The sequence below is a fragment of the Kogia breviceps genome, chromosome 10 (genome assembly GCF_026419965.1).
Source record: "Kogia breviceps isolate mKogBre1 chromosome 10, mKogBre1 haplotype 1, whole genome shotgun sequence".
Taxonomy (NCBI): domain Eukaryota; kingdom Metazoa; phylum Chordata; class Mammalia; order Artiodactyla; family Physeteridae; genus Kogia; species Kogia breviceps.
This window is the reverse complement of record NC_081319.1, coordinates 5362492-5643860: the sequence shown is the minus strand read 5'-3', so window position 1 is coordinate 5643860 and position 281369 is coordinate 5362492. Positions and strand designations below refer to the sequence as shown.

The 281369-nt window shown below is 41.9% G+C and overlaps 2 protein-coding genes and 1 long non-coding RNA gene across 3 annotated transcripts; 2 read left to right on the top strand and 1 right to left on the bottom strand.

Moving 5' to 3' along the window:
* The first annotated feature begins 20624 nt into the window (after nt 1–20624).
* LOC136794909 (uncharacterized) lies at nt 20625–24782 on the top strand. The gene is made up of 3 exons (XR_010842374.1): nt 20625–20875; nt 22735–22871; nt 24630–24782. It is a non-coding gene; the product is annotated as an uncharacterized lncRNA (long non-coding RNA).
* Nucleotides 24783–40052: 15270 nt separating this feature from the next.
* Nucleotides 40053–211364, top strand: SYN2 (synapsin II). The gene is made up of 13 exons (XM_059076109.2): nt 40053–40614; nt 164445–164502; nt 165772–165863; nt 168076–168232; nt 172955–173044; nt 182894–182956; nt 183362–183504; nt 188981–189055; nt 189485–189587; nt 190758–190907; nt 203753–203813; nt 207679–207928; nt 210478–211364. Exons 1-13 carry the CDS (start codon nt 40226–40228, stop codon nt 210611–210613), a joined length of 1767 nt encoding a protein of 588 aa, XP_058932092.1. The 5' UTR covers nt 40053–40225; the 3' UTR covers nt 210614–211364.
* TIMP4 (TIMP metallopeptidase inhibitor 4) lies at nt 170484–181343 on the bottom strand. Its single transcript, XM_059076136.2, has 5 exons — nt 180630–181343; nt 179328–179425; nt 178801–178915; nt 176087–176211; nt 170484–175429 (listed from the first exon to the last, which is right to left on the bottom strand). The coding sequence occupies exons 1-5, from the start codon at nt 180766–180768 to the stop codon at nt 175232–175234; spliced, it is 675 nt and encodes a 224-aa protein (XP_058932119.1). The 5' UTR covers nt 180769–181343; the 3' UTR covers nt 170484–175231.
* Nucleotides 211365–281369: the final 70005 nt, after the last annotated feature.

The window sequence follows — 281369 nt, the reverse complement described above, 5'->3', positions numbered from 1 at the left end:
ATCATTAAAGATTGAAAAGCAAGTGACAAATTAGGGAAAGCAACAAGAGACACAGAGGGTTGCCTCCTCACTGGATAAGCATTCCTTACAGAAAAGAAAAAAGAAAAAGCTAAATACTTCAATATGAAAATAAGCCAAAGTTTTAAATGGGCAACACATAAGAGAACAAATACAAATAAACCTATTAAAAATTCCATCTTACTAATAACTAAAACATTCACCTTAAAATAAGATAACGTTTTCACTTACCAACTTGGCAATGAATTTCGAAAGCTTTAAAAATATACATACTCTTTGATCCAGAGATGCTATGTCTAAAAATTTGTATGAAGGAAGTAATCAGAGATGTGCAAAAAGTAGATGACTAGGAGACTTTATTGCATCATAATTTTAATAGCCACAAAATCGGAAACAACAAAACAATAACGGGACATTACAAATAATTTATGTTTTTGTTTTCAATCTTTTCTATTTTCTACTTTCTACAGTAAAGATAAATGGCCTTTGCAATTCAGAAAACAAATAAACGTTGCTTTTTTTGAAATGGGAAAAAGAAGTCACCTTGACTACAAATATTCTTTTGGAAGGTTGCCACTACTCAAAACCTTCCAGAGCCCCGTCTCTAGCAGTCTTAACAGCTAGGTCCTGAGACGCACAGGAAATTGATTATATTACTCTATAGTCATTATTTCATTTTGGATCCAAAGAAGCTGTTATTTGGTTCCATCACCCACCTAATTCAACTGCATCTATATCAAATGACTTTAGGGTCTGGTGAAAAATCACTCTCCCAAAGTATGAAAATTTTCCCTTCGTGAAGGAATGGCAAAGGACTGTTGTTTGAAGTTTTGGAATATATGTATTTTGGAATACATATGTGCTTATCACAGAGCTAAGCATATGGAGCTCAATAAATAGTAGCAGTTGTTAACCCCATTTTCTTATTTGGTTTTATGTATTTCCGCAGTTGTCTAGGAGGCCAGATGGGTAAATTCTCCAGCCGATGTTGTTGTTGTTGTTGTTTTTTTAACATCTTTATTGGAGTATAATTGCTTTACAATGGTGTGTTAGTTTCTGCTTTATAAGAAAGTGAATCAACTATACGTATACATATATCCCCATATCTCCTCCCTCTTGCGTCTCCCTCCCACCCTCCCTATCCCACCCCTCTAGGTGGTCACAAAGCACCGAGCTGATCTCCGGCTAGCTATTTATTTTACGTACTGACTCATTCCATCAGTTTTTTGGGGGTGGACATTCTGTAGCCTCCCACCTTAAAATGTCAATATTCCAGGACCCAGAGAAGCAAATGAACAATGTCCAGTTAATTGCCTTAACAAGGCCCATGGACTGTGAGAGTGGACCCTGCGGTTCCTCAATACACGTTCATACCTGGTCTTTTTTGGTTTTTTTTGCGGTACGCGGGCCTCTCACTGTTGTGGCCTCTCCCATTGCGGAGCACAGGCTCCGGATGCGCAGGCTCAGCGGCCACGGCTCACGGGCCCAGCCGCTCCGCGGCATGTGGGACCTTCCCGGGCCGGGGCATGAACCCGTGTCCCCTGCATCGGCAGGCGGACTCTCAACCACTGCGCCACCAGGGAAGCCCTATCATATATGGTCTTTAAGATAAAACGCTGGGTTTGGGGCTGCGCCTTGGTCTGCCCTCCACTGCCGCCTAGGGGTGGGGAGGGGAAGTGCTGCCTCTCCTGCCTGGTGGTAGCTTCTGGAGAAGACGGTGGATTGCTTAGTGTCACCTCTAGAGGGAGCTCAAGCTCGTCTTCCCGACTCCGAAACTGGGTCTGGATGGAGATGAGAGATAAAGTGAATCAAAAGTTTCTCTAGTTATACACAGAGAGGTGAGCTCTTCACCTGGGGTCCCGTTTCCACCAGAAACTGCAATTACTGTGCCAGGGACCGGCACCAGGGACCAGTTGGGGACCACTGCCCTAGCACATTCTCATCGGGTGGGCTCTGAGGAGCTGAGCTGCGTCGAATGTGAGAGGCCATTTGGTCCAGCTAGCTCTCTTATGTTTTCAGGGGGGCACCGAGGCCCAGAGAGGGGCCTGGAATTGCCTGAGACTAATTTGCCAATTACTACCAGGATTGGGTCCAGACCCAGGTTTTTTGACTTGCCAGCTTGCTAAAAAAAAATTCCAAACTGCTTTGTCATCCACATTCAAAAGTGCTCCAAAGCCAAAAGGGTTTCCTAGTTTTTAGCTTACTTATGTGAGTAGCCCGGGTTCCAGCTCAAGCCTGAGCGGGGATTCAGATCAGAATCCGGGCTCACCTGAAGGCCAGTGCCTCCTGGGAAAGAGCTCATCCTAAGGGGAGAGGGCGCCTAGCATAAGGAGCTTGGCTGGCCAGCAAATTCCGATCTTCAGACGGGGCCATGTGCACGCGTGGTGGTTGGTTCCCACTTGGCTTTGGCTCAGCCCCAGACACCTGTGTCGAGGTCCTTGCAAAGGAGAGGATTGCAAGTCATCTGTTTTACTAACAATTCTATAACGTTTTGAGCATGATCAGCACTATTCTGTGACAGTTCAGACAGAGGGTAGCAGGAAAGGAGTCGAGAAGCATTCGCTCCACTTGGCTGCTACACACAGGGCAGCTTGACCACCTGGAGGCTTCAGTTGTGGGAGGAGATGGTGTCGTGAAGAGGGGAGAGAGGGAGAGAGGGCAGCTGGAAGCCTGTTAGGGTGGAGATGAGTCTATTCAAGTTGTAGTGGACGCAGCTAGTTGTCTACCCAAAACCATTTCCTCTTTGCCGGCTGAAGTAACATCTAGTTCAAAGAGGCAATGAATCTGGCCCAGATGATGGATTTCTAATAAGTCCATACCCCCACTTTCCCAGGTTCCCTTGAAGTTAAGGAATGACCATGTGCCCTAGTTCTGGTCAATGCACCCTAAGGGGCAATCCGCTCTGGATACTTCTGAGAAAGTATTCAGGATATAAACACGAGGCGCCCTGGTCCCTTTCCTTTTACTTCCTGCCGGGAATGTGATTTGATGGCTGGAGCTGCAGCAGCCATTTATTTAGAATCCCCATAAATGGTTGAGGCAAAAACAAAAGAAAACAAAACACTCTCCTATTTGTTTATGCCACAAAGGTCAGGTTTTCTGTCCTTTGGGGCAGAAAGCGTTCCTAACTTGATAAGTGAACACAAGACAAGAATACCTGCTGTGGGTTCCCAGGAATGTTTAACTTGAGAGGAAAGCAGGTTCTACAGAGAGCTCTGTTGTTCTGCATGGTGATTTGGGTTCTAGCACAGTACTTAGGTAATGAGCTCTGAAGGAAGAAAGATTAATAGGAGCCATAGTTATTGGAAAGGAAGCAGCAAAAATGTGATCATTTGTAGATTATTATAATTGTGTATGTGAAAAATTCTAAAGAATCTACACAAAATGATTAAATTAATAAGTGAATTTAGCAAGGTCACTGGATACAAGGTCAATGTACAAAAATCATTTTATTTCTAAATGCTAGCAACAAACAAATCAAAAAGGAAAAAATTTTAAATCTATATATAATGGCATAAAAGACATCAAATACCTAGGAATAAATTGAATGAAAGATGTATAATACCCTAAACCCTACAAAACAGAATTGAGAAAAAGAACATCTTAAAAAAAATGAAGGGATATTTCATTCAAAAGACTCTCTGTCGTGAAGCTGACAACTGTCACCACATTTATTCATAATTTTAATGCAATCCCAACGACAAACAAACAAACAAACAAACAAATCCCAACAAGTATTTTGGTGGAGACTGACAAGCTCGGCAAAGAGCGAAGGATAGCCAAAACAATTTTGAAGAAGAATAAAGCTGTCTTAATTATTATAGCTTTTTGTTACTGTCAGATGTGAAGATGCAACAGAAAACTATAGTAATTAGGACAGTGTGGTATTGGCCCAAGGACAGACAGACTGACGGAATGGGACAGAGAGGCAATTGTGAATCTCACAATTATGAAGAACGAAAGAAGATAAACACGAAAAGTTCCATACTGTATACTTAGATTTATATAAAGTTCAAAACAGGCGAAGTGATTCATGGTATTAAATCAGGATAGTAGTTACCTTGGGGTGGCAGGAAGGGATTCGAAGTGAGCGGGAAGTCACGTGGGTATGATCATATTCTGTTTCTTGATCTCTGTCTGTTATCCTTCTAGAAAATGTTCACAATTTAAAATGTTAAAGAGTGTGGGCTCAGAAATCAGACTGGTTGGCCTCTTACTGTCTGTGTTCTTGGAGAAGATACTAATGTCTGTGTCTCAGTTTCTTCACATGTAAATTGCAATGAAAAGAGGCAAATCAGTTAAGACCTATGAACCCTTCAAGACCGTCTCTGGCAAATGGTAAGTACTCTATCAATACTGGGTACTTTATTCCAATAATAATGATAGTGGAACCCAAGCCTGCTGATAGCTAGGGAAAGAACTGGTGAAGGATCTGTGTTTGGGTTTTGTAGCCAAAAGGATAAAAAATGAAGATGGTCCCTCAAATTATTTGCTTGCATGCTTGCTAGCTAAATAGTTTCCAAACCAAGTTGAATCCCAGCCAACAAAAGAGCTTGAAATCCACCATGGAGTCCATTTATCCCCTAGTTTGTTAGCTAGCTCTGAACTCTGAAGGAAGAGGTTTCCTCATTAGCGTGCAAGTTTAAAAAAAAAAAAAAAAAGCAAAAGAATTCAGATTCTTTGTTCACTAATTTGTCAGCTAGCTAAAAGCCTACGATTGAAGACTGCCCCCAGCTTTTTGCTTACAGTTGCCCTCCCAAGGCATTCCTGGCTGTGAGTTGCCAAAGGGCCTGATTCCTGGTGATTCTATGTCTTTGCTTGCAGATAGGCTGAAAAGCCCTCACCTTGCCTTTGTCCTGGCCATCTGCCTGTAACCCTGGTCTCTAACGGAAAAAAAGCTTTCGTCCCTCTGTGAAAGGGTTTTCGGGCTTCAGAGATCAGATAGGGGGGTAGATAATGCTGTATCCCGGAATCACCTTGGTAGAGGACAGAGAACCATGGTATGCCCTGCGGTGGAGAGCATAAAATAAGAACTAGCAATGATCCTGCTCTTTAGAACAAAAATCTGCCAGCTGGTTCAAAATGTCACTGGATCCTTTTTTTTTTTTTTTAAGACAGGAAATTAAATGACCACACCTGTAGTTGTTTCCGCATGAAGCCTTTAAAACAGAGGGCTTGTCTTTCCAGATCCCTGGGGCAAATTAAAACAGCCAGAAAGCTCTGATGAAAAACTAAAGACAAGGACTCAGAACTACCTCACTCGCTCTGTTACTGGCGCCCTGCAAAGCCTAGTATATTTCATCCCTCCTTTGGGGCCCTGCAGGATCGCAGAGCCAGTCCCTTTCCTCGCTGGAGAGCAGGCACTTGGAGAGATGGATATGGTTACAAGGAACAGCTGGGCTCCGTGTCTCCACGGCTTAGTGAACGTGAATAATTATTACCATGCAGAGTCAGAGAAAGAATTTTCTTTCTTTGTTTACAGGCCAAAGTAGACAGCGATCTATGAGGTCCAGCTTCTCATATAAAGTGGGTAAGAGCTAGGGTGGGGTTTAAACCTTCAAAGCACAGCTCTGTCACTTACTAGCTGTGTCGTCTTGGGGCTTGTGAGTGAACTTGAATCTCCTTGCCTATTCAGAGGGTCCAAGAGTACCTATGTGATAGTGCGGTGGTGAGGATTATATGAGATAATGCGTGGAGAGTACCTAGCCTAGAGTGTGGCGCACGGCGGGCCCTCGATAAATGATAGCTTTTATTTGTTGTTATTCATGTCAAGTGGTACCACTCAGGCTTCTGAAATTACAGTCAGTGTCTTTTGACATCCTTTTCTTCCAAATGAATTTTGTGGTTGGAATATTTGTCTGTCTCCGGTGGTCTGGCGTTCTAGTGAATCAGGCCATGGACATCTGTCCCTTGGAGACGTTTTGCTGGGATAATTGGTAAGAAATTGAGTTAGGGGCTCCTGCCCTTTTCTCAAGGCTGACGGATCGTGACTCTCATTTCGGGGCCAGGGAAGCCTGGCTTTTGTCTCTGTCTTCAAAAAGCTGTCAGTGTGGGTGTGAGATGAGCTCAGGCCTCAGCAGCTGCTCATGCCATTTGGAGGGTTGCCAGCAAGAGAGGGGGTGGCCCACGCCCACGTTTGCAGCTGGGAGAGTGAAGGCAGGGAGCTGGTGCCTAGACTGTCGGCTGCTCCCACCGCTGGCCTGGCCCACTTGGCGCCGGCCAATTACAGATTCTGACCCCAGCCTTATGCTACCTTTTTGTGCCATATTTCTAGGGTCCCCCCCATAATAATAATATTAGTAATAATATCAGTTACCATTTTGTACACTCTTCTCACAAGATACTTAGCTTGCATTTGCAGCCACATGGATGGATATCATATGACATCACTTATATGTGGAATCTAAAATAGGACACAAATGAACTTATCTACGAAACAGAAACAAACTCATAGACGTAGAGAACAGACCTGTGGTTGCCAAGGGGGAGGGGGGTGGGGGACGGAAGGACTGGGATACAAACTAGCGTATATAGGATGGGATTAGCAGATACAAACTAGCATATATAGGATGGGATTAGCAGATACAAACTAGCATATATAGGATGGGATTAGCAGATACAAACTAGTATATACAGGATGGATAAACAACAAGGTTCTGCTGTAGAGCACAGGGAACTATGTTCAATATATACTATATAGTATAGTATATATAGTATATATACTATACTATAGTATATATACTATATATACTATACTATATAGTATATAGATATGTAGTATATCCTGTGATAAACCATAATGGAAAAGAATATAAAAAAGAATGCATATATGTATAACTAAATCACTTTGCTGTATAGCAGAAATTAACACAACATTGTCAATCAAAAATACTTCAATTTTAAAAAAAGAAAAAAAAATGGCTTGGCCATTTATTAGCTCTGTGAACTCAAACTATACGACTTACCTAAACCGGTGGTTCTCAAACTTTGCTGTAGAGTAGAATCATCTGGGGAGGTTTTAAAAACTCCAATGTCTGGGCCACACCCCTACTAATTAAGTCAGGATCTATGGGGGCAGGACTCGGGCATCAGCAGTTTTACTTGACACCAAAGAGCAGCTGCCTAAGGACCAGTGAGCTCACTCTCCAGGCCCTTCCACCCAGTGTGGTCCGCAGGCTGAGGTGCGGACATCATCCCCTGGGAACTTGCTAGCACTCCTGGACCCCAGGCCCCAAGCCAGGCCGACGGAATCAGAATCCCCGGGTGATTCTCCTGCCCATTAAAATGCTCAGGAGAGGGCTCCCCTGGTGGCGCAGTGGTTGAGAATCCACCTGCCGATGCAGGAGACACGGGTTCGTGCCCCTGTCCGGGAGGATCCCACGTGCCGCGGAGCGGCTGGGCCCGTGAGCCATGGCCGCTGAGCCTGCGCGTCCGGAGCCTGTGCTCCGCAACGGAAGAGGCCACAACAGTGAGAGGCCCGCGTACCGCAAAAAGGGAAAAAAAAAAAAAAAGCTCAGGAGATGCACTGATCCAAAACTCGCTTTTCTTATCAGTAAAGTAATAGTAACACCCACTGTGTTTCTCGAACTTACCTGCTCACAAGAGTCCTCAGAACACCTGATGAAAATGCAGAATCATTAGGCTTTACCTCAGTCCCACTGGATCAGAATGTCCAGGGCGAGAGTTTGTAAATCTATAATTATATCATTTTCCCTCCTTGTGATTCTTATAACCAGGCACGTTTGGGAAACATTGAGTTTTTTTTGTTTTTTGTTTTTTGTTTTTGGCTGCGTCGGGTCTTAATTGTGGCATGCAGGCTCTTCATCACGGCATGCGAGCTTCACTCTAGTTGAGGTGCGAGGGCTTAGTTGCTCCACAGCATGTGGGATCTTAGTTCCCCAACCAGGGATCGAACCGCGCCCCCTGCATTGGAAGGCAGACTGTTAACCACTGGACCACCAGGGAAGTCCCAAGGGAAACACTGAGTTCTAATCCTCAAGGGATTATCATCAGGATTAAGTGAGAAAATAAAGCTCTTTTTGTTATTGTCATACATCGAGGGTAACTATTATGTGACACGATACTAGCTGTTCTGTGCACACTCTGAATGAGTGTCTACATTTTACAGAGAAAGAAACAGTTACCCTTTTCAGCTATTATGAAAAATTTGTTTCTTGGTTGATCAAAGTTCACCGCCCCCCCCCTCCAACCCCTAGGGCAGCGTCCTCCTCGTGACCTAGGCTGCTTCAGTTTTGTGGCTCCACTATCTCAACCCAAGACCTCTGCATTGATCAGGGTGTGGGCGGAGAGAAGCAAAGAGAGCTCACATCAGCTCCTGGGTGCTTAGCCCTGGAAGTGACATGTCACTTCTGCTGAAGCCTGCCAGCCAGAACTAGCCACATGGCGCTGTATAGTTGCAAGAGTGTAGTCTCCCTGTGCACTGAGAAAGAGGAAAAGGAAAACGAGAACCTGGTGAGCACAAGTAATGTCTATCCCAGTCAGGCTAAGAATCTGGTATCCCTGCAAACCATTATTCTTCAAACGTTTGCTAAAAGGGTATTTAGAGAAGAGGCTGAGTGTTGTTGGGTGTGAAGAATGAAAACAAATGAGTCCTCTTGGCAGTATTTAGTCTCTCTGTTGTCCAAGCAAAACAGCTCTGGATTCAAACTCACATCTCCATTCAACAGAACAAAGGCCAGAATTAATCTGAACCTCCTTCCTTAAAGATGAGTTAGAGACCCATAATTATTGGACCATGCTTCTTAGGTGTCTTATCATGTGTCTACGTGGTTCATCAGAGAATCCTTTCCAACCATGCACAGTACTCTCCTTGGAAGGAATTCTAAGGATGGAGCAGTAGAGATGGTTAACTGCCTACCCAACATCCAGTCTCCTTTTCTTCTTTCTGAAGATAGGATATCAGTGAGAGCTAGCTACTTACCCAGTTACAATTTTCCTTCTCTTCCTTAATAACAGGACTGTGTTGGGAGTAACAAAGTGCCCACATGAAAAACTATTTCTCAGTCTCCCCTGAATATAAGAATGGCCAGATGACAGTACTTAAGTGGGACTTCGAGGAAAGCTCTTTCCAGGATGTTGACTGTGCTGAGTCATCAAGGTTACCTCTTATAATCTTACCCCTTCCTACTACTTGGAGTATAGATGTGATGGCTAGAAATGCAGCATCACTCTTGTCACCATGAGGTGATTTTGATGATGAAAGCCATTAGATAAGCAACACGGCTTAATGACTGAGCTATCACAACTGCCCTGAACTACCCATTTCCAGACTTCTTTTATGTAAGAGAGAGAAGAGAAAATAAAAATGTGTTTAAGCCAGTGGAGTTGGGTCTCTGATAGAGCTCGTGTTATAGTCTGTCCTCAGCTCCAGGCTTGTCACAGGGAGAAAGAGGTGGAGAAGGAGAAGTAGAGATAAAAGGTGGCAAGAATGGATAAAGAGGAGACAAGGACCTGTATCCTAGGAACACAAGGAAAGGGTTGGACTGTGAAGGGAAGGGGAAGCAATGGGGGAGGGGAGGAAATTAGAGATGATGGATGAAGGCTGGTTAGGGCTTAGAAGTGCTGATTCAGGCTCAGACAGTGCTGAGGTTAAATCCTGTCTTCACTTATTACTAGCTCATGACCTTGGGCTCATAGCAGGTGTTCAATATGATATAATAATAGCATTAATAGTAGAGTTATGTAACACATTTGATCTGATAGGTCTGATAGGTTCGATACCTAGTCCAGGAAGATCCCACACACCGCGGAGCAACTAAGCCCACAAGCCACAACTCCTGAGCCTGCTCGCCTAGAGCCCGTGCTCTGCGACAAGAAGCCACCACAATGAGAAGCCCGTGCACTGCAACGAAGAGTAGCCCCCGTTCGCTGCAACTAGAGACAGCCCACGTGCAGCAGCGAAGACCCAGCACAGCCAAAAATAAAATTAAAATTAAAAAAATTCTCATTCTTTTAAAAAATAATAATAAATAAATAAATATTGCACTTATCATAAATGTAATATTTGTCAATAGTGGAAAAATTAGGAGACACAGAGAAGAAGGAAGAAAAAAGACTGTAGCTATTCCTCGTGGTAGGCACCATCGGCTGGCTAAACCCATGCCAACCGGTCCCTGGGGTCTTCCCAGCTTCCCTTGCAGCTGGGGTGGCCATGTGACCCATTTCTGGCCAATGAGATGAAAGTGTAAGGCTTTGGCTTTTCTGGCTCAGAGGAACAGATGGGGCTCGTGCCATCCCTTCTCCCTTTTGAATGTGGGATGTAACATGCGGTGTTGCCACCATCCTGAGACCACGGAGGAAGGCTGAGGGAACAGTACAGATGCTGGCCCTCACAGTGTTGGCCTGCCGAGCCAATGCCAGCAGCTGCCCACCTCCAGACTTCTTATCTTGTGAGAAGAATAAACCCTTGTTATTTTACGCCACTGTGAGTTGCGTTTTCTGTAACTTCCGTCATAACTATTCCATGAATGTACTCTCATCATCCAGGGATCATAAACGATGACATCTCAGTTTGCATCTTTTCAGATCTTTCCCAATGCCTATGCAGCAGGAAAATAATGTGAGATATTAAAATGTTTCCTCCTAACACATGTTACCTTGTACCTTGTGTTCTACACCCACCATGTGGGCATTTTTCAGGCACTACCCGTGAGGGACAATAAAGAGTTTACAAAAACAAAAAGCCAAATTCTTGGCGACCCCTAGGGTGACTTGAGAACTTACAGCAGGGACAAAAGTTTGGAAGCCAGAGTACTTTTGAGTCACAAGAGCCAGGATTTTGAGGGAAAACAAAAAGGTTAACTTCAGATTTGCAATAGCCTGACTTTGTATATAAAAGAGCAAACCTGGGAGCCTCAGAACACCGTATTTGGAAGATAAGCGCCAGAATGAAGGAGAATGCAGGTCTGAAGAAAGAGATAAGAGTTGGAATATCTGGAGAGAAAAGGGAACATTGGAAGGATGAGATCAGAGCTGACACTCCCTCGGTGCTGCGAAGGGGCTCAGAGCTCTGCCCCACACCTGAGACTGGGAGTGGGCCTTAGGAATCCTAAATACGTTTAGTGAGAACAGGAGAAGAGGAGGCACTTGAGCCTCCCTTCCCAGGATGTAAGTCCACTAAAGTCCATGTCAAACTTGGTACCTTGAGGGGCAAAGCAGCCATTGCTTGGGTGGGGGTGGTGAGGCTGAGGGCGTCATTTCAGAGGTGGGGAAGCATCTAAGAACTGTCCCCATGGACCCCTGTGAAGGGTACTAAACGGGCTGAGAATAAATTGGGACCAGGTAGGCCAGGAGTGCATAGATTTCTCAACTAACAGTCAGGACGAGACCACAGACATTAGTAGCAGATGTCAGAGCTTCATGATGGGGACCAGAGAAGATGAACTGCAGAGGCCAAGGGAAGGACAGAGGGTAGCATGGGACCAGATGCCACTCCTCTGGATTCCAGGATAATGCATCTGTCCATGGAAGAACTAGAGGAGCAGGGGAGGAGGGAGAAATGGGAAGGATCTTGAACCGACCATCTTAAATCAGGAAGTGTCTGAGTTACTTTGAATTGCAAGATTAAGTTTTCTGTAATCAGCAAGAATGTGGGATAGTAGGCTAAGCTAAGTTTACAGAAACAAAGTTTGTGGGGTATTTTTTTGGGGGGCTCCCAAGTATGTATTCGGTAAATTTCAGCTCACCACCATGCATACGTACATATATTATTACATATATAAATTACATAAATTACATATATAATATATATGTAATTTTTTCCAATATGGAAGAATATTGAACACGCTGTTTTGTCCATTTCTATTCCCCCAATATATTGTGAACATTTTTCCATGTCTACAAATATTAACTTGAAATAGTGATACTTAAACGTTTTTTCTGAAAGCTTTGAGAATCTGAAAATAATTATGTACCTAGAAAAATGCATATATGCATCCACACAAAATGTCTGTAAGTATTTAATGTCTGTATGTATTTAGGAGTACTTTTTTAAGAACACAAGTTTAAGAATCTCTTGCCTGCAATATAATTTTCAATAACTGAATAGTATACATTATAGAGCCACCCTGCGTTATGTTTCATCAACTTCCTATTGTTGCACATTGAGACTCCAGTTTTCCTCTATTATAGATGATCTTTATGATAAATTCCTAGAAGTAGAATTTCTAGTTATATTAGGAATGTTTCCACTGTAGGTAACAGAATAGTCAAATGACAATGGTTTGTTTTTCTCCCATTATAAAAGATTCAGAGGAAGCAGCCTGGTGCAGACTCAGCAATGCCATCAAGGACCCAAACATTTGCTCTATTTCTGCTCTGCTTAGCTTTTCGTCTTGTCACCTCATGGTTACAAAATGGCTGCTGCAGTACCATTATCATGTCCTTGTTTAAGACAGGATGAAGAGAGGCAAAGGCAATACTTTTTTTTTTTTTTTTTTTTTTTGCGGTACGCGGGCCTCTCACTGTTGTAGCCTCTCCCGTTGCGGAGCACAGGCTCCGGACGCACAGGCTCAGTGGCCATGGCTCACGGGCCCAGTCTCTCTGCGGCATGTGGGATCTTCCCGGACCGGGGCACGAACCCGCGTCCCCTGCATCGGCAGGCGGACTCTCAACCACTGCGCCACCAGGGAAGCCCAAAGGCAATACTTTTTATCAGGAAAGCCGACTTTTGTTTAAGCCTCAATAGCCAGAACTAGATCACATGTCTGTAGGTCTCTAAAGGAGGCTGCAAAAGTAAATATTCCATTTTTCCAGATGTTTTAGTGGAGGCAGTTAAGGGAAAAGAGTGTTGATGGTTAGTTTTAGGTTAATCAGTATGCCACGCAGGGCCTAATTTTCTGAATACTTTAAAGGAGTTGATCTACAGAGGCAACATACTTGAAAGGGTTTTATAAACCAACCAAATATTCTGTACAAATGTAAGCTATATAATTTATTAGAGTGATGCTGTGTTTTCTTGGAAGATTGAATATGTAGTATTATTGCTAATCTCCAGGCAGCTGCCTTGCTAATTGGCCACCTCTGTTCAGAAATACATTGTTAAAAAGCTCTTTTTTTGGGGGAAACAGCCTTTCCATACCCAGTGACAAAATTACTTGTTTAGACCCTGTTTGGATGCTTCAGTCACCTCCTACTGGTATGTCAGGGAAACATTAGGCATGGGGTCCAAAGACCTGAGTTTATTTCTTAGCTCTGCCGTCTGACCACAAGGAAGACATTTCTCCAGGCCTTGGATTCCTTACTTGTAGGATTTCTACTCTACAGCATTGCTAGAGGGGCAAGATGAGGTTTTGGGTGAGGAAGTGCTGTGAAGTGGAATATAAATTTTGGTTGTCTTTGCTGTTTAGCCCTCATTCGTATGGGCCATTTTCAGACCTGTTGAATCAAGGCCAAAGCCTGTGGTTTGCTGATAAACAAACTCTCCAAGGGGAAAAAATTAACTTGATTTTTGGTGTTTGGTGATATCCATGGTATAAATACTCTCACCATGGCCAATTTCAAACCACCTTATCAGTGGTTTAAAACCAGCTGCAAAATTCCCAGTTATTTAACAAATCCTCTTGTAGCTAGTACAAGCCAGCTTCAACACACGGCTGACCCAGAGCACAGAATCAGCCACCTTGTAGCCAAATGTGCTGCCTGGGTCAGAGTCAGCATCTGAATCCACCTGGCAGGTGTAGTTACCAGTCAGCTCTCATTTTATCTCCTCCCCATCTCCAATATCTCTTTTCACACCTACCCCTGGATTTGTGAAAGGTGTCTGTAAACCCCAGAGGGAGTTTACATGCAAGTTGTTTGATGAGTTGATTTCTAGTGGTGAATAGTTCTAAGCCCGCAAAGAAAGGATCCGAGTTACACATGGAAAATAAGTTACCGAGTAGTAATCCTGTATGTGCCATTTATTTGGTTGATAAGTGACAGAACCCCAAGTCAAACTGATTTAAGAAATGAGGAAAGTTTATTGGCTCACATCAACCTGAGGTTCAGGGTTGTGCTGGCTTCAGGCAAGGCTAAATCTAGGTGCTCAAACAATGTCACCAGGGCCTCAGGCAGGCTTTCCCCAGGTGGTGGCAAAATGGTCATTAGAAGTTTTCGTTTAGCAACCCTGGTGAAAAGAGCACTTCTTTCCTGACAGAGCCTGTCAAACTCCCAGGAACTGCTGATTTGCTTAGCTGGGGTCACGTGCTAGTTGCCGAGGCAGCTACGGTTAACCAGAGAAGGTAGAACTCTCAAGGCAGGCCTGAGTCATGTGCCCATTCCTGGAGCTGGAGATGTGGTCTGCTGGTCTAAACCACACGGGCCGGGAATGTTGGAGGGTGGTTCCCCAAAAGAACCGTGGAATTCTGTTACCAGAAGAAGAAGGAAATGTGCTTGGCAGGTCAAAATAGCACGCGTCCACTACAAATCTTATGTGCTTCCTGTTATCCTGGGGAGATCTGTGTGGCATGAAAGACAGAAGTTCCAAACGTAGCTCAGATCTTCCTGGGAGCCTCCAGCCTGTGATTCCCAAGGAGGTCGTATTAACGTTAATACTCAAATTTTTTCATTTTGAAAAACTGCTTTTAAAGGCAGCCTCTATGATATTTCTGAAAGTCCCTCTGGGGAATATTCACGTGGCCTCCCGAATCCATCCGGGCTGCTGCTCGAGCAAAGCTGCCCGGCCAGTGTCCCACTGTTCACTGCTACACTCCAGGGCCATAAGGATGAAAGGGTGTGGACCCTGTTCCCCAAGCCCCAACCCAGGGAGGAGTTGAGGTGAACAAGCACTGTACAGGGAACAAGTACCACAGACAAGGAATTTTACCTGTCTTTTCTCCTTTAATCCTCTCCTCAGCCCTTTGAGGAATGTATTACAACCTGCCCTTGAGGATAAAAACGGTGGCTAAAAGCCGTGTCCAGACTAACTCAGCCAGTAAGAGGGAGAGCTGGGATTGGATGAGCAGGTCTTCTGATTTTTAGTCTTGCGCTCTTTCTCATTTTCCTATTTATTTCTGGCCAGAATCAAATCTAACTCAATTGGATATCGCCTCCAACCCTGAAACATTGCTTCCCTCACAAGAGATGCTCAGTTAAAGTTGAATGAATATAAGAACGTGTACTTGTTCCTCAGAGGCCACTGGTGTGATGGGGTGCGTTCATTGGTGTAGGGCACGGTTATGGGCTGAGTTGCATCCTCCAAAATTCATGTGTTGAAGTCCCGACTCTCAGCTGTCAGAAACTGACTGTATTTGGAGATACGATCTTTGAAGAGGTAACTAAATTCGAATCAGTTCGTATGGGTGGGCCCTAATCCAACAGGACTTGGTGTCCTTATAAGACGAGATTAGGATCCAGACGTGCACAGAGGGAAGACCAGGTGAGGGCAAAGGGAGAAAAGACGGCCATCAACAAGCCAAGTGGAGAGGCTTCAGGAGAAACCAACCCTTCAGACACCTTGATCTTGCACTTCTAGCCTCTAGAATTATCAGAAAATACGTTTCCATTGTTTAAGGCACCCAGTCTATCGTACTTTGTCATAGCAAACTAATACAGACAGGAATACCTTTGAAGAAGATGAGTCAGAACTAAACACTCTTGAGATGGGAGATTGTCTAGGTAATAATACATGCACGTGCACAAGGCATGAAGTCTCCCTCCTCCCTCCGCCCCTCCCCCAACCCACCTGGTTTCCCTCCTGGGAGGTGAATGGTTACCAATCTCTGATGTTTCCTCCCAGAGTTATTCATTCTTTCTCCCTTCACAGACACAACTGTATATCTAAATAATTTTTCTCACCTTATACACACTGTTCTACACTTGGGTTTTTTGTTTAATAAAACATTCTAAAGATCCTGCAAGAGTGCCTTTAACAAAGCATGTTTGGAAAGTCAGAGAAATATCCTGGTGAATCACCAGCATGATTAAAAACTAAAAGCAATGCATTAAAACAGCTTTGCCACCCTGTCAGATATTTTAAGCCTGCTGCCTTCTGCGGAGCGGGGAGAGAGGCCCCAGAAGCCTCTGAGGGGGCACTGACTGAATCATGAGCAGCTGGAGAGGAGCCTGGCTGCTCAGGAGGGCAAACCTTTGGTTTTTCGCCCCTGCCTTAGGCCTCCTCTCTGCCCTTCTCTCCCGCACACACAAAGTAGGTCAGCTCGAGAGATGCTTCCCTGAGCAGGTGGGGGAATGGCTGAGCTGAGTGGGAGGCCACAGCTCTGGGCCCATATTGGGATGCCATCTGTAATTGTAGACACTCAGAGCTGCAAGAGATCTTAAAGATCTAATTCCTTCAGTTTACACATGAGGAAGCTGAGCCCAGAGCAAGTAAAAAAAAAAAAGGAACTTTGCTAAGTTGCTAAGGTCACTAGCTAGGTGGTGACAGAGCAAGGGACAGATTGCCAATGTCCTCCCTCTCACACCAGTGCTAGCTTCATGTTGCCACAATGTCCTGTTGGATCTGTAATCTTTGTCTAGATGTCCAGATTTTACTGTATCTTCTTTGTCATGCCCTATCTCCCCTCTGCCATTAAAAATAAGAGACCAGGGAATTCCCTGGTGGTCCGGTGGCTGGGACTCTGTGCTTTCACAGTCTAGGGCCCAGGTTCGATCCCTGGTCGGGGAACTAAGATCCCAGAAGCCTCACAGCCGAAAAGAAAAAGAGACCAGATCCTGAAGCCAGACTGCCTGAATTTCAATACCGGTTCCACTCACTAGCAGGGTGATATGGGGCAAGTTAATTAGCGTTTTTTTGTGCCTCAATTTCTTCTTGTATCAGATGGAGATTATCTGAGTATCTAGCCCTGAGGGTTGTTGACAGGGTGGCCTTGTCGCATGGCTCCCAGAAGCACCATTCACAGCTCAGTCCATAATGTAGATGATATATGAGTGGTACTCCCTGGACTTGTGCAGTGCACAGACTGGGAGGCTGTACGCAGGAAGTTGCAGTGATGAGTTAAATGAAATTGTGCTTTTCATTCCTTTAGCATACTAAGAGAAAATAAAATGTTGGCTATTATTATCATCACTGTCATTTTATTGTCATCATGAAGAACCAATTGTCTTGTCTTTAGAAGCAGAAAGGAATGGGCGAACTGAGGAGAAAAGACATATTTTCATGTTTCATTTCTGTTATGAAGGTAATAGGCATTCGGAACAGAAAACCTGCAAAACACATATAAAAACAAACCAAACAGACTTCCCTGGTGGCGCAGTGGTTAAGAATCCACCTGCCAATGCAGGGGACACGGGTTCAATCCCTGGTCCTGGAAGATCCCACATGCCGCTGAGCAACTAAGCCCGTGCGCCCCAACTACTGAGCCTGCGCTCTAGAGCCCGCGAGCCACAACTACTGGAGCCCGCACGCCTAGAGCCCGTGCTCCGCAACAAGAGAAGCCACCGCAATAAGCCCGTGCGCCAAAATGAAGAGTAGCCTCCACTCGCGGCAACTAGAGAAAGCCCGCATGCAGCAACGAAGACCCAACACAGCCGAACATAAATAAATAAAATAAATAAATTAAACAAACAAACAAACCAAACAACGAAAATAAAATAATTCCACCAACCAGAAATAACCTCTTTTGACATAGGGTGTATGTTCCAGATTGTTTTTTTCTCACCTGTTTTTCACTTACTGATACATTGAGGGAACAATTTCCCATGGCAATACATGTTCACCTACAATGTAAGCTTCAATGACAGGACTCCAACCTAGCGGTTAAGAACATGGACTCTGGATCTAGGTGGCCTGTGTTCAAATGTCGGCTCTACCACTTACTAGCTCTGTGACCTTGGGCAAGATAATTAACCTCTCTGTGCTTGAGTTTTTCCATCTGTAAAGTGGAGTTAATAACATCTACCTTGTGCAGAGTGTTTGTCATATTACTATTTTTAGATCAGTCCATTTTGTGAAAATACTGTAATTTGCAAAGCCGGTCCCCTACTGTTGGCCTTTTAGATGATTTCCAATTTTTCCCTGTCATAGATAACATGGCCACAAATATTCGCAACCATGTATCTTTGGGCACATCTCTGGTCATTTTATTAAATTCCTAGAAATGGATTGGCCGATGTATAGAGGATATACTTGCCAAATTATACAGAGTTTGTACCAGTTTACCTTCTGGCAGCATTTGGAAGGACTGAAAGGCAGTGTGAGTCTCTGGGGTCCTGGAAACAAAACAGGGGACTCTGGGGGCGCAACTTAGGACTAGGACATGTACTTTAGCTGTCAGTAGATCCATGTAGCTCCCTGGAGATGCCGTGTCTGCCCGTGCAGCCCGATACCATGTCTTCCACCTTCATGATTATTTTCCATATCGAAGAACCATATATATCATAATGTTTAATATCAAAAAAGACTTACTTAAAAAATACGTTTACTTTAAAAGAGAACTTTACATCATGACTGTAAATGTAAAAACCAGAATCACTCAAGTAAAAAGAAAGTAACTGTAAAAATAAATATGACAGAAGCAAAATGTTATTAAATTGTAGCTAGACGCTGTTGCCTGGGGAGGCTCTGAGCTACCGGCCCTGCACTTTACTTTGTTGGAGGGGGATTAGCAAATTAGGAGGAGTCAGAGAGCTGTTAAGATCTACTAGTACCAAGCTGACACCTTCTCTTTGGTATAGTCAGAAGGATGAAGAGAGCGTTGAAAAGTGATTTTAGTGGGAGTGGAGGGGGACGTGTGATCTTATGTTGAAGGACCTGTGAATTTACCTCCGAAAATTGCCCTATAACCATTTTCTTCAGTTTAGGAAACGTGAGCCAGAATTGCCTCACTGAGGGCCAGCTTCCCAGGTGTGAAAGAACTCTTACTGCACGTGTGCATGTAATCTTCTCAATAACCCCATCGACGGGGTGCTGTAAGTCCTTATCACCTCCATTCTACAGTGGATGAAACTGAGGCATAGAATGGTTAATAACATGTCCACGATCGCTATAGTTAATCGACGGTAAGGCTGGAATTGGGAACTCAGGTGTTCTGGCTCCAGAGCTTAAGCTCCTAAATAATATTTTATACTGGCAATGGATGGTCCTATGACGACTTATCACCTGCATCCCTGGTTGCATCTCATTCTCAGAGCTGGAAAGGTATATTTAGACAATGGGACTCACCTTGGAGCCCTTTAGCCCTGTTTGTAACTGGCTTCTCACTCTGCTAGATTGACCCTGCTTTGACCTTGATTTAACCATGACCTTTCCTTGTTACCTGGACCGGTGACTGAGACTCTGCAACCTTCTGCTGGCACTGATGGCTGTCGGCCTTCTTGCACCAGGGGTGCTTGGGTGTCCAGGTAAGTATTACATCGGCACGAGCTTTGTGGGTACTACAGTGCAGAGGGGAGTGAGTTTGCCAAGGCTTGCAGAGTGCGTTACTGGCAAAAGCCTGGACTAGACCCCACATCTGCTGAGTCCAGCTTGGTCCACCACATCCTGCAACTTTCTTAATTACGTAAACAATTTGTCTTCATAACGACTGTCTTACTTGCTTTTCCCAGCGATCTTGAGAGACAGGTAGGTATTGTTGTGAATGATTCACAAGTGAGAGAGCTGAGGCTGTGCCCAAGTCACATAGCTAGTAAGTGGCAGAGCCCGTTCTGTACCTCAGCGGAAATGCTGTCAGAAAGGGGCGTGATTAGGACTAGAACACAGTCCTGTCTGGCTTTAAGTCCAGATCTCTTTGTACAAAATACCCCATATCCATTTCTGCCTCTTCAGTTTCCCAGGTCTTCTCTCTCTCATTTCCTAAGACTTTTAAATCTGTCTCTTTTCTCGTTGGGATGGTGGTGCCGAGTATGGGTGATTCATACTGAAGTGTGAATGACTATACCTAGGGTCCGATGTTTCTCCGTCTGGGTGTGTCTGCACTTAGAGAGATCGCTCTCTACTGCAGCTGGGGGTTTATTCCTATATTTGTAATCTATTGCTGTATAAAAAATTACCCTAAGACCTGGTGGCTTGATGTGACAACAATCATCTATCATCTCTCATAAGCTCTGTGAGTCAGGAACCCAGCCAGGGCAGAACGGTGAAGTCCTGACTGTTCCGCGGTGTCTTGGTCCTCTGCTGCAGGACTCAAAGGCTGGGGGCAGGTGGAGGACTCATTCACTCACACGTCTGGTGGCTGCGGCCGGCTGTCGGCTGGAGCGCCCCCTCACGGCCTCTCCGTGTGGCCTGAACTTCCTCTCAACATGGTAACTGAGTTCCCGGGGCACGTAACCCAAAGTAGAGTCAGACAGAGCTCGTTGCCTTTTATGATCTAGTCTTGGAGTTCGTGCAGTGTCGCTTCTGCCTCATCCCAGTGGCTGAGGCAGCACCAAAGGTCCACCCACTTCTCAAAGCAGGAATGTCAATGTCACATTATAAGAAGAACACGTGGGATGGACATGTACTGGTGTAGCTGTCTTTGGAAAATACCATCTGGCACAACTTTCTAACAGTGGGATCTCACACACAGGTCAGGTAGGTTTGTGGGAACAGACGTTGGGTGTGGGCTTGGGGGAGGGTTCTCTCCTTGTGGCTCCCACCAGATCCCACTGTTCCCTGGGTTCTCTTTGCTCTAACTTCCTGCATTTGTAATTCTGCTTTCCTCTGCTCTGCATTTACACTGCAGTTAGTTTGTGATGCATTTTTCTCAAAAGATTCAGACAGCCCTCACGACTGAGAGGCAGGGGCACGATCTTGCCTGCCAAGAGGACCTGACGTTGAAAATAAATAGGAATAAAAAATGCTGATCTGCTTCTGTGCCATTGGATGGAGCCCAGGCCAACAATGATAGCAAGTTTCCTGCTTTGGAGCAGCCCTTCCCTGGTCCCCAAGGAGGAATTTAAAGGCTGAAGGTGGGCTGAGCTCCAGGTAAGGGATTGTGTGTATTGCAGGGCGGGAGTTATCAAGATCTGTCCCACAAAGTGGTGGCAGTCCCCGAATTCCTATATTGGGGGGCGGTGCTTTATGGGCAGCAAACCTGGTTAGCAGAAGGAACTGGAAATTCCACTGGCATAGCATTTTATGTATTATGTTTGAGAAAGCGTTAGTTGTCTATTTCAAAGATTTGCGGAGGGGAGCTGTCTTAGTTTGGATTTGACCACAAGTAGACCCTGAGATAAAGATTCAAGAATGGAGAAACGTGGGCTTCCCTGGTGGCGCAGTGGTTAAGAATCTGCCTGCCAATGCACGGGACATGGGTTCGAGCCCTGGTCTGGGAAGATCCCACGTGCCTCGGAGCAACAAAGCCCGTGCGCCACAACTACTGAGCCTGGGCTCTAGAGCCCAGGAGCCACAACTCCTGAAGCCATTGCGCCTAGAGCCTGTGCTCTGCCACAAGAGAAGCCACCACAGTGAGAAGCCCGCCCACCACAGCAAAGAGTAGCCCCCCCGCCACAACTAGAGAAAGCCCGTGTGCAGCAACGAAGACGCAACGCAGCCAAAAATAAAATAAAATAATTAATTAACTAAAAAAACAAAAAAAGAATGGAGAAGTGAAACAAACAAGGGGAGGCAGTCAATAAAGGGCACGTTATCCAGCCAGCTACCCCTGTGGGTGATCGGAACCGATCTTGCTGGTGGAAACTACGGGAGCAGGTGTAAAACGCTCACCTTCCGAGGTACCCCACCCAAGAGGTGACAGAGCTGGGGTACTGATATTCCAGTTGCTATCAGGGCCGCTCTTGGACGGCAGGGTTTAATTCTGTCCTGGTGTTGTGAGCAGAGCAGACTTCCAAGGCTTTGGAGAAAGCCATTACACAAAGAGATGCACGGGCTTCCCTGGTGGCGCAGTGGTTGAGAGTCCGCCTGCCACTGCAGGGGACACGGGTTCGTGTCCTGGTCCGGGAAGATCCCAACATGCCGCGGAGAGGCTGGGCCCGTGAGCCATGGCCGCTGAGCCTGCGCGTCCGGAGCCTGTGCTCCGCAACGAGAGAGGCCACAGCAGTGAGAGGCCCACTTACGGCAAAAAAAAATAAAAAAAAAAAATTACAAAGAGATGCAGGAACTGGCAGTGGAAAGGCGGCTGGTACACACCCAGTTGTAAGGGTTACAGGCATGACATTGACAATGGATCCTACAGGTAAGGTGAACACCCAGAATTCAAGGTCCCAGACAAACCAGGATGAGGGAGGTCACCTAGCTACATGGGCAAAGCAAAATGAGGAACTAAAGCCCACCCATCACCCAAAACTACTGTCTGGAGAGAAAGGATCAGACAAGGGTTTACAGATGACAAAAATGTTCTGGAATAAGATAGTAGTGATGGTTGCACGATTTTGTGAATATACTAAAACCCACTGAATTGTACACTTATGGTATGGCCAAGCTACGAAACCCCTTTGAGCCTCTGTGTTCTCGTTTATGAGAAAGGAATGACAGTAATACCTATCCGGGCAGTTGTTGTGAGGATTCAGTGAGATAGTGCTTCAAACGCTACCATTGCGAGTCTGTCTGAATTCTTTACTCGGCTTGTCGGTGTAGACAAGCCCAAGGGAAAACCAGGTGATAGGGCTGAGCTGACTGAGAATTTCTCAAAAGGCAGCAGCATCACTTTGGGGAGAAGAGCTTATTTCAATGAGCCTCTTTAGGCTGGAGGGAGGAGAGTTTTTGGCCGAATTTCAAGAACTCTCTCTCGCTCAGCACACTCAGAGGCTGCCTCCTGGGTGGAATGCTGCACCACTGTAATCGCCTGTCTGGCTTCCTGCCTCAAATCCTTCTCATATCCACAGCTGAGATCTCCTTCACCCCCTGCAGCCTCAGCATCACCCCGACTTCAGGCAGTATCTAAGGAGACCAAGGACAGAGCGGGAACGTCATCATTACCAATGAAACAGCATTTTCATGGCTTACACTTACTACACACCAGGTACTATGCTTAGAACTTCAAGTGTGATCTCATTTAGGCCCCCCAGTAAATTTACAGGGAGGTACTACTGTTATCCTCATTTTACTGATGAAGAAACTGAGGTCCCAGAAAGTTATGTAAATTGCAAAGTCCCCTAAGCCTTAGCTGTCTGGATCAGGATTGGACCGCTGATCCAAGCTGGGTGACTCCGATTCTCTCTCCCAGAAATTTGGGGATTGGATTTGGATGCCTGATAGTCTCCGTTGGTCACTCAAAATGAAGACGTGTAAACTAGGGAGCGACGGGGGGGCCTTAATGGTCATATACACACAAAGGCAGAAAAGAATGAGGCAGACACAGGAAAAGAAACAGAGATGAATGGGCCTTTGGGGAAAGAGAAAGTGAGAAAGAAAATGAGCTCCTGGATTCCCCAGCTATGCTTCTTGCCTGTGTCAGTCTAGGACGTCAGTGATAAGAGATCTGCCTCTAGCTGACTTAAATGAAATCCATTCGCTCGAGGAATAACACTGGCTTCAGCCATGGCTGGATTGGGGGATTTTCTTTTCTTTTCGCTGATCTTTATTTCTTATAAATAAACTGCATTGTGCCTTAAAGGGAAGAGATGGAAAAGAAATCAATGACAGTGTAAGGAGCTCAGGTAAGTAAGGAGGTATTTGAAACGTTTTAAATTTTGATGAATCAAATATATGTATACTTTTCTGTTGAATAGTTTCTTGGGTGTGGGCCGTGCTGAATTATTGCAAAGTTCTGAGCTGCTAGAATCCAACTTTATTCTCAAGAAGACTTAATAAAATGTGATATTTTCCTGCCCCCTTGTTAATTAAAGAACTAATCATGTTATAATGCTGACCAGGTGTGACATACTGATTTCTCTTTCAAAATGCTTTCCAGGCAGCTGATTACGGAATTATAAGGAGGATAATGTCCTTCTTTCAATATTGGACCCAATTAATTTGAGTGACATAAATGCTAGGGTGAAAAATTAGAACATTAAAGCTCCATTTGTTTAAGAAAGGAACTATTTTCCTTCTTCTCCATAGACTTCCAGTTGTTTTGGACATAAATTTCTCCCTGAAGTTAGGTTAGAGAATTCACTAAAACTAAAGGAAAATTCATCCTTAAGCTTTATTGAAAGACTATCCAATATCAAGTGGCAGGCTGCTGACTGAGGAAGAACTGATCACCCTTTAAGGAGAGGCAATGATTAAAATAACTAATATTTATTGAACCCTCTCATGTACCACACGATTTGTTGAATTCTTCACCCTACTCTGAGGTAGGTACTTTGAATTCCCATTATATAGATGGGGAAAATAAGGCTTAGCGAGGTTTAGTGACTTGCCAATTTCTCCCAGATGGTAAGTGACAGACATGACACCCTAATCTAGGTCTGACTATTTACAGAGCCATGATCCTTAAAAATCCACCACTGAATTCAAGCGTGTCAAGCAGAGATTGTGAGATACACCCTCCAGTGCTTACATATGAGGAAAGCAAAGTTCGGAAAATTCCTGGTGCAGTGTGGTTTCTAATGTACCCACTGCCTTTTACTGAAATAGACCCAAATCTATAAAGTTGGTGAAATCGATCTGTTTATAATGGTTAGGTGGTTCCCTATTGGGTGACTTTAAGAGCCCTGGGAAGACTTTCTTTTCCCCAAGATGTGATTCCCCTCCCCATTAGATGAGATCTGAGGTTCTACCGTGAAGGATTAATTCCTCTCACTTAAGCCGTTCTCATATTCTTGTTAAAATGCAGCTGCTCAAGCATTCCGACGCGGATGTGTGCACCCTTTCCTGAAAGCAGATTGTAATTGGAGAGAGGGAACCAGGAGAGAGAAGAGGAGCAGCCTGATGTGAGTCCTGGGGCAAGAGAAAAAGAAATAAGGAAAAACATGAAAAAAAAAAGGCGGTCGGGGTGGGGCAGCTCTGAGGATCTGGATGACAAATCTAAGTACTTTGCTGAAGAGCTGATTTAGACGAAAGGGGACACGTGGGGTTCATGAGAGACTCTTGTTTTGAATGGGGATAAAGACGACACTGAGCAGACCTGATTTCTGTCCCTAAGATCACTTACAGATCCAGCGCAGATGTGGAGCTTAGCTACAGAGACCCTGAATCGGACACTTCCTAGTTCTTGTGACCCTGAGCAAGTTGCCTCACCCCTACTCCCGCCCGGCTTTACTTTTTTTTTTTTTTTTTTTTTTTTTTGCAGTACGTGGGCCTCTCACTGTTGTGGCCTCTCCCGTTGCGGAGCACAGGCTCCGGACGCGCAGGCTCAGCGGCCACGGCTCACGGGCTTAGTTGCTCCGCGGCACGTGGGATCTTCCCGGACCGGGGCACGAACCCGTGTCCCCTGCATCGGCAGGCGGATTCTCAACCACTGCGCCACCAGGGAAGCCCCCGGCTTTACTTTTAAGAGCTGCTGTCAGGCGGGGCAAACGAGGAAGGGTCAGAACTGAGAACTGATTTGGCTGTGGCGTAGACGTATTTTTGCAACACTCTGAATTTCTCCTAGCATTAAATCCTCCTACAGCTTCTCCATGCTGGATGGGCTTCAAAGAAGGTTGACATTAAACATCCTTCTAGAGACTTCTCAATCCCCAGTGGCTTCTCTGGTTCATATCCCTCTCCTGCTTGTGATCAGTAGTGGAGCAGCCTCAGTTCTCCTTCTTCAAATTCTTGCTTGACCACAGAAGTCTCTGCCAAGGTCCTTTTCCTGGAAGGGTCCTTTCTCACCTCTGGGTGAAGCAGAAGGAGGAAGAGACAGTTTATGTAACGGTGTGATTGCACCGATGCCTCTAACTCATTTTTTCTCCAATTACCACATTTTCTGACAGCTAGTCGGGAAGTTGTTACCAAAAAAAATTTTTTTTCCAGCCAGAGTGCTTTCAGTTATAGATCCGAGCTTATCGGAGCACAACTTGAAAGAACACATCGAAAGAGAACTTCAGGTTTTAAAGCAGAGGTAATGAGTGCTTTTTCACCGATGACACAGATTGGGAAGAGGGTGACTCTGAGGAACCTAGTAAAAGATGTTAATGTTTGGGAATTTCCCCCAATTAATCCCACGGTGACATCCTTCATAACACAGTTACCTTAGGATGTGACTCAGCTTGGGAAGCAGTGACAGACCTTTTCATGAGCTGCTCCAAGCCAGGGAGAGAGTGTGTTAGGGATACTAAGGCAGGCCCGTTCCTGGAAACCCAGAATCCCTTGATGACTCATTTGGGCTTGAGGACTTTCCTACAGCTTAGCACATCTTCCCTGGACTGCATGGAGGGCTAGGGTGCGACCTTCCTCTGTCCTTCCCCTGGAGTCAGACTTGCAAGGCAGTCTGATGATCCTCCCAGCCTTCCCTGGCTCCTTTCCCCTATTCCCTCATAGATGACTTGCCTAGTAAACTCCTTGAACATTTAATCCTGTTCTAGTGTCTGCCTCTCAGAGGACTGGAGGAACAGACTCCTTCAAGAGAGCCGGCCGTGGGGAGCAGGGGTGACTGAAAGACCTTGCTGTGTACCTCTGGACCCACAATTGCATTTTGCTGAGGTCACATTTCCCCCAGACAGTTTCCAGGCAGTAATTGAGCAGGTGGCTGTCTAATGCTGGTCTGTTCCTCTACTGGGCAATGTTGGCTTGATGTCTCCCCAAAGGCCTGGCCCAAACTTTCTTAGAACTGTGCTGTAATCTGAGACTCTCCTAACCAGTCCTCTTTCCTTCTCTCTCTCCTTTCCCAGGTGTCAGACCTGCACTGCAGTCCAGGCTCTCCCTGTCCTACTCCCGCTTGCTGTCCTTTATCCTTCACAGGCGTTTCCCTAAGAAATCTCTTCTATATCGAATCCCACTTGGTACATGCTTTTCAGAAGACTTGAACTGACATAAGTAATAAAAAGAGTTTGGGTAAGTCTTGCATTTCACCTTAAGAGTTTCTACCACCATAATGACTAGTTATTATTCTTTAATCCAGTTTATTTATGTTTTTTAATCTCCCAGAGAAAGACCAATTGGCTTGGCCTGAGTCAGGTAAACCAATTAACTATAGTCAAGAGAGTGAGTCATGTGAAAACATGGCAGCCATGAGGATGGATTATGGGGGAAAATTTCCCAAGAAAAGGTTGGGGAAGAGGATACCAGATGATAATACAATAAAAAATTTCCACAGTGTCTTGGAGGCATTGCAGGTTTTCAGAACTCTTTGGAAAGTCCATGGCAAAAGGGGTTGGGAAGAATCATTCTTAAACCTTATCCACTGGTGTCGTAAGGGTACTGATGAGTCAACTCAGAGAGAAGTTTTATGGAAAGTGCCCAGAAGAGAATAGCATCATAAAGTCTGGGCCGAGGGCCCTGAAATAGGAGTAGGAAGGAATTAGAGGCAAACTTGTATCTTCTTCCGAATTCTGCCAGCTGTATCTGGATTCCCCTTAAGGGGGGAACAAAGGTACACTCCTTAACTACTATAATGGCCATGCAAATAACAAACAGTTTAGGAGCCCAGAGGTCTAAATGCCATGGGAGGCACAAGATACAAAAATCTAGAAGGGGCCAGAGGCAGGGACCGAAACCCGGAAATGGAGCCAGGGGTTCAGGTCTGGGAGGGTGATCGATTGGGGAGGCTTGGGATCAAATAGCAGTAGAGATCAACTGGCACTGTGGGGTTGCCTGACGTATCAGCCACCATTTATACCTCGCTTTTAAGGTCTGGCAGGAATATGATGAGTGCGTGGGATGGTCTTATTGAAAAGTCCCAGGGTGGAACGGCCGAGGCACAGTGCAAAATACACACATTGAAATCTTACCGTGAGCTGAACTGAGCCACAATTATAGATGAGTACATCTGGAGCCTTAATGGAATTTTTCAGAACTCAGGGCCACCAAGAGGATTTGGGGTATTTGTTTTTCATGGATCTTCTGAGATAAAAGGAGGTGACTTTGTGACTGCCGGCAGAGTACAGACATAGCCTGACAGGGGACATGTCGAGGGAGTCAGAGATCTAGGACTCTGTACCTATCCTGCTCAGCCACTAAGCTGTCACACCCACTCTCTTCTAGCACACGCAAGGTGCCCTTCTTGCATTTACTGTATATCAGACATTGCCCTAAGCATTTTTTGTGCATATCCTTTTTGAACCTCAGAAAATCTACAATAGTTCCCATTTCACAGATGAGAAAATTGATGGCCATAGAATGAAGTTAATTGCCAAAGTCACACAACTAGTCACACAAAACAGATCTGGAACTTGAACACCAAAGCTTGTGATCACCCCACTCTACTCCCCCACCCTTGCTTCTAATTTTAAAGTCCTCAGTTATCAACTTTATTACTTGTTTTCCCACATATGCCTTTGATGTCCACGGTGGTCCTTTCAGCTAGTACCCGGAATCTTATTATTATTTTAAAATAATTTTTGTTTGCTCTTTTCTGTTTTTTTTTTTTTGAGCTTGGGCGCTTTAAAAAAAAAAACAAAACTGGGTAATATAGCCAAATGGTACAAAATTTAGAGATACGAAAGAGTATCCAGGTATTTTCCTGTTAGCCAGTCTCTTATTACGATGAACTTTAGAAGTCATTTGTATTTTCTTTCTTTCATGTCTATTACCTATTTTGCCATAGAATTATTGGATTTTTTTTTTCCTTAGTGATACATAGAAGCTTTTAATATATTAAGGGAATTAGTTCTATGCCTGTGGTATGAATTGCCAATATTTTTCCCAGTTTGTCTTTTGCCTTTTGAAAATGCAGAGGTTTTTTCCATGGAGAAACATTATGGCAGTCGAATTTGTGAATTTTTATATTTTATAAGTGGGATATGTCATTCTTAGACAGCTATTAATTACCCCAAGTTTATAAAACAAAGTTCCCTACTTTTTCTTCTGTTACTGTTATGGGTTTTTGCTGTAAAGTTTTTGCTGTAATGAATGAGATACGGATCCAATTTAAGTTTTTCCCATAATAGCAAACCAGTCATTCCAACAATATTTTTTGAATAATCTTATTCCTCACTGATTTGAAATGCCACATTTATTCTATATTAGATCTCTCAACATATTTAGGTTTATTTCTGAGCTTTATGTTATTGATCTATTTGTCTCTCCATGCCCAAGTACCACACTGTTTAAATTACTGCAGCTCAATACCATGTTTTAATATCTGGGAGAGTCAGTCCCTCTCTTTCTGCTCTTCCTTTTCAGAATTCACCTAGCTATTCCTGATTGTTTATTTTTCCATGTGAATTTCAGAATCCATTTGTCTAGCTCCCTCCCCACCCCTGCCACCCCAAAATCTGTTGGTAATTCTTTCTATTGGAATTGCATTAAATTTACTAATTAATTTAGGGAGAAATGACATCTTTAGGAGTTGAGTCTTTCTACCCAAGAAAAAGATATACCTTTCTTTTTTCAAGTGTTCTTTGATGTCCCTCAGTAATGTTAATTTTTTTCAAATATAATTTGCATACATCTTGTTAGGTTTACTGATGGATAATATACCTTTTTTATTGCTATTATAAATATTTTTTCCATTCCCTCATATTTCCTAACTGGATATCGTTTTGGCAACAATTGTAACAACGATACTTCCAACAATATTCCAACGTTGTTGGAATAACTGACAGCAATACTCCACTCTGGCAGTATTGCCTCAAGTTGTCTTGGGGAACTTCACATCTGACTTGACTTGGGTTCCAGTTCCTGCCATCAGCCTGCAGGCAAGACCCAGACCCCTTGGGATAAAGATGGAGTCTGAGGGTTCTGGCAGGAGGAATGCCCTAGCCATACAGCTAAGCGCCTCTAGGATGGGTGCCATGTATACTAAAATAGGTTGATGATGTTATGCATGTCATAAACAACTACAAGTCTGTATGAATCCAATGCCTTTTTATCCTCTGTGACGTGTCCGTCTACACCAGGGCAGAAGATGGCAAAGTAAAGCTTATGTTGCTTCAGTCTGAGACTCTTTGGATAGACTTATCTTTGGTGTCCTGACAGTTGATCAACTTGAGGAAACTGAGGCAGCATGCAGTATTATACTTTTTAAGATGAGACTCTATTTTTTTCTCAAATCACAAAAGGCGATAGGGTGTCAGGCGTCCTCCCAGAGAAACTGAATCTTGGGCTGGTATTGGAACTCGTCAATATTCGTTAGCATTCTTGACCATCACTAATATTTAATGAGCACCTATTATCTTGTGCTGGGCGTTGAGGACACAGAAATGAATAAAGTCACAAGTCCTGCCCTAGAGGAGCCTGCCATCCAGTGGGGAAGATAGGCAGAAAATCACCATAATTAATAAGGACAAATATTCAATAGACTTGAGTTCAACATGCCACGGGAGTGCGGAGGAGGGGGTTGTGGAATTTATTTGGGGTTAGAGGTATTGGTTTTTGAGCTAAGTCTTAAAAGATAAGGAGTAGTTAGCTAGTTTGGCAAGAGCAGCAGGTGGTACTAGTGCCCTGTAAGGCTCTACTTGAGAGCCAGCGCTGTTGGTGGGATGGGCCTGGCTCTTGCGCAGGGCAGGATGCCAGGGTGTGGGGGAGGGGTGGTGGTGGTAGTTAATGCTCCCAGGAGCAGTACTCAACCAATCTGGAATGGAATTTGGTGCATAAATGCCCTAGTTTTTCACCCATTGAGTGGGACAGCTCCGAGCTGTGTTCTACAGTATTTCCCAGTGTTGCTCAGTGGGATTGGGCCCCAGCCGCTCAGAGGGATAACTTGCTCCCTAACGCACATTTTCCTGGCTTCCTTCCCTTCCTGGTCCCGCTTGTCCATGTCCTCACTGGTGCTTCCTAGGTCACCTCTTAAGCAAACTTTTTGTGCTCAAATCCTAGTCTCAGGGTCTGCCTCTGGGAGACTGACCCCACACAGCAAAGCGTGGGCAGAGTGCATTCCTGGAAGAGGAAACGCCATCAGAAAGGCCTAGAGGGATGACAGAGCATGCCTTGTTTGGGGACCAGAGAGAAGTTGAATATGGCTGCAGAGCCATTCAGGGAAGACCAGGAGATGAGCTAGTCAGGTGGCGTGGAGAATCACGGATACCAAGTGGCTTGACCCTTTGTGGAGAAAGAGGGGTGGGATTAGAATGGAATTTTTTAGAAGTCCCCCCTGCCCATCTGGTGGTGGGCAGGGAAACTGTCTGGGGAGCAGGGAGGAAAAAGACCTCTCCTCTCCTCCCCTCCCCACCCCTCCCCTCCCCTCCCCTCCCCTCCCCTCCCCTCCCCTCCCCCTAATGCTTTTGCCCAAGGGTTGGGGCTCCCAGCTCCCGCTCTGGGGCTCAGCACACTCCACTCGCGCCAGCCAACACGGGCGAACCTCCAGCCTTCCGGCTGAGACGGTAGATGCCTCCCCCGCCCGCCGGGCTGAGCGGTCGCCAGGGCTGCAGCTGCAGGGGCCAGAGGTGGGCGGGGCGCGGGCCGCGGCCCGCAGCCCGCACGCGCCATCACCAGGCGTGGGATGGCAGTCTGACCCCAGCGGCGGCCCAGACGGAATTTTCCTTTCTGCAGCTGCGCCTTCTCACCGGCTCCACTCTCAATGCGGGGCTCATCCGAGGCCTCCGACTCCGGCGGTCCTTGATATTCTCATCCAGTTGTTGGCTCCTGTCCATGGAGGAATCGGGATGCGTTCTCAGAGGAGGCTGGCGGGGGACCAGGTGCCTTTCCTGCCTGCCTGGATAGAGAGACGAGGCGTTTTGGGGGAGCAGGTTGTCATAAGCAGTCCTGTGCCTTGTTTTCTTTTCCTTCTGTCTTTCCTTTTATTCTTTCCTTTTTCTTTCTTTTTCCCTTCCTTTCTCCTGCCAGGCCCTGGACCAGGCATTCACGATTCAGAAATGACTCAGTTGAAGTTCTTGCCCTCAGAAAGATCCCAGTCTAAAGAGGGAAACAGAGCATGATGACCCAACAATTACAGTATGGTGTGCTGAGTACTATGATTGAGTTATTTATGTATTTCAAATATTTGTTGAATGAAGAAAGAAAAAAAAAGAATGAATGTTAGGGCACGGAGACAGGAGTTGCAGTCAGGGAGGGCTTCACAGAGATGGCAGTGCCTGAGCTCATTGGGAAGGGCTGGTTATAGTCACTAGCCCCTGCTAACTGCCAGGTACCATGCTCAGCAGGCCCTTTCTGCGAGAATCCTCATGACAATACTATGAGGTAGACAGCCCTACTTTACAGAGGAAGAAGACCTCAGAGAGATTGGATAAATTGTCTGAGATCAGAAAGCTGCAAGTGGTACAGACAGGATTCCAAAAGAGCTGTGTCTATTGCAAAGCCTGTGGTTGTTCCACCATGCCACGCTACAAGGCATGGGGAAGGGTATCCCAAGCAGAGAGGACAGCTTGAGCAAAGGCTTAGGGGCACACTAGGGGTGACACGGGGCTGATTTTCTGGAACCCTCGGCTGCCATGCCCTCTAAACTCTAGCACTTTCCAAAGCACTCACTATGGCTTGTAAGAAAAGCAAGTGGCAAGTGAGTGTTCAACACTTCCTCCTAGAGCTGGAAATTAGAGTTTGCATCTCAGCTCTTCTGTGACAGGCTGTATGACCTTGCAGAAGTCCCTTCCCCTCTCTGAGCCTCTGTTTCCTCATCTGTTTAAATGAGCATGTGATTCCTACCTTGTAGAGCTGTTGTAAGAATTCAAGGCAACGTGTGAAGCGTTGAATTACAATCAATCTGTTCAAGGTGCCTTTAGGACGCCCAGGGCTGGCTCTTGTTGGAGGGGTTGGCTGAATCACCAGGCGAGGGGACTTTTAGATAATTGGATGGGGGATGCCTTCCATCTTCCAAGAAATGAGGGTGCTGGCAGAGAGCCTACTGCTAAGTCTGCTTCAAATGGACCAGATGCCATTTTAGAGATGAGAAAAGACATTCTCTTGACAGTGGCAGTGTAAGGAGAAGATAAAAACCAAGAAATAGTGATACTGACCCACTCCTGATCAGGAACAGGAGACAGGCAAGCCAGCCAGGTGTCTTCAGCCCTCGAGAGGGCCTCTAGTGCTGGCAGAGTCCTGCAGATGTGCAGGGTGAAGGGGAAGGGATGGAGAGAGAGTGCTGATGGACTTTCAGGCGGAATCACACGCATTAAGATGACAGTCAAGTGTTTGACCTTGGGCTATGACTCTGTTTTTCTCCAATCCCTGGAGCTGGCTGTTTTCAAGAGAAGAAGAAATGGGGCCATCTGCTCAGAGCTGGCCCTGGCACCAAGGAACCTTTCCCTGGGGGACAGCCATGCAGGAATTCACACAATGTGTTGGAGGTGGGAAAGGTTCTTCTCAATGTACGGATATTTCCGTTAAGGAGTAATGCCATCAATGCCTCATGCCATTTCACCTAAAGAGAAGATGTCTTTTTCTTTTTAGCCCAGATCCTCAGGTTCTCAGCAGAGATATTATAACCATACCTTCTAAATAAAATCTTCACATAGAGTCTGAGTCTAGGAACCTCATCCTGACCTCTTCAGGAAATGGGAGACTCAAAAAAAAAATTGACTGCAGAATATTACATAGCTCTTGAGCTATTAAGTGGTGAGTCAGGTATTCAAATATTAGTCTGTCTCCAAATCAGAACATAAGTTTCATTACATTTCTTTTTAAAAAATAATTGCTATAATGCATATGCACTTACCGTGTGCCAGACACTGTACTGGGCAGTATTTTTACATGATCTCGATATTCTTCATTAACTCTGTAAAGAATGATTAACCCCACTTTACAGATAAATAAACTGAGTCTCATTAAAGAAATTGCATGAGGCTGCCTTGCTAATAGGTGGCTGAGGCAGAGGATAAACCTGCATGGGTCTGACACCAAGGATCTAATTGATCCAGTCTGGGAGGGGTTGAGCAGGATGGAGCGTCAAGGGCTGCTCCCTGTTTCTGTAAACAGCTCATTTACTGGCATCTTGTAAATATCTCTTCCTACCACCTGGAAGGCGCCTCTCGGAAGAGGAACTGTACCAGAGGTAGAAGGAAGGGGGTTGCCTTCTGCGCGGACTTGTACAGAGAGCTCAGCTCCTTCCCTGCGGTGGGATTAAATGCTAAGTGGAAGGGATGCTCTTTTACTTATCCGTGAAGTGGTGTGCAGATGCTGCTAAAAAGCAACCTCTGATGAATCCTGTGAGCTTCCCAGGGAGGGAAACCCACTCTGTGCTGCTCCTGCGTGCATGACAGAAATGTTCCTCTATCACCATGGCAACAGCCAATAACACCAGCATCCCACAAGAGGCCAGAGCTGCTCTGTGGGGAGCTGTGGTCCAAGCTTGGTGGGAGTAGGAGTGGGGTGTATGGTGGGAGGGATGTCTCATCAGCTAGATTCTTCTTGCTTGAGGCTATAGCTTGTTGCTGCGGCAGGAATGTTGATACAGGATTCCGAGCCTCCTGTGTCTGAAGGAATCTGGGCAAAGGGAGATGGCAGGAAAGCTGAGGAGGGCCCAGGGGGCATATTATATTTTCCATGGCTTCCAATAAATGTGTTTATTAGGCAAGCTGCTGATGGATGACACCTTTCTAAGGGGGCTGTCAGTATACCCTAATGCAAAATTGCATGGGCTTTGCAGACAAGGAGACCTGACTTCTAGCTCTGTAACTTTTTAGTTCGAAGATCTCATGTTAGTTGGTGTACCCTCTGTGAAGTCTAATTGCTTCATTGGTAAAAGGGGGATATTTAACACCTCCCTTGTGGGAGATTAAATGAGATGACACATGGACAGTTTCTGGCATCTGGTCAGCATCTAATCAGTTGTAGTTATGATGATGTCCCCAATACTGTCAGAGAAATGGAGACTTGGCAAGGGGATCCTCTCTGACTCCCTTAAGTCAGGGGTACTGGAATTAGAATTCATGCCACCTGTGTTTCTTCTGGGCACCCCAGCTTCTCTCTCTTCCTAAAGCCATCTGCCAGCGTTCAGTGTTTGCCCCTGTGTTCCCTGGCTCAGCCTGGTGACGTCAGGTGCTTATTTCTCCCTGCGGGGCCCCACCCAGAGAATCCCGCAACACCAGACCTTGAGGATGGCCCAGCTTAGCTCCCTCTCCCTCATCTTCCAGGCCAGGAAACGGAAGCCTGGAGACAGAAGTGAAGTGCCTTTTCAAGGTCATCCAGAAAGGTAGAAGCCAGTAGTTGAATTGGTTGTTGCATTTATTTTGGGCAGGTATGACTAAGCCTGGGAGTAGCGGCACAGGTCGACCTCGTGCCTTCTATGAAGTCTCTTGGGTGTGTAACGTGGGGACACGTATGTATGAGGAGAGTCCTTGTGTTATTTAGTTGTGCTACTGGCAAGTTCTGTGACTCCCCTGGCATCAGAAATATTAATAGCTAACATTTGCACAGTGCTTTATGGCTGATAAAATACACTCATATGCTTGATCTTATTTAGCCCTTGAAATAGTCCTTCCAGGTCATTATGATAATTATCGCCATTCTTTTACAGATCAGGAAACTGAGGCTGAATGTGACTTGTTCAGAGTGACACAGTTACCACTAGGCAGATTTAGGAGTTGAACTTATATCTGTGTGATTCGTAAGTATAGCAAAGTGGCCCAGCTGATGTGCCACATTCGGAGAATTCAAAGTTCGGGACATAGCCGTCTTCTGTGCAGAGGTGGAGGAGGAGGGCCTCCCCGGGGCTGATGGCCACCAAGGCCCACCTGAATAGAGATGGCAAGCCCTCATTTCAGCTGGGTTCTCCAAACGGCAGGTAACAAGATAGTGTGGGAGCAATAATGATGCCTCTTCCAGTAAAGCTTTGTCACCTTCAAAGTGTTCTCATATTATCTCATGAGAGGCCCGAGGAAGACCTAATCCTCCCGGTTTACACAAGAGGCCCAGGGAGCCGAGCAACTTGTTGAAAATCTGCAAAGCCAGTGAGTGATGCAGCCAGGACGAGAACCCACAGTTCCTCCGTCCCAAACTCTTTCTACTTCTTTTTAGGGCAGCTGGGTCTGAAGGGGGTCCCTGATCCTGAGGCATGAGCAAAGGCCAAGGGTGGCATGTTCCAGCAAACTTCCCTGTTTGGGAGGAACCAAGACAGTGTGTCGAGGTTTCCCTTTGCGCTCTGTTTTTGAGCTCTGCCTGCGGAAGGCACTTCAATTGCTCCTCCGACCTGTACCCAGCCTGGCTCCCTGTGAGCCTTCTCTGTTGCACTGCTGATCAAGGGGAAGAGAGAAATCAGAGGGGCGGTAAAGCATTTACATTGGTTCCTGAGTTTAGCAGGATTCTTTCATCTGCAGTCGCCAGGCGTTTACTTGTGTTTACAATTCAGTGGGAAGATAAAGATTTCACAAGGAAGGACCTCAAAGAGTCCCAGGCTTCCAGAACTGGAAGAGACTTCCGAGATTCTGATAGTCAGAATCAGAATAGTCAGTCAGGGCTTAGTCAGTCACTGAATGATTAGCTCCAGGGAGATCAGCCCGGTGCTTTGCGACCACCTAGAGGGGTGGGATGGGGAGGGTGGGAGGGAGGGAGATGCAAGAGGGAGGGGATATGGGGATATATGTATATGTACAGCTGATTCACTTGGTTATACAGCAGAAACTAAGACACCATTGTAAAGCAATTATACTCCAATAAAGATGTTAAGAAAAATAAAAAAGAAAGATGGGAGAGATTCCCCCGTCCCCCCTTCTTCACTGATTGTTCTGGGAGAAATGCCTTCTACTTGGAGATGGGGTATGGCTGGTTGGTCTCAGAGGGAGATAGGTAGAAAAGGCCCTAACTGCATCAGAATTTTATATTTTATAGCATTTCCCTATCCTGCTCCCTCTTCAATTCCAGAGAAAAGGCAGGATATAAGATAGGGCTATATTCTCCCTGCATCTGGAACCTAGATCCACAGGTAAGGATACGGGAAAGACTTTCATTACAGCTCATTAAAAACCCAAGCCCATTTATAATACAGTGTCTTTGCATGCTAAAGGCACTTCTTGGCAAGGACTCAGTGGAACACGGAGGGTATTGTTTTAATCGGCTGTGATTTACATCTGTGCCAACTAATGAAAATCTGATTATATTCAGCTGATTAATAACCACCCGTGCCCAATCATAACAAAATATTCTGTTCTTCCATAACAGTAATATTCTTACTAAAACCTACCAGAAAATACTTATAAATTAGTGGAATCTTTGATAAATATTTTTAATGGTCTTGTGGGCCTCCATTGCATCAGTGAAGAAATCTATAGGTAAGCAGTTCTCTGGGAACGTTCTGATCTAGCACCCAAGACTGGGATACTCCCTGTGCGTTGAATGTTACATCAGGCTTTGCACAACATTGTGAGAGAAGCAGCAGACAGAATTCCTCACTGTGAGGTGCTTGCCCTCTGAAAATATAGCTGGATAGACACCAACAAAATAAACACACACACAAGTACAGCCTCTCGGAACCCCTCTTACAAATATTTGAGTGCATTCTACATGCCAGGTGCTATTCTCAGGCTTAAGGAGTATAGTGATAATACAGGGAAGGTCTCTGCCTTCAAGGAATAGATCTATACATTCTTATGACTTATCCAATCCAACTTCCCTGACTTTGCTCTTGCCATCTCCTCCGTCTTGACTGTCTCCCCTACGCTGTCCTGCTTATCTGAATTCCACCCATTTTACACGGCCTGGGCTCTACCGCTCCTGTGAAACTTCCTCCTACCCCAGAGATCTCTTCTTCCTCTGCCTCCTTTAACCCTCACTGCCTGCTCCACTTTCTGGTAACACACAGACGCTCTGCTATTGCTAATTATATGAGTTGTCTTCTTATGGGCAGAACTTGGATTTTCTTCATCCTTGAATCTCCTTTACCCTCCAGTTCCTAGCATGATGCCTTGTGTGTATTAGGTGCTCAAAACATGTTTGTTAATTGGTTGATTTTTAAATATTATACGTGCACTACAAGCTTAATGGTTAGGGGGAATTAGTGAAATATATATAAAAAAGACAACCCACGCATTCAAAAAACTTAAAGTGATACAGTGTCTGAAATCCCATCAGTAGAGATTCGTGCCTTTGGAAAAGATTCCTCTCATTTTCTAAAAAATACTCAGTTTAATACATTAAACTGAGTTTATTTACTTAAGTTATTAGTGACATCAGTTTTATTCTCCAATAGACACAAGAACTGAGTTGGGTAAGGGTAGAGCTGGATTCTCAAACGGCAGAGTCCTTGCTATGTATCAGGTACTGTGCTTGGTGTTGGGGTCCAAAGATGACTGAGACACAATCCCATCATTGAAAAGCTTATATTCTAGTCACCAGACTATTTTATTATCATTTCTTCAGGGGCTAGGACGAAACCAAGCACAGGCATTGAAACAGCCCACCCTGGAGGATTGAGGGGAGGCTTCCTGGAGGAGTCATCAAGGAACATTCCTGCAGGCCTTCTCTGTCTGAGTGCTTCCCCTCTTCTCTGCTTGTAAACCCTTTCAGGTGCCTCAAGACCCATCTCAAATATCACATCTTCTGAGAAGGTATCCCTAAGCCTCACAGGCAGAATGAACCCCTCGCTCTCTGGTGCTCCTAAGACACCTCGCCCATCTTATTGTGGTGATTGTTCCTTTGTCTGTCCTCCCTACTGTCCCCCTCTAGCCCACAGAGATGGTGAGCTTGCGAATGGGACACTTTCCATTCATGTCCGTCTATCCAGCTCTAACCGTGCCTGGCACATGGGAGATGGGAGGACCACTGTATTACTATATGACCGAAGACCTCTTGGACATCACTGGGTCTCGGGCTCAGGGCTGGATTGTGCATCCCCAGCTCCCAAGCTGAGTGCCAGCTGGGATGTAGGAAGCAAGAACTGCCTGCCAACATTAGTGACAAGCTGCTCATTGATTCAGTTCAGCCCAATAAATACTTACTGAGAACTAGTTCCAATAAGAATAAGAATCTTGTCACCACTACTAGAATGCCTACTGTGTGCCAGGTGCTTTACATACATGATCTCACTTACTCTGTGTAACAACTTTGAAAAGTGTTATCTCCTTTTACTGGCTCAGGAAAAGAGGCTCAGAGGGCTGATTTGCCCAAAGTCACATATCACGCAGAGTGGTCTGAATGTAAAGTATATCTGCTGAGTCCTGCTCCAATTCAACATCGGGATTACAAGTATATCTCCTCAGAGGTGAAAACAAAGGTTCAGGGGGCATACAAGATTCAGGGAGTGCCCATGGGAAGGTGGTAATCAGAAAGCCTTCATGGAGGTCGAGGCAGATCTGGCCAATGAATGAAATGGAAAAAACAAACAGAAAGATCTTGAAGAGGTGACCTTCTTGATACTCCATAGGATGCACCAATGCCTGTCAGCAAGGATGCAGAAGGGGTGGGGGAGCCTTAGATATCCACCCAGGGGTCCTGCATGGCGGGATCTCCAGACTTACACGTTTCCTCTCTCTTGTGCAAGGGATGGGGGAGAGGAGAAGGTACTCGGAGGTGAGCCATCCCCTAAGGTGCGGGTGCTGAAAGTGCATCCCACACATCCTTCCAACGCAGGTGGAGAGGGTCTGTCTCCCACCCCGTTTCTCCCTAAAGTAGAGGAGCTGACCCTTTGCTTCCCCACTAGGTGTTGTCTTGTCACCTTAGGGTTGGGGGATGTCTTTCTCAGCATTGAGGAAGGGATAGTTCTTTTTCATCTCACCATAGGGTGTGTGTGTGTGTGTGTGTGTGTGTGTGTGCTAGTGCGGGCGGATTATCCCTTCCTCCCTCACCTGGAGGTTGGGAGGATGGCACCTTTCATGCAGCTTTGGGAAAGGTAGTTCTTTTATTTCTCACTACAGCGTGTGTGTGTGTGTGTGTGTGTGTGTGTGCACGTCCGCGCGCGCGCGCGAGGGGAATGGCTTCGTTCACACCTCAGGGTGGGGAGGTTGACACCTTTCTTTCCTCCAAAGGGAGTGGGGACAGTTTCCCTCTCCTCCATCTCGGGTGGGACACGGTTCTTTTCTCCCCCAATCAAAAAGGTGGTAGGGGCTCTGGGCTCCCTTGTCCCTATTCTTGGGGAGCAGGACTAGCTTCCACGCCCTCTCCAGAGAGCCACGCTCAGGTCGCAGGAGGCCTGGTCCTCCCCAGACCGCGAGGCCCCAGCCCCCGCAGGCCCGCTGCTCACAGCCGGCCGCACCGGCTGCGAGTGTGTGGCGGCGCCGGCTCTGCGGAGCGGGGCGGGGCAACCCTTGGCCCCGCCCCGGCCCCGCCCTCTCCCTGGCGCTGAGCCTCGCACCTCCCCGCCCGCCCGGCCCAGTTGGCCGCGGCTGTCTGCTTGGCTCGCGCTCCGCGTACCGAGCCTCTGCCGCCTCAGCCGCCTCAGCCCCCTCAGCCCCGGCCGCCGCTTCTGTCTCGCCCTGCGCGCCTCCCGGCTCCTCCGCCCCGCGCGCCCTCAGCCCCTCAAGCCAGATGATGAACTTCCTGCGGCGCCGGCTGTCCGACAGCAGCTTCATCGCCAACCTGCCCAATGGCTACATGACTGACCTGCAGCGGCCGGAGCCTCAGCAGCCGCCGCCGCCGCCGCCCCCCGGCCCGGGCGCGGCCTCGGCCTCGTCTGCGCCCCCGGTCGCCTCGCCGGGCCCCGAGCGGAGGCCGCAGCCCGCCCCGGCGCCCGCGCCGCAGCCCGCGCCTCAGCCGGCCCCGGCGCCGTCGGTGGGCAGCAGCTTCTTCAGCTCGCTCTCCCAGGCGGTGAAGCAAACGGCAGCCTCGGCCGGGCTGGTGGACGCGCCCGCGCCCGCGCCCGCCGCCGCCAGGAAGGCCAAGGTGCTGCTGGTCGTCGACGAGCCGCACACCGACTGGTAGGTGCCCGGCCGCCGGGGCTCGGGGCCGCTCCGAGGATGCTCCGGCTCCCAGGGAGGTGTCAGAGCAACGAAAAGGAGGGTCTGGGGTCCCGCCGCCAGGAGAGGGGGTCCAGCGAGCGTGTGTGTGTGGAGGGCGGGGGGAGGCACTGGTCAGCCTGGAAAGGTGAAGCCTGCGGTAAAATAGTCCCTCAGTTGACTCAAATCTCCCCAACACATAAATTCTGGAGCTACTTTATCCAACAGGGAAGAGTCTTAAGAAATAGAGTCTTTTTTTTTTTTTTTTTTGAGGGAGGGGTGGAGGGAACAGACTTTTCTGCCTCGATACATCAAAGCTGAGGTGAAGAGGGTCCCAGATCCCCCGAGGGACATTAAGGCCAACAAGAAAGGTCCTGCTTTATGGGCCCCGGGGCGAATCAGGAATGGAAATGGATATTTGGGGGCGGGTAAGGGAGAGGGCGAGGGGGTATTTTTTCACCTGGTCCGGTTAAGGCTGGTGTCAGTACTGACATCAAAGTTGATCAGATCACAGATGTGGGAGCCCAGGTGTACATGGACTTGTTCCCGTGCAGCATGGTGAGCTCGTTTAAGAATAATACAATTCTTGTATTTTCTGCAGCCCCAAATATTCTTGTATTTTCCCAAATCCCCAATTTGTGGATTAAAAAAATTTTTGGAGGGGGGTATGTGTTTTGGGGTGGAAGCGATGGTGGCTTTTTCCAGCTGGAAGGATGATGACGGAGGTATTCTGCATCATTAAATATTCTGGATCATTAAAGGGACACAAATAAAAAGAGATGTGCCTTAATGCAGAAGATGGGAAACTTTAAACATTCTTCTTCTTCTTTTTTTTTTTTTTTTTTTTAAGGGATAGTCCAACTTGGAATGGTGAAGGCTGAGGGAATATGTGACCTCTAGTCGATAAAAGCATGAATGAGGTCTATTTAAGACAAAGTAGTTAAAAGAGGCTCTGTTTTATGGAGGAAGAAGTTGACCCCGGGGATGGTTAGGGTGGGAGATGATAGTGGAATTGACTGCTGAAGGGCTTGAAGAAGTCAATAGGTAAGGAAAAGGCGTTGCTTTTTCTTCTGGAACATGGCAAGGGTTTTTTTTTTTCTTTTTCTTTTTTTTTTTCCTTTCCTCACAAGAGTTGGGGTTGGAGACTAGACCTAAGTCTTTCCTCCCAAGAGGGAGGCACAGAGGGACCACAGAGCTATTTATCTCCATTTCCTCTTCTGGCTGCTTCCCTGGTTTTCTCTCTCTATCATTTTCTCACTGGGAGACCCGGAGGGAGAGAGTGCTGGCGTGGCTGTGATAAAAGTGAGATGTAGATGTGGAGATGCCCTCCTGCTGACTTGTGTAGTTGGCTTTTTCTTAGGACAGCAGAGTAGGAAACCTGAAGCGACCTTTGTAAGGAAATGACACAGGCACACCCAAGAGTGTAAGGGGGAAAGTAAGAGAGTATATGATGGTGCCACTGGCAGCGCCCTAGGAGAATTACTCTAACTCAGTTCAAATCAACAAGTGCTTGTTAAGTGGGAGGACAAGGTAGCTAAGCTTTATTGAGCGTGTGTTATATGCCAGACCCTGTACTAGGTGCACTAATATATATCTTGTTGAATTTTCACCACCAAACTGAGGCTTAGAGAAAGTAAGTAATGTGTTCACAGTCAAATGGTAGAACCAGAGTTTGAACTTAGGCCTATTTGACTCCACCTTTGCCACTCCATTTTGTTATATTGCCTCATTTTTATTATTATATTATTAGCAATATTAAAAATTGGCCCCCTCTAGGGGCTAGGCAGTGTACGGGCCTTACAGAGAACTCACTCAAATTGGGGAGACAAAATGAAAGCATGAAACAGTTAACAAAAAGGAATCTAGAATAATTAGTTGAGACTGGCTTTCAATAAATGGAGTGATTAGAGTTATTGAGAGTGAGGGTCAGAGTTACTGGAGAAAGCTTCACAAAGGATGAGTCTTGAAGAAAGACCAGGAAAAGGAGGGGAGAAATGAGAATGAAATTGGTGCTTCATTTTTTATGCAAGAATCTGACCCTCCTATACCTGGTCCTGATCTCTTTTCCTGTTGAAGGCATTTGTTTTGGGTGTAATTACTAGCTAGGTAACTGCAGGTAGGAAGACACTCATTTGTATGGGTATGTGTTTATAACTGCTTCAGTGGCTCGGGATTTGAAACTCTGCTTGGATAGTATTATTCTCCAGGAAGACTGCCTGCTTGGCGTGAACCACAGAACTTGCCTTACCCAGGAGGCTAGACTTCTGATGGAAGAAATAGAAGCCACTTTCCTGTAGGCTGAACTCCCAACTGTTTTCTGATTTTCTCTAAAGTAATAACATTGATTTATTAAAACTCATAAACCCAGTTTGAGTCTAGTGCTTGACAGCAGTTCTGTGCTTCTGTGTTTCTGTGCTTAATGGCAGTTCTCAGAATTTTGCAGAGTCTGTCTTCTTTTAAGGTGTCTGTATTTGTTAAAAACATCTCAGTTAAATATTGGTGAGTGGCTTTATTGAAAGGTCTCTATGAATTAAGGCACAGATGCCTGTTTATGACAAGCTCAGTGACTTAAAAAGGTGCTTTTTGCTCTAAAGACTGATTTTAATAGATTTGTCTCACAGTTTAAGCTACCTAGATAGTATTCTGTGAGCAGGTGTCATACATGCCCGATATTATTTTCCTAGTGCTTGAATAGGAAGTCAGAGTATAGCCTCCCAGTAAAATTTAAGAATATTGGTCCCATTTGAATTATGGAATGCTAAAATGCGGAGGGTTTTAACAAGTATTTAAATAATTGGAGATTTAAAGGAGGGCTTAAAATAGGCAGCCTCTCAGAGCAGCCTTGATACACAGCAGATTCTTTTGAATTTCTGTAGTGTAATTGTGGGCAATGGAATCTGGGGATCTTATCACTGACCAGGTTGATGGGAAAATCAGAGGGTGTTTCTCTCTTTCTTTTGCTTGAAATGTGTTTTCATTGGTTGCCTGAGATCTTTAGGTTAATTGCACATTAAAGGATCACTGAAAAATATTTCTGTTCCACTAAAATGTGATGTCAAGCTCGTTATATACTTTTTTAGTTAATTATTACTAGTTAAAAAAATATATATATATATGCCTGAAAATGCATGTCTTCTTTCAAGGTTCGTACCTAAATTAGAAGTGCAGTTAAGATTGCGTTTTAACGATCTTTGTGCTTAAACAAGGAACAAGCGTCCACTTGTATATGTTGTTTTTTCTGTGTTTTACCTTCTCACTGGTTATGAGGTAAGTTTTCTCTCAGATTCTTCCCTGCCTCTGTTCCAGTGATTCCAATTCCAGTGACCAAGTGAGCTTTTTCAACCTCCAATGTCTCAATGTTTGAATTTGAAAATCAGTATAACAGGCATTCTAGAGATTATCTAGAGTATCTAGAGATTGCAGATTTGATAAGTCCACAGATGTTTATTGAACACCTCTGTATAGAGTATATATGCTAAGAAAGATGAGACATAGTATCTCCTAAGATCTTTCCATCTGGCTGGATAGACAAGATAAATACATTTAAAAAAAAGTTTACTAAAAACTTCCCCCTGTATTTGAACTATGGTCCTTGGATCAGCAGAATAGGCATCAACCAGGAGCTTTTTGAACTGCAGATTATCAGGTCCCACCTGACGCCTACTGAGTCACACTTTGCATTTGAATAAGATCTCCAGGTGATTCACATGCATATTAAATTTAAGATGCACTGAACTAAGGGGTATGTGATTAGCGCTAAAGATGTGGCAACAGCACCAAGTACTATCACTTTTTGAGCAACTGCTGTATGTCACATGTGGTACTGAGTTCTTTACAAATATCGTTTAATCCCTACCACAACAATGTATTGTACTGTAGACGTTTAAAAGAGGGAGAGATGGATGTGGGCTAGAATGGGAAGGGAATGCTTCATGGAATTAGTGAGATTTGAACTGAGCCTTGAAGAATTTAAATCAAAAGAGATAGGTTGGCTCAGTCCAGACAGTGGATGGTATAAGGAAAGTGCACTGGTAGAAAAGAGGGAGACAACCAAGAGACTCGATTGATGCATTATCTGGGAAGCGCCGGTTCCCATTCTTTTCTGGTCAGTCTTTGGGCATTTCATTAAGAATAGGGGAAGTACAGAAGTCTGGACCAGTGCTTGTGTGTAGTTCTAGAAAAATATTTGAATTGAAACTTGGGGAGAAAGCTCCAGGGAGGTTTGAGGCTTCTCTCTGCCAAATATTTTATCTACATGTCCTGTTTCTAACACAAACATACTGATTACATTGAATTTCATGTTCATAGCAACAGTGGCTTATAGCTTAGTATTCTAGGTTATTGGAGCTGGAAGATAATCCGGGTTACTTTATAAATGGGGGAAATTTTAAAATTTATTTATTTGGCTGCGTTGAGTCTTCGTTGCTGCGTGCGGGCTTTCTCTAGTCCTGGAGAGGGGGGCTACTCTTCGTTTCAGTGTGCGGACTTCTCATTGAGGTGGCTTCTCTTGTTGTGGAGCACAGGCTCTAGGTGTGTGGGCGTCAGTAGTTGTGGCACAGAGGCTCAGTAGTTGTGGTGCAGGGGCTTAGTTGCTCCACGGCATGTGGGATCTTCCAGGACCAGGGCTCAAACCCGTGTCCCCTACATTGGCAGGTGGATTCTTAATGACTGTGCCAGCAGGGAAGTCCCATAAATGGGGGAAATCTTGTTCTGCAGAAGCAAAGTGGCTTGTTCAAATTTACTCAGAACTAGGGTCTAGAACTTCAGTGTTTCTTCTAAGCCCAGAGAAATGGAACGATTTGCACAAGGTCAAATAAGAAGTTAGTGAGAGAATGGAAACCAGAATTCACATCTTCTGACTCTTAAGTTACTCTATGAATAGATTCTTTAAATTTAACCTTTTTTCTCTTTGAAAATTTTGTTTGTGTCTGCTGCTTTTAAAGAGTCACTGTGTGGCTTCCCTGGTGGCGCAGTGGTTGAGAGTCCGCCTGCCAATGCAGGGGACACGGGATCGGGACACGGGATTGTGCCCCGGTCTGGGAGGATCCCACGTGCCGCGGAGTGGCTGGGCCCGTGAGCCATGGCTGCTGAGCCTGCGCGTCCGGAGCCTGAACTACGCAACGGGAGAGGCCACAACAGTGAGAGGCCTGTGTACCGCAAAAAAAAAAAAGTCACTGTGGAGTTGTAAGTGCTTAAAAAAGAACCACATGAGCATATTGCACTGTATCCCCACTAGCAGCTGGACTGTCTTATTTGTGTTATTATTATTTCAGCAAAGGTCGTTGTAAAATGGTTGAAGGAGACCCTTAATTAGAGACATAGTCATCAAACTACAGCAATATAATATAGTAGGACTGCGCTACTATGATGACCTTGCTTTCAGGGACCCATTTTTACCTTAGTGTCCCTGTCTGCCTAAGATTGCTTGCTGTCTTTCTGTACCCAAGTTGAGGTCTATGGTAACATTAGCCTTTTCAATATCTTGCTAAGCAAAACGTAATGGAGGCCTAATTAGCAAGTTTTCCAGAATTGCCTACCTTCCCCTCAAATTTACAAAACAGTTTTAACTGGGATATGTTCAGTGCAGTGGAGCATCTAAACACAAGCCAGGTGCTGGGGATATAAGGTTAAGTTGGGCATAGGCCTTGTCCCCTGGGATCTTCCAGTCCAGTAGGGGAGAGGACAGACATTTAAATAGGATTTTAGTACAGTATGGTAATTAGTATGCATAGAATGCTGTGGGAGCAGAGAGGAATGAAGGTGTTGTGGTTAGAAATGTTTGTACCATTAAAAATGTGCTGCTGTGTATTCTTTGATAAACCACTTTGCCTCTTTGGAGTTTGATTTTCTAAACTCTGTCAAATGAGAGGATTGAAACATTCTCTAAGATCCTTTACAGCACTACATTATTTCCATGTTACAGTTTTTGTGCCATTTTTTTTCAAAAGCTTTAATTCTATGATTTATTCTGTGTGGTAATGCTTGTAAAGCTTTGGAAGGGGAGGCATAGGTCAGTACATGCTAAACATGTCCTTGGATGAAAAGCTCATCTTCGAGTACTCTCCATTCAGTACCCCTTTCTTACAGTGTTGCTACCATGTGGTATCCTGAAAAAAAGGGGCTAATCCTGTAGTGCCCACTGTGTATGTGTCCTACTCAGTAATGGGAATTGTGGACTTGTGGTTGAATTCCTTTCTCCCTGATAGCTCTAAGAACTTTTGTATACATACGTTGAAGTGTTGGCTAACAGCATTTATTCCTGATCCCTGCCATGTGCACTGTGTTGTACAGTTTGCACAACATATTCATACCCAATGTCTCATTTTATCTTCATAATGATGAAAAAACAGACTCTTAAAAGTAGTCGCTTTCCAAATATTAAATAGCTCTTTAGCTCTCCAGCTTGCCCTTTTCTGATGTGCATCAACACCCCACGCTTGCTCTTCCTTCCTTTCTGGAGAACAGCCATTGTGCTCTCTTCTTCTTCCCCTCTCTCAGCCTAGGCACTAAGATATCTTTGTTTACTGGAGCCTTTCTCAGATTTTAGAGTCTGTTCTTTCTTTTTTCTTTCTGTCTAGGACCATTCTTCCATTCCACTCCTCCCAAGCACAGCTTTAATCGCTTTCCAGGATATATACCTCTCATCTATTTCTCCGCTCAAGGGGTCTAACAACTGTATGCAGAAACTTTAGCCTGATTTAATCCTGCAAAAAGAGGCTTGGGCTTTGTGGGGGGGAGAAATTGAAGTCCCCTTTTTCTATTGTACACTTGAATCCTTAGAGGGCCTTAATATTAATAATAGCACAGCTGAAGACTGTTTTCTTTTACACTTCCAGATTTCAGTGATATAGAATGAGTTTTTTGTTGTTCTTGTTGGACCTTGTGATGTGACTCAGGGACACATATGGATATAATTCCCTCTGCAGTCCCTATCACCCCTTGAGGAATAGCCGATGATGAGAATTTAAGTTCTATAGAGTCCTTTGTTTACTAACATTTTAACTGCCGGGCAAAAGGGTAGCAGTGAAAGATTGATCTGCTAATCAGTTAGCAAAGAGCTACTAACCCCGGTGTGTTAGTTTCCATGAAGGCTACAAAGTAAGTGAAATACTTGGAATCAGACAATTATATAATACATGCTTTCGCTTTTGAGAACTTGTAGGGAATCTCAAGGAAGACAAAATTAGCATTGTCTAGTGGAAAGAGCTTTGCAAACATTTAAAATATTTGGGTCAAGCCTCTACTCTGCCGTGTAACTTTTTGTGTCACCATAGGCAGTTTAACTCTTTAAACCTCTTTTTCTACTTCAAAAATTAGGGATTTGAGCTAAATCATTTATCTTCAGAGTCCTTTAGAAACCACTTTAGAAGTCAAGTGATTTCTAAAGGTTCGATCGTTTGACAGTATAAAGAGTTGTTCAGAGAAGGAAGAAATCACTGTGGGCTGGTAAAGTCAGAAAATATTTTATAAAAGGGGCTAGGTCTGAGCTAGGCTTTCAAGGTTGAGTGAGTTTTAGATTGGTGAGGAAGGAGAGAGGCATTTCAATTCAAAGGAAGAGAAAGAGCAAAATCATAAACAACAGTGAGTAAAATATCTGTAAGGGAGCTTTAGGCTAGTCAGCACACAGGTTTCAGGGCAGGGAAAAGAGGGAGAGAGGTTTGGATAAGCGGGGTGGGAGAAATGATGGCAATAATATCTAATGTGTCGAGTAAAGAATGTGCTAGGTAGGTATTCTAAGTAGATGTATTAACTTATTTACTAAGTTATGAAATAGATTGCTATTATTAACCTAATTTTGCAAATGAGGAAATGCATAGTGAATTCAGGATTTGGATGCAGGTAGTGCAGCTCCGAGGCCTCGCTCTTATCCACCATGCTCTGTAATCACTAGGTAACCGTGTTCCAAATTTCTCCTTGCCACTAGACACCTTGGTGTTTCTTTTCCTCAGTGACACAGACACCTGTTTTACCTCGAGCAATTTCTTGTTCCTTGTGAACTTCAGTTTCTTCATCTATAAAGAGGAGATAAAGTATTTCTCATTCATTTCTCATTCTTATGAGAATCATAAGAATTTCTCATTCTTATGAGAATAAACTCTCAAAATGCCTAATGTGACTGGGACCTGGGAAATGTTCAATAAAAGCTCCACCATGACAAGCAGATTTTCATAGCAACTTTGAGGCAACAGCTTACCATATGAGTCTTTATAGGAGCCTTCAAGTCAAGTAAAGTCATTTGTAGACAGGTTTCTATGACACTAAAAGTAATTTTGAAAAATAGGGCAAGCCTAAATGAATATTCCTTCATTTTGGCTGGAGTAGTTTGTTGCACACAGTTTAGAAAACAGTGATTACTAATGTTTTGAAACAGTCTTGGGGGAAGATGTTTTTGAGATGGCTTATTTGTAGAAACTTTATACTTTGAGCACTGTCACATCCATTGTCTCATTTAATCCTCCATACAACTGTATTTGTGGGGCAGTAATTAATGTTATTTTCATTTACATATGAAGGAATTAAGATGGGGATGTTACCCAAGGTCATAGTCAGGAAGTGACAGAGTCAGGACTCCCACCCAGGTCTCTGACTTTGGATCTTCTGTATTTTGCTATGGGCTTCCTAGGCTGAGTTGCAGGTGCCATAGAGCTAGATGGTGAGCTCATTTAGTTGGAAGCTTGTATTAAGTGAACAATAATTTTAGTTCTTCCAGCCATTTATTAAACTGTGTTTTCCATGGGTGTTTACTTTAATGATTTCCCTTTAGTGCTACCTTGGGATTCTCTTGCAGAAACTGTTAGATTTGACACAAAAAGCAAGTGAACGGAGCCATGGAAGGTGGTCACAGGAAGGATGGGACAGGTATTTATCTTCTCTGGCAAGACTGGAGCCCAAAGACCTCAAGAAACGTGGTGTTTTGGACAGCACAGGAGATTTGGAGTCAGAAGGTCTGGGTTTAATTCAGCCATAGCAAGCTTCTATTCTCTGAATCTCAGTTTCCTCATCCTTAAAACTGGAGTAATAAAAGCTGCCCTACTTTCTTCATAGGATTGTTGTCAGGTCAGATTGCAAACTGTAACATACACAACAGATTTAAATATATATGGACTGAAACTGTAGCAACAGGGGAGACTGAGAGTAGATATAAGGAAGAATTCACCACTTAATTTCCTCTTAAGTATTGTCATGGGCAGTTTTTCTAGGTTAATTAGGAGTAAAAATTTAGGGGAGAAAATAGGTTTTTCCCTAGTATTAGGGCTGCTGATTCTAGTCAGAACTGTGAAAATGGTGAATTTTGTTTTTTCACTTTTCTGTGTCTTCTCCCCCCACTGATGCCTTTCACTCTGTGTCCATGGACTTCTGTGACCTGGGACCCATTCCAGAGGTGAACATATTTTCTAAAACAAAATTGGGACATGAGGTCTTATTTTTCAGTGTAAGAAATAGTCTGAGAGATTTTTAGATGCTGCAATATGGGAATTGGGGGGAAATTTTGGTGGTTGGTGGTTGGAACCTTCTTGAAATCCAGAGGTTCCTGGGAATTGGCCAAATTGTTGTTGGCATCCTTATTTCCTAGCTTTTTATTTTCAGCAGGCTGAGTTAATCTTTGCTCAGTGTGAGTTGTTAATGGCTGTTGGCAATCCCTTTTCACAGGTTTTTGCATTTTCATAGAAGAAGCTGGAAAACAGAAAATCTTCTCTGACCCTAAGTAATGAATAGTGCAGTTTTAGCATTAAGATTGGGGGAAGAAGAGAATCATTCTTTATTGCCCCGCACCCACATGAAAAGTCTACTCTTTAAAAGAAAAAACTTGGCAAAGAGGGATGAGATTGATTTTCCTGTAGCCACCAGATGACTCATACAGTCAGATCAGGTTGAAAAATGCACTGAACTGAACTTTCATCCTGGAAGGAAACTGTAGCATATGTGATTCTGTAATTAGGTCACATGTTTAAGTAAAACTTTATAATTTATTATATACTTTGACTTGCATGTATCATCTCATTTAATTGTCACCTTAACCTTGTGAGGTAAGTTGGTATAGTTGCCTGTTTTGATTAGGAAACCAGGGCTCAGAGAGAGTGTTGTTTGCTTAGAGTTACAACATGAAATAGGTAGAACTGTATGTAAAATCTAGATTCTTCTTTCTCTGTACCCTTTTCTCCTTACTCAGTGCCCCTTTTCTCTGTGCAGCTAAACTTTCTGAGCTGTGCGTTAATCAATTATGATCCTTTTGCCTCAAAGCACCAAGAAGAGATAAGAAATTGCTTAAGCTGGAAAGTGCCTGTATGGTCTGTGACAGGTGCTGCGTAGGTTGGTTGAAAAATAACTTAAAGATTGTCTCCTTTCCTTGTGTGTTTTTGTTAATGCTTATAATACTCTGATGACTTGGAGTCCTTCTGGTGCCTCTGGTATATTTCAGACTGATTTTAAGTTGGCAGGAGGGGGGATTTTTACTCCAGAGCTCAATTCCTTTAAAGCTTCTTATTTTCCTTTTGTACCTGGACATTTATTTCTTAGCCAGAGCTCAGGGTGGCATCATACTTAAGTTCCTACTAAAAAGACTGTTCCCTGCCGATCAATTTTTTTCTGGCTTTTTTTTCCCACATAGCCGGTCCCTCTTGCTACAGCCCCCTTCCTCTTCCCCTTAATTCCAGCTATAGTTATTTGCAAGATTCTGGGAGTCAAAGGGCAGTGAGTTTGGGGTAGAGAAAGAGTCTGAAGCTCCTGTCTCTTCTGACTCCACATGTTCCCTGAATATTGTGGAAGAACCCTGCTGCTGTGTCCACTAAGCAGAAGCTGTGCCTTTCTCCAGACCCTTCAAGAGCTAAGGTCTGGGTGGTGGCCTTGAGGGAAGAAAGACTTCCCAGAGATTCTTCAATGAGTTGATTTGGTTTTTCCCATAGTTAGAGCTTAAAAACAGGCATAGAGATCAGCCTTTTGTTTTGTTTTGGTTTTTTTGGCCCCCCATATGTGGGATCTTAGTTCCCCGACCAGGGATGGAACCCCGGGCCCTCGGCAGTGAAAGCGCAAAGTCCTAACCACTGGACTGCCAGGGAATTCCTACCTTTTGTTTGTTTTTACTGGTCTACTTCCTTTCTCCTTCTTGGGGATTATTTTGAGGTTTCCCATTTATCTCATTAATTCTTTCATGAGGTATTCCATGGGAACTAGTGCTATAATGCTGAACACAAGAGACATTGTCCTGTCTTCACAAAGCTTATGGTTTATTTGGGAAGATAGTCAATTAAACAAGCAGTGTAACAAAGTATGATTTATTATTACATCAGCATGATTAAATGAAGTTTTAAATAGAACGTGTTTGTCTCATAATTTCACCATAGCAATAGAGCAGCTGCTGTCACATTTTTATGTTCTCTTCCAATATTTGTCCAAATGCAGGCATATTTTTACATAGTTGTGATTGTTGTCTAGCTATAATTTCATATTTTGTTTTTTCTACTTGTAAATAATGTTTACATATTGTCATATAGTCTTAATAATTATTATATATTTTAATAACTGTTGTACCATGATTTATTCAATTTTGTTTCTATTAGAGAACTGTTGACTTCCAATTTTTCAACGTTATTACGTAGTAATACCATAGGCATTCTCAGTTTTCAGGAAATGAACTATTTGATCAAAGATTATGATAATACGACTCTTAGCGTTGGATCTCTTGGCTCAAACCTCATTGAAGAACGCACTTAGTTGCCAGAATTAATGAGAATTGCAGGACACATTGATCACTGACATTTCGAATGCCTTTGGGACACTGGGGCTATGCCTTTCTGAGGGTTGCTTAAAAAAAATTATGATGATATATGTAGCTTTTGATAGATACTGCTATATTGCTTCCTATAAAACGTTTTTCTAGTTTGCAGTCCGTCAACTATATTCACTTCACTTTTCAGCATGAAGAATTATCTTTTTAAGTGTTAATATAATAGGTATAAAAGCAGTATTTGGCTATTTTACCATGTATTTCTACGAGTACAAATGAGTTGAATGTTTTCCCTAATGTTTGTTTATAAATATATTATGTGAAATGATTGCTCTGGTTTTTTGGCATTTTACTGGTTGATTTGCTAACTTGACAGTTTGATTTTGAATGGGATATTCATTGTCAATGAAGAGGAATGGATAACTGCGTACAATGTCTTCTTGGGGATTTGCTCTAATTTGACAAAAAACTTCTGTGATTGTGGCATTAAGGGTCAGATTCTTGGAGCTAGTGTCAGTACTCTGTGTAGGACTGACACCTGTGGGGTCTGCCCTGGGCTGTGAGTTTCTTCAGGGCAAGGGCCGTGCTTTACTCTTTGACTCAGCATTTAGCAGCCTGGCCAATAATAGGCCTCGAAAAATTGTTGAAGGAGTATGACTTTCTTGGGACAGTCTCCTTCTCTAAATATCATTCTCACATCTTCACCATTTAAAATTCATTCTTTGGTTCTCAATGACTTTCTAATCTTGGAGGCCTCTAGGAATTTATAAATACCTGTAAAGGATACCTCCTGGAATTTATAAATACTTCTAGGATTTATAAATACCATCAATGCCGTGGTGGTCTCAGGCAACATATCGGAGATTATAACCACAATACGAGAGCAATATCTATAGGGGTGGAATAAAAAATAGATACCTGGTGATGGAGGAGTGGAGAGGGGGTGAGAGAGATGCTCAGAAGAGTAGTAGGAAGTTGTCAAGAATAAACCTCATCTAGTGCAGAGAATCCCAGGAATATGAGAACAGGAATGTAATCTTAGTGGTCACCTGAGCTTTGGTGTCCTTATGTGTAAATGTGGATGAGAATGCATACTTTCCAGGGTTGTTGTGAGACACTGTTTAAATAAAGTAGGTTATAAAAGTGCTTTGTAAACTCTAAAGTGATACGTGAATAAAAAAATCATTGTTATCATCACCATCATGTAGGTAACCAAGGAGCAGAGGGATAAAGTTACCTTTATTTTTTGCCAGGAGCTAGATTTAGTCTTCATATTTTGCAGTCAATCTTTATCATTTGAAGATGAAATAGAAGTTTCTAAAGTATTATTTTCCCCCCAAGGAAATAATGAGGAAGGATGGAGGATGTGGTTGGGTAGCTTTAGGGACTGAATAGACTTTATTAAGCTTTTTATCACTTTACCAAATGATTAATTTCTTTCTGCCCAAGTCCTTTTCCTAGAGAATGAAGCACAGCAAAAAGAAGAGTAAAAACAACATGAATATGGCAAAAGCATGGGCCGTGTTCAGAGGCAGTAAGTGATTTGATTGAGGCAATGGGTTAAGATATGGAGGAATCATGAGCTGATCCTGGAATAGTAGACTAGGATCCAATAAGGACAACCTTGAATGCAAAGCTCAGAGGTAGTCAGTGGGGAATAGTGAAGGTTTTGGAACGGGGGAGTGATTTGATCAATGCCGTGCTTAGTAAGGTTTATCTGGGGACACTGTAGAAAATGGGGAGGAGGAAGAACTTGTGCAGGTCTGGAGACCAATTTAGAGGCATGTTTTGGTTTTCCATCTATGAGAGACTGGAGGCTTCTAATAGGACCATGGCCGTGGAAAAGAAGGAGTGGATACAAGGATGTCAGAGAGTATAGTCCCAGGCTGAAGGAGCTCTGGGACCTTATGACCTGCAGTCTGTTATATCTCCCAGAGGTTTGTTTTCCCTGTAAACTTTTTAAAAGTTGAAGTATAAAAGTGCACAAATACTAATAGTTCAATGAGTTTTTACAAAGTATAAAGTATGACCCAAGTCAAGATATACAACATATCCAGCACCTGCTAAGCTTATAACCCCCTTCAGTCATTACTTCTCCTTCGCCAACAGGTAACCGCTATTTTGGCTTCCTTCAGTGTATGTTAATTTTGCCTGGTTTTGAGCTTTCTTTAAATAGAATCAGTACAGACTCTTATGTCTGGCTTCTTTTGTTTGACATCATGTTTATGAGATTTTTCTGTTTTCTGGTATGGAGGATTAGTTCATTCTTTTTCAGTTCTCATTTCTATTTCATTGTATGAATATATCACAATTTATTTATGCATTCTGCTATTGATGGATGCCTAAGTTGTTCCCAGTTTGGGAACAACTATGAATAATACTGCTATGAACAGTTCCTTTACGTGTCTTCCGGTGAATATAAGCTCTTGTTTCCTGCCCAGGAGTAGAATCTGCTGGGTTATAGGGCATATGCAAGTTCAGTTTTAGAAGATACTACCAATACTTTCTAGAGTTTTACAGAGGTTACCAGTTTACACTGCTGTTAGCAGAGTTTAAGAGTTCCTCACCAATACTTCTGTCTTAGTTAGGTTGGGCTGCTATAATAAATACCATAGGCTGGGTGGCTTAATGAACGGTTACGTATTTCTACCAGTTCTGGAGGCTAAAACTCCCAGATCAGGGTGCCAGCATGATCAAGTTCTGTTGAAAGTCCTCTCCCTGGCTTGTAGATACCATCTTTCTTTATCCTCACATGGCAGAGAGAGAGAGAGCTCTGGTCTCTTCAACTCCTTATGAGGGCACCAATTCCATCATAGGTGCTCCATCCTTACAAGCTTATCTAAATCTGATTACCTCCCAAACTCCCCACCTCCAAAGACCATCACATTAAGGATCAGGGCTTCAACATATGGATTTTGGCAAGGGACAAAAAGATTCAGTTCATGATAACTCAGTATTGTAGTATTTTAAATGTCAAAGGCTTTTATGTTATAAGAAGCTTGAACAGAGAGGACTATATCTAGCATAAAGGAAGAAAGGAGCTACATTCTTCCCTCTGTATCCACAGGGGATTGGTTCCAGCCACCCCACCCCCCACCCCAGCAAAATCCATGGATGCTCAACTCCCTTACATAAAATGGTGAAGTATTTACATGTAACCTATGCACATCCTTCTGTATACCTGAAATCATCTCTAGATTACGTATAATACCTAGCACAATATACATGCTATGTAAATAGCTGCTGCATGGCAGATTCAAGTTTCGCTTTTTGGAAATTTCTGGAATTTTTTTCCCAAATATTTTTGATCCTCAGTTGGTTGAATCTGCAGATGCAGAATCTCAGATACAGAGGGCCGACTGTACTGCTTATTGAAGGCCTGCCACATACCAGATACTGCCTAGGTGCTTTTACTGACATTGTGTCATTTAATCTCACGATAATACTCATGTAAACTGTGTGGTCAGTGTTATCACATTGATTTTACAGGCCAGAAAACTGAGACTCACAGGTTCGGCAGCTCATATTTGCTGTCTAGAATCCAATCTAGATCTGCTTGAATCCAAACAATGACATCACATAAAACTGCAGTTTGTCAATGAGGTGTTTTCGGTTTTTTGGTGGTTAGAGGAGGCTCTTCTTGGGGACCCTGAAGTCCCATCATATAGGTAGCCCCCTTCTGAGACTTAGTACTTAGCTGACCCTGTAAACAGCAGCCTCCCAACCAGGCGCCTCCCCCGCCTGGTGCCCTTTCTGCTTCCCCACTGAATCACTTAGCAGCCGGTCATCAAGACTGTCTCAAGGTAGATATTATACTGGCACATCCTCTGCTCCAGCTGGCAGGATGACGGAAGAAGCTCCCATGGAATTTTTAACCCTAGCCAAGCCTCTTATTTCTCTCTCTCACCAGCTTTCTTTCTGTAGCTTTTCCCCACCCCTCAAGACTAGGAAGACAGGAATGACATATCATAGAAAGAGCTAGAAGGCAGGAGACCTAGGTCCTGACCCTAATACTAAATTGTATGCTTTTGAATATCACATCTACCTGCTCGTGACCTGGGGTTTTTTTTTTTTTTAATTTGTCAATTTGTAAAGTTTTTTTTTCTCTATTATTTATTTATTTTAAAAAATTATTTTATGTTTTTGGCTGTGTTGTGTCTACGTTGCTGTGTGTGGGTTTTCTCTGGTTGCGACGAGTGGGGGCCTCTCTTGTTGCGGAGCACGGGCTCTAGGCGCGTGGGCTTCAGTAGTTGTGGCTCGTGGGCTCTAGAGCACAGGCTCAGTAGTTGTGGCACACGGGCTTACTTGCTCCTCGGCATATGGGCTCTTCCCGGACCAGGGCTCGAACCCATGTCCCCTGCATTGGCAGGTGGATTCTTAACCACTGTGCCACCAGGGAAGCCACGGGTTTTCTAATTTGTAGAAAGAGGGCATTGGACTGGGCTTAGTGGTTACATGGGCGGTCCTTAAGGTTTACTGTGGGAAGACTCAAGCAGAAGATACTTTGAATCCTCTGTATATTATTATAAACAGAGCAGCTCTGGTTTTATTTGTTGTGTATGTATTGAGCTTCCTCCTGAGATTTTAAAATGAAAGATTATATGACAAGTACATGCTTGAAATACACTAGACTAGGTGATATCTACTAAGTCAGTGTATCACTTTGTGAAAACCTTATGAAAGATTATGAGTGACAAAACTGAAATGAGCAAAATTTTCACCCTTTACATTTTTTAAAAATATGTATACAAGCTTTCCTCTTTCCTCTGTTGTCATGCTTTCCTCTGACCACTGTGAGGGAATGGAGGGGGTATAATGAATTTTGCCTAGGGTAGGAGGTTGGGGAAGGATTCACCAAAGAGGAGGCATCTGAGCTGGACTTAAAGGAAGAGTAGAGTTTCACTAGGTGGATTAGGAGATTGGGGAGATAAGGCATTTCAGGTAGAGAAATAAGGCAGGAAGGCATGAAAAAACATTGCCATTTTGGAAATATTGTGTTCTTGGTATAGATATTGTATATGATGGAAAGGGGAAGGAGGAACTGTAGACGATGAGGTCTCTTTGTAAAGGGACTTGAACATTTGAGGGCTAATGAAGAAGTGTAAGTATCATTTAAATTAGCCCTGCTTCATTCATTTGGGGCTCCTTTAGACTCAGGATCCCTGATCCACACAGCAGTGTTTCTGCATAAGATCTATGGCAGTGGTGATGCTCACATACTCAGAAGTGACTCTGAATAGAGGGAACCTTGGTGGCCTGGGTCTACGTTAATTTCTTCTTCTTAATTGGCTCAGAGTGCTGGATATATATGTGTAATACTTGTGTAAAATGAAAGGGTAAAGGGGTGGGGGACGCTCTGCTGCTGGGCAGTGACTTTCCACACTGTGATAAACTCAGTGATGTCCTTTCCATTTAAACTCATCATCACGGGTGGAAGTGGAAGATTGTAATTTTACCTCCTGTGTGAAAAATTAGAGTCAGCCTTGTGGCTCTGACTTCCCAGCTCTTCTCCATAATAGATCTCCTCCTTCTGTCCCTGGAAGCATATGTTTATTTGTAATGTATTACATTCGTGGTAATTGGAGCAACGTGGCTTTTCATTCTCCTGTCAAACACTCGTCTCCCTGCCTAGAGAGCCTCAGAGCCTGATAATAATGAGCCTATGAATTGCATTAGGTTAGGAATCAGGTTCCCAGTTAAACATGTATGAAGGGTGTCTCACCCATTTGCCCTCTCTTTTTGTTTGTGCCCTTGAGATGTCCCTACATCCCATGAGTCCTATCCTGGTTGAGGACAGGTTTCAGATTGGGGCACAGTATCTGCCCAGTTGGGGCCAATGTCAGCTTCATCCACTTTACAAAATAGTGAGAAGGAGTGAGCTGACATTGACTGAAAAGTTACTATGAGCAGGCACTTCACATATATTACCTCATTGACTCCTTACACCTTAAAAGAGCTGTTATCACCATTTTACATATGAAAAGATAGTTAAGTAACTTCTCCAAAGTTGCATATAGCTGGAGAATGGTGAGGATTTGAATCTTTGTCTGAATTCAAAACTCATGTTTTGTCTATTTCATGACTCTGAAAGCAGAATAATTGTGCTAATACAGTCATAGCAATTTTGTAGCTCGGTGGAAAAATTATAGGTGGGGAGCCTTTAGGCATTAGAGCCAGAAAAGAGGCTTTGGAGAATCAACACTAAAGGCTAATCAGAAGAGTAACCTTATAAAGTATAGAGTGTAAAGAGTTCAAGCAATTCTAGTACTTTCCTCACTTTGGGAATGAAACACATTACGCTGAGGCCAGTGGTGAGTTTACATAATATCCAGGTGTGAGGCAGAGTAGGAAGCAAGAGAGTGATATGATATGTAGCTGGGGCTCTTTTTAAACACTGAGATATAATTTGCATGCCCTAAAATTCACCTTTCTGAAGTGTAAAATTCATTGGTTTGAGTATACTTATGAGATTGCATAACCGTCACCACTATCTAATTCCATGCTGTCTTTCCAAAAAGAAACCCCATACCCAGTAGCAGTCATTCCCCAAACCCCCTTCCCACAGGCCCAGGCAACTGATTATCTACTTTTTGTCTCTATGGATTTGCCTATTCTAGACATTGGATATAAATGGAATTATATAACATGTGACTTTTTCTTCTGCGTCCACCTTCTTTCTCTTAGCATAATGTTTTCAAGGTTTATCCGCATTGTAGCATGGACATAAGAAAGAACTATGTAAATAGCACTTAGTAGTACTTAGTTCTTTTTAATGGAATTTTATTCCTCTATTCCTTTTTGTAATATTCCATTGTATGGATGTACCATATTTTATTTATCCGTTCATCAGTTGATGAATATTTGGGTTTTTTCCCTTCTGTGCTATTATGAATAATGCTGCTATGAACATTTGTGTACAAGTTGTTATGTGAACATGTTTTCAGTTTTCTTATGTATATACCCAGGAGTGGAATAGGAGTAACTCTATGTTTAACTTTTTGAGGGACTGCCAAACTGTTTTCCAAAGCTGCTGTGCCATTTTATTTTTATTTATTTATTTATTTTTTGCTGTGCCATTTTACATTCCCACCAGTAATGTATGACGGTTCCATTTTAAAAAGAAATAAATTTATTTATTCATTTATGGCCGTTTTGGGTCTTTGTTGCTGCACGCAGGCTTTCTCTAGTTGCAGTGAGAGGGGGGCTACTCTTCATGGCGGTGTGCAGGCATCTCATTGCAGTGCGCCGGTGTCTCATTGCCGTGGCTTCTCTTGTTGCAGCATGGTCTCTAGGCGTGTGGGTTTCAGTAGTTGTGGCACACCGGCTCAGTAGCTGTGGCTCGTGGGATCTAGAGCACAGGCTCAGTAGCTGCAGCGCACGGGTTTAGTTGCTCCGCGGCATGTGGGATCTTCCTGGACCAGGGCTCGAACCCATGTCCCCTGCATTGGCAGGCAGATTCTTAACCAATGCGCCACCAGGGACGTCCCGTGATGGTTCCTTTTTTTTTTCCACATCCTCAACAACATTGTTATTGTACTTTAAAAAATTATTATCCTAGCCATCTTAGTGTGTAATAAAATGGTATCTCATTATGTTATTTATTTGTATTTCCCTAATGATTAATGATGCTGAGCATCTTTTCATGTGATTATTGACTATTTGTATATCTTATATGGAGAAATGCCTATTGAAATTCTTTCTTATTTTTAATTGGGTTAATTGGGTTGGTTTGAGGCTTTTTGTTGGTGAGTTGTAAGAGTTTTCTTTATATGTTCTAGTTATAAGTACCTTACCAGAATATGATTTGCAAATATTTTCTCCCACTTAGTGGGTTATCTTTTTACTTTTGATAGTGTTTTTTGAAGCACAAGCAAAATTTTAAAATTTTGATAAAGTCTAGTTTATCTTTTTTTTTTTTTTTTGCGGTACGCGGGCCTCTCACTGTTGTGGCCTCTCCTGTTTCAGAGCACAGGCCCCGGACACGCAGGCTCAGCGGCCATGGCTCACTGGCCTAGCCGCTCTGCGGTATGTGGGATCTTCCCAGACCGAGGCACGAACCTGTTTCCCCTGCATTGGCAGGTGGACTCTCAACCACTGCGCCACTGGGGAAGTCCTATCTATTTTTTCTGTTGTTGCTTGTGCTTTTGGTATATGTCTAGGAAATCATTGCCTAATTCAAAGTTACCTGAATTCAAAGTTTAACTTCTTAGAGTTTTATAGTTTTATCTCTTACAGTTAGGTCTTTGATTCATTCTGCATTAATTTTTATAAGTATAAATTTTATGGTATAAGGTAGGAGTCCCACTTCATTCTTTTACATGTGGATATCGATATTTCCTGGCACGTTCATTGAAAAGACTCTTCTCTCCCCATTGAATTGTTTTGGCACCCTTGTTGAAAAATCAACTCATTATAGAATTATGGATTCATTTTTGGATTTTCAGTTCTATTCTGTTGATGAGATGGATTCCAGTGATCTATCCTTATACCACTACCACAGTCTTCATTACTGTAGCTTTTTAGTAAGCTTTGAAATTGGAAAGCGTGAGTTCTCCAACTTTGTTCTTTTTGTTCTTTTCTAAGATTTTTGGCTATTCTTGGTTCACTGAATTTTCTTATGGATTTTAGGGTCAGTTTGTCAATTTCTTTTATTTATTTTTATTTTTTGGCTGTGCCATGTGGCTTGTGGGATCTTAGTTCCCTGACCAGGGATTGAACCTGGGCCCCGGCAATGAAAGTGCTGAGTCCTAACCACTGTGCCGCCAGGGAATTCCCTGATAATTTCTTTTAAAAAGGCAGTGGGGATTTTGATAGGGATTGCATTGAAGCTGCAGATTAATTTGAAGAATATTGGCATCTATTAAGTCTTCCAGTCCATGAGCACTGCTGTCTTTCCATTTGTTTTGATCTTCTTTAATTTCTTTCAGTAATGTTTTGTAGTTTTCAGTAGTCTTCCTTTTAAACATTTGTTACCAATAATTTTATTCTTTTTGATGCTGTTTTAAATGGAGTTGTTTTCTTAATTTTTTAATTAGTCATTACTCGTGTATGGAAATACAGCTATTTTTTTATATTGACTGTGTATCGTGCAACCTTGCCAAATTCGTTTATTAGCTCTAATAGAATGTGTGTGTATATGTGTGTTCCTTAGAATTTTTTATATACAAGATCATGTCATCTACAGATAGCAGTAGTTTTACCTCTTCCTTTCCAATCTGGAAGCCTTTTATTTCTTTTTCCTTTCTAATTGTCCTGGCTAGAATCTCTTGTACAATGCTAAGTAAAAATGGAAAGAGCAGACATCTTTGTCTTATTCCTGGTCTTTGGGGGAAAACTTTCAGTCTTTCACCATTAGTATAATGTTAACTGTGGTTTTTTTCATAGATGCCTTTTATCAAGTTGAGGAATTTCCTTTTGATTCCTAGGTTGCTGAGAGTTTATTATGATGAAAATATATTGGATTTTGTTAAATGCTTTGTCTGTGTCTATGATCATGTGGTTTTTGTCCTTTATTAATATTGTGTATTATATTGCTATTTATGTGTTGAACCAACCTTGTGTTGCTGGGATAAATCTCACTTAGTCATCAGATATAATCCGTTTTTCCCCCTGAGGTGTTTTTGTTTTTTAATTGAGGTCTAGTTGATGTACAATATTATGTAAGTTTCAGATATACAACAAAGTGATTCACAATTTTTTTTTTTTTTTGCCGTATGCGGGCCTCTCACTGTTGTGGCCTCTCCCATTGCGGAGCACAGGCTCCGGACGCGCAGGCCCAGCGGCCATGGCTCACGGGCTCAGTCGCTCCGCGGCATGTGGGATCTTCCCGGACCAGGGCACGAACCCGTGTCTCCTGCATCGGCAGGCGGATTCTCAACCGCTGCGCCACCAGGGAAGCCCATGATTCACAATTTTTAAAGCTGTATTCCATTTATAATTATTATAAAATATTGGCTATATATAATTCTTTATATATATTGCTAGATTTGGTTTGTTAGCATACTGTTTGTAGCTGGAGCTTTTTGCAAAGTGTTTTGAGTAGATCTGACATTATACAGAGAGAAATAGAAGGTGCCTCACATTTTACCAAGTGCTGTGTGCTGCTACCATGCTAAAGGCCTTATGTATGCTCTCTTACTTAAACTTCTAGGCAGTGGTGTCCCTGTCTTGCAGATGAGAAAACAAAGAGGCAGAAAAAATTTTTGTTTTGGTTTAGCACTTATCTTCTCTTAAATAGGGATTTATACTGCAAGTAAAAGAAGTAAGGCAGAGCCAAATAGCCAGATAAAGCAGAGGGTTTTTTGAAAGTGTGTCATAAGTTATAAAGCTAGTTTTATGTATGTAATAACAGAACTGGACTCGTCGTGGGTATAATCATAGGCTAGAGATCTTATATAAGGTGAAGGGCTGGGCATAGAAAGAAATACAAGTTTTTCTTGGTTGTATGGCCACCCTTTTTGATATCAGATAGGATCAGGCCTTAACCCTTAAATGAAAACCATCTTTAAGCCTCAGGGTTAAAGAAGACACTTTTCCTGCCATAAGTAGTTAGTGTTGTAGTGTGGATGACATGTAAGCTGTACAGTGATGTTCTGGGCCTCTAGCAATGCCCACATTAACCAGGTGGGCATTGATGTTGGGGGAGCCTGGAATCCTTATTGTGTACTTAGTTAATAATAGTAAAGTATGGAATGATTAAGTATAACATATGCCGATTTGGGACACCAGTTGGTGATTTGGGAGATTTGTGCCCGTGTTTGGGGAGCAGAGATTCCCTGGGTGTTCAACAGCTGGATTACCATAAATTAGTATTTCATGGGGATTCAGCTTCCAAAGATGATTGGAATTTGATGAGATTGCCTGGCAAGTGTGTAGTTGCAGACAAAAAAGGCAGTGAAAGTAGACTTTAGAGTGGAAAAGTTGGAGGTAGAAGGTCTTTGGATTAGCAAATTAATCTAGTTCTGGTGAATATGAGAGAAAAATGGTTAACACAAAATTCTGCATAGTGATTACTTCCGATGGAAGCCAAGGTGAGGCAGGAGGGTATGGTAGAGAGCTTTAATGGTATTGGTAGGTTCTATTTCTTAAAATGAGTGGTAGATCCATGAGTGTTCTTTTTATTAGTAGGCTTTATAACTTCTCTGTACATCACATTTTAAAATATATCCAATATTTCTTCACAAAAGGGGGAGGTGAAAGAAAAACAGGTGGAAGAATAAAGGAAGAGAATCAAGTCCCAGCAAGGAACTAATGCCAGGCAGCCTTTGCTTAATATACGTCGTGTTATGGTGATCTTGCTCATTTAGAGTTATTAGGGGAATATATGTTTCTCTCTTCGCTTCCATGACTTATAACTAAAAGGTAATTTCCTAGACCTAAGCTTTGGTAAGAGGAGAAGAAAATGAAGCTTTGAAACAGATTTTGTTTCTGTTAGGGGAGAAAGTGGTAGGTGTGGGAGTGGGAGCTCATGTGTCCAGGCACCAAACTTGGCAGACAGCTCCCTCAGAGCAGAGGGAGTGAGGATTTCATAGCCTGACAGACTGACTCAGACCTGCCTCCCTGCAGGCAGCCACTCTACTGGGGATGGCTTGAATCTCTGTCAAAAGCTGTAGGATCATGTTATTTCTCCTTCGACTCTAGCAGTGGCAAACTCTAACCTTCTTGGACGAAGAGCTGCCCAGGACTCAGGCAGACCAAGTGTTTGGGCAAGGAGCTGAGTATTGATATCTGACCTCTGTTGTTTGCAGGAACAGTGGCTTTGGTGGAATGGACTTTTCTTAGATTGAAGTGTTTAAACAGAGGCTGTTAAATGCCAGTGGATGACTCCCCCAATCCATGTTGCTTTAGGGAGGATTTTTACATTGAATTGGATTGCCTGTGTGTTCTCCAAGCTTTTTTTCTGCCTGGAGATTATGAGAAATGTGAATTGGAAGCTTCTATATAGTCCATGATTGGTTTAGTGAGGTCAGCGTAGGAAAAAACCCTGGGAAAGACTTAGAATTATTGACTAAGATGTAAACAGCTTTCCAGAAATGACAGATCTTGCTGCCAGTCACGATTTTAGCAACCAGTGAAGATGAACATGTGCTGGATTAGGGCCACAGCCTTTTAGCTGGTGTCCTTGCCTTTAGTCTCTCCCCTGCCAATTTAGACTACAAATGCTGCCAGGCTTTTTTCCCTGAAAGCCTACTTTCATCATGGCACTCTGCATTCAGGTAGCTCCAGTAGCTGCTGCTCTGCATCAAGTCTAGGCATGCTGTCTGGCTTTGACATGTGTTATATCTGGCCTTCTTCTTTAGCTAAAACCTACCTATCTGTCCTATATGTCTTAGCTCAATTTCTTCCTCCTTCACGCTAGCGTCGATCACCGTCTTCTGTGCTCTATCAACCATATATAGTAATTTCTAAATAATGTAGTGATAAATTGTTTCATAATGGTTATTTGTATGTTAGTGTTGGACTATGAGCCCTTTGAAGTTATGGACCATGTTTCCTCCTCTTCCCCGTGGTATTTAAGGTGGCGCTGGGCACATGTCAGTACATTTTGTTAAATTATTAAACACTGAAAGTTTTGTAAGTAATAACTAGTATTTGTATATTATTTTAGAGTTTACAAATGCTTTTACATTTATTATCTCACTTAATTCTTCCAGAAATTTTGTGATATTCCCATTTAAAGATGAAGAAATTGACTTTTAAAGAGATGAAGCTCAGCTTGGTGCTTTGTGATGACCTAGATGGGTGGGAGGGGGGCGGGGAGGGAGGTCTAGGAGGGAGGGGAGATATGTATACACATAGCTCATTCACTTCATTGTACAGCAGAAACTAACACAGCACTGTAAAGCAATTATATACTCCGAAAAAACAAAAACAAAAAACAAAAAACAAATAAAATGACACATTTAGTATTATTGCATTGGTAAAAATACAATCATACTAAGAAAAAAAATAAGAAAAATACATTAAAAGAATGTTAGGGCTTCCCTGGTAGCGCAGTGGTGGGGAGCCCGCCTGCCGATGCAGGGGGCGCGGGTTTGCGCCCCGGTCCGGGAGGATCCCACATGCCGCGGAGCGGCTGGGCCCGTGGGCCATGGCCGCTGCGCCTGCGCGTCCGGAGCCTGTGCCCCGCAACAGGAGAGGCCGCAATGGTGAGAGGCCCGCATATCACACACACAAAAAAAGAATGTTAAAATAAGCTTTGTTTAGGGATTACAGGTGATTTATTTTCAACTTTTTTATTTTCATAAATTCTTTAATTATGTATTACTTTTAGAGGGTAAAAAGGTGAACTAAAAGGAATAAAAATAACTTACTGCTAAAAAAAGAGTTGATATAATTTGTCCAAGGTCTCACAGTTGCTAACTGGTAGACAGAACTGGAGTCCAAGTTTTTAGTTCTGTTGAAGATGCCACCTTACTTCAGGTTTTCTTAAAATCCCAGTTTTCTTTAAGAGATTTGTAGACATTGTTATTCAATACCATGGAAATATGCTGGGAGTGCAATGAAAAAGTACTGTCTTCCTGTGAACTAGACAGTTATAAAAGATGTTATGAATGTTTCAGACTCAAATGGATCTGAAGAAGGAAGGTGTAGTGGGTTGAATAGTGTCCCTCATATTTACCCATCCCCTCAGAATGTGACCTTTTTTGGAAATAAGGTCTTTGCAGAAGTGATTAGTTAAGGATTTTGAGATGAAATCATCCTAGATTTAGGGTGGGCTCTAAATTCAATGACTGGTGTCCTTATAAGGAGAAGAGAGGACACAGAGAGGAACAGGGACGAAAAGGCCATGTGAAGTTAGAGGCAGAGATTGGAGCTAGGTAGCTACACACCAGGGAACAGCAAGGATTGCTGATAGCTGCTAGAAGATGGAAGAAGCAAGGAACCGATGGTCCCCCTGCAGGTTTCAGAGGGAACATAGCCCTGCCAACACCTTGATTTCAGATTTGTAGCCTCCAAAACTGCGAGAGAAGAAATCTTGACTGTTTTAAGCAATGATGTTTGTGCTGATTTGTTACAGCAGCCTTAGGAAACTAATACAGAAGGGAAGAAAAAATGATTACCAAAAGTCTCTTATATACCAGCCTTATTCTAGGTACTATAATATGTTATTTTACTTTCTCTCTCAACAGCTTTATGTAGGTAGGGATTATTTATCCATATTTTATTATCAGAAAAATAAGATTCAGAAAGGTAAAATAGAAAACTCATGTTTCAAAAATATTCTATCATTCTGTTTTCAGCTATATATCAATACTTTCTTCTTCAGTTGGTTGCCTGAGGAACTTACTTTGTGGTCCTCACAGTAACTGGGCACTGAATTGTGATGGTCTATCCCTACTAGATTGGTTAAAGATGTGAACGGTGGATTAGTCAAAAGAGGGCTGGAAGTCTCATATGACCTTCCTTCTGGGCCTGACTTTTAGCCTCTCTCCCCCAACATCTTTACCTACATATTCACTCAGCCTTCATGAAACTTTCCTAGATTCCTCTTTACCTAATAATTTTCTCTCTCTCTCTCTCTTTCATGTGAAACTCCATAACAGTTTATCTACTGAATTTTATTATGCTTATCATAGTCTATATTTTATTATGTGATTTCTGTCTATGTCTTACTCTCCCAGGTACATTGCCAGCTTCTTGAGGATGAGGATCTTGTCTTGTTCATTTTTATATCTTCCATATTACCTACTGGGAATCCTTACTCATAACATCTGCTAGTTAATTGTTAGTTGGACTTCTGTTTTCCTCTTCTCCCTCTTCTCCAGTTTTCAGGTTCCAGTGCCAACTTTTGGAAGGCAAAGTCCATCTTTGGTTTCTTCCTATCTTCCTTTTCAGTGACGTTATCCTTGTGTACCTCATACCCTCTCTGGGCCTTGTTGTCCGCTGACTCTCATTTAATTCTATTCTGAAGTGTTGCTATGCTGTATTCTAAACAAGTTTATAAGAGGTCTATCATAGCATTTTCACAATGTTATAATCATGTTAGATGCCTGCCTCCCAAACTACAAATTTCTCTAAAAGAAGGGTTTTTCTTGCCCATTCTAACACCCAATATGCCTAGTTTTTTGCTTCATATTCATTAAATGTTGGTTGAGTGAGTAAATTAATGTTGTTTTACTTCCTAGGATGTCTCTATTTTTCTAGGAAAACTGGTAGCCTGATAGGCCTTCCAAATCCAATTGAATTTGGTGGTAGAATTTTTAAAAATACTAACAAGTATTGAGGTAGAGGTCTGGGTTGGGAGCCTTTTGATTCCCCTAATATTCAGCCTTATAGGTTACCCTCTATTTTAGATGGCTGGTCCTGCCAGGTATAGATGCGAAGTAGATCATAAGGCCAAGATCATCTTGAAAAGTGATGCTGAAACTCTCCATATGGAGCAGACTTATTTCCTGGAGAGTTTTGTGAAGCTGTCTTTTCATGAAAATAGCTTTTAAGAAGCAAAGCACAACATTTTAAGCTTCAGATAATTCAAGGCTTAGAGGTGTTTGAGATCCTTTTTTATAGTTTCTTCCTGTAGGGGAGTAGCATAGCATGAGAGAAAGAACACTGACGTGGGGGTCACAGTGCAAGTTCTGGTCCCAAACATGAGTGTAATTAATTATATGATTACAGTGGACTTCTGTTAGTTTTGCCTCCCAGTGTCCATTTCCCCTTCTTTTAATACTATTGTCCAGATTTTCCTCTGGAGAGCCATCTTCTCCCTAGAACTCAGGTCTTGTGCTTTGGGCAGAGCCCACTTCACCCCTGGCTTCAAGGATGGACATGTGATTCATGCCTTGCTAATTAGAGTATTATATTTTTCTGATCATGGAGATTGATTGAGGAATGGGCAGCAATCTCAGTTTGGATCTATTTTTGAACAATATTTTTAAGAGAAGGTATGTATTCTTTTTATATTGGATATGAACCTGGGAAGATAAGACTGGGGTCCTCAGGAGAAGTTCTGCCTGAGAATGAAGCCAAAAGAGAGATGAAAAGCAACCAAATCCTCTGAACTCCTAAAATCTGTTGAACTCAAAACCTGGATTTTTCATATATGTGAATTAGTAATTTTGTTTTTGCCTAGTTTACTTTTGCAAGTCACCTGAAAAGAATCCGCCTGCCAATGAAGGGGACACGGGTTCGAGCCCTGGTCTGGGAGCATCCCATATACCATGGAGCAACTATGCCCGTGCGCCACAACTACTGAGCCTGTGCTCTAGAGCCCACGAGCCACAACTACTGAAGCCTCTGTGACACAACTACTGAAGCCCGTGCGCCTAGAGCCTGTGCTCCACAATAGGAGAAGCCACCACAGTGAGAAGCCCCTGCACCACAACAAAGAATAGCCTCCGCTCGCCACAACTAGAGAAAGCCCACACGCAGCAACAAACACCCAACACAGCCAAAAATAAATAAATAAATAAATTTATTAAAAAAACAAACAAGCTTTTCTGAGCCTTTATTTTAGTATCTTTAAAATTGAGTACATTGGGCTCATTAAGAGGTAGATTTACTTCTATGTTGATACCTGTTTGAAATAAACTAGATTTTTTTCCATGGGAATAAGCCAGTTTGGTGGCCTGAGTGTTCTTGGTGCTACTAAGTTGTGTTTCCCTGTTGTTAAATCTGACTACTCATATTTCAGTGGATTTATAAAATGATAGCATTGTCACTTATCATGTCTGTAAACTTGACCACATATTTTAGCCTCTGAGTTTTAGTTTCCTCTTTTAGGGTGCTGATGCTGATAGCTGTCTTGTTCAACTCACAAAGTCAAATGGTGGAATGAAGTCAGAGGGTCAGAAGAGAAGTATAATTTTGACTATAGAGGATAGGTAGGATTCAGATGAGAAGAGAGGTAAGGCATGAACATGAATGACACGAGCAAAGGCAAAAAAGAATGAGAATTCTTCTGTAAGTCAAACTTGTTCACATTCCTGATGGAATATTGTATTTCATTCTGTCTTTCCCACTGCATGAATAATTAGGATACTGAAAGATGTGAAATAAGATCTTTATGGGAAAGTAAAGGGTTCCAGAAATATGACTGAAAACTTAGTAACTATCTATAATTATCTTGCTCTGCTGAAAAAATTCTAAGCAATGGTTTTCCATTCTTTCAGAGGAGAGAACTAGGCGAAATGGTATGAGATACTTGGAGTCTAATGAAGACATTTGGTTAAACATTAGAGCCCCTCAAAATAGGAGGACTCTCTTTATCTTAAGTCATGATCATCTAGTTTTATGGAAATATGTGGAGGCACTGAGGTTTCTAGATGAGCATTTGGCATCCCTTTTAAGTATAAGTCTACCTGGTTGTGGTTCTTGTCATGAACTACAGATGTTTCTGCTATTGGGGAATAAGAACAATACCTATAAACAGGTTTTCTATATCTTATTGTAATTTATGGCATTAGGCATATGGAATTCATGGGACTTTAGAGCTGAAAGAGATAGTAAGAATAATAGAGCAAATGTTTATTGAGTACTAGTTGTGTGCTATCCACTGTGCTAATTTCTTTACATATATTAAAGATCTTCCTCGACTTATGATGGGGTTACATCTCGATAAACTTATGGTAAGTTGAAAATATTGTAAGCTGAAAATGCATTTAATACACCTAACCTACTAAACATTATAGCCTAGCCTGCCGTAAATGTCCTTAGAACACTTACATTAGCCTACAGTTGGGCAAAATCATCTCACACAAAGCCTATTTTATAATAAAGTCTTGAATATCTCATGTAATTGAATACTATGCTGAAAGTGAAAAACAGAATCGTCTCTAGGTACAGAATGGTTGTAAGTGCATCATTTGTTTACTCTCGTTTTCCTGTTGCTGACTGGTTTGGGGAGCTGTGGCTCATTACTGCTGCCCAGCATCGTGGGAGAGCATCCCACCTGTCGCTAGCCTGTGAAAAGATCAAAATTCAGAATTCGATGTATGGTTTCTACTAAATGTGTATTGTTCTTGCACCATCGTAAAATCACAAAATTGTCAAACCATCATAATTTGGGGACCATCTGTGGCTAATTCTCACAGTTACCCTATAAAATAGGTACAATTATTCCTATTTTAAAAAACTGAAGTATAGTTGATTTACAGTGTTGCAGGTGTATCTATCATTCCTATTTTATGAGTGAGGAGATTGAAGATTAACAGGTTAAGAAATGTACCCCCAGGTCATGCAGCTAAGAAGTGGCAGAGCAAGAATAATTAAAAATCTGTAATTGTGTGCCTTAAAGGTTATGTGGTCTGGGGGTTCCCAGCCTGGGCTCCTCGTAATCTAGAGTCACAGTCCCCTTTCCATCCGTGTCATTCCACTGTACCACTACCAGGGGGCGGTACTTGTGGTGTAACAAAATCTGTGCTAAAAATGAAATTTAGAGGGAGTTTACTACATTTAGTGTTTTAGTTTTTTTTTTTTAATTTTAACTTCAGTTACTGCTTAATGACTGAGATATGATTATAATAAATTAGGATTTAAAGCATTTAAAGATTTTTCTGATGCAATAAAAGAGAGTAAATAAAAAGCAAAATGCATAAATTAATTTTCCCTTTACTGCAAATAAGAGTTTTGTATTTAAAGTGATTTAAAATGAGATGCTAAGAATGAATGAGGAGAAATATATTTCACGTTCTTTTCCTGGGTTAAGTGGCTATGCTATTTTTCTATTTGAGTGGGTGGGTTTGTTTGTTTTTTTTTGTCCTTGGAGGATTACATTACCTAGGGAGACCACCACCACTAATAACACTCATTTGAGTAATGTTTTACATTTTACAGAGTACTTTCACTTATGTTATTGCACAAACAACATTAGTCTTTCCATCTTTTGTGTTCCCATAGTCCTCTGCACAGAGCCCTGCACTGTATTGTAACGTTTTTTGTGTGTGTTATTTACTCCCCACCCAACTATAGTCTCCAGAACAGTGTTCCTAGGGAACTGATTTGTGGGCCCTGTGGAGTTAGTACTGCCATGTTGAGTGGAGGAGCTCAGAACTGCCTCCCAGAATGATATAAACTTTGAATCTGTTGGAGTTAAGAAAAAAGTTAAAATCAGTTTGCTTAGAAATAAAAATGAAGCTTCTTTTTATAGCATAGTGTAGCAGGAAAAAAGCATAGAATTTGGACTCAAAAGATCTGGATTTGAATTCCTTCCCCTATTTACCAGACATTCATTCTCAAAGTACCCTTGTACTTCTCCTCAGTAGTACTTATTGCAGTTGTAATTAAATAATTATTTGTTTAATGATTATATTTTCCACTAGTATACAAATTTAATCAGGAGAGAGACTATCAGTATTCGTCACAATTATAGTCTTTGCACCTAGCACAGCAACTGATACAGTTTAGGTGCTTAAGAAATATTTATTGAATGAATAAATCTGGTAAATTGGGACAAGGGGGATTAAAATTGGGTTGACTGAATCTGAGGAGTTGGAAAATTTTTCACTGAGGATGTTACATTTAAATTGAGCCTTGAAGGGTGAATGGGAGTTGGCTAGGGAAATAATGAGGGAAACATTCTGAGGGGAAAAAACATCTGGGAAAGGGAAAAAGCCTAGTTAGTTTGAAGAAACACCTCCCTGTGTGACTGGAATGCAGGGAGGGGGAGGGTGGTGTGAAATGAAACTGGAGTAAACAGAGGCTAGATCATGCAGAGGCTTATAGGCTTTGTTAAGGCTTTTGCACTTGATTCTAATAGAAATGGGATTCTAGAAGAGTTTTCGTAGAGGAGAGCCATGATAGATGTTCCTTTTGAAATGACTGTCCTAGCTGCTATCTAGTGGGGACTGGATTGGAGGAGGGGAAATGTGGATGCTGGGAAACCATTAAAATGCTTTGAGAAGCCCAGGTGAGATGATGGTGGCTTGGACAAAGATAGTGGCAGTGGAGATGGAAGGAGGTGTAATAATATAAGAAATACTAGCTCGATAAGATTATCAGGTCTTGATGATTAATAGGATGTGAGATGAAGGAGAGGGAGGTAGCAAAGTATGTCTGATAGGTTTCTGATTGGGCACCTGAGGAGATCTGGGGACCATTTACTGAGATGAGGAACACTGGAGGAGCCTGAAGAAACAGATTTTAGAGTGAGAGGATGAGTGTTATCTTAGACATGTTTTTGACATGTGTTTCAAGTGCCTATGAGACATCCAAGTACAGGATGAGTATGGGCAGTTAGGTATATGGGTTTGAACTTCAGGAAAGCATATTGTATTCCGTGACTGTGAGGACAGAAAGGACTACCTTATTCTTTTTTTCATGACTGCATGTGTAAATACTAAGGTACCAATTATGTGGCATAATTAACCTAAGGAAAAGGTAAATAATATGGAGAGAGAAGAGTAATTTTTTTTTTTTGCCCAGACCTTTTTTTAAAAATTGAAGTATAGTTGATATACAATGTTGTGTTAGTTTTAGGTGTACAGCAAAGTGATCGTTATACATATATATATTCTTTTTCAGATTATTTTCCAATATAGATTATAACAAGATATTGAATATCGTTCCACCATGAAGGCGCCCTGCCCGATCTTGTCTGATCTTGGAAGCTCAGCAGGGTTGGGCCTGGTTAGTACTTGGATGGGAGAGAAGAATAATTTATAAATGTGAGTTTCCTTTAAGAGAAAGGGGAAATGAGGTCCAGCTAACAGGTGGTTTTGGTCTTAGATTAGAGGAGGGCCACCTGACTTATTATTTTAACAGAAGGGATAGAGGAGAATATACAGAAGGATGGAAGATACAGAAAGTTGTGTACATTGAATGGTGGGAAGTTGAGGATGTATCCATCTGGTGGATTCTATTTTCTTTGTTAAGTAGGAGGCTAGGTCATCTACTGAGAAGGAAGAAGGAAGGGGTGCTGTTTGAAGGGAATGAATAAGATTTGAAATCACCGTTGTCTTTTGACCAGACAAACACATGATCTGTCAACAGTCAGAGGCCTTGTTGAGGTGCCTTTCTGCACTGTTGTGTGTTTTGGCATTCCTCAGCAATTTGGGGACGTATTTGGAGAAGGCGTGTTATTGAGCTTATCAGGGGTTTCTGAGGTTTTACCAGGTAGAAAGGATGAAAGGCAAAGGAAATATTGGTTATTGAAATACTAGGTCATGGAATCGAGAGGCAGAAGAAGATAGGAAAGGAGCAATGGACTGAGGTAGTGGTTCTCAAACTTTAGTGTGCATCAGAATCATTTGGAGGATTTGTTAAGACATAGATTGCTTTCATTTGTAAAATAGGAGGGTAAGTTCTGATGCCTTTCTCATTTGATTGTTGTAGGGTATTAAGGAGGCAGCATGTGAATGTTCTCTAATTAGAAGAGAGCTATTAACATGCTTTTTGCAGTAAGGCATTCAGATTTAAGGAGGTTCAATAAATTAGCAACTAACTCTTGGTATAAGAATACTTTAGTTTCCTAGGTACCTGATTACATACAGTTTACACACTTTGTGTATTCCAGCCTTTTGCTTCTGACTTACAGGCAAAATGCCCATTATTTGTCTCTAGTGGATTGAGCATTTTCTGTGATCCCAAGCGAAAGATTTAGCCTCTCTGTGCCTTTTCAAAATGAGGCATTCAATATTTGCATTGTTTTTACTTTCCCATGAGGATAGTATGAGATTTCATTATTTTTTTAAATTATTTTTTAACTACAGTTTTTTTGCATTCTTTTGAGATTGTTTTTCACATATAATGAAAAGTCTTCATTTTAGTTATAGAATTTGCTGATTTATTAAGAAGATGATGATGATAGCTAACATTTATTGAGCATTAATTGTGTGCCAGGCATTGTGCCAGTTACACAGTAAATAGGACAGTCTAAGGAAGTGCCTACTTAGTGTTTTATTTATTTTATTTTTTTATTTATTTTTTTTTTTGTGTGTGTGTGGTATGCGGGCCTCTCACTGTTGTGGCCTCTCCCGTTGCGGAGCACAGGCTCCGGACGCGCAGGCTCAGCGGCCATGGCTCACGGGCCCAGCCGCCCCGCGGCATGTGGGATCTTCCCGGACCGGGGCACGAACCCGTGTCCCCTGTATCGGCAGGCGGACTCTCAACCACTGCGCCACCAGGGAAGCCCCTACTTAGTGTTTTAATACAGTATTTCATTGAATCCTTTCAGCAGTCTTATGAGGGTATAAACTATATTTCCCCTATTTTACAAATCAGTAAGGCTTAGGTAAGTGATATGCCCAAGTCATGCATCTTCTAAGTGATAGCTGGGGTTCAAATCCAAGGTTGTCCAATTCCATACCCCTGTTCATAATCACTATACTAGAATTGCAGCAATCAACATGGTAGTGTCTACTTTTGATCATTAAGTCAGCTGGTTTACTAATTTTGCAATTACATGCAAACTTAAGCTCTGGGAGCTTGTGTGTCCATCTTTTTGAGTTCTATATAAGAAGGGATTGTCAGGGTTTATGAATATGCAGATGAGACTGGAGGCACTTGAAGTTTAGAAATGTTCATGGCCCCATCTTTATCATTCATTTTACAAAAACTTATTGAAGACTTAGGGTATGTCAGGACATTGTGCTAGGTGTATGGTACGTAAGACAGTCTGAATTCTTACTGGTTTAGCATAACTTTGGGAAATTTAACATTGGGGCTCAAAAGAGAAGCAGAGAGGAATTGTGAGAAGAACATTAGATTGAAGCTTGAGAGATCTGGGTTCACGTCTAGTACCAGAGTGCTATAGACGGCTTGGGTGATGTATAGGAAATGGTACAGTACTTCCTGTAAAGTGGCTAGAACGTGTTGAATGAAAACCATGGTTTGGAACTAATTTTGTTTTGCGTCCTGTGATGTTTTCTGTTACGAAATTCTTCTCTTTTGTTTATTTATATATGCATTGGGCAGTGCATATGTTTGTGCCACACCTGTGCCTGGATAGTTGATGGATTTGGAAACATGCTTGTGTCCAGAGGATTGGGAGAGCAGATGCCAGCCAGAGATGGAATCAGTACCCTGGAGAGCTCCAAGCGGGCAGGAGTTCCAAGCAACAAACCAATCCTTAGGCTGTCAATGATTATAATTCTCTGCAAGAATCTTAGAATGTTAGCAGATCCTGAAGTTATTCCCTTCATTTAGTGTAGATTCCGTGACAATGATGGCTCCAGTTTGGACTGATTTTGTAGGTTTGTAGACTTGGAAAGATCTTTGGGGTCACCTCATCTAACTTCTTCATTTTAAATATAGAGAAAACAGAGACCCAGAATGAGAATAGCGAAAGGTCAAGTGCCTTGTCAAAGAGAGCACAGCAAGTCATTAGAAAAGACTGGACAAGAATCCAAGTCTTTTGAGTGACAGGCCAGTGCTTCGTGTGTGATGATGGATCTACCTGTCTTTAAGTGTCTTCTTAATAAAAGCAGTTCAGATTATAAGAATAAAAGTAATAAATCCTACACAATATTTTTAGCAAAAAATTATAGTTTTCTGGATGAACAGGGATTTAAGATGGCCTCATAGGACTGAGGCAAAGGGATATATAGTGTCAGTTTCTTCAGATTCTCTTGGTGGCTTTCAGTGGATAATTTTTTTTTTAATTGGAACATAAGCAGAGGGTATTGTGCTAAAAGATGAGTTGCTACATTGTTCTACGTCTCTGCAAGAGGCACAAGCTCTGATAATTTCTTCTCCAGAGCTGCTTCTGGGCTTCCAGTTTTGGGTGGTGGTGGTCTGTTCTTCACACTGCTGCAGCCCCAGTAAGTTTTCTTAGTACAAATAAATACCCAAATGGCAGAGCTGAAGGGTCTTACCTTTGGTCTGCCTCCTTTATTTTATGGATTACTTTTAGTTCTGAGCTATTCTTCAGCATTAAGTATGTCTCAGAGCTCTGAAACTGTACATTGAGGCTTGTTCTTGCATTAGCCCACTTGGAAATGCTTTACCAGAGATCTTCTCTGGACTAGAGGGAATCTACCTTAAATGGGTCAATTGCAGAGAACATCCTTTGAAGCACACTCTGGAACAGCATCTGGCCTTATGTGTTAGGATCTCACTTATTCAGGCAAAAACGTTTTCAGGTATTCATTCAGCTTCTCCAAGAAAGAAGGTTTCTGGAGGCCAGAAATCTTACTAAATACACTATATATTTCCCATGTGGGTTACTGCTGCTGGGCTGGCTTTCTGCTAGTTTCCTCTTCCATTCTGTTTCTTTATGTTGTTCTTTTTAATGACGATAATTCTTTGCCTTTGACAGGTGTTTCGGTTTTAAAATTGTTGACACATCCTTATTTAATCCTCCCACCAATCATATAAGATAGATATTATACACATTTTAGTATTTAGATTTAGCAAACATTTGTGAATGCTAGATACATGCTAGACATTGTGCTAGTCTTTCGCATATATCATTTTTAAACATCTCTGTAAAGTGTTATCCACATTTTAGAGAAGAGAAATAGAATCTTAAAGAGATTAAGTAACTTCTATTCCATTCATTTTTGGTTTTTTATACCTACCACCGATTAGAACTGTCCTTAGCACTTAGGAGGAGTAAAAGACATGTTTGCTGTTTTCCAGAACTCATGTGGGAGTGTCTGAGGGAGTCAAGATTTGTAAAGACAGTGTCGAACTTAATCAAGAGCAAAAGGTTAAGAGTTAATTGTTGGTTATACATACAAGAAAAAAAATTAAGTTGAACTGCTAGAAGAGGGCAAGAAAAATCAGAGTGGACCAAAGAAACGAATACAATTTTATGAAGAGAAGATAGAACCTAAATTGAGGGATCTGGAGCCATTGTATGTCCCTGATCCGTGGATAAGTTGATAAAGAGTTAGGTTAGGAATGTGAAGCTAGCTAGAGACATTAGTGGGAAGAGAGATTAGAGGCCAGAAAACAAGCTAGGAGATTGTTTTAATCTAGATTACCCATAGGATCCAGGCCTGGTCATGTCTTTCTACTTCTAAGGGAAAGGAGAATTTTTTTTAATGCAAAGGATCATAGCATTCTTGAAATTCTTAGCTTTGCCCCTGCAGTTTAGCCTTCAAAGAAGTGGTAGATTAGGGAATTTGGACTCATATCCCTCTTTTCTACCTTTGACCCCAAAATGCTGCTTTGAACTTGCTGCTGGTTCCCATGCCTCTTCTGAAAGATGACCTTTCTGTTTCTCAACATCTTCCATACACATTGTTTCATTTTACTTTTACAATAGTTGTGCTGCAAAAGGCCTGGCAGATGTTATTCCCATTTGATAAATGAAGAGACCAAGACCAACGTAAATTAAACAATTTGTACAAGATCACACATTAAAGTACCTTAGAGCTAGGAATAGGATTCTGATGAGTAATAGTTTTTTCTCATTACCTGGTAGAGGTAAACTTAGCTCTCACACTCCCCATCTACTCTCCATCCATCAAATTTAATTATTCCACAATTTGTACTTATATCAGTGATCAGTGTTTATATTATTATAAGTACGTAAATATTGTTTTCTGCAGACCTAGATGATATATTGTACTCTGATTGTAATGCTTACTGTACACCTTTTTTTCTAGAGTTAACAGTATTCTGATCTTTTTCCTTGAATAAATTTTATAAATCTAAGTTTTAAATTTTCATACTGTTTCATCAGAATTCATCATACACCTGTAACTTGGTCCATGTTCCCTAGTAAACAGAGCTTGAGGCGAGCATTAAATGCTGACTGAGAGGTGCAATCCCAGGGCAGCAAGAGTGAGGGTAAGGGGAAATGAGGCAGCCAGAATGGGAAGCAAATGCAAGGTGATGCATTACTGCACTGGCTACTGCTTAACAACAAGCCGTGAAGAGATAACAGCTGGTCATTTGGCAGGTTCACCTACTCACCCACTCAGGACATTTCCATATGGGCTGTACTGAAAATTGTTAGAATAGTCCGTTAGAAAGAGGGAAAGAGATTTTGTCTCTTGACTTCCCTCTGTTTTCTGTTTCCCATTGTGTATAATTTTCCACATGAAGAATAACCTCCCCTTTCCTGGTTGCATCATCATATGTGTCTTTGGCAGTTTGGAGGGAAGCAAGATCCTACCTTCTGTAGTGTGACACCGTGTCTGAATCTGGAAGATGTGGGAGGAGTCAGAGACTCAGGGAATGTAGCTAGTTGGCCTCAGATACGTGTCTAATACAATCATTTGCTAACAATATCTGAAAAATCTACTGATACTCTCATCTCCCATCCCCTGTCTGGAGATCTCCCTCCAGAACCCTCTATTCTGTTTCAATCTGTACTATTTGCTACCCAGGCCTGTTGCATCTTGGGATTTTTTTTTTTTTTTTTTTTTTTTTTTTTTACTGCTCTCCTGGGAAGTAGCTACTGTTTCATGGATCCCACTTTTTTCTTTTTTGCTTTACTTTTATTCCCTCGTTCTACAGGAGCACATCTTCCAGGAGGTTTTTAAGAAAGAGTGCCTAAGAGATGAATCTTCTGAGAATTGCATGTTCAAAAATGTTGTTATTCTACTCAAACATTTGGTTTACAGTTTACTATAGAATACAGAATTCGAGATTGAAAATAGTAATTTTTCCCCCAAATTTAGAAAATTATTGCACTGTCTTCTGCCATCTCATATTACTTTGAGAAGTTTAATGTTGATAGGTTAAGAAGGAAGAATTAAAAAATAAAAAGCTTGATGCTTGAACTTTAGGTTATATAGATTTTTATATCAAACAATTTAAGGATATATTTACATGGAACATTTATAAAAATTAATATGAACAAGTCCTAGAGAACACATTAACAGATTTCAAAAATAGAAATTATAAAGAACGGTCTTTGACTACAACACAATGAAATTAGAAGTTAGTACAAAAAGATAAATTTTTAGAATTCCCCATGTATTTTGAAAATTTAAAAGCATACTGTTAGCGTACTGTAGAGCACAGGGTACTCTGCTCAGTATTCTGTAATAACCTAAATGGGAAAAGAATTTGAAAAAGAATAGATACATGTATATGTATAACCGAATCACTTTGCTATATACCTGAAACTAACACAACACTGTTAATCAACTATACTCAATATAAAATAAAAATTTTAAAAATCATTTAAAAATTAAAAGAAGAAAAAGAATAGATACATGTATATCTATAGCTGAATCACTTTGCTGTACACCTGAAACTAACACAACATTGTTAATCAACTATACTCCAAAATAAAATAAAATTTTTTTAATAATTAAAAAATTTTTAAAAGAGAAGGAATAGGTACATGTATATGTATAGCTGAATCACTTTGCTGTACACCTGAAACTAACACAACATTGTTAATCAACTATACTCCAATATAAAATAAAAATATTTTAAAAAGCATACTGCTAAATAAGTAACACAAATTTAAAATACCTAGAACTGAATGACAATGAAAACATTACATAGCAATATTTGAGGGATAAAGCAAAGGTAGAGTTTTGAAGAAAATTTAAATCTTAAATACGTAAATTAGGTAAGAAAACTTTAAAGTGAATGTGCTAAGTGTCCATGAAGTTAGGAAATGAAAAGAATAAACTGAAAGGAAAAAAGAAATACAGAAAAAAGCATGGATTCCCATACACACAGAAAAGAACTTATGGGATTTTGTGATTGTGTTGGCTGTGTGGACCAATTTTGGAAAAATGACATCTTTGCAGTTATGAATCTTCTAGTTCATAAACATGATGTATCCCACCATTTATTTGTTGCTTCTCTAACTTATCTAAATTTCATTATGTGGTTTTTCAGTGTGGAAGCCTTTCACATATTTCGTTGCCTTTATCCCTGGGTGTTTGGTGGTTCTTTTGATGCTATTGTAAATGGCATTATTCTTTGAATTTCATTTTTTATTTATTGGTTGCTGGCACCTAGAAACAAGTAAGTTTTTGCAAAAAAAAGACAATTAGAATATTTCCATTTTGCACCTCCTGGTGAATTAATGTATCTAGGCATTGACCACCAACAGCTGTTAACATCACAAAAAGAGAGACTGCAGACATTATGAGCTCCTGATAAAAGAACATAAAGGGACCTAACATGAGTCTGATGAAGCCTGTGGATCCAGCTGCCAATTTGCAGGGAACACAGAGGCCCAAGGAACATGTTTATCTTCCTCTCGGAAAATTCTGCCTGTATGTCCAGTGCTCCAAGTTCTTCAACATAGTAGCCATAAGGGGAAAAAAAACAGATGAAGGAGGAAACCTGTGGATTAAAAGGGATTTAGAAGACACATAATGTTTTTGTTTTTGTTTTTTTAAATGGGCAACTGTAAACTGTAGTGTTTAAAAATGTATACTTGGGTGCAAACATAATGGAGAGATCATTATAAAAGTCAGGATAGATTACTTTTAGGGGAAGGGAGGAGTCTAAGTTTGGGACAGGGAACTGCAGGAGCTGCTGGGATAGCGGGCAAAATTCTGTTTCTTGACCTGGATGGTGAATACATGAGTGTTTACCTTATAACAACTCATTAGCCTCATTAAGCAATACATTTTTTGGTGTGACTTTCTGTGCCTTTGTTTTATTTTACAATATCAAGTTTAAAGAAAAGAATGTTTTCTGTGGTCTGAACTAATGAACAAGAGGATTAGTGGGCACAGAGGAGAAAAGAAGGGAGCTTTATTAAAAAAAATTTTTTTTTTTTTTTTTTTACTACTCTATGCTGAGCTCTGTGCTAGGGCATTTCACAGATAATATCTTAATATTCAAAACTGACTATCCCTGTTTTACCGAGTGTTATAGAGGTTAAATAACTTACTCATGGTAGTGAGTAGCAGAGTAGAAATTAAAGCCCAAACTTGACCTGGTTCCAAAGTACATATTACTTCTACTTTTCTCATTGACTGATGTTGGCAAGCAGAAGTGTGGGTGGTACACTGATTTCTCTCTAAATTCAGTGTCTACAGTATCTATCCTTAAATTAGTCACCCTTCTGAAAAGTTGTGTGTTTCATGTATATGAAAAATTTTATGGAAACATGTATGTTAAATTCTCTTTCTCCAACTGATCTATTATATAGAAAGACCAGTTATATTATTCATTCTAACAGAAAAAAAAGATAGTTCTAAGAAGATAACATAAATATCATGTAGTGATACCTTTAAATCTCCTGTTTTTAGGGGAATTTTCTAGTGAAACATGAAAAAAAGATATTTGAAATTTGGAATGAGTTTCAAATTTAGTCCAGTAGCTGAACAGTACCAGAACAGTCTTAAACATAGAGAAATATATGTATCAGGAGAGATTTTATTTTTAATATTTTGTGTTGATTTTAGCCCTGCACACTATATAAACTTGGATTAAACTTGTCTGTAGATTGACCAGGATTCAAACTGTTATTTTTCTGGCTGCAACTTGATTTTAGAAAATTTGTTTTATATTTAATTTATATTTAATTTTGACTTAGATTTATTTCTCTTAGCATTTTATCTGTTGATAACTTTATTCGTACTCTTAGTTTACAGGGAACTGATCTCTTCTACTCTCTCTGTTGTTCTGCTTTTCCATTCCCTTGGCATGCCTTTATTGTTACTATAAGACAATCAGGTAAGATTTTATGAAAATACTTAAAATAAGCATGTAAATTGAGTTGGTTTTTTAAATTTTAAAAGCGTGTTAATACTAAAAAACTGAAAATAATTATATAACTATATTGTTAGTTTTGATCATTTCAAAGCATGGTTTCTCAAAGTATGGTAGTCTGACTGCCTACATCAAAAACACCTAGGGGGGCTTCCCTGGTGGCGCAGTGGTTGGGAGTCCGCCTGCCGATGCGGGGGACGCGGGTTCGCGCCCCGGTCCGGGAGGATCCCACATGCCGCGGAGCGGCTGGGCCCGTGGGCCATGGCCGCTGAGCCTGTGCGTCCGGAGCCTGTGCTCCGCGGCGGGAGAGGCCACGGCAGTGAGAGGCCCGCGTACCACAAAAAAAACCCAAAAAAAACCACAAAAAACACCTAGGGGATGGGCTTCCCTGGTGGCGCAGTGGTTGAGAGTCTGCCTGCCGATGCAGGGGACGCGGGTTCGTGCCCCGGTCCAGGAAGATCCGACATGCCGCGGAGCGGCTAGGCCCGTGGGCCATGGTCACTGAGCCTGCACAACCGGAGCCTGTGCTCCGCAACGGGAGAGGCCATAGCAGTGACAGGCCCGCGTACCGCAAAGAAAAAAAAAACAAACACCTAGGGTGGGCTTCCCTGGTGGCACAGTGGTTAAGAATCCGCCTGCCAATGCAGGGGACACAGGTTCAAGCCCTGGTCCGGGAAGAGACCACATGCTGCAGAGCAGCTAAGCCCGTGCACCACAACTACTGAAACTGTGCTCTACAGCCCGTGTGCCACAACTACTGAGCCCACGTGCCACAGCTACTGAAGCCTGTGTGCCTAGAGCCCGTGCTCCACAAGAGAAGCCACCACAATGAGAAGCCCGCGCACCACAACAGAGAGTAGCCCCTGCTCGCCACAACTAGAGAAAGCCCATGCACAGCAACAAAGACCCAGTGCAGCCAAAATAAAATCTAGGATGCTTATTACTTTGAAAGTGTACTCCATAGGTCCCACTCCATCCCTTCTGAATCAGAATCTCTGCATTTTTAAACAAGCGCACATGTCTAGAATTTGATCCTCATCCTGTTTTCAGTTTCTGCATTTATTTCTTATCCATAATGTCTTTAATGACATAGATATCAATAGACCATCTGGAGGTTGATTTGGTAGACCATTTGCATGTTTTTGAAACAATAGATTTGTGACGTAAGTTGGAGATCTTGACAGCATAAATATATTTTCTTTCCAACAAATTAATGATCTCTTTAATGATAGTATATGATTTCTGAATGATTCCCAGCTGCATTATCAAAGACATTAAATTAAAATATTGTTATGCTGTGTGTATATATAGACTAAAAAAGGAATCAAGACTCAGAATTTCTGTTTCCAGAATGAGTGTCAGTTATTCTAGTCATTATTAACCTTTGTATGTTTGTGTAGCTTAAGATAATGTAATTTACTTCTTTTCCTGACAAGCAGTTTTTCCCTTTCTGTTTAAATATGCCAGTGGCAGGAAACTCTCTCCTGAAGCAAACTGTTCCTTGCAATGATGGACAATTTGCCTCTATTATTTCCACTTATTCTAGTATCAGCCCTTCTGATAACAATTAAGTTCTAGCCTGTAAAAGTGGACCCAGTGAATAAGTGAAGATAAAAGTATTGGGGAAGGAAATACAAGGACAGTGCTGAAACAGGAGGAGAGGCATGGGCAGAGAAAAAACCAGAAAGGAGTATGGGTGCTGGAAATCTATCTGATAATTTTACTTTCCCTGACCTATTTAAAAGGTTCTCTTGGACTGTCATAAGGTGCTGAGAATGGCTTCTGAAAAGAGCACTCACCTTTATCATCACCCACCCCACCCTCCCATGTCCCGAGAGGCCCTTCTCGTTTCAATTCCACGGTGGTTCCAAGTACTTTCTCATCTTACAAAACAATCCTCTAATGGTAGCACTTGAGCCCCACATCGCCATCAATTTGGATGAGGGAGCCTTAGTATTTTGCCAAGAGCTGGGTCTCACCACTAAAGCATATATTATATAAATCTACCTACCTGCTTACATGCATCTCAAATATTATGTTGCCCAGGTGATTCCTCAAGAGAGCAACTGATTAAACCGTATGGATGAAAATGCAAGCGGCAGATGTTGGTTCACACATACAAAGAGCTTAGAAGTCAACATTCCCATCCTTACACAAGAAATAGCTGAGCAAAATAAAAATGGGTAACTTTTCTTGGACAGTAAGAAGTCAGTAATAAGTAAGTTTTCTTATCAGAGAACTGAAATTGCTGCCCCCAAATATGAAGAGACAGGTGGATCCAGAAAGTCACAGCTGAGATCCGCTTACTCGGAGCAGGAGCTCCAAGTCATGCTGGAGTCATGAACTGGTAGGAACACTTAGATGGTAACGGCTGGAGGCTTGAATGTGGGCTAGCTTGACAGTGAGAAACTTCAGGGGCCACAGTCTTAGAGATGTCCCACGTCTTCATGGGTTTTACATCCAGGAACCTTACCAGGTTCTCACTGTGTGCCAGTGAGAACCCAAGTGCCAAGAAAGATGCTTTAAAAGCATACATTAAAGTATGAAGTGCCAAGAAAGACCCCATCTTGATTCTAGCAGGAAGAGGAGAAGAGTAACCATTATGAAATATACCTAGAGCCTTCTCCATAACAAAGGTCTGCTCTCCAGGGGAAAAGACTTTACCAGAACCTTATTCCACTTGGGAAAGGACATTTCTCTGACTCCAGCCCCTCGAGTCTTACTGTCTCACCTAGGTCACAGCCCAGAGACACAAGCCCACTAAAAGACTGAGATACAGTCTTAAGACTATAGAATGCTTCCTTCTCCCCACATCTTACCACCACATTAACAGGGCTCTGATACAATAACTGGATTACAGCCAACTGTGTAGACTTAGATAGTTGGTGATGTTTGCACAACCTCTGAGTACACTGGAACTCTCTGAATTGTACATTTTAAAAGGGTGAATTTTTACGGTATGTGAATTGTATCTCAATAAACTAAGGAAAAAACTAGAGAAATCGGAATAATGTTTTTACTTTAATGAATAAAAGTGATTTATTAATTATAACAAGTGTGTCATACTAATGTAAGATGTTAATAGGGGAAACTGGGATTGGGGGCTGTAAGAACTCTCAATCTAAAATTGTCCTAAAAAATAAAGTTAGTTTTAAAACAGGGAAACAGCTGTTTCAACATCAGAAGTGAAACCAAATTCTCATTTAGGAAAACAGGAATAGTTGGAGACAGTTGTTTTAGGAAAAAAAAAAAATTCAGGAAGAGGGAAAAATCTAATCCCACTGCAAAGGATGGATTGAATATGTTCACCAAAACTCTTGGAGGCATTGGTAGAAAATCTGGCTGATTCTTATGCAAACTGGTTATCTTTTTTGCATAACTACTGAGTTTTCCAGCCCCAATATTTCCCTCTCTCCTCCCTAACAACATTTGTATACTTATATCAGAATGTTTATAGCATGTAGGATGCGGAAATAAATAAGCTGGAGCCCTGATATCACAGAGTAACATGGTAGTTATGTTCAGAAGCATTACATTCTGTTCCAGAACCTCTTCACCAGTTTTGTGAAATTCTGTTTCATGTCTCCCCAGGGGAGAAAGGATGGATGCAAATTTTAGCAAGGGAAGAGAAACAGAACAAACCTATGTCAAGATTTAACTCAAGTCGCGCTCAGTGATAAAAAAGGGAATGTTGTTCCTTTATTGTTTTGACTCTGTCTGATCTTACCTTTCCTTGTGAAATTCTTTCCATCCTCCAAGACCATGTCTTCTATGAAACCTCTGTTTCTCTCTAGTCTGTATTATGTCTGTTTGTTGAGTTGCTCTAACTATAATTGACATCACTACTTGGGTCCTTAAATAAGAGTCTGTCGGAATATATATTATAATTATTGATTATTTGGGATATCACATATATATATATGACATGTTTCCTTTTTCTGAGAATCTGGGGAGAAGTTCCTTTTAGTTCTTATTGTGAGATATAGTTAGGCTACTCCCAACTAACAGATTTCTTTTCGTTTAATGATGCTACAAGTCTTTGGTTTTTGCTCGTTGCTTTATTTTACAGAAACAGAGTTCCAAGTTTATTGTCCATCACTAGCAACTGTATGTAGCATCTTAGGGCATGCATCTGAACTGTTCTTCCTCCTGGCTTCATTATTTTCTGCTGCTGCAATTTTCCTTGCTTAACGGCATCAATAATTTATTTTTTATTCTCTATTGTATGTATGTTAGGAAGCACTCTTAAATCCTTTGTAAAAGGATTTAAACATTAAAATTACTTGTGGGTGTGTAGTTATAGCTGGTATGATAAGAACAGTAATTAGAAAGTCAGTAGACTTGGGTTCTCATGTGATCTGGGACATTAACTAGTCATTTTCATTTCCTAGCTTCCATTTCCCCACTTGCAATATGAAAGAACTGTCTTATACAATTTCTAAGATCATTTCCTGATATAAAATAATCATGTATGTCAGTCTCATCCCACTATGTGAAAGTCTCTGATGGCAGAAACTATCTTTCGTCTCATATCTTGCAGAGCATTTTACACAGGGCTGAATACCTGTTAGGATATTAATAATTTTTTTTAATTAAACATTTTTCCAGGCACTGTTTCTGTGTGTGGAGTCATTGTTATTTATATTTTCAAGTTGATATAACACTCATTCTTAGTAAAAGATGAGAAGGTACATTTATTTCACATAACACTAAAGAGTGCAGACTTTTCTATGCTGCAGGCATTGTAAACTGTTTACACATATCCTGGGGCCTTCTGTAGGGCCTTGGCAAGTAAGTGGCTACACTTGTGCCAATATCATTGATGTTCTGTTTGGCCCATTTATCAGCTGAGTTACTGTAACCTCTGCAGTATACACTGATGTAGTAATATGGGATTTTCAGGCATTCAGGGAGGAGATAGCAAGTATACGAAGGTGTTATCATTGATGAATGGCAGATAGGAGGACATGTAAGAGAATCGAACTTAAGACTTCTAAGTTCTGGTTCTGGCTCTGCCTCTGATTTTTATTTTTGAAACAATAAAGTTGTTTTTTAAATCTAATCCCAACATTATTGGTCCCAAATCATTTTACACAGATTTTTTTTTTACCTTCTTTTAACCTTAGGAAAATCACTATACCTCTCAGGTCTTTAGATTCTTCATCTTCACACTGAGGAGTTGGACAAGATGATTCTTGCAGTCCTTTCCAGAGCTAACATTCCAGGGCTTGTATGGCTTAAGTATTTGGTTGAAGATGATAGGCTTTGCTTGGAGCTCCTGATGGGTGATAAAAGTTTCAAGAATCACAGTCACATTCATAGCTTGAGCACAGAGCACTGAGAGAATCAAGATTTTCTACCAGATAATTTGTAATGATTGCCTCTAGTGCTTTAGGCACTATGAGCAGTAATACCTCCCTGATAGTTTCACTTCAGGGCCTTTGCAGCTGTACACAGGAAGATTTATATGAAGTCACACAGGTCCAGCCTAAGGATCTGATTGCAGTTGGTGCTGATATATTCAGAGGATTGTCAAAGATTTAGAGGGTATCTACTTAGCTCCTTTGGAAGCTTTATGCTGCTATAAAAGAGACCTCACAGAGCTGATGGAAGGGGCATTCCAAGTAGCATCAGTTTCTTCCTCTCTACTGAATCATTTCCATCAGTATATAAAAGCTCTAGACTCATCTTAAGACAAACAAACAAAAACTTCCTTGACTCCCATACTCCATATAGCTACCACCCAATTTCCTTGTTCCTTTCCTAGAAGAAAATCCTTGAACTTATTCTGTCTTTATGTCTTCTCCTTTCAAGCATTCTATAAATATTTTTTTTAGAATTTAACAATATCACGATTTTATTTTATTAAAAAAATTTAACATCTTTATTGGAGTATAATTGCTTTATAATGTTGTGTTAGTTTCTGCTGTATAACAAAGTGAATCAGCTATATGTGTACATATAGCCCCGTATCCCCTCCCTCTTGCGCCTCCCTTCCACCCTCCCTATCCCACCTCTCTAGGTGGTCACAAAGCACTGAGCTGATCTCCCTGTGCTATCTGTTTTACATTTGGTAGTGTATATATGTCTGTGCTACTCTCTCACTTCATCCCAGCTTACCCTTCCCCCTCTCCATGTCCTCAAGTCCATTCTCTATGTCTGCATCTTTATTCATGTCCTGCCCCTAGGTTCATAAGAACCTTTTTTTTTTTTAGATTCCATATATATTTGTTAGCATACGGTATTTGTTTTTCTCTTTCTGACTTTCGTCACCCTGTATGACAGACTCTAGGTCCATCCACCTCACTACAAATAACTCAATTTCGTTCCTTTTTACGGCTGAGTAATATTCCATTGTACATATGTGCCACATCTTCTTTATCCATTCATCTGTCGATGGACACTTAGACTGCTTCCATGTCCTGGCTATCATAAATAGTGGTGCAGTGAACACTGTGGTACATGTGTCTTTTTGAATTATGTTTTTCTCTGGGTATATGCCCAGTAGTGGGATTGCTGGGTCATATGGTAGTTCTATTTTTAGTTTTTTAAGGAACCACCATACTGTTCTCCATCATGGCTGTATTAATTTACATTCCCACCAATGGTGCAAAAGGGTTCCCTTTTCTCCACACCCTCCCCAGCATTTATTGTTTGTAGATTTTCGATGATGGCCATTCTGATTGGTGTGAGGTGATACCTCATTGTGGTTTTGATTTGCATTTCTCTAATGATTCGTGATGTTGAGCATCTTTTCATGTGTTTGTTGGCAATCTGTATATCTTCTTTGGAGAAATGTCTGTTTAGGCCTTCAGCCCATTTTTGGATTGGGTTGTTTGTTTTTTTGATATTGAGCTGCATGAGTTGCTTGTATATTTTGGAGATTAATCCTTTGTCAGTTGCTTCATTTGCAAATATTTTCTCCCATTCTGAGGGGTGTCTTTTCATCTTGTTTATGGTTTCCTTTACTGCGCAAAAGCTTTAAAGTTTAGGTCCCATTTGTTTATTTTTGTTTTTATTTCCATTTCTCTAGGAGGTGGGTCAAAAAGGATCTTGCTGTGATTTATGTCATAGAGTGTTCTGCCTATGTTTTCCTCTAAGAGTTTGATAGTGTCTGGCCTTTTGTTTAGGTCTTTAATCCATTTTTAGTTTATTTTTGTGTATGGTGTTAGGGAGTGTTCTAATTTCATTCTTTAACATGTAGCTGTCCAGCTTTCCCAGCATCACTTATTGAAGAGGCTGTCTTTCCTCCATTGTATATTCTTGCCCCCTTTATCAAAGATAAGGTGACCATATATGCGTGGGTGTATCTCTGGGCTTTCTATTGTGTTCCATTGATCTATATTTCTGTTTTTGTGCCATTACCATACTGTCTTGATTACTGTAGGTTTGTAGTATAGTCTGAAGTCAGGGAGCCTGATTCCTCCAGCTCTGTTTTTCTTTCTCAAGATCGCTTTGGCTATTTGGGGTCTTTTGTGTTTCCATACAAATTTTGAAATTTTTTGTTCTAGTTCTGTGAAAAATGTCATTGGTAGTTTTATGGTAGAGATTGTGTTGAATCTGTAGACCGCTTTGGGTAGTATAGTCATTTTCACAATGTTGATTCTACCAATCCAAAAACATGGTATATCTCTCCATCTGTTTGTATAATCTTTTATTTCTTTCATCACTGTCTTATAGTTTTCTGCATACAGGTCTTTTGTCTCCTTAGGTAGGTTTATTCCTAGGTATTTTATTCTTTTTGTTGCAGTGGTAAATGGGAGTGTTTCCTTAATTTCTCTTTCAGATTTTTCATCATTAGTGTATAGCAATGCAAGAGATTTCTGTGCATTAATTTTTGTATCCTGCTACTTTACCAAATTCATTGATTAGCTCTAGTAGTCTTCTGGTAGCATCTTTAGGATTCTCTATGTATAGTATCATGTCGTCTGCAAACAGTGACAGCTTTACTTCTTCTTTTACGATTTGGATTCCTTTTATTTCTTTTTCGTCTGATTGCTGTGACTAAAACTTCCAGGACTATGTTGAATAATAGTGGTGAGAGTGGACAACCTTGTCTTGTTCCTGATCTTAGTGGAAATGGTTTCGGTTTTTCACCATTGAGAACGATGTTGGCTGTGGGTTTGTCATATATGGCCTTTATTATGTTGAGGTAGGTTCCCTCTATGCCCACTTTCTGGAGAGTTTTTATCATAAATGGGTGTTGAATTTTGTCAAAAGCTTTTTCTGCATCTATTGAGATTATCATACGGTTTTTATCCTTCAATTTGTTAATATGGTGTATCACATTGATTGATATGTGTATATTGAGGAATCCTTGCATTCCTGGGATAAACCCGACTCGATCATGGTGTATGGTCCTTTTAATGTGTTGTTGAATTCTGTTTGCTAGTGTTTTGTTGAGGATTTTTGCATCGATGTTCATCAGTGATACTGGCCTGCAGTTTTCTTTTTTTGTTACATCCTTGTCTGGTTTTGATATCAGGATGAGGGTGGCCTCATAGAATGAGTTTGGGAGTGTTCCTTCCTCTGCTATATTTTGGAAGAGTTTGATAAGGATAGGTGTTAGCTCTTCTCTAAATGTTTGATAGAATTTGCCTGTGAAGCCATCTGGCCCTGGGCTTTTGTTTCTTGGAAGATTTTTAATCACAGTTTCAATTTCAGTGCTTGTGATTGGTCTCTTCATATTTTCTATTTCTTCCTGTTTCAGTCTTGGAAGGTTGTACTTTTCTAAGAATTTGTCCATTTCTTCCAGGTTGTCCATATTATTGGCATAGAGTTGCTTGTAGTAATCTCTCATGATCCTTTGTATTTCTGCAGTGTCAGTTGTTACTTCTCCTTTTTCATTTCTAATTCTATTGATTTGAGTCTTCTCCCTTTTTTTTGTGATGAGTCAGGCTAATGGTTTATCAATTTTGTTTATCTTCTCAAACAACCAACTTTTAGTTTTATTGATATTTGCTATTGTTTCTTCATTTATTTTTCATTTATTTCTGATCTGATCTTTATGATTTCTTCCATTCTGCTAATTTTGGGGTTTCTTTGTTCTTCTTTCTCTAATTGCTTTAGGTGTAAGGTTAGGTTGTTTAGTTGAGATGTTTCTTATTTCTTGAGGTAGGATTGTATTGCTATAAACTTCCCTCTTAGAACTGCTTTTGCTGCATCCCATAGGTTTTGGGTCGTCGTGTTTTCATTGTCATTTGTTTGTAGATATTTTTTCATTTCCTCACTGATCTCTTGGTTATTAAGTAGTGTATTGTTTAGCCTCCATGTGTTTGTATTTTTTACAGTTATTTTCCCGTAAGTGATATCTAGTCTCATAGTGTTGTGGTCGGAAAAGTTACTTGATACAATTTCAACTTTCTTGAATTTACTGAGTCTTGATTTGTGAACCAAGATATGATCTGTCCTGGAGAATGTTCCATGAGCACTTGAGAAGAAAGTGTATTCTGTTGTTTTTGGTTGAAATGTCCTATAAATGTCAATTAAGTCTATCTGGTCTAATGTGTCTCTTAAAGCTTGTGTTTCCTTATTTATTTTCATTTTGGATGATCTGTCCATTGGTGAAAGTGGGGTGTTAAAGTCCCCTACTATCATTGTGTTACCGTCAATTTCCCCTTTTATGGCTGTTAGCATTTGCCTTATGTATTGAGGTGCTCGTATGTTGTGTGCATAAATATTTACAGTTGTTATGTCTTCTTCTTGGGTTGATCCCTTGATCATTGTGTAGTGTCCTTCTTTGTCTCCTGTAATAGTCTTTATTTTAAAGTCTGTTTTGTCTGATATGAGAATTGGTACTCCAGCTTTCTTTTGATTTCCATTTGCATGGAGTATCTTTTTCCATCTCTTCACTTTCGGTCTGTATGTGTCCCTAGGTCTGAAGTGGGTCTCTTGTAGATGGCATATATATGGGTCTTGTTTTTGTATCCATTCAGCCAGTCTGTGTCTTTTGGTTGGAGCATTTAATCCATTTCAATTTAAGGTAATTATTGATATGTATGTTCCTATTACAATTTTCTGAATTGTTTTGGATTTGTTTTTGTAGGTCTTTTCCTTCTCTTGTGTTTCCTGCCTAGAGAAGTTCCTTTAGCATTTGTTGTAAAGTTGGATTTGGTGGTGCTGAAGTCTCTTAACTTTTGTTTGTCTGTAAAGGTTTTAATTTCTCCTTAAAATCTGAATGAGATCCTTGCTGGGTAGAGTAATCTTGGTTGTAGGTTTCTCCCTTTCATCACTTTAAATATATCATGCCACTCCCTTCTGGCTTGCAAAGTTTCTGCTGAAAGTTCCGCTGTTAACTTCATGGGGTTTCCCTTGTATATTATTTGTTGTTCTTCCCTTGCTGTTTTTAATATTTTTTCTTTGAATTTAATTTTTGATAGTTTGATTAATATCTGTCTTGGTGTGTTCTTCTTGGATTTATCCTGTATGGGGCTCTCTGGGCTTCCTGGATTTGCATGACTCTTTACTTTCCCACGTTAGGGAAGTTTTCAACTATGATCTCTTCAAATATTTTCTCAGACCCTTTCTTTTTCTCTTCTTCTTCTGGGACCCCTGTAATTTGAATGTTGGTACGTTTAATGTTGTCCCAGAGGTCTCTGAGACTGTCCTCAATTCTTTTCATTCTTTTTTCTTTATTCTGCTCTGTGAATTATTTCCACTGTTTTATCTTCCAGGTCACTTATCCGTTCTTCTGCCTTAGTTATTCTGCTATTGATTCCTTCTAGCATATTTTAAATTTCATTTATTGTGTTGTTCATCATTGTTTGTTTGCTCTTTAGTTCTTCTAGGTCCTTGTTAAATGTTTCTTGTATTTTCTCCATTCTATTTCCAACATTTTGGGTCGTCTTTGCTATCATTACTCTGAATTCTTTTTCAGGTAGACTGCCTGTTTCCTCTTCATTTGTTTGGTCTGGTGGGTTTTTACCTTGCTCTTTCATCTGCTGCTTATTTCCCTGTTTTCTCATTTTATTTAACTTACTGTGTTTGAGGTCTCCTTTTCTCAGGCTGCAAGTTCGTAGTTCCTGTTATTTTTGGTGTCTTCCCCCAGTGGGTGAAGTTGGTTTAGTAGATTGTGTAGGCTTCCTGGTGGAAGGGACTGGTGCCTGTGTTCTGCTGCGTGGGGCTGTATCTTGTCCTTCTGGTGGGCAGGGCCATGTCCGGTGGTATGTTTTGGAGTGTCTGTGAAGTTAATATGACTTTAGGCAGCCTCTCTGCTAATTGGTGGTGTTGTGTTCCTGTCTTGCTAGTTGCTTGGCATGGGGCGTCCAGCACTGGAGCTTGCTGGCCATTGGGTGGAGCTTGCTGGCCATTGGGTGGAGCTGGGTCTTAGTGTTGAGACAAAGATCTCTGGGAGAGTTCTCACTTATTGATATTACATGGGGCCAGGAGGTTTCTGGTGGTCCAATGTCCTGGATTCAGCCCTCCCACCTTGGAGGCTCAGATCCGACACCCAGCCGGAGCACCAAGACTCTGCCAGCCGCATGGCTGAGAAGAAAAGGGAGAAAGAAAAAACAAAAACAAAAATAAGAACAGACAGAACCCTAGGACAAATGGTAAAAGCAAACCTATACAGACAAAATCACAAAGAAGCATACACATACACACTCACAAAAAGAGAAAAAGGAGAAAAAAATATATATATTAAAAATAGGAAGAGAGCAACCAAACCAATAAATAAATCCACCAATGATAATAAACACTAAATACTAAACTAAGATAAACATAAAACCAGAAACAAGGAAAAAAACAAACAAACAAACAAAAAAAAACCAGAAACAAATTAGACACAGAAGGCAAATCCCAAGTCCACAGTTGCTCCCAAAGTCCACCGCCTCAGTTTTGGGAATATTCGTCGTCTATTCAGGTATTCTTCAGATGCAGAGTTTATCAAGTTGATTGTGGGGATTTAATCTGCTGCTCCTGAGGCTTCACAGAGAGATTTCCCTTTCTCTTCTTTGTTCGCACAGCTTCTGGGGTTCAGCTTTGGTTTTGGTCCCACCTCTGTGTGTAGACTACCCTCAGGAATCTGTTACCCGCCCAGACAGGAGGGGTTTAAAGCAGCAGCTGATTAGGGCTCTGTTGCTCACTCAGGCTGGGGGGATGGAGGGGTGTGATAGTCATAATTGGCATGTGGGGGGAGCCTGTGGTGGCAGAGGCTGGCGTGATGTTGCAGCAGCCTGAGGCGCGCCATGTGTTCTCCCAGGGAAGTTGTCCCTGGATCACAGGACTCTGGCAGTGGAGGGCTGCACAGGCTCCCCAGGGGGGTGTGGATAGTGACCTGTGCTTGCACACAGGATTCTTGGTGGCAGAGGCCTCAGAGTTAGCGGTTCATGCCTGTCTCTGGGGTCTGAGCCGATAGCTGCGGCTTGCACCCGTCTCTGAAGCTCGTTTAGGCACTGCTCTGCCTTCTCTGGGCACACTGGGAAGGAATCCCCTCTCGTCGTGCATCCCGAAACAAAGGTCTGTTGCCTCTCTGGCAGGTCCAGACATTTTCCTGGACTCCCTCCCAGTTAGCTGTGGCGTACTAGCCCCCTTCAGGCTGTCTTTACACAGCCAACCCTAGTCCTCTCCCTGGGATCTGACCTCCAAAGCCCGAGCCTCAGCTCCCAGCCTCCACCCGCCCTGGCAGGTGAGCAGACAAGCCTCTCGGGTTGGTGAGTGCTGGTCTGCACTGCTCCTCTGTGCGGAAATCTCTCTGCTTTGCCCTCCGCACCCCTGTTGCTGCGCTCTCCTCTGTGGCTCCGAGGCTTCCCCCAACCCACCTCCCGTCTCTGCCAGTGAAGGGTCTCCCTAGTGTGTGGAAACTTTTCCTCCTTCACAGCTCCCTCCCAGAGGTGCAGGTCCCATCCCTATTCTTTTGTCTCTGTTTTTTATTTTTTCTTTTGCCCTACCCAGGTACGTGGGGATTTTCTCGCCTTTGGGGAAGTCTGAGGTCTTCCAGCAGCATTCAGTAGGTGTTCCACATGTAGATGTAGGAGTTGTTCCACATGTAGATGTATTTTTGATGTATTTATGGGGAGGAAGGTGATCCCCACATCTTACTCCTCTGCCATCTTGAAGGTCTCCCCTAAATTTTTTAAATTAAAGTTTGGGGCTTCCCTGGTGGCGCAGTGGTTGAGAATCCGCCTGCCGATGCAGGAGACACGGGTTCGTGCCCTGGTCCGGGAAGATCCCACGTGCCGCGGAGCAACTAAGCCCGTGAGCCATGGCCGCTGGGCCTGCGCGTCCGGAGCCTGTGCTCCGCAACGGGAGAGGCCACAGCAGTGAGAGGCCCGCGTACCGCAAAAAAAAAAAAAGTTTGAATGAACTCAAGTGTAATAAGCTTTTTTGGCATGTACTTGATCTCTGTCTCTCTTTATAGAAACATTTAAATTTCCACTTTTCATGTCTGACAATATCTTTATACTACCCTTGTACTTAATTGATAGTTAGCTGGCTTTAGAATTTTAGATTGGAAGTCATTTTCCCTTAGAATGTTGAAGGCATTGCTCAGTTATTTTCTGGATTCCAGTATTGTTCCTGGAAAGTTCTAAGTCACTTTGATTCCCAGTCTTTTATATGTGATCTGTTCCCACCTTCTTCCCGGAAAGTTTTAAGACTTTTCTCTTTGGCTTGCTTTTCTGAAATTTGTAATGATGAACCTTCATGTGAGAATCTATCTTCATTCGTTGTGCTGGGCTCTCTGGAGCCCTTTCAATGTGGAAAACAAGTCCTTTGATTCTGTGACATTTTCTTGAATTATTTCATTGTTCATTTCCAACCCTTATTTTTCTAGTCTCTCTTTCTGGAACTACTGTTATTTGGATGTTGAACCTTCTGAACCAATCAGCTAATTTCTTAATTTTTTTCTCTTCTCGTTTGCATCTCTGAGGGTGTTTTTAAAATGTATTTTTAGGAAGATTTCCTCAACTTTTCTTCTAAACTTCCTATTTTTTTTCTCTTAAAAAAAACTCCCTATTTAAACTGTACATTTCAGTGGTTTCTAGTATGTCCACAGAGTTGTGCAGCTATAACCATAATCAATTTTAGAATATTTTCATTACCCCTAAAAGAAACTCTGTACCTATTAGCAGCCATCCCATCACCCCTCACCTTCTCAGCTATAGAAAGCCATTAAAGTAGTAACAAACTCAAGTCACATAAGTAGGTAGAGCCAGGACTAGAATACGTGTCTGACATTGCAAAGTTAATGCTTTTCTAATTATGCTATGCCGGCTTCCAGGGTGAGAAAAAGCAGGCTCATAAGGAAGCAAATGAAGTATTCCCAGTCTGAGTTGATAAGTGCCTGTGTTACCATAGCTCTTTAATTTTCTCAGTACTGATTTCAAATAGTCTCCTTATCCCATGAGCCATGAAAATGTTAGGCAAAATCCAGTGTTTGGGCATGTAAAATACATTTCTCAGGTGGCTTTTTGAACCTAGAAGTAATATTTTTTTTAATCAGACCATGTGTGCCAATTTTTTAGTATGATAACATGATCACCATGAGGAGTGAGACTGAAGAAAAAAATAATTTCAAGGGAATATTGCTAATAGTGATTACTTGGTGCCAGACACTATGCCAAGTGTTTTACCTGTATTGATTAATCCTCATAACAATCCTATTGGGTAAGTATTATTTCCTGCCAAGGCCAAGAAAGGTTTAGTAACTTGTCTAGTATCACATAGTTCCTTAGTAGTAGAGCTGCTTGTGTTATTACAAAGTCCTTGAACCTCGCTTTACACTGCTCTGGATACAAACTGGCATCATCCTTATAGCCCAGGGAGAGATGAATTCACTCCCAGGAAAATTCATGTAAGAATAACCTCCAAACCTGGCTATAGATTTCAAACAAAATTGGAATAAGGTGTTTTAGGGGTTTTGCTGTCCTAATTGTGGTGGAAGACAATTATTCAACCATAAGAATTTGAAGACCGATAGTTTAGAGGAAAGAATTAAATTGTAAATAGTATGAAGAAAGTAAATAGCATCACCTGTTAGTGTATTTTCACTGATGAGAGGATTTATCATATCTGGATTTTAGAGCATTTTTAGACAACAAACAACGAAGTTTAGTCAAAGGTTAATCTGTACTGTTAGCCTGGTAGTACTTGGCCTGTAAATGCTTGATGAATGCTCATTGAATAAACAAGTGAGAAGCTGCCTTTTATTTAAGCACACACAATTGTCTTTTCTAATGCAATGCCATAAGTATGTCCATAATATCAAATCACAAAAAGAACTACTTGAAAGGAAAATGGAATATGTAATATAAGCTTCTGTTGGTTTCTGAAGGAATGAGCTATTGTTCTAGATATTTTGCATTTCTACAATAAAAGTGTAGCTGAAAGATGATTTGCTTTTTTAGCATTCCTTGTTTTAGTGCACATTATCAAACTGTTCATTTTAGACATTTGAGCTTTTAGCTTCTTCCCTTAATTTACCTTTTATTGTTACCAATGCAAATCGCAAATGTACTGAAAGAATACTTGAGAAGAAAATTTAGTTGTGATCCGTCCTTTGTAATAGACCCAAAGAATATGTTCTGTACCTTTCTGGGTTAGGAAATGTTCTGCAATTGAATTGATGATTTCTACCACTGCTCAAAAATTAGAGGGTGAGAATCTGAGATGTATTTTTTTCAGGAGCCATCTCACCCATCCTTCTGCCACCAAATATGACGCTCCCCCACCAATCCCCAGCCTTATACTGTGTCAGAGTGCTTGCCCGGCAGTCTAAATGGATTGATTTGTAATTTATTTTCCACCTATCCGTATGCCACTCTTTCTTCAAGGCCCAACACAAGTAGTATTTCCTCTAGCGAGCTTTCCTGTAGCTCATGCTGTTCTTTCTTTATATGCTTCCTGGTTTGTCATTAACTTTAGCATTTGTTCTAAGGTGCAGAACTGAAGAACCAATGGGCAGAAACTAAGGAAGGGAGAATTATGCTCCATCTATGTGTCAGGGGTCCCCCAAACCACCCCCAGGTTTGGTGATTTGCTAGGAGGGAGGATTCCCAGGCCTCAGCATATAGTCATACTCACAGCGAAGATTTATTATAGCAAAAGGATACAAAGCAGTTATCAGCTAAGGGAGGAGGTGCACAGATGAAGACTGGAGGAAAGTATGTGCAAGCTTCCCAGAGTCCTCCTTGGTGGAGTAACCCAGGATATACTTAATTCTTACAGCACACGTTGTACCAAGTGTGAAATGTTGTCTTCCAAGAGAGCTCGTTAGAGACTCAGTGCCCAAAGGTTTTACTGGGCCTGGTCACATGGGCACCCTCTGCTTAACACATACATAATCCTAGGCCCCTAGAAGGAAAGCAGGTGTTTAGCGTAAACCGCATTGTTTGTACTAACAGTTTAGGCACAGTGATCCATTCTTATGAATTCTGAGAATGTTAATATCCTCCTGAAATTCAGGTTCCTAGATGCCAGCCAAGGGCCAACCTTGCAAGCAGGCATTTCTCAGTATAGCAGTCTCAGACCTGCTATGTTAATTAACTCTTTTCTGTATGGTATTAGGAGGACTTTTAACAAGTGCTGTCAGAAGGTGAAATAGGCTAACTTAGGAGATAAATATTAACTTGTTAATGAAAGGCATTTACAAATAAATTGGATAGAAACCTGCATGAGACATTTTGTAGGAGATATATCCATTGCTGCTCTACAATTCTGGGACTTTTATAGTCCCAGAATATATGTTATTTTGTAGGTTCTTCATTCCATGCGTTAGTCCCTTATTACACTGAGAATGGCACTGGATCAGAAATCAGAAGACCTGAATTTTGAGTGACTTAGTGCTTGACTTACACTTGACTTGTCTCCCTAATTTTTCTTACGTGTCTAGAAAGGACTTGAAGTTTTTGATCTCGAAGGTTCTGCCTAGCTCTCATATCTCTGCCACCTTGAGGGAGTCTGTTGGATTACTTTGATGGTTACAAAGTTCTTGATGATACTGAGGTAAATATCTACTTAGGTATAATGTCTAACCATTCCTGTTCTTAATTATGTCTTTTGGACACATCTCCATTTTTCACCTAGAATCCTTGTGACTAAGAGTCTCACCACCTGTGCCATTGGTGCTAACAAATCTTGCAGACTGAAGTTTGAGTTTAGCATCTTACCCCAGGTTGGTGGAACTGGGGCATTGAGGACTGGGAAAATTCAAGGGGAGAGCTAAGGACAATAGAAATGTTTATTTTTTCCCCCAACAATTCCCCCTTAGATTTGGAAAGTATTCAGGTTTAGAAAAACACTCAGAAAATACTAGAAGTGCTGTATTTTTCTGGAACTCCTTATGTCCCTATAACTTCTGTTTCTGTGAACTGTTGTGACTCTCCCTGAGCATAAAGAGCTTATAGGTGGGCTGCTGCTCCCAGTGAAGATGACCCTTCCTCATCTGTTCCACCAGTGGTCTCCGGTTAGGATGGTGCAGAGCCCGGCCATCTGCTAGTTTTCATCTGTCTGGAAACAGGAGCCCATTGGGGATGAGGAAAACCTAACCCCTCCATCTACTTAGCAGAATTACCACAACATCTGAATTTTACCCCCATGTGTTGCCAATACCCAACCAAGTAGAAAATGACCACAGCTAGGGAGCAAGAAATCCGTAGAGGCTGTGCAGTGTTTTTCATGGGTTGGAGTGGGGCAGAGGAGAACACTGGGATCGTCCTTTGTCCAGAGGTGTCTCTCCTCGCTGATGTAATTCAGAAATCCTATTTATGGCATCCCTATTAGGTGATCATCAGGTTTTAATTAAAACTATTCCTTGATCAGGAGTTTATTTCTGCCCCTTGAGATAATCCATTGGGTCACCTTGGTTTTTTGTTTGTTTGGGGGTTTTGTTTATTTGTTTTTGTTTTGTTTTTTTGATCGTGCTGTGAGGCTTGTGGGATCTTAGTTTCCCCACCAGGGACTGAACCCGGGGCCTTGGTAGTGAAAGCGCAGAGTCCTAACCACTGGACCGCCACTGAATTCCCCACTGGGTCCCTTGGAATATTATTTATAATGTTAAGGTGAATGCTGCTTCCTTATAATATCTTCTCATTTCTAATTTTCTTAATTATGTCTCTTGATGTCATTCAGACTACTCCATTATTTTGTGAAGGGCCTTTCAAAAATTTAAAGAGTTTTATTCTCTTCCTGTTAATTGCTGTTCTCTTGTACTCTGCAGATGCCTCTGGGAAGTGTAATCCATTAAATCCATATGCAAATTAATCAGATTCTTTCCTCCTGGACAGTGAATCAGATGAGAATCTAGAAGGTTCATAGATTTTGGAGCAATCCTGGGTGAATTGTGTTACAACACAACTGCAGCCTATAGGAAGCCTAAGGGCATGAGGTGTCCAGGGGAATTAGGGGGAAATAGTTGGAGAGTGGTAGAGGGTGTAGAAAGGTAGACAAGGTATCCTAGCAGTTGCTTGTTACATGAAGATGAGTGGGGGACAGGAGGAAATCCTGGGCTGGATTCAAGAGTCCTGGATCTTGCCTTCGTTCCTGACAAGTTCTGTAATTCTGGGCAGTCACTTCTGGTGCAGAGTTTTCTTATCTATAGTGTGAGGTAGTTAGATTAGAGAATTTAATAAGCACTAGGTAGCCTGAAAGCACTATAGGCTGTGATTACCAGGAAGTAGACTAACTGCATTTAAAGAAAACTTCTGCCTAGACTTGGCCTCCAGTGGACACATATCTTTGACACTAGCGAATGTAATCCTGAACTTTTTTTGTTCTTTTGATGGGCCCCTTGGTCCTTATGGGTTATAAAATCAACAGCTCCTTAAGAGATCTTTACCCAGAACTGATGAAGAAAGGAAGTCTCTGGCTGTGGCTTTCAGAAAGCTTAAGCCATTTTACTGCAAATGTGTTGTTATTTATAAAGGACCATGAGGAAACTCTAGCTTGTCTCTGAATAGCTAGGCAGCACTTGCCAGGTTTGGGGTAGACTTTATGACCACATAACCGAAACAGGACATACCCAAGTTCCCATGGAAGCATTAAATACAAACAGTGAGTTCATGTGAGTTAGAGAACTCAAAAAGAAAGATGACACAGTGGGGCAGAACGAATATTGAATTGAGAGTCTGAGGACTTAAGTTTAAGTCCTGGCTCTGCCACATACTTATCAATAAGTCCTTGAGCTACTGAGTTTACTTCTCTGTGCCTCAGGATCTTCAGCTTTAAAGTACGATAGTTGGGGCTTCCCTGGTGGCGCAGTGGTTAAGAGTCTGCCTGCCGATGCAGGGGACACGGGTTCGTGCCCCGGTCCAGGAAGATCCCACATGCTGCGGAGCGGCTGGGCCCATGAGCCATGGCTGCTGAGCCTGCGCATCCGGAGCCTGTGCTCTGCAACGGGAGAGGCCACAACAGTGAGAGGCCCGCGTACTGCAAAAAAAAAAAATAAATAAAATAAAATAAATAAAAATAAAATAAAATACGATAGTTGGACTATCTTTCATGTTTTATTAACTGCAACTTAGCAACTCAGAAATAAGGGACTAGAGCTGGAAGCCTCTGGACAGAAGGTCATGTGAGATGACAGCAGGGATAGCAGGATGTTCCTGGCCAAGAGCCTGAAAATGGAGCTTTACTTACAATTGTACTTTGGCCTAGTTGAAGTCAAGGTGCTGTATCTGATTGCACCCCTGACCGACTGGCCAGGTGGTGCTTTTCTAACTTTTCCTCCACGATATCCCAAATGACAGAGGAAGATGAACCTCAAGGTTTTGTGGGAGAGGGGAACAGTATAGCACTCAACAGTTTACTTCAAGTTGAGTGATAGATATATATTTTAAATGTTATATTAAGACAAGGTCAAGTAAAATTTTAAAAATCTATTCCATAATATATTTCTGTTATTTTTAAATATCAACATTGTGTTTTAAATTATTTTTAGGGAAAAGAAAATTAAAAACTTATTTCCTCTGTCTCTTCCCCTCATAATCTTGGTAGATAGAAAGGTTAAGTTTGGAATAACGATAAACATTAAGCTGTCTTTAGTAGTTTATCTTCAGAGGAGACATTGACGAGGACTTTCATTTAAGTTTATATTTTTTATTATTATTATTATTTTTTTTTCCTCTTTGCGGTACGCGGGCCTCTTACTGTCGTGGCCTCTCCCGCCACGGAGCACAGGCTCCGGACGTGCAGGCCCAGCGGCCATGGCTCACGGGCCCAGCCGCTCTGCGGCACGTGGGATCCTCCCGGACCGGGGCACGAACCCGCGTCCCCCGCATCAGCAGGCGGACTCCCAACCACTGCGCCACCAGGGAAGCCCTAAGTTTATATTTTTATATTGAATTTATTACCAGTATATACTCAAAAAAAGTAGGATTTTAAAAAATAACCACATTTCTGCCCCAAAATCATTGCATAAAATTGGTACTGCAGGAGGAATCTCTATGCACATTCTGTGGAGATAGGTACTTTGGACACATTATTCCAATTTAAGGAGCATGGGACTAGGGGAAGGAGATGACAACTTTGCCCTAATCTTCCTTCAGAAATATTTTGACAGTTTAGGCTGAGTGATAACTTTTAATGTTAATGTTTCCCAAACTATTTACTGTGATATGTATGGTCAAGTTTGATTATTTCAACTGGGTGGGTATGGAGAGGAAGTATGGTTGTTACAGTATTTTTGAGAGGCAGCACGATGTAACAGGACAAGGACTGGGTTTTGGATTTTAAGAAAATCTATCTCTATGCAAAAACCAAAAGCAAAAAAAACTTGAGTTCTATTTATGTGTTATGAGGTCTTGGCAAGATATCTAACTTCTCTTAACTTCCGTGGCTTTATTCAGAGATGATCCCTCCCCTCCTTAGGGTTGTTGTGAAAATTAAGTAAGATGTATAAGTACCCAGCGTAGCGCTTAGCACTTAGCACTTGGCATTTAAATCCTTAAATGCTTTTTTCCTTGCTTCTTTCTTCTTATTGAGGAAACACTTTTTTCCTTTCAAAGAGCTTTCATACTCAAGGTCTGTTTTGTGATCCTCACAGCTCAAGTGATCTCATCCTTATTTTATAAGTGAGATCCTACACAGGGAAGGTGACTTATCTGAGATCACTTCCTATGTAAGCAGAAGAACTAGGACTTGAAGCCATGCCTTTTGATTTGTCACAGGGCTCTTATTTTCTACTTAATTTGGGGGGATTTTTTAAAAACTTAAATTGGATTTTGGGTATTATTTATGCTATGTGTTTACTTCTGTCAAAATAATGAAACATCAAGATTTAGTGGGAACTTAACAGTGGTCTAGCCTCTACATTTTGCCGATGACTCAACATCTCTGCTTGCTGATTACTGGAATAGAGGGCTTGACCATCAAATATAAAGCAGCAGCTTATAGGGAGTTAGGGAAAGGGATTGTTGGGCCAGAATCTGAGGTGACTTCAGAATAATCTTTTACGTTTCTTCATCAGTACCAAAGAACCACTGGAGCTCTGTGAGTAGCTCTATAATATTTTTACTTTTCCCCCATTTTCATTACTATTATCACCAGGGGTCCTATGTGACTCTCCTTCTCCAAGGTCTGTTGGCCATCCTGATGACCTTCTCTCCTGTAGGGTCCCTTTGACCTTGAACTTATCACTTATCCCCTTTGGGCCTCTGTGTCTTCATTAGTAAAGTAAGACCAAAGTAATCTTTAAGTTTCTTTCCAGCTCTAATATTCTATGATACCATTGTCCAGAAGCTCTGCTAAATGGTGGAACAAATTATGTATCACATTTCATTGTCATAGAAGCCAAATTGGTTTATTAAACAGGCTCTAGAGAATTAAAACTTCTTAATCCAAGCCCCAGATGTACTGGGTATATTAGTATTGGTGGTCTCTGTGGGTTTTTATCCAACTCTGTGGGTTTTATGCTTTGGACATAGGAATGGTGATGTTTGTTGGTGTCAGTTGAGAGATGAAAGCTAGGAAAAGGTGCTTGACTTCATTAGACCCATTTTGACAATGTTATTTTATTCTCAAAGCATACCCCAGCATGTGAGTTATTTTTTATCTCATGTGGGTTAGAGTCTAGGGCTTGTTCCTATTCCCTGGGAAGGCGGGTAGACAGTTTAATGATGGCTCTGCCTGCCAGGACATTTGGTCTTAATAATAGGCTCAAATTTTCCTTTGTTCCATTGGGAACTTAAATCGTTTCAAGGAAACTTGGTAGTAAAAATACTTCGATGTGGGGAAAAATAAGTACCTTTAGCTGAAATCCATTTGATCTCATCATTGACCCTGAGCATATTGTTCTCATTTCCACATCAGTATCTTTTTTTTCTGAGTGTCCTGCCCGTCTTTGCTGATATCCTTGCTATATATCCTAACTGTTCTAATAGACCTTTGCAAAAGCCCACTCCCATTCCCTTCCCCCAACTGCCCTTTCTCCTTTCTCTGAAATTTTATAGGAAGCCTCTGAAATGCAGTGTAATGATTAGTTATCTACTGTCTTATATTATTATCACATTGTTTTATTCATGTTCGTTTTGTCTCCTTAAATTATTTGCTTCTTGAAATCAGGAGCAATCTTTGTTCATCTCTGTAATCCTAACATTCCTGAATTGGCCCCAGGGGAAAAAAAAGTATAGAGGAAGGAGTAAAAGACTGTAAAGGAACTTAACATTTATTGAATTGATGCCCAGTACTAGGTATATGTACCTTATAGTTTATTTAAAAATTTTTATATTAGCCTAAAGCTTAGAAATATTAGGTCCATTTTACTCCTGATGAGACTTGGCCTCAGAGAGGTTGAGTAGTAGGAGTCAGAGGTAGTGTGGAGTCAGAGTATTTAGTATTAAATCACTCTTCTCTGCCATTCACTTTTTGTGTTATCACAGTAAGTTACTTAACCTCTCTGAGTTTCAGTTTCAAGATGGGGATGATACCTACCCTACTGGGTGTTTGTGAACCTTAGGAGAAAGATAATGTAGATAAAGAGCCTTTGGATGTATGGCCAGTAGACAGTCTATAAAGGAGACATATTTGAAGGTAGAATGAACAGGACTTCCTACTGGATTAGTTGTGGTACACAGGGAGAGAGAAAAATGAAGCATGACTCCCAGGTATCTATCTTGAACTACTGAGAAGATAATGATATAGTTTACAGAGAATCTGGCACACTGGAAGAAAAACAGTTGTGGAAGGGGAATATTGAGTTTAATTTTGAGATCTTGAATAGGCAATTAAATATGCAATTCTAGAGCTCAGAGGAGAGATCTGAGACACAGATAACAGTATAGAATCTGGGAGTTACTAGCATACATGTGATAACTGAAGCCCTTAGGTGGAAGAGAGAGAACAGAATTAGATGACCTAAATTCTGAACAACTTCAACATTTAAAGGTAAGTAGAGGATAACCCAGCAAAGATGACTGAAAAAATGGCAGCCAGCTAGGTTGGAGAATCAGGAAAGTACAGTGTCACTGAAGCCAAGGGGAAGAAACATTTCAAGCAATTTGTCTGTACATGATGTCTTCTCTTTCTCACCTTCCATTTACTCTTCAACTCAGTACAGTCTGGCTTCTGCACCATCCCCTTCAACTGCACTAAAATGACTCTTTTACAAGGACCAGCACTCCTAACTGGACAAATTTAGTGGGCATTTTGCTCTCCTCATTGAACTTGCCCAGTCAGCAGCATTCAGCACAGCTGGCCATTCCCTCTTTCTTTCCTCTACCCTAGTGGCTGTTCTTTTGGAGCACCTTTCCTAGTTATTCCCACTCTACCTGATCCCTAAATGTTGGCATTCCTCAGGCTCTGTAAATTATTTTCTTAGGTTATCTCAACCAATGCTGTAGATTTTATACTATCTTGATCTTTTAACTTCCAAATTTTTATCTCTGGTAAGACCTGTCCTTTGAGTTTCAATTATCTGCATGACATCACCACTTACATGTCTTATATTCATGTTCAAAACAGAGCCCTTAAATATTTTCCCCTTGAAACCTGTCTCTTCATCAACACTTTTTTTCCCATCTTAATAAATAATACCACCATCTAATCATTCAAGCTAAAACTTTGGGATGAGCTTTGACTCTTTCTCCCTCATTCTTTTTTTTTTTTAATTAATTAATTTATTTTTGGGTGTGTTGGGTCTTCGTTTCTGGGCAAGGGCTTTCTCTAGTTGTGGCAAGCGGGGGCCACTCTTCATCGCGGTGCGTGGGCCTCTCACTCTCGCAGCCTCTCTTGTTTCGGAGCGCAGGCTCCAGACGCGCAGGCTCAGTAACTGTGGCTCACAGGCTTGGTTGCTCTGCGGCATGTGGGATCTTCCCGGACCAGGGCTTGAACCCGTGTCCCCTGCATTGGCAGGCAGATTCTCAACCACTGCGCCACCAGGGAAGCCCCTCTCCCTCATTCTTGACATCTAATTTAACACCAGATCAAATATGTTCTGTCTCCAGAATTTCTCACATCACCTCATTTCACTTTGGTCCAGGTCACTATCAGTTTTCAACTAGACTTTTGAAGTAGCCTCCTATCTACGCTTCCTACTTTCTACTTGTCTTCTTGTGATGCTTCCTCCATACAGCAGGGAAAGAGAACCCTTAAAAATATAAATATGATTGAGCATGTACGAGTTAAAGATGAAATTAATCACTTTCACATTAAAGGGCAGATTCTTTTTGGCTCCTTCAGAATCCTACAGCAGATCAGGGGGTGGCTTGGAAGAGAACCCAGGTGTCCAGAGAACCAGTCCAGAGAACCAGAAGGACATTCTTACTAATCTGATTCTAAGTGACATTTTCTCAAAGTTAAATAAAAAGAAAGTACATGGCTTTTCTGTTTATTCTGTTAATTGTAAGACTTCTGCTATTAGATTTGTATTATAAAATTCAGTTGTGATCATCAGCTTCTGCTTAGGTCTGAGGGCTCAGTGCCTTTGATGAAGTTGGTTCTTACTACCAGTGGAGTGATAACTTCTTTACTGAGAATCATTTCAAAAAATATTTTCTCAATACCTTCTCTGTGATAGATTTTAAGTGTACAAAAATGAATAAGGTATAGTATCTGTTCTAAAAGATTTGCAGTCTAGTAAAGGAGATAGGATACATTAAACATTAGCTATAATAGATGCATGTAAAGAGGGCTATAGGAGAAGGCACAGGAATGAATGATTTGGTTCATGGCTAAATGGAGTGAGGAGGACCTAACCTTGATATTTGAACTAGATCATAAAGAATGAATCTGAGTTTGCTGTAACAGGAAGAGGGTATTTAGGAAGAGAAAATGCCCATAGGTGTAAGAATACATCAGAGGATGACTTGGAAATGTCTCATAAAAGTGCACAGTGACTCTAGATCCAAGAGGAAAGAAACTGTGCACCAGAAGATGGAGACTCTGATGAAACAGGAATAAAGAAAGGTGAAGAGTGGGTCAAGTTAAGAAGAATTGCCCAAGTCAGGAAGGAAGTTAAGAGTTGCTTCAGTGAAAATGATGGAGTGAAGACCTCTGACAATCCTCTCCATAAAAGCAGTGAGAGTAGTGGCAAAAATTGTCAGAATCAACTTTGTCAAAACTATGGAAATTAACTAAAGGCCTGCAGCAATCCAGAGAGCATTTTAAAAATGGCTAAATCTCAATAAGAACACAAAACCTTGTGGTGTTGTAACTTGCCCTATTCCAATCCTCACTCCCCATCTCCACTGTAGCCTTAAAAACCAGTAGCCTACCATCACCATTAAAACCAGCAGACTGTTAGCCACTGGATGGGCAGAATGAGGATGGAGTTCCTTCAAAGCCCCATTCCCAGAGAATTGTCATTATTTGACTTGTCTTATGGTTCCTTGTAAGACTTCACTTGCAAGGCTTGCCTGATTGGAAAATTGCCCAGTGAGAAAAGCCGCCTCCCTGGGGGCATTTGTTAAAAGCAATCAGTGGCAGTTTAAATCATGGCTGCTTGAGGTGAAAGAAACTTAAAAAGGAAAGTTCGGCAATGAGATGTCCATGAAGGACTTTGAAAAGCTCTGACACATTTCTGCGAATCTAGAAGGCCATGCACTTATGCAGGGCCGTGTGCATGTACCGGAAATACCTGAGAAGGCCCTAATCTCTCACCTCTAGCTGACATGAGGCTTAGTACAAACAGGATGTATAGGCTAGATCAGAGTTGTAAATGGCCTGGCTGAGATTTGAAGTCCTTCCCCCAAACACACAGACCCTTAGCAAAGACTAGGAGACTTATTGGTTCCAGGCATTTAAGGAAATCTCCAGTCATTAGGGGAGACCATTAAGCTAACCAAGCAGTGACTTCACTGGCCACACAAGACAAGGAGTACAGATGTTGTTTATCAAAGTCACTAAACAAACAGAAGAAAACAGCAGCAGCAACAACAACTAACCGTGGAGACATGAGAGATTCTGATTTCTAGAGTTGCCACATTACATTATTTTAAATGTCTGCTTTTCAAGAAAAACCTGCAAGACATGCAAATAAGCAGAAAAGTATGGGCCATACACAGGGGGAGAAAAAAAGCACTCAATAGAAACTATCCCTGAAGAACCCCAGTTGTGGGACATTTAATAGACAAACACTTTAGTCAGCTCTTTTAAATATTTTTTAAATTAATTTTTGTTTTATTTATTTATTAATTTTTGGCTGTGTTGGGTCTTCATTGCCATGCGCAGGCTTTTCTCTGGTTGCAGCTAGTGGGGGCTACTCTTCATTGCAGTACGTGGGCTTCTCATTGCAGTGGCTTCTCTTGTTGCGGAGCATGGGCTGTAGGTGCACGGGCTTCAGTAGTGGTGGCATGCAGCCTCAGTAGTTGTGGTGCACGCGGCATGTGGGATCTTCCCAGACCAGGGCTTGAACCCGTGTCCCCTACATTGGCAGGTGGATTCTTAACCACTGCGCCATCAGGGAAGCCCTAAATATGGTTAAATAACTAAAGCTAATTATGTATAAAGAATTAAAGGAAAATATGAGGATGATGTCTCCCCAAATAGGGACTAATAAAAAGATAGAAAATGTGTGTGCATGCCATGTGTGTGTGTATACACATATAAAGAAATTCTGCAGCTTAAAAGTACAGTAACTGAAATGAAAAATTCACTAAAGAGGTTCAATGGCAGATTTAAGCAAGCATAAATCAGTGAACTTGAAGATTGGTCAAGTGAAATTATACAGTCTAGGGAACTGAACTTGAAGATTGGTCAGTTGAAGTTATACAGTCTGGGGAACAGAAATAAAAAAGAAAGAAGAAAAATGAACAGAGCCTCAGATTCTTGTGGAGCATCAACAAGTGTACCAATGGAAACATAATGGGCATTCTTAAAGGTGAGAGAAAAAGGAACAGAAAGAATGTTTGAAGAAATAAAGCCAGAAAACTTCTCAAATTTGAAGAAATACATGAATTTATACATTCAAGAAGCTCAAAAAATTCCAAGTAGGGTAAACTTTTAAAAGAGATCTACACCTTGACACATCATAATCCAGTTGTTGAAAGCCAAACCCAAAGACAATCTTGAAAGTGGCAAAAGAGAAGTGACTCATCAGTTTATAAGGGATCATTGAAAAGATTAACAGCTTATTTTCATCAGAAATGATGAAGGTCAGAAGACAGTGGGATGACACATTCAAAATATTAAAAGAAAGAATGTGAATCAAGAATTCAGTATCCAACATTATTCTTCAAAAATGGAGAAAATAAAGTATTCCCAGATAAACAAAAATGGAAGAACTTATTGCTAGCAATACTTATAAATGTGTGTTGATGAGCATATGATGTATAAAGATATACTTTGTATGATAACAGCACAAAGGATTGGGGGAAGAGAATGGAGCTATATAGGAGCAAAGTTTCTATATACTCTTGCAAGTAAGTTGATATTAATCCAAACAAGATTTACAAATTAAGATGTTAATTGTAAACCCCTGGGCAATGACTAAGAAAATATTTTTTTTAAGTAAAAGAAATGACAAGGGTATTAAAATGGTTCAGTAGACAGTATGCATTTTGCATAAAAGAAGATAATGAAGGAATGAAGGGACAAAAAATACATAAGATATAGAGAAAACAAGTAAGAAAATGGCAGATGCAAATCCTATTTTAACAGTAATTGCATTAAGCATTAATAGATTAAACAGTCCAGTCAAGAGGCAGATAATTTCAGAATGAATTTTTTTTAAAAAACCATGATTTGGGCTTCCCTGGTGGCGCAGTGGTTGGGAGTCCGCCTGCCGATGCAGGGGACACGGGTTCATGCCCTGGTCTGGGAAGTTCCCACATGCCATGGAGCACCTGGGCTCGTGAGCCATGGCTGCTGAGCCTGTGCGTCCGGAGCCTGTGCTCCGCAACGGGAGAGGCCACAACAGTGAGAGGCCCGCGTACCGCAAAAAAAAAACCCCAAAACAAAACATGATTCAACTATACGCCGTCTACAAGAGATACACTTCAGGGCTTCCCTGGTGGTGCAGTGGTTGAGAGTCTGCCTGCCGATGCAGGGGACACGGGTTTGAGCCCTGGTCTGGGAGGATCCCACATGCCGCGGAGCAACTGGGCCCGTGAGCCACAACTACTGAGCCTGTGCATCTGGAGCTTGTGCTCCTCAATGAGAGGCCGCGATAGTGAGAGGCCCGTGCACTGCAATGAAGAGTGACCCCCGCTCGCTGCAACTGGAGAAAGCCCTCGCACAGAAACGAAGACCCAACACAGCCAAAAATAAATAAATAAATAAATAAAATTTAAAAAAAATATATATATATATTTTAAAAAGAGATACACTTTAAATTCAAAGTCACATATAGGTTAAAAGTTAAAACCATGAAAAATACATACTATGCAAATAGTAACCAAGCGAGAGCTGGAATGGCTATACTAATAGATGAAATAGACTTTAGACAAAAATTGTTACTAGATCTCTAGCAAGACAAAGAAGGACATTTTATATTGATTAAAAGTTATTCTGTCAATAAAATGTAATTATAAACATATATGCACCTACATATACAGAGCCTGAAAAAAAAAATGAAACAGAATTGAAGGGAGAAATTGACAAGTCAACAGTAATACTTGAGGACTTCAGTACTTCAGTTTCAAAAATGAATACATCGTTATAAAGCAGAAACTGACACACCATTGTAAAGCAATTATACTCTAATAAAGATGTTAAAAAATGAATATATCATCAGAACAGATCAATAAGGAAACACAGGACTTGAATTATTCTAGAAACCAGCCGAAGGATAGCTGAATGTCCATTTTTCTCAAATGCATGTTAACCATTAATGAAGATAGACCATAAGTTAGTTCATAAAGCAAGTCTCGGTAAATTTTAAAGATTTAAATCATACATGTGTGATTTTCAACATGTTCTTCAACTTCAGTGACATGAAATTAGAAATCAGTAACAGAAGGAAATCTAAGAAATTCACAAATATGTGGAAATTAAACAACACATTTAAAAATAACCAATGAGTTAAAGCAGACATCACAACGAAAATTAGAAATTACTTTAAGATTAATGAAAACAAAAACACAGTGTATCAGAATTTATGGGATGTAGTTAGAGGGAAATTTATGGCTATGCACACCTATATTTAAAAAGCATGATTTTAAATCAGTAACCTAACCCTTGACTTTAAAAAACTAGAAAAGAAGAGCAAACTAAATCCAAAGCAAGCAGAAGGAAGAAAATGAAGATTAGAGTGGAAAGAAATGAAATAGAGAATAGAAAAACAATAGAGAAAAATTATTGAAACCACAAGTTGATTCTTCAGAAAGATCAATAAAATTGACAAATCTTTAGCTAGACTGACCAAGGAAAACAAAAGATAGAATGCTCAGCTGACTAAAATCAAGAATGAAAAAGGGGACATTACTGTTGATCTAAGATAAATAAAAAGGGTTATGGGGGAATACTATGAACTTTTATATGCCAATATAATAGATAACCTAGTTAGAAACGGACAAATTCCAGGAAAGACAGAGTGCTGAAACTGACTCAAGAAGAAATAAACTATCTAAAGAGACCCATAAAATTAGAGATTGAATTAATAATAATAATTTCAAATGTGACAAAGTAAAGCCAGGACCAGATAGCTTCACTGGTGATTTCTAGAGACATTTAAAAAAGAATTAACACTGATTCTTCACAAAGTCTTTCAAAAAATATGAGAACATTTTCTAACTCAGTTCATGAGGCCAATATTACCCTGATACCAAACCCAGATAACACATTACAAGAAAACTACAGACCAATATTCCTAATGAATGTATATATACACACAAACATCCTCAGCAAAATAATAGCAAATTGAATTCAGCACTATATAAAAAGGATTATACATCATGACCAAACAGGATATATCCCAGGAATGTAAGGTTGGTTCAACATTGAAAAAAATCAATGTAATATATCATATTAATAGAATAAAAGAAAAAAATCCCACATGATTATCTCAGTAGACACAGAAAAAGCATTTGACAAAATCCAACACCTTTTCAAGATAAAAACTCTCAACAATGTAGGAATCAAAGGGAATTTCTACCACCTGATAAAGGGAATCTATTAAAAAAGAAAAACAAAGCACAGCTAACCTCACACTAATGGTGAAAGAATGAAAGCTTTCCTCCTAAGATCAGAAACACAATAAGGATGTCCACTCTCACCATTTTCTACTCAACTTTTTACTGGAATTTCTGGCTGGGGCAATTAGGCAAGAAAAAGAAAGAAAAGACATCCAGGTTGGAAAGGAAAAATTCAGTTTTGTTTTGTTTTTTTTTTGTTGTTGTTGTTGTTTGTTTTTTTGCGGTACATGGGCCTCTCACTGCTGTGGCCTCTCCCGCCACGGAGCACAGGCCCCGGATGCTCAGGCTCAGCGGCCATGGCTCACGGGCCCAGCTGCTCTGTGGCATGTGGGATCCTCCTGGACTGGGGCACGAACCCATGTCCCCTGCATCGGCAGGCGGACTCTCAACCACTGCGCCACCAGGGACACCCCAGTTGTGTTTATATATGCTAGCAATGAATAATCTGAAAATGAAATTTAGAGAACAATTTCATTTATAACAGCATTAAAAGTGATAAAATACTCTAGAATAAATTTAACAAAAGTGCAAGACTTGAACATTGAAAACTATAAAACACTGTTGAAAGAAATTAAAGATCTAAATAAATGGAAATTCATTACATGCTCATGGATTGGAAGACATTGTTAAGATGGCATTACTCTTCATATCAGCCTTTGGATTCAATGCAATCCATATCCAAATTCCATCTGGCTTTTTTAAAGGAATTAAGAAGCTGATTTTAATATCATATGGAAATTCAAGGGACCCAGAATAGCCAAAACAATTTTAAAAAGGACAGTTGGAGGAATCACAATTCCTGATTTCAAAAGTTGCTTCAAAGCTTGATTACAAAGCTACTGAGATCAAAACAGTGTGGAACTGACATTAGACAGACATATGGATCAATGAAATAGAATTGATTGTCCAGAAACTAAACCCATACATCTATGGTCAGTTGATTTTCAACAAGGATGCAAAGACAATTCAATGGGGGAAAGAAGAGTATGATCAATAAATGATGCTAGCAAAACTAAATATCCACATGCAGAAGAACTAGATTGGACCTCTGTCTCACACTATATGAAAAACTAACTCAAAATGGTCAGGGACTCAAGTATAAAAGCTAAAAACTATAAGAATCTTAGAAGAAACTATACGTGTTAGTCTTTGTGACCTTGGATTAGACAGTCTTTTTTTTTTTTTTTAGATACAATGCCAAAAGCACAAACAATAAAAGAAAAAATTTGATAACTTTCATCAAGATTAAAAATGTTTGTGCTTCACAGGACACTATCAATAAAGTGAAAACACAACCCACCCAATGGGAGAAAATATTTACAAATTATTTATCTGATAAGCATCTAATAAATAGAATATGAAAAGAACTCTTAAAATTCGAAAATGAAAAGTCAATGCAATGAAAAAAATGTTCAGAGGATTTGAATAGACGTTTCTCTAATGAACATAAACACATGACAAACAAGTAGATGAAAAGTCTTATGAGGACATTGTCCTGATGGAGTAAAGAGCATTGAGGGAACAGGTGAGATTTTAGATGGCCCATAAAATGGGATAAAATGAAGCCATAAAGATGAAGAAGCTCTTTATGTACTGATATGGAACAATTTCTAAGATATCTTTTTAAATTTAAAAAGAGATGAAGTACAAAGAGTATATACAGTCTGTAACCATTTGCATAAAAAGAGGAAAAATTCTATGTTCAATTACCTACATAAGCATAGAATATCTCTGGAAAGAGGCAAAGAAGCTGAAAACATTTGTTGCCTTTGGGGATGGGACCCAGATTGATGGGACAGTGGTGGGGGATGTGGAAGACTTTTTACTATAATAACTGTCAGCATGTTACAGGAGATTTTAAATATTCTTCCCATTATATAACTAGGCCCTTGATAACCTACAGTTAAAATATTTTTAGTCATTGCTAGGCCCTCCAAAACATAATGGAAGTCTCTAAATTCCCCTTCTTCATATCCCTCCATGAATTTTTTTTTAAAGGAAAAATAAAGTGAGTGCAAACTGAATTGGGAAAAAGAAAAAGAGCTGTGGAATGAAATTAGAAATCAACCACAGGAAGAAAACTGGAAAAATCACAAATCTGTGGAGACCGGAAAACAGGCCAATGAATAACTCCTGGGTCAACAAAGAAATCAAGGGAGAAGTTTAAAAATTACCTGAAAACAAATGAAAATATGACTTAGCAAAATCTATGGGATACAGAAGAAATGGTACTAAGAGGGCAGTTTATAGCAATACAGATCCACCTCAAGAAACAGGAAAAATCTCAAATAAACAATCTAATCTTACACCTAAAGGGACTAGAAATGAAAGAACAAAGACCAAATTGTAGAAGGAAGGAAATAATAAAGATCAGAGCAGAAATAAATGAAATAGAGATTAAGAAGACAGTAGAAAAGATCAATGAAACTAAAATCTGGTTCTTTGAAAAGATCAACAAAACTGGCAAGATTCACTAAGAAAAAAGAAATGATCAAACAAACAAGACCACTGTCTCACACCATACACAACAATTAACTCAAAATGGTAAAAGATTTGAATATAAGACCTGAATATAAGGGACTTCCCTGGTGGTGCAGTGATTAAGAATCTGCCTGCCAATGTAGAGGACACAGGTTCAATCCATAGTCCGGGAAGATCCCACATGCCGTGGAGCAACTAAGCTTGTGTGCCACAACTACTGAGCCTGCACTCTAGAGCCCACAAGCCGCAACTAATGAGCCTGTGCACCACAACTGCTGAAGCCCGCGTGCCTAGAGCCCATGCTCCACAATAAGAGAAGCCACCATAATGAGAAGCCCATGCACTGCAATGAAAGTAGCTCCTGCTCGCCACAACTAGAGAAAGCCCGTGCCCAACAACGAAGAAAGACCCAACGCAGCCAAAAAAAAAAAAAGATTCAGGAAGAAAAAAGACCTGAATATAAGACCAATGGCTGTTCACTAAGAAAAAAAAAATCAGAAATGAAAGAGAAGAAATAACATATACCACAGAAATAGAAAGGATTATAGGGGAATATTATGAACAGCTATACACCAACAAATTGGACAACCTACAAGAAATGAACAAATTTTTAGAATCATACAACCTTCCAAGACCCAATCAGGAAAGAATAGAAAATCTGAAAAGACCAATCACTAGCAAAGAGATTGAAACAGTAATCAAAAGCTCCCAAAAGGACTTCCCTGGTGGCACAGTGGTTAAGAATCCGCCTGCCAATGAAGGGGACACGGGTTCGATCCCTGGTTCAGGAAGATTCCACATGCCACAGAGCAACTAAGCCTGCAAGCCACAACTAAGCCCGTGAGCTACAACGACTGAGCCTGTGTGCCACGACTATTGAAGCCTGTGCGCCTAGAGCCCGTGTTCTGCAATGAGAATTGCCACCGCAATGAGAAGCCTGTGCACCACAGTGAAGAGTAGCCCCCGATTGTCGCAACTAGAGAAAGTCTATGCGCAGCAACAAAGACCCAACACAGCCAAAAATAAATTTAAAAAAAAAGCTCCCCAAAAAACAAAAGTCCAGGACCAGACTGCTTCCCAAGGTGAATTCTACCAAACATTCAAAGAATATTTAATACCTAGCCTTCTCAAACTATTCCAAAAGATTAAAGAGAATGGAACAATTCCTAACTCATTTCATGAGGCAAACATCACCCTTATACCAAAACCAGAAAATATCAACACAAAAAAGAAAATTACAGGCCAGTATCTCTGATGAACATAGATATAAAAATGCTTAACAAAATATTAGCAAACTGAATTCAACAAAACATTCAAAAGATCATGCACCATGGGTAAGTGGGATTTATTCCAGGGACACAAGAATGATTCAACATCTGCAAATCAAACAACGTGATACCTCACGTTAACAAGATAAAGAATAAAAACTTTCATCTTGTTATTGATCATGTCAGTAGATACAGAAAAAGAATGTGACAAGATTCAACACCCATTTATGTTAAAAACTCTCATAAAGTGAGTATAAAAGAGATGTACCTCAACATAATAAAAGCCATGTATGACAAACCCACAGCAAACATCATACTCAATGGTGAAATATTGAAAGCTATCCCTGTAAGATCAGGAACAAGACAGGATGTTCATTCTCACTATTCCTGTTCAACATAGGAAGCCCTAGACAGAGTAATTGTGCAAAAATAGAAATGAAAGGGGGCTTCCCTGGTGGCGCAGTGGTTGAGAGTCTGCCTGCCGATGCAGGGGACGTGGGTTTGTGCCCCAGTCTGGGAAGATCCCACATGCCATGGAGCGGCTAGGCCTGTAAGCCATGGCCGCTGAGCCTGCCCGTCCAGAGCCTGTTGCTCCACAGAGGGAGAGGCCACAACAGTGAGAGGCCTGCGTAATGCAATAAATAAATAAATAAATAAATAAAAATAAAAATCAATGAAAGGAATCCAAATTGGAAAGGAAGAGGTAAAATTGTCACTATTTGCGGATGACATGATTTTATATATAGAAAACCCTCAAGATTCTACCAAAAAAACTATTAGAAATAATAAATGAATAATGTTGATGGATACAAAATCAATATAAAGAAATCTGTTGCATTCCTATATGTTAACAGTGAGCTAGCAGAAAGAAAAATTAAGAAATCAATCCTACTTACAACTGCAATGAAAAGAATAAAATACCTAGGAATAAATTTATCAAGGAAGTGAAAGACCAGTACACTGAAAACTATAAGACCTTGTTCAAAAATATTAAAGAAGACACAAATAAATGTAAAGATATTCCATACTCATGGATTGGAAGAGTTAACATTGTCAAAGTGTCCTTATTACCTAAAGCAATCTACAGATTCAATGCAATCCCTATCAGAATCCCAAAGACATTTTCACAGAAATAGAATAAAAAATTCTGAAATTTATATGGAACCACAAAGACCCTGAATATCCAAAGCAGTCCTGAGAAAAAAAATAACAAAACTGGAGGTATTATACTCCCTGATTTCAAACTATACTACAAAGCCATAGCAATCAAAACAGCATGGTACCAGCAGAAACAGATACATATCAATGAAACAGAATTGAGAGCCCAGAAATAAACTCATGAATTTATGGGCAAATAATTTACTAAAAAGGGGCAAAGAACAGACAATCAGGAAAGTATAGGCTCTTTGATAAATGGCACTGGGCAAACTGGATAGTCACATGCAAAAAATAAAAATAAAAAAGAAACAAAAAAGACCATTATCTCACACCATACACAACAGTTAACTCAAAATGGATCAAAGACTTGAATATAAGACCTGAAACCATAAAACTCCTAAAAGAAAACATAGGCAGTATGCTCTTTGACATTAGTCTTAGCAATATCTTTCTAGATATGTCTCCTCAGGCAAGGGAAACAAAAGCAAAAGTAAACAAATGGGATTACATCAAACTGAAAAGCTTCTGTACAGTAAAGAAAACCATCAATAAAACACAGCCTATGAAACTGGAGAAAATATTTGCACATGATATATCTGATAAGAGATTAATACCTCAAAAATATAAAGAATTCTTACAACTCAACAACAAAAACAACCCAATTTTAAAATGGGCAGAAGAGCTGAATAGACATTTTTCCAAAGAATGTATACAGATCACCAACAGGCAAATGAAAAGATATAAAATATCACTAATTATTAGGAAAGTGCAAATCAAAACAACAATGAGATATCACCTTCATCTGTCAGAATGGCTGTTACCAAAAATGGCAATAAATAACAAGTGTTGGTAAGGATGTGGAAAAAAAGGAACCTTCATACACTGTTGGTGGGAATGTAAATCAGTGCAGCTACAATGGAAGACAATGTGGAGATTCCTCAAAAAATTAAGAATCTGACTACCATATGATCCAGCTATCCCACTTCTGGGTATTCATCCAAAGACTATGAAAACACTAATCCAAAAAGATATCTGCACCCCCATATTCATCAGTAGCATTATTCATGATATCGAAGATATGAAAACAATCTAAGTGCCCATTGACAGATGACAAAGAAGATGTCACACACACACACACACAAACACACACACACAGCTGAATACTATTCAGCCATAAGAACAATGAAATCTTGCCATTTGTGACAACATGGATGGACCTTAAAGTATTAGGCTAAGTGAAAATAGTCAAATGGAGAAAGACAAAAACTGTATGATTTCACTTACATATAGATTATAAAAAATTAAGAAAACAAACAAAAGAAAATAAGTGAACAAACTGACAAAAACACATAGATACAGAGAACAGAGTAGTGGTTACCACAGTGGAAGGGTGGGGGGGAAAGGCATAATGGTTAAAGAGGAGCAACTGTGTGGTGACAAGATGGAAAATTAATTTTTGATGGTGAGCACATTGTAGGTATACAGAAATAGAAATATAATGCTATACACATAAAACATATAATGTTATAAATCACTGTTATGTCAATTAAAAATAATTTTTAAAAATTGAAAGAAAAATTTAAAAAATGAATGTAAGCTAAATTTGAGTGCAAGTAATAAATGAACCTAAAAGTTGGATTAGCCTTGGGAAGAATGTTAATATCAACACTGGGATGCACAGACTAAACCTTCTGTCCTCTGAAAGGTGGATGCTGACCCTGAAACTTTACTGCTGACTCACATTAAGATAGTATCTCAAAGGAAACTAAAGGGCTTCCCTGGTGGCGCAGTGGTTGAGAATCCGCCTGCCGATGCAGGGGACACGGGTTTGTGCCCTGGTCCGGGAAGATCCCACATGCCGCGGAGCGACTGGGCCCGTGAGCCATGGCCGCTAGGCCTGCGTGTCCGGAGCCTGTGCTCCGCAACGGGAGAGGCCACAGCAGTGAGAGGCCCGCATACCAAAAAAAAAAAAAAAAAAAAAAAAGGAAACTAAAATGGTAAGATTGGTCACACACTCCCTTCCTCCTTCCCAACTTCCCAAATGTAAATCCTCTTTGGGAGGAAAACATCCTTAATTTAGGTTTTCAGGATTTCCGCAGATTAAGTTCAACCAAATATGAGCTCACAATCAAAGATTACTAAACATACGAGGAAGCAAGGCACCATGAGTGAGACAATCATAAATAACAAACATCCAATTCAGACTCCCAAGGATTTCAGATATTAGAACTTGCAAGTAAAGAAAGTAAAATCTTTATGAAAGACATGTTTAAGGAAATATTATAAGAAATTACCAGAAAGATTTGGAAAAAAATCCAAATAGAACTTTTAGAAATAAAAATTCTTATCATTGAAAAAAACTCAATATATTGGATTGATCCATTGACAGATTAATGGATAAAGAAGCTGTGGTACATACATAGAATGGAATATTACTCAGCTATAAAAATAATGAAATAATGCCATTTGCAGCAATATGAGTGGATCTAGAGATTATCATGCTAAGTGAAGTAAGAGAGAAAGACAAATATATGATATCACTCCTATGTGGAATCTAAACTAATGATACAAGTGAACTTATTTACAAAACAGAAACAGACTCACAGACTTAGAAAACAAACTTAGGGTTACCAAAGGAGGGGGAAGGAGGTTGCAATTAACATATACACACTACTATATATAAAATAGATAATCAACAAGGACCTACTATATAGCACAGGGAACTCTACTCAATACTCTAATAATCTATATTGGAAAAGAATCTGAAAAAGAATAGATATATGTATATGTATAACTAAATCAATTTGCTGTACACCTGAAACTAACATGACATTGTAAATCAAATATACTCCAATATAAAATTTTTGTAAAGAGAAAAATAATAAGGCTTCACGGTTTTGTGTTTGTGTTTTAGATACTTCACAAGAGTGGTAGGGAGAGAGCAGATGTCATTCTGGCCCATAGTAGACTCTTAGTAAACACATGCTGAACTCAACTGAGACATGCAATAGTGATTTGAAAAGTTAAATAATGCAGTATGAGAGTTAAACAGAAAAGACAAACCATCAGTGGGAAAAGAAATGAATTGGATTGAACAGCAGATTAAATACAGCTGTGAAGAAAATTAATGATTTAGAATGTTGATCTAAGAAATTGTCTAAAATAAAGGACACAGACAAGGAGATGGAAAATATGAAAGAGAAGCTATGTGATATGGAGAATAGAATTAAAGATCTAAAATACATCTAAATTGATGTTCCAGAGATGAAGAGATAAAAGAGAGGCATTATCCAGAAAGATAATAGAATTTGAGCTGATAAAAAGATCTGCAGAGGAATAATCACAAAACAGGATTTTTTTAATACTAAAAAAAAAATCTTACACCTATACACATTGTAGTGAAACTAGAATACTAAAGAAAAAGAGAATATCTTTGAAACAACCAGAATTTAAGTGATAAAAGAACTACAGTTAGACTTGTAGGCAGCAACGTCTTTACAAATACTTCATTTCTTTCTTTGGGCCTTATAGTAGGATTGCTGTTCTCTATTCCTTGAAGTTAAGTGTAGCATGTGACTTTCTTTGATGAATGATATATGAATAAAAATGATGTCACTCCCTGAAGGACCTATATGTGAGTCAGCACTTCTATTTTTCCTGTCTAAGCTATTACGGAAGCATGCGCCAAGACAGAACCTTTAAAGTCTGAGTCCCTGGGTGACTGTGAGGGACAGGACCTTTTGTAACTTGTGTAGAAAACGTAGTGTGAGCACAAAATAAACTTTTGTTGTGTTAAGCCACAGAGCTTGGGGGATTGTTTATTACTGAAGCAAAACCTAGCCTATCTTAGTTGATACAGATAATAGACTTCTCAAAAGTGATAATAAGAGCCAGAAGAACTGAAATGGGATTTCCAAAGTGATGAGAGAATATAACTGACAATTTAGAATTATGTACCAATAATGAGTAATATTTAGAATTTACAATGTGTGAAATACAGTTATAAGAGCTTTATATTAATTCATTGAATCCTCACGACAACTCTATGAAGTAAATGCTATTATTATCTTCATTTTACAGATGAGGAAACTGAGAACCAGAGACGTGAGGTGAATTTCCTTAAGTCTACAATTAGTAACTAACAGAACAGGGATCCAAACTCAGGTAGTCTGTCTTTCAAGAATAAGAGTGAACCATCTAGCAGAGCTTTGTTTAAGGAACTTCAGGAATAAAGAAAGCAAAAATCCCAGAAGGAAAGTCTGAGATGTAAGAAAGAGAGGTGAGCAAAGAAATGAATAAACTTTTCTCTGTAAGTCTAAATGAACATTGTAAAAAAATAATGTATAATTATGGAATTTAAAAAGACAATTAAAGGGACTTCCCTGGTGGCACAGTGGTTAAGACTCCACGCTCCCAATGCAGGAGGCCTGGGTTCGATCCTTGGTCAGGGAACTAGATCCCACATGCATGCCACAACTAAGAGTTCACATGCCACAACTAAGGAGCCAGTAAGCCACAACTAAGGAGCCCACTTGCTGCAATCAAGACCCAGCGCAAACAAATAAATAAATAAATAAATTTTTTTTAAAAGACAAAATCCCAGACAACAATAGCATGTCAGACTAACGGGGGATAATTGAAGTATTCTAAGGTTGTGTTTCTCCATGGTATTGCATCACGTGGGAGCTTAGAAATGCAGAATGCAAGGCTTACCTCACACTTAATTGGAATCTGCATTTTAACACTCCCCAAATTATTCATATGTACACTAAAGATTGAGAAGCACTCTTCCAACATCCATGAATTGTTGGGATGGAGATTATATCAATTAACTTCAAATGTACTTAAAGTCAACAATATAATTTCAAGAATAATCACTTAAAAAAGAATTAGCATGTATATAACTTCCAAATCAGCACAGGACTCAGAAAACTTGACTCAGAAAATTAACAAATTAAGAAAGAAGGAGGCAAGAAAAGAGAAAAAAAGACGTACAAGGCAAATAAAAAACACAGTTGAGTTGAAACATAACAGTAATTCCAATAAATGTCAGTGGCCAAAATTAACCAGTTAAAAGAGAAAGTTTATCAAGTAGGATTTTAAAATAATTCAATTATATCATTTTTACAAGAAACACCCAAAACATAAGGTCATGAAAATAAAAATATCAAAAAGATATACCAGTCAAATACTAAAGATAAGAATGCTAGGGGAAATAAAAAATTTTTTTAAATTAAAAAATTTTTTAATTTTTAAACTGCAATGAGGTATCACCTCACATCCATTAGAGGGCTACTATCAAAACAAAAACAAAAGAATGCTAGGAGAGCAATAGTACCTCAATAAAACTGTTTAGAAAGTAAAAAAAGAATGTTAGTGTATCCATATTAATATCAGACAAAGCATATTTTAAGGCAAAAAGGTTTAACTAAGAAGATTTAATAATACTAAAATGACCTCAAAATATATAAAGCAAAATTGATAGGACCACAGGGAGAAATGTATAATGCATTATATTTGCTAGGAGGTTTTAATACATCTTTCTTAATTATTTGAAGGTCAAGCATCAAAAAAGCAGTAAAGATATAGAACACTTGAACAACATATTTGCATGATCTAATAGGCACATATAAAGATCCTGCACCCAGCAATTAGAGAATATATAGTTGGCCCTTGAGCAACACGAGTTTGAACTGTGAAGGTCCGCTTACACACAGATTTTTTTTTATTAATACTTACTACAGTACTACACAAGTACTACTGTGGTTGGTTGAATCCTCAGATGTGGAACCTCGGGTTTGGTTAGGAGGGCTGACCGTGTTACTCGCAGTTTCCACTGAGCTGGAGAGTGGAAGGATTGGTGCCCGTAACCCCCCACATGGTTCCAGGGTCAACTATACATCCTTCTTAAGCACGTATGAAACACTTTTCAAAACAAAACAAAAAATAACTAAGAAGGAAGAGATTGGTGGTACAGATAAGTGTATTATAGATGATTGTCTTCAAAAGATTTTCCTTCTAAATCTTTGATTTATTTTGAGCATTGCTAGCACTAAGTGAGCACAATACATGTAATCACTGTTTCTGAAGCCTTGATCATCCCTGTGAAACTCATCTATATTTAAAATTTTCAAGCCCTGCCATGAATTGAGAGGGAACTGCTTGTGTCTTTGATAACAAAATTGAATTGTATGAGCAATCTGATTTCATCTGTTCATCAGGTTTAAATTAGGAGAATGCCAACTCATGCAGCAGCTCCAGTGTTAGGCAAGGGCTTTGCATCCAGTCACTAGAATGAGAGGAATAGAGAGTTTGGAATTCTGGGGCAGAGCCTTTCTTTCAGCATTCTTGACCTCTAAATTTCGACTTCTTTGCGTATGCAAAAGCCTGGTAAAGTAATTTTTGGCCTTTCCAATATACCCCACCCCCTTATCACCAGAAGTAACCTCCACCTCCTCTGAGTCACTGCAGTCTTTTATCTATGCACAGTGTTTGGCATGAAGTGGTCATCTAACAAGTGTTTGAATGAGAAAATAGAAGGGAAAGAGGGAGAAAGAAGATCCACGCTTTCCACGGGGCTTGGTCCTAGGTAGCCCAGGAGAGGAGAGAAAACCTAACTTATCAGAAAACAGCCTTGCTCTAAGGCAAATCTGGTGCTCCATGAAGAAGGAAAGCATCCGAAGCTTCCTAATGAAACAATCTATGATATTCTCAAAGTCCTTTAGCTGTAGAATTCATATAGCGACACTTGAAAATTTTCTCTCAAGATTTTTGGAGAACACATGGACTCTGTTATAGTACAGGGAAACTTTTCTAGCCTGGCTTGAAGGGAAGCTATGTATTATTCCAGACCTACCTTGCCACCTTAGCAGACACGCTGAAATCATACAATTCCTATGGTAATAGTTTGTTGTGTTAGTTTTCTGTTGCTGCGTAACAACATTCATTTATTAGCTCACAGTTCTGTAGGTCAGCAGTCTGACAGGGTAGCTAAATTCTTTGCATAGAGTATTATAAAGTCAAAATCAAGATGTCGGCTGGGCTGAGTTCTCATCTAGAGAAATCTGCTTCCAGTCTCACTCTTGTTGGCAGAATTCATTTACTTGCAGTTACAGGACTGAGAGATCCCTGTTTCCTTGCTAGCTGTCAGCCATGGGCCACTCTCAGCTCCTAGTGTCTGCTTGCATTCCTTAACATGTGGCCTTCTCAATCTTCAACCCAGCAGTGGCACATCAAATCTTAATTGTGCTTCAAACTTCTGACTTCTTCTACTCCCACCAGCTGGAGAAAACTGTGCTTTTAAAGGGCTCGTGTGATTAGGTTAGGCCCACCTGAATAAACTCCCTCTGTTAAAGTCAGCTGTTCATGGGAATAAAATCCATCATATTCAACAATCCTGGGGATTAGGGCAGGAAGGGGGCCATCTTAGAATTATGCCTACCACATTTGTATGTATGTTTTATCTCATTTACTAGGTCCTAAGAGTCTTGAGGACTCTTAGGAGTCCTTGCACATAATAATACTTAGTAAAGACTGTTATTTACATCATCAGTGACTAAAAATTAGTGTTAGAGGTTATGTATGAGATTTATAATCTTATTCATGTTTAAATCCCTAGTGTCTGACATAGTGTATGATTTATACTATAGTTTTAGCAAATATTTAGATGAATTAATGAAAGAATGAAAAACTAATTGTATAATTCAGGGCTATGAACACTATTCTGGTTATTATGTAGCCTGGTATATTTTTCTAAAATCATGTGTAGTTCAGTTTGTAGTTTTTTTGTAGTTTTAATAAAATGATAGAGTACAGATAGAGTCTCCTAGTTATTTTTTAATTGCTGCTTTAAAAGCAAAATTTTGCAAACTGCTTTTTCACATAAATATCTTCTATATTTTTCAAACATACTATTTCACATAACTCTGTGCCTTATCCTTTTTAAAAAAAATAATTAATTTATTTTGGCTGCCTTGGGTCTTCGTTGCTGCAGGCAGGCTTTCTCTAGTTTTGGCAAGCGGGGGCTACTCTTCATTGCAGTGCGCAGGCTTCTCATTGTGGTGGCTTCTCTTGTTGCGGAGCACGGGCTCTAAGCACGTGGGGTTCAGTAGTTGTGGCTCGCGGGCTCTTGAGCGCAGGCTCAGTAGCTGTGGCGCCCCGCCTTAGTTGCTCCACGGCATGTGGGATCTTCCTGGACCAGGGCTTGAACCCATATCCCCTGCATATGTAGGTGGATCCTTAACCACTGCACCACCAGGGAAGCCCTGTGCCTTATACATTTTGATTCCAGATACCCAGCAGAAGTATTCCAAGTAAAGAAAGAAATACTTGAAGTTAGGTATCAGAGGGATTAACCATTTCCTTCTGGCATCCAGATGGATGCCAACAGTAGGTTCCAAGACAAGTTTATCTTTGGAATTGAAAGTCTATTACCCTGGGACTATCTAATGTTAATGTTTTCCTTCCTGCTTGAGTAGCTTTTTAACCTGTAGTTTTGAGTGATGGGTATTATTGTTGCAATTTAATGACATTTGCTCAGCCCTTATTGATAATCTGTTCAAAAAATAGATTAGCGGATACTTATCCCATCAGAGAGCTTGTCTGTGTAATGATGTCACTGTAATCAGACTGGGTAATGTAATTTTCCTCTTAGCTCAGTTGCTAATGGTCATCCAGAGAGGTCATTCCTATTTGAGATGACTCATGTGGAGGCTTCTGGAATACAATACTGTATTTCGAAGAATACCATGTAAGGAGGAACAGTATGACTTATTCATCATCTCTGACTTTTCAGTGCAGGATGGATGTTAACCCAACATTTTCTAAAATCATTTGACTACAGAAGTCCTGCCACTGAACACCCAATAAATGTCATAGAAAACAGTTTAGGAAAGGCTGATTTTTTATAATCTAAGAAACTAAGACCAACTCTAAAGAGCATTATAGAGTACTTTTTATTACAAATAGCTTTAGACGTCATTTGGTTGAACTACTGTATTACAGCTGGAGAATCTGAGGCTCTGGAGGGTTGAAGAGACTTACCTAGGATAATGAGTTGGTGGCAAAGCTTGGATGAAAACTATTCAGATGTCTTGTCTCCCACTTCTGTGCTTTTCTTACTATAATGCAGTTCTTAGCAAACTGATAAGCTCACCTAGCAACTGTGAGCCGTAAGACATTTTTTGCTAAAGATGACCATAACTTTAACATTGACTGGGCTTCAGTTTGGGGGTAGGAGTGAGAAGAGGGCTTTGACTTAAAGAATATACCTGAGGTTTTTTTTTTTTTAAAAAAAAAAAAGAATGTCACAAAATGGCTCTTTTCAACTCTAGTTCCATTCTTTTTGTGTGCAGAGTCCCTGTTTTAAGTAAAGGCTTCTTATCTTCCCTTCTCCCTTCAGGAGTAAAAACTCATACTAAGTTATCAGGCTCCAGCCATCTTCTTTTCTAACGTCTGCACTATAGGAATGCACATTACAAGAGGGGACTTGCATTCTTCATACATTAGTGGATTTTTTTTTTTTTTTTAGTTTTTTGTTTGACTGGGTGTTTTTTAAGATACAATCCATTTAAGAGCCAATTCTCCCAGAGCTTTTCCAGACCATCTACAAGAGAAAGAGGGAGGAAATAGAAAGTGGGGGGGGAAAAGATTATATGGAGAAAACTCAAATACCTATTCCTCATATTGGGCTGTTCAATTGAAAAAAGCCATAAAGACTCAATGAGGTTTGCAGGTTGCTCCTGCTTGTAGCCTGTAATTCCATCCCTAAATACCTATTTTTTATACATGTTGAAGATTTTTCATCCTTGCTTTGTCTTGTCAGAAAGTGCCATTATCAGAAATTAAGGAAGTATTTTATAGGAAATGGAATAGAGTGGAGGCAGTATTGGAACACGATTGGAGGTCTGGGGACTTGGAGAGGTGTAAGGCAGGAAACAGCCACAGAAGATACAGCTGCCAGAGGCATAGCAGTGAAAAGGACCTGGACTTTGAAGTCGCCACACTTCCTGGTTTTGAGCTGTGTCATCTTGGATAAGGTATTTAATCTCTCTAGGCTCGTTATCTGATCTCTAAAATGAAGACAATGTTACCTATCTTAAGGATTATGAAGATTACATAAATCAAAGTACAAGTGTTTATTATATTATGTTATGTTGTATTATGTTCATCACACCAATTCGAGTTTGCTTTTGGGAAATGAGATTGAGAAATTTTTTTACTTTCTCTTTTTTATTTGAACTTTTAATGATAATTATGTGGTATCAGAAAAGCAGTAAAGATATTTTTGCTTTAATGTATTGATAAAAGGAAATACATAAGTACCTGACACTTGCTAAGTGGTCAGTTAGTTCTCTTTTCATCTCTCCTTTCCTTCCTTCCCCACTGCCAAACTTCTTGATTTTTTTCCCCTGATACCAGCTCTTTTCTCTGTAGGGAAGAGAATAAGACCCAACTCTACAGAATACTCCCCTCAAGGGTTTGAGGTAAATGTAGGGTGAGAGGAGGGAACTCTGCCTATCTGGGCTTTCTGTAAGAGGCCACAGAGTATATAGATTAAGGACTCAAGCCTGGGAGAAATTCAGGTATGAATTTGTATCCTGGCTTCTATCATTTACTAGCTGAGTAAGCTAAGGCAAGTTAATTTGGTGAAACTTCTGTCTTTTTCCTTTTTAAAATGGCAATATTTATAACACCTAATAAGTTGTGGTGTGTATATACTTAGCATAGTACCTGGTACATTATGATGATGCTCAATCGATGTTACTTGCCATTGTTGTTATTATCATCGTCCCATACAGATCCCCTTCAGGTCCTTAGACAACCCTAAGTGAACTTTTAAAGAACTGGCATTTCCTAAGCAGTCCTGTAGAATAGCTCAGAGAAAGTGGTCTTCATCTTTTAGGCCGTCTTCCTTTTTAGATCTTCCTCTTCTTTATCTTAAATGGGAATTCTGACTCAAAAGCTTTCAATTTGCTTTTGGTGTCAATGTATTGCCCACTCTACCAGCCTACCAAATGGTCCTAGTTAGTGGGCTTTTTTTTGGGGGGGGAGGCTTTTTTTTTAAGGAAGGGAAATCTGGAACTCTTTAGCCATCAGTTCACTACCCTGAGCCATTCATGTCTGAGGATATTGACTTCTGTTCCCTGTTGAAGAATCAGAGAATCCTTGACATTCACAATGTTGTGCAATCATTGCCACCATCTAACTCCAGAACATTTTCACCACCCCAAAAGGAAGCCCTGTACCCACTGAGCATTTGCTCTCCATTTCCCCATTTCCTAACCCTGACAACCATTAATCTGCTTTCTGTTTCTATGGATTTGCTTATTCTGTATATTTAATATAAGTGAAATCCTCCAGTGTGGTCTTTTGTGTCTGATTTTTTTCACTTAGCATGTTTTCAAGGTTCATTTGTGTTGTAGTATATATCAGTACTTCATTCCTTTTAATGGCGGAGTAATATTCCATTATAGGGGTATACCACATTTTGTTTATTCATTCATTGGTTGATGAACTTTGGAGCTATTTCCATCTTCTTCCTATGGGAAGTAGTGTTGCTGTGAACATTCATGTAAAAGATTTGTTTGAACACCTGTTTTCAGTTCTTTTGGGTGTATACCAAGGAGTGGAATTACTGAGTTGTATGGTAACTCTATGTTTAATTTTGTGGGGAACTGCCAAATTGTTTTCCAAAGTGACAGCACCATTTTACCTTCCCATCAGCAATATATGAGATTTTCCACTTCTCCACATGCTTGTCAACACTTGTTATTGTCTATCTTTTTTTCTTACAGCCATCCTAGTGGGTATGAAGAAATAGCTCATTGTGGTTTTGATTTGCATTCCTCTAATGACTAATGATGTCGAACATCTTTTCATATGCTTGTTGGCCATGTATACGTGTTCTTTGGAGAAATGTGTATTCAAGTCCTTTGCCCATTTAAAAGAATGGGTTGTCTTTCTGTTGTTTTGTTGTAAAAGTTCTTTGTATAATCTGGTACTAGACCCTTAGCAGGTATATGTTTGCAAATATTCTCTTTCATTCTGTGGGTTGTCTTTTCACTTCCTTGATGGTGTCCTTTGATGCACAAAAGTTCTTCATGAAGTCAAATTTATTTTTTCTTTGGTTACTTATACTTTTGGTACATATCTAAAAAAATATTGCCTAATCCAATGTCATGAATATTTATCCCTATGTTTTCTTTTAACAGTTTCATAGTTTTGTATCTTACACTTAAGGCTATGATCCATTTTGAGTTAATTTTGTATACAGTGTGAGGTAAGGGTCCAGCTTTACTCTTTTACATGTGGATATCCAGCTGTCTCAGCACCATTTATTGAAAACGCTATTCTTTCCCCCATTGACTAGTCTTGGCACCATTGTCTAAAATCAATTAGCCATAAATATTTGGGTTTATTTCTGGACTATCCATTTTACTGGATTGATATGTATGTCTATCCTTATGTCAGTACCACATTATCTTGATTATTGTGGCTTTGTAGTAAGTTGGAGTGTGAGTCCTCTAATTTTGTTCTTCTTTTGTAATATTGTTTTAGCTATTTGCGGTACCTTGAAATTCCATATGACTATTTGGATCACCTTTTGCATTTCTGACAAAAGGCTGTTAGGTTTTCAGTACGGATTGTGTTGAATCTGTAGAACACTTAGGAGAGTATCGCCATCTTAATATTATGTCTTTCCATTTATTTAGATCATCTTTAATTTCTTTTAGCAATGTTTTGTAGTTTTCATAGGTACAAGTTATGCACCTCCTTGGTTAAATTTATTCTGAAGTATTTTATTTTTCTTGATGGTTTTATAAATGGACTTCCCTTAATTTCCTTTTTAGATTGTTCATTGCTAGTGCATAGAAATACAACTGATCTTGTATGTTTATCTTATATCCTTTGACTTTGCTGAATTCATTTATTATGTCTAATTTTTTGGTGGATTCTTTAGAGATTCTTAAATATAAGATCATATCATCTGCAAATTACTTCCCTCCTTGCTTTTTAAAAAATATTACCCATTGCGTTATATGATTTCACTTCACTGGGAGTATACGTTATCCCAGTGTGAGAAACAGTGTAACATATTTCTTTTGTTTTTACAAAAGAAATTTGCAAAGTGCTTTCACATCTAATTTTATTCTTTTAGTAACAAAGTGGCTCATTTTTCTTTTAATAACAAGATGGTTCATTATTCTTTTAATAACAAGGTGGCTCAAAATAATATCTCATTTTACAGATAAGGACACTGAGGCTCTCAGCAAGTTTAATGGTTTATTGAAGGCTCACATAAACTTAATTAGAGCTGAGGTCTTTTCCCTAGAGATCCAACACTCTTGATTGAACTCTAATTCCTTCATATTTTTCCTGTAGTCGTTAGAACTTTTGGGACACAGTAGTTTTCTTATGAACTTGAGAGGCCTTTCTTATGACCTTGACAATTCTGTGGTTAGGGTCAGTATGCAGTAAAACAAAAAATGAAACCAATGTATGTTCACAAAAAAGACTCATACAAGAATGTTCATAGCATCTTTATTCATAAAGCTCCAAACTGGAAACATCCCATTTAAGGAGACTAAACAAACAAACTCTTATATTCATATACTGGAATATTACTCAGCAACAAAAAGGAAAACATTATTGATGCATAGAGCAACATGAATAACCTTTAAAAGATTATGCTGAGTAAGAAGAAGGCTTACTATCTTATTTCATTTATATGAAGTTCTAGAAGAGACAAACTAATCTATTATGGAAAAAATCAGGGTTTCCCTGGTGGCACAGTGGTTGAGAGTCCGCCTGCCGATGCAGGGGACACAGGTTCATGCCCCAGTCTGGGAAGATCCCACATGCCGCGGAGCGTCTGGGCCCAAGAGCCATGGCCGCTGAGCCTGCTCATCCGGAGCCTGTGCTCCGCAACAGGAGAGGCCACAACAGTGGGAGGCCCGCGTACAGCAAAAAAAAAAAAAAAAAGAAAGAAAAAATCATATCACTCATAGCCTCCAGGAGTGTTGGGATGGGAATTGACAGGAAGAGGGTATGAAGAGGTTTTCTGAGGTGACAGTAATATTCTATATGTTTATAGGGGTTTGGGTTACAGAAACATGTGTTCTTATAAAAACTCAGCAAATGCACTTAATACTTAGGCATTTCATTGTGTGTAAATTTTATACCAAAAGAAAGAAAAGAGTCAAGTATTAAACTTAACTAATGTTATGCATGCTGAAGTATTTAGGAGGAAGTGTGCAGATGTTTAAATTTACTTTGACACTGATCAAAAAAATAAAATGGGTTAATGGATAGGCAGAGATATAGACAGCTAGGCAGATATGTCATAAAGCAAGTATGGTATAATGTTAATGGTAGAGTCTAGGTGGTAAGTTCTCTGTAAAATTCTTTCAACTCTCAATTTTTCTGTATGTTTGAAATTCTTCATAATAAAAAGTTTAGGGAGGGAAGGAAACCAAATTTGGAAATATATTAGTTCCTCTTTGAGCCCCTTCTCCTACCCACCTTCTCTTCAGCTTCATAAGATGGACATAATGAGATAAAGGAAAATGAAAGATAAGATGAATGTAGCAGGAATTCACTCACCAGATTTCAAGCTAGCAAAACAACTTTCTGTTAACCCTAACTTCTTTGTCAGCCTGTGACTCCTTCTATGTTGTCACCCAGACTCTCTCCTCTACATATGCCCCTAAGAAACTTGCCCTTGCAGAGGGCAGACAGCAGAAGCAAGAACTATAATTCTGCAGCCTGTGGGAGGAAAACCACATTCACTAAAAGATAGACAAAATGAAAAGACAGAGGACTTTGTACCAGATGAAGGAACAAGATAAAACCCCAGAAAAACAACTAAATGAAGTGGAGATAGGAAACCTCTCAGAAAAAGAATTCAGAATAATGATAGTGAAGATGATCCAGGACCTCAGAAAAAGATAGAGGCAAAGATTGAGAAGTTGCAAGAAGTGATTAACAAAGACCTAGAAGAATTAAAGAACAAGCACCTAGAACAATTAAAGAACAAACAAACAGAGATGAACAATACAATAACTGAAATGAAAAATACAGTAGAAGGAATCAGTAGCAGAATAACTGAGGCAGAAGAACGGATAAGTGACCTGGAAGACAGAATGGTGGAATTCAGTGCCGTGGAACAGAATAAAGAAAAAAGAATGAAAAGAAATGAAGAGAACCTAAGAGACCTCTGGGACAACATTAAACACAACAACATTCGCATTATAGGGGTCCCAGATGAGAAGAGAGAGAGAAAGAACCTGAGAAAATATTTGAGGAGTTTATAGTCGAAAACTTCCCTAACATGGGAAAGGAAATAGCCACCAAAGTCCAGGAAGCACAGAGAGTCCCAGGCAGGACAAACCCAAGGAGAAACACGCCGAACACATAGCAATCAAATTGACAAAAATGAAAGACAAAGAAAAATTATTGAAAGCAACAAGGAAAAAATGACAAATAACATACAAGTGAACTCCCATAAGGTTAACAGCTGATTTCTCAGCAGAAACTCTACAGGCCAAAAGGGAGTGGCACGATATATTTAAAGTGATGAAACGGAAGAAGCTACAACCAAGATTACTCTACCCAACAAGGATCTCATTCAGATTCAACGGAGAAATCAAAAGGTTTACAGACAAGCAAAAGCTAAGAGAATTCAGCACCACCAAACCAGTTCTACAGCAAATGCTAAAGGAACTTCTCTAAGTGGGAAACACAAGAGAAGAAAAGGACCTACAAAAACAAATCCACAACAATTAAGAAAATGGTAATAGCAACATACATATTGATAATTACCTTAAATGTGAATGGATTAAATGCTCCAACCAAAAGACATGGGCTCACTGAATGGATACAAAAACAAGACCCATGTATATGCTGTCTGCAAGAGACCCGCTTCAGACCTAGGGACACGTACAGACTGAAAGTGAGGGGATGGAAAAAGATATCCATGCAAATGGAAAGCAAAAGAGAGCCAGAGTAGCAATACTCATATCAGATAAAATAGACTTGAAAATAAAGAATATTACAAGAGACAAGGAAGGACACTACATAATGATCAAGGGATCAATCCAAGAAGAAGATATAACAATTATAAATTATATGCACCCAATATAGGAGCACCTCAATACATAAGGCAACAGCTAACAGCTATAAAAGAGGAAATCGACAGTAACACAATAATAGTGGGGGACTTTTAACACCTCACTTACACCAATGGACAGATCATCCAGACAGAAAATTAATAAGGAAACACAAGCTTTAAATGACACAATAGACCAGATAGTTTTAATTGACATTTATAGGACATTACATCCAAAAACAGCAGATTACACTTTCTTCTCAAGTGCACACAGAACATTCTCCAGGATAGATCACAACTTGGGTCACAAATCAAGCCTCAGTAAATTTAAGAAAATTGAAATCATATCAAGCATCGTTTCCGACTACAACTCTATGAGATTAGAAATCAATTACAGGGAAAAAAATGTAAAAAACACAAACACATGGAAGCTAAACAATATGCTATTAAACAACCAAGAGACCACTGAAGAAATCAAAGAGGAAATAAAAAAATACCTAGAGACAAATTACAAGAAAAACACGATGATCCAAAACCTATGGCATGCAGCAAAAGCAGTTGTAAGAGGGAATTTTATAGCAATACAAGCCTACCTCAAGAAACAAGAAAAATCTCAAATAAACCATCTAACCTTACACCTAAAGGAACTAGAGAAAGAAGAATAAACAAAACCCAAAGTTAGCAGAAGGAAAGAAATCATAAAGATCAGAGCAGAAATAAATGAAATAGAAACAAAGAAAACAATAGCAAAGATCAATAAAACTAAAAGCTGGTTCTTTGAGAAGATAAACAAAATTGATTAACCATTAGCCAGACTCATCAAGAAAAAGAGGGAGAGGACTCATAGCAATAAAATTAGAACTGAAAAAGGAGAAATTACAACAGACAGCATAGAAATTTAAAGCATCCTAAGAGACTACTACAAGCAACTCTATGCCAATAAAATGGACAACCTGGAAGAAATGGACAAATTCTTAGAAAATTTCTACCTTCCAAGACTGAACCAGGAAGAAATAGAAAATATGAACAGACCAATCACAAGTAATGAAATTGAAACTGTGATTAAAAATCTTCCAACAAACAAAAGTCCAGGACCAGATGGCTTCACAGGTGCATTCTGCCAAACATTTAGAGAAGAGTTAACACCAATCCTTCTCAAACTCTTCCAACAGATTGCAGAGGAAGGAACACTCCCAAACTCATTATACAAGGCTGCTGTCACCCTGACACCAAAAGCAGACAAAGATATTACAAAAAAAGAAAATTACAGACCAGTATCAGTGATGAATATAGATGCAAAAATTCTCAACAAAATACTAGCAAACAGAATCCAACAACACATTAAAAGGATCATACACCATATTCAAGTGGGATTTATCCCAGGGATGCAAGGATTCTTCAATATACGCACACCAATCAATGTGATACACCGTATTAACAAATTGAAGAATAAAAACCATATGATCATCTCAATAGATGATTATGTTCTGACATAATTCAACACCTGTTTCTGATAAAAAAACTCTCCAGAAGGTGGGCATAGAGGGAACCTACAACGTAATAAAGGCCATATATGACAAACCCACAGGAAACATCATTCTCAGTGGTGAAAAACTGAAAGCATTTCCTCCAAGGTCAGGAATAAGACAAGGATGTCCACTCTCACCACTATTATTCAACATAGTTTTGGAAGTCCTAGCCATGGCAATCAGAGAAGAAAAAGAAATAAATAGAATACAAATTGGAAAAGAAGTAAAACTGTCACTGTTGGCAGATGACATGATACTATACATAGAAAATCCTAAAGATGCCACCAGAAAACTACTAGGGCTAATCAATGAATTTGGTAAAGTTGCAGGATACAGAATTAATGCACAGAAATCTCTTCCATTCCTATACACTAATAACGAAGGATCAGAAAGAGAAACTAAGGAAACAATCCCATTCACTGTTGCAACAAAAAGAATAAAATACCTAGAAATAAACCTACCTAAGGAGGTAAAAACCTGTACTCAGAAAACTATAAGACACTGATGAAAGAAATCAAAGATGACATAAACAGATGGAGAGATATACCATGTTCTTGGATTGGAAGAATCAAATTGTGAAAATGACTATACTACCCAAAGCAATCTACAGATTCAGTGCAATCCCAATCAAATTACCAGTGGCATTTTTTACAGAACTAGAACAAAAAATCTTAAAATTTGTATGAAGACACAAAAGACCCCGAATAGCCAAAGCAGTCTTGAGGGAAAAAAAGATGGAGCTGGAGGAATCAGACTGCCTGACTTCAGACTATACTACAAAGCTACAGTAATGAAGACAATATGGTACTGGCACAAAAATAGAAATATAGATCAATGGATAGAAAGCCCAGAGATAAACCCATGCACCTATGGTCACCTAATCTATGACAAAGGAGGCAGGGATATACAATGGAGAAAAGACAGTCTCTTCAGTAAGTGGTGCTGGGAAAACTGGACAGCTACGTGTAAAAGAATGAAATTAGAACACTCCCTAACACCATACACAAAAATAAACTCAGAATGGATTAGAGACCTAAATGCACAATCGGACACTGTAAATCTCTTAGAGGAAAACATAGGAAGAACACTCTTTGACATAAATCACAGCAAGATCTTTTTTGATCCACCTCCTAGAGTAATGGAAGTAAAAACAAAAATAAACAAATGTGACCTAATGAAACTTAAAAGCTTTTGCAAAGCAAAGGAAACCACAAACAAGATGAAAAGACAACCCTCAGAATGGGAGAAAATATTTGCAAAGGAATCAACGGACAAAGGATTAATCTCCAAAATATATAAACAGCTCATGTAGCTCAGTATTAAAACAACAAACAACCCAATCAAAAAATGGGCAGAAGACCTAAATAGACATTTCTCCAAAGAAGATATACAGATTGCTGAGAAGCACATGAAAAGCTGCTCAACATCACTAATTATTAGAGAAGTGCAAATGAAAACTACAATGAGGTATCACCTCACACCAGTTAGAATGGACATCATCAGAAAATCTACAAACAACAAATGCTGGAGAGGGTGTGGAGAAAAGGGAACCCTCTTGCACTGTTGGTGGGAATGTAAATTGATACAGCCACTATGGAGAACAGTATGGAGGTTCCTTAAAAAACTAAAAGTAGAATTACCATATGACCCAGCAATCCCACTACTGGGCATATACCCAGAGACAACCATAATTCAAAAAGACACATGCACCCCAGTGTTCATTGCAGCACTATTTACAATAACCAGGTCATGGAAGCAACCTAAATGCCCATCAACAGATGAATGGACAAGGAAGATGTGGTACATATATACAATGGAATATTACTCAGCCATAAAAAGGAACGCAGTTGGGTCATTTGTAAAGATGTGGATGGATCTAGAGACTGTCATACAGAGTGAAGTAAGTCAGAAAGAGAAAAACAAATATCGTATATTAACGCATATATGTGGAACCAGAAAAATGGTATAGAGCAACCGGTTTGCAGGGCAGAAATAGAGACACAGATGTAGGGAACAAATGTATGGGCACCAAGGGGGGAAAGTGGCATGGGGTGGGGGAGTGGTCGGATGAATTGGGAGATTGGGATTGACATGTATATACTAATATGTATAAAATGGATAACTAATGAAAACCTGCTGTATAAAAAATAAATAAAATTCAAAAAAATATAGTTATTTTAAAAATTTAAGCTACACAGTAAAGCTATGAAACAAACAAACAAAAAGAAACTTTCCCTTTAGTCTCCAATTTTATCCCTAATTATTGAATTTATTTCTGTTGGAGAAAAGTCTAATTGCCCTGAAAAGATCTCGCTTTACCATTCCAAGGAAACTTCTAATTTTCATCTGAACAAAGTCATTTTTGCAGAACGAAGTCGATTAGGAGGCAGAAGACTTGTGTTCTAGATTAGACTCGTAGATAACTGGTACAAGGTCAAACAACTGATATATGGCAGAGCCAGAATTTGCATCCAGGAGTGCCAGATTACAGTTTATTGTACTGCTGCTCTTTGGGACCTGAAGGAATGTGTGGTGAAGTTTCAGAAAGCAAGGGCATATATCTCACCCTTTAAATGCTGCTGTATGGACAGCTACCTCCTTTAGAACCTAGCCCTGGAAGTAAAACCAACTTGTGAGGGAAGAAAGCCTATAGTGAATTCTCAGTGGCAGCATAGGAGCAGTCTCAAACTTCATATCCTTAGACTTTTTCTCCTTTACCTACAAAAAAAACTCCAAGAAAATCAGCTGTGAAAAACATGAATTTTTGCGCCATATGTCAGACGAAACCTTCCAGGGTTCAGGAATCCCCAGTGTTAAAGACCTCTTTAATTCTGCATTTTTAATAACCTGGACTATGATCCTTCTTAACCAGTTCCTGGGGAGAGATGTGCAAAAGCACCTGAAGTTCCAGTTTACATGGGACCTTTAATCCTGAGGGCATCTGGCTTGCAAATCTTTGATGTTTGCCTCCCTCAGTTTACATTAAGGTGAGAGATTATGTTTGGGGAGTATTATTTTGCTCCCCAGGATACCACTCTTTTTTCCCTGGCACATAGTACAGTAAATGGTACATACTAAGCATTCTGTGAGCTTTTGATGAATTGAGTAATTGTTGGCTTCCTCAGAGGAGGGTCTGGACTTGTTCATCTGTATATGCCTATCTCCTAGTACAATATCCACTAGCATGAAGTAGATATTTTTAAAGAATTGATTGAATTGAGATTGTTACTTCACTTCGAGAGGACTGCCTGTCCGTTTAGCTACAAATTTCTGAGACAGGAGTGTCTAAATGACCCTAAATGAGTTATTGAGTCGGAATCAGAGGGTTAATGATAGAACTGATGTCAGCACTTTTTGGAGAGGTGGCCTGTGTAAATCAAAGACTAGCAATAATGAACCCGTAGCCCCCAGACAACAAATATTGTGGATCTTCCTGAACTACTAGGAAAAGTAAATGAAAAACTTCTCCTTAATCAGATTTCTGAGCTTGAAACTAGGGATTTTTGTGAGGATGCTGTGTTTCCGATTGCCAGCATGGAAAGGGGGAGTGTGGTCAGAGAAAGCTTGGGGGAAGAGGGGAAGAGAATGGGGATACAGCTGGGAGAGGAAAAAGGGAAAAGGTATCTGGGAATGCAGAGGGAGAGAACGATGACTTGAAAGAATAGTGTCTGTGGCCTGACCCTGGTTTGGTGATTGGTTTGGTGATCTGGTGGCAAAGGAATTGTTGCTAGAGAGCCATTTTCTCTTCATGGCAAGGATATCCACTACCTTAGGTTTGACTTTAGTACTTACCATCCTTCTAACCCTTTTCTAGATCTTGTGGGACCTTAAGATCCAGAGTGAGCTTTACAGCTTTTGTGGAGAAAGAGGGGAGGAGGCATTAAATAACAGCTGTCCTCCGCAGTAAAGATTCTCAGAGGAGTTCCTGACATTTTAGAAAGGGCTCCCTCTTGTTGATTAGAAATGTTACTGTAAACTCCAGAGTCTAGGACATTCTTAATTGGAGTTTAATCTCAACGGGGTGCAAAAGTCGTTGCAGTTTCAATGTCACCCAAGAATTTTCTATAGAATAAATATATCACATGGAAGTTACATGAAATCAGTGCAGTTAGTTACAACCACATGCCCCTTTCCCCGCCTTCATGGATGTGTAAAAGGACTCACTTAAAATGTACCATCACCATGATTTCTCCTTGCTCACAAGCTTCCAAATACAGCATCACTGGACCCAGTTTTTATTTGTAGAGAAAACTACAAAGCAGATTCTTTCAGTAATGACTGCTGAGTCATTCAGCATATGATTTTTGAGTGACAGCTTTGCTAGGTGCTTTGGATTCAGTGTTGAGAAAGATGGATTTAGTCTCTAAATTATATCTTACCAAGGTACAAGCTTTAGGAAAAGAAATATCCTATTTTGTTTAAATCTGGTCTCAAAATCTACAAAGAATTGCTGGAAATTACTAAAGATATACTGCTCTGGATTTTGTACCATTCAGTGCTGGCTCATATAAGATCTCATCATTCACTGTTTATAAAGGGCCTGGAAGTCAGAGACTGTATCCCAGCCCACCCTCCCACATAACGCCAGGAACTGGATTCAACAGCACTCCGTATGGTATGAGTGGATAGTGCCAGAAGCTGTAATATAACTTGCTAAAAATTCTGCCTTGTGGTTGTAGTTAGAGTTGTCCAGCTTTAAGTCCTCTCCTATTTATCTATGTTTTCTGCCTTTTGTCCTTCTGCAAAATGATAGAACTTCCTGTCCAGAAGTCAGTGGCACCTTCCCCAGAGGCAGGAGTCAGCCTCCCTGGGGTGAGTTGGAAAATAGGGATTCCCAGATCTTCGTATCTTGGCCCTTTGTGCCACATTTTACTTAGTCTTAATCCTGAGTTCCTACTGCTGATGTGTATTAGATGATATGGTAGCTTCAGAGATGAATATGGCATGGATATTGCATTCAAAGAACTTAATCTGGTTAAGGAGATGGGACATATACAGGAAGAGCTAAGTAGATAGCAAGAGCAGCAAGTGTCAGACAAGCGAAGTTTGAGCAGTGAGAGGTAGCGTAAAGTAGTAGAGGGAGCCGTGACCTTACAGTTAGAAGACCCAAGTTCAAAGGCTCAGTTTTATGTGCATGAGCAAATGAACCTTTTTGTGCCTTAGTTTACTCGACTATAAAGTGGAGAGAATGATCTTCACCCTGTCTAAATCTCAAGGTTGTAGTAAGGGTCAAGTGAGATACTATATGAGAAACTTTGGAAAACACAAATTAAAATACAAACACAGGTGGAAAGTGATCTTATCTAATTTTACAGTAGAGGAGACAGGTGTAGACATGAAAAACCTTGCTGAAAGTCTCACATGCTTGCTATGAAACAGCCCTCCATTAATTTAAGCACAAAATACAATTTTTTTCATTTTTCTCCCTCCTTCATAGACCTTGTCCACTGCGAGACTTTTAAGTAGCCCATATGCTGTTGGCTCCATATAAAGTGTGTTTTGTTAGAGTGTGAGGAAGTTTAGGGGTCCATATTTTCTCCTAAAGATATTGGTCAAAGGGATACACTGTCACCTTATTCTCTGGGCATGGCAGAGGTTTAACACAGCACTCTCCAGTAGAAATACAATGCAAATTGCAAATGTGAGCCTTATGTGAAATTTTAAATTTTCTAGCAACCACAGTAAAAAATAAATAAATAAAAGGAAACAGTTGAAATTAATAATATTTTATTTAATACAATAAGACCAAAATATTCTCATTTCAACATGTGATCAATATAAAACAAATCATTAAAAGATATTAACATTCTTTTTCATGTGAAATCTTTAAACCTGGGTGTGTATTTTGCCTCACAGCGCATCTCGGTTTGCCCTAGCCACGTTTCAGGTGCTCAGTAGCCGCATGTGGCTGCTACCTGCTCTATTGGACAGCGCAGCCTTCCACAGTCCCCATTCTTCCCAGCATTCAGTTCTGGCTTCCTCACCTTCACTCCTGTCCTCATCATTTCTCTTTAATGCATCTGTGTATTTTTCCCTTCCTTGGTCCCTCAAGAAACAAGCTTCTTTTCTAAGTGCCAGGTATCCGTCTTTGTTCAGGTAAGAAAATATGTTCCCTTCTAGCTATTATTTGAAATCAGCTAGTGTTCCTTGAACTGTGCCTTTCCTATTCTGTGAACTTTCAACTATTTTGAACCAAGCTTCCCATCTCACTTTACTTGTTTGTCTCTTTCAAATTTTGTACTCCTTGAGGAAAAAGGTAGTGTTTTATTCATTTCTGTAATCCCAGCAACCTAGCACAGTTCTGGCCCATAGCAGAAATTTGATAAATTTTAAATAACTGAACAAATAAATGAGCTTTTCCTGGATACCTCACCAGCTCTCTCTTCCCCCTCAACAATGAGTTTTCTCTCTAACAATAGTTTTTGTTACAGAACCATATGCTGCGGCACCTATAGGCAACGCTTGTTGTTTGTGGTTTTTATTATTTGCAGGAAAACAAATTTTAAATTTTAGACCATATTCCAGTTCTTTCCAGGAGCCCTATCTTTATTCCCTTTTCAGGTTACCTGATTTTACCTGCCAGGAAAGCCTTTGCTATCTATTAGGCTTGGCCCTTTAATTGCCTATTTCTTGATTCGTGATGTTGCTCCCCAGTTCATTTCCTCTCCTTCTCACCTTCTTATCTGCCTTTGTGCCCTCCGTCTGGACCTTCCCTTCACCATGAGTTTCTTATGCAACCTCAGCCCCAGTTGATGCTAAGGTGGGAGCTCCCTAACAGCAGCTTATCAGGAAACCACAAATTCATAGACCACTGAAGTTAGAAAGGGTCTTAAAGATCCAAATCCAAGGGTCTTATATTTTTTTAAGTAGTTGAATTTTCTTTTTCAAACAAAGTTTTAGGCAGAACTCATTATATATAAAACTGGTTAAAATGCAGCTGCTTTAGTTGAAATGGAGTTAGGGTTCCCAGAGATAGTCTGGGGTCCACAGAACTCCACTAGTCTAGTTCAACTCCCTCACAATACAAATGGAGAAACAGAAACCCAGCGAAGTAAAACAATTTGCCTAATCCATACAGCAGGCTAGTGACAGGATCTGGACTAGAACTCAGGTTTTCTTTCCAGGTCAGTGCTCGTTCAGCCACAATTTACTGTTTTGAGACTCATTTCACAAGGGGAGAAAACAGTAACAATGAGTCTTTTATTATATTCTCCTTGATGAGACCTGACAGGGTCCACCTCTTCTTCTCTGCTAGTAAATCAAGTTGGCCCTCCTCTTGTTATTGTTTTTCTCTAGAACCCAGGCTGGGGCTTGCCTTAGCCTTTGTTCTGTTCCCAGTTTTTATAGTGCCAAGGTTAGGGGAGAGAGCAGATTCAGAAAGGTCAGGGTGGCACAGATGTTTCCTGTCCCTTGGCTAGTCTGGCTGTGTCTTTCAGAGGCAGCTGAATGCCATGGCCAGGTGTGTCTTTCAGGGTCTTCCAAGCCCTTGGAGGTGGGGGGGGGGTTATAACCGCAATTTCCTGATTAGCTTCTGTTTTTCACAGGCCTCTAGCCACTACCTGAAGGAATACATCTAAGCGTCTACTCTGGGAGTCATCAATCATTCAAAGCTCTCTGTAGTCTGGCCATAATCTACCTCTGTGTTCTTATTTCCCGGAATCCCCTTCACGCATCCTACGTTTTCTCCCAGAGTACTGTTTTCTACCCTTCCTCATCATCTTCACCTATTAAAATATTACTTATTTCTCCAGATTAAGCTTAAACACCACTTCAAGAAGCCTTTTTCAAAAACTTCCACACTTATTCTCTCTCTCTCTGTTGTAGTGTTATAAATTTTTAGCCCCCATCTCCCATCATTCCCTGCCTCATATTTTATATACTGCAACTTTGCACCATGTTATTTCTCACTTCCTTACCTTTGCTAATGCTGTCCAGTTGCCCAGAATCCCTGCTTTAATTTTTATTTCATTTTGCCTAGCTAAGTCCGATTTAAATTTAGGATGGGCTCAGGCATCACTTCTTTTTTTTTTTTGTAAATTTATTTATTTATTTATTTATATTTTTTGGGCTGTGTTGGGTTTTCGTGTCTGTGCAAGGGCTTTCTCCAGTTGCGGCGAGCGGGGGCCACTCTTCATCGCGGTGCACAGGCCTCTCACTTTTGCGGCCTCTCCTGTTGCGGAGCACAGGCTCCAGACGCGCAGGCTCAGTAGTTGTGTCTCATGGGCTTATTAGTTGCTCTGCAGCATGTGGGATCTTCCCAGACCAGGGCTCGAACCCATGTTCCCTGCATTGGCAGGCAGATTCTCAACCACTGCGCCACCAGGGAAGCCCAGGCATCACTTCTTCCAAGATGACTTCCCTGACACCTCCAAGCTAAGTCAGGCTAGTCACATAATAGAATACACCTATCTGTATCTGGGTACTTACATGCTATTACCTGACTCCTAAAGTAGTGTTTAACCAAACAGCAGGGCACCGTAGCCTAGACAAGTTGACACGTAAAAATTTAATCATCACAATAAGTGACCAGTAAATGTTTTCTGAATTGAAGTATGCTTTTGAGCTTATCTGAAGCTCAGAAAAAGAGAACAATCTTACTTCTTTTTCCAGAAGTAATTTGGACTCAATAACCTAAAATCTTCCACCACTAAACTCCTAACAGCTCTGAATAAAAAGTAACAACATTCTAATGCATAACTGAACTTGCAAGAAAGTAAGGGACTCTCCAGCTGCTGAAAATAAAGACAGACTGAGTAGTAAGTCTGTCAGATGATGTTGTGTCAGGCCTCTTCGGATATCTGTCTTGGTAATCTTGGGACTTGGATTTAAATACCCACATAGGAAGAGAAAATGAAGACTTGAGTCTTCACAAGACAGGCATTAAGGCTGAAACCCACAAGTGAGATGGGACTTTCAGTAACATGGTAGTTAGAAAAAAGAATCTTCTCATTAATACATAGACACAAGAAAGTTGTCTTTCTCACCCTAGTCTCTGGAAAGAAGAAAGTCTCTCTCTCAGAATTCAGAATGATAGGTCTATGTGGGTTTGGAGTTTAGATTTCTACTCCCTGTGTGGTCTGAGGTCCTGCAAGCTGATTAATTAACATAAAAAGTATACCCAGCCAGTGATACCCACCCGAGGTGCCTCACAGAAGAAACTGCAAAACCCTCTTAAGATGTAAAAGATCTAAAACTATGAGATGATTTTTAAAATCTGTAAAATTAATATATTTAAATGATTAAGAACAAAGAGCTAAAAACATAGATATGTTTTATCTATGGTAGATATGACAAATAGAGTTTTCAGAAATAAAAAAACATAGTCATCGAAATAAAAAATCATAATGGGCTGTTTAAACAGGAGATCAGGCACTGCTGAAGAGAAAAACGGGTGAACTGGAAGATAAGGCAGAAATGACCCATGATGCCTCTCAAGGAGACAAAGAAAAGAAAACTATGAAAGCAAAATTAAGAGACATGGAGGATAGAATGAGAATACTATCCTCAATACATGTTTAATAATAGTTCTAGAAGGAGAGGGTAGAAAGAATGGAAAAAAGACAATACGGAGGTAATGGTTGAAATTTTTCCAAAATTGATGAAAGACCTCAATTAGGAAGCACACTGAGTTCCAAAGGAAAAATTAAAAGAAGGCCACTTCTAGACATACTGTAGTGAAACTGCATAGCAGCAACGATTAAAAGTAGGTCTTAACATATATACACTACCAAATGTAAAATGGATAGCTAGTGGGAAGCTGCTGCATAGCACAGGGAGATCAGCTTGATACTTTGTGACCACCTATAGAGGGGTGGGAAAGGGAGGGTGGGAGGGAGGCTCAAGAGAGGGGGATATGGGGATATATGTATACATATAGCTGATTCACTTTGTTATACAGCAGAAACTAACACATTGTAAAGCAATTATACTCCAATAAAGATATTAGATTAATTAATTAATTAATTAAAATCACACAATTAGGGCTTCCCTGGTGGCACAGTGGTTGAGAGTCCGCCTGTCGATGCAGGGGACACGGGTTCGTGCCCCGGTCCGGGAGGATCCCACGTGCCGCAGAGCGGCTGGGCCCGTGAGCCATGGCCGCTGAGCCTGCGCGTCTGGAGCCTGTGCTCCGCAACAGGAGAGGCCACAACAGTGAGAGGCCCGCGTACCAAAAAAAAAAAAAAAAAAAAATTTACACAATTAAAAAAATAAGTAGGTCTTAAGAGCATCCAAAGATAAAAGAGATACCCTACAAGAAATCACAATTAAACCAAGAACAATGGCAAAATAAACAAAAGAATAATGCCCTCAAAAGCTGAGAGAAAAAAAGAAATTGCACCCAATCTAGAATTTTCCACCTAGGTAAACCTTTATTCAAGAGTGAGGGTCAAATAGAGACAATTTTATACGGAAAGAGGCGTCAAATTTACATCTCAGAGATCATTTCTGAAAGGACTGCTAAAAACAGCTATTCTTCAAGAAGCAGGAAATTGAATCCAAAAGGAAGTAGTGACATGAAAAAAGCAATAGAGACTAGAGAAATTGGTAAACATGTGAGTAAATCTAAAACAAACAAAAACAGAAAAGACTTGACTGTACAGAATAACAACAAAAATAATGATTAATTTAGGGAGTATGAAAACAAGGTGAAATTAAGATACTGGGCGTAATATGTGACATGGCAAGGGAGTAAAGAGAAAAGAGGAGTGATCAGTCTTAAAACATACTAAAACTTGGGAGGACAGTAGAGCTAGTGATTAAATTTATACTTGATAAGTAAACTGTGCATGTTTTAAAAAAAATTTAATGGTAACCACACCAAGGATAGAAATAAAGTGTGTAATAAAGCCCTCAAACAAATTTTGTCCCATCAGCTGTCAAAATGAAAAAAACGAAAAACCTGAAAAATAGTAATTTTTCCAACGACCCCTTGTTATGAACATTATAGTGTAGATTCTTGCATTGGGATAGGAGTTGGGATTTGATGACCTAGTTTTAAGTTTCCTACACGTGAATGTTAGAGAGACAGACTACTAAGTTTCTAAGCCATTCAAATGAACATCGCCACATATCAGAATTGTTAACACAAAGGGAGAAGCTACTTTTGGCCTCAGCAGTTCAGCTTTATCTTAGAAAAAAATCCCCAAAGTACAAAATCAAGAACCCGGGAAATAAACAACATTCAAGTAGAAATCTGTCTTGGAGAGAGTACTTGTCAAGGTTTCTGTTTCATCATTCCCAAGGTTCCCTTATTAGCTTCACAGGTCTTCAGAGGCCCCTCTCCCGGTTATTGGCAAACCAGGAAGCAAGGAACTGGCTCCATCCTACCTTTCAACCTTATCCTCACTCCCCCTCTGCCATATGCATATCCTATGTTATACCATAACTGCACCACCACTTAGCAGGGCTTTGTGAATTATACTTTCATGCTGCAGTACTTCTGTTTAAGCCACTTTTCTTTTTGAAGTATCCTTTCCACATCACATATTGAAATCCTACTAACTGTTTAACTCCCAGACTGTCAGAACCTAAAAATGCCTTTAGAAACCATGTGGTTAAGGGAGGGGCAAGGTAGGGGAAGGGGATTAAAAGGTACAAACTACTAGGTGTCAAATAAAATACAAAGGTGTAATGAACAGCACAGGGAATATTACCAATATCTTATAACTTTTTTTTTTTTTTCTTTTTTTTTTTTTGGTGGTACGCGGGCCTCTCACTGTTGCGGCCTCTCCCATTGCGGAGCACAGGCTCCGGACGCGCAGGCCCAGCAGCCATGGCTCACGGGCCCAGCCGCTCCGCGGCATGTCTCCTGGACCGAGGCACGAACCCGTGTCCCCTGCATCGGCAGGCGGACTCCCAAGCACTGCGCCACCAGGGAAGCTCTCTTATAACTTTAAATAGAGTATAACCTATAAAAATATTGAATCACTATGTTGTACACCTGAAACTAATATAACATTGTAAATCAACTATACTTCAATTTAAAAAAGAAAGAAACCATGTGGTTAAATTTTATCAATTGCATATGAAGAAAATGCAATTCAGATGAATTCCTAAGCTACACAAAATTTCTCTCTATTATTTACCCTATAATCAAAATTTATCACTCCTTTCTCTGTACTGTAACACAAACAGAAAATCATATATGTAGAATGTCTGGGACCTTATCTGTTCTAAGTTAACAATATCTTTGAAGTTTACATATTCTAACTCTAAAAGAGCACAAGAAATATTTATCTGTAATTGTGGTAAAACACACATAACGTAAAATTTACCATCTTAACCATTTTTAATGTTCAGTAGTGCTAAGTACGTTCACCTTGCTGTGCAGCCAATCTCCAGAACGCGTTTCGTCTTTTGCAAAACTGAATCTCTATGTCCATCAAACAACACATTCCCACTGAGCACAAGGAACTGTAAAGAGATGTTTTATCGTGTAAGGTGTGATAAAAAGAAATAAAGAAATTTTAAAAGTCTGTATGTCTTAACTAAAAAGAAACTGAAAACTTTAATTTCAAAAGTTGGAGAGTTATTTAGGAGCCTGATGAAGAAAAGAATTTTCTTCTGAAAGCCACTGTGGGAAAAAAGAAGAGGATTAATATTTACAGTGGTTGATTATTAGTGAGAAAGCTACCAAACTGTATCTAAAGGTATTGGTTGTCTTTACTGTCCTGTGTGAGTATTAAAATATGAATCCCCTTTTTAAATTTTTTGAATAATTCTGTATTTCAGAAGTAGTGTGAAGTGATGAATAAGATCTGCTCTGGAGTCAGTTTGCATGGTCTCCAATCCTGAATCCACCACTCAGTAGCTGTATGACCTTGAACAAGTTAATTAGTCTCTCTGTGCCTTATTTATCTTATCTGTAAGATTAGGAGATGGTGATGCTAACTGGCTTGTATGACTGATGTGAGGATTAGTTGAATAAGGTGTTTAAAGTCAGCACAGTAACTAGTGCTTACTAAGTACTTAATAAATATTAGCTATTATCAATTTTACTGTAGTTGATATAATTTTGATACCCGAACTCTGGCATAAATAATCTCCCGTACTTCTGTTAACACTAATTTTATTCTTTGTGGCAGAGCTGGGTGAGGTCTATAGTCTTTCCTTCTCCTACCCTCCACCCAGTGCTTTGCATACTGCTGGAAAAGTAGTAGGTACCTACTCTAATGAATCTTTGTTGAATGAATAAATGATGAGAATATTTTTAAAGGTTGATAGAATATATTTCATTATAAAAACACTGGATAGTAAACTCTTTTTCAAAGTAATGTATGGAGACACTAAGGATAAAATTAACCAGGTTTTCAGGCAAATCAGTTTGGGTTGGTTTTTTAAATTATTCTTCAGGCTTGTTGAATGTGAGGACCATGTATCCTCAGCGGCTCATTAGAGGTGATCGAGAGGATAGACAAATTAACTGAGGAGAATAGAGCCAGGGCAGTACCATATATCTTTGTGCTTCAATTCTAAGGCATGAGCTTCAATCCAGATCCACTGTGAGCTCAACTTGGTGTAATGAAAAGAGCACTGTTGAGAAGAGATGAGGGTTACCACCTCATGACCTTGGGCCACTTTTCCCCTTACGCCTCAGTTTTTTCACCTATAAAAATGAGAATATAGCATCTAAGATCCATTTTTCCATTCAGAACCCATTTGGTACCATGTTGCTAAACTTGGATGCATCTGGGAGCCTGTGGCATGTGTTCGTCTCCCAACCTGCCAAAATTTAGTTGTTAGTGCTTATTCTGATGAGTAATATCTCCCCCTGAATTGGTGCCGGTTGGAAAATTGTAGAATGGAATGTGCCACCTGGGTTTGGATTTGGAAATCCAGAGTGTTGTTGCCTTGAGGTACAAGGACGTTTCTGCCCAGCCATGGTGGTGAGTAGGCTGATAGTACCAGTCATGGCAGTTTGCACTTGGACTGGGAAAAGACAGTCAAGTCTCCTTTGCTAATGAGAGCAGAATGAGGGGAGAGCTCTTTTCTTATTTCCTTCCAGCAAGTTGCTATATGAACCATGCCCTGGTGATGCAGTATCACAAACAGAATCAATGCATCAGCGAAGTGATAAAAATTTAAAAACTTCTCATGCTTCTGTAATGCTTAGCTGTTTATCTTCTTTATCATACTTGATCTCACAAGCACTCCAAATGGAAATCATATCCTCAATTTCCACATCCTATAATATCATTTCGGGATCTCTGTCTTTGAATTCCACTGTTCTTCGATTTTTGGAAGACTTGCAGTTCTTACTCTAAGGAGGCAGCATGGTAGAATGCACCTGCCTCTGACTAGTTGTTTGACCTTGAACTGTCAAGTGTCTCCTCTCTCTGGGCCTCTGTTTCCTTATAAATAAAAGACCTCTAAGCAAAATTTTCCCTCTCAGAAAGCTGAGAGAATATTATGTTATTAACGTCTCATATGAGAGTAAAATCTATAAACACTTCAATAACTGGTATGTTGATTTGTACCTAAAATAGAACATTAAGATGGAAGATAGTCTCATTGCACATGGAAGTAAATGACCATACTTCTGTCAACATTTATAAATGCCTGATCAGCATTCAGTGAATTCATTTTGTTGAAGTGCTCTCCATTTCAAAGGACCCACACAGGCACATTGTTTAACCGAGTGATTTTTACATAAAAAGGGGGAAGAAAAGAATCTAAAATGTGTGAATGGGTGCTGTGCTAGATACACATTTATATACCAGATACACATTTATATACTGATTAATTCTTTCAACAAATATTATTGGGCACCTAATATGTACCAGGCATTATAATAGAGCTGGACACAGAATTGACACAGCAGTTATCACAACAGCAAGGTCTCTCCTCTCAGAGAACTTACATTTCGGTTGGGGAAATGAATAATAAATAGTCAAGGTAATTTTGAAGTAAAGATAATATCTATGAAGATTATATAAAGAGAATGATGGGGAGGGGTGGGAACTACCTAGCTCAGGTAGTCAGAAAAAAACATCACTGAGGGAGTAATGTTTGAGCTGAGACTCAATTAGTGAGAAGGAGCAGGACATGCAAAGATCCAGGGGAAGGAAGTATCTGACAGCAAGTGCAAAAGCCCAGAAGAGATGGTGAGTTTAGCATGTTTGTGGAGTATGGTAAAGGCAGCGTCATTTGAATCTAACAAACTTTAGAAATGGGTATTATCCTTATCTTACAGATGAAAATACAGAGAGGTAAAGAGCCCAAGTTTAGGTAGTAAGTTGGTGACCTGAGATTTAAACCCAGGTTACTCTGATCCTAAAATCCATGCTCTTTCCACTGTGCCATGCCACTCAGCAGTTGATTAAAATGCAAAGTTTCTGAGTTGGCTTGAATAACTGACTCGTTTCTATGTGACATGGTGGAGAAGGGTCTCTTTCTTCCTTTTGATTCAGGGAGTGTATATCCCACCTGAAAGGAGGTAAATGGCTGTTTGTTTTTGGCATTTGAGGAACATATACCATTGTGTATTCTTGTGATACTCTTTTATGTATTGTGGTTCCTCATTCCCTCAAGTCCCAGGTTGAGTGGGTGTCCTCTGCCAGGAATCAAGCAATAGGTCTTTATTAATGGTGCTGTTATGGCGTGAATGTTTGTGTGTCTCCACCCCCTGCCCCCTTACCAATTCATATGTTGAAACTCTAACTCCCCCTATGATGGTATTTGGAGGTGGGGCCTTTGGGAGGTAATTAGGTTCAGATGAGGTCATGAGCGTAGTGACCCAGTGATGGAATTAGTGTCCTTATAAGAAGAGGAAGAGAGACCAGAGCTCTTTCTCTCTCTCGACCATGTGAGAACACAGCAAGAAGGTTGCAGTCCGCAAGCCAGGAAGAGCCTTACCAGGCCAGCACCTTGATCTGGACTGGTCAGCCTCTAGAACTGTGAGAAATAAATGTCTGCTGTTTAAGCATCCAGTCTGTGGTATTTTGTTATAACAGTTGAGGAGCTCTATATCTATATCCATCCATCTATTATCTATATATAGATAATACATAGATAATATAGATAACATATAGATAATAGATAATAGATTATATATATTCTTTCTGTATATATCTATTTATATAGATATATATATATAGAGAGAGAGCAAGAGAGAGAGATAAGATTATAGATATATATAGAAAGAGAGAGAGAGAGATTTATCATGAGGAATTGGCTCACACATTTATAGAGGCTGAGAAATCCTAAGATCTGTTGGCAAACTGGAGACCCAAGAGAGCCGAAGGTATAGTTCCAGTCCAGTTCTGAAGGCCTGAGGTCCAGGAATGCTATATCTTTCCGTCTGAGACTAAAGGTGGAAGACTGATGTCGCAGTTCAAAGACAGACAGAGAGAGTAAATTCTCCCTTACTCCACCTTTTTGTTCTAGTCAGGCCTTCGGTGGATTGGATGAGGCCCGCTCACATTGGGGAGGGCAATCTGCTTTCCTCAGTCCTGATTCAAATGTTAATCTCATCCAGAAACACCTTCACAGACACACCCAGAATAATGTTTAGGCAAATATCTGGACACCTGTGGCCCTTTCAAGTTGACACATAAAATGAACTAACCCAGGTGTGCTCTGTATAAGGCAGTGGTGCACGTGAGGGTGAGTAGTGGGGGACTCAGAAGGAAGTATAAGACAGTGTGCACCCTCAGAGGGTGATACGGTAGGGAGGAAGAGGCACAAATAAAGAAAATCAGCAGATGATACTAAGCTGAGTCTATTTAAAATGACAAGTGAATAGGTTTCAGACTAAGCTTTCAGAGGAAGGAGAAACCACCACAGAGGGGAGAACAGGGAAGCTTTCAAAAGGGAGGCAGAACTTGTTTGAGACCTTTAAAAATGAGGAGAGGGGCTTCCCTGGTGGCGCAGTGGTTGAGAGTCTACCTGCCGATGCAGGGGACACGGGTTCGTGCCCCGGAGCGGCTGGGCCCGTGAGCCGTGGCCGCTGAGCCTGCGCGTCCGGAGCCTGTGCTCTGCAACGGGAGAGGCCACAGCAGTGAGAGGCCCGCACACTGCAAAAAAAAAAAAAAAAAAAAAAATGAGGAGAGAGGTGATTTCTTTTTTAAATGTTACTTTAATAAGCTTGAGGATACATGCTAAAAAAATTCATAAAATTTGTACCAGAAAAGAAAATGGAAGACTCTCCATCCAGTTTTCTTGAGGCTAGAATAACCTTGACAATAATTTGAATAAGAGCAATAAGAAACCAATATCTGTCCCAGTGCACTTAAAAATCTAGATGCATTCATTCTTTGTCACATATTAACTAATAGAATCCAATTAAGTATTAAAAAGCACATTATATGATAAAGTAAGATTAATTCCTGGACCCAAAATAGAAAACCTATGGTCGCTTCACAGATGAACTCTCTCAAACATTTGTAGTAGAGATAATACAAGTTCCACAAAATTTCTTACTTCCCAGCTCCTTCTGTGAAGCCAAGATTATTACTTTTGACACCAAACCAAAGGCACCATAAGAATAGAAAACCACAAACCAAAATCCCCAATAAACATAGTTGCAACAGTTCTTAACAACATTTTAGCAAATTGGATCCCATGATATATAAAAAGGATCATGCATCATGGCCCAGTGGAATTCATCCCAGGAACTCAAGTTTCATGTAACATTTGAGTATCAATCAGTGTGATTTACCACACAAGCAAGTGGAATAGAAAAACAACGCCTTTGAGATTACCTTTTTCTTCTCCTTCTTCTTCTTTTCCTTCTCCTTCCCCTTCTCTTTCCCCTTCCCCTTCCTCGTCTTCCTCCTCTTCCCCTCCTTCCTCTTCTTCTCCTTCTCCTTCTTCTGTGAGAACTCAGCAAATTTCAAGTTTACCATACAGTATTGTTAACTATTATGCCGTATACATCAGAGCTCCAAAACTCATTCATCTTGCATAACTGAAACTTTGGATTCTTTGAGCAACATCTCTTCATTTCCCCCTCCTCCAGCCCCTGACAACTACATTCTCTTCTCTGCTTCTGAGTTTGACTCTTTTAGATTCCACATATGAGGTCATGCAGTATTTATCATTCTGTGTCTCACTTATTTCACTTAGCGTAGTGTCCTCCAGGTTGATCCGTGTTGCTACAAATGGCAGTATTTCCCCTTTTTTATGGCTGAACAATATTCCATCGAATGTATATATCACATTTTCTTTATCCATTTGTTCGTCAGTGGACATTTAGGTTGTTTCCATAGAAAAGGGTGATTTCTATATGGACCAATACACAGAAGCAGTAGTTTGACAAGAGATAGTTGGGAAAGAGTGTCTGAATGGCAGTTTGACCTAGCAGTACCATTCAGTGTCTGAATGGTAGTAGGACAGGGCGCCTGCATATGCTTGTTCAGGTGGTTCACCGTACAAGGGCATTTGACTGAGGAGACAAGTCGGGGTGAAACGCACACCCACACTCTGCTTCCCAAGCCAAGAACCCTGGTGTAGGAGTGTCCACCTGCAGGAAGGAATGCCTTTTTCTAATTCACACAGACTCCGCAGCAGTCTTGCAGGAGGGAAACAGTGGGAGATTAAAATAGAAGGATGGGCTCAGATCATAGTGGACATTTCTATATATCTAGAGATGGATGGCTTTGATGGTAGTGGTGATTCGGGGTATGACTTGTGACCTGACACTGGAATTAAACCTGGACATTTGTCAATGCTAGGATCCCTGTTTTTCTGGTATAAAAGAAATCCATATCTTTCAAAAATTATACTTGCTTGATATTTCTCCAAAGCGAACTTTAATACTGACCTACTTTACTCTAATATCAAATCAGCCTGATTTAATTTTATAAGCCAGTCATGGAAAGTGAATCTGTCCCATGACTCCAAAGCATTCTGTTCTGTAGCTCCACTATAATTACAGACAAATGCATCTAATCTTCCCATCATGTGTTCTCCTGAGTTACAGGATTCTTTTTTTTTTTCTGTGTTTGATAATCTTGTTATCTTGTGATACTGCATCATTTAATTATTCCCCAAAATAGACATCTTCAGAAAATCTGCTCAGAAAGTGATTTGCTGTTCCCAACTGAAGTCACAGCTGGTGTGTTTACTCAGAAATTAGTCATTTTCAGAACTTTGAGATTGCTGTTTTCCTTAAGGGGTCTCATCTGCCACCTAACTCTGTTGAAGCCCTCCTGCAAATCACTTGAGGGAATTTTATAAACTCCAGAGAAGGACTAAGTAGGTATCCTCAGAGATCTAAAAGCCCAGGACTCTGTCAGATTGAGCATGGTTACTGTCTCTGATATTAACCTCCAAATGTCTAGCTGTATTCATTTTAATAACTCCATAAACATTTTCTGAGCATTTACTGTGTGTTGAAGAGTAAGACAGGCATTGAGGCTACAAAAATGAGTAGAGCACAGCTCCCATCTAAGATATATGATTTCTAAACTTGATCATCAGAAGTGCTGAAATTTAATTTTACTAGCTCTGCCACCTACTCACTGCTACTTTTAAGCAAGTCACTTAATTTATCCGAGCTTCCTTTTCCTATAAAACCAGTAACATTGAAATGACGTTCCTGTAAGGCATGAAATATCGTGAGATTAATTTGGTTATCTGGGATGAATAATGTATGTAGTATGTAGTCTCTCAAGTTCTCTTTCGCTCCTTTACACCCTTCTGTGCCCTTTGGATCTTTACCTTTACAGACTGAAGAAGACTCATTATATCAGCCTCTCCTAAAATCAGAGCCTTTTTATTTTGTTTTGTTTTTCTCTGGGCCATTTCTGCTTTCATCATGTCATTTGTGTTTAGACAAGTGGATGTGATATGCTGTATCACAAATATGAAAGTACTATGACTTGTACAGGATGAGTTCAGAGTGTAAGAAACCCTTTATGTTGGGTTTCCAATAAACTTTCTGATGATAATCAACATTATTTTTCACCTTTCATTCTCTCGGTCTTTTTGTGTTTTTCTGTTACATCTCACAGGACTAATGTCTTAAGGAAACAATTTTCTGTTATTTCAGGTTCTTTTTTGGATTGTAGTTGAACACTCATGATCCCCTGATAAAATCATTTCTCATTGAATATAATTTGTTTTCTTACACTTAGTCACATTAAAACTCCTCTGCCACTTTTCTGCCCACATCCACATCTTCTTTCACTTTATATCTAATCAACTTGGCATTTTAATCCCTGGAAGTGCTGAATGCCATCTGCAAACTTGGCAATTTCCCCATGCACTCTTTTCCAGATCATTTATATGAATGTTAACTAAGACGCCATGCAGCTTGCTTTCTATCTAAGAAGTAGCAGAGAATTTGATTTAACTACTTAATCACTGAATTAATAATATCAAGGACCAGCCACAGCACGTTGCCTTCATCCAGAAAACTGTTCACTTCTTCCTGTTCTTTGTATCTTATTCCTAAACCAGTTATCTGTAACAGGCATTTCTCCATGTACTAAAAAAAGTTTTATGGTTTATGAATTAGATTACAAATCCAAATTTGAGTTAAGAACCCCTTTACCAATGTAAGGCCTGCCTGTTTTATGTCTTATTTATGGCTTTGTTCCAGAGCATCTATATGAGGTGTGTGTCCTATACTTTCTGTCACTTTCTATCACTGTCATTTCCCAGCTAGCTTTTAAATTCCTAGCCCTACTCAATCAAATGATCAATTGAGTTGCCTGATGAGTGTTGTACAGTAGCTATTGGTTTGCCATGTACCAGGAAAACAGCAAGTCCTGAAGTCTAATTACTGCACCAGCTTCCCAAATGATCTCAAGCCCTGGTTGGCTCCGTGCCATCTCTTCTGTGTCCCAGACAATGTGGCCTGTCAGATCTTAGGCACATCTGATCATGTCACCTCTCTGCTTAAAATCTTTGACAGTGTTTTGGGAGACAGTTGGGAAAACTTGAATGTAGACTCAGTAAAGATGTTTTAAATTATTATTAATTATTAAATAATAATTATTATTAAAAAGTCATTTCCCTGGGATTGGCAAATCCATAAAGAGAAAGTAAATTAGAGGTTATCAGAGACGGGGGGGTGGATGTGAGGGGGAATGGGCAGTTACTGCCTAATGGCCACAGAGTTTCTGTTTTGGATGATGAAAAAGTTTTGGAAATAGCGATGTTGGTTGCACAACATTGTGAATGCACTAAATGCCACTGACTTGTACACTTGAAAATGGTTAAAATGGCAAATTTTGTTATATATATTTTGCCACAGTAAACAAAAATCTTAAGGCATTACCAGTTAGAGATATTACTTAAAATTCTACACGAGAAATAACATGATATCTGGGATTTGCTTTGAAACAATCAAACAACAGTCCTAACAACAACAGTGAGGGTGATAAATGAAAAAGACTGGCAATATGTTGATTACTGAGAATAGAATTTTTCATAATAAAAAGTTTTCAAAAAATCTTTTGGAAGCTAGACGTTATGTCCCAACTACTCAGGCTGATGTTTGACGTTCTTTGACAGCGCATCCCTTCCCTTTCTCAGGAGCCTCAGCTCTCGCTGCTCAGCCTGCGTGCCCTTCCCCCAGTCAGCTGGGCCGCTGCGGCGCCCTGTGCCTTTCAATTTTGCTCTCTGCTTCTTGTGTGGCCAATTCCTCCTCATTCTTTAAGACTGAGCTGCATCCCTGGAGCCTTCCCAGACTCCTCCAGGCAGAGAACTCCCTCCTTTGGGTTCCCACAGTGCCTTGTCCGTACCCCTGCTACAGCTTGTACCCCGTATTAGGATCTTTTATGTATGCTTCTGCCCTCCACTAACCTGTGAGCTTCATGAAGGTGGAGGAAACTTACTTTTCACTGTACATCTTTCTGAGCTAGAGGAAACTTTTATTGCTGTTGTTTTAGTCATGTGCATTAAATTATTTTTTAAAGGAAAAGATTGAAAGGTGGGAATGTGAATATTAGCTAAAAATCTTAAGAGTTGAAAGGGTCCTTAGCAATTACCGACACGCATACTGGTCTCCCTTTCTAGACTGTGCTTTCTCTGCTTGGCACCTACTAATGCATTTTTACATTTCCAGCACCTACCACTGGGTGTTCAGTAAATTCTTGCTGAATTTATTGATAAATCACATCCTTTCTTTCTACAGATGGCAAAAAGCCAACTATCTAGCTTGGGGTATGTGGACACACACTTTTTAGGAGAAATAGTGAATTTTCAGGCATGGTTTGTCAGAGCAGCAAATAAGCACCTGGAGGGCTATCACTGAGCCAGTGGAGTCAGCTCAGTGGGTGAGTGAGCGAGGACTATGGCGTGTCTGCAGTACACATCCTGCCAGGGGGTGGCGGCAGGCGCCCACAAACTCTCTCCAAGACCGGCAGGCCTGATTTACCCTTTGAGTGTAGGGTGGGGAATAGATTCCTCTACTATTTCTAGTTTATTTTATAATTTCTTGATGCCTTGAGATGCTTGACCAGAAGAATGGGGCCTGAGTTATAGACGATAAGACCCAGAAACTAAGCACCTTGTCTGGACATTTATCTCTAACCAGTGCTAGGCATTTACTAGGTGCATTGATAGTACTTTCATCTTCTAGCTTCAGGTTTTGATCCCGGTACGAGCCTCAGGCACCCAAGGAGGATTTACACTCTAGGCTGTTTTTAGGTCCTTTAGTTCCGGTGTGGATGGAGATTGAGAACAGATTTTCATGTGGGGAAGAAGAGAGAAGAAAGAACATGACACCCTGGGACGTGCACCTGCAAGAAGAAAGGAGAAGACGGCTGGGGCTGCAGAGACACACTCAGTCCACTCAGTCCTGAGGGTGGCCTCTTCTGGTTTTCTACATCTGTCCAGCCAGCACCATCAATCCTAACATCTCCAGTCGATAAGCAGGCCCTGATTGTGAATAAGTACACAGTTTAGGGAACTAGTTGGAAATTTATAGATATGTTGATTATATTTGTACAAGCCTTAGCTCAGAGCATGTAATATGACAACAGGACATAATCAATATTTAAAATCCAAAATGATGGAGAATCCAGGGCTCATGTGGATAGTGCTTGCTCTGAAGTATTGTTGCATAATCCAGTGATCTGAGGCTGGTGTGGGGGAGGGGTATCACAGACTATTAGACAACTGAGTTTGAAAGGTGGTATCAGATGATGATGCTATAAGCCAAATATCATGAGTAGACAATAAATGGGATGCAAGTTCAGAAGAGGAAGAAGGCATGTTGGCTCTGGTCATAGTAAAACAGCAATAATACCTGGTACATGAATGTTTGTTGCATTTTGCTAATAGTACTTTATATTTGCAAAATATTTCAGAGTTTCCAAAATACTTTCATGTCATTTATTCTTACCTGGCTTCAGTAAGTCTTCACAGCAACCTGTGAGTCAGGTATTATTAAATGAGGTGAGATACATAGAATACTTAAGATAGTGGTTAGTATGTAGTGAATATTTGCTATTATTATTATTATTATTATTTTTTTTTTTTTTTTTGGTATGCGGGCCTCTCACTGCTGTGGCCTCTCCCGTTGCGGAGCACAGGCTCCGGACGCGCAGGCCTAGCGGCCATGGCTCACGGGCCCAGTCGCTCCGCGGCATGTGGGATCTTCCCGGACCAGGGCACGAACCCGTGTCCCCTGCATCGGCAGGCGGATTCTCAACCACTGCGCCACCAGGGAAGCCCCTGCTATTATTATTGAAGTCATTATTAGCCCTATTTTATACGTGACAAAACTGAGGCTCAGAGAGGCTGTTACTTGCCCAAAGTCACACAGCTGAGAAGTGGTAGAACTAGGCCTGAACTCAGCTCCCCTGGCTCCTAATTCTAGACTTTTCTCCATTTCCCCATGCATAAAGAGGGAGTATTTAAGCTGGGCTTAGCAAGGTTAGGCCAAGTTTAGAGGCAGCCTTAGTAGAGAAGTCTCTGATGATGTCTCCTCAGCCTCATGAGCCTTAGTTTGCCAGAGGATGGGAATTCCTGAGGGTGTTCTGTGCCTTGAGTAAGAAGAGTTAAACCTAGAAGCCTCTACTCATTTTAGCAGTAAGGGGGGGTGGTTCATTGCCTGGGCAAGCCATTAAACTCACAAAGATCCTCAGCTGGTAGGCTTGTTAAGAAAATGTTACAATAGGGGGAAATTGACAACACACGCACCAGAGATATTTTTAGTCTGTGCTTCAAGTATGTACATCTTGGTTTCTGTTTAGACTGAGCACCAGGGGGTGAATTTGGATTGATTTGACAAGAATGGCCGTCGGAAAGTCCTTACTGAGCACCTTCTCTGTGCCCAGCTTAAGCAAGGGACTGTGGTGGGGTAACTAAGGGAGGTGAAGTAACTTTCCCAAACTTTCAAACACTGGGGAGAGTGATATAATCTTTTTCTTCGGTGGGGGGCAGTGTGCCGATATCAGTAAAAACTCTCTGTCTATTCCTTACACCAGCAATTCTGCAATAAATTATTTATCGTTCTAATGTACAATGTGGTGACTGTAGCGGATGATACTGTATTGTATATTTGAAATTTGCTAATAAGAGAGTAGATCTGAAGTGTTCTCACCACACACACACACACAACACACAAAAGGTAGTAATGTGAGGTGATGGGTGTGGTAATTAATCTGTGCTTATCCCATTTCACAAAGTATACATGTATGAAATCATCATGGTGTACACTTAAAATATTACAATTTTGTTTGTCATAATAAAGCTGGAAAAAATAATTTACCTTATGAATATATTCTTTTTTTTTTTCTTGCGTTACGCGGGCCCCTCCCTGCCGTGGCCTCTCCCGTTGCGGAGCACAGGCTCCGGACGCGCAGGCCCAGCGGCCATGGCCCACGGGCCCAGCCGCCCCACGGCACGCAGGATCCTCCCGGACCGGGGCACGAACCCGTGTCCCCTGCATCGGCAGGCGGACTCCCAACCACTGTGCCACCAGGGAAGCCCTGAATATATTCTTAAATGTAGGCCATTGTAGCTCTGTTTGTAATAGTAAAAACAATCCAAACACTGGAAATCTAAACGCTCACCAGTAATTTTTTTTTTTTAAGATTTATTTATTTATGGCTGCATTGGGTCTTAGTTGCGGCACGTGCGATCTTTGTTGAGGCGTGCAGGATCTTTTGTTCAGCGTTCGGGCTCTTCATTGTGGTGCTCGGGCTTCTCTCTAGTTATGGCGCGTGGCTCCGGGGGGCGTGGGCTCTGTAGTTTGCGGCACGCAGGATCTCTAGTTGAGGCACCCGGGCTCAGTTGCCCCGTGACCTATGGGATCTTAGTTCCCCGGCCAGGGGTCGAACCCTTGTCCCCTGCATTGGAAGGTGGATTCTTTATTACTGGACCACTGGGGACGTCTTTATACTTGGGGTTTTTTTTTTGTTTGTTTTTTTTGTTTGTTTTTTTTGTTTGTTTGTTTTTTTTTTTTTGGTTTTTTTTTTTTTTTTTTTGTGGTACGTGGGCCCCTCACTGTTGTGGCCTCTCCCGTTGCGGAGCACAGGCTCCGGACGCGCAGGCGCAGGGGCCATGGCTCACGGGCCCAGCCGCTCCGCGGCATGTGGGATCTTCCCAGACCAGGGCACGAACCCGTGTCCCCTGCATCGGCAGGCGGATTCTCAACCACTGCGCCACCAGGGAAGCCCTGTTGTTTTTTCTTAAAAACATCTTTATTGGAGTATAACTGCTTTACAATGGTGTGTTAGTTTCTGCTTTGTGACAAAGTGAATCAGTTACACATATACATATGTTCCCATATTCTCTTGCGTCTCCCTCCCTCCCACCCTCCCTATCCCACCCCTCTAGATGGTCACAAAGCACCAAGCTGATCTCCCTGTGCTATGCGGCTGCTTCCCACTAGCTATCTATTTTACATTTGGTAGTGTATATATGTCCATGCCACTCTCTCACTTCGTCCCATCTTACCCTTCCCCCTCCCCATATCCTCAAGTCCATTCTCTAGTAGGTCTGCGTCTTTATTCCCGTCTTGCCCCTATGTTCTTCATGACCTTTTTTTGTTTGTTTTTTAGATTCCTTATATATGTGTTAGCATATGGTATTTGTTTTTCTCTTTCTGACTTACTTCACTCTGTATGACAGACTCTAGGTCCATCCACCTCACTGCAAATAACTCAATTTCGTTTCTTTTTATGGCTGAGTAATATTCCATTGTATTATATGTGCCACATCTTCTTTATCCGTTCATCTGATGATGGACACTTAGGTTGCTTCATTGTCCTAGCTATTGTAAATAGAGCTGCAGTGAACATTGTGGTACATGACTCTTTGAATTATGGTTTTCGCAGGGTATATGCCAGTAGTGGGATTGCTGGGTCGTATGGTAGTTCTATTTTTAGTTTTTTAAGGAACCTCCATATCACCAGTAAATATTGGTTAAATTACTGTATGAACTTCAAATGGAATTTCATGCAACTATTACAAAGAAAGAGGTCTATCAGTATGTGTTGAAAGCATATCACTAAGATGTATTTTTTTAATTGAAGTAGAGCTGGCTTACAATATTAGTTTCATGCATACAACATAGTAATTCAATATTTTTATAGGTTATATTCTATACAAGTTATTATAAAGTAGTAAATGGAAAGATATCCCATGTTCATGGATTGGGAAGAATTAATATTTTTAAATGTCTACATTACCCAAAGGACTGGTATATTTTTAAGTGTAATAAAAAATTAAGGTTCAAAAAAGAAGAGTTTATATAGCATGATGCCATATGTATGTTTGAAACATATATGTATGCAGATATATGCACACAATTTCCCCACACTGGAAGGATATGCTTGCAACTGATAATGGGGAGTATGTATGATGAAAGAGAAATGGGAAAGGAAACATGTATTTTTCATCTTATCCACCTTATTCTTTCAAAGATAGATAGATTTATTGGTTTAACCATGTGACATACTTTTTTTTTTTTAAGCCACTTGCTTGTGGTCACACAACCAAAAAACTATACAGCTAGGATTCCCATGCAGACTGTGATTCCAGAGCCCTGTGATCCAGAACCCCTCTCAATTCTAGCACACTGCTTCCTAACAGTGCTCTCTTAGGATCAGGAAGTAATTCTGTCCCTTGCTTGCAAGTTACAGAATTTTTCATGAAAATGCCTGGGAGAATGTGCTCGTTCTCCAGAAGAAGACTCTGTGCTCCATCGCCTGCCATCTTGGCTCCTTTTCTATAAGACTGTGGCTCAGCCAAGAGAGGTCCATCACCCAGAGCCAGGAAGCACAAACTAAGATTCCCAAGAGGACAGATTACCTTAAGGAAAAGGCATTAAGATAATTGGAGAGTTTGGGGTGGGCACGAGGCCTGAAAACAGTATCATTAGCCAACTTGGTCAATGGGCAGGTGCAGAAAGTGGCAGATAAATGCAGACAGAATCTATATTTATACTTCAGTGTCAGTGTTCAGAACCCACAAAATAAATGAGTGAATTAAAAACCTTGGCAGCATCTAAGTACCTAGACATAAACTCTTAGTTCTAAGCTTAACTCCTATGAACTTCTCTGTGATTTGAGCATATTATTTAGCTGCTCTGCGTTTCTTTCCCCATTGGTTAAATGGACAGCACTGTCTGTCCTGGCTGCTTCACAGAGTTGTAAGGGACAAATAAGGCAAGAATGTGCTTTGAAAATGCAAGGCATCATACAGAATGAGAGGTTATTGTTAACGCCTCTGAGACTCACCTCACAGAAGGAGAGCTATTTTGAGACCGGAAGATGGGAGGAAGCATCAGAAAAGCATTGCTGGTAACAGGGTAGGCACACCTCACCAACACAGGGAAGGGACCTCTTGGATCATTTACTCCACTTCCTTCTGTTTATAGTCGTGGTCTAAGACCTACAGAGTCCTCAAGATCTGCAGAGCAGTGATAGTGCCATGCATAGACTATTATTTAAACCCATAAATAAGATGGAACCCTAAAAGGGACGGGATGTGCTACAGGCCCCTTGCCCAAGGGGCTTGCTGAGCTGTGAACGTTGAACAGGGTTCTGGAAGCGAGCTGATGAAGCTTAAGAAGGAATTGGGGCAGAGGTAGGGGGGTGGACTTCAGTGATCCAGCTCCAGGATGGCTGAATGCCTCTGAGGAGCAATTTGAGGGTAGCCAGGGACTTGGATAGGACACATGACAGCTTCCTAGGACAGACTGTTCCAGAACCAGATCGGAAAGGAAATAGCCTGGCCTCGTCCTGGGTAGTTCACAGGAACCGGTGTAGGAAGTATTCGTAGTGGAACTAGTGCTCACAACATCAAGTCCCTTTTGCACGGAAGAAAGAAAATGGGAAAAGACACATGCAACGCGGCATACAAGACAAGTCAGTTTTTGTAACGCTGGGAATGAGGATGGCGGGAATGAATGAGCACAGGGAGACAGTGCTGTGCAGCCCAATGACTCTGGACTCAGACTTGGGTGTGAATATTGGTTCTGTCACTCACTTGCCATATGACCTTGAATGTGCCATTTTTATCCCCTGAGTCTTGGTTTCCTCATCTCGAAAGTGAATGCCTTTCTACCTATCTCATAAGTTGTTATGAGGTCTAAACGAGATGTTCTTGAAAGCAACTAGCACATAATTCCTAGAACATGATGCCCAATAAATGTTAGTTTATCCCTTTGTTTTGGAGAGGGACTTTTAGAAAACCTCCAGTGAAACATACTAATTTGAAATTTCAAGCACTGGGGAAGCAAGCCCAACCTAGGTAGCATGTGGAAAGGCCCTTTTTACAGGTAGAGAACCAGCCTATAAAGGCAGATAAGAAACTCTTATGAGAGGAAGGGGAGGTGAAGAGCAAAGTAGCAATGGCTATAAATATAAGCATAAACAGTCCCCTTACCAGCAGCTGTAATGTGAGGTTCCTCCAGCTCCGTGACAAAATGGGAAGATAATAAGTACAGTGTATCTAGGCTTCACTCATTCTCTTGACTGCTCAGAAACACAGGATAGGTTTTGTGTTCAATTATAGTAGCTTTCCTCAGCCTCTCCCCCTGCCCCCTGCTTTTTTTCTGGTATAATTAACTCTCCTTCATTCATTGATTGTCCTTTAATCCTTGTGTTGTTGGATATATTTGCTTTTTAAATTATTGTCTCAAATCCTTTTTGGATGTATGGGTATGAAGAGGTAAAATAATAACAGTTTCCTTAGAAACTAACATTCCAAGGGTGGAAACCAACTAGAAAATCAGAGTGAAAGGCAGGATGGGGGAAGATAAGGAAACTATAGGGATGTATAAAATTGACCCAGTGTTTACCAGGAGTAACATTAGGGAAATTGTTACTTTTAGACTCCTTTTGTAGCGGAAAGACCAAGGATGTTATAATAAAATCACAATGCCTGAGAGTGAAAGGCCTTTTGGTTTATTTTATAGAGGGGAGGCCATGGTTTGCCTGAGGCTGTCTCATGGTGATCCAATAGCAGACTTAGGGTCTAACCGCGACAGAGTTCTCTTGACTCTCATTCTGGGATTCTGTCTGCCATGGTCCTCGTCTTTGTGAGAGTGAATTTCTAACCACAAACACCTGTACAGAACTAATTTGTGTGGGTTTTTTCCCTTTTTTCCAGGGCCAAGTGCTTTCGGGGCAAAAAAGTCCTTGGAGATTATGATATCAAAGTGGAACAGGTAACCAGCCTGGAGCCCAGGGTTGCATCTGCATCATTGTTGGCCCCTCTTGACATTCCAGAATGAACCATTTAGTTCTGCCAAGTGGAGATCACTGTCCATCACTAGCTTCTAGGCTCTCCATCTCCTCCCCCAACCCTTTCCAGGACTTTTCTCTCTGTGAGACATGGTCCTGAAGGCTGCATCTTTCAGCTTCGCTGACTTCTCTTCATGGCTCTGGTGTCCGTTGAGAGACAAGCAGCGTGGCTCTTGGGGCCCTCTGGGTGCAGGGTTCTCAGGCTGAGGAATACTTCAGAGGAATGTCTTCCTAGGACATGGCCACACCTACATATTGCTGGTGGCATGGTCTTGCTGGGTAGGCACACGTCTGCCATTCAGGTGTGCGGCCTCCAGTGGTGCCTCCTCTGCACCTGAGGCTACCCTTCAAAGAGAACTTAGAAAAGAACACCGCCTGGTCTTAATGCAGTGGCATCCTGAAAGGCTCATTTTTTATCTTCCTGTACCCTTTGCTTCATGATAAATAGAGATTAGGTCCATTCGAGTGGATGGGGGATGTCCATTTTAAACAATGCATGTATTTTCTGTGTAATGATAGAAGTTCCTCGTCATTCCTTACATGGTGTGCTGTGATTTACAGAGTACTTTTCCTATCCATTGTTGGATTCAGTTCTTAAAATAACTTATTAGATAGACAAGGTTAATAAAAAAATTATTCCCATTTTATAGATGGGAGAAACTGTCCACCCAGAGAGAACAAGTAACTTGCCTGAACATCTTATGCAGCTAGTTGGGACGGAGCAGAACTAAAAGCCCAGTTGTCTAAACTGAAACTTAGTGTATTTCTGTTGAAATTGATAAAGGGCATGTTTGCCCCAGTTTGCATTCCTGCTCTGTAGAGAGGCAGCACAAAGGATGCTGGGTGGGGTGTCTGAAGGCCTGAGTTTTGTTCTTGTCTCTGCCAACAATAAGTTTTGTTTGTCCAGAAAAGTCACTTAGCCGCTCCTTTGGTAAATAAGGATAATTATCTGTGCCCCTCCTGCCTCGCAGAGTAGCTGTGAGAGTTAGATGAGATCAGTTTGGGAAAATGCTTTGCAAACGGTAAAAAAATGTTTGGTGGAAGGGATGCTGTTGCTGCTATGTGGAGGGCCTCGCAGAATCAGGACCGTGGGCTTACTCCCCTACTGTTATTTTCATTTATTCATTTTTTATCATAGTAAAAAACACATAGCATGAAATCTACGCTCTCAATCTCCTCCTGTTATTTTCCAGGCAGAATTTTCAGAGCTCAACCTGGTGGCCCATGCAGATGGGACCTATGCTGTGGATATGCAGGTGCTCCGGAATGGCACAAAGGTTGTCCGGTAAGGTCCTTGCTGTCCTCTGGGTCACTGTCACTGTCACCACAGTTACCATCTCTGGCTCGCAGTGGGACAGCACTGCTATGTATAGTGTACAGGAGCTGATGATGTGTGCTGTGCGGCAGTGCTAGAGGAAGGCAGCGGAAGCCAGCTCCTGCCTTCAGGGAGGTCGTAGTCCACTGGTAGAGAAAGCTCCACGGGCTCAGAGCTCTCTGGGCGGTACCTGGATTCCTGTGAGAGGTGTTCCAAGACTCTGGCCCTTCCTCAGCCAGTGCAGCTCTGGGCTTTTATCTCTGAATATGTTTCCCCTGGAAAACAGGGTTCCACTGCTTTTTAAAAAAAGTTTGGAAACCTCTGCTCTGGTTCAGCCTCCTTTTTTACATTGATTTGCTTAGATTCCCTCAGTAAGTTGGCAGCAGAGCCCTGTGTTCTATGTGAATTCTCGTAACTCCCAGCCCTGTGTTCTTTCTATGTTCCAAATTTCTGGGAACTCATAAGTCTGATCGGAAAGCCTGGGGTGGGAAGGGACATTGTGGGTGGAAGAACATTTGCAATTACAAAGCACTTACATGCCAGGTGGGGTGCTGGGTGACTTACAGACATCATCAGTTGTAACACAACAGCTCTGTGAGGGAAGTGATGAGGATTCCAGATGAGGGAGAAAGGTTCCCACGTGCTCTTCTTCCCTGGGGCTCCGTGTGGCTTCAGGTTTTCAGACATCAGGGTATTGCCCCAGGAAGAGTGTTCACTTCACCCTTCTCCCTACCTCCATCTACACTACCCTGACACTGAGGCCGCCAGTGTCCAACAGGACCTGGGTCCGTGACAGGGAAGGCAGAACTCAGGTGTCTGGAGCCTCAAGTCAGGAAATGTGAGCTCATCCATCCTGGAGACTGAGGAGGACAGAAAAAGAGACGTCTGTGCATGTGGGGGTGAGCTCAGGAAGCTCTTTCTAGAGAGAATGGTGGGCTCCTCCAACTGCAAATGGGATGAATCACAGGGATGCATGACCCAAGCGGCTGGTGACAGGAAGGCCCATGTCAGGTTGCTGGGAGGGATCTGGCAAAAATAAGGCAGGCCCTTCCAGTTGCAGCGTGGGGACTCAGGAGCTGACCGCAAGCCCGGGGCTCAGTGCGTGGGACTGGGATACAAGGTTTGGTCTCAGGCATACAGCCGGAGCCAGTTTCCCAGAACTAGGGCACAAGGAGGTTGGAGCACATGCCACCCGACTTGATGCTAGCTCCTCCCTGAGCGACTGAGGAGGGGCCCTTCCACCCCCACTTTAAAAGATCAATCTCTGAGCCCAGGTGGGGCTGGAGCTGTAGGTGGGGATTGGTTGGGTGCCTGGGAAGAGAACCGGGTAGGTCATCCCACATGTGTGAAGTGGCCAAGGCCTAGAGCCTTGAGGGCAGATGCTGCCACAGAACTGACTCTCCAGGAAGGTGGGGTTCTTCTGGAATCAGGGCATGAAGATGGGGCCCGTGGTCGTGTGGAGCAGCTGGGGCTGGGAGCTCTGCTGGCTAGAGGTGAAACGCAAGGAGCCTTCCCATGCATGGGGATACTCTGTACTCTCAGTGCTTCCTGTAACCACTCGCTGAACCTCAGTTCTGCAAAAAATATTTGCACCCCTCCCTAGCATCCGCCTTGGAAGAATAACATGGGGACGTCTGGTATCTGTTCTCAGCCAGCCTGGACCCTTGCTCACCCGGGGACCTGATGAGGGCACTGCCTATTTTAAGGAGCAGCTTTAAAGAGTCAGAGCTGGACGCTGAGATCAGGGATCTACACGGCAGGGCAGTGAAGTCAGCCAAGTGTTTTATCTTCAGAGTCTGCTGGGAACCCCTTGGGGTACCGACTCTGGAGCCACAGGAGCTTCAGCTCTTGTCGTGCCCCATAGAGACAGGGAAAATTCTTGTTGACCTAAGGTGTGAGGGTCTAAAGTGTGTTTTCCCTCCTGAGAGCTTTTGCACCTTAGAAAAAGACAATGCTTAACCCAGAGGAATAAGAGAATTTCAGAAATCTGTCCAAATCTCCTTTGAGAAGTGCCAGACGTAATACCTCATTTCCTAGCCCATGAAAGAATACTAATGATAAAATGAAGGGCTTGGCTCAGGTAACCCCGAAGACTCCTTCCCTGTCTTGGTCTTTGGAGATGGGAGACGAGGATGTATGACCTGAGGTTCTGGTTGATGGCAGGCTTCTACGTTCTTACCAGGTCCTTCCGACCAGACTTTGTGCTCATCCGGCAGCATGCATTTGGCATGGCAGAGAATGAGGACTTCCGCCACCTGATCATTGGCATGCAGTATGCAGGCCTCCCCAGCATCAACTCCCTGGAATCCATTTACAACTTCTGTGACAAGCCGTGGGTGGTGAGTGAGTTACCCTTCCGCCAGGTAAAAGGGTAGGACCCTGGTCCTCTTATCTCCCAGTCCCTAGGAGGACCCCTGGTGATCCAGGTGCAGTAGGTGCCAGCTGAGAAGATGTGGGAGGAGCTTCAGCTGGGACACAGGGTAGGGTAGACTCTCACAGTAGGACTTTGTCATCACGGGCTGGGCCGCCTTTGCTGCAGAGTGGACCTTTGGCCTCACAGCGAAGTCACACCAAAGATTCTGTGAAGACGCCCTTACAGGTCAGTAGGCTCTGCCCTTAGCCATAGGATACAACAGTAAAAATACCAGTTTCTTGTCTGTGAAAGGTCTAACCATTGGAAAGGCCTGAGGCCAGTGGGGACCAAGGGGATGGTCCATCTCAGAGGGATGTTTGTGTCAGAGTCCTACCAAGTGTTTCAACAACCTTAAAATGAGATTCATCCACACATATATCAGTCAGACACTTATATGTGCTGGAACTGCCCTTACAGATAATCAGCTCCCACCCCTTCAAGTAGAGATGTGAAAATTAAAGAAGGAAGGTAGAGTATAAAACCACTTACTATGTGATGCCATCTTTTGAGATTTTCCTACATTAACTTCATTTAATCCTCACAATAACCTTACAAGGAAGTTATTTTCATTATTATCACTTATTACAGAGAAATGAGACCCAGAAAGGATCTTCAGAAATCTAGGATTTCTCTAGATGACAGTCTCTCTTGCATAAATTGGGTTATCACGTGAGGAAGAAGCTGGTCTGGTGTTCTCCTCCTTGGCTAGTCTGGAAGTCTTGGAGACAGAAGAAACGTTTGAGCAGAGAGAAGAGTGACGCTAGGAGGGAAAGTGGCCTGTGATGGTCCTGGCCTTCTCTGGCCTCCCCTCTGACAGCTGGGGGATCCACTTCCTATAACTTTGCTGCTCCAGGCTGGTCCTCTTGGAAGGAAACACCTGCCCCTAATCACATCCTCCTCTTCTTGTTTTTCAAAAATCATTTCAGGTCTGACATACTGGCTTGCCAAGGGTCATGGCACTGGTGGCTGATTGTGAAGTTCCCAGACCCCAAGCTCCCAGACTTAGGGAGCTGGAGGGGGTGTTTTTTAACTAAATGGATCCATCACCTCTACTTTTACACCTGAACTCAGTTTTCCTGTTCCGTTGGAAGCCAGGGAGACCCGACAGTGTGAGAGAAAGACCAGTGAGCAAGGAGTCGAAAGATCTGGGAGCTGCTGTAGTTGCCACTCGTTCAGCCTTTCCCTCTGTCCGGCCTGAGGATCTGGAGTCCTAAAGTTGTGCAGAAACAGGCTACAGGAACTGTGTGATTTGAATGAGTTGCTAATCACAGAAGAGCACATATGAGGCCTTCACCCGGTTTCCCCTTAGTCACATGACCTTCCCTTCTGCACTCATGTCCTAGCCCTTTCCGCCCTCACCCCTTCAATACCTGTTAGAATTTGGCTCCCTCAGAGCCACACAGGGCGATTCTGCTATTATCAGCTTTTTTCTGGGCGCCCTCACTAATCAGCCTTCTGACTAAACCTCTCTGTGCTCTGGTTTCTTTGTCTGTAAACTAGGAATAATCATAGTACCTTCTACCAGCTTGCCAGCCTGGTGTTACAGTCCCCTAGTATTGGGGATCTGAAAGAAACTGATTCCCTGCTTTACGGTCCAAAACTGTGCCAGAGGCCAGGGAGGGGCAGATCAGAAAGCCTGTGCCTGGGGCTTTGCCCCTCCTGGGAGTTGGGATCTGGTGAGGGTTCACATCCTCACCCGTTCACAATCCAGCACGTTGCCATTGGCATCGCATGAGAACAGCGGGGCTCCCTGGCAAGACACCAAGTTCTCCCTTCGTTTTCACTAAGCAGCTGCCACACTGATGGCATTTTATATATCGTTCTCTGTCTGTTAACGGGAATGAACAAATTTGGTGACTGTGAGGGGAAGGTCCCTCTGAGATGATGACTTTGGTGCGTATTTTCTAAATTTGTTTACTGTGGCTGCTCTTGGTGTGAGGAGAGGCCTCAGCTGGATTGGAAAAGGCTCTACCTTGTCTCTATCACAGTGTCTCTGAGCATACCCACTATCTCGTAAATTGGTCAGGGCAGGCACACTGGGATTTTGGAAGCAGAAGTAGGCCTACCAATGAGAGTAGCATTCCAGAGAGTGCAAGAATGCCACCATCCCATATTGCTGCAAATTTATCTGAAAATCCTGTCACTCTGGGTGTTTTTTAGAGACAGATGCACTTGAGTTGAATTAAAGCATTTTATTTCCAGGAGGGATAAGGATAACATATTAAATTCAGACTGATCTTGAAAGCCCATTTCATCTAAGAAGTCTTTCCTGATACACTGGATAAGTGGTTATACTGAACTGTTGTCTTCCTATTCATTGCCAGTACCACCCCCAGCTCCCAAATCTATTCTTTTGTCTAGGCATGGTGGAAGTAACCCTTATCAGATATTCCTTTTGTTTAATTGGTGACTGTGTGCTTGCAACCGAATCTGAGTTTCCAAGGAGGCAGGGCTCAGATGCCAAGCCCAGAACTTCGAGCAGAAGGGACCACAGGAGGTGGAGGAGGGTAGCATGCGCTCCCAGAGACCCAGCTAGTGCCTGGGAACTGGCTGCCATTTTAGTCTTGGCTGTGCCGGGACTCTGAGAACCTGCCGTGGGCCTTCTTGGCACCGGTGTGGTGTCTGTTTAACAACCCCACATGGTGGGAAGATAGGGCCCCGCATGCCTTGGTGCCATGCCAGGGCGTGGGCTGCAGCAGGACAGAGGTTGTGAGGCAGGGCTGGTATCAGCTCTCTGGGGAGGCTGGAGAGCCTTGGGAGGTCAGGCAGGTATCCAGACACAGAGCAGGAGTCCAGCCAGGCCGAGGTGGGCAGGCGGGACTTAAAGGTCAGATGAGGTGGTGGAGAGAATCAGAGAAGGCAGGAAAGGTCTGAGGGGTGGTCTTGACAGTCAGAGAAGGTTGAAGAACCAGAGAATGGCAAGGACAGCAGGGTACAATGGAGAATGCACTGGGCAGGAGGAGACCTGGGCACTGTCCCAGTGCAGCCCCAAGTCCAGGCATGATGTGGGAGCCTGCGCTTTCTTTTGCTTCTGTAGCCTCAGTTTCCTCATTTGTAAAATGAGATGTCTGGCCTAGAGACTCTCTCAAGTCTCTTCCAATAATAAAATATTTGGGCCTTGTGAGTCCATCAGTCATACTTGCCGCCCTGGAGGAGGCCTTAGAGATCTAGAGTCACCAACTGCGTGTCACTAAGGGAAGTGACCCAGAAATTCCAATGTTTTTCAGCATTTCAAGAATAACAGATTCTATCTGTACTCACAAAAGGACCACAGCAGATGATCACTTAAACAACAGTTTGATCGTGGAGTTTGGGAGGAAATGTAATAAAAAGATGTTCTTTTGTGGTAAAACGTTTGAGGAACTGATCAAATTCAGTTCTCTCTTTTTATATATGAAGAAGAGGAGGCCTGGAGAGGAGAATCATTTGCCTAAGCACACCTAGCAGGTTCGAGCAGAACAAGAAGAATCAGAAGACTATAGTTTTCCAACAACCCAGTTGTGGCTTTTATCGTCTGCCCGCACCGACTCATGCGCTAACATCCCTGATCAAAAACAGGACCCAAGCTTTTGAAAAATGTTCTAGCTTTCCTTTCTCTAATAAGTAGAAGGTAGATCTGATCTGGCAGCTTTTCCTACTAGCAGTTCCAGATATCAGTGGCTTAGAGCGTGAACCCAGTAGCACTAGAGAGAAGAAGCTGGATTACCCCTGCTTCCAGCACACTGGGGTGGATGTGGGGAGCTTGTGTGTGAGTGGGCGGAACTGGAAAGCTTCCTGTGGGAGGAACGTGATCTTTTTAGAGCCTGAAAGGCTGCTATGTGAAGGAGTAGGGAGAGTTATGAGTTAGGAAGAAAGGAGCCTGGCTATGAATCTGGCTCAAGTACTGCGTGACCTTGGGCAAGTGACCTCTCTGGGCCTCAGTTTCTTCACTTGTAAAGTGTGGGGGGCAGGGGGCACCAAGGGGTGCTACATGTTTGCCAAAGGAAAACCCTGACACTTAAGTCTGTGTACGGCATCTCTTCCCCATGGAGCTGTTCTGGCTTCTCATAGGTGAAGATCCAGTGAGTTCAGTTAGTAGATGAGTAGTAAGTCCTAGATGACTGGGTCTGTCTTTCCTGCATTCCATGACTCCATTCTCCCTACAGGAAAAAGCTACCATTCCTTTGCTTGGCGTTTGAACTTCCATGACTGGGCCCATGTTACCTATCCAGCTTCTTCACTTGCCATCTCTAGAGACGAAGGTGTTTAGAGTTAGAGACCCAAATTTCAATCCCAGCTTCACAAGCTCTTTGCAGCTCCATGACTTTAGGCAAGTTTCCTACCCTCCCTGAGCTTCATATGTAAAATGAAGATGTTAAAGAACCTAGTTCATCAATTTGATATGAGGATTAAATGAAATATCATTAAAATTGAGTAGGCACTGAATGAATGTTAGCTCACTCTCTCCCTTCCCCGACTAAAGCATACATTCCTGGAGAATAGGAACGGGACACCTCTTTTATCTCCTCAGAGCGCTTTGCACAAAGCCCTCAGTGAGCGAAGACTCAATAAATAATTGTTTGATTGACAAACAAATATTTGTTGGATTGACATTTTGTCTGTCTGTTCCAGAGCTGTTTAGGTAAACCGAAACCTTTGTCTTTTGCAGTTTGCCCAGCTGGTGGCCGTCTACAAGACACTGGGAGGAGAAAAGTTCCCACTCATTGAGCAGACATACTACCCCAACCACAAAGAAATGGTAGGTGACTGAGTGCGGGCTTCAGTCTCTCTGCTGTTCGCACTCTGAGCTTAGCCACGTGGTGACTGTGGGGCTCTGAGGAGGGCCTCAGCCTCCCAACCCCAGAGACTCTGTTGAGGTTGAACTGCAGACCTGCTTTGTGAAGCCAGGGTGGCTCGGTTTTAGCTGACAGCCCCTTGTCTCCAAAACCTGGAGACAGCGTAGGAAAGAGCAGAAACAAGGGCATTTTATCGAGCAACAAGCGCACGGATCAACCAACAATCAGAAGATCCAGCTGCTTCGGGTCCAGGCCCAGCCCCACAAGTCAGGGACGGTTGCATTCCCTCACTGCATGTCAGAATCCCAATGCGAAAGGCAAGTGGGCATGATTATTCCTGGCCACGACATTTAATAGGGTACTGGCATAATTTAAGTGAGATTCCTTAAGTAATAGTCTGTGAAGAGTGTGAAGTGCTCTTCAGATGTAAGGTGTTGTTCCTGTTGTTATTCGTCAGACCCTTCCATTCCCTTGGCTTCCTCAAAATTTCGGGAAGACTAGGGTTGCCCTGTGCCTTCTCTGAGGCCATCCCGGCGTGGCAGAAGGAGCGGAAAAATGGGGTGGATGGTTGGCACGGAGGCGCTATTACTCATGCTCTTCCCTCGTGGTGACCTGGGGCTTAACCCCCTTCTTCTTCTCTGGCCCCACGTGCTCTGCCCCAGGCCTGCATGGTCAGTTGGCGGTCCTCCTTAACCCGCCGGCGGAGGCTCTCTCTGCCATAGCTTTCCGCGTCTGGTACTCTGGGACAGAGGCCTCCGGAAGGAATCTCCACGCGCACCATTTCTGTGAAGGAGGCGCCTGCCCCTGGCACCTGTGGCCCAGCTTATCGGCAAAAGCCACGCACAGAGGATGAATGGCAACCCTGGGCCTCGAAAAGAACTGCCTCCTTCATCTTTGTCAGAGCTTCCCCAGGAGAGGCCCTGGAACCTTAAGCCCTTGTGTTTAATAAGCCCTCGAGGCCCTCCTCAGGGCTTTCCCTTTTAGGACAAGTCGGGAAGCCCTGTGAGGAACCCTAGGGGTCTGTGCTTGACGATTTCAGGGAGTCCCAGAGGAGACTGAGCTGAAGACCGAAGGGGCTCTCAGAGCTGGCTTTTTCCTGCTGTAGCGTCTAGCAGGCTGACCACTGAAAACCACTGCAACACGTGCAAAGTGTATTCCTCATCTACCATCCTTTTGCCCCAAGGGCCCTTGTGTTACTTTTCTCCCGTCCTCTATCCTGATATTTGCCTTCAAGAGAGGACCCCTAAGATCTCTCTGAGGTGTCAAAAGCTAAGTGGGAATTTCAACTCTATAAGAGAAAGGCTTTTTTTAGCTTAAAAAAAAGCTTTGAAGTAGGAATGAGAACAATAGTAATCTAGTAGAGAAGGACTTTCTAAAAGAGACAGAGGAGAAGCCTTTCGGACATCAGTTGAGGGCATTAAGTATAGTTAACCTAGAGAGACAATACCCAAGTCTGTTCTTATCTTGCTAACTGGGCCAGGCCCTCTGCCAGGAATGGTATAGAGGGGATTACAGCACATGGAGGGAGGTTAGGCCACTGTAGGCTGCACCTTGGATGATTCCGTGTCCCCCAAGTCACTCCCCGAAACAGATGAAAGTGTATCAGAGGATCAGAATGAGCTGAGACAGAAGGAGTAGGGGATACACAGCCAGAGGATGTTGTTCTTTCCATTTCTCCACATCAGCCTGTTTATGATACTGTCAAGCCACCTTCTGCTCTTGTACATCACAAGGCCGCCACACCGTCTCATGTGTATAATAGTCACCATCTCTCCCCTGTCAGATCAGTTAAGACAAAAAGAAAGCACATTTATCGGGGGAGAAAAAGGAATAGTCCTAGCTTTGGAAAAGAAACTAAGCCAGAATCAATAACAAATACCAGTTCAGCTAAAAGGGTTTGGGAGGCAGGGATGAAGGGCTGAGGACAGGAGAGAACAGTCATGCTACTTTCCCTAGCCCTTGACAGGTTCTGGACTGGGGTCTTGGACACAAGCTGTAATATGCCCCATCCCTGCCCTAATGCTGGCCAGACCACCCACTTGTTACTTCCCATTGTCTGGCAGCGATGAGGCAGGTGGTGACAGCCAGAGCTCTGAGGGAAGGAAAATGACTTGGTTTTCAGGATTCTTGAAGGTATGTGGTGGTCCCTCCTAGGGCTGGATGATATCAACAAACTCCTTCCTGAGGGGCAGGCGTCCCTGGTACCAGCTGCAGGTGCCATCAACATGCTTCATGCAGACATAGTGCCGGGCCTGGTACCCATAGAGCTTCCGTTCCAATAGCCAGTCTGTCCAGAGGCACTCGTTGGGAGCCGAGATGGTACAGGGCACCGTATAGCAGGTGGTGATCTAGAGCCATAGCCACACAACGTCAAAGTGAGTAGGGTGTCCTTTTTCCATTACTGCCTTTCAGACTCCTACTTGTTCTCCTACAGCCTAACTCAAACGCCCCCTCCCTTGTGAAGCCTTTCCTAGTCTCCAAATTTCTCCCTTAGCTCTCGTTCCCCCTGTGCTCTGCATATATAGTATTGCCTCCCTAATGGCATCTCTGGAGTCAGAAAGACCTGAAGGTCCTTACTCTACCACTGACCTGAAGCGAGTCACTTCACTTCCCACAGCATTAATTTCTTCACCTTAAGATGGAAATCTTAAGTCTTCAAAAATTGGTTTTAAAGACTAAATTAAATATTTTAAATAAATTAACCATCACAGGTCCTGGCAAAAAGAGCAGACTCTCTTTAAATGGTAGTGTGTTATCCCAGTCTGCCTAATATGATGGCCGCCTTCCCAGCTAAAATGTAAGTGCTCTGAGATCAGGGACTATGGGCCATCTCGCTTTCCCGTCCCGAGCTTCATACGATGCCTGCTCCATCGCAGACCTCAAGTATAGTACAACAGGTGAATCGATCGTGCATGCGTGAAGGAAGGAATACGTGAAAGGTGAGGCTGCATGGCTCAAGACCCTTCCCCCACCCCCAAAAGACCTTGGAAATGGACATTCCTTACTCGGCAGCCACAGTTCAGATGGTAGTGGTGATTCAGACTTTCTCTCTGCAAAAAGGACAGGTTCTCCCAGGGCTCGATGTAGTTGCACAGGTGGATGAAGACTTTCCCATCACTGAGGATCTGACCTTCAAGGGGAGGTGGGGGAGAGCCTAGCGTGAGGGGTCTGCTCGTGGAGCTCCAGGAGCCCGGACGCTTGAAGGAGCCCCGAATCACAGCCTCTTCGGTATCTTTTGGTGGCAGTGGTGACATGGGGCTCAGTGAAGGAACCAGAAATACCTCTATTGTCTTTATATCAAAGCTGTTACCAGATGATGTTTGTATGAGGGAGAATTGTGGGGTGAAGGAGGCCTTTACGTTAGCATGGTGTAGACAGAGGGATGTGGGCTTTAAGTCAGAATCTTGGTGGAGCCCCCTTCTTTTCTATCATTTACTAGTGTGTGACCTTAAGAAAGTCACGTAACTTCTCAGCTGAAAGATGAGAATAATGAGGTTATTGGCAGGATTAAATGAGAGAATGTCTGTGAAGTTCCCAGCACAGTTGTGGGCCCACAGAAGATGTTCAATAGATAGTAGGTCTTTCTTCCTTTTCAACCCTTTCCAACCCTTCCCAATATCTACACAGGCCAGTCTCCTGCCCCAGTGATACCTCACTTGGTGAGTCTTTCCCCTTCCCCTTCTTTACTTATCAAACTCTTTTCTATCTCCAAAGACCCTTTTTAGTACTATCTCGTCCTCAAAGCCATCCCTGACCGTGCTAGCCCACACCTCTCTTAGAACTTCAGTCGCTCGGTCATTTACTGACTGAGCAACTACTATGACCTGGTACCAGGAACACAGAAGTAAATATGACAGGATCTCTGCCCCCAAGGAGCTTAAAAACTAGTAAGGAAGACAGATAAGTAGGCAAAAATGACACTGTTGTGTGATTATATACAAGATGCAGTATAAGAACAAAGGAAAGAACAATTATCTCTGTCTGTGGCAGGGCTGGGGGCAAGAAGGGTGTCTAAGGGCAGATGATGCTTGCGTTGGGCCTTGAAGGGATGGGTAGGAGTTCACCTGCCAGACAAGTGGGGAAGAACTTCTGGATGTTGGGACAGAGGGGCGTAGCCCAGCAGTATACCTACTGCAACCGCAAGTAGTTTCATTCAGCTCTCGGGGAAGCGAGGGGCTGGGAACGGTCACTGACAAGTGGCAGGAGGCAAGGCTGGCGAGGTCAGCAGGGTCTGGTCACAGAGGGCATCCAGCATGAGGCGGAAGAGCTTGTGCCTTCTCCTGCAGGCGCCACTGGTGACTTTTCGGTACACCTGTGCTTCGTCACCTAACCCCACCTTCGTTTAGACTTGACCTCTGTGAGGGCAGCCAGCACGTTTCCTGCTTCCCCTGATGCACCACTGTACCTAGGAGAGGGCTAGGCAGGCAGAGGGCAGGTGCTCAGGAAGGAGGTGGCCTCCTTGGCTAGTCCTGGGACCTGGAGGGCTCAGGGGCATGCCCTGCCTCTGCCTCTCCCATCCAGAGGCGCCCCGATCAGCACATGCTCAGAGCTGGGGGCTCCTACCAGTGTGGCCTCCAATGCCTATAGCTTCTCAGAAGTTGGAACTGTGAGCTCTTTGAGGACTGTGACTTGTTACTGAGTCTCCTATCTCCTGCCCGAGGCCAGGCAGTGAGTAGGTGGTCATTCATTGCTAAGGGGACGGGACGGACAGGTAGTGGATTTCCTCCTCCTGTCATCCCCACCTGCTATGTTTTTCTTTTCCTGGCCTTCTTTCTAAATATTTTTCGTCCTTTAGGGCCGATTCAGATCCCTCTTACACAATGAAGCTTCCCTAACTGTTTACAACCACACAAATACCTTTCCCTGAACTGCAAAATAATTCAGTATTGCATTCATTCACTTATGGATTATATTCTTGTGAGGTTCTTTAACTGTTCTATCCCAACCAGTTCCGTATGAGGGATCTGCCTGAGCCCGAGGTCATGGAGACAGAATCACGTTAGAGTCAAGGCTCCTGTTAGGGCCTGTGCTTTACTGCACCCCCAGAATAGGGCCTCGGATGTGAGTCAGCCATGAGCCAAGAGTGTGGTGACCTGTTCTGGCTGTCTAAAGCTAATACAGTTGTAGGCCACAGTGACTATTATGTGTGTATTGCAGGGGGAGTTTGCAAATGCACAACCCTCCTTTACTCTGTGTAACTGAGACCTCCCCTGCAGTGTGGTGTCCAGTTCGGGGTCCTGTGCTGGGGAGGGACAGGGACAGGCTATATCCCATTGAAGGCGGCCAGGGCAGGTAGGGGTCTGGGAACCACAGCCAGTAGACCTGGAGCTAGAGTGCATGTATCTGTCGGCCTCAGCCCTCTGAAGGGTCATTGTAGAAGAGAGGGCAGAGCTGAACCCATAAGGGAGAGTTTCAGAATGGCAGAATTTGGCTCAAGGTAGCAAAAATCTAATACCAATTAAAGCTGTTGGGAAATGGAACCAGTTACCCTAGGCTGGGAGAGCAACCTGTGAACTAGCAAGCCAGTGGCAGTGAGGACTTTTGCACTGAAAGGGACGTTACCAAGGCTCCTCCTGACCGCCTCTTCGTAACAGCTCTGTTTTATGCCCAAGAAAATGCCACCTGGCTCAGCTCACTACCCAGGGTCAGCCCAGGCTCCTCCTTGACTACTTTCCTTAAGGCAGAGACTCTTAGGGCTGCTTGCTGGTCTTTAACTTACCAGTCAGGAGATACTGCTTCTGGCTGTTAGCTTCTAGTTTCACCCCACAGAGGGAAGAATCAAAAGGTGTATAGATATACTGAATATTGTTGACTTTCTCAAACCCTTTGAACATCTGAAAGCATTTACAAAAGAGCAGTACTGGGTCAGTGAGTGTACTTTATATCTTAACAGGAAAAACTTTTTCTTAATCTAAAAAACTTAAGTGAAAGTCTAGTTCAGGATTTGTTGCACACAGATGGCCCAACTGGGTCTTTCTTCTCTAAGACAATCTAAACCTTCATTGATTCCAGTGAGAAGGGAGGTGCCTCTAGCAGCCCTATGCACAAGCGCTGAGGGCCTGTCCTGCACTGTCCCTTGGCTCCGGTGCGCCTGCTGCCTACATGCCATCCCCTGCACTTGAGCATCTGTACCCCAACACTGCTGAGCCAGGCTGCCTCACCTATCAGCCCCACCGCTCCCAGATCACAGACCCCACTCCTCCTAACAGCCCAAGGGGGTAATCGCCCTGGCCTGTCCCCATGTACCTTTATCTGTTTGATTTCATACCGGATCATTTTTTGAGTGTCACCAGGGTCTGCACTGGCAGGAACTACCTTCTCACTGGAGATTTTGGCCCGGATCGCTGCATAGGAAGAGAAAAGAGGGAATTTTCAGCAACACGTGGGAGAGGTCCCTCTGGGATCTGGGTGATGTGGCGCCCCTGGAGAATTGTGCAGGGGAATTCTGGGTTTAGGTCTTGGTGGGTTAGGGCGAGAATGCTGCATGTGAGGGATACTCCTCTGCAGTTGCTGGAAGTTCCAAAACCCTCGGGCCTGTTGGGTCCTGCACTTTACCAGCTTGTTTGGGGAGTCTGGTTCTCCACAGCCCAGGGTGCAGTGGGGTGGATGTGTGCGGCAGGTAGAGGAGGAAGGAGGAGCCGCTTGAGGGCAGTTGGTGTGTGGTCATCTACTGCTGTAGGCCAAGGCCTCATGGAGAGACTGACCGAGTTGATATTGGCAAATGTTTAGTGAATTAATAAATGTCCTGACCCTGCACAGAGGTAGCTCATCTCTTGCCACTTGGGTATTAATTAAAACCTGTTTATGAGTTCCTCCTCTGTGCCTGGCCTAACGCTAGATACTAGACCCACAAACATCATTAAGACAGGGTCCGCACCCTGCAGAACTCTTGGTGTGGTGGAGAACACCCTTAGAAAGACCAACAGCACAGCATGGTAGGAGCACAGAGGTGCTGTGGTAGCACCAAGGCGTCAGGAAGCCTTCAGAGAAAAGGAGACACCCGAGAAAGATCTTGAAGGATGAATAGGAGTTTGCCAGGAATTTAAGGGTTTCAGGGAAGGGCATTCCAGGCAGAGGGAGAGAAAGAGCAAAAGGTGTGTGTTGAGGTGAGGGCGTGGTGACAACCTCAGTTATAGGCTCGGACACTCAAGGATGTTTATAATGAAAGCGCAACCCCCTGGCCCCTGGCTTTCCCTTCCCCCATCCAGTAGATCAGTATAATCACCGGAGAGTTCCGGAGACTTGTTGTTCAGTGACAGCACCACCCCGCGCCCCGCCCCCCGCCCCGTAACTTCAGTAGGCAGGGGAGAGGGGGTCGCTGCGGAGGCCCTTTACGCAGTCTGTTCCCTCGCAAGTCTACGCGTCGCCGCGCTTGCAAGGTGGCTGTGGCTCTGGCCCTGTCCGACCCACGGGGCCCCAGCAGGAGGCAACTGGTGCGGGATTGGAGCTCCTCCCCTTCCCTCCAGACTGCAGGTCTGCCGCTGGGCCCCGCCTCGACCCCACCCAGCCGCCCCCTGCCGTGGACCTCGAGGGCTCCCCCGGACTCACCTAGCGCCGAGTGGCAGACGTGCTGCTGGGGGTGCGCGGGGGCGCAGCTGCACGCCTCGCCCAGCCCCGGCGGCCGAAGCAGCGCCAGCAACCGCAGCAGCAGCGCCCAGCTCGGCGCGGTCCGGGGGCTCCGCGGCATGTCACGGTAGCGCCCTGACTCAGCCTCTGGGGACTGTCGGACCAAGCAGCCCCTCCAGGGCTTCTCCAGAACTCGTCGCGCCCCTCGCCCCTGGCTTTATGAGGTGGACCTAGGGCCAGTCCCGCCCCGATGGGCTCCGCCCTCCTTTGGCTGTAGGCCACCCGCGGCTGCGGGACCAGCGGCCCTCCTGGCCAGCGGGCTCAGTGGCAGGCTCAGCAAGATGAAGAGGGAAGCCAGGAGAGTCTCCTAGCCTCTGTTTCCTTGCCTGAGCCTTCTGGAAGTAGAGGGAGGGGTGGGAAAGGGGATGGTGTAAGGACCGAAAGACAGGGCAACGAGCACAAGTGCACCGGGACACAGAGACCAGGCGACTGTGCGTCAGGCAGAAGGGACAAGAGTGTAGAGAGGCACAAACAGAAAGAGACGGGCGGAGTCAGAGAGAGGCAGACGGAATTACAACAGGCAAAAGAGACAGTGACAGAGAAGGACGGATCTCTTGCTGAGCTGCACGCTGGGAATGAGACAAGCTACTCAGGGCTTCTTTCAGCTGCAGGAAGTGTTTTCAATGCTCTATTTATGAGGCTCCAAAGCAACAGCAAACAGTAATGGAATAGGACAGAGAAAGTTGGGGTGTGTGTGTGTGTCTTGGCTCTCTCGGCTGGGGGGTGGGGAGAGATGTCCGAGAAAGCAGCCAGTGCTTTAGAAACCCTTTCCCGTGCCCAGAGCTCAGACTCTGCAGATGGCTGAGGACAGTGCTCTTGCTGGGGGCTCAAAGCACGGGGTAGCCCATCACTTAGGGCAAACCTGGCTTCTCAAAGCTCTCTCCAGACCCTAGGCCACCCTGGTTCCTATCTCAGGCCCCTACTCAGTTGAGAGACTACATCTGGTTATAGAGGGTGGGGCAGCTTAGAAAACAAAGAAGCAAGGCACTTGGGGCCACGGACTGGAGTCCTGTCCACTGTTTGACAGAGGACATAGTGCTCCCGGCCTCCAACCAGAAAGAAACCCATGGGATTATTGTCGGAGGATGTTTCCACACAGTGTTCCACCAGAAGGTAGCAGGCTGGGTACTGCTTGGCAACCTTTGTCTCTCAGGGTCTCACTTCCTTCTCCCTAAAATAGGATTGAACTACATGAATTCGCCCCAGTCTTAACTGGCCTCAGCCAGGAATACTGAAATCCTCAGGTCAGGTACTCCCAGTATCTGGTCACACTCAGGATTCCCATGGGAATCTGACTTTTTGTCAGAGCCAACATTATTTCCTTTGAAAGACATGTTTTCATCTTGATGTGGTGGTGATGTTTGAAAAGAAGGAAACTGAAAGAGAGCTGAGCCTGACTGAGAAGGATGAGATTTGGTGTCCAGGTTGGTTCTTCATGTAACACCCGACCAAGATAGAGTCTGATGTGTTATTGCACGGGATCTCGAAAGCATCCAGTCCAGTCTCTTCACTTGGCAGGTGTGAAGGCTGAGGCCCAGGGAGGTAAAGGGACTTGCAGAGAGACTGGGATGCAAGTCTCCTGACGTCTAGTCCAGCGCTCTTTCCCCTCCACCATGTCATTTCTTCCATCGCCATTTTGTAACAGCTTGAAATCCTGCCTTTGGAGGGTAGTTCTTCTTTTAAGTTTTCATAGTTCCTCTGTTAAAATACAGCTACCTCAAGGTAGTGTTTACTCTCTTAAGGATCTCTTTTGAGTGATAAACGTGTTGAATTCTTATGTCAGCTCTCTTCCAAACCCCAAGCTGGGCAGAAATGGGCCTTCTCATACTAAGTAAGCTGTGTTTGGTGGTGAGTTTGGGGTGTTGGTGAGCAGGGAAGAGAGGGTGAAAGAGGGGAGAAAAGCCAGGTTCAGTACAGGAAAGCTGGACACATGAAGGATGAAGCGATAAGTTTTAAAGATGTAGAGAGTACCAAGTCGGAGAGCAGGGTCTTATGGTTCTGCTACTAATATGCTGTGACCTTAAGCAAGTCACTGTCACCCTATGGGCCTCAGTTTTTTAATTTGTGAGGCAAGAAGGTTGCACTAGTTCTTTAAAGAGCCCTTCCAAGGGTGTTCCCAAGAAAAATATTTGTAAGATTCCACACGTACACTCTGACCAATTCATTCCTTTCTCCTCTGCTTTCAGCTGACTCTGCCCACGTTCCCTGTGGTGGTGAAGATCGGCCATGCTCACTCAGGCATGGGCAAGGTAAGGCTGGGGCTGCTGTGCTCTGGGGTTGAGGCCGAGAAGGGCACTTTTCAGAGAGCCTGGTTGTGGACTGTTCTGCCTCTGTTACTGATGACTTCTTTTCAAGAAGAAGACCATTTGGCCCCTCTGAAGCCATGAGTGTTACCCAAACGGTCCTCTTGCAGCAAGCAGAGTGCAGGCCACCTGACTGGTCCCTGTGTTCTTTGTGGCAAATGTGGCTCCTGAGCCCTGGGAAGGGAAGCTCAAGAGTAGGGACTTCCTAGGGAGATGTGGCTCTCAGGTCTGCATCTGGATGGAAACATCGTGATGGGTTTGGGGGCTCAGGTTTCTTGTGACTCTCAATGTGTGTATGTGTGTGTGTGTGTCCGTGTCCCTTTCTCCCTCTCTGCCTTCCTCCAACATTAGGTCAAAGTGGAAAACCACTACGATTTCCAGGACATTGCCAGCGTGGTGGCCCTCACCCAGACGTACGCCACAGCAGAGCCTTTCATTGACGCCAAGTATGACATCCGGGTCCAGAAGATAGGCAACAACTACAAGGCTTACATGTGAGTGGGGGTGGGGTCCCCACAGGTGCTCGTTGCTGTTTCCTCAGCTCTGGGGAGACTCTCGGCCTCCAGGTAGTAGCCACCTCTCAGTTTAGCCTCCTCTAGCCCACAAGGCAGAGAACAGAGAGCGGGCGCCATTCAAGTCAAGGGAGTCTCAGCCTGGCTTCCTTTCAAGGCAGAGGAGGGGTTCCTGAGCTAAGACGAGAAATAAAATGAGTATTTATTTTCATTTTAGCCTCTAAGTGGAATCTGACATTCTCCTCAGTTTTGAGCAGACTGGAGTAGCAGCGGCAGCACATGTGATTTGTCACTAATGGTCATCACTGAGGTTTTTGTGTCACATACACTTCTGACAGATATCTCTAAACACCAGTCACTTTTATCACTATTTAAGAATCATGGTTGACAGACTTGCCACTGCATTCACACCTGTAAATACATTTGTTATTTACGAAGAAACATATTTTTTACTAATCTGAGATTTGTTTATTATTTTTGATAACTCTTTTGGTAAATTCCTTTAAATAATTGAGTTCCTTTGTTGTCCTGTGTAGTTTATTTTACGTTCACACATCCTACGTATTTTACACATTGAAAGGAATCCGTAGGCTTTACTAGGCAGCCAGAGCACAGAAAAAGTTAAGAAACTCCTGACGTAACGATATAGCCTTGCAAACACTACAGAACATTAAAAGCCTAGTGGTTATGAGAACAGATGACTTCTCCATGTAACTGTGTCCACTTTCCATAATGGAAAGGTAAAGGTTTCCTCCAATACAATTTAGAAAAAGAAAAGATTTCAAGACTATCTGATCTTCCATAAAGTACATAAGAATGCAAATGGCTTACAAGTCCAATTTTGGAAATATTAACTTCACACTGTAAAAAATGTTAAGGTAGTGTTTTTCTTTACAAAGAGAGAACATTACAATACATGAATTTGATCTTTGCCACTCAGGACTTGAGCAGACGTCAGGGTTGAGCAGCTTCCCTCTCTTACCATCTATTTTCATTTTTCTTCCCTCATCTTTCCTTTTAGTGTGTATACTCCCCACCCCTGGAGTTAGTTAGGAGTCCCTTCCCTGCACTCCCTTCTTGTACCCCTTCGCACACCTCTAGTTGAGCGCTTTTCACACGTTGGGTATTTGTACCACGCTCCTCTGAGCTCTCTAGGCAGAACCGGAGTCATCTCTGTGGCCCAGCTTCCTTGTACAGTAGCAGGCGTGTGTGTAGTAGACCCCCAATAGGTATGCAGGGAAGAGCCCTTGTGGAGAACTGAAGCACAGAATTTTTTACCTTTATTCACCCGATTCCTACTTTTTTTAAGTTTATAATTTTTTTTTTCAGTAAATCTTTACTGGAGTATAATTGCTTCACAATACTGTGTTAGTTTCTGTGGCACAACAAAGTGAATCGGCCATATGCATACACTTCCCCATAGCCTCCTCCTCCTCTTGAGCCTCCCTCCCAGCCTCCGTACCCTACCCCTCTAGGTCATCGCAAAGCACGAGCTGATCTCCCTGTGCTATGCGGCTGCTTCCCACCAGCCAACTATTTTACATTCGGTAGTGTATATGTCTTGCTTCACCCTCCCACCCCATGTCCTCAAGTCCATTCTCTATGTCTACCTCTTTATTCCTGCCCTGCAGCTAGGTTCATCAGTACCATTTTTTTTTTAGATTCCACATATATATGCGTTAGCATACAGTTATAATTTTTTATTTAAAGCCTTTCTGCTTCAGAAAGGAATTTAGGGTTGCTTTAAAATTATGCACAATGTAAGACAGGATAATTTAAAAGACCATTATAAAAACTAGCTAAAAGAAGCAGAAAAATTGATGACTTCAGCACCTAGGAAAGCAGGTGTCCTATCCTTTAATCTTAAAATCCCCTAAATAAACTCAAAACAGTTATGACAGTGGAACAAGAATGTCTTCATCCTTAAAAAGAGACACCAGGGGCTTCCCTGGTGGCGCAGTGGTTGAGAGTCTGCCTGCCGATGCAGGGTACACGGGTTCGTGCCCCGGTCCGGGAAGATCCCACATGCCGCGGAGTGGCTGGGCCCGTGAGCCATGGCCGCTGAGCCTGCGTGTCCGGAGCCTGTTTTCTGCAACGGGAGAGGCCACAACAGTGAGAGGCCCGCGTACCGGGGGAAAAAAAAAAAAAAAGAGAGACACCACATTTTTAAAGGTTGGGGTTTCTGAAAACAATTTAAATGAAGCATAAGATACGAGAATCAGGAACTTCCCTGGCAGTCCAGTGGTTAAGACTCTGTGCTTCCACTGCACGGGGCACGGGCTCGATCCTTGGTGAGGGAACTAAGATCCTACGTGCCGCAGGGCAACTAAGCCCACGTGCCACAACTACTGAGCCTGCACACCACAGCTGGAGAGAAGCCCATGTGCTGCAAAGAAAGATGCCGCATGCTGCAGCAAAGATCCCTCCTGCCTGATGCACTAAGACCTGAGACGCAGCCAAATAAATAAATAAATATTTTTAAAGTAAATAAATAAATTTAAATGGCCAGAATCAACATTAAAAAAAAAAAAAGAATCCCCAACCATTGATGAGGGGTGGGTGACTGGAGCAGCTTTAGAAAACATTTACTTACCTTTTATTTTTTTAACATCTTTATTGAAGTATAATTGCTTTACAATGGTATGCTAGTTTCTGCTTTATAACAAAGTGAATCAGCTATACATATACATATATCCCCGTATCTCTTCCCTCTTGCGTCTCCCTCCCCCGCTCCATATCCCACCCCTCTAGGTGGTCACAAAGCACTGAGCTGATCTCCCTGTGCTATGCGGCTGCTTCCCACTAGCTATCTGTTTTACATTTGGTAGTGTGTATATATCCATGCCACTCTCTCACTTCGTCCCAGCTTACCCTTCCCCCTCCCCGTGTCCTCAAGTCCTTCTCTATGTCTGCATCTTTATTCCTGTCCTGCCCCTAGGTTCTTCAGAACCATTTTTTTTTTTTAGATTCTATATATATGTGTTAGCATACAGTATTTGTTTTTCTCTTTCTGACTTACTTCACTCTGTATGACAGACTCTAGGTCCATCCACCTCACTACAAATAACTCAATTTCATTCCTTTTTATGGCTGAGTAATATTCCATTGTATATATGTGCCACATCTTCTTCATCCACTCATCTATCGATGGACACTTAGGTTGCTTCCATGTCCTGGCTATTGTAAATAGAGCTGCATTGAACATTTTGGTACATGACTCTTTTTGAATTACGGTTTTCTCTGGGTACACGCCCAGTAGTGGGATTGCTGGGTCATATGGTATTTCTATTTTTAGTTTTTTAAGGAACCTCCATACTGTTCTCCATAGCAGCTGTATCAATTTACATTCCCACCAACAGCGCAAGAGGGTTCCCTTTTCTCCACACCCTCTCCAGCATTTGTTGTTTGTAGATTTTTTGATGATGACCATTTACTTACTTTGTTATTTGCAAGGGACCGTCAGTTACTTGGGGGAATGTTTAGGCCCTCTCAGCTCCTCTTCCCCAAACTTTTGGCCATTCTCTTGCTCTCAGAAGAAGAAATTGACTTGGCAGTAGTCAAGGCAAGGTTTGAGATTCTTCCCTTCTCCCCCAGCCCTCACCCTAGAGACCTAGAGACACACAGCCACGGTTGGTGGAAAGAGTGCGCTGCTCCTGCCTCGCTGTCAGTAGGCAATAACGTGGGTCCCTCTGTGGGGGTCAGATGACCTGTGAGTCTCCCTAAATGGCTTCTCAGTTTCCCTTCTGCTCCCACGTGCCCCAGGTAGCCTGCATGGATCAGTGTCCTGCATCCCGTTGTCAGAGAAAGGTGTAAAGTATAAGGGACATTATTATTACTCAGAGTTTCTGAGACCCTATCATGTACCGTGGCCTTGTGCTGGGGATGTGGAAGTGAGGGACTCTCTGCCCCTGTCCTTGAGGAGTCCAGCCTCACCACAGGAACACACCTGTGAACCACCAGTGTTAGGAAGACAGCATTATTTTTACTATGACCTGTCTTTGTGTTTCTATTCATATTTTGCAAGCCACTCCGCTGTCAGTTGTTTGTCTCTTCTGAACTAGGTAGTGGGGTGTAGGGAAAAGCGCAGCACAACGAAGGAACCAAGAGTCCTGAGTTTTTATCTTGTATCTACTTTGACTAGATATACAATCCTGGACAAGTCATCTAACCTTTCTGCGTCTTAATCTCCTTGTCTGTAAAGTGGGGGCAGGAATCGCAGCCTACTCACAGCAGGGCGGTTGCAGTGAGGCTCTGGTGAGGGATTTGGGAAGGAAGAACCTTGGAAAGTAGTCCGTAGTATACAAATGTGAGGAGCTGTTACTGCTCTATCCGTCGGCTCACTGGGCTGGCTCAGGGCTCTGAAGTACCAGCCGTGTGTCTCGGTTTCTCGGTGTCTGAAATCACATCTCTGTGAGAGTACTCCTGAGAACTGCGGAGCAGAGAAGCACACCATCCAGTCTTCAGTCACAGTGAGTGATAAGGACAGCAGGTGAAGGGCTGTGTCAGTAGCTGAGCAGGGCTTTTCTGTCCCCTCGACCATCCCCTTCCTCTTGACTGTGTCTGAGTGAAGACTAATAATTTAAAAGCCATATTTTTGGTATTTTACAGTTTATTTAAAACTGTATCGGTTGGTCCTCATGACAGCCCTGTGTTTACGTAGGGATAAGGGAGGTGCAGAGAGGTGAATTGATTCACCCAAGGTCGTCCAGCCAGTCAAGAGCAAATCCAGAACCAGAAATCAGGTCACCTGCATCCTATTTAGTCCAAGACTAGTTGACTCTAACACATGCTCTTGGAGGGAGGGTGCAGAGGGCACGGAAGAGAAGGGGTTGGAGACTTGATTGCATCAGCTCCATGTGATGGTTGAGGCAGCTTAAGCCTGAAGAGGTTAAGTGACTTGTCCAGAGTCATGTTGCTGATACTGTAGGCCCTCAAAATTAACTACTGAATGAATAAGTGAGCTAGTAAGGAAGCCATGGGGAGATAGTCATAGGAACCCTGAGGGTATTTCCAGGATCAATAGAATTCAGTTTGTATATACCAACTCAGCCCAGCTACCAAGTGGGTAGGCTGCTGGGAATACAAGACAAAATATATACCCTCAAGTGATTAATAGACTTGTGGACGGAAGACTTAGCTCAAATAACTAAGGTAAAAAGTAGACACAGGATTTTAAGTGAGGTGCAGGCATAGTCCTCTAGGTGTTCTAAAGAGAGCAAGTGCTCATCTGGTTGAGAGTATCAGTGAAGGCTCTGTGGAGCCAGAGCAGTGTGGGTGGGAGTCTTGTAGAAAGGAGGAGAGCACTGCAGGCGGGGGTTGGCAGAGGCAGCCAGGCTCTAGTCTCAGCAGACAGGCCCCCGGCTACTTGTGGGAGAAGCAGGTGGGGAAAGTGGCGGTGAGCTCTCCTCTTGCTGGCCCGGCTCACTGTCTGTCCTTTCCTGGCGGGACCTTGTTGTAGGAGGACGTCGATCTCAGGGAACTGGAAGACAAACACTGGCTCTGCGATGCTGGAGCAGATCGCCATGTCAGACAGGTAAGTAAGGGGAGGCGTCTGTAGATGAGGAGGTGTAAGAAATGAGCCCTGCCCAAGGGGAGCCTCTGATCAGGCCAGACAGATGGAACGCAAAGGCCCAAGCTCCCAGTTAACAAGATCAGACAGGAATGGGTTATGTGCTGAATTGTGGAGATAAAGACTGGACATGCCATAGAAGGTCCAGGAAAGGAGGAGTTACTGTGGGCTGGCATAGCCAAGAAAGGCCACCTGGAGTAGGTGAGACCTGCTCTGAGCTTGGGAAGGCAGGTAGGATCTGGAAAGCAAAGCAGGAGGGCCCTGTGGACAAGGCAGTGTATTTGATGGGGGTGGAGGGCGGGAGGGATGGGGCGGGGGCTGGGAGAGGTAGAGACAGCAAGGAGAGCATGGGACTAATGCCCCAGCCTCGGGACACCTTCCCCTCCCCTCCAGGTACAAGCTGTGGGTGGACACCTGCTCTGAGATGTTTGGTGGCCTGGACATCTGTGCTGTCAAAGCTGTACATGGCAAAGATGGGAAAGACTACATTTTTGAGGTGAGTCTGGCCCACACAGTATCTCAGTAAGAGACAACCCCCCAGGCTGGAGGCCAGGCTTTGGGCTTGAGACCTACATGGGCAGCACGGACTGCATTTATGTTAGAGTCTCCTGAGCCCTGGGAAGGTTTCCAGATGACACAGCCAGGGGGTATGCATAGCAAAAACACACCTGCCAGTGGGAGATGCTATTTCTAACCAGCTAGGCTGACCCACACCATTGGTAAGAGATGCCAGACTTGGGTTCCTGGGTCCTAGCCTGCCACTCCTCTGGGAAGACTTGAGTGGTTTTGCCATTCTTGGTCTCAGGAAGCTGGTCTTAGGAATCATTTGGTCCAGTCTGCTCATTTTGCCAGTGAGACAACTGAGGCCTAATGCCATGAACATGTGCCCAAGGCTACATAGTGAATCGGTGTCTCAGCCTGGACGAGAACTCAGGTCTCCTGGGTGCAGAAGATTCTTCTTAGCCTTTCTCCGAGCCTTGAGACACTTGACTCAGCCTGAGCCTCTGGCACAATTTTGCTGACTCTTTTCCTGTATTAAAGGGAGGGTCAGTGGCCATATGGTCTTTCACACACATTCCTGTCCAGTCTTCCCAGGAGCAGCAGAGGCTCCTTGCCAAGAATTGGTGGTATTTGCAGAGTATTCATGTCAGGAGCCCAAAGTGGGCTTCGGCATCTACTCCATGATCTGCTTGGAATGTAACTTCTGGATGGTCATACTTTGCACCTCTCTGGTGGGCCTCAGTTTTCTTATCCATGAATGAGAGAGTTGGACTACAGAGTCTATGATCCTGGGCAAGCAGACACTCCCTAAAGGAGGAAAATACTGATCTGGACCTTGAGGTACAGGAGAAATTGGATTGGTGGTGAAAAGAGAAGGCATCCACTCTCCTTGCTCTCTCTTTCTCCCCACCACCTTCAGCCACCAGACTGAAGTCTCACTGAGCCCTGGCATGGGTGAAGTCTGGGGGAGGCCCAAGGCAAAGGCTTGCAGGAGAAGGGGATAAAGGCCAATATATGCACAGGAACATGCTTCCAGCCAAAGACCAAAGCACTAACTTCACCCCATCCTCTCTCTGCTGGCTTAAGTCCTGCTCATTCTGAAAGACTGTACCAGGCCTTGGATGTTTCCAGGCCCTTTCCTAATCTGGGCCACTTCCTCCACCAGGTCATGGACTGCAGTATGCCGCTGATTGGGGAACACCAGGTGGAGGACAGACAGCTCATCACCGAACTGGTCATCAGCAAGATGAACCAGCTGCTGTCCAGGACCCCTGTCCTGTCTCCTCAGAGACCCTTAACCACTCAGCAGCCACAGGTAAGCAGGGAAGAGACAGAGGAGAGCCAAGAACCATTGCCAAGCCCACTGCTCTAGACTGGTGGCTCTAGGATGGAGCAGAGGTCAGATACCTACAGGCCTGCATGGGCTCTGTGTAGTCTTTTCCTTCTGCCTCTCTTTCCCTTCCCTCCCCTTTGGACACCTGATTATCTTCTACCACCCCTTATAGAAACCTTCTCATTAGCAGGCTGCAGGATCAGCTATAGAACTGTCCAGAGATGGAGTACTGGATCCCTTCCCTCTGAACTTGAAGACTCCAGGGAACTAGAACCTGTTTCCCCTGGGACTTTTAAACTGGGAGGTATCTGAGGAAGGGCTGGATAAGATCTCTCATTAGCTGTTCACTGCCTGAGAGGTCTGCCGCATTTGTAGAGAAAGAAGGGTGATTCTGAGAAATCTCGTAGTCTGGAGAGAGGGGAGAGTCAGGTCCCTCATTCTGAGCGAGAGTGACCAGGTAAAACTGATATTCGAGTTCTGCTTTCCTTCCTAAGGGAGACGAGGCAGCTTTCTCCAGTTGACTGTGGTGTGTGACTCCGGGCCATCACATTCACAGTGACAGTATTCCAGCTGCAGGTCTAGTGGGAAATCCACCCTGAGGTTTGTGGGAAACCTCAGGCCCTATGGCACTAGAGTGGGCTAAAGACAGTCATCTAGGAGGCAGCTCATTTTTCAAAAATATCACCGAACTCTTCTCTCCACCGTATAATAGAGTAGTAAAAACTTGGGACAATGAATCCAAGAACTGAGTCCTAGACTAGCTCTTCCCCTAAACAGCTATGTGACTCTGGGGGGAAGTTACTACCCTTTCCAGGGCTCAGGTTTTATCCCTTATAATGAACATCTCTCAGCAATCTTGCTTTCGAGATCCTACTTCAGTTAGGGAGGTGGAATAGAATAGTGATTCAGAATGTGGGCTTTGAAGCAGGAACTATCCAAATTTGAATCCTGGACCCTCCATGTACTGGCTTTGGGACCTTGAACGAGGACCGTATCTGTGGCTCAGGAGAGATCTAAACAACAGCCCTTATTTTCTAGGGCTGTTACAAGGATCAGATGAAGTAAAGAACCTAACACATGGCACAGCACATGGTAAATGCTCAGTAAAGGCTACCTGTTGTTACGAAAGCAGCCCCTCTGGGTGTGGGTTCCCTACAGCCTTAGGCTTTGAGATCATCACTCCCTTTTCTAAAGATCAGTGCTGGGATTATACTGCAATCAGAAGCCAAGTAATTGGATTCTTGAAACCTTTCAGTAAGAAAGAAGAAAAGGAGGGGGAGAGGGCAAAAAAAAAAAAAATAAAGCAAGATAAAATAGTCTGGATTATTTAGTATAGAAGCAAATTAATCCACATTTATCTTCTCATCATTTGAACATCACAGAATCATAGCATAGAAACATAGAAACATCTGTGCTGTCTCTGGGTATCCAAGTTGAGAGTGGCCCCGTGTGGCAGGACGTTACCAGACATTAGCTCTTGTGTTTGTCTCACCCCTTCGCTAGGTGGCTCACGCTCTGGGGTCCTCCGAGCAAGTGCGAGAGTCTGTTCCTGCTCTTCAGGGACGTAGTCACTAGACAATTAGGTAGGGTAATTAGGAGAACACACCTTAGTTGCTTGTTAGAGATACAAGCCCATTATTTAAATATTACGCTTAACTAGAGGTGATAAAAAGATTTTCCCGGTTAAAATAATATGAGGCCCGCAGTAGATTTTATGATTTTGTAAATCTGATGGAATCAAGGTGTTTGAGTCCTAGTCTTGCCTTTTAGTCCACACTGTCTCAGTGATGGGATTGGCAGGTTGATGTTCATTCCTGCTCTAGAGGAAAAGTGACAAGAGCCCCCTTCCCCCCTTCCCCACCGAGAAATACAGACTATCTGGTAGCTGCTTAAAAGAATTTGTGACAGAGTATGAGAGCCTGATGCAGCCCAGGCAAGAGAAACAAAAATGGGCTGCTCTGGGATTCTGCGAGGGTTGCTTAAGTACTTTTATAAACGTGTGCAACACTGTCTTGGCCTCCTAACGGGGAATCATCTTGACTTGAATGAAGGCTGCGCTGAGAGTCAGGAGACCTGAGTTCAGCCTGTCCTTGCCACTGACTCACCAGGTCACCTTGGTAGATTTCTTTCTGTTTCTTTGCGTGTATAATGAAGGGTTGAACCCAAAAAAAATCGCTAAGGTCTCTTCTAACAATAAAATTTAGATTATATGAAAATGATAGAAGTTCAATAACGAAGAAAGAATTTACCAAAAAAAGTGTTTTCACCCAATGAAAGCATCGATTCTTCTTTCATATAAGTCCCTTACTTTGTAAACATTAAATATTTCAGCTTAAATATTTTAAAGAGAAATATGTCAGAGTCAAGGCAGGAAACCTGGTAGGGTATGAGCTTCCCTAAATATGGGCACACCTGCAAAACTTCCTTGTAGCAAAGCCAGTCTGGCTTCAGGGTAAGTTTTGCTCTGCTGAGCCTCACATTTGAAGTTACAACAGAAACTGTAAAACTGTGGAAAGCACACCACGCTGGGAGTCAAGACACTCAGGGGCTAGTCCCACTCTGTCGTGACATTACGTGACCGTGGGTAAGTCAGTTCCCATCTCTAGACCTGTTTCCTCACCTATAAAGTGGAATTGGATTAGATGATCTTTAGATCCCTTTAAATTCTAAGGTCACATGAAACCTGGAGTCAGCCCAGCTGCAAAGTCTAAAGGCCCTTAAGTCCTCCGCAAGGCTACCCTCACTCCTGACAGCAGCAGGAAATTCAGATAGTTCCCCAAACCACCCTCGGGTTCAACGATCCTCTGGAAGGACTCACAGAACTTCCGGAAAGCTATTATACTCACGGGTTTATTATGGGAAAGGATACAGGTCAAAAATAAGTGAAAGAAGGATGCATAAGGCAGAGTCTGGGAGGGTTCCAAACACAAAGCTTCTTTTGTCCTTAGGATGCATTATCCTCTGGCATCCGTATGTGATAAGACACGTGGAGTGTTGCCAACCAGGGGAGCTCACCTGAATTTCAGAGTTCCGAGTTTTTGTTGGGGTTTCATTTTGTAGGCCCTGGAGGTTAGTCTAATACCAAGGGGCCTGAGGGGCCCAGCATGAGTCACCTCATTATCATGCACCATCAGGTGGGCTGAGGGGCCCCCTCCTTGAATAACAGAGACACTGCTGTCACTCAGGTGATTCCAAGAGTTTAGAGACTACTTTCCAAGGGAGGAGCAGGGTGTGAGTAAAGGCCAGCTCTCTCTTTGGGCAAAAGGCCAACTTCTTTACTACATACATAATTCAATTAATTTAGCAAATGTCTCTCAAATACTTTCAAGCCTTATTTGTCTGTGTTTTCACTGACTAGCACAGGCCTACCCTAAAGTATGTGCTTAAAATTAGTTAATAGACTTAGGTCCACAGTGATAAATGCAGTGCTCTCATACCATCCTAGCTCACTGTGCCCTCGCCATGCTGATGGGGGCCTTTGCATTAGCTGTGTCCTCTCTCCGAAGTGCTCTTCCCATATTTTTGCATGACTGGCTCTTTCATGATTGTATAACATATTTCCTAAACCCTCCAATCCAAAGTTGCCACCTAGTCACTGGCTACCACCCCTCCCTTCTTCAATTTTCTGCACATCACTTGCTGTCAGCTACATCATTCTCATGTGTGTTTCTTTGTCTCTTCCACTAGAATGTCAGTGCCTCAAGAGTAGGGCTTGTTCACTGCTGTGTCCCTCAGGTGTGGCAGAGTAGCCAGCCCCTGGCAGCCACTGGATGTGCCCTGGGTTCCACTAAGGAGGGGTGGGGGCATGGTCTGCCCAGGTACAGTCAATCGTGGGTAGAAAAGTTGAACAACAATAACAAAATTAACCTTTTTCTTACTAATTACTAATTGCTTTTTATTATCACCACGTGACAGCAATTCTATATAACAGTGATAAACCACTCCCACCTACCCCTCCCTTGATCTGCCTTTGCAATACATATCTGTTGGACGAGTTCCCAGTTGGCATAAGTGTCTTTAACAGCCCTAACAGCATATTGGAGCTGGTGTAGGGATTCTATGGACAATTTTAGTAGCGTGCAAATGGAAGAGATGTAAACCGAAGCCCGTTACCTAGGTCCCAGCCAGGACTTTGAATGGCGAACCGAGCCCTCAGGTGCTGCCACTAACTCATGCCCCACTTCTCATGGTCAGGCCCCTCTTGCTGGCCTCTTTTTTCTGTGGCTCTGGCAGCTCAGGCTGCGAGAGCTTCTGGCCTGAGTCACAAGCCCCAGATGCTACTTCTTGCCCAGTATTCTAGGCCAAGGCCAGGACAGACTAGCCATTTGTCTACCTTTCTCTCTTTGTCCCTCTCTATCCTTGCCTACAGCTCCCCCGTTAAAGCTTTCATTTCTTTGACTCTAAAAGAGAGCCTAAAGAAGCTTAGGGACGGGGGAGGTGAGCAGAGGGCCTCCCTTACCTTGTTGTCAGCCAACCACCTAGACCAAAGTGGTTTAAGTATAGAAAACAGAGAGCAAAGTCATGGGGCTGGGCCCAGGCCACCTGCTGTGCCCAGTTCTGAGGGTGTAAGAGGCGCTAAGTCTCTGAGAGCATGGAGGGGGTGAGTGGCAAAGCCTTCTCTGGCCGATGACAGCTTGGCCTCAGCCTGGCTGGCCTTCCGGCTTTAGGGCTGCCCTGAGAGTTGGCCACGGCAAAGGACCCTCTACTCTGGAGTGCCTTAGCGATACTGTTCTCAAGGTGGCAGTGACACCTGGTGGCCAGTGGTGGCCAAAGCCTCTAGGCTGTTTACCTACAGAGCCTCCTCCCTGTAGGCCTGCTCTCCCCTCTCTGTCACACTCACTGATCCTGGAGTCTGTCGTCTGGAATCTGAGCTGAGCCTTACATCCTGGGGCTCTGGAGAGGTGCTACTCCTGAGACTCGGGGGAACGAGGGAGAGAACTGCAGGTGACAGACAGAGCTCTCAGGTCAGGCCTGCAGAGATGGTGTCCTAGGGCTCTTCTTCATGCGGCTAGTCTGTTTTCATTTCCCATTACATGGCTCCCTTTTTATTTTCCTGTAAAATCTTCCAGAGCCAAAGGGCTGAACTGCTAATGAAGGGATTTCAGACACCATGGGCTTTCTATTTGGCTATGGGTTAGACCCATGAGGAGTGATTCTAACATTCAGCCTTTGGAAACATTAATACACATAATGTGTCCAGGAGGAAGATGAGGCTCCTCCCCGATCTTGAGCTGATCAGAGCACACCTCCAATGTTGGTTCCAGTCTGAGGGTCACAGCATAACAAGGACGAACTCTAAGTGGATGGTGCTCAGAGGAGAGAGACCTAGAGGTCGGGGCATTTGGCAGATCTGTTCTCTGAGTAAAAGTTAAAGGGGCTGTCGTGAAGCAGCAGTCGTCTCAGGGAGCCCGTGACTCAGTATCTTCAGCTCTCCAACGGCTGTCATGAGGCAGAGGTGGTGCCAGAGGCAAACCTACTGGCAGACGTGAGTAAGGTCTCTGATGCTAAGAGAGGAAATGGCTGCTCGGGAAAGCGGTATGTGGCTGCCATGTCACTGCTGATGTCCAAGCCACTTGTCAGGCACATTGTGAAAGGCTGGGCTGGGGGCTAGGGCTGTTGGAACAGGCAACTTTAAAAAATCTCCTTCCAGATCTGAGATGCTGTGATCCAGGCTGTGTGCTAGCCTGGGAAAGGCAGTGATGAGTGATCCGAATTGAAGGACTGAGGCCTGATAACCTCTGGCCTCTGCCAGGGGCATTATGCAAGTCCTTTTTCACCGGCTCTCTGGTCTAAAGAGATACTCAGAAACCTTTCCAGCCAGGTCTTTCTGGCTACAAAGGGCTCATAAAGATGAAGTCTCTTGAGTACAAGGAGACCAATATTGAGAAGGGGTTTCATTGGAGTCTAAAAGGCCATGCAGTTAAGGAGGAGACACAACTCAAACCCCAAACACGGGGACTAAGAGGGCTTCATTCAGTTTAGAAGAAGTAAATTTCAAAGAACGGCCTTCCTGCTTCCCACAGCTGGACTGCTTTAGGGAATTTGTTCCCCTGTGAGTATAAGCTGAAAATGTGAGATTTGAGGCAGGTTCAGATAAAGTCACTAGTGACCAGGTCCCTTAACAGACTATTCAGGGAAACTGACTATTTTCGGGCTGTCTTAACTTTTAAGGGACATCTTTAATCACTTGTAGCTGACATTCTGACCTCGGGTGACCTGGCCCTCTGGGTCCCCATAGGTCTCATGGACCACCCCACAGGACATTTCTTGTGTCATTAAGAAATCAGTGATTATGGGAGGGCTCCGATCCGATGAGCTCTGCCCTTGGAGCAGCAGTCCCCCTCACAAAAGGAGGAGGAGCTCATCCTTGGGTGCCTTTTATACCCTTTCAGAAGAAGGCAGTTGGGCACTGGGGAGTGCAGGAGTGATCCCAGAAAGGTCCCAAGGTGCCTGAAAACATGCTGTCCCTTTTGCTCTGGCTGAACTTACAGCCTCCGACCACATTCCTTCCCGCTGCCTCATTCCCCCTGGGGTCCTGGACCGGGGGAGTGGAGCCTGGGGAGCTGATCGGAATAGCTCTGTGGCGTGTCCGGCGGGGCGCTTGGCCTGGCCTCTTTCCTGGGGCCAGACCCTGAGACCCTTTCTCAATTTCCTGTCTCAGATATGCTGAGCAAGCACAGGCTTTCCTCCATGGCGGGGCAGCTGGACTCGGGCCAGCAACTCTCAAGAGTTGAGTCAATGTCTTTCCTTCCTCCGCTTTCCAGCCTGCTGGGACCTCAGATAGGAGCTCCTCTCTCCCAGCTGGTCTGCTGAAAGCCACAGGATGGCAAATTAAAGGTGCCTTTGGCAAAACCCCACAAACCCTCAACCATGAACTTGGTTTCTCTCCCAGACCCGTGCTTTCCTTTCCACTCAACTCAAGAGCTGACATTTACTGCTTCTGAAGTGACTTTTCTGCATCTTCGGGGACCTCGCTGGGACAAGTCAGTGATACACAGAGGGCATGGCATAGCTTAGCCCAGAGTCCACACCCTACCCCACCCACCCTAAACTACTGTGCACCAGGTGACAGGAAACCACCCAACAATATCTTCTCCACTGATGCATGAAATCCTACCATTAAAGCATCATTCCTTTGGATTGATTTTTCTTTTTTTTTTTTGGCGGTATGCAGGCCTCTCACTGTTGTGGCCTCTCCCGTCTCGGAGCACAGGCTCCAGACGCGCAGGCTCAGCAGCCATGGCTCACGGGCCCAGCCACTCCGCGGCATGTGGGATCTTCCTGGACCGGGCCGCGAACCCATGTCCCCCGCATCGGCAGGCGGACTCTCAACCACTGCGCCACCAGGGAAGCCCGATATTTATTATTATTCAAATAATAGTAATGATGCTCATATCATTACTTTACCTGGCACTTTATAACTTAAAAAGCACAACCTTTACGTGAGACTGTTTGAGCTGGCATTTCTGACTCTGTTTTACATATCAGCAAAGAGAATGCCAATGATTTGTCCAAGGTCACACAGCTTATAAGCAGGAGAGCTGGATCTTCTGGTCCCCAGTTCCAGGAACGCTCTGCAGTAACCTGCACTGTGCCCTTTTGATGCTCCAGCAGAGCATACAGATGGTAAGAACGGAGAGAGCTGGCCCTTGTGCTGTGTGGGGGGACCCTCGCCCTCCTCCTCATACAGCCCCATGCTGAACCTCCCAACCTGGAGGCACCCGTGCTTCACCAGCTCTCTCCTGCTCTCCTCTCCCTGGCTTCCCTGGTCACTAAGGCCAGTGGCCTCCGCACGGCGGGACCCGAGCCCAGCCGGCTTGGATGGGGAACAGCTGCACACTCGCCTCAAAGCCTGTGCCTGCGGGACGCCTCCCCACGCTCTTGCCGGGCTCCAGACTCTATAGCTAAGGAGGGCTTGTCTCACACCTCACACACCTAAGGAACCGGAGAATGTATGACGGACTGAATGGGAGCCCAGAGCCAGAAGAGCCTGCAGAAGTCGTCCGCCTGCGCCTGCACGAGCCCACCCACAGCGTCTCTGACTGTTTGTCCAGGCCCTGCTTAAACCCTCACGCTAGGAGGCTCACTGCTACCCACGCCAGCCCTTGACCCTGATCAGATTTACATTTGACTAACTTTGATCTTCTGTTCAGTCCTGGAGGCTTCCCCAGTTACCACATTTAATCCTTAGACTTGGCTCCTTTGGGAAACTGAGACTCAGAGATTAAGTAACTTGCCCAAAGTCCCATGAGGAAAGATGTCATTTCACACTTCTCACCATCCTGTGTGCTCCATGTACCCATTTTATTCCACTGGTGTCCACCTTAAAAGAGGTACCCAGAACTGATGATTACAGTGCTCTCTTGTGAGGCTTATCAGCCAAAAGAGCAGTGGACCTGTGACCTCCCCTCGCTGGGACACTGATACACCTCCAGCTTCATCCCATTTGGGGCAGCAGCATTACAAGCTGACACCCTCTGAGCCTGTCGTCTTTCTCTAAGCCCAGGGTTGTTTGGGGGTTTTCCTTATGCTGCTCTAAGGCCATTTATTCTCCTTTTTTGTGTGCATCTGGGCACAGCCTTGGACCTCACATTCTTACCTGTTTGAGTCAACTCAGCTTCCTGAGGGAAATGCTGCAGCTCAATCTGGCCCTGAGTTCCTGCTGTGGGCTGGCTACAGGCCAGACTTTGGCAGTGACGCCAGAGTGGCCAGACTTCTGTGGAATGCGGCATCCCAGGCGGCTCTTAGTGACTGGAGACAGATTCCATGGTAGCCCAACCCCATAGGGAACAGGCCCCCAGCCCCAGCAGACAGAAGGCTTGTAGGCAGGGCCAGAGAGTCTCAGCCTGGCAAGGGACAGTCCTGGGGGACTCTCCTGGCTCCCATAACCCCTGGGAAGTCTTCAGTCCACAGCTCCAGGGGGCGGGAGCAGGAGAAGCTCCCGAGGCGCCAGACAGGGGTGGCCAAGGCACATTCCCAGGCTCCAGGGCAAAGGAAGTTTCTGCGAGCTCTTCCCCTGAAGCTTGTGGAAGGGAACTTTTGGGCTCAGTTCCTCCTTGGGTGTCTCATGTGTATATTTCTGAGGCTGAGGAGAGCCAGGACCAGGCTTCATGGTATGACTACCCCTATCAGCTCATGCTGTGAGTTTCCCCAGCAGAGCTTAATCTGTGGGATTTTTAAAGTTTTTCCTGGACTCATAGGTTCTCAGAGTTGGAAGATAAACTGTAGTGTTCATCTAATCTATTTCATATTCAATAAAGGTGTATTCCCTACTGTATCTTTGTCAGGTAATTCTCTAGCCTCTGCACGAACATACCCATCTCCCAAGACAGCCTCTTCCATTGTTTTTACTATAGGAAGTTCCTTCTGTAAGTGAAAGTCTACCTTTTGGAGCTTTTGCCCACTGGCCCTTCTTCTGCCCTTGTGCCCTATGGTCTTCCATAACCGCCTCTGAAAGTAACAGTTCTCTGGGAGGAGAACATCTTAAGCTGCTCTTGATCAATGTCTGAGGTGAATTATTGGCAGCTGTCAGTGGTACAAGGTGAGCCCCTTGGGGAGGGGACTGGCAAGTGCTCCCAGTGGCTCCACAGACTGTATGAGGGGGTATTCCATTATGAGAGTGAGACCTAAGAAGCAAGAAAGCTTCAGAGGAAAAGGCCCCGTCAGCATCACCATTACCATCATCTGTCGTATCTTTTGTAGCACCTGCCAGGAACAGGTACTTGTAGGTAGGTAAGTAGGTAGGTAGATAAATAGGTAACCTCACTTTATATCAAAGAAACCATTTGAAGGAAGGCAGGTTCGGGGGGGCGGGGAATGACTTGCCCGATGTCACAAAGCTAGTAAGTGGGAGGTTTAGATTTAACCCACCGTCTTCCTAACCCCAAAGCCCAAATTCCTCAGTCACTCTGCTGCCCAATCTTAAAGACTTACTATTGGAGACCCAACAACAGCAATGTGTGTGTGTGTGTGTGTGTGTGTGTGTGTGTGTGTGTGTGTGTGTGTGTGTGTTGGGTAAGGTTGACACCCAGCTTGGGTAAAAAGGCAACCCTGGTATCCTGTGCGCCCATTACCAAACACCATCCTGCAGACTTCTCTTCCAGTTGGCAGCCAGGCCAAGAGAAAGAAGAGTTCACAACGGGAAAGAACTCTGGGGACTGAAAAGTATCCCTACCATAACTGGATTACTCAGGCTTGATGTAAGAAAAGGAAACAATTTCTGCTTCTTCGAGACTTGTTTTGACTTTCCCTTCTGCACCTAATATGCAGGCACATGTAGCAGGCCTCATGTTTAATCCGCTAACCTCAGCATTTTCAGAGCTGCTAATCAGAGTTGATATCAAATACAGTGTGGTTCAACATCTGTGGTTTAACAACGTTTTTCTCATGAAAGACTTATACTCTACTCCGTTTTGGACTTCACTGTTGTTGCGTGGTCATTTGTCTAATAAGTATTTATTAAGGACCTCTTATGTGCTCAGTCTTGTGCTTGATGACATTGGTAAAATGGCTATAGCCTTAAATTTTCCAAAATATTCCCAATTTTAAGTATTTTTACCTTTTGAATAGTTACCATGTCAGACCATATCTCCCAATTTTTCTTTGGAAAAAAATGGGCACTGTAATTGTTAGGAATTCATGAGAAGATGAAGACTCAGAGCCCGTGCCCTCAAGGATCTGGCAGCCTCCCTAGAAGCGTCATCCCTGTCTTCAGGATAACAAGACAGTCTATTCAGTGCTATTGTACGATTTCAGAGAGGAGATCAGAATTGCCAGGGGCAATCAGAGGAGAGATTTCATGGATGAGGTAGAATTTGACTTAGACCTCCAGGATATGTTGGGTTGGATTGGTAGAAAAGGAGAAGAGGTATTTCTGGAGGGTACTTAGCATAAACATTGGAGTGGCCTAGACTAGAGAATAAAGGGTCAGGTAAGTTTAGAACATGAGGGAGAGAGGCTAGAAGGGCCAGTCCAGCCATGCTGAAGCAAGTTTCCGGTGTCAGCCTGAAGAATGTGGACGTCATCCTGTGGGCAATGGGGAGAGAAGGTCAGACTGCCTGGGCTCACATGCCAGGTGCCTCTCTGTGAGCCTGGGCTAATTACCTGCCTTAGTTGGCCCTCCGTTTCCTTATCTAAAAACTAGGGTTGTTGATACCTCGTAGAGCTGTTGTGAGGTTTGAGGGAAATACTGCATAAAATTTTCCATCATGTTGCCCAGCACTGTGTAGTGTTAGCTGTAAATTATTTAGAGCAGTAAACCGATACAATTAGAGAAGGGGTTTAAGAGGATAATAGGTATCCAGAACATCGATTGGAGAAGAGACTAAAGATTTGAGAGACTATTCTAGTAGTCTAAACAGGAAATGATACAGGCCTGACCAGAGTTGGTCAAGAGGAGATGGTGAACCTTAGATGCCAAGAAGGAAAAACTGATGGGTCTTGATTGCTGACTGGATGGTGTGGCTCTAGCTGGCTTATTGGGTGTGGGTGGTTCATTGCCGGGGTTCAGACCCACCTCGTGGATCCCATGAAAGTCTTTGGAAGAAAGGAAAGGAAGCGTGGGTGTTCCTGCTGTGATCTGTGAGAGGTCCGGATTGTAGATAGAATGGGCACCCTCTGATGCAGTGGCACCAAGGACATTTCAAAGGCCCCCTGCCTCCTCCTATCTGAAATCCTCTTGGTAGAACAGTTTTAGGCAGTGCTGTCATTTAACAGACCATAACACTGGAGAGGGTAGCACTTCTGCTCTCCCGGTAGTAGAGCTGAAAACGGGCCTGAAGGCCAGATCAGAGGCCCATGGGAATGGGGAACAGTTTTAATGTGGGAGTAGGGCTGGGGGGCCTGTCCCAGGGGGGAGGAGCAGTGAAAGAGGAAGTGGGGTGTGCTGAAGACAACGCTGAGCCTCTCACAGCCTTGCCTCCGAATCTCCCTCTTTGACGTCACCATCTGCACCCTCGGCAGCCCCCAGGCTTCATAGAGCGTTTCCCCCTTGCCGGATTCAAGCTCCAAACGCTCACTGCCTTTGCTACAAATGTTAGACAAACTGAAGTCACACGCATCTCTGATCCCGTTGGGGCATTAATCAGGAGCACAGCTGGGAGGAGAGGAAGCCTGGGAGTAGAGCCACGTTGTCGGGTAAAATGCAATTATGCTGTTTGAGAGGGAAAAACAGCTTGGCCTTGAGTACTTTTACATAACATCTTACTCCTTCCCTCTGGTTAAGGAGGGTCCTGGGACACAAAAGACTGCCCCCTCCTTCAAGTCCCTCCCTGTGGGAGTTCCAGCCCAGCCCAAAGAGTGGCTCTGACCCCTGAGTCAGCCTCAGAGCTGATCCCACCCCCGAGCTAACTCCACAGGAGAAGTGAGCCCAGTCTAGGCTAGTCACCTGGTGCGGCCCCCGCTGGCACTCCAGCCTCTCTCGGGAGTTTGGTGTTGATCCTTCCTCAGGAAGCTGGGCCTTTGAGTACCAGGGGAGCTGGGCCTTGGGCAGCCCCCAGAGAAGAAACCAGATGCTGTTGGAAGTCTCAAAGCTTCTAGAAAGAGTGTCTACAAGGGAGTGAGATGGAAAGAGGGTAAGGAGGTGTCAGACACTCCTGTCAGAGTGGTTCTAAGCCCCAGACTGCATACACCTCGGCCCCGGCAATAACCCAGAGGCTGAGAATCCCGTTGAGGCGTTTCCGGAACAGCAGGAGCCCCTGGGCCAGATCCCACCGGATCCCGCTGGATCCCACCGTATCCCTCTGCAGCCTTGCCACAGGGCCACAGGGTTTCTCTTTGGAATCTGCCTGGAGTTTTGTTTGTATCTCTTTTGCATTTTTGTCTTCCAGAGTGGAACACTTAAGGATCCGGACTCGAGCAAGACCCCACCTCAGCGGCCAGCCCCCCAAGGTTGTTTACAGTATATTCTCGACTGTAACGGCATTGCAGTAGGGCCAAAACAAGTCCAAGCTTCTTAAAGCGATTGGTAGTTAAGTTTTCCAAGCAGAAGTTTTAAGCCAAAAACAAACAAGGGAAGAAAGGAAAGCGGGGAGGGGAGCAGCAGAGCCTCCCACTGGTGCCATTTCTGCGTTGTTTCGAGGCTGACGGGACTGTGTTTTTCCTCTGCAGTGTCAGCGCCTCTGTCTGGTCGTTTACCTGTTCCTGTTCCTGCTCGTAATGCTCACATACGTTTCTCTGTGTACCTTGTGATTCCAGGGCCGTTTGTCAACAGTGTACAAAAGGGTTGTGCCTCTCCCAAGTTCAGTGTGACTAGCTGCTGGGTGGTTTGATAGTCTATTTTAATTACATAATGTGAAATAGGACTGTGGGCGGGTGGACAGGGGAGAAACAAAGACCACTAAGATAAAACCCAACTCCCCTCCTTCTCCCCCCAGACTCAGATAAACTGCCCCCCACCCCCTGCTTACCTCCACGCGTGTGCTTGGGATCTTCAGCGAACTGTGCTTTTGGCTTCCTTTCTGCATGACTAGGGTAAATAGGTAGAAGTTTAAGAGATTTTCGAGGTCTAATTTCCATAACTTCATCCGTTGAATCGGAAGGCATCCATCTTTTTCTCCATTTGCTAAAATTTGGTGCATTTGAGTTTCTGTGAATAGGCTGGCCGTGCCTGTAGAGCTCTCGTGTTTTTTAGTGATGACATGAAATATAAAGAATAAGCTATTTCCAGGAATGTGTTCTGTATTTGACATCCCAGTGTACCCTTTGTTTTATTATTAACTAATTAGCTATGAGATTAGACAAAAAAAAAAAAAAAAATGGGGCCGCCGATGTGCAATATCAAAGTGAGCTTGTGAGTATCTTACCCGTGTTCATCTTAGACCCTCTAAGGTGTTTCTACTTTGCCGTTTCTGAATTGGCCATCCGTGCGCTTCTGTGGAACTGAGGCTGCTTCGTGTTCCCCAAAGCTTACTGTGTACAGAGACGATTCTTTAGCAGTTTGGGACATAGAAGGCAGGGAGCTACCGAAAGTCTGGGAAGAATTCAGCCATTCTTCTCTTGGCCTCTCCTGAGGCATCACGACGCGGGAGCGAATCGAAACTGTCCCGTTTCCCTCGAGTGGGTACACTGCCTCCAGAACTCTGAGGTGGGCACCTGGTTTCACTGTCAGCTGTTCCAAAAGCCCTCCAGAGTCCAGAGAATGAAGAGCTTTACCTTTCCTGAGAGGGACTGTCTCAGATTTTAGCTTGTGTGTTTGGGGCTGTGGTTCCACGGCGGGGGCTCTTAAAGAGCCCTCACCCGTTTGTCCTCTTTCCTCCGACATGCAGCTCCTGGGCAGCGGTGAGGCAGTTCCTAGGCCAGGCCTCGGGTCAGTGCCTCATCTGGCCATGTCCTGGCCAGGCCAGGATCGGGCACCACGTGGCCTCCTCTAGCACCATGGGCTGTGGGAGTTCACGCCAGCAGTTTGCCTTTTAGAAGAAGTGCTTCTAGCTCTACTTTTGCATTCCCTCTCACTTCTGTACTGACCTGTCACCTTTCTGGATTGCCAGGTTTGGGGAATAACTGGTGTTGGTGGTGTGTCACGTGATTTCTGTGTCAAGGGGCACGTGCCCTGGTTTCTGTCTTGGTTGCTGGCAAATTCTGAGCTACAGGGAAATGCACTGAGTGTGAATGTTTTCGTCCGCGATTCCTCCCTTAGACGTGTCGCTGCCGATGGTAGCCGCTCTGTTGTAAATATATACATATAGATGCAGTGAAGCACTTCCAGGTGGGTTGCATAAGAATCAGGTCCTTAAATACCTCCCAATCTGATGAAATGATAGAAAGGAATAAAGAGACATTTCCCAGAATGGAGGAATACATTTTATTTTTTAAATTTATTTTTGTCCAAGCGGTAAGCTGGCGGTGGTGTTGCTTCTTTGCATGTGATCGTTGTGAACATTCAGGTGCTTTTCATGTGACATTTGTGAGCCACAAATACGAAGTTGCTGTTTGGATTTAGTCGGGCTCCAGGGTGGTGTCAGCCACGGTGTGTCAGGTGAGGGAGAAAGGGACTAGGGCTCCCTCCCAGTGCCAAACACAAGCAGACAGCACACCCTGACTGTCCTGTGCCGTCAGGCAGCATGCTAGGAAAACTCTGTGGCCTGGGGCATCTGTGGCACAGTATAGGATTCCCGCTCAGGTGTTTTGTACCCCTTTCTTTTCTGACGTTGTCGCCTTTTTTTGTACCAATCCAGCTGGGAGAACCTCAGCCAATGCTGGAAGTGTGATTGAAGTACCTCTCTTTTGTGACTCTTGTACAGCTTAATGTGCAATAAAGGAAAAGTTATATCTGTCTTCAGTGTTAAGTTGTAAAGTTTCTGTCTATTCAAGCATCTCTGTACAGTTGGGAAAGCACTCAGGTTTCTGGTACAAGAGGCTGAGCTATCAACCTGTAGTCCTTTACAAGAAAATGCTGATACAAACGATGTCAAACTTTGGAAAAGGCAAAAACTGGTTAATATGAAACGCTCTGCTAATCTGTCATCTTCACTAGTTATCTGATTTGAACTTAGAACTTCTTCAACATGCAAAATTTCATTAATTTACTTACTGACTTATTTATGTGTAACTCACCCTGGTATTGATTGGTCATTGATGATAAAGTGGAGTCCATGCCGTGTAGAGGGGAAACTGGCTCACAATCATGGATGTACTGTGGTAGAGACGTACAGTTCTACCTCTCCAGAGGGGACAGGTGTCCTGTGTTTCTAGAAAACTAAGTTACAGTACAACTCTTAGCTGTCGTTGAGTTTCTGTAAGCCCGCTCCTTCCAGTGGGCACGTGACCGTGGACTCTGGGATTGAGACTGAGAAATGAGATCTCCAGGTCACCAGATGGTTTTCTGTCTCATGCTGGGAGAAGGGGATCCTGGTCCTTTTGGGGGGAGCCCTTCTTTGCCAAATGGTGCTCACAGCATCTCCGGGGAGAGGATGGGACTTGGATTTCTGGAGAATTTCACCACATACACCTGGGAGGGACTGGAGCCCCTGAGGATGGTACTAAGAGGCAACTGGACATGAAAGGTCCTAGACATGGGCGTGAGTTAATGCTGAAAGGAAGCCCTGCTGGGGGTACGGCAATCAGACATGCAGGCGTGGAGTGGGACAGACTAAGGCCAACTCCAAAAAAACAATGTAAGTCAGTGATCATCGATGATCATAGGGCACAGAATACTTTGTGAAGAACTTTCTTGTCCGTTGTCATCTTTGAAACGCTACTCTCTTGAAAGATAACTAAGACTAGGTCTTAATTTTTAACAGTTTTATGGTTGTAAACACCGAGGTCCAGAGAAGTCTGCTGACTTGCTCAGGGAGTTGCCGATAGACTGTGTCCTGGGTTTTCTGACCCCCCAGACCAGGGCTCTTCCCACTGCCCTGCACCGTGTCTGCCGTGTGGAACTTGAGACCTCCTAGTACACCGTGGGCCAGGTTGGCCTGTACCTGAGGAAGCTCTGGGGGAGAGGGCCGGTCCCTGTGGCCTGGTGGCCTTCTGTAAGAGAGCTCACCTCTGATGGGGGCCACTTATCCCATGGCTTCTTCCCCATGCCCCGACTTCTGTTGTGACTGAGTCGCTGTGCGTCTGAGGAGGAGCATGTAGCGGCGACGTCTGAGGGTAACCAGGGACCCGCTCTGGAGCCCTTCGGAGCCTCGGGGGGCTTCTTGTCATAGAGCTTATCCTTTGGTAATTAAATAGCCACACCCTTTGAGACATAGATTCTAGTAAGGAAACCCTCTGATATGGTTAAATTATGAAGTTTTTCTTGTACTGAACCTAGGGGGCCCTGGGCAACCCCAAGGAATGCAACCCCCAGGCAAGGTGCTGCGTCCACGCCGGCTCCCCCCTGGACCGTCACTGCCACCTTCCTCTTCTTCCTCCTCCTCCTCTTCTTCCTCCTTCTCGGCTCTTCAGCGGCCGGGCGGCCCCACCACCCACGGAGATGCACCCTCCAGCGGCAGCTCCCTGGCAGAGGTCCAGCCACCCCCGGCTGCTCCACCACAGAAGCCCCAGCCTCACCCACAGCTCAAGTAAGAGACGACTCAGCAGCTCCTTCCCCTCCCCTCTTCCTGCCCCTCCTCTCAGGCCTGGGGCTCCAGAGCTGCTAGGAAGCACCTTCAATCAGACCTCCTCCTAAAGATATTTTTGTGGGGTTTTTGGGGGGTTGGGGTTTTGGTGGGTTTTTTTGTGGGGGCATGGTTGGGTTGACTGGGGAGGGCAAGAAAGAGGGAAGTGAAAGTCTTAAGGTCTAGCTAGAAGCTCAAAGCCTCCCCTTTCTTCCTGGGGAGTAGCAATAAAGCAGTTACTACCCCCCTCCCATTCTTGTACGAGCTTAGAGTTTGGGTTGGTTTTCTTTTTCTCAAATCCTCTCTCCCACTCTTTTTTCCATTCCTTTTCTCTGTGTGTATATGTGTCTTTCTCTTTCTAAAAAAAAAAAAAAATTTATTCTCTTTTCTGCCTCTGACTCACAGTTTAGGGTGTGCCAATCAGCAAGGCTGCCCAGAAGGAAAAGGGGGAAGTAGTTAACTCCATTTCAACTTTTTACCTTCAGCTTTGTCAGAAGGAGGTTGGTTTCTGGCGTGGTCATCAGAGGAGAGGCCCATATAGAGACCCCGAGGGACTCCATCCTCTTGGGTTCGCTCATTCCCCACAGCAACCCTGGAGACCTCTGTCACACTATCCTGCTTCAGAGGACAGAACTGAGGGCCCCTAGAAAACAGTATAGCTGCACTTGGTGGGGACAGCACCTGGGTGCTCAGCTCCACCCTCCCCCAGAACCAGAGACGGCTCTCTTCAAGGTCCCCAACCACAGACCTCTGTCATGGCCGTCAGCACAGACGGCCGCGGCCTGGGGGGGATTGGGAGCGTTCCGTGAGTGCCTCTCAGCGAAGAGATGAAACTCTCAGGGACCGAGAACTGGGAGCTGTGGAGTTTGGGGCTCAGATGAGTCCCTCAGAGATCATCTCTAGTCACTGCACAGATGAGAAAACACTGCTGAGAGAGAGCTGATTTTGTCAAAGCCCTGCCGCTACTTACCGGCAGGGCCAGGATGAGGGCTCAGGTGGTCCGGATGACCACTTTCGCTGGGTCTTCCAGTCCTGTATGACGGGAGGGCCGTCCCCCGGCCTTGCTCTGCAGCTCTGGCCAAGGGTACATTTCATGTCTTGCCTGCCTCACAGCCTCCCCTCAACCCAGTCGTTTTCTGCAGCTGACTGTTTAATCTCGCCTACCTTCTCTGGAGCCAACTCTGGCCCCAGTGTGAGGGCAGATCTGTGGGCTGTCGCTGCCTTTGGGCTGAAGCTGTGGAATCGAGGCAGCCTCTTATGACAAGCGGGAGGCTTGTACCTGTGCCCTCGGCCTGTGCACGCCGAGGAGTCTCCGCTCCCAGAGGCCAGCGTGTTGGGGCCCATCCCAGGCCCAGTGAAAGGCAGGGCACCTGTTCAGCCACCGCGGGAAAAGAGACGGGCTCGTGCCCCTGCAGAAGGGAGTTTCTGGGGCTGTGTCTGAGTTCAGGGGAGGGCTGGGAGCGCTGAGATACCGGGAGAGGAGTTCTGGAGCCAAGAAGCAGCAGGAAGGAGACAAACAGAAGCCAAGAAGGAGAGAAGACGGCCGCGGAGACGCCAGACCACGTGTCCTCTCCTGCAGTGCTGGGCCTGGCCTCCCCTCCCCCCTCTTGCCTTCACAGTTTTTCTCTCTGACTCACTAGTGTCTCAAGGGAAAAATTGGTCCCTAAAATGTGTGCAGTTTGGGTTTTTTCATTAGAAAACTACCCAGTAACCTTGTGTAGGCCTGATGTGTATCTCTGTTGCCCCTGGACACCCTGACACTCACAGACCTCATGCTAGGCTCCTGTGAGGAAGGCTGCGAGGGCGATTACGCCCATCGTAAGGAAGGTAAATAGCGTTGTTAGAGTTCGTGCCAAGTCAAAAGGTTCTTTTGGAATCAGAGAAAAAAGCAAAAAAGAAAGAGCTGAAAAGGCCTAGAGATCATTTCACCAGACATCTACATAACACAATTAAGAAACCAAACAAGAAACCGAGTCTCAGAGAGGCACGTGGTCAAGAGTGAGTGAGAGACGGGAGCAAGACTTTGACCCAGGTCTTCTGATGCTGGCTCCACTACTGGACAGTTGATGAGAAAGAGAGCACAAGAGTCCACCGGCCCCTGGTTGCTACGTTTCATCCAAGGGGAAGGGTGTGAGATTCCTGGATTAGGTCTTACCCAGTTGGGGCTCTGAAATTTAGCCTGTGGGCCCTTTAGCATTAAGTGAAAGAAAGAGCCTTGAGCCACCCCTTCTTCCTCTTTCCCTTCTCCTCGCTTCTCGTCTCTCTTTCCCCCCTCTCCCTCTCTCCCTCCCTGCCTCCATCCTTTCCTGTTTGAGCAGCACTGCAGGTAAAGAAAAGAGCACAGGGACCTCCCGGGGGGCCTGCTAGCATGCCCCATGCTGGCTTTCTCCTCTGTCACCCAGTCTCCCTGGGGTGGGAGTGGGCGTTCCGGTCGTGTCTCCTCGTGTCACCGTCCTTCCCTGCCTCACTGGGAACACCACCCTCTCACGTTCTCTCTGGTTTTTATCTTCAAGCAAGTCGCAGTCCCTGACAAATGCCTTCAGCTTCTCTGAGTCCTCCTTCTTCCGGTCTTCAGCCATTGAGGATGAAGCCAAGGCAGAGAGCATCCGGAGCTTGAGGAAGTCCTTTGCCAGCCTCTTTTCAGATTAGCTCTCCAAACACACAGGGGCACCCAGCCCAACCGGGAAAGGCATCCAAGACATTTGCCAACAACAGTCAGCCACACTCGGTGGTGATGTCCCATGACCTTAACGTGTGTGGCCCCCTCCTCTGCTCTGTTGCGTTCAGTGCTGTGGTGCAGCTCCGAAAGGACCAGGTGAAGGTCTCAGAGCAGGCGCCTGCCCAGCGAGGGGCACCTGACGTCAGAGAGGATAGAGCTGCTTTCCTGTAGTCGTGAGAGCTTCCTCTGAGATCCTCGTTCGCTGTGACTGTAGTGGCCTTATTGTGATAGCACCATCATGTCTTAGTCTTTCTTTGAGACCAGGATTCCCTTCACTGAGGACACCTGGTTGCTTAACCGAGCGCAGACGCAGTGCTAAGCATGCCCCCCTGTAGTCAGTGCTACCCGTTTGGGGAGAATATACTTACCCCAAAATAACTCTCGGCTCTAAGTGTTAGGGGCTCACCCACACCTGGATCCCTTGTCACACCTGTTTAGCTGTTGAAAACACACCTGCCCAGCACACAAGAGTCCTCGATTGCTGTGGTAGTGAAGCACCTGTAGTCTGCTGACTGGAGAGATCAAGGACCTGCAGTCCCCCTGCCACCTCCGGCGCTGTTCTCCTGTGCGGGGCGCAGGGATCTTGAGCTCCTCCGAAGCTGTGCTGTAGAGAATGCATGCCAGTATGCCAAGTTTTGTGTTCCTCTCCAAATAAATGTTAAGACCTTTGGTGTAATAAAAGCAGCAGCATTAACCAGCATTTGATTCAGCCGTGAGGTCTCCCCTAGGCCCACCTTTTGACTGAGAGAGTGTACGTGAGGCACGCGCGCGTGTGTGTGTGCGCGTGAGTATAGGGAAGGGAAAAACCCAGGAGGGTGAAGCTGTTTGTGTCGGTGTGTGCGTGGCTGTCTTTGCAAGTGGTTGAGAATACGGCTGTCCTTTAGATGTCCCCCAGGCTGTGCTTCCTGACACCTCCCCCGTAACTCAGCAGTTCTACCAGTTGTACTGAATGTGGAGCCTTTCTAATACGCATAGCATCCTTGCTTCCATAGTGGCCCATTTGGAGCGACTTGTCTGGCCCATCAGCCTCCTCAGCTAAAACCCACGCGGAGGTGCCAATGAGGCCGGATGGACCTGCTCTCATGAATGGGGTCCGCCAGTCCCCCGGCATCCTGAAGAAGTCTGTGATAGAGGGCGGGTTTCAAGGGATTTCACGATGGCTTCTTCGTGACTGTCGGTACTCAGGAGTATGTTCCCCAAAAACCACGAATGCTGTGAGAATGCATACCACATCTGCATTGATATTAACATCTTATCTAAATAATTTCCTGCACGTGTTCCCATCCTACTAACAACGCAACACAGTAACACCCATCCTAATGCCGCTGTCTCGCTAACTCCTCACAAGCAGTAGGTGCTGAGAAGTCAGAGAACGAAGTTCTCTGGTGCCAGGGTCTCCTTTCTAACTCAGCCCATGCTTCCAGAGTTTGAGCATGTAGACTTGTGCCGCCTTCCTACACTTAAAAAACAGCAAGTAGAACGTCCATTGAGTGACACCTGGTGGGGGCAGCCCTTATCCCACCACAGTGCACATGACCAGGGAACAAACAACTAACAAAACAAAAGCGGGGCAGGCAGGTAATACCTGTGCTCGAGGGAATTGATCTTTATGGTTCCCTCCATTTCCAACCAAGAGTCTACCCCTTGTAGTCCCTTCTATCACCCGGTTCCAAATATGTTTTAATAAGATGAATTCATTTCATCAAAAAGCATTTATTGAGCATTTAACATGAGCAGAAACATTGTGAGGGATTCCAGGAAATATTTACTACTATTTCCGTAGTGCATACTACTAAGTTCCGGGCACAATACTAAGTGATCCATACATATGAGTGGATTTAGTCCTCGCAACAACCCTACATTATAGGCACTATTGTTATTTTTTAATTATTTTACAAATGAGGAAATGGAAGCAAATCAAGAGTCAATAACTTGCCCAAGGTCACCCAACTGGTATGTGGTGGAGCTGGGATTTGAACCCAAGCAGCGGAGCCCCATGGCCTCGCCTCCTTTGCTATATTACGTTTATTTAATCTAGCAGAGGCAACAGGACAATTTTATTAAACTGTACGTAATGTGATAACAAAATTAGAGATGTACGCAAAAATTCTTCCCATCCATGCCCTCCTCCTTCCTTCGCCTTTTCTCTATCCCTTGGCCCCAGGGAAAGGAGGGGTGGGAGAGCGTAGGGTACTTGTTACCAGTGTTGACCCCTTGTCCTAGAAGCATGAGTAACATACACAATGTATCTTATTCTGATCCAATATAACTCTGGTTCTTGAAAAATTACTCATTCTTCCACATGTGATGTCAGACCAAAAACCACAAGTGGCTTATTTAGAAAATGAGTCAGCCTGGAACTGCTGGGGTGTCAAAAGGGGGAGGCATTTACCATAGGTCATGCAGCTTCCTAGTCCAAAGGACACATGGATTCTATCCAACCCTTAGTAATGGGGTGGAGCCAGAGGTGGGGGAGTTCCATTCAGGAACAGCACTCTTGGTATATAAAAAGATGGCCCCAGAGACTGGGAAGTTTGCTACTCCCAACGATCAATAAATAGCTGATGAATACCATGATAAAAAATTTTCTACAGCTGGGATCTCCAAAGGTTGGAGAGAGTCCTCTATAGATCTTGAAACCTTTGGTCTGTCAGCCAGTTCTGACCACTGTGCAACCATCAATGCAGCTGATGGGGATTCCCTACCCACATCCTCACCCCAGGTGAATAGAGACAGACACTTTATCCTGCCATCGTCGAATCCCCAGCTCCTTGGGTCAAAATGAATTCAGTTTGCTTATCATTTATCTGTTCATAACTCTGTATTGTGTACTTCATAAGCTCAGTAAATTCTGTGGGACGAATATAAAAATGAACTAAGCAAGGATTCTGACCTCACAAAGTTTACAGCCAGTAGGGGAGGTAGCATATAAACAGATATAAAGTAGAAAGTGCTGAGTGTCAATAAGGCAAATGCAATCAAAATGCTAGTTTGGAAAGATGTGAAGCTTGATAGGATTGGTGAGGATGTGAGAAACAGAACTCATACACATTGCAAGTGGGAACGTTTGTTGGTACTGACATTTAAGTGGACAATTTGGCAGTACCTAATACACAAACCCTGTGACTCAGCAATTCCATTTCTAGACGTTCATTCTGGAGAATCTCTTGTACAAGTACTCAAGGAGGCAATTAAAAGAATGTTAGTCACAGCACTGTTAGTGAAAAATGGAAACAACTACTGTCTCTCGTGGAGGAATTAAAACAGAAATTGGTTTATTTCTACATTGGAGTACTACATAAGACTTAAAGAAATAAGCAAAAATGTTTGAGGAATTCAGATAAGATATGGAAGTTAAAATGGAAAAGATAAGCCAAGTAAGTGTCAAATGGACAACAGCCGTACATGTGGTTGGAGTGGAGCACCCTTCTAGCTGGGTGGTCAGAGAAGGTGGCACCCAGTGGGGAGCTGTGGGCAGCCCACAGGATCGGGAGGCCTGCCAGCTTCAGGGAATGGGGTGAGTGCACAGAATTCAGTCACTGGATTTTTCAGCTGGAAAGTTTCATCTAGTTCTATCCTCTTCATTTTACAGATGAGAAAACCCAGATAACTTTAAGGCGCTTGCCAAGGTCAGGAAGGAAGTTAGTAATAGCAGCAAATGAGGCTTAGTCCCAGGTGTCTGATGGGCAGGCCTCTCGGGACACTGTCCTTGGTGAGATAAGTGAATGGCTTTCATTTCCAGGGGCCCCCAGGGAGGGCGGAGCTCATGGGAACATTTCCCAGAGGCTGGGAAGAGATAGAAGAGTCAGTGTTGGGCAGCAGAAGTTCTGAGTTTAAATGCCTGCTTTGCTAATTGTTAGCTAATTGACTTTGACTATAAGTTCTTTAGCTTTTCTGTGTCTCGGTTTTCTCATCTATGAGAACAATACTATCTTTCTGAGGAGGTTAAGAGTTCAATTAACTAATTCACCTAAAGTCTGTTTCTAACAGTGGTTGGCATGTGAGAGGATCACAAGATATCCCCTCCATCTCAAAAAGACAACAGCAGTGTAAGCTCCAAACCCGCTTGGCCAGGACTCCTCCGAGAGCAAGAGCGAGAACGGCTACACAAATGCCAATCATGCCTTTCTTCCTCTCCTGTAACCAGGTGGGCCTCAAGGGCAATTTCAGCCCATCTGATTCCTTTTCCTAGGACTATGGCTCTTTCAGGTTGAGTTGGTTAAATTGAGTTGAGGGTAGACACCTGGGGAGGCAAATGCTGCTGCCTAAACATCCTACTAGCAATGAACACACGCGCCAAAAACCACCGCAGCTACAGAAATGACAACACAAACCCCATATGACTCTAGCGGACTAATTTTTAAACACTCATACCATATGAGCATTCCTACGGTGGTGTGGTTTCCTTCAACCAATTCCTTTGTGAGGCTAAACATTTATTCCAACAAACCTGCTGCTTATGTTCATAAAATAATTGCCCCAGATCTGTAGCCCTCAAATTTGAATTTCTATAACCCTTGGAAGATCAAGAGTTCTTTACCTTGGGATCTAGAAATTCCCACGCAAACTGTTCTGTTCTGTGCATTGCGCATTTTGGCAGGTCCTCAACACATGCACAAAGGATTAAGAATCATTGCTTTAGAGAGTGAATTTTTTTTTTTTTTTTTTTTTTTGCGGCACATGGGCCTCACTGTTGTGGCCCCTCCCGTTGCGGAGCACAGGCTTCGGACGCACAGGCCAAGCGGCCACGGCTCACGGGCCCAGCCGCTCCACGGCACGTGGGATCCTCCCAGACCGGGGCAAGAACCCGTGTCCCCTGCATCGGCAGGTGGACTCTCAACCACTGTGCCACCAGGGAAGCCCTAGAGAGTGAATTTTGATTTTTTAAAAAAACACTTAAAATTCTTTTGGAGTCAGCTCTAAAGATTAAGCTAGATAATGTGTAAGGTTCAAAACACCGTGTGAAAAAAAAGAACAAAAAACAGTGTGACTGTAAATTAATGAGATAATTTTGTGTAGCTTGTAAGCTGGTTCTGAAGGAAATTAATCCCAGAAAAGGAGTCTCATATGTTTTGAGCAGTTTCTCTTTGAAATAAATGTCAATCCCCATCAAGATTATTGATTCTGAAAGAGAGAAGATACATTTCAACAGGCAAATTCTGTTGTTTGTTTAAAATAATTTTCTTACTGTCTAATTCTCAAGTCACAGACTACATTCAGAATAATGTTCTCCTCTTCCAGTAATTCTCCCTTACATTTGTGAAGTATTTTACAGTTTATATAGCACCTCGTAATTTAAAGGCACTTCACAGTGTATAAAGCACTGTTAGATTCTCACAATAGCCCCCTGAGCCTAACTAACCCTCATTATAAGTGACTTCTGAGTGTCTGAGCTTTGGGCTCATACTTGAATAGTACTCTTCTTCCTACAAATCTCCTTGGACTTCAAAGCCTGTTGGTTGTAAACATGTGGGAAAATAATTCAATTCTTCATTCCCTCTGGTAGACCCTCCTCTTATTCAACACCCTCTCACTGTCTGAGAACTTGCTTTCCATCCTGGCCATTGATACAGTCACACACACACACACACACACACACGCATATTTGTGCTTGTCCACTGGTCTGTATTTTCAGGAGTCTTTTCTTCTCTTGTTTCATGGTCTGTACTCCCCAGCATGTCACTTTGTCAGGGAAATACCGGAGAGACGGGGGAGGAGGGAACACCAGAGAGCTGTTTCAGGGCCCCCAACCCACATGTAAACAAGTGCTCCCCAGGGAACAGCACCTCCCTGGCCGTTTTCATCCTCCTGCATGTGCACACACATCTCTCTGGATAAGAATTCCCAGCCTTCAGCTAACTCCTCTAGGCAGCTCACAGCAGAAAGCCACAGCCATCTCAGTGGCTCAGGTTAAGTGGCGGCCTAACCAACACTAGTTGCTCTAGATCCAGTTCTTGGGGGAAGAGAGATTAGCCCTGTCAGATTACTGATGGGACAACCAGGCTTGGACCTCTTGGATCCATTCTGGAGCCCATCAGTAGTGATAGAGAATTGCAAGAGTAGGCCCAAAGGTTCCCTGTGGCCAGCTCAGACAAGCCAGACCTATCAACACTCTGAAGACCCTCAAACCATCCCAGAGGCCTGAGCGGCTTGGCAAGTGGACTGGAGTGACATTTGGGCTGCTTATTTGTCTTTGGAGTCTCACCGGGCTAATACAATACAACATCTGGGACCTAAAGATACTTTTAATTTGAATATTTGATACCAAAAGAGTGAATGTCTCAATATATTTCAATATAATATTTCAATATATTTCAATATAATATTAGTAGGAAGAGGTCAGTAGATTATTTCTTCTTAAAGACTTCTTATTCCTTTATTCTGTCCCCACAGCAATTATTCTGGATTAGAGCTTTTATTCACACCTTATTGTGACAGCTCCCTAATTGGGCTTCCTAGCTTCAGTCTCTTGCCTATTTCTGCCAATTTTCTTTTAAAAAATCTCTGATCATCAAAAATCTTTCAGTGGATCTCCAGGCTTAGGGAGTGGAGCCCAAACTTTTAACCTTGGTATTTAAGGCCCCCTAGAGTCTAGCCTCACTTTACCAGGGAGGCAGTATGTCTAATGGTTAGGTATTTGGGCTTTGGGGCCAGACAAACCTGGTTCTACTCTGCTTGTTAGCTGTGACCTTGGGCAAATGACTATATACTTCTCTAAACCTTAGTTTCCTTACTAGCAACTATTGTAATACTTCATGTGTTTGTTGCAAGAATTAAATGAGAGAATGCATGGCAAGTGCTGTGTGCAGGTACCTCAAATATATACAGGAGATCCTAGTAAATTTTATTTAACATCATTACTTTCCAACCTTAACTTTCCCTATTGAGTTGAAGCTAAGCCAATGTGAAATTCACTGTCCTTGCTTGTTTTCTTGCTCCACACATATGCTCACTTTATCATTTTCAGCTGTCCTCAGCCCCTTAAAAATCCCTCCTTAAACTCATTACCCATTCAAATTATGCATAACCTTCAAGGCCCTGCTGAAGAAGTATCACCGAGTTCTTGAAGCACTTTGTGGCCATCTCGGTAGTCCCCCATGATGACTCTTTCTCCTCTAAACTCTTACCAAACACATATTGCCTCTACTACTTACATAAATTTGTTGCAAGTTCACACAATTCTATTCAAATGTGTACATCTATTTTGTCTCTTTGTTCTTTTTCTAATCCTGAACTCTTGTTCATGACTTTTATATTGAATTACTTTCTTCAGCTTTTTTCCTACCAAAGTCGATGTTTTAGGCTATTCTGAACCCCCCGTATTTTTCCCCAACATTTTATTAAGAAAAGCTTTATAACTACACAGAAGGTTGAAGTAACTGGCAGTGAACACCCACATACTCACTGCTTATATTCTACAATTAACGTTGTGTTATGCTTGCTTTATCCCATATCTATCCATCCCCCTAGGCATTCAGCAATGCATGAGATTCAAAAAAATCTTATTATTTTTTTTTTTTTGCGGTACGCGGGCCTCTCACCGCTGCGGCCTCTCCCGTTGCGGAGCCTGTGGACGCGCAGGCTCAGCGGCCATGGCTCACGGGCCCAGCCGCTCCGCGGCATGTGGGATCCGATCCTCTACGGACCAGGGCACGAACCCACGTCCCCTGCATCGGCAGGCGGACTCTCAACCGCTGCGCCACCAGGGAAGCCCAGGAATCTTATGTTTTTAATGCATTTCACAGTAAGTAGCAGACATCAGTGCACTTCACAAATCATGATACAAATTAGTTCCATCTGGTAAGGACTTTGAGGATGATTTAATTTATCCACTGATTTTATAGATGAAAAAACTAAAAGCCCTAAGATACTAAGCAATTAGTCTAACATTGGTCAATTGATCAACAGACATATACTGATCATCTACAATGTGCCTGGTATTCTGCTAGGGAATATGGTGATGAATGAAACAGACAAAGGCTTTGCCATCATGGAGCTTGCAGCTTCATGGCGAAGGTAGGTATTGAACAGGTTGTTACAAATGGGTAACTACTGAAGTACACAGGGATCCAACTAGGTGGTGGATTAGAAAAAGGATTCTGAGGCGAGTCATTACTTACTGTTCTGATCTTCAGACCCTCACTGTTACTGATTTCCAAAGGTTTTCATGTATAATGATGCTGTACTCTTTTTTTTCCAACATGAATAAGTGACTATAGTGGAAAATTATTATAAAAATAAGAGACACCTCACAAATTCCTCCAGAAGAGATCAGATGCTATAGGCAGTTGAAAGTGAAGCCTCTGTGGAAGAAAAGACTCTCAGGACCATGGAGATGTCAGCCTGAGCCCACTCAGTAAAGCTACGAAGTAGAAACATTGGCCTCTCGGGAGCTACAGCAGAGATGCTCAGGTCAGACTGCAGGAAGCGTATGAACCCAGGCAAAGGAATCCTAGACTCTCAGGAAGCCCCATATAGGGTGGGATCAAAGAATTACAGATATAAGGATTTCAGAGTGGCCTCCCGAGCTGGACTTGGTACCTCTTTCTAGAGTTGTAACTTCCTAATAGACTATGTATGAGTAAAACATGACTTTTCCTTAGGAAATTTCTAGAAGTTCCTCTCCTATTGAATGGTTTATGGATTTCAGTTTCTCTTCCATGTTTGTTCTCTTGGGATCTATTTTACTATTCTAAGGTAAAGAAATGGGTCCATGGTTGGTCTGAAGGCAAGGGAGTAGGTCAGAGATTTATCAAGGCTTGGTGTCTCATCTTCAGACTTCTGAAGCCAGTTTGTCCCTAAGCTAAGTTCATAGATTAACTGAGGACATTCCCAACAGGATCCTTTTCCCTAAAACTGCCATTTCAGAGGACATCATTATATCTGGAGCGACTTGCTTTCTTGTCTTGTCTTTCTTGTTTCTTTTTTAAAATTTATCTTACATTTGTAAGTAGACCATTTGTAGATAACTCTAAAAACTCTAAAAACTTGCTGAGTGAATGGTTGTCACCCACAGGGAGGCCCGTGAGCACTTTGTATTATCGCCCCCCATTATTATTTATTAGTGTCCCTTTACCCCAGGGGCATCTCTGAATTCCTTGCATGGAACGCTTAGTGTCTAAAAAACCAGTTTATCACTGGTCTAGACCAACCCTGCTATCTAGTCTACAACATCCTAGTCTACAACATCCTAGTCTACAACATCTCTGATGATTGTTCACCCAGCCTGTCTTCAAATATAAGATTTTAGACTTCCTGTTTAGCTGAATCTGAGCTAAGGTCATATTATAACCATCATCAAAATGAAGAAGTAGAAGTTGCTTAAATCAAGATCCCCCTGGGAGGCACAGGTCAGGAACTGTCAACCAACAGTCAGGGAGCATGTGGGCCAAAGCACTCAGAGCGACAAGGGGTGGCTGCAATGTCCACCTCTGGGTCAGAGCCAAGTGCCTCTGGCCCAGGGAAGGCAGGCAGGAGGAGTCCCACAGCAGGGTACCTTGGAAAATGGGGTTGGGCTCTTTGGCAGTATTTTATTCCTTACAATTGCTTTCCGCCTCGGGGCCACTGGCTGTTTGAAGTATCAGTTTAATTAAAACATTCACCCTAAGTGACAGGATCAATCTAATGAAAGGTTGCAAAGACTAAGCATAGAGAAGATTAAAAATGTGTTTCATATTGTCGTTTTGTCACTAATGCCCTCTCAGGTCTCTCTTTTCTGTTACGAAGTTCAAGGCTTCAATAGATGGGATCTTCCAGGATCACAACATACGTGTATTTTTCCTTCCGGAAAAGGGAGCTTCTTTACACCCAATAAGCATTTAGAGATAGCAGTGTGGCAAGAGGAATTCCTCATGCCAGGTTCCACATCCAAATGAACTGAGGAAAAGTACTGTGTGATAAGTAATCATGGATAAGCACAAATGGGAAGCTTGACTTCCTACTGGTGGTTGTTCAGAGCCTCTTGGTATACGCACAGGAGGGCCAAGCCAGAGTTCCCACTTCCCCCCCTGAGTTAAGTGTTATGGTCTAGCAAACACCTGACAAACCCTCAAAACCCAGGCTTGTGAGAGAGAAGGGTGGAGAGAAAGGCATAAGTCTATATGAAAGGAAGTGATTCATTTTAAATATACAGTATTTAAATACAATATTAAATTGAGCATAGGATTCCACACTCTACTGTGAGGAAGGGTGTGGCTGCTAGAAACCAAACTGGGAAGAAACAAAGCAACCAAAGTTGGATTTTGGTAGACACATACCAGCCCAAGAGTAAAATGCTAGCAAGGTGCCAGCTGGATAGCGTGATTATCAAAGAGTGCAAAACAGAGCAGAGTTTCTGAGAAAAACACCTGGTGAACCCTCAGAGCATAGAACTCAGGAGATCAAAGAGAACTCTGAAACACAACACAAAACCTAGCATCAATATCTTTGCTTCGGGATTTCCCTGGCAGCGCAGTGGTTAAGAATCCGCCTGCCAATGCAGCAGACATGGGTTCAAGCCCTGGTTGGGAAGGATCCCCCATGCCGCAGAGCAACTAAGCCCGTGCGCCACAACTACTGAAGCTCACACACCCAGAGCCCGTGCTCCGCAGCAAGGGAAGCGACCACAATGAGAAGACCACGCACCACAACAAAGAGCAGCCCCTGCTCACCACAACTAGAGAAAGCCCGTGCGCAGCAACAAAAACACAACACAGCCAAAAATAAATAAGTTAAAACATTTTTTAAAATCTCTTTGCTTCTTCTGAATTGTGCTGTCAGTGGCGACATTCTTCCAAATACAGATGGTTGGTTATTGAATGGTAGAAGCAAGGCACTGGCATGGGTGGTTTCAGGTTGTCAATGTTGAATAGGAGTCAGTTGAGTCCTTACTGCATAATTCCCGTTGCTGGAGGTAAACCATATGTGCGATTTCTGTTCCCAGCAGAACACAACGTGAAGTGTCTTGAGTGGAATGAAGTGACACTGGGTGGTGGTCCTGAAAGCAGGGGACTCTGGTTGGCAACGGTCAGAATTGTATTCCGTTTCCTGCACTTTTTTTTTTTTTTTTTTTTTTTTTTTTTTTTTTATTTTTTGTGCTAGGCGGGCCTCTCACTGTTGTGGCCTCTCCCGTTGCGGAGCACAGGCTCCGGATGCACAGGCTCAGTGGCCATGGCTCACGGGCCCAGCCGCTCCGCGGCATGTGGGATCCTCCCGGACTGGGGCACGAACCCGTATCCCCTGCATCGGCAGGCAGACTCTCAACCACTGCGCCACCAGGGAAGCCCCTCCGTTTCCTGCACTTTTGCTACTTCCACTTTTTTCTAAACTCACCTCATTCAAGAAGCTTTCTACTTGCTGGCAGTCAGTCTAGATGTGAGGCACAGAACGAGGACATTTGCTTTCTGTTTGAGAGCTGTAAAATCTTTCAGAGAGAAACATTCACTAAAAAAAAAAAAAAAAAAAAATTAAATCTAATTCACATGTACATATAGAATAATTGAATCTTAAAATTGGAAGGAATTTCAGAGGACACCTAATCTTGGCATGGAGCAGTGCATGAGGCTTGCAAAGTACAAACAGATAAAGATAGAGACAGAGATATAGACTAGAGATATCCCAGTCCCCAGGCTACCATCTTATTTAATGGCAAACACCAAAGGCACACCCACTAAAGTCAGGGCGAATACAATCACCATTATTATTTAACCTGGTATTGGAGGTGTTAGTCGATGCTGTTAGATAAGAGAAACCAACCAAAGGCATAACAATTGGCAAAGAAGCATAAAATTATCTCTTTGGGGAGAAACCAAGAGACTTGATGGAAAGCTACAAATATTTAGAGAATTTAGTTAAGAAGCAGAAAATTAGGTCTTTCCCCCCCCACTTATTTAACATGGCACATTTCTGTTTACTCTTTGTTTTATTCCATTAGTCTATTTTTTAATTTGTAGACCAGTGTCACACCATTTTAATTACTATAACTTTACAATATGTTTTGATGGTGTTAGGAAAATCCCAGCCTTTTCTTCCTTTTCAAAGTCATCTCAATTATTTTCTCTTGCATTTTTTCCTGTTTAATATGAAACTTAGGGCCAAATTGTCAAGTTCCATTAGATGTCTTTCTACGTTGTGGTTGGGAAGGCCTTGAATTTGCATATTTATTTGTGGGAGAACTGACATCTCTATGATAAAAGACTTCCCATTGTGTAGCATACACTGTCCCTCTAAGCAAGGCCTTCCCTGACCACCCTATTTTAAATTGCATCTCCCCTTTTTCTTTAATTTTATTAAAGTATAGTTGCTTTACAATGTTGTGTTAATTCGTTCTGTACAGCAAAGTGACTCAGTTTTATATATATATATATATGTATATATACTTTTTCATATTTTTTTCCATTATGGTTTGTCACAGGATATTGAATGTAGATCCCTGTGCTATACAGTAGGACCTTGTTGTTTATCCATCCTATATATAATAGTTTGCCTCAGCTAATCCCAAACTCCCATTCCATCCCTCCCCTACCACCTCCCCCATGGCAACCACAAGTCTGTTCTCTATATCTTTGAGTCTGTTTTTTCGTAGTTACATTGATTTGTATTGTATTTTAGATTCCACATATAAGTGATATCATACGGTATATGTCTTTCTCTTTCTGACTTATTTCACTTAGTATGATAATCTCTAGGTCCATCCATGTTGCTGCCAAAGGCATTATTTCATTGTTTTTGATGGTTGAGTAATATTCCTGTGTGTGTGTGTATGTATTTACATATATATGTATACACACACACATATATACCACGTCTTCTTTGTCCATTCATCTGTTGATGGACATTTAGGTTGTTTCCATGTCTTGGCTATTGCAAGTAGTGCTGCTATGAACGTAGGTGCATCCCCTCTTTTACCTCCTTAGCTAGGTTTATTCCTAGGTTTTTTTCCTAGGTATTTTATCATAAATCTCTGGAGGTCTGTTTCTGAACTCTCTATTATGTTTTATCAGCATATCCTTTTGTAAATACCACATTGTCTGAATTATTGTAGCTTTATAGTAAACCTTGTTATCAAATAGCTTTGCCCTCCAACATTCTTCTTCAGAATTATCTCTCCTATCCTTCACCTTGTCAATTTCCACAAAAAGCTTTCCTTTTAATTAGAGTTGTATCATTTGTGGAAGAATTGGTATGTTTACAACATCGAGCCTACCGATCCATGAATATGGTGTATCCCTCTATTTATTTAGGTCTTCTCTAATTCCTCTAAATAATGTTTTGTATTTTTCTGTGTAGTCTTCCACATATTTTGCTAGTTCTTTTTCCTGGATATTTGATTTTTTTCATATTATAAATAAATATATATATATTATAATTATAAATATATATTAAAATAATCATTTAAAATTTTGTGTTCTCTAATTTTTTATTTCTAGTGTATGAAAATACAATGGATATATTTGTATTGTATGTTGATCTGATATCTAGCAATTTAATGATTTGTCTGTAGATTCTTTTGGATTCTGCATGTGCAATCATGTCATCTGTGGATGATGATAGTTTTATTTCTTTTTTCCAATCCTTGTATCTTTTTTTTCTTTCTGGCCTTATTATGCAGCTAGGGCTTTCAGTATAATGTTGGCTGATGTGTTAGCAGATATTTTTGTCTTGTTACTGATTTAAAGAGGAAAGCTTTCAATATTTCTCCATTAAATATATTTTATATTTATATATTAAATATATTTGCTGTGTCTTTTCTTATTTGTTTGGTTGGTCAATTTTTACTCTTTATCAGATTAACAGGGTTCCCTTTTACTCCTAGTTTATTAAGACTTTCTTTTTTTTTTATACCAGGAGTGGATGTTGAATTTTATCAAATGCTTTTTCTCCATCTGTTAAGATGATCATATGAGTTTTCTTCTTTATTCTGTTAATGTGTGAATTACATCATTTGACTGTCAAATTTTAAATCAACCTTGTATTCCTGGAATAAACCAGACTTGGTCAAAATGAATTATCCTTTCTATATATCAATGGATTTGCTTTGCTAATATTTTTTGTAGATATTTTTTCTGTATTTATGAGAGAGATTGATCTGGAATTTTCTTTATTCATGATGTCCTTGCCAAGTTTTGTTGTCACAATTATACTGGCCTCATAAAATGAGTTGGAAAATGATCTCTCTTTTTATTTTCTCTGTAAATCCTTTTCATTGGAGTAATATTATTTCTTCCTTAAATACTTGAAAATTCACTGATGAAGTCATCTGAGCCTGAAATTTTTCTTTATGAGAAAGTTTCAAATTATAATTTAGTTTCTTTAGTAGATATAGGACAAGTCATATTTTCTATATCTTTTGTGTCAGTACTGATAGTATGTGTTTTTCTAGGAGTTTGTCCATTTTACTTAAAATTTCAAACTTATTGGCATAAAGTTTTTCATGATTCTTTTATCTGCAGTACCATGTATTTATGTACCTTTTTTCATTCCAAATATTGATAATTCTACTATGTCTAATATTAGAGCTACAACAACTGTTTTTTGTTATCATATTAGTATATTAGTTCGATAAGGCTACCATAACAAAATACCACAGACTAGATGCCCTAAGCAACAGAAACTTACTTTCTCACAGTTTTGGAGGCAGGAAGTCCAAGATGAAGGTGTCGGCAGGTTTGTTTTCTCCTGAGGCCTCTCTCCTCGGCTTGTAGATGACTGCCTTCTTGCTGTACCCTCACGTGGCCTTTTCCCTGTGAATGCACATCTCTGGTGTCTCTTGTAATCCCAGTCTCCTCTTCTTTTAAGGCAGTGGTCCCCAACCTTTTTGGCACCAGGGACAAGTTTCATGGAAGACAGTTTTTCCACGGATGGGGTGGGGTGGGGGGAAGATTCAGGCAGTAATGCAAGCGATGGGAAGCGATGGAGAGCGGCAGATGAAGCTTCACTCACCTCACCTGCCGCTCACCTGCTGCTGTGCTGTACGGTTCCTAACAGCCCCCAGACCAGTATCAGTCCCCAGGGGTTGGGAACCCCTGTTTTAAGGACACCAGCATATTGGATTAGGGCTAACCCTGATGGCCTCATTTTAACTCTTGTAAATCCCTGTCTGCAAATACAGTCACATTCTGAGGTAGTGGGGGGTAGGACTCTACCATATGAATTTGAGGGGACACAATTCAGTCTGTAACAGCATAGCCTGTCTTTTCCTGCTTACTTGCAACTTTTCTGTGTCCTTATAATGAAGGTGGATATTGTATAGGCAATACGTAAGTAGATTATTTTTAATTTATTTACACAGTCTGTCTTTTTAAGGGAGTTGTTCGTCTATTTACGTTCATGTAAGTGCAGTATATTTGGGTTCAAATCTACCATCTAATTTTTTTTCCCTATTTGTTGAGTATGTTCTTTATCCTTTTTAGCCTCCTTTCATGTTTTCTTTTGGATTAATTAAATTTTTATTATTTTATTTTACCCCTTCTCTTAGTTTGTATTTATTCAATTTTTAATTTTTCTTTCTTTGTTACTTTAGAGATTACAATACACATTTGTTAACAGCTTTATTATAAGAGGTGTAATTTCATACCATGCAATTCACTGACTTGAAATGTCCAACTAAACATTATTTAGTATATTCACAGGTTTGTGTAACTATCACTGCAGTCTACGTTTGAAACATTCTCATCATCCCCAGAAGAAACCTGTATCATTAGCAGTCACTCCCCACTATCTGCTCAGCCCTAGGAACCAGTAATCTGGTCTGTAAGTGGGTTTTTTTTTTCTTACTATTTATTCTTTATACATGTATATCTTTCTGTCATTACATAGAATTTTGCATGGGAGGAATTTATGCATTTGTTTCACATTTATTTCACTGTCTTAATTCAATCTATATAGGTCAATAATAAAAGGGGTTTTTATCAAGAAATGGTTTTCTACTATATGTAAAGTAGATAACTAATAAGGACCTACCTACCGTATAGCACAGGGAACTCTGTTCAATACTCTGTAATGACCTATATGGGAAAATAATCTAAAAAAGAGTAGATATATGTATATGTATAACTGATTCACTTTGCTGTTCACCTGAAGCTAATACATCATTTTTAATCAACTATACTCGAATAAAATTTTTTTAAAAAAGAAATGGTTTTTCTAGATAAATTTAAAATATAAAGAAGATCTTAGAACATTTAAGACACTAAAGAGAACGCTATCATACACTTTAGAGACATCCAATTATGTATAATTGGCATTACTAACTGCAAATCATTGAGCATAGGGCCTAAACAGTGCTTTGACATAATTGAAATACATTAGATATTTGCTGAATGAATGATAAACATACCATATAAAAGTAGGGCAGTCATCCTAAAACTTAATAGTACATTAGAATCATCTAGATTCCAGGGATACAGAGATGTAAAATTCAGTAGGTCTGTGTAGATGGAATGTGATCAAGGAACCTGGTTTTCACAACCACTCCTCTAAAGATTCTGCTGGTAGCCAGCTTTGGAAACTACCCTTTTAGGGAAGTCTTAGGAATTTGAATTTTACATACTGAATTTTAAAAAGCCACAACTAAGTTTCTACTCATATCTCTGTTCCTTTATAATAATTTTTTATTCATTTTTTTCTTAAATTTATTTATTTTATTTATTTATTTTTGGCTATGTTGGGTCTTCGTTTTTTGCACGTGAGCTCTCTCTAGTTGTGGCAAGTGGGGGCTACTGTTCATTGCAGTGCACATGCTTCTCATTGCTGTGGCTTCTCGTTGCAGAGCGCAGGCTCTATGTGTGTGGGTTCAGCAGTTGTGACACATGGGCTCAGTACTTGTGGCTCACGGGCTCTAGAGCACAGGCTCAGTAGTTGTGGCGCACGGGCTTAGTTGCTTAGTTGCTCCACGGCATGTGGGATCTTCCTGGACCAGGGATCGAACCTGTGTCCCCAGCACTGGCAGGCGGATTCTTAACCATTCTTAACCATTCTTGACCATTGCATCACCAGGGAAGTCCCAGTTCCTTTATAGTAATAATCAGAATTTATATAGTGTTCTGTATGTATTTTGCAAAGGACTTTTATGTAATTCTGTCATTTGATCCTCATAAAGTCCTATGTTATACATGTTATAAATTAAGTGTAAAGTAATTAGGAAAGAAAAACTAATATTTATTGTATTCCTTCCAAATACTGTGCTAAGTGATTTATCTTAAATAATCTCATTTAATTTTTTACAACAGCGCTTCATAAATTATTCTTGCCCTATAAACAAGAAATTGAGGCTCAAAGACCTTACGTTACTTGCCAAAGGACATGTAACTAATAAGTACCAAATTGGAATTTAAGGCAGTAAAGTGATTGGGAGTTTGGGTTCCAGGATCAATAGACTTGAGTTCAGTTCCTGGCTTTGTCAATTATAAGCTCTGCATACTTGGGCAAAGTTACTTAACCTTTACAATCCTCAGTTTCCTCATCTGTAAATGCGTAATAATAATAACAATACCTACTTCACAGATTAATTTATTATGAAGATTCAATAAAGTAAAGCATGAAAAGAGCTTAGCACACTGCCAGGCACCTGGTAAACCCTCATAAATGCTAGCTATTATCATTATTATTACTATCATTATTATTATTTAGATCTTACTCCAAAGCCCACACTTGCTCCATCATGCCAACATCTGCATAAAAGAATGTGATAAAGAAAAAAATATATAATACCCATTGGTTCATTATCTATTAATTATACCTCGAATGTCCTAAGTTATATAACTTCCTATTCAGTAAGAATTTCATAAATATACTTCGCATATTGTTACAAATTTATAATTAATAGGATCTGAGCTAACATGTTTAATGCTTTGTTGTACATGGTTGTATGTAGGTTTTATAGTGAGTGTCCTGCCCTGATCCATGATCCCACCAGCTGAATCCACATTTTTTCTGTAGGATTTTGGAAGGCTAGAACTAAGTTTTGTCCCTTTATGGAACTTTGAAATCATAAAAGGATGTGATCACAGTTTGTTTTGTCCAATAATTATCTATATACCTATCTGTTTTAAAGGTATATGAGGGCAAGGCCATGTCTAATTGAACTTTGTGTTTCCTCAGCATGTGGTAAAAAGTTGTATTGCTTTAAGTCAATACGACTGTTAACTGAATGCTAGTATTAATCGGCTTTTTAAAAACTTTAGAAATAAACTTTCTTGAGGTATAAAACTACTCATTTTTAAAAGATACACAGTTTGATGAGATTTGGCAAATGTATACACTCATGTAACCCTGCCCCCGGTCAGGATAGAGAACATTTCTATCACCCCAAAACCTCCCTCATGCCCTTTGCAGTCAATTCCTGGTACTTCAACACCCACCTACCCCCGAGCTATAGGCAATCATCGATCTGATTTCTAATACTAAAGATTGGTTTTACCTGTTCTAGAATTTCATTAAATGGAATCACGTAGCAGATACTCTTTTTTTTTGTCTGGCTTCCTTTGCTTAGCATAATGGTTTTGAAATCATCCATGTTGCATATACCAGTAGTTCATTCCTTTCTATTGCTGAGTGGTAGTTCATTATATTCTATAATTGGTTTATCCATTTATCTGTTGATGGACATTTGAGCTGTTTATAGTTTGGGGGTATTGTAAATGAAAGTGCCATAAGCCTTCATTTGCAAGTCTTTGTGTGGTTTATGTTTTTAATTTCTTTCTTTCTTTTTTTTTTTTTTTTTTTTTTGCGGTACGCGAGCCTCTCACTGCTGTGGCCTCTCTCGCTGCGGAGCACAGGCTCCGGACGCGCAGGCTCAGCGGCCATGGCTCACGGGCCCAGCTGCTCCGCGGCACGTGGGATCTTCCCGGACCGGGGCACGAACCCGCGTCCCCTGCATCGGCAGGCGGACTCTCAACCACTGTGCCACCAGGGAAGCCCTGTTTTTAATTTCTTGAGGAATATCTAGGAATGAAATTTCTGGGTCAGATGGTAAGGATACATTAACTTTATAGAAGACTGACAAATAGTTTGCCAATGTGGTTGAACTATATTACACTCCAGCCAGTAATATATAGCAGTCCAAGGTGTTCTATCCTTGCCAAAGCTTGATAGTATGTCTTTTTAATTTGAGCCGTTCCAGAGTGTATAGTGGTATCTCATTGTGGTTTTAACTTGCATTTCCCTAATGCCTCATGATAGTAAGCATCTCTTCATGTGCTGATTGGTTATTTGTATATCCTTTTTTGTGAAGTTTTTATTCAAATCTTTTATCCATTTAAAAATAGTTTCTTTGTCTTCATAATATGTATAACTTCTTTATATTTTCTGGATACAAGTCTTGTCAGTTATATGTATTATGAATATTTTCTTCTATTCTGTGACTTTTTTCCTTTTGTTGGTGGTATTCTTTTAAGAGCAGATTGCAATTTTGATGAAGTCAAATTTACGTTTATTTTTCTCTTATGGCTAGTTCTTTTTGCATCTTATATAAGAGATCTTTGCTTATCCTAAGGTTATGAAGATTTCCCTCCGAATGTTTTTCTAGAGTTTTACAATTTTTGATTTTACACATAGATCTATGATCCATTTCAAGCTACCTTTGTGAGATGAAGGTTGAGGCTCATTTTTTTCCTCAGAGATATCCAGTTGTTCCAGCACCATTGGTTGAAAAAACATTTTTACCCACATTGAATTACCTTGAAATTTTTTGCTGAAAATGAGTTAAATTATATATGTATATCTATGAACACACATACATATATATTTTTTATTGCACTTTGCTTTATTGTGCTTTGCAGATACTGTTTGTTTGTTTGTTTTTACAAATGGAAGGTTTGTGGCAGCCCTGCATCGAGCAAGTCTATTGGAGCCATTTTTCCAATAGTATTTGCTCACTTCGTGTATGTGTCGTATTGTGGTAATCCTTGAAATATTTAAAACCCTCTACCAGCAAAAAAAGATTACAACTCACTGAAGCCTCAGATGATGGTTAGCATTTTCGAGCAGTGAAGTTTTGTTTCTTTATTTTTTTAGAAGATGTTGGGGATAGGCGTTTATTAATTTATTTATTTGTTTTTGCTGTGTTGGGTCTTCGTTTCTGTGCGAGGGCTTTCTCTAGTTGCAGCAAGTGGGGGCCAGTCCTCATCTCGGTGCGCGGGCCTCTCACTATCGCGGCCTCTCTTGCTGCGGAGCACAGGCTCCAGAGGCGCAGGCTCAGTAATTGTGGCTCACGGGCCCAGTCACTCCGCGGCATGTGGGATCCTCCCAGACCAGGGCTCAAACCCGCGTCCCCTGCATTAGCAGGCAGACCCCCAACCACTGCGCCACCAGGGAAGCCCCTAGCAGTGAAGTATTTTTAAAATAAGATATATGTACATTGTTTTTTGTAGACATAATGCTATTATACACCTAACAGACCATAGCATGGTGTAAACATAACTTTAATTTTTTAATTTTTATTTTCTTAAGAATCATTGTTATTTTATTTATTTATTTATTTATTTACTTACTTGTTTATTTTGGCTGCAACCGGGCCTTAGTTGCAGCACACAGGATCTTTTAGTTGCGATATGTGAGATCTTTTTAAGTTGTGGCATGCAGGCTTCTTAGTTGTGGCATGCGGGATCTAGCTCTCTGACCAGGGATCAAACCTGGGCCCCCTGCATTGGGAGCATGGAGTCTTACCCACTGGTCCACCAGGGAAGTCCCTAAACATAACTTTTATATGCACTGGAGAACCAAAAAAATTTTGTGACCCGTTTTATTGCAGTATTCACTTTTTGGTGGTCTGGAACCAAACCCACAATATCTCCAAGGTCTGCCTGTAGATATAATGGAATATTATTCAGCCACAGAAAGAAATGGAGTTCTGATACTCCGTTTCATCCATTTCAACATGGATGAACCTTGAAAACATTGTGAAAAAAGCCAGATACAAAAGGACAAATATTGTATGATCCCCCTTATATGAAATAACTGGAATAAGCAAATTCATAGAGATCAAAAGTAGAATAGAGGCAACCATAGGCTGAGGGGTGGGTGATGGGGAGGTTTTTTTTTGGTATTGAAGTATAGTTGATTTACAATATTTTGTTAGTTTCAGGTGTACAGCAAAGTGATTCAGTTATACATATTTTTTTCAGATTATTTTCCATTATAGTTTATTACAAGATATTGAATAGAGTTCTCTGTACTATAGAGTAAATCCTTGTTGCTTATCTATTTTATGTATAGTAGTTTGTTAATCCCATACTCCTAATTTATCCCTCCCTCCATCCCTTTCCCTTTTGGTAACCATAAGTTTGTTTTCTATGTCTGTGAGTCTATTTCTGTGTTGTACATAGATTCATTTGTGTTGTATTTTAGATTCCACATATAAGTGATATCTTATAATATTTGTATTTCTCTGTCTGACTTATTTCACTTAGTATGATATTTTCTATGTCCATCCATGTTGCTGCAATTGGCAATATTTCATTCATACCACATCTCCTTAAGCCAATCATCTGTTGATGGGTACTTGGGTTGTTTCCATGTCTTATAGTTCTGCTTTGAACCTTGGGGTGCATGTATCTTTTCAAATTAGACTTTTCATCTTTTCTGGATAATATGGCCAGGAGTGGGATTGCTAGATCATATGGTAGCTCTATTTTTAGTGTTTTAAGGAACCTCCATACTGTTTTCCAAAGTGGCTGCACCAACGTACATTCCCACCAACAGTGTAGGAGGCTTCCCTTTTCTCCACACCCTCTCCTACATTTATTATTTGTAGACTTTTTGATGATGGCCATTCTGACTGGTGTGAGGTGATGCCTCATTGTGGTTTTGATTCACATTTCTCTAATGATTCGTGATGTTGAGCATCTTATCATGTGCCTGTTGGTCATCTGTATGTCTTCTTTGGTGAGATGTCTATTTAGGTCTTCTGCCCATGTTTTGACTGGGTGTTTGTTTGGTTTTTTTTGCTATTGAGTTGTATGAGCTGTTTCTATATTTTGGAAATTAAGCCCTTGTCAGTTGCATCATTTGCAAGTATTTTCTCCAATTCTATAGGTTGTCTTTTTGTTTTGTTGATGGTTTCCTTTGCTGTGCAAAAGCTTTTAAGTTTGATTAGGTCCCATTTGTTTATTTGTGCTTTTATTTCTTTTGCCCTGGGAGACTGAGCTAAGAAAATATTGCTCTGATTTATGTCCAAGAATGTTTTGCCTATGTTCTCTTCTAGGAGTTTTATGGTGTCACGTCCTCGTATTTAGGTCTTTAAACCATTTTGAGTTTATTTTTGTATATGGTGTGAGGAACTGGGCTAATTTCATTGGTTTACATGTAACTGTCCAACTTTCTCAACACCACTTACTGAAAAGACCATCTTTTCTCCACTGTATTTTCTTGCCTCCTTTATTGTAGGTTGACCATAGGTATGTGGGTTTATTTCTGGGCTCTCTATTCTGTTCTGTTGATCTATATGTCTGTTTTTGTGCCAGCACCATGCTATTTTGATTACTGTAGCTGTGTAGTATTGAGTGAAGTTTGGGAGTGTTATGCCAGGGAGTTATTATTTCATGGGCATGGAGTTTCTGTTTTAGATGATGAAAATATTTTGGAAATAGACAAATTTGTTTTATATATATATATATATATATATATACACTATATATATATATACATATATAGCGTGTATTTATATATATAGGCACAATAAAATTCAGAGATGATATTCCATTCCTCCTCCTGCTTTTGTATACTTTTAAATTCTATACATTATAAACACTGAATACATTGTTATCAGTTTTCCTTCAAATAGTAAGTTATCTCTAAAAGAAATAAAAAAGAAAAAATCTTTTATATTTACCCACACATTTATTATGTCTGAGGCTCATCATTCCTTATCTAGATCCAGATTTCCCTCTGATATCATTACCCTTCATCCTGAAGAACTTCCTTTAGAATTTTTTGCAGCGCTGCAGGGAGATCAGCTCGGTGCTTTGTGACCACCCAGAAGGGTGGGATAGGGAGGATGGGAGGGAGACACAAGAGGGAGGAGATATGGGGATATATGTATATGTATAGCTGATTCACTTTGTTGTAAAGCAGAAACTAACACACCATTGTAAAGCAATTATACTCCAATAAAGATGTTTGAAAAAAAAACAAGCCACTGAACTGTGATGATAGGCTGAAAAAAAAAAAAAAATAAGTTTTTGCAGTGCTGGTCTGCTGCTGCTGAATTCTCCCAGGGTTTGTTTGCCTGATAATGTCATTATTTCACCTTTTTTTTTTTTTTTTTTTGCGGTACGCGGGCCTCTCAGCATTGTGACCTCTCCCCTTGCGGAGCACAGGCTCCGGACGTGCAGCCTCCGGACCCGCAGGCTCAGCGGCCATGGCTCACGGGTCCAGCCACTCCGTGGCATGTGGGATCCTCCCAGACCGCGGCACGAACCTGTGTCCCCTGCATCGACAGGCGGACTCTCAACCACTGCGCCACCAGGGAAGCCCTCACGTTTATTTTTTAAGGATACTTTTTAAGGGTGTTTTCTGTTTGTTTGTTTTTTCTTTCAGTATTTTTAAATCATCTGGTTTGCATGGTTTCTGAAGAGAAGTCAGAATCATTATTATCTTTGTTTCCTCTGTATTAGAACGTGTCTTTTTTCCACTGCTTTTAAGATTTTCTCTTTATAACTTGTTTTCAGCAGTTTGATTATGATGTGCCTTGATGTAGTTTCCTTTGTATTTATTTTGCTTGGGATTCATTGAATGTCTTTGATTTTTGGACTCAGAGGTTAGTTTTGTTTTGTTTTTAATTTGAGGGAAAATTGGCCTTTATTTCTCCATATTTTTTTTCTGCCTCCCCTCCTTCCTAGACTTTAATTACATTCACGTTTGACCACTTAATATTGTCACATAAGTCACAAAGGCTCTATCCATCTTTTTCCCAATCTTTTTTTCTTCTGTATTTAGTTTACATAGTTTCTATAGCTATGGCTTCAAGTTCCCTGATCTTCCTTCACATTTTTAAAGTACTGTTAATTTCATCCAGTGAGTTCTTCATTTCAGATATTGTATTTTTCAGCTCTAGAATGTTTATGCAGTCCTTTTAGGTATCTTTAATTTCACTCCTCACTGTGTTCATGTTTTTATTCAAACCCTTGTATATTTACATTAGCTTTCAAAGTTCTTGTCTGTCCACCATCTCTGTCATTTTTTGGACTGTCTTTACTGACTAAGTTTTACTATGGCCACAGATCACATTTCCTGTTTATTTACAAGTCGAAAAAATTTTTATTGGGTACTGGACATTGGGATGTTTTGTGTTGATTGTTTGGATTTTGTTATCTTCCTTCAAAGAGTATTATGGGCTTCTGGCAGGGAGTTAAAATACTTGGAGATGAGTTTGGTCTTTTCAAGCCTTGGTTTTTAAGTTTTGTTATGTATGTATAGAATAGTCTTAATCTATAGTTAGTTTAGCCCTATTTCTAAGGCATGGTCTTTCTGGGGTCTCTACTGAATGATCTAGGTGCTTAAAGAGGTCTACACTTGAATGTCTCCTAGCATTGTGTGACCTGTATGAACTGTGTTCCCTGATGGTTATGTTTTCCCCAGTAATTGTTATAGTTGTTTTTAGCCCTGCCTTGTGGTCTCATTCTATGCATGCTCAGTTTAGTATTCAGGCTCATACAACTTCTGGAGCTTTTTCTCAGTGTAGCTCCCACCTCACTATTACTCTACCCCATGAACTTCAACCTCTCCAGGCTCCCAGAACTCCAACCTCTGTCTCCTCACTTAGCAAGACCTATCGATACATGTTCTGCCTACATTCTTGCTCTCTACACTGTAGTTCAGAAAGTACATTGGCGGAAACCTGGGGTGAGCGTAGGAGTTACCTCTTTTTTTTTTTTTTTTAACATCTTTATTGGAGTATAATTGCTTTACAATGGTGTGTTAGTTTGGAGTTACCTCTTTTGTTTGTCTTCTGCCAGGGATCACAGTCCTGTGCTCTCTGTTGTCTAATGTCTGAAAAACAGTTTCATAAATTTTGCTCAGTTCTCTAGTTGTTTAGTGGGAGGGCAAGTCTGGTACTAGTTATTCCATCATGGCTGGAAGCAGATCTATAATCTGTTTTTTGGTCTAATGGAACAATGATAGCTTATAGCTGTGTTCCTGCTTAAGGTTAAGTAGGAATGAATGAAATATAGTAAAATAAATCACCATTCATGTAATCAGATCTCCTATAGACTGGAGAAACTTTAACTTCTCACTTTAAACAAGACTACTTTAAGTTATATTGCCAGTTTAACTTAAGGTCCATTCTTCCTCCCAAGCCATGCATATTCTAGAAATTATCCCTTCACAATGGGCCTTTAGTTGATCTTTAACAACAATAGAATTCTACCTCCAGTGACATTAGCTGTCTTCTGTGATTCCTTTCAACATAAAATTAGGAAGACTTGAGTATATTCCAAATGTGTCTTAAATCACTGAGGTGCAAATAATAAGCTCCAGTTTGCTCCAAGTTTATTGGAATTAAGTCATCCAATGATCTTTTTGAGGTCAAGTATACTAATATTTGTATATGATTTCATAGAGAAAATAAAGTCTTTCTTTATGAAATGTAAGGTATAAAAATGTAAGATCCTGCTTTTGCGATTATGGCCAGTTTCCTCGATTTAGTTAGCAGAGAGGTTGCCAGGGTATAATGTGTTACACTTTTCACACTGTGAAAACAGCAATCAACGTGTGTGCTAGAAACGCCATATAAGCCAGAAGGCTTGTCTGAGGACAAAGAGTGATGAGGGGAAGAGAGCGGCAGAGAATGGATACGATTTTGATGCATTTAAGATTAGAAGAGGGCTTCCCTGGTGGCGCAGTGGTTGAGAATCCTCCTGCCGATGCAGGAGACATGGGTTCGTGCCCCGGTCCGGGAAGATCCCACATGCCGCGGAGCGGCTGGGCCCGTGAGCCGTGGCCGCTGGGCTTGCGCGTCCGGAGCCTGTGCTCCGCAACGGGAGAGGCCACAGCAGTGAGAGGCCCGCGTAACGGAAAAAAAAAAAAAAAAAATTAGAAGACTCGTAGGATCTCTAACAGATATTAGCACTTCCATCCATGTTCATTGCAGCACCCTCCACAATAGCCAAGATATAGAAACAACATAAATGTCCTTCGACCGATGAGTAGATAAAGAAAATGTGGTGTATGCATATAATGAAATATTATTCAGCCCCCAAAAAGAAGGGAAGTCTGCAATATGAGGCAACATGGATGGACCTTGAGGACATCATGCTAAGTGAAATAAGGCAGTCACAGAAAGACAAATACTGCATGATTCCACTTATATGAAGTATCTAAAATAGTCAAATTCATAGAATCAAAGAGTACAATGGTGTTTGCAAGGGGCGGGGAGATGGAGGAAATGGGGAATTACTAATCAATGGGTTAAACAAGATGAATAAGTTCTAGATATCTGTACAGCCTCGTACCTAGAGCCAACAATACTATATTGTATGCTGAAAAATTTGTTAAGTGCATAGATCTCATGTTAAGTGTTCTTACTATGGTGACAATTTTTTTTAAAAATAGAGGATTCCTAATTGTTTTCATGGTATAAAGGTCTTACAGGAATTTTTTTTTTAGATTTTTTTTTTTTTTTGATGTGGACCATTTTTAAAGTCTTTATTGAATTTGTTACAGTATTGCTTCTGTTTCATGTTTTTTGGGTTGTTTTGGCGCGAGGCATGTGGGACCTTAGCTCCCCAACCAGGGATCAGACAAGCACCCCCTGCATTGGAAGGTGCAATCTTAACCACTGGACCAGGGAAGTCCCCAGGAATGTTAAAAAAGATTCAAGGTTAAAAAAAAATTGAAGTCCAGTTCTTTAACGACTTTCAGGGTTTTAGCACATGCCTCGTTCTTTGAGTTTATGAATGGAAAAAGATGGCATGTATCCACTGGCTTAATCTAAGGTGTCAACAATCCCTCTCTGAAGCTATTGAAATAAGAGGAGTGCCCACAATTACTAAAGATCTTCCGGTGATAAAAGAGAAATTGCATAAACTTCTGGCTCCTTGCATCAGAATGATTCAGCATTTCATTAAAAAAAAAAATGTACTTCCATTGACTTTCCAGTTAGGTTAATTTTCAGGAATACTTTCTCCTCACACTTGGCTGAGTCAGTTGAAAGGCAACAACCGCTCGCTCCCTCCCCCGGCCACAGGCACAGCTTCTGAAAGCTGGTTAGGTATCTGCTTTTACCATGTCTTCTTTATATGTTAGAAAAGAGGCTGGCTGAATGGCTGAGCTAGAGCAGAATTCTACCTGTTGGCAGAGTTTTCCTAAGCCAGGTTAGCAAGGGCGAGATGACTGATGAGGCAAAGAGCATGCTCCAAACTTAACAATTGACCTGAAAGAAAGAATTCACCTAAACGAATCTGTACCTGGTCTCTTGCTTATCAAGTGTACTCCCTAGGGGACCTGATTAAGGAAGAAAAGAAATAGGATATAGCTGCTGCCACAGATCTGCACTAGGAACATCTATATAATAAAGCCTTTGTTGAAGCCATGCCTACTAACCTTTAATCACCACATCCATGCACATAGTAAAAACTTGGCTATGCTCATCCTTCAGAGAAGGGGGTGGAGTCTGAATAGCTGTAAGCAGTCAAGTTTTGTTTTGTTGTTGTTTTTTGCGGTACGTGGGCCTCTCACTGTTGCGGCCTCTCCCGTTGCAGAGCACAGGCTCCGGATGCGCAGGCTCAGCGGCCATGGCTCACGGGCCCAGCCGCTCCGCGGCATGTGGGATCTTCCCGGACCGGGGCACGAACCCGTGTCCCCTGCATCGGCAGGCAGACTCTCAACTACTGCGCCACCAGGGAAGCCCCAGCAGTCAAGTTTTTAAACCATTAACTATTCTGGAAGGAAATTACTCTGAAATCTGTTTTTCCTTTATAAACAAAATGTAAGGAATTCTATTTTCTTGAAGATCTAATCATAAATATCAGCCACAGTGATGGGCTGTAATAGTATGATGCCATCAGGCATAGTGAGATCCTAGGACATGGTTTCACTATGACACTAATTCCAGACACCTGTACCCTTTAATTTGGATTTTTTTTTTTTCCATGTCATTTTTCTTTGGCTCCTCGCTCACAGATACATTGTTAGTGGTCACAACTTCCCGTTATTAAGACATTTTAAATTCTTCTTTTAATGTGTTATTTCTCATTGGATATGGGCATAGACCACGTATTGCCAAGTTTCTTGTGCAGAGACTCCTGTGAATAAAGTTCATTATCTGTGGTGCATAGACTTGTTGACATCTAGTGTAGGACCCCAAATCCCCTTCCCCCCAGGTCAGGACTGTTTCCCCCAGCAGCTGACAGTATTGGCCGCTTAAAACTCACAGCTGAGTTTCTCTTTGGGCATTGCCCTCAGCCCCAGGGAGCTGCTTCACCCAAGGTCATGCTCGCTTCCCAGGTGCAGCTTATATCCAGTGACGAGTTCAGGGGACTGTACAAAGGCCCCAGCCTTCCTACTTTGACTTGAGCCAACTTGGAAAGGCCATCCCAGCTCCAGAAATTTCCCGCAGGACTGGCCGAGGCCTTTGTTGTAACTGCACCGCAGCTCGACTTCTCCTCCTGCCCAGTCCTGCTTCCCTCACTCCCTTCCAGGTGCCGCTCCTGAGAGAATTCCCACTGAGAATTCCTGCAGGCGAACCTCCATCTCTGGGTCTGTGTCCCAGGGAACCCCCACTAAGACAGGCAGTAGGGAGCTGGGCTGACGGCAGCCTGGCCAGTGTCCTTCACAGTAAGGGGACGTGCACGTATGCCTCAGGACACGACCTCTCTCTTGCCTCCCTTCAGCTCACACTTCTTGACTTCCATATTTTCTATAGAATTCCTTCTTTGTGTGGAGATTTTGAAGTTGACTAGTTGAGGTTATAAAAATTAGGCTTCCAAAGATAGATTACAGGCTAACATTTATTCAGTTAACCACCTTTATTGAAGCGGCTTCATGCCTTTGCTTGCAGACAAGGAAGTATCAAGGATTCTTTAATGTTATTTTATTTCTTCAATGTTAGGAATATTTATTTTGATCATCCTCCGTGTTTTCTTTATTCTTTTAAACCAAAGTTTATTGTCCAAAAGAAAAGAATATTTATGAACACATATTTTCCTACTGTGGCCTTCTTCAAATTCCCTAGCTCTCATATTCCTGCTGCTACAATTTAGACAAGTATTATATACCTTCATTCTTTTCTTTGACTTAAGGTCTCCATCCTGCTATTATTTATCTATTTTTTGGCTGCGTTGGGTCTTTGTTGCTGGGGGGGGGCTTTCTCGAGTTGCGGGGGTGGGGCGGGGCGGTTACTCTTCGTTGCAGTGCACGGGCTTCTCACTGCGGTGGCTTCTCTTGTTGCAGAGCATGGGCTCTAGGCGCCCAGGCTTCAGGAGTTGTGGCTCCCGGGCTCTCGAGTGCAGGCTCAGTAGTTGGGGCGCACGGGCTGAGTTGCTCCACGGCATGTGGGATCTTCCCGGACCAGGGCTTGAACCCATATCCCCTGCATTGGCAGGTGGATTCTTAACCACTGCACCACCAAGGAAGCCCCATCCTGCTATTTTGACAGTTTGCTCTGATAATCTCTCCACCCCATTAATTTTTTTTAATTGAGCTATAATCAACAGTCCTACTCCATTAATTCTACCTGGAAGTTTCTAGCTTTAAACTATTTAAATAGCCCGGTTAACCAAGTCGAATGCAGGGATTGGAAAAGCCATTGAAAAAATCCTAAGCATGCTACTATAGCACAAATTTTCAGTTAATGAAATCATTTAATTAAAAATGTGTAACTGATCAAAACCAGCATCCTCTAAACTGATGTCACCTATTTACAGACTAATAGACACAGAAGGGACCTCGGAGATCATCTAATCCAAGCACCTCATTCTACGGACAAAGCCCAGAGAGAAGAAACGAATTACCCAGGGTGAGGCGACAAACACTGAAATCTGAAGTTAGATACCTTGACTGTTGATTCAGAAATCTTACTATTCTACCACATAACCACTGAATTCCATTGACTTTCTCTCCAACTCCCTCCATGAACCCAGAGCATTTTCTTGAGTCAATACTTTGGAGACCACAGTTATTTTAACTTCATTGCTCTTTCAACCTCAAGTGGGTTTCTGACATACCTGCTTCCTAATTCGGTTATGCAATCCATCAGCATAATTTAACCAACACAAATTAGCTTGGGTAAGAAAATACTTAGGCACTTTCATCAATATCAGGGTTTTTAAAAAAATATTTGACTTTTATTTTATTTATTTTTTTATACAGCAGGTTCTTATTAGTTATCTATTTTATACATATTAGTGTATATATATGTCATTCCCAACCTCCTAATTCTTCCCACCACCACCCCCCACCGCCGCTTTCTCCCCTTGGTGTCCATACGTTTGTTCCCTACATCTGTGTCTCTACTTCTGCCCTGCAAACTGGTTCATCTGTACCATTTTTCTAGGCTCCACATATATGTGTTAATATGTGATATTTGATTTTCTCTTTCTGACTTACTTCACTCTGTATGACAGTCTCTAGATCCACCCACTTTTTTTAAAAAAGAATAACCTTATAAGACCTTTTTTATAAGCTCTACTTGAACCCAGTGTACTAAAATAATTAGAAAATATCAGGTTCCTTTTACAAAGTGCCTTACATACTATGCTTCTTTGCGTGAATTTTAGCCTCACTTGTGGTAGGATGGAACTCTTAACTCTGATCAAAAAGTACATGCAAATTGGTTCACACCCCATACATTTAGGCTGCACCTGAAATAAATTGGTTAGCTAAATGAGTAAGAAACGAACATCCAATTATACGAATATTCATTGTGGAAAGGCAGGGTGAGCTTTCAACTTGAATAAGAGTCTTAGAATTACTCTAGAAAGATAAGAGTGGTGCCAAGTGGTGGGAGCAGGGACTCTGATTTAATTTCACAAATATTTTCCTTTCATATCTCTGGTCTTTGTCAATCTCTTTAGAGTCACCAAGACAGACAGGCAATTGATAGTTTCTTGCAGTAAATCATTTTGCTTAGAAATCCTGCATAGCAGGTACTGCCTGACTTAGCTGGAAATGATAAACTAGCAATGTTGTTATTCGAGTTAGAAGGACTTGAAGGAGCATAAAGCTACCTGCTATGCTGTCATGGTATCTCTTTAAAAGAGTGATAAAAAACTTCAGTTTTGGGTGGGAGGTGGTTTGCAACGTTTTTGTTTGGTTTTTTTTTTTTTTTTTTTTTTTTTGCCTTCAGCATGACACGAAGAACTAGAACTCTCCAGAGCCTTCAATTTGAGTTAACCTACCCAGTAAAGAAGCCGAACCCAGTCTTGACCTTATCTATAACTTCATCCTCTAGCAACATCTACAAACCTTATCTATAACTTCATCATCTAGCAACATCTACAAAGATATCACAGATCTACAAAGGTTTCAGTTATAGAAATATTTCCCAGTTCCCTGGCTTCTCGTGAAGTTTTCTCACAAGCCTGGTATGGGTGGATGTGATCTTGCTTCTTTTTTTTTGAATTAATTAATTTATTTATTTATTTATTTTTGCCTGCGTTGGGTCTTCGTCACCGCTCTTGGGCTTTCACTAGTTGCAGTGAGTGGGGGCTACTCTTTGTTGAGGTGCACGTGCTTCTCATTGCGGTGGCTTCTCTTGTTGCAGAGCACAGGCTCTAGGCGCGTGGGCTTCAGTAGTTGCAGCACATGGGCTTCAGTAGTTGTGGTGCACAGGCTCTAGAGCACAGGCTCAGTAGTTGTGGCGCACGGGCTTAGTTGCTCAGCGGCATGTGGGATCTTCCCCAACCAGGGCTTGAACCCGTGTCCCCTGCAATGGCAGGCGAGTTCTTAACCACTGCGCCACCAGGGAAGCCCCTGATCTTGCTTCTTATATTTGCTTGAAGTGAATGGACCATACCAGAATGAACCACATTCTTGCCACAGGCTTGGTAGGTGCTGATACCTAATGGCAGTGCATCAAGCTGCTTCTCTAGAGCCAGATGTTCTCATTTAGAAATTCTTGACTCTCCTTCTGCACCACCACCACCATCACCACTACCATCAAACCACCAATCTCCTGGCATTCTTTACTGGGGCACTGAGATTCAGGCTGAGACCTGCTTCCTTGCAAAATACTTGTTTCCTTCCTATCTGACATTTCCCAGGTAGCAATCACATTTCATAATGCTTTTCTCCTTTTGTTCTCAGATGTTCTAAGTCGGCTGGCTGCAGTGCATGTCAACATTAGAACACCTGGGGCAGAGCTGGCTCCCAGATCAACGGGAGAGACTTGCCAGCAAGCTTGCTTAGGGTTTCTCTGCAGTGGAAATTTTAGAACTGGGGCCTGTTTGGAAATACCAGGGATAACTTGAGAAAAAAAAAAAAAGGGTCAGTGCTTCCTATTAGAACAAGACAGAAAACCACACAGATCGTTTTGAAGAAGCCAAGCTTCTGACTGGACATAAGAGGAAATGGTGTAGAAGAGCCCCCTTCTTGCTGAGCATACTTTGGCTTGTTTCCTTGGTCGTAATTGGAAAAAGCTTTGTTGCTCTCCTGCCAACGTGCTCACTGCATAACTTGGGTTCCGGTATCAACCTGAGGAAAGGGAAAAAGCACTGAATGCATGTAGAAGAAGAAGTCCTTCCCTCTCTCTTTTCAATCACTAAGTATGTTGATTCATGAAAGTCCAAACTTTTGCTGGCACCACCTTGACCTCCACGGCCCTACCTTGCCTTCCCGTGATCAGCTCCATAAAATCTACAGGTGAGTCAGCTGAAATGGGAAGGAGTAAAGAGGTGTGTTTCTGGCTCCTCCACTCAAGACTCTGAGCTATGAAGGACTGCAAACAAAGTCTTTCAACCTGAAACTCTCAAGGGTAGGGTGTGGGAAAGCGTGCAGCCCAGTGCATGTTCAGCAGGTTGGACATGTGGACTTTCCTTCCATTTAATAATTAGAAAGGAATTAACTCTCCCCGCTGCACTGCAGTCCAGCTTCTGACGCTCCTGGTGGAAAACGCCACCAGGACAACGCCAAGCTTCAAAAGCCTTGTGTTTTCTGGCCAGGGATAAAGAATTCTGTCTTTCCCTGCACTGATGTTTTCCCCTAGTTTCTCATGTTCTAAAACGTTTAGTAATTAAATTTGGCTTCTCTGGTTGATTTTGTAGAAAGATTTTTGTCACACGTTGAAGTCAAGCACCCACACACAGGTTGGATGATGGTTCGTTGACAGCCAAGAGCACAGTCAGAAAAGCCCTCTGCCTGCACACAGAGCCTGATCTTTCCTGCAGCTCTTCGTGTCCCTCATAGCTAGAAGCAGTTATCTGCAGGCCAACAGAGAAGACAACATCGCTCCTCTCATGCCTCCATGGAATGTTGCTGGGTAAGAAATAAGAATTATTCATTCAAAGCCCGGGGAGTCCGACGGTCTGCCTCTCAGGAAGGACCAGCAAATATTTTGCAGGAATCCTGGATTATTTTCCTTGATGTGAGGCTTAAAAATCTAGAAAAACATTATGAAATGTGATTACTATCTACCTGGCAGTGAGGGATGGTATGATATTAGATTTAAACACACACACACATACACTCTCTCTCTCTCTCTCTCTCTCTCTCTCTGGGCAGACAGGTTTTAACCTGTATCTTGGAACCCCTGGTTAAATCCCAGGAGACAAAAGAAGAGAGACAGTATGGAGTGGGGTTTCAGCACATGGACTTGAGTCAGGCTGGTCAGGTTCACATCCGGGCTCCATTACTTACCAAGTAGGAGACTTTGGGCAAGTTGCTTAATCTCTTTGTGCTTTGGTTACCCCATCTGCAAAATGGGGGCCAGAGTAGTTCCTACCTCATAGAGCCACTATGAGGTTTAAATTAATATTTTTAAAGTGTGCCTGGCACATAGTAAGCTCTAGATAGGTGTTTGTTAAATAGATGAAAAAAGATGTGTGTCGTGACTGTGTTGTCAGCTCAGGGCACCATAAATATACCACAGAATGGGCGGCCTAACAGAAATGTATCGTCTCCAGTTCTGGAGGCTGGAAGTCCAAGATCAAGATGACCTCAGGGCTGGTTCCTTGTGAGGGCCACGATGGAAAGACCTGTTCCTGGCCTCTCTCCCTGGCTTGTAAATGGCCATCTTCTCCCTATGTCTTCACACTGTCTTCCTTCTGTGCCTGTCTGTGCCCAAATTCACCCTTCTTATAAGGAATTCCGTGATATTGGATTTAGGGCCCATCCTAATGACCTCGTTTTAACTTCATCAGCTCTGTAGAGGTGCTGTCATCAAATATGCTCACAGTCCGAAGTGCTGGGAGTTAGGACTTCAATATATGAACTAGGGGACGGAACGCAATTCAGCCCATAGAAACAACAGCTTCAACAGGGGCCCCTCATCTCCAGAGGGACCACATGGAGTTGAAGCAGCCACATGTAACAGCAGCTGCCAAACCACGTGGAAGGGCGGGTCTTTTATCTACATGTTTTCCTTTAAGCCTGTTGTATTCATCTATCAAGCTCTTACTGAAAGCTGTGCTTACAGCCTCTGCCTCGCCTCAAGACTTAATGTGTTCAACAAGCCTATACTATTTCTTCAGAGCAGCACAATTTCTTAAAAGTCGTTTGGCTTATTTAATTGGTCCAGAGTCCATTTTCGAGTTCGGTTGTATCTCCCTAGTTCCAGTGTCCTTCATTAACATCGATCAATATTTATTAACTTTGATGGTGTGCTCATAATCCTTCATCTTTCCAGAGTAGGAGTCTTAATCCTTTAAGACTACTTGCATACACTCAACACTTCTTCTGAATAATTTAAAAATTTTGTTTCCAATTCTTCTTATTTTTTAAAAATATGTATTTGGCCGCACTGGGTCTTAGTTGCGGCATGCAGGCTCTTAGTTGTGGCGTGCAGAATCTAGTTACCAGATCAGGGATCGAACCCAGCCCCCCTGCATTGGAAGCGTGGAGTCTTAACCACTAGACCACCAGGGAAGTCCCTCCAATTCTTCTTCATGACATGCCTTCATGGGTGAAATACACAACATTCCGTACCATGCCATACATGCGAGGACTTTAGCTTATGAAGGACTGCATATGTGTTAGTGTCCACCAGATCAGAAAATACCTAGTGTGCTGAATGGGGAAGGAAAACCAGAGAAATATCACAGGATTAATCAATTTTAGAAACAGTAGTGAAGATAAAATCTAGGTATAACTTAGGATAACTTGAAAGGAAATTTTAAAAAATTAATAATCCCCTAAACCTGGGACGCAGTTCACTAGCTTTTGAGCTTCTTAAGAGCAGTACCATTGTCTTATACTGCTCTTTCTCTCTCTCTCTTTTTTTTTAAAGCCTCCATGGTGACTAACATAATTCTGGACATACATAAGTGCTCAATGAATATTTGTGCAATAAAAAATCTTGATTGAGGCTAGGTTTAAAACAGACAAATTTAGAGTTTATCTATAGGAAACTCATTACAAGTCAAAGGCAGTACAAGTGGAAAATATAAACAGACTCATAAAAAGAGTTCAGAAGTGGAGACTTCTTTCTTAAGATATTGTTTACTCTAAGGGAAAAAAATCCAAAATAGTCTCCTACAAGTGAGGAACTATCTACATGATTTAAGATAATAATTTAACCCTCCTGCTTTAAACATAAGAAGAGAGAACAAAAAGTCATGGACCTTAGGAGGACATTCATCTAGACCAAATCCCTGAATTTACAGATGTACAGAGACTTAGCAATATGAATTAACTTGTCCAAGGTCATGCAGTTAACTGGAAACTAACCTGATTTCCATATGTTATGCTTCGTGCCTTTCTCCTGATGATTTATTTAGTAAATAAATAATGTAAAATATATACTTCAGTTTCCTGATGTATACAATAAAGGAAGAGGGAAAGGAACTGCTAGAAATGGAAAGCATGCCCAACAGCCAAAAGGTGGAAGCACCTCGAGTGTCCATCGACAAGAGAACGGAGAAACCAAATGTGGTCCATACACACAATGGGACATTATTCATCCTGAAAAAGGAAGGAGATCCTGACATATGCTGCAACGTGGACATTCAGTTAAGTGAAATAAGCCAGTCGCAAAGCAACAAATTCTGTTAAGACTCCACTTACAGAATCCCTAGAATCATCAGATTCATAGAAACAGAAAATAGAACGGTGGTTGCCAGGGAGCGAGGGGAGGGGGAAATGGGGACTTTTTTCAATGGGCGTAGTTTCACTTTTGCCAGATGAAGATGTTCCGGAGGTTGGTCGCACGTCAGTGTGAACGTACATAATGCTACTGCACTGGACACTTGGAAATGGTTAAGAGGGTAAATTCTCTGTCATGTTTTTTTTTTTTTTTTTTTTTACCACATTTAAAAGAAACAAACAAATAAAAAGGAAAGATGAGACAAGCACAAAATGGCAAGAGAGAAAAAGACAAAGAAGGTACAGTGCCCCAAAGAGCAAAGTTCTGTACAGCTTTTCTCAGCCACAGAACTCCTCACCACCCATCCTCTAACCCCCAAATGCAGCCTCTGTTCTGATTCTTAGTTCGACTTACTCTGCCTTTCGGTTTGCTTACCAAGATGACTCTGCCGTTCAAACCAGAAGTGCCTGCTCTGCTGTCAAACTCCTGATTCCGATTCTTATACACACACACGCACACACGCACAGACACACGCACGCACACACACACCAGGGCAGGCCAAGACCCTGGTCCGTTCTGCAGTCTGCTCCTCCCCAGAGTTGACCTGTCACCAAAGCTAAAATCTTTGTCATCCTGTCTACTCCCTAGGTGGCCAAGAGTCAGAACTAAACCAAACTGTGAAGATAAAATTCATTCCAGGGTCCTCTTCCTCTCCTCCCTCTCCTTGCTTTGGCTGCTTAGCGGCCCATGAAGTTCCCAGGCAGACAAGACGTGCTCACTGAGCTCAACCCAGAGCTTCCTGGGTCAGTGCCGTCGCTTTGCACCGCTTTCTCTACTTGGTTCGTGTATCATCTCCTTCCCTCCATCTCCACCCCACCCCACTCCCCACTAGGGTCCCCGTCACTCCTACACGCTCTTCAAATTTACTCTCAGGCAATGATTATTCCAGAAATAGAATCAGACTACAGAAGTCACCCTGTGGCAGTATGAAGAGATAGCAGTGCATTAATATGTGATCATGTCTCAGGGAATATTTGCTTTATGGTGGGTTACAATTCAAATGGCCATCTCTTTAATGGTGAAACTTTAGCTATGAGACACAGGCCTTTGGGAATGTGATTTTAAGGTATTTACTGATTTGCCTGTCTTCCTCATAGATCATTTTCCCAAACCTCATAGACCCTTTTCCCGTAGAACCTTCTCCCAAACCTGCTGCTTTTGCATAGGATTCAAATTCTTGTTTGAGCACCATCTTTTAAAATTTCCTCTTTGTTCTGTTGGAGAAGCTAGTGAGCAGGGATATATGGCAAAAAAAGAAAACAAAATTCCTAGGGAAGGTAGAAGAGAAATGATTACAAGCATTATGGAATTATCAGCTCTTTATTTCACTGAAGTCCAACTTGGCAGAAGGGATTTTTTTTGAACTATGCGTTTCTATTATGACGGGGTACACATGGATTGTGAAGGTGAACCCCTGAAAAGAAATTCTTCTCTGAAAAGCATTTCGATGAATGCCACATATATCCTTCTAAATTACCAGAAGACGTTCAGGCACTGTGGTCAATTCATAGCTGACCTTATAGTTGACAAGGAGATTCCCTAGTCATTCTGAACGCAATAATATGAAGATCTGTGGCTCCCTGTATGTCTTTTTAATCTTTTTATTCTCTAGCAAGAGACCCAAATATCTGCGTGTCAGGCTTCATCCTAATGAATGGACTTTCTGATCTCACTCACCGTGAGTTGTGAGTGAAAGATCAGATGATATTCACTGTTTTTAATTGCACTTGGCTAAAAGAGTTCCCTCCTGCCATTTTTCCTGTTATTGCTCTTTCCTTGAAGTGTCATGCCAAATAAAGCAAGACTCTCTCCCATAGCATATTTAAAGCCACCCCCATGTTCCTAGCACCCTCAGACGAGAAAAAAGTGGTAATTGCCAGTAAACCAGTGAAGCCACCCTGCGTGGTGCCTGATAGCTAGAATGTCTTCAAAAGGCAAATCCAGTTCTGTAAGCAGAGGAGATGCACTAACACTCTGGATAATTCAATAAAGCTTCCAGTAATTCTGCTTTTTTTCTGCTCCCATTTAATTTTTGTCCTTTGCTTATCATTTGGAACGCTGACTCATATTTGCTATTGGGCAGTTACCTTTGACTACTCAAATTCATGTTAGACTTGAGGCATACTGCACACTTCCCAATGGCTTGGAATTCCTTTTCCAGGGGACATGTTATGGCAAATCCTAGAGACCATAAGCCTGAGTAAGTCTTATTTATAAACCAGTTACCTCCTTTCGTCTCCTAAAAAGGTGTTTCTTTTTCTTTGAAACACACTTCCAAAAAGAAAGAAATACCATAGTCTTCCCAAGCGCCAAAATCTTATTTAGCCTCTATCTCAAATATTTATTTCCTTTTTAAAGATATTTTTTTATGTAGACCATTTTTTTAAAGTCTTTATTGAATTTGTGACAATATTGCTTCTGTTTTATGTTTTGCTTTTCTGGCCACAAGTCACGTGGGATCTTAGCTCCCCGACCAGGGATCAAACCCGCACCCCTGCATTGGAAGGTGAAGTCTTAACCACTGGACCGCCAGGGAAGTCCTTCAAATATTTCTTTATCCACTTGAATTCCAATTTTTTTTTGGAAAAGATTAAGCAAAGCCTGGCTATTAGGGGCCAGGAAAGAAAGATACCTCTCCTAGGATCCCTCTAGACCTAATTAACTTAACAGTTTGGCTAGGGATGGACCCTAAAGCAATTTAAGTAATTTTCTTTTGCCAAAACCAATGTTTTGAAAGGAGGAGTAAAACAGGAAGATTTTTAAATGTCAGCCGTTAGAATGTCAACGTTTGCACTATATTTTATAATTGTTGTCATCGTCACATTGACAAATACTTATTAAGCTAATGAGTCTGTATGGTGCCGTGGTAAGCAGTGTATAAAGAGAACTACGTAGAGACAATTCCCGTTTTGCTGGGTGGGAAGGGAAGCTGAGACCAAGGCACTACATGAAGAATATAGATTTGTTCCAGTGGGTAAGGAATTATGAAGATTAAGAAAAATAGGGTTTTTTTGTTTGTTTCCATAGTTAAATTTATTAAAAAGCAAAATAAACATACAACTATGGAAATAGAAAATATTTAATTTTATAGATCAGAAAGATGTGTAGGAGAAAGACAAAGCGACTTACCCAAAGCTACAGAAAATTAGACATACTCAGGATTACAACCTAGATTTCCTAAATCCAAACTTAAAATTCTCTTCATTGCACTATTTTGCCATAACGGTTTTGAAAATGCATTAATAAGTTGTTTATAGATGCTATCTCAGCAAAAATTCAAACATTTGAAGGTTAGACGCTACAGGATTAGTTTACGAGGAGAATCAGGAAAAGATCAGAGACAAGCCAAGAGCATGTCTGGGAAAAAGTTACGAGAGTCAAGTGGGAATGAGGGAGGGATGCCAATGCCTCTCTCGGATGAGAAGTAGTGTGACACGTGGAACAGAGCAGAGAGCACAGCACCGGGCGATGGGACACACGGGCTCTGCTTCCCATTAGCTCTGGGACCCGGGATCAGAGGCTTAACATCTTGCTTCCCTCGTGGAGAGGACGAAAGGGTGGAGCTGAGTTTCCTCTGAGGTGTTCTTTCCTGCTCTCATGTGTTGCAATTTCATTATTTAATGGGGACCAAACCATAGGGAGCTCCGGAAAGAGAATCCTATCTTGTTATGGAAGAATTGTAAGCTTCCCACAGGGTCACACGTGAAAAGGTAATAGTCCAGAGCCAAGAAAAATGCTCTCTTTCACCAAAGACCTCAGAAACTCAAAAAACCAGGAAGTATTTTTGTTTGCTTCCATCTCCGTTACTTCTTTACCACATAGGAGGATTTGATTTGGGACTTTATTCAGTTAGATGTTAGAACTATATGAGGTAGATTTTTTTGTTGTTGTCTCTAGATCCATATCTATGTATGTACATGTACCTATTAAAAACTTTAGGAGTTATTGGTAAGGGAAGCGTTGCTTTTTCTTTTTTTTTTTTTTTTAACTCATTTGTTTAAATTCTCCCCTCTCTCTTAAATTGCAAATTCGGGGTTGTAGGTGAGTTTAGGCAAATGTTCCTCTGGTAGACTGGGTACTCCTCATTCTTGAATCTCCTAGGGTAATACTGTCGTCCGAGAGGGCACTCATTCTTGCTCTATCCTCAGTTCAACCAAAAAAAAAAAAAAAAAAAAAAAAAAACCAGGTCACACCTGATTTCTGTTACTTTAAAAAATTCAGCTACCAGGTTGTCCACTTGAGACCAAATTGATCACTAAAATAAATGTAACAAACTCCTGACCCAGGTTTAGAAACTCCAGGGTACAAATCTTCTTTTTTCTCGATGTGCTAAACAACACAGTCCAACTTGTGCATGTGATTATTAGAGAGTTGCAGTCATAACTCATTTCAGCAAAAAGCCAAGCTAACTTAAGACAGATTTAAATAAAGTCATGCGCTTTGCACAGCCCACTTCCTCAGGCCTGAGATAAGAGCAAGGAATATCTAGTCATACCATCTAACTATTTGGACACAACCTGCAAATTTCTGTGAAATGTCTGTGTGTTTGGGGTTATGTCATTTGTATGTTTTGTCTACATGGCACTGGATATCTAGATGTTTGGAAACATCCAGATCATGGACTCAAAAACTTTCGTTTTGATGGGCTATTTGGCGTTATAACCAAGAAGCATTTCCAATCACTAACATTGACATCATCAGCCTTTGAAAAAGCATATGCTTTGTTTTACTTCAGATTGACACGAGAGAGTAAAAAACTCCAAAACCATAACGTTTTAACTCAGTTTTGCATGTTGGCTTCCATTTGCCATAAACTATAAAGCAATTAAAATGCCTCTCAAGTTTTTAGAGCATTCTCACTCCTTGTGTGCTTGCCTGTCTTGTCTTTTTTACATTTAAAATTTGATCTTTGCCTTATTGGAACTATGAAGAAATCTAAATCTGAATAGCCCTTTTTATAATATACAGTCACTGTACTTGCAAAATTGGATTAAGAAATCACTGGTATTCTTACACATGTCTTTTTGGCGAAGAAAATTCGACGTATTTCTGCCTAGCCGTGAAATTTCCACCAACCAGAATGAGCGACTTGGTACCTCCCACACTCTTCTCCTTGGCGTCCCCACTTCCCAAGGGAAATATCAGCTTGAAACCCACGTAACATGTAGAAACTTCTCTCGCGCCCTGCTCTGTTACACCTGTCCTGCAGGTGAAGTAATTCCCCAGCTGTACCACATTATGAGGTCAAGTGCCTAATCTGTAAAAATCAAATAAACATCCTTTCTGTTTCCCCCTTTTCATCCTGTTCTGTACCCCAAATTAAAGACAACAACCTCCTATTTGATCAGAACCCCTCTCTTTGTGCTTCCTTTTCTTATGCTTAGGCATCAAACTCCACTTGGGTCCTAATTACTCTCTTGAGCACGAGCAGATCATAAAGCATGTAAATGACTAGAGGTTCCTTCTTGAGTTTTGCGAATACCTGAATTGTTCAAAACCCAAACCTCTCTTTTTCTCTCCCTTTCAATACCAACACGCACGCACACGCACGCACACACACGCCACCCCACACTCACAGCTTTAAACAATTAACATAAGAAACAAAGTTTTATCATGAGTATAACGATCACCTTTTTTAGTTGGCAGCTCCCCTTAGCTTTACCTATATCCCAAGCTTTACCTATATCCCAAGCTTTACCTATATCCCAAGCTTTACCTATTTCCCAAGCTTTACCTATATCCTAGTACTATCAAAAAAGGAAATGCAAAATAAATTGTTAATCATCATACTGAGCAGACATCTGGAGTTTTAAAATGTTTTTTTTTATCTAAACAATACATGTATATAAATCAAATAGTATTACAAAGTTTATTACAAACAAACAAAAAAACCCCGGAAAACTACAGTTCACTTGTCACACCACCATCTCTGAGTTCTGTGTCTCAAAACTTCTCAGTCTTTCATCTCTTTCTCCTGCTATTCCTGTGTTTCTTCTGATATTTCCCCCCATATTTCTAAATGATTTGCTTATGCTGCTTTTTCTTTATCAGTCAACCTGGGCATTAGCTCCCTTGCAACTATGGAGTCTGTGAATTTACTGTTCTTTACACCCCCATCTGCCCACGTCCATCCCTTTCCTTCACTCCCATTTTTTCATTTTTCTCAGTACAGTTTTATCACAATTTTTGGACAAATGAACATTCTGTGTCCCCATGTATTGTTTCCAGGTAAATATTGTTCACAAGTGAGCCAAGTAGTATATCATTGCATTCCTTTTCTTGTACAAAGTTACTTTCCCCTAGAGTTACTAATTACCTTTTTTTTTTTTTTTTTCACTACCACTAATTCTTCCCAGACTCTCTAAAAGAACTGTAAACTCCTTTCAACGCAGTCAGGTAATCTACTGATATCATTTTGGGGGGTTTGGGGGGATATCTTTCTGGAATCTCTCCATCCTCCTGCTCCAGGTAGGATTAGTGGTTCTTTTGGTCTCCTGTGAACTTGCCAACCTTGCCTTCACCACTATCCCGAGAACTGCCGTTCCTTCCCCCCATGGTGGCTCCCGGTCTCCTGGAGTTTTCGTCTTCTTTGTAATTGTTTCACTCCATTTCTTTGTTGGAGTTGCATCATCTATTAACTTCCTAAGAAAAGGTGACTGCGAGACAATTTTAACAACTTTTTATTTGTAAAAGACTTCAAGATTACGTGAATATATTTTAATTTTCCCCAGATTCTCCTATTTGTAACATTTTGCCCCGTTTGCACACACACACACACACACACACACGCACAAGTGTGATGTGTATACATATAATAAAAATATTTTTTCGGAACCATATAAAACTTAAGTTTTCTACATGGTGGCCCTTTATCCCTAAATACTTCAATATATATTTCATAAGAATAAAGAGATTATCTTATATATTTATAGTTTTATTATCAACTTTGGTGAATTTAACATTGATACAATACTTTAATCTATCACTCATATTCCAATAGCTCAATTGTGTCAGTTGATCCAAAGATGTTTTTTGTATTGTTTTTTTCCCTCCAGTACAGGATCCAGCCTAGGATCAGGCATTGCATTTAGGAGTCATGTCTCTTTAGTCTCCTTTAATCTGGAACATTTCCACAGCCAATCTTTATCGTTTGTGATGCTTTGTTTGTTTGTTAAAGAGTAAAGTCCCCCTCCCTTTTATTTTAAGTAGTATGCTCCACATTTTGGTCTCCCAGTGTTTCTTCGCGGTGAGATTCAAGTTATACCTTCCTGGTCAGAATACAACAAAAGTGATGCTCTGCTTTCCAAGTCGTAACATCTGGAGACACCCAATGTCCGTCCACTTCTCATTAATAGTGTTAATTTTGGTCACCTGGTCCAGGTGCTATTCAGGTTTTTCCCCATTGGATAGTTTTTTTTTTTTTTGCTTGTGACAAGAAATCTGCGGGAAGACACTTTAAGGCCATGCTAATATCCTCTTCATCATTGAAATTTCCCCCTAGATTTCACATCCATCGATGACTCTTGCCTGAAACAATCTTTACTTTGATGGTTGCAAGTGATGATTTAACTCCTGCATTTAGCAGTCAGCACTCAGCGTTCCACCAAGAGCAAGAGCCCTCCCTTCCCTCCCCATCTATCCATCCATCCTTCTGTCTACCTACCCACTATCTATCTATCTATCTATCATCAGTTATCTATCCTATCATATCTTTATCCTTGGTATGGATTGACTCATGGATTTCTCCCCTCCCCTCCATGGTTTAGAATTCATTACTGCCCCTACTCTCTTTCTAGAATTCCTGTTCTTCAAATTCTGCCATGATCTTCTAATTTTCTTATCTTTTTTCTCCTATTTTTCACCTCTTGATCTTTTAATTCTTGATCTTTTAATTCTACCTTCTGGGACAGTTTCTTAACTTTATCTCCTAATTCTTATGTGGAATATTTTCAATTCTACCTTTAATTTTTCTTGTTTCTGATTGTTCTTATTTCATAGATGAAATGTATACTCTTTTGCCTCTTGGAATATTATTGAACCTGTTTTCTACTCCCTATGTTGTTTCTGTTTCTTTTCCCTGAGCTCCTTTTTTTCCAGATTATTTGTTTTGGGTTTTTTTTTTTTTTTTTAATTACTGGTGTGCCTTTCATGCTGGAGGTGCTCCTCAAATGTTTAGTGATCTTTGACAGAGTATGTTTAAGAATGAGACATGAGCAGGGTTGGCTGCCTGGTGGGCTTCACTGTGATGTGATTTGGTAGGGCACATTTGTTTCTTGAGTTGCCCCTAAATCTCAGTGTCTATAGATTTCTTTTTCTCTTGAGGTAGTTTCTCTGGGGGCATATCATCCACTCTTTACCTTGGGGGAAAGTATGTTGGGGGAAGGGGGGAGGATGGGGAGTTGGAGGGATGATTGGTGAGATGATTGGAGGGAAGAGAACAATATAAGCTTAGATGGTGGAGAACCAAGAAGGAGCTTTGGCACAGTGCTCACCCACACCCTCCACTATGCCTACAGTCCCTGTGTCTCTTTCTCTTTCAATTTCTTCGAAGAACAAATCTCCATTCTTGTGCAGGGTAAGAGAGGAGTAGTCACTTAACTGGGTGGAGTAATGGAGGAGATGTGGGGAACTAGATGTTCTTGATACAGACTTTCAACCAGTCCTCAATCCTCTCCATCCCAAGTTCACCTGATGCCTCCAATTCCTGAGCTTTCTAGGGTTCCATAGAATAAACTTTCTTCTCATTGCCCTCTGCCATCTGTAGACTTAGATTTTAGCTTTCTCCACTCTACTAAGTCAATTATCACAGGTCCTTCTACTTTCCATCTTTTAGAAATTTGTGGAATCCTCTATCCATTGTTGTCTCCTCTCCCTTTCCCTTGTGCTGTAGAATTTATGCCATTTCAAGTTCCTATTCTGTCATTTTGAAGATGCTTCAAAGGGGAACAGACTAAAGATATGGATTTGATCCACCTTGTTAACTGGAATGCAAACAAAATTTTGAATCAGGATAAGAGAAGCAAAGTCCAAGATTACAATCAGCATTCTAGCTACCTTAACTTAATCCTTTCCAGTTCAAGTGGAAATGGCTTCTGGGTATGAGTTCTGTGCATATAAGTTTGTTCTGTGATCAAGGGGAAAGACATGATCCTAAAGGATTAGTGTAGGGGAGAAATGTGATGTAGCTACTCAGGGAAGGGCATCAGGAAAAACTATTTACATCATATTTCTTTACATAATAGGTAAAGTTGTATTTCATATGCATTGACCCACATACCTTCACAGGACAGATCTAGAAAAATGGAACAACTTTAGGAAGACCCAGTAATGGAGATTATCATACGGATATGATACAAATGACCTACACTTCACCATTTAAAATGACAATTCAAATATAATATGGAATACAATGATAGATTGAATATAAAATTAGATGAGAAAACAAGACTTAATTTTTGCATGTTCAAAACTAATGTTCAACACCTATTATGTGCCAGGCACAATATTAGATGCTTACTTCATAGATTTTCTTGCTACATTATCATTAATATCCTCATCAGGAGAAAATGTGTTTTTGGCAGAAATGCAGACAAACCCAGGTTACAGTGATGAAATAGGGAAACTGTGGTTGACTCTATATAGTAAAAAACAAAACAAAAGAAAACTGGAGAGTGACTATAAAATATAATCTGCCTAGGGTGCAGTTTGACTTATCACAGAGGGATTCATTCAGTAAAATATTACCTAGGTATTTAAGGAAACTATATTTTATAATCCCATGACTAACTGGAAATTAAGAAATTTGACTGAATCATTAGTTTATTTATATATATTCGTGCGTGCGTGCGTGCGTGTGTGTGTGTGTGTGTGTGTGTGTGTAACCACAACCAGTTTTCAGGTAAAGTTTATCTTCTCAGTGACGTAGTATAGGAAAAAGAAGATCCATTGGATGGTCCACTAGATCAACAGGAAGAAAATCCATATATTGTTTAGGATTTTCAACTTGATACTCCATTAAAACTTTACTGAGTTTTAGTTGAATTATGTAATAAAGGAAGAAAGGAATATTTTTCCTGCACAATTTCTTCACAGGATTTGTTGTTGGGGAGGGGTAGAGGGAAGGGGGATTGTGGAACCCTCCACAATGCCGAGTTGAATAAAAAAAGGAGGTCACAATATGTACCATCATATCCACTCTGTGTTTAAAATGGGGGCAATATTCATATATTTATAGAGGGTCTAGAAGTATTTACATGGTTAAAAGAGTTTATATCAGATTTTCAGGCTACGTCAGGCCAACTGGTGACCATCGTTGTTCCCCACATTTCAAGTGTGGGCAACATATGGGTCAAGATAAATGCTAATATGCGTCTAATGGGAGTGAAAGTTGGTACAGCCCTTTGCAAAGCATTGTAGGGCTTCACATCAGAAAAATGCAAAATAAAACAGTGCACATCAGATTGGAAACAATTTAAAAATCTTACCATACTAAGTGTTGGCTAGCAGGTGGGAAAGTTGATACTGTGTATGCTTGATAGATACAGCATAAATCGAAAGGATCATTTTGAAGCATTTTGCAATGGCTAAAAAAGCTGAAAATAGTCATTCTCTGTGACTCAGACACTGCAGCTTTTCATCTTATTTCAACTCTTGGTTGACTTAATTATATCATCAAGTAGACTTTCTAGCAATGGTTTATCTCCAGAATCTTTGCCTATCAGAGGCTATGTAATTCCCTGTATGTTGCTTGTGTTTATCTGTTGCCTGATGACACTTGGGTACAGTTTTTCAGTCAAAAATCCCTTACGACGCAAAACATTTAGATGTTGCTTCACTGTTTTCAGATGTTCCTGTGAAGAAGGCTCAAGGCAGCCTGATTCCTTTTCCTATGTAGGTGGTTGGACCCCTTTTTCAGGAGGCCTGTAACAATTTTTCTTGGTCTTCAGCAGCCCACCTGTATTCTTCTTGGTGTTAATTATTTTCTATTATTTTTTTCCTAAAACCTTTTGATATGCAAATTGAACTAATCATTTAAGAAACCTTTCTCTCCATCACTGAATATATCTTTGACATGGTTTTCCACATGTTCGTTCCTTGCCTTTTAATTTCTAACACAATTCTTTGTTCTGGGACTGTGCTGTTTTCTCCTCAGTTCCTTTTCTTGGCCAGCTTCTTTTGGACCTTATTGTGTCATTTCGTTATTTTATTTTCTTCTTCATTTCCTCAAGAGTGTGAAGAATATAATATCTAAACATTTCTTCTCTTTCCAGGGTAAGTTTTCTTCCAATTTGGATTCTTTGCTACGTTTCTTTTTTTGCAGGGGGTTCGAGGGGAGGAAAATATGGAGAGGAGACTAACAAATTTTTACACAGCTCCCATTTCAGCTTGCTTTGCCTGTCACCTTTGCCACAGCAATTCCATCCTGGCCTCTTTGCCGGAAAATAATGAAGGTAAGTGCTCCTTGACTCCAGACCTTGTTATCTGGGTAATGTTTGACTCCTCCCCTCAGAACATGAGTTTAAGGGCTCATATTAATGGGTTGTGGTTATGTTCTGTCCTGTGAGAGTGGGAAGGGACTTGAGAGGGTTGGGACTTGGAACAGATAAAGTCATGGAGCTTTATCACCACCCTTCCTAATGAGTCCTGTATAAAGAGGTCATTTTGTTGAGTTTGTGGGGAGCTGGGCTGTCTGTGCAGACAAAGAGTTGAGACAATGAGGTTCTCTTGAGTTTCAGTACGCTTCCCTGTTTTAGGGTCATCAAGCTAGTGTATTTAGGGTGAAAGCATTGGGCGTTTTAACTTTTAGTTTGGTGTGGCCTAATATTCGCCCCTCCCACCCACCATCCAGAGACTTTATTTGCTACTTAAAACAAAACAAAACAAAAAACCTCTTTCACTTTCCATATGGCCAAAGGGAAAAAGAGGCAAATCCTATGAGTTTTTCTAAATTAGCCTCATGAACTATTTCTCTAAGGTCAGAAGAAGGAACTTTTAGTTAGAAGTTCTCTACATTTTGTTATCTTTATTCCCAGTCTTTATACCAAACCTCACTGAGGTTTCCCAGAATTTTCTCTGACTACTGATCATCCCATTGCATTTCTCTCCTGAGAGAGAAAGTCAAGATTCTATTCCCTGTATCTCCTTTTAACTTGGCAAAATTTGTGTTATATCTGATGATGTTTCTTGAAGTTTGTAGAATGTGATGAAGACCCTTGCATGGGGTCTCCATAAGTTGTATATTCCTTGTTCTTTTCACTTCATTTTGTACACTTGGCTTAACTTAGGAGAGGAAAATTCTTTTGTGATGTCGCATTTTAACTACCATCTAAAATTCTTTCCAAGTTCATATCGTATATATCTTCCCTGTTGTGAATGTGGTTGAGTTAAGTGTAGAAGATTATTTGCCTTGAAATTTTCTATGGGAAATCAGGTCTTCAAAATTTTACTTGAGCATTTTCACCTGGTCTTTAAAAAATCTTTTGTGGTTATTATTGCTATTTTTACATACTTATTCCTACAAGCAACCTACAGCCCAGAAGAAGATGGAAGAAAGGATCTTTTAAGCAAAATACATTTGACTATTTTTAAGTCTTGAGGAAAGGAGTAACTACAATAACAGCATACTTAGAGCAGACAGTTCTATTTAGGTTACTGGGTAGCATTATCTTAAAGATTCTTTATCCACTATTAGTTTACCTTTAATATAAATACATAGAGCATGAAGAAATGTAATAACTTCCAAGATATTCATAAATTAGGTTTTCACAGAATGACTTTTGTCAGATTATTTTTAAAATAAATTTATTTATTTGTGGCTGCGTTGGGTCTTCGTTGCTGTGCACAGGCTTTCTCTAGTTGCGGCGAGCAGGGGCTACTCTTCATTGTGGTGCGCGGGCTGCTCATTGTGGTGGCTGGTCTTTGTTGCAGAGCATGGCCTCTAGGTGCGCGGGCTTCAGTAGTTGTGGCACACGGGCTCAGTAGTTGTGGCTCTCAGGCTCTAGAGCGCAGGCTCAGTAGATGTGGCACACGGACTTAGTTGCTCCGCGGCATGTGGGATCTTCCCGGACCAACCAGGGCTTGAAACTGTGTCCGCTGCACTGACAGGCGGATTCTTAACCACTGCGCCATCGGGGAAGTCCCTGTCAGATTTTTTAACAAGTATATCTTCGACTTAGATATACCCAACTTACGCCACACATTAAAAGGTCAGTTGGGCATGTATATTAATAGTCTAACACTAAAATTTCAATGGGAAAATCAGAAAATGGCATTAACAAGCCATCTAAGGGAAAAAAGTACATATAGCCATTAAAAATGTTCACCTCAGTATCTGTCAAATACATTCAAATTAAAAGAAGATACCATTATTTGCTCATCAAATTCACAAAGATAAAGATTGTATTCTAACTGTTGAGAAGAGTGTAATGAGATACTCTGATATAAATAAAAATGAATGCAATATTGATGGAATGTAATATGAAAATTCTTAGAAAGAAATATTTGAGGATTTTGCACTTAGATCTAGACATTCTGTTGCCAGGAAACCACCCCAAGGAAATGACCTGAGGAGAATATAGGTATTTATGTACAAAAACATTTATGGCCCTGTTACTAATAAGAAGAAAAAAATTGAACACAACCTAATGTCAAGTACTAGGAAAGTGTGTGAGTAAATTTTACAACTTTAGGTATAATAATATTTAATCATTAAAATTGTGTTCTGGAAGAATTTTAGCAGCATGGGAAAAGTACAAAGTATACTGTTGAGCGAAAGAAGCAGACTATTCTACTTATGTTAAATCATGATATATTATACACAAGAAATGAATCTGGAAAGAAATACATCAGAATATCCTCAGTGTTCTAAGAAGAATATAATTCAAACATGCTTTTAAAACAAACAAAATATAAATTATTTTAGATACTTTGGTTTTTTTTTTTTAGATACTTAGTTTTTAAATAAATATTTCAACCACACACACACACAAAAGAATATCCTCAGTGAAACTACCTGGGTAATGGGATGATAGGTGATATTTATTTATTTTTCTTTAAATTTCATTATATTTTCCAAATGTTCTTTAATGAGCACACATTATTTTACAATAAAGTAGATTTTTAAATATGTATTATATTTATATATGCCATATATAATGTCTATATATCCACAATGTGTCCCTGGCAGGATAGGGACATATACATCCTTATAAATGTAATATAAGGGCTTTCATGATATGTTCTCTACTTACTTTACTAATTTTATTGTTTACTCTTCGCAGATCTTTCCCTTCATTTCAGTCATGCTGAAACCTCTTGCTAAATCTCCCTGAACGTGCCATGTTTATCTACAGATGCTGGATTTTTTTGTTGTTTTTTCTGGAATGCCCTGGGCTTGATTTCAGAAGCAGAGACATTCATTCCTTTGGAGAAAAGACTTGTAAGAACAAGACAGGGCCTAAGGTGGAGAGGGTCTGGGGTATCAGGCAAAAAACTAAGACAGGAACTCAGGCAGAGGGGAATAGGGAGGAACCCCAGTTATCAGAATCAGGATACCAAGAAACACATTAAATTAGTAACTAGAGCTACTTGATGCTGAGTCCTCTGTTGCTGGGCTAAAACCCTTCAATTCCCACTCCTAAGGATACGGGAGATGGCTATATTTTGTCTAAAAACAAAATCAAATTCTAAAGCTAAATTTAAAAATGACTTGCAATTAGGGAATTCCCTGGTGGTCCAGTGGTTAGGATTTGGCGCTTTCACTGCCAGGGCCGGGTTCAATCCCTTTTCAGGGAACCAAGATCCTAAAAGCTGTGCAGTGCGGCAAAGAAAAAAAAAAAAAAAAAAGACTTGCAAATATTGTTTTCATCATTTATCTTCATGAGAAGGCATGATGGAGAATTTAGTATATCCTGAATCCTTACTGAATAATCACCTACTTCAACCTCTGGCAAGCTTTATCTAAATTCAAGCTTCCCAAACTTTTTCATATTGTGGAGCACATGGAAAATGGCATTTATATGGCGCACAGGGCTAACTCCAAGAGAACACTGTGGACAAAGATGGTCAACCTTAAGTCTCTGTGGGCCACAGGCCCTGCCCAGCTTCCCTTAGGGCTGAAACGATCACTATCTCTGCACACCCGAAACACATTCCCTGCACACCAGCTCTGATCTACATCATTTAGCCAGAGGTACATCTATTTTGTTTAGAAATGTCCCCGGGAAAAGACATTCTACCCCTCTTTCAGAGGTAAATTTTTCCTTTGGCTATCAGATTTCCCTGTTTGAATAGCAGCCAGAGATCCCTTATTTCAAACCCCACGCTAATCTAGGCCACCACTATCATTTAGGGACTTTACTTTAGGTGTGTACTCATAAGTGCATTCTTTAAAGAAGCCATTTCCTATCACACTTTCTTCTTCTATAAACCACCCTCCATAACGCATACCTTACTCAGTGACCAGGCTCTGACTTGTACTTTCACAGATTGCTTAATAAGTATCTTTTCTATCAGGGGTCAGCAAAGCTCTACAAGTAGATACTGAAGTAAATCAGTTAGCAATCAGCCAACAGTTATTTTTCTCGGTTTGCGTGTGTGTGGGATTTGGGGAGAGAACAAGGAACAAAAACAAGAGAAGACATGATGGGTTTGTGTAGACCACTATCTTCTGGTGTTTTATTATTCATTAAAAACAGACTTATTTCCATTTTTCTTATTCTCTGCTATAAGTCCTTTCACTGCTAAAGGACTAGGCCTGAAAGTGTCCTGCTTAATTTTGCTGATCGTATTTCAAAGGAACAATGGACATGGTCAAAGGCATTACATAGAAGCACTGACAGACTGCTTATTTTTTTAAGGGAGTAATTTTTTTTTTCTTTTTTTTTTTTTTTTTTTTTTTTTTTTTTTTTTTTTTGCGGTATGCGGGCCTCTCACTGCTGTGGCCTCTCCCATTGCGGAGCACAGGCTCCGGACGCACAGGCCCAGCGGCCATGGCTCACGGGCCCAGCCGCTCCGCGGCATGTGGGATCCTCCCGGACCAGGGCACGAACCCGTGTCTCCTGCATCGGCAGGCTGACTCCCAACCACTGCGCCACCAGGGAAGCCCAAGGGAGTAATTTAAATGGTATCCACTACAAACTACTTGGGTTTAATTTCGTTCCACCAAGAAGAGGAGAATGATCAAATATCTTTTGACTTTTTAAACATGCCAGTGAATAACTAAACTAGTTCCTACCATGAGTGGTTATAGGGAGTGGTATTCTAGACTGTAGATTCATTGTTTTTTTCTGTCTCTGTGTAGCAGTGTCTATATGTAATATCTGTATAATCATGTCTTTTTGCCTACTACCAAATGCTTCCTTAAATGATGTGTACATCTCTTGCACTGGAAAGTACTAGCTACTGCCCCTTCCTTAGTTCCTGTTGTCTTTACAAACAGTACTTAGTCCTGGGACTTCTCTGGTGGTCCAGCTGTTAAGACTCCGTGCTCCCAATGCAGGGGGCCCAGGTTTGATCCCTGGTCAGGGAACTAGATCCCCCATGCCACAACTAAGAGCCCACGTGCCAAAACTAAAAGAGATCCCTCCCGCGGCAACAAAGATCCCACGTGCTGCAACTAAGAGCTGCTGTAGCCAAATAAATAAATAAATATTTTTTAAAAAATACTTAGTCCTAATAGTGATAGTGGCAGCCTTAGAAGAGTTTCAAAAAGAGGATTTTGGCAAACAACTTACTCTATGCGCCTTGAAGAACATCTAGACCTATAGGACAGACAGAGCTTTCTCATCATAACTTTTTAGCAGCAATGAGTGATAAATGGTACCTGTGTTTTTTCCAGTGCATATAAACTATGTTATTTGCCATAGGTTTATAGAATGGGATGTGTAGGCAGGCTTTTATGAAGCTGTTTTCGTCATCTTAGTCGACATGCTTGCAGTTTGGGTACCTGCCAACAGATTAGAGGTGGGGCCCTGTTTTGGCTTCATAGGGCACTTGGCTAGGTTTTCCTAGCCCTGTGGATGGCTGAAAGCAGGGACAGCCCACAGCCCAGTCAGCCATGTTTCTCTTATTGTAAAAATAGCTCAGTTATACCCAGCAACTCCAATCCCAGGTGTTTAGCCATGAGAAATGAAAACGTATGTCTACATAAAAACTTGTGTACGACGTTCATACCAACATTATTCACAGTAGCCTAAAAAGGAAAGCAGTCCAAATGTCCATCAACTGATGGATGGGCAACAAAGTGTGGTGTGTCCATCCAGTAGAACTACTAGTCAGCAGTCAAGAGCAATGCAGTATACTGATACGTACTACAACACAGACGTGCTCCAAAACATTATGCTTGGTGAAAGAAGACAGTCACAAAACACCCTGGTTCCATATATATGAAATGCCCAGAATAGGCAAATCCATAGAGACAGACAGGAGATTAGGTTGCCATGGACTGGGGGAGGGGGACAAGAGAAAAAGGGGAATGACTGTTGATGGGTATGTGTTTCTTTTTGGGGTGATGAAAATATTTTAAAATTGATCGTGGTGATGTTTTCACAACTCTGTGAAGATACTGAGAACTACTGAACTGTACACTTTAAATAGATGAATCATACGGTATATGAATTAAGTCTCAATACAACTGTTATTAGAATAATTGCTCAGTTATAACTCTCCACCCTTTATGTGTGGGTGGGGAGTAGTGACTTCCTTCCAAAGAGGGCAGTGTAGAAAGAGGGGAAAAGGAGTCCATTCACAGTGGAGACACCCGACAAACACCACCCCAGCCAGAGATCAAGGTTGACATGATATGACGAGAACGGCAACAGGTAAACCTCTATGGCCTTCCTCCCCAAGACCCATAATCCTAGTCTAAACAGGAGGAAAACATCAAACACAATTCCCAGCTGAGGGACATTCTACAGAATACCTGACCAGTACTCCTCAAAACTGTCAAGGTCATTGCAAACCAGGAAATTCTGAGAAACTGTCACAGCCAAGAGGAGCCAAAGGAGGCATGATGATTAAATGTAATAGGATCCTGGAACCAAAAAAGGTCATTAGGAAAGACTAGGGGAATATGAATAAAGCATGGACTTTAATAATAATATATATTGTGTGACAAAGCACCGTGCTAATGTAAAATGTTAATATCAGAGGAAACTGGGCGTTACCTAACTTCCCCTTGCCTCGGTTTCCTGATCTCTAAAGTGAGGATAATCATAGTGGGGGATTTAAATGATTTAAGCCATTTTATATACAATGCTTGAACAGTGCCTGTCAAATAGTATGTGATCAATAAATGTTAGCTATTATGATTACTATAGTCACTCACGCTTTCTTTCAGATATTTTATTTTAAAATGAGAGAGAGATTAAGAAAAAAAATGGACCTAGTGCAATTTATAAGGCTGACTTTTGTAAGAGGTTCAGAAATGCTGCCTTTTACAGTGTTTATTAAGTAGGTACATGCCTGTTTCAGCAGGAGGTGATCTGGAATGGAATATGTAGGTACATTTTTCTCCTTAAATCATGCATGTTTTAGATGGAACAGAAAGGAAGTGAAATTTAAAAAATATATATGCAAGGTGGAAAATATAAAGTCAGGACATTCTTTTGAATTCAGGATTAGTGGGGGACAAACAACTGAGAAATTTACTGTTTGCTCTCACAGAGCCTCATGCTAGAAGTAAATAGGAAAATTTAATTAGTTTTAATTATAGTTTTTTTCACTATCACTCATCTTTATCCAGTGGCCATCCACAGGAGTAGTAAAATCTCAATGGGAAACTGCACCAGGGAACTCTAAATATAGAAGCAGCAAGGAACTCTAAATACAATTAGTCCCCAAATTAAAAACACCCAGCTTACAAATATTGCATATAGACATAAAAGGTCAATTATAACATACCCAGTTAAACATACCCAGTTAAATTTAAATTTCAGATAAATACCAAATAGGTTTTTAATATACAATATGTCTCAAAAATTGCATGGGTCATACTTATACTAAATAATTATTTGCTGTTTATCTGAAATTTAAATTTAACTGTGTGTCCTGTATTTTTATTTACTAAATCCAGCAACCCTACCCAAGGATAATTATGCTTTTCAATGTTTATGATAGTTTCTTTCTAAAATTATCCTAAAAAAACTTAGAAGAAATTAACAGGAACCCCTTAGAATAGCTCATACATTTCCTAAGTGGTAATGCCGTAAGCTGTAGTGAGAATGCTTTCTTTCTGTCAAAGCTCACTGACTCATAGAAACAAAAATTAGAAGTTACAACAGCTATATCTTTGCAGAAGTATATATTTATCAAGGCACCAGCTTTCTCATCTAAATTCAAGACAGAAAATGTTTTAAATAATAATGTAGAGGTTTTTACGAGAAAAACAGAAAATCTTAGTGAATGAAAGAGAAACAGGGAGAACAGCAGAACAGAGACAGAGGGAGGCACGCAGACAGATAACAGACAGAGAAAAAGACAAACGTGGAAGACAGAGGACGGAACAAAAGGGAGAGGAAGAAGGAAATACAGGAAGCGAGGCACGTGGGCTCTGAGATGTACATTAGTGGAGGCACAACACTGTTCAGAGGCCACAGTCTTCATGTTTGGGGTGCAGTGGTCCTAACAGCTGGGTCAACATCACCCTAAGGACCAGATGCAATTAAGCTGAAGGTTGGATGAGTAGGTATCCCCTACCCTGCTGCCAAAGAATCCTGTGCTTTCAACTGAGATAACACTTTTGCAAAGGAAGGAGGGAGGGAGGGAGGGAGAGAGGGAGGGAGGGGGAGGAAAAGGGAGAAAAAAGGAAGAATTCTTCCTGGGGAGGGAGGAATGGAAGAAAGGAGAAAGAAAAGGTACCCAACTTTCTCCTTAGTTCTTTTTTTTAAACTTTTTTAAACATTGAAGTATAGTTGATTTATAATGTTGTGTTAATTTCTTCTATACAGCAAAGTGATTCAGTTTATACATAAATATGCATTCTTTTTCATATTCTTTTCCATTGTGGTTTATCACAGGCTATTGAATATAGTTCCCTTTGTTATACAGTAGGACCTTGTTGTTTACCCATTCTCTTTATAATAGTTTGCCTCTGCTCATCTCAAACTTCCAATCCATCCCTCCCCCACCCACCCCCCCCTTGGCAACCGCAAGTCTGTTCTCTATGTCTGTGAGTCTGTTTCTGTTTCATAGATAAGTTCATTTGTGTCATATTTTAGATTCCACATATAAGTGATATCATATGCTATGTCTAGCTCTATGTAATTTTTTTCTCTACCTCAGCAAAAGTGAGACCTTTTTTTAAAACATGGACAATCTTGAGTTTGACTTGGGAATTAAATCTGTCTTTCTGTGTGTCTCTCTCTGTCTCATACACACAGACACACACCCACACACACACACACACACACACACATTCCACGATTTCATTCTGCTTGTTTGACCCTGACTCAGTTCAGCTTCCTTTCAGCATCCTTGAACCTGGCTCAGGTGGCAGAAGTGAGAAAGAGCTGAGTCATCAAAGATAAAGTATAATTCAAGTAATCCATGTATAAATCATAAAGATTTAGCTGTACATTGAGTTGTTACCAGGACTAAAGACTCAGACTTTGAGAAAAGAGTTTGACCTGCTATAGTTTGGATCATTCAAAGGATGAAAAATGGTATAATAGCATTTTATTACTAAGGATGGGTTGCATAAATCTTCTGAAGAAAACACAGATATGGAAATTTTAGAGAAAAATTTCCTTATGTATCATTGAAATAAGAAATAAATGTGGTCCTGGTTAAAGCATAGACATTTCAAAACTCTTTCTTACATGTGCCCTAGTTCTCTAAAGAAAAAATACCTAATGTCAAGAAGCAAAGATGGCGAGAGTAGTCTTTGGGGTTGTTTAATTTAGAAAGAAGCCTGGACAATAGCCAGTAAATTTCTTGGCTTTAAATAAGACCCTGGTGACATGTTTCATTTTGATTTCTGAGATTAATTAATTATGGGAAAAATCTTAGAATTTATTTAAAGGGTCACATGGGAAAACATACACTAGTAGAGGGGTTTGGTCTGAGATTGAGGAGTTCCAAGATAGGATGACTGGCATGTGGAAAACTACTAAGAAACAGATAATGGCTAATGTTCTGGTTTTCTAAATTAGAAAAGAGATTATTTTTGATACCATTGTAGAGATGGTTAGAACCTTTACAAGCTTTTCTGGGGAAAGAACTTGGTGTACAGTGAGAATGGGAAACTTTTCTGAACTGTTCAGCATTTTCTCTCAAGTGCCTAGCACAATACTTGGCACATATATATATATATATATATATATACACACACACGCACGTATATGTATTTTATATATAATAAAACAATGGAGTGCATGATCAAACCTTCAAATGGAAGCGTGCAAATTCAAGAGCAGCTTCAAATTCTGATAAATGGAAGATTAATAAAAAGGTTCAATGAAGAAAGATATACAGATCATTTTACTGGATTGGAAATGGTTTTAGCAATTTAGGTTCCTTAAGCATTTGCCAAGATTATGGCAAAAAGGACTGCAAAAATAAGAGCAGCAGATACATCAGACTCTAACCACAACAACACTTCTGTTGAACTTTGAAACGCAAAGGTGAAGATTTAGTTGTTGGTCTCTCCTCTATCTAATCTGAGAAGAATTCCACATAGTTCATTTGCTTTTCAATTTTTGTTGTAAACTATAGACTATTTGAGAGATTTTTCTACCATGAAATATACTCCAAAAAACGTGTTTTTAAAAGAAGGAAGAATGTAAAATCCAAGCAAAAGGTCTCATCTAGAGACCTCAATTTTAGCTTGTCTTCTCCTCAATCCTCTTTCCTCATTAGTCTGAGGTTTTCTGCAAAGATAATAAAAATATGACCAAGTCACATGTCTAGTCACATACTCTTATTCTTCTTTCTCAACTTCCCTCTTTATCTCATGCCTCTCCTGCGCTGGAATTCTTTTACAACTTCTGATTATTTTTAAACAGTTGTACTAGTTGTTCATCCCCCAAAGTTTTATTAATAGTTTGTTCCATATATTAGTTACTTCTGTCAAAAACAACCTTAGCCATCATTTAATTCTTTTTATTTTACTACCAAATGTCCCTTGCTTAATCTGCCTGTAACTCCAGACTTTGCAGCTTTCCACATACATTGCTTCACATTTTCCTATGAAAAAGATCTTTTTTTTTAGAATTGCCATTCTGTAAATGTTATTTTTCTTACAAAAAATTCTGCTGAAGCTAAATTCACCCCCACCAAGAGCATCTGTTTAGGTAAACAAATCCTCAAATACACAATGTTTTCTATTTGGTACAATTAGCAGTTTTGAGGACAATAATTAATCAAGTAATTTTTAAAACTTGTAAATAGCTATAGTTTAATTCAAAATCATCAAGTTTTCAGTTAAGCACTGAGTTATATTCTGTAATACCTATTCTTCCATGTAAAAACTGTTCAGTATAATAAAACTCTGAAAAAATACCTTATTACTAATAATTACTATCCCACAAATTCTATCATATTCATGCCAAGAATAAAACTTTCACTTTTGTGTATAGTAGTAAGTGGAAAAGTGGGCTTTAATTCTTTTCCCTAATTTAGGAAGACTATTTATTCAGTAGCTACATTTTTTTGGCGCTGCATGGGGATACAGGTGCAGTTCCTTTCTAGATTTCACATTGTCTGGAATGTTCCATGTCTTGATCCAAAATATACTTTATGTTCCACAAATGAGAGGAAGAGCTTGGAGGCCTGGATTATTTTTACAAAAGTAATTTTGCAATTTGTAAGAAGTCATTTACTTTAGAAAACTCAGTGTTTTATATATTTTATTCCCATTTTCATGATCAATGGGATACTCTTCCACCTGTTTCCCCATACTGGGCTAAATAGAAAAGTAATACATGAATTTCTGAAAAGTTCAGAAAATGTCAGGAAAAGAAAAGTCACCAGTATTCCATACCCCAGAGATAAGACCGTTTAACAATTTGGGGTGTTTGTCTTCAGGTTGCTAGTCAATTTTAAATTTTACGAAAGTTTTGCATCTGCTTTTTTTTTTTTTTTTTTTTTTGCGGTACGCGGGCCTCTCACTGTTGTGGCCTGTGTTGCGGAGCACAGGCTCCGGACGCGCAGGCGCAGCGGCCACGGCTCACGGGCCCAGCGGCTCCGCGGCACGTGGGATCCTCCCGGACTCGGGCACGAACCCGTGTGTCCCCTGCATCGGCAGGCGGACTCCCAACCACTGCGCCACCAGGGAAGCCCCCGCATCCGCTTTTTAAATAATATATTGCATGCCCTTTATTTACAACTTTCTAAGATGGGAAAACAGTTTTATTAGCTACTATTTCTCCTGAAAAAAGTCCTGGATTTAATTATGTGAAATGGAGAGGAGGGTTCAGAAATAAAAATATCTGTTGTGACCTAACAGAGGGACGACCACCAAAGGGAGTTAGCCTAAAGACAACATATGCAAATTGATGAGGCCTAAATACGTAAACACAGAGCTTACATTGCTTTGAATTCCTGCACATTGAGGTTGCTCAAATAAAGTTCACTCTGTGAGCCCTTCTAATCCTTTCCAGTTTTTGGTTTGTTTTTTTGGTTTTTGTCTGAACAGTTACTTATGAGCTTGGAAGTGTTCAGTAAAGTATTAGGCTATAAGAAATGTTCTCTGGTGTCAGTATCCTAGGTTTAAATAATGAGTGATAATTGTTAAATATTTTCCAAATAACTTTTTAGTTTGAATAAATCATGGCAAATAAATTCTTTCCCTCAAAATATAGTAACCAAGTAATAGTGATCAAAGTCCAAGATATTTTATCCTATGATGTGTTTAGGATTCATAAGCTATTTATTGTGTTTCAATATTTAACTATTCATTTCTGAAGACAAACATTTACTTCCTTTCAAAATTAAATGAACAAACATGAAGTTTTGTTTAAGATTTCAATTGGGTGACCTGAAGCTTGTTATTTCTTTCTAAGACAGTACATTTAGGGTGGGGGCTGAGCTAACATGTTTATGACTTCCATTGGCATGCAAAATAGAATGTTTTGGGGTTTGTTTGGTTTGGTTTTTGACAATCAATTCCCTGCACTGATGGTCTGGTCTTAGAATTTTTCATCACAATTTTCAAAATTCAAGTTATTAAGATGACAGCACGTGTCACCCTCGCTCTTTTTGTTCACTAAACATTAGCTAATCCTTTAAACTGGAAATTTTTTGCAAAGATCCAGAAACACAGACAAGGGGACTATCTGTTGCCAAATATGATGGGATACATTGTCATCATATTTTCATAAGTAACTTATAAATCTGTACTGCAATTTCCTAATACATATTACTTGATTTCTCAGGCAATTTGCTTCAGAAATTACATTCTCCCCCACAATGCAAAAAAAATAATGTCACAAAGGTGAATTCTAAGATACATATTGACAATAAAGGGCCGTAAGCACACAGTGGGCAAAAGTCCTAGCAAACTTGAAAAATATTTAACTGAACAATAATGGAGCAATGCCAAATGCTAAAAGTCACCAGAGATAATTTTAATTGTTGTAGATATAATGGTGTTCAATGACAGCTGTTTGGGAACAAAAAGGTTATTTCCTGCAAATTTCAGTAAGTTTTCTCCTAAAATAAACTCTCATTGATTGTTAAAATTACCAATTGTCCTTAATGGCAAATGGACACCCAAATTGGCTAACTTTGAATATGGAGTCACTGCTACATGTTGATTTGTAAACACTATCTGGAGGAAAAATTAAAAAGACATAATGTAGCCCAGTGTTATTTCTCCCTATGGAGATATTACAGGACTCTTATGTAAGAGAAGTAGTTGAAAAAAATATCTAAAGCAAAAAGTACTTACGAACTGAATGTTGCAACTTTCCCAGTAAACACAACTTCCTCTCTCCTTTCCCCTGTCTTTTTTTGGAAATGACAAGAATAAGCTTTTTGAAAAACTGAATTTTGCTAAATTATAAATTAAGAATAGTAATTATTTAACAAAAGAGATTTAACATAATAGTCAATAAAAATGTATTTTGTGAGCTGGCCTAACAGTACTAGAATAAGCTACTTTAGATGCTGTGCTTATTTATACAAGTCAGGTTTTGAGTTTATTTGACATGAGGTTATAATTTTATATGCTATACTTAATGGTCCAGTGCTATTTTTTTGTCTTTATAAATTTTTAAAGTTTAACATCTACTTGAGTAAAAGTAATGTGGGGAAATATAAGGAGGGCACAGTTCTTTTTCTTAAATCTAGAGACATAGTCATTCAGTTCATTTATTATTAATTCATTTTGTTTTGCTTCAATAGTTTTTCTAATTAAGAAAATGAATGAATATGTATTCATTATTTTTTTAATTGGAAAGTTCAGAAAAAGAGAAAGAATAACAATCACCTTGAACGCATACCACTACCCAGCAATAACCACTGTTAAAACATAAATTTATTTTTCTCTAGGCATTTTTCTATACATGTGTATGTAAATATTTTTTTAAACTAGATGTATGTAGCATTTTGGGTTTTTATTTTAAAGATTTTAGTTATCAGTTTAACAATGATGAGAAAAGAACTGAAAATTTTAAGAAGAACCCCCATTGTCCTTAGGTACCATTAGAATTACCATTATTATTAGATATTTAAGAATTGTTTTCTTTTATTTCATTCTGTTTCTGCATCGTGGGATCCACAGCTTTCAGTTATAGCTTATTATGGCTTGTTATGTAGTATTCTAGTATATTCTACTTAAGTATTCCTTTTAAGAATACTTTGTTTTGAACATACATAAGACCATACTTATGTATGGTCTTATATATCAAAATAATACATTAAATCTATGTTCTTAAAAGATGGAAAAGTTAAGAGGAAATTCCTATGAGGTTTAGTTTTCTCAAACATGAAATTAAACATGGAAGTAATTGAATATAATCACTAACGTTTGCCAATCAAAAGTTTTAGAACTTAGGCATTTTGTTTCACTCACTTAAGATACATTTTGAAATGTATTTGACATTGACTTCAAACCGAATAGATCTGTATGTTCTGACATGAAAGGCCTTACTGAGTAAAAAATTCACAGAACAATGCATTTCAAATAATTTTTGCTAAACAACTGTAAAAGTGTGTGTGCTAAAGTCCATATGTACTTCTATATTTGTGAAAGTGCAAAAAACGCCTCAATCTGGGAAGGGAAGTGGAAGTGGGGAGGAAGTAAGAGGGAACTTTTACAGTTTATTCTAGATATTTCTGTATTCCCTTCAACAAAAGTCCTGCATTACTGCTGTAATTATTTTTAAATGGAAGAAATTAGACTGACCTAACATCCTTTCACCATTTATACTGGCCCTTCAGTGCTCTGGATTCTAGTCACTACCATAACCAGCTAATCTCTCCTAAGAAAGTTGAAAGCTCCTAGATGAGATACATGCCAGGTACTTTGCATTTTCCCCACAGCCCTGGCACTAGCGCCTGGGCACAGGAAGTCCTAGTGTTTCTGTCTTGAATGTATAAAATAATGACCTAGACTATGATTTTTTTAATTTTTATTTTATATTGGAGTATAGTTGATTAACAATGTTGTGTTAGTTTCAGGTGTACAGCAGAGTGATTCAGTTATACATATACATGTATCTGTTCTTTTTCAAATTCTTTTCCCATTTAGGTTATTACAGAGTATTGAGCAGCGTTCCCTGTGCTAAGCAGTAGGCCCTTGTGGGTTATCTATTTTAAATACAGCAGTGTGTACATGTCAATCGCAAACTCCCAATCTATCCTTCCCCCACCACCATTCCCGCCTGGTAACCATAAGTTCGTTCTCTATGATTTAGAAGCCTCCAGCGGAGCAAAACTATGATCTTTTGGAGAGGAATCTACAAAGAGCTCTGGTGGGTCTCGGTAGGCAATTCATTGTAAGTCCTTTGTAAACTAAACACATTTAATTTTATTGCCCTTTCTAGTATAATTACGAGAAGCTCAGTTTAAATAAAGTTTAACCACACATGGCATATTTTTTTTTGAAAATAAGATTTGGGAGAACTGAAAGTAGTGAATTCTACTACCACAGCAGGATCACCTAGGAGCTCTACAATGGGCACCAATTTTTCGGTTACGAAAGAAAGAACTCTGGGCGTTCCACAGGAGCACAGCAGCTGATGGAAGGAAATAAGATGCTAGATTTTATAGTGTGAGCGTAGGAAGGAAGGTGTACGTGGGGCCTCTCCCTGACTGTTAGTATTGATCTTAAACCTAGATAGACAGGGCCGAGTTTGATACAGTGACTACAGTTGCGAATAGTAGTGAAATAAGGAATTCAGTCTACTTCATCATGAATTATATTAATTATATTAATGGATTCCAAAGTGAGAAAAAACTGGATGGACACTTACTGCAGGTGATTTCTTTCATAAAACATACGGATACAGTACCAAATAGCTTCAGTGATTCAAGCTGAGAGCCTCTTTCCAGATATGTTCCCCCCCGCCCTGCCCCAGATCTGTTCTGATCTAGCCACAAAAATAGAAGTCTGGCTGGAAATGCATCAACCTCTTCATTCTGGAGACTTCAGTGTCTTTCTTTTCTCTAGCTCTTTCTCCTTAGCTTATCATCATGTGCAAACCTCTGTCATCTTAAAAAACAGAAATAAAAACCACCTTGTTTAGACTCAGCTTCTCCTTTGTAAAATCATCCCTCTTCCCTTCACAAACAAACATCTCAAAAGAGCTGTCTACATTCACTATCTCCACTTTTTCACCACCATTGGTAGCCAGCAGTAGCTGAGAGGCTAGACGCGGGAGTTAGGTACAGCTGAGTTATCTTTCATCTGTTGCAGGCTAGTTGTATGACTCTGGTCAAGGCCTTCCAGTGCCTCCCTTTACTCATCTGTAACATGAGGATGGTGCACTAATACCTCAGAGAGCTGTGGTGAAGGTTAAACAGCATGATACCTTACAATGCCAGGCACAGAGTAGTTGCTCAGTAAATGTTCCTGACGGACACGGGCTTCTACCTCCCTCTCCTCTTTCACCCAAGTCACCGGGCCCATCTTAACTGACATCTCTGTGCCATCTGAGAGTACTGTCTGCTCTCTTCCTCTGACCTTCATTGTACCAGGCAGTTCTCATTTTTCTTTTTCCCACCTCTCCAGCTGATCCTTCTCTGATTCCCTCTGTCCCTTACAAGCTCATGTTCTGCAGAGGTTTCTCCTCAGCCTCCTCTTCTTGTTCTCCCTGGCAATCCCTTCACATCAAAGGCTTCATTTGCTAGTGTATGATGACAACTCCACGTTGTATCTCCATTTGAGATTCCCTTCCAAAGTTACAGGAGTGGAGGGGCTTCCCTGGTGGCGCAGTGGTTGAGAGTCCGCCTGCCGATGCAGGGGACGCAGGTTCGTGCCCCGGTCCGGGAAGATCCCACGTGCCACGGAGCGGCTGAGCCAGTGAGCCGTGGCCGCTGAGCCTGCGCGTCCGGAGCCTGTGCTCCACCACGGGAGAGGCCACAGCAGTGAGAGGCCCGCGTACCGCAAAAAAAAAAAAAAAAAAGTTACAGGAGCGGGGAGCCTATCGTCCATGGACATCTTCACTTGGATACCCGCCCCCACCAACAAACACCGAAAACTCAGCATGTCCGAAACGCAGCCCATCCATTGGTCAAGTTGAAGCAAACCTTTTTTTTTTGTACTCTACCTCCTAAATGTTTTTGTACGGCTGCATCATACTCATCCTTCAAGATTAAGGTCAGGTATTACATCTATGGGGAGCTTTCCCATTTACTACTCCCCTCTCCAACCTGAGTTAGATTCCTCCCCTCTCTATGTACCCCCCAGCACTATATAACACCTCTTTCATTGCACTTACCCGTTGTGTTTTAATTTTCTTTAGCTTGTCGGCCTCCTCTACAGGACAGTGAGCTCCCTAAAGGCAGAATTTTTGTCTTTCAGCTAACACAGTGTATTTGACAGGGAACCTACACCAGCCTTCCCTCCCCCTGCCCCTTTCAGCTTGGTTAATTCTTCTGCTATCTCAGGCACACTGTGAAACAACCTAGAATTTAGCAAAATGAGGGGGAGAAGCTCGATGACATTACAGCTTACAAAATAGTAAATCTGTTCCTAGATAAGTAAGAGTTAACTATATACTAAAGTTCAAGGGAGCCTTGCCAAGTCAATAAATTACTTGGTGTTTACTGAATACCAACTGTTTTCCCCATATACTGAATATGTTTACTATTTCCATTGCTCACATTTCTTACTGAGGGTAACTGAAATTTTTTTTTTATTTATTTTTGTGAGAAGGAAGAGATTCTTTCGGTAAGAAATCATCTTAAATGATGACCCTCAAATACTTGAAGAGGTAATTCTATCTTGATTGGGACTTGGACCCTGTAATTCACACGACAGAGAACACATTAAAAATCTGGCCTCATATTTCAGTTCTTATACAATTTTTCAGTTTACTACTACTGACCTGTTCATTATAGCAATGGTTCCCAAATTTTAATGTGCATAAGAAGTACACCTGTGTCAGGGAAGGAGAGAAAGAACCAAGACTGGGAATGATGATGAGAATTTGGCATTATTTGAAATCTTTCCACTTTAAAAAAAAATTAATTAATTTATTTATTTTTGGCTGCTTTGGGTCTTCATTGCTGCCCATGGGCTTTCTCCAGTTGGAGCGAGCAGGAGCTACTCTTCGTTGCGGTGAGCAGGCTTCTTATTGCAGTGGCTTCTCTTGTTGTGTGCAGAGCATGGTCTCTAGGCACATGGGCTTCAGTAGTTGTGGCGTGCGAGCTCAGTAGTTGTGGCTCGCGGGCTCTAGAGCGCAGGCTCAGCAGTTGTGGCGCACGGGCTTAGTTGCTCCACCACTTATGGGATCTTCCCGGATCAGGGCTCGAACCCGTGTCGCCTGCATTGGCAGGCAGATTCTTAACCACTGAACCACCAGGCAAGTCCTGAAATCTTTACAATTTTTTAAAGAAAATTTTGTTCACGTACAATTTGTGTAGTTAAAAATAAGACTTAAAATATCATCCGCGAGCTTAACCAGGTGAAATCTTGGATTCCACCTTTTCAGGATTGGAAACAAACAAACAAGCACAAAACAGAAACATTAAGTATTTGATGTGCAGCCAGATTTAAGAAGCACTGATTATCTATTTTCTATAGGGAGACACTTTGAGTAATCATGGAAGTTAGCAGTAAATACTCTAAATAAGCAAATAAGTGAATAAGCAAACAAACTGGCAAAGTAGACAAAAACTTGCTGAAGAAAATTAGCAGCTACAAATACTTAACACTAAAATAATTGTTAGTTTGCCAGAGTTGTGGGATTTATTTTAGAAGTAGTCACTAATTATATCACATTTTTTATGTCAGCTTCTCTTCTTTCTCTAATGGTAGAATGAAGGACCTATTAAATCCTATGGTTATTTGTCAAAGTGTCTAATCTTTAGGTATCACAAATAAACAAAATTGCTCTTATTCATTGATTCATTTACTAATATTTATTGAGTACCTACTGTATGCCAAGCACATAAGTACTTTGTATGTAAAGTATCAGGATTTGGGGGTTCTTCCTGTTTGCAATAGAATGTTATTTTGAACATAATAATAATTCAATAAATGTGTGTTGACTCACGGATTAAATTTAGTGTAGAAAATACTATTATTTGAGCTCTTTTGAAATCTATACAAGAATGCCGTCAGAAAAGTTGCATTGTTAGAACAAGTAAGTATCAGGAAATCCTCTTAGTGGTGGTGGTGTCAAACATAAAAACTGTATTGGAGGACCATAATGTAAAGTTGAACAATACACCAATTCCTTTTTAAACAAAAAAGGCAAGTTTAAAGGAACTGTATGACAACATTTAAACTAGAAAGGTACTTCTTAAGCTTAATCAGATAAGTTTCAACCCAATGTGCAAAGAGAGGGTCAAAGAGTGTTCTCGTCTGGAAAATAGTCCACTATAGTTTTAGAGTAAAATGAAGTGCTTGACTTTTTTTTTTTTTAATTTTATCAATTTTTTTATTGAAGTATAGTTGATTTACAATGTTGTATTAATTTCTGCTGTACAGCAAAGTGATTTGGTTACACACACATATATATATATACATTCTTTTAAAAATACTCTTTTCCATTATGATTTATCATAGGATATTGAATATAGTTTTCTGTGCTACACGGTAGGACATTGTTGTTTATCCATTTTATATATAAAAGCTTACATCTGCTAATCCCAACCGCCCACTTCATCCCTCCCCCAACCCCTTTCGCCTTGGCAACCACAAGTCTGTTCTCTATGTCTGAGAGTCTGTTTCTGTTTCATAGATAGGTTCATTCGTGCCATATTTTAGGTCCCACATATAAGTGATATCAGATGGTATTTGTCTTTCTCTTTCTGACTTACGAAGTGCTTGACTTTTAATCCAAGATAGCAAACTAAGTACATATATTTACCAACAGTCCCTACTCCAAAAGCCCAGGCAAATGGTTAAGGCCACTGTTAGTGTATAAGTCACCTTTGTGTGAATTAGAAGAAAGACACCTCTTCTTTCAGGTAGAATGACTGCATGGCTAGGACTTCAGACCCTCTTTGTCCACTTGGCTAGCCCTTTGGGGCAGAGTTATAACCTGCACAGCAGTCTGCTGCAGCCCTGGAATAAGAGAATGACAGAACGAGGTAGGTGGCTGGAGAAAAGAAAAAAACATGCTGGTTGTTATTTGGTAAGGGAAGGATATAAATCATCATCTTTTTCTCCATTGTTTTAGTTGAGATATAATCCACATACTGTAAAATTCACCCTTTTAAATGTACAATTCAGTAGGTTTTAGTATATTTAACAAAGTTGTGCAACCGTCAGCCCTGTCTAATGGGAACATTTCATCACCCCCCAAAGAAACTGTACTCATTAATAATCATTCCCGATTTTCTCCCCACAACCCCAGTCCCCTGGCAACTGCTAATCGTCTTTCTGTCACTATGGATTTGCCCATTCTGGACATTTCATATAAATGGAATCATACAATATGAGGTCTTCTGTGACTGACTTTTCACTTAGCATAATGCTTTTGAGGCTTATACTTGTTGTAGTATTATCAGCACATCATTCCTTTTAATGGCTTAATAATATTCCATTGTCTAGATAGACCACCTTCTGTTTATGCATTCATCAATGGATAGACATTTGGACGGTTTCCACTTTTTGGCTACTATGAACAGTACTCCTATGAACATCGGTATACAAGTGGCTTGACTTTGTACAAGAAGCTTATATCACTTCTATAACTTTTTAAATAAGTAAAAAGAGAAAGTCACAATTTACATAAAATTCCAAGGCTGTGATTTCTTTTTATTTTCTGTTTTGTTTTTGTTTTTCCTCTTAGATTTAAGTATCCTTCCGTTATTTGGTTGTACTGACTTTTGTTGCCCCTATATTACAATTGTTATTAATTTTGTGGTTTGTGAATGTTTTATTTGTTTTATACAACATTGCCTCTTTAAACATGCTACATGATACATAGATTTAAAAATTGGGGGTGGGGGGAATGTCTAGTGATATTCTAGGATTAAATATAATAATTGAAAAATTATAGTGAGACTTTTGTTCTGTAGAACCAGACTAAACTTTGCCCTAAATGCTAATAATTTGATTTGTCATTAATAAATTATGCAAATCATCTAGGTCACTGCAGTTCCATTTGGCAGGAGAACAGTTAAAGACGTCAACTAAATTTATCTTTTTAAAGCCCTGTACATGGAAGAATCAACTTCTTACTACCACAGGAATAAAATAATTTTTTAAATTAATTAATTAATTTATTTGCTTTTGGCTGTGTTGGGTCTTCGTTTCTGTGCGAGGGCTTTCTCTAGTTGTGGCAAGTGGGGGCCACTCTTCATAGCGGTGCGCGGGCCTCTCACTGTCGCGGCCTCTCTTGTTGCGGAGCACAGGCTCCAGATGGCTGTGTTGGGTCTTCGTTTCTGTGCGAGGGCTTTCTCTAGTTGTGGCAAGTGGGGGCCACTCTTCATAGCGGTGCGCGGGCCTCTCACTGTCGCGGCCTCTCTTGTTGCGGAGCACAGGCTCCAGACGCGCAGGCTCAGTAGTTGTGGCTCACGGGCCTAGTTGCTCTGCAGCATGTGGGATCTTCCCAGACCAGGGCTCGAACCCGTGTCCCCTGCATTGGCAGGCAGATTCTCAACCACTGCGCCACCAGGGAAGCCCGGGAATAAAATAATTTTAAAAAAATTCTGTATCCTAGGTGAAGGTATGCAGAAATTGACCTAAAAGAATTGATCTACTGAAATTTTACTGTGAGAATAAATGGATAATTATAGGAGATTAAAATCAGAAAAATACTTTGGGGAGGAAAAAATAAATCCATGTATCCATGTTACAGTGGTAGGAAGAGTGGCTGCCAGACATAATGTCAATAAACAAAGCCCTTTGGTAAAGCATACACATCTCCCAACTCCCTCCCTACCTCCTCCCACTAGTGTACAAAAGTTTCTAAACATACAAATGCAATTCATGATCAACCTACCAGTTACTTATTTAAAACGCAGTAAAAATGCAAAACAGAAGGAAGAAGTCTACACTGGGCCAAAGTGTCATCCCCAGAAAGTGGCTTCAAATTTCCTGTCTTGGATGCATGAAAAATGCTCCTTTAGGTGTCAGTGCCAGGGCTGGCCAGCTAGAGGCTGGCAAGAGAGCTGTGAGGATGGCCAGGGCAGTAAGAAGTCTGTTGCTAGCTTAGTTCGCATCCTTATACCTTAAGGCATTTCAGAAGTAGGCACCTGCGTTCCTGAAAACCTCTTCTGTCAAAAGGAATAAAGGAAGTTATATTACTGGAATATCACCGTGGAAACAGAATAGCTGAAATCACTCTAATAGAGAGCCCAGCTTCTCAGCCTCCTGCTCAAACTTCCCTGTCCTCAGTGCTCAAAAGAGAAATTGTGTAGCAATAGTAGCAGCTCCTTGTATCAAGAGCAAAGTTGGCACATGGGTCCAAATATTCAAAATAAAATTATGTTCATAAAACCAGAAAGGCTTGTGCCTATGTAAGTAAGGCTCAGGTCAGTAGCTGAGCCTGAGAATTTACATAAATGATGTTCATCAACTTTGTAGACATCATGAAGGATGAAAATACAACCTCTAAAGGTGACTGACTTTATGGCATTACTATTTTTTCAATAATAAAAATGTACGCCGTATGTTAGGCATACCATCAGCCAGGGCTACAACAGCAGGTAAAAAAATCCCTGCCTTTGGGGCCGTATGGGAAATCTCTGTACCTTCCTCTTAATTTTGCTGTGAACCTGAGGCTGCTCTAAAATTATAAAGACTTAAAAAAAAAATGCTGCCTTCATGGAGTTCACATTCTAGTGTGGGGAGAGAAACAATAAATAAATCAAAGTTTAAAAATATAATTTCAGGTAGCTATAAGTGGTAGGAAGAA

Bases quoted from the DNA above. Each gene is read 5' to 3' on its own strand.
- SYN2 (XM_059076109.2), top strand. From the start codon at position 40,226: ATGATGAACTTCCTGCGGCGCCGGCTGTCCGACAGCAGCTTCATCGCC. The intron at 165,864-168,075 runs GTAAGGTCCTTG...CGTTCTTACCAG, and splicing joins AATGGCACAAAGGTTGTCCG to GTCCTTCCGACCAGACTTTG. The intron at 168,233-172,954 runs GTGAGTGAGTTA...TGTCTTTTGCAG, and splicing joins TCTGTGACAAGCCGTGGGTG to TTTGCCCAGCTGGTGGCCGT.
- TIMP4 (XM_059076136.2), bottom strand. From the start codon at position 180,768: ATGCCGCGGAGCCCCCGGACCGCGCCGAGCTGGGCGCTGCTGCTGCGG. The intron at 176,212-178,800 runs GTAAGTTAAAGA...CTCCCCTTGAAG, and splicing joins GAAGCAGTATCTCCTGACTG to GTCAGATCCTCAGTGATGGG. The intron at 175,430-176,086 runs GTAAGGAATGTC...CTATGGCTCTAG, and splicing joins ATCTGAACTGTGGCTGCCGA to ATCACCACCTGCTATACGGT.